Source organism: Heloderma suspectum, chromosome 2 (assembly GCF_057233095.1).
Source record: "Heloderma suspectum isolate Gila_16-S chromosome 2, 16-S_ref, whole genome shotgun sequence".
In the NCBI taxonomy this organism is placed as follows: Eukaryota; Metazoa; Chordata; class Lepidosauria; order Squamata; family Helodermatidae; genus Heloderma; species Heloderma suspectum.
In genome coordinates, this window is record NC_139459.1 from 78,260,488 (window position 1) to 78,548,845 (window position 288,358).

The 288,358-nt window shown below is 43.8% G+C and overlaps 1 protein-coding gene across 20 annotated transcripts; it reads left to right on the top strand.

The window, feature by feature from the left end:
* The first annotated feature begins 27,367 nt into the window (after positions 1–27,367).
* PRR16 (proline rich 16) lies at positions 27,368–224,838 on the top strand. 20 transcript variants are annotated; one of them, XR_014787706.1, is made up of 6 exons: positions 27,979–28,820; positions 165,972–166,866; positions 183,788–184,018; positions 185,598–185,708; positions 189,642–189,752; positions 220,735–224,838. XR_014787706.1 is itself a non-coding variant. In XM_084833941.1 (3 exons), exons 1-3 carry the CDS (start codon positions 28,629–28,631, stop codon positions 189,696–189,698), a joined length of 702 nt encoding a protein of 233 aa, XP_084690067.1. In that variant the 5' UTR covers positions 27,979–28,628; the 3' UTR covers positions 189,699–198,549. The 20 variants fall into 20 exon arrangements, 2 of the variants coding, with proteins under 2 accessions (XP_084690067.1, XP_084690066.1); XR_014787708.1 differs by lacking the exon at positions 185,598–185,708; XR_014787697.1 differs by lacking the exon at positions 220,735–224,838 and adding exons at positions 202,155–202,206; positions 204,805–210,041 and having other exon boundaries at positions 183,788–191,135.
* Positions 224,839–288,358: the final 63,520 nt, after the last annotated feature.

The window sequence follows — 288,358 nt, forward strand, 5'->3', positions numbered from 1 at the left end:
ACATGTAAAAGGACACATGCTTGATCTGGGCAGGAGGATGGTGATCTGAAAGTGGAGGAATTAACATCTGTCCCTTTGTCATGGTCAGATCACTTCCTGCTGAGGTTTAGACTCCTGGCAGCCTACCCTCTCTGCAAGGGTGGGGGACCTATTAAAATGGTCCACCCCCAGAGGCTAATGGATTCTGGTGGATTCCAGAGGGCTCTGGAGAATTTTCCTGCTGGTATGGCTGGTGCTCCTGTCGAAGCCCAGGTCACTCTGTGGAATGCAGAGATGAAATCGGGCGGTTGACATGATCGCGCCCAAGTGCCCTCTCCCTCTGAGCAGAGCCCAGCCAGCTCCTTGGTATACACCTGAGCTGAGGGCAATGAAGCAAGAGGGGAGACGGCTAGAACGCAGGTGGAGGGGAACTCGTGCTGAGTCTGACCGAACACAGGTAAGAGCCCACTATTGAGCCTACTCTGTGGCGGTGAGGGTGGCAAAGAGACAGTTCTTTTCCACCAGCATTGCATCTCCTCAGTGTCATCCAGCGGAGCTTTTCCGAGTGGTTCATGGCTTGTTACATTCTGGGCCAGGGAGAGAGACTGTAGAACCCTCAGTTGCATGGTGTGATGAGTTTGCGCGGCACTTTGAAGATAAAGTCGCTCAGATTCGCCATGAATTGGACACCACCATTAATGCAGTTCCATTGGTAGAGGCATTCAGAGCACCGTCTGGTCCAGTTTTATTGGATGAGTTTCAGTTACTGAGGCCTGAGGATGCAGACAAGGTGCTTGGCCAAGTCCGATCGATCACTTGTGTGCTTGACCCTTGCCCTTCATGGCTTATTAAATCAAACAAGGAGGGGATGTCTGGCTGGGTCCAGGAGGTTGTAAATTCCTCCTTAAGAGAGGGAGTGGTGCCTGCTGCTTTAAAAGAGGTGGTAATCAGACCACTTTTGAAAAAGCCTAACCTGGACCCAGATGATGTTAACAATTATAGGCCAGTGGCCAACATCCCCTTCTTGGACAAGGTGCTTGAATGGTTGGTTGCAGGACAGCTCCAGCCAGGAACTCTTGAATGAAACGGATTATCTAGATCCATTTCAATCAGGCTTCAGGCCTGGTTTTGGAACAGAAACTGCCTTGGTCGCCCTGTGGGATGACCTCTGTCGGGAGAAGGACAGGGGGAGTGTGACCCTGTTGATTCTCCTGGACCTTTCAGCAGCTTTCGATACATGGTATCGTTCTGGATAGGTTGTCTGGGTTGGGAGTAGGGATGTCAGAGAATTCTGCCATGGATTCTAGTGAGGCCGGATTCTTTAGAATCTGCCCCCCCCCGGGAATCCATGGTGGAATGGCCTCCTGCCCCCCGCCACCCCACGGAATCCCCCCCCAGGATGGAACTTACCTGGGGCAGATGCAGCGGTGGTGGCAGCTCTGGTGGCGGCTCTGGCAGCAGCTCTGGCTGGTCTCCTGGCCGGCCGCAGCCAGACTGCTGCAGCAGCTATTTGCATTCTTGCAGCCTGATAGGCTACGTAAATATTTACATAGCCTATCATGGCAAAGAGCAGGGACACAAATGGCGGCCGCTATGCCATTTGCGCCCCTGCTGTTTGCCGTGATAGGCTACATAAGTATTTACGTAGCCTATCACGGTAAAGGCAGCCACGCAAATGGCAGCCGCTATGCCATTTGCATGGCTGCCTTTACTGTGATAGGCTACATAAAAACTTATGTAGCCTATCACGGCAAAGAGCAGGGGCGCAAATGGCATAGTGGTCACCATTTGCATCCCTGCTCTTTGCCGTGATAGGCTACATAAATACTTACGTAGCCTATCACAGCTGCTTGCAAGGATGCAAATGGCGGCCGCTACGACAGCCGCCATTTGCGGCCGCAGCAGCCCAGCCACGGCCAGAACTCCGACTGCAGCCAGCCCCGGCCAGCAGCTCCATGGAGCCACTGCGGAGCAGAGCCAGCCAGGGAGGATTCCGGGGGGAGGGACGGAGCGCCTCCCCCTCACTGCGGATGCCCCAGCACGGAGCCAGGTAAGGGATTCATACATCCCTAGTTGGGAGTTTGAGGCACTGCACTGCAGTGGTTCCACTCCTACTTGGATGGCCAGCTCCAGAAGGTGGTGCTGGGGGATTATTGCTCTGTGCCATGGCAATTATGCCATGGGGTTCCACAGGACTCTTTTTTATGTGCTTGCCCAGACCTTAAGATCATCGTCAGCGGCCCTTCTCCGTGAGCCCCTGCCAAAGGAAGTGAGGCAGGTGGCTACTAGGATGAGGGCTTTTTACCCTGGCTCTGGAATGAGCTCCCTAGTGAGGTTCGCCTGGCACCTACATTGTATTCTTTCCAGTGCCAGGTGAAGACCTTTTTATTTTCCAGGCATTTTAGCTCTTTAGATGTTTAGCTTTGCTGTTTTAAATCTGTATTTTAAATCCCTGCACTGCTCTTAGGTTTTATTCTGGTTTTATTCTGGTTTTATTCTGGTTGTATTGTTTACTGTGGTTTTAGTGTTTTATATATTTTATATTGTTTTACTGTGTGCTTTTTGGTTTTAATTTTTGTAAACCGCCCAGAGAGCTTAGGCTATTGGGTGATATAGAAATGAAATAAATAAATACATATTTAAAAATATAAAATAGAAATTTAGGGTGCAATCCTATCCAGATAGGCAGCTGCCTCTGAACTTGGAGGCAGCTGCCTATCCAAAGCAAGGCAGGAGAAGCACGGAGGGAATCGTTCCCTCTGCGCTTCTCCTGCCCTGCATTTTCATCTAGACAGCTGATTGTGGCTGTTTAGCTGTGGAAGGGCTGAGTGGGGGAGGAGGCTGCTGTATGACACATTGGATGTGTCGTCCAGCATTTCTGCTCTCCCCACCCCAGAACGCCCCCAGCCATGCCCCTTTTCAGCTGCTCCACTCACCTCTTGTGAGCATGGAGGATGGGACTGTTCCGTGCTGCCTTGGAGGCAGTGCAGAAGTGGGGGGAAGTCGGTTCCCAGATAACTCAATATCCTATGGCCATCCAGCCGCTATCTAGTGGCCATAGGATTGCTCCCTTATTTAATTTATTTTGAATAGATACTCAATAGAGTATATAAACCCAAAGCTCAATTGGTTTTATTCATTATTCACAAAATGGTTTGGCTAGCAATTCTCTTAAAATGTGTTGTCAGCGATGTAGTAGATTCATAGTCAGCCCATTATTCTAAGTTTGCAACCCAAATTTATTATGTTAATATTGATACTTAATATCTCAATATTGAATAGAACTCAAAGCAACAGATGTGTACTCACACCCATGTTCACCAGTGGTGAGCTGTATGTTGGAGCAAGCTTTTGCACAAGGGTCAACTTTCTGTATCTGTGCTAGGGGCGGATGAATCTGTCATTTTTGAATTCTCTCAGTTTCTCATTTTTCAAATCTTAAATTTGGTTCATTTTGAACTTTGAGAATTTCACCAGTCTTAAGTTTGGTTCATCCTGAACTTTGAGCTTTTTTGGTTTTAGTTCACATGAAAATTCATAAGCATTTCTGTGCACATTTCTCTTAATATGTGCATTTTTTGCCCAGTGTACAAAGTTCTGCAAGCAATTTCTGTAATATAATGCATACATATTGTTTTCCCTAATAGACACATTCTTGCATGCATTTCTGATTGGAGAACTCCTTTGCAAAATTCAGAGAAGTGTGAATTTTTGAAAGATAACTGAGTTTCAGTTTGGATAGTGGCGTAAAACTGCAAATTTAGATAAGTTATGAGTTTGTTCCCCATCCCTAATCTGTGAACACAAAAAGATGTTGTATGGTAAGAAATAATATATAACTTGGGGAAAGTACAAATATTTATGTCTCCTGATTTTGGGACACTCCTGAGTGATGATATGAGAGAAATCTGATATCTCAAAGTGCAAAATAATAAAGCAAAAAAGACAGAACTTTTGCATCTGAGGGATTTTTCATATTATAAGAATGGGATCAATAGAGAGAAAATATTCTTGTATTTTATCTACCTTGATACTTGTTGATTAAAGGCAGTTGCTCAGAAGACACAAGCTGTACCAATTTCAGTAAATGAATTGAGCTTGCATAGATCATAGAATCATAGAATAGTATGGTTGGAAGGGGCCTACAAGGCCATCGAGTCCAACCCCCTGCTCACTGCTGGAATCCAAGTCAGAGCATCCCTGACAGATGGCTGTGTCCAGCCTTGTCTTGAATGCCTCCAGTGTGGGAGAGCCCACCACCTAATCACTTTTTAGTTCATATATAATTTTGTTTAGGTCTTCTCTGGGACTGGTGAGATTAGCTGGACAAACCCAAATGAACTTTAATCCAATTAAAGCACCACAGTTGCTTATGTGTTCCTTCTCTGTTGTTGTTGTTCAGTTGTGTCTGACTCTTCGTGACCCCATGGACCATAGCATGCCAGGCCTTCCTGTCCTCCATGCCAGGCCTTCCTGTCCTCCGCTCTCTCCCAGAGTGTGCTCAAGTTCATATTCATTGCATGTTCCTTCTCTAGTACAGGATAAATAGCAAGCACACCAAAAATCATGTTAAAAGATGTGGGAAATGATTTTCATAATTATGAGATAAACAGAACATAAATATTTAACTTCCAGCTAGCAGTACTGTAGTACAGGTGATATGCATGTGGGTTCGGATCCAGACATGCCCATCCACAAATGGAAGGGCTACCAATCCAATAGAGGGTTCTGCTTGAGGAAGGAGGGTGAGGGTATGGCCTTATAGCAGGCCATAAGGTCCTGCTAAGTGTCCAAAGGAGAACTTGCACTTGCACAAATTTCTCAGTGAGCTGGCTGTGAACCTGTCTTCAGCTGATCCTTTGCAAACTTCCAAATCCATACAACTTTCACCTGAAATAACTGGGAGTGATACATTTTGGCACCACCTGATGCTAAACCACTATACTGCTTCCAGCATATTGTCCTTGGCTACTTCTCTCCCAATAACTTTAGTGGCATTTAAGTAACTTATATGCATGACTGGAATCCTTAATTCTAACAAATAAAGAAGAAACCATGTTTCTCAGTCTTACAACAGGTACCCTGCTTTCCTGTTCTGCGATGACAGTTTTAATTGAAAGCTAGGAATAGGCATTACCTCAGGCACAGAACTAAAAAACAAAATATGCTCAAGTCCAAAAAGAATCTATGATTTGTAGAGCTATGTTGACATGTACCGCTTTATAGTGCATTAAATTCCATTAACTTTATGAGTTTCTGCTCCTATATTAAAGCCAATGAAACTACTATACATTCGTACCTGAAATGTGAGCACTCTTGGCTTTCCCCTTGCTCACCCTCCATTCATCTTATGTTGAGAAAAAAAGTAATCTTGCATTCCATTGCAAGAGACCTCATTAGGAGTGAGGATGGGCCACTGTATATGCTATCCAACTATTTCTGTCCAGGTAGGAAGAATTATTTGCTATCACAAAAATGCTCTCCAAAGCATTTTATATTGATTGAAAAGGGAAGTAAATAAATGAAAAACACTAACACAGCTGGATGGGGCATTCACTAAACCAGTTTTTAGCAACACCATCAATAATAAAAATAATATGGAACATCTATATAGCATATTTCAAGTGTCCAAAGTGCTTCTGATCTTTGTATATATAAGAGAGTATTTCCCTCTGGCAAGCATGAATGTTAGCATAGTAGAAGCATTAAGCCTTGGTAAATTCTGGGTTTAAAAGGTATATAAATGCAGACTTTAATTTATTTATTTTGGACCCAATCACAAATCATGGAGACATGATCCATTTATGTGTGGGGAGGGAGGGAAGTATGCAGCTGGACTGTGTCCATACGAAGGGCCAAGTTCTAGTTGCCCTGTAGTGGTACATCATAGAACCTCTAATCTCTAAGGGCCAGGCCCTACCACTAGAGAAAGTGAGTGGTTGTTTCAGGCAGTGGATGCTGGAGGACAGGAAGTGGTGGCAAGGTCTTAGGAGACAGAGCTGTGTGTGCCATGTGGCCTACCCTGTGCCTTCTAAGCTAGCCTACTGTACCTCCTAAGCTAGCCTACTGCCCTCAGGTGCAGAGTAGGATGTGGTCCCATCACCAGTGTTCAAGTAAGATTCAGCTACCAATCTGGACAGCTTTTGTAGATGGAATCAGGGGTGGGGGTGAGGCTTTCTTTTCCTTCACCAAGGGCAGCAAAATGTCTCGGGCCAGCCCTGTCTTTAATATTTAAATATCCATAAAATTCCATTGAATTATGTACCTCACATGGACTTCAGTGCTCTCTGTTGACATGTAAACTCAAGTGTTGCTGGTCTTATCAGCCTTGGTTCCCACTTCCAAAATGGAAATAGTGGTCTCTGTGAGTGGAATGAGACATGAACTGTGTACTACCACACATACTGTAACATGTGATCAGTGGTAATATATTCTGCACCTTTGAGAAAGGAATTTTCATTCATTATTAATCATTTACAGAAAGTTGCCCTTATGGGAATTTATGCTAATTGTTATGACATTCCTTAAAAATAATTTAGATTTTAGGAACAACCCACAGAAGGAAGAAGCTGGGTCTGTGTGAACAGAATCTGGGGTTTCTCATATTGTGGAAATGTTTAAATCTCTACTGCAAACTGTTCTACAGTGAATGATGCATAAGGAACTGAGTACAAGGAATTCCATGTATATTTATTGCAATTGTTTTTAAGGACAACACCCCGTTTATCCTTCCACTCCTAATAATGATTCAATGTTATACCTTTCGTTCCCACATCCCCTTCCTGTTTTTACCCATGCAGCTCCTTTTCTCGGCCTGCCCTGATTGTGCTGCTTTTGGAAAGAATCCAGGCAGTGTTTCTCTGCATAACTCCAGATGTTTGCAATAATGTATGACTGAAGTGCATGCCAGTGGTAAAAGGATACTTTTTCAGAGGAAATAGTTTACATCTGACACTAACCATTTCTTTTTGGGACCGGGAAAAACAACATTTGCTAGCTGTCACTTATTCAATAAACAAAAACAAAATAATAGCAAGACGTTTAGAAGTTCCCTTACCCCCAATTAATGTTATATTAATATTACCATGTGTACAGTCCACTGAGAAATTCTCCTACACATCTCCCATGGTAATAAATGGAAAACTTGCACAGATGTCACTTATTTTAATGGAGCTTGTGTAGAACCTCCCTATGCATCAAGTTCAGCATCCTCTTTCCCACAGTAGCTAACTAGATGCCTCCAGGAAGCCCACAAGCAGGAACATGAAGGCATTTGCCTTCTTTCAATTGCCCCCATCCCCAGCAACTGTTATTCAGTTGCTGGGGATTCAGAGGCTAAGTGCCTCTGAAGTGAACATCAATTTTACATTTAGCCATCTAGTTAACCCCTCCACACACACCCTAAGTTACATACATAATAGTCTATGTCTTATCTCCCCCCGCCCTGGTCATTCCTTTAAATCAGGGATGGGCAACTGTGGCCATCCAGATGTTTTGGCCTATAACTCTGATCATGGGTGTTATAGGCCAAAACATCTGGATGTCCACAAGTTGTCCAATCCTTGTTTTAAATCCTCTCATCCTTTTATTTATTTTTTTTAGCTGTGCTATCCTATACATGTCTACTCAAAAGTAACCCCCATTTGAAGTGGATATAGGTCTATACTCTAAAGATCTTTATTATTTTCCCATGTGATCAATTTATTCTCATTGATAGTAAAGTTAAAGAGTAATTGATCTGATATCAAGTACAAATTATGGGGTGAATGTTGCTGTGCAGAAAATAATGGGCAGAATCCAAAGGGGTGCTTATGCCCCCGCCAATCTTCTTGAGCCCCACAGATTCTGTTGCAGAAGCTGTGGGTCCCACCGATTCTGTTGCACAAACAGGACTCACTGCTTGCGCAACAGAGATTTAACACCTCCTCAAGGAAACCCTGAAATGTGTGGAAACCTTCATTTCTCAATTGGGACAGGTTGGAGGAGCTCTCTTATGGAGCTCCGCTGACCTGCCCTGTTCCAGAAACAAGCATTTTCACTTGTTTCCAGTTGTCCCCAGAAGTGCTAAATCTTTGTTCTGCAAGTTAATTTTTGTGAAACGCCCAGAGAGCTTCATGTCAGGATTGATTCTGAGTGCAGGGAGATAGTTAGCAGCTCAAGATTCAGAAGAGGAACAGCCAGAACCGGGGGAAGCATTTTCCCAAGCCAGTTCAGACTTGGGTAGGCATGCTTCTCAGGTTACTAACTACCAGATGGCTGGGCCTCAAGCCCCTCCCCTTGCCCCCCTCTGTGAGAAGCCAGGAGGAGGAGGAGGAGGGTGGGGGCTGTGACCTAAGAGATGCTAGACTGCAGTGCAGAGCTAAGAGGGAAACGTCAGGGGCGGAGCTCAGACGGTTGACCTGGTTAGCGATGCGTGAGAGGCAATGTAGGGAAGCATCACTGGAAGGGTGGGACATCCCTCCCTAAGTCAGTCTAGCCAGCAAGCCTCACTTCAAACTGCAGGCAAGGTTGGGTGTTCCTGTTTGAATCCCCTGGAGGCATTCCTTTGCAGCCTGGGAGCCTTTGAGGATTTGCATCTGTCATGAACCTGTTGATAATGAATTAAAGGCCTGAGACTGAAGGCTCTCTATTTGTGTGCGTGCGTGCGTGCATCAGGAAAGAGGGGGCCCAAGGGAAACATGACACTTCGGCTTTTGGGCGGTATAGGAATGAAATAAATAATAGAAATAAATAAATAAATAAATAAATAAATAAATAAAATAAGTGAGTGGTGGGCACCCCTTGCAGATGGGAATTGGTGGGGTGCAAGAGAATCAGCAGAGGTGTAAACACTCTGTCAGATTCTGCCCAGAATATCTATGGTGAACATTTTCATGACTTCATGTAATCCATGCTGCTCCAGCTTTGTTATTAGTAGAAGTACTAGTATTTGTAGTAGTGTTTTACTTTATGATAATTATCTTCTTTTGATGTGACACAGACCATCAGGTTGTGCAACCTTGAACACAATGCAAGGTTATTAGGTGGAATGAGAGGGCTGCCTTTGGCAGTGGATGCTGGGGGTGGGCAGCCATTCCTCCTGAGCCCTCAGGCTATTCCACTCTGCTGGAAGACAAAGTTATATCTGGCATGTGACCTGCCAATACCCCCTAAGCTAGCCTGCTGCCCTCAGACAGGGATGCTGGTGAAATCTGAGACAGACTAAAATGGGCGCAGGTTTCTAAGCATCCGACCTGCAGAATCCGCTACGGAGTGACCCGCTCAGGCCATATGGAGCCCGTAGACTTTTGGATGTTTTTTTAAAACTTTCCTGAAATTTACACATATTTATTCATAGGAAAATATGTGAGTTTCTGCTACTGAGGAAAAGTTGAATGGAATGGACAATATGCTATGTACTAAGGTAAATTATGTACATTGTTATGAAAACTCTTACACAATTATTTGTGTATTTTTCCACATGACGAAAAAAAATTGAGCAGACCATGGAACAAAAGGCACCTGACAATCCGTGAAACACAGATGGAGCAGATTTTACACATTCCGTACATCCCTACCCCCAGGTGAAGCATGGAACACTGTCCTGTCATCCGTATTGAATAAGAATCAACTGCCAGTTCGGTCAGCTGTACTGTATGTAAAATTGGGGGTGGGGGAGCCATCTTGCCTTTCACCTCAGGTAGCAAAGTGTTTTGGGTCAGAGCTGATCATGGGTGTTATTGAATGGATACTTATGAGAAGCTAGCCTGCTGCCCTCAGATGTAGTGGAGAATGCTGCATGACCTTGAAGAAAGATTCAACTGCCAGATTGTTCAGCTTCTGGGAGAGGAGAACCTTGTCTTTTGCTTCACCATCTCTGGCCATTTCTAGACATTTTTAGACATCATGCCTGCTGCTTCTTTCCTCAGTAGGCAGTGAGGGGAGGGAGTCCACACTTAAAGGAGGCCTGACGCAGCTGAAGGTTTGACTCATTTGATAAATTTGCTGGATTCTGCCCCCCTTCCTAAAACAGGAGATCATGTACATTCCAGCAACGGAAAGAAGCAGCACAGTAAATAACGTTAATTGTTTTTTAAAAATGAAAAAAGAACATTTGTAATGTGCAGCTAGAACTAGAAGGCAGTTCTGTAGTTTATCTGTAGTGATGTTGTGGGTACCAACCAAGAGAAACCTGTCCTGCAGGGACAATCCATACTACACTCACTACTGAAACAAAAGGTGGGGTAGAAAGAGTGCTTTCCTTAACAATTTCCTAGCAAAGAAATGCCATTTTTGTGTTGTTGCTTAAATTACCCTGAATCGTGCAAGAATTTGGCATCAACTTAATTCCAACTGTAAACATACATGTAGATTTCATGACTTCAACATTGTCAGTCTTCCCCCCGCCCTCTTATTCTCCCCCACCACCTGCTTTTTGTAACATCTTGCCTGATGAAGAGATCTGGAGATCTCAAAAGCTTGCACATTTTTGTGACCTTTCAGTTGGCATAATAAAAGTATTACCCTAATATGGATTTTGGCATTTTTCTTATGCCAGCACAGCTACAACTGCTTTTTGTGCAACTGGAAGTATACTGAATTTAGTCATTCAGTGGTGGAATCTTACACTGAAGGTATTTGATGCCACCTGAAGCTGGAGCTTTCATTACCTGAATATGGGTTTTGGAATGCTCTTGAAAAGCTTGAATTAGTAAATGGAAATGGAATTTGTGTTTAGATGCAGTTTGGGCAGGTTTGCATTCCCTAACAGCACATTCCTATGCAAACTTACCTGGAAGCCATGGGGTAGCTGAGCCAGGGCTTGCAGGATAGCACGAGCTGGATGCGCCCGATCTCGTCTGATCTCGGACGCTAAGCAGGGTCAGCCCTGGTTAGTACTTGGATGGGAGACTGCCTGGGAATCAGGCTTCCTGCACTGAGCAGGAGGTTGGACTTGATGGCCTTATAGGCCTCTTCCGATTCAATGGTTCTACTTTTTTATTAGCATGGACGGACGCTGACGTCATCTGCCAACCCCTCAGAATTCCCTGTTCCCTCTGTGCTTAGCTGCAATCCTCACAGTAGCTGGGGGGAAATGAATGTTCCAGCAACAATATATTGTTCCTTGCAATGTAAGGTATTCTGGGGTGACTTGGTCTTGAATGGGCAATTAAGACCATTAGCTTTTAGAAAGACCTGCTCCTATTTAGGAGTGGTTTGCTGATATGGATCAACACAGCTGCCTGCAATTTGGACTTTCCTTGGGACCTGGTTATGGGGACTGTCATGATAAGTGCATGCACTTGAAAATTACCACTACACTACTGTCTGGAAGTAAGCCCCCACTCAAAACAATGGGCCTTGCTTCTGAGTAAACATGCATAGGATGTCTTGCATGACTTCTAATCATGAACACATTACAGGGTTCCAGACAGAATCAGTTACCTAATCCACTTGTATATAAGGAGCTTATTTGTGAAAGCAATCATATAGACAAAAACAGTTGAACTATTAGGGCAGCTTTGTACATGTACACTGGATGTGGAAGCTGCTGTTTTTGATCTTCCCCACCACACAAAGAGGGTACATATTTGAAGTGGAATATCATACTTCTGCTGAGCACTGTCAGGGAGAGAGGGGGTGATGCTCCCCAGGAATTGTTATTTAGAAGTGTGATGGAGGAAGAAACACGTAGCATGCATATTGTGTGGGTGTGGAATGGACAAGGTTGAAGTAGCAGCTGGATGTCTGAAGTTACCTTAGCGGATGTAGATAACCACTGCAACCCTATGCATGTTTACATGGAGGTAAGTCCCACTATATTCAATGGAGCTTACTCCCAGGTAAGCATTTATAGGATGGCAGCATATCTATCTATCTATCTATCTATCTATCTATCTATCTATCTATCTATCTATCTATCTTTAAAATGTATATACAAATTGACTTTATTTTTCAACAATTAAAGTAACTTTGGGTGAGACATAATATCTCTTGGGCCAATACTCCCAGCAGCTGAGTGGGCAGGAAGCTTCAGTCTGTTTCCCGCCTCCCAGCTGAGCAGAGCAGAGCAGAGCAGAGCAGAGCAGAGCAGAGCAGAGCAGAGCAGAGGAAACTGCTCCAGCTGGTCTAGGGACTACAGAAGCAAGCAAGCTCCCAGAGAGCGAGCGATCAGAGTGAGTGAACAGGGGGAGCAAACAGGAGTTGGCCAGGGGAGTTCAGCAGGGGAGGTCAAGGGGGAGGCCCCTCATTTTTTTTTAATTATTTGTCTTGTTACACACACTTCCATACCAGTGCGACTCTGTTTTTAACCTGCAGTGAGTACAGGCACAGGCTACTCTAGAACAATCAGGAAGCTAGACACAGAAAGGGAAAAGACAAAAGAGACTATGGAAGGACAAGACTCTCCAGTGTTGGTGACCCGCAAGGTGTGTGCCATCTTTGTTTTCTTGCCTGAGAACAACATGGCCTACACCTGCAACAAGTGCAAGTTGATCACGCTGCTGGAAGAAAAAGTAAGAGGACTGGAGCGGTGAGTGTCAACCCTCCAGGGAATAAGAGAACATGAGGAGTTCTTGGACAGAATGGTGGAACTACAGCAGCAAAGCTAAGAACAGAAGCTAGAAGAGCAACAGCTAGCTGAGGCAGATAGGGGTGTACCGATCCCTCCCTCCCCCCGGAATCCTGCCCGGCCGGCTCCACTCCACAGCAAGTCTGTGGAGCCGCCGGCTGGGCCTGTCTGCAGCTGGACTTCCGTCCGCTGCTGGGCTGCGGCCGCAAATGGCATCTGGCATAGGGGACACCATTTGCGTCCCTGCTCTTTTCATGATAGAGCATATTTCAATATTTTCTTAAATATTTACGTAGCCTATCACCAAAAAGAGCTGGGATGCAAATGGCATCACCTACGCCGGACGCCATTTGCGGCTGCAGTCCGGGGCAGTGGACGGATGGACAGCAGCAGGTAGGGTCCATCGGGGAGGATTTTTTGGGGGGGAGTAGTCCATTCCACCATGGACTCTGGGGGGCAGGATTCTAAAGAATCTGGCCTCATTGGAGTCCATGGCGGATTTCTCCGCCATCCCTAGAGGCAGAAGTAGGGATGTACGAAAGTCACTTACCTTTTTGAAGGGTGACATTCGCGGTGAAGGGGAGGTGCTCTGTCCCTCCCCCTGAAATTCTCTCCGGCCGGCTCTGCTCCATGGAGATTCCACAGAGCCGCTGGCCAGGGCCACCCACAGCTGGACATCAGCCACTGGGCAGCCTGCACAGGGACGCAAATGGTGGCTGCCATAGCCACCGCCATTGCCTCCCTGTATTTTGCCATGACAGGCTACGTAAATATTTATTTATTGCCAAACAGAGGCAATAAAACCAAAGCCTACAGCTACAAGAAGAGAAGAGTAGTAGTAGTGGGTAGGGATATACGAAACACTTACCTTATTCCGTTCTGGGGCATCCGCAGTGGGGGGGGCGCTCCATCCCTCCCCATTTGCATGGCTACCTTTACTGTGATAGGCTACATAAATACTTACGTAGCCTATCACAGAATAAAGCAGGGGCACAAATGGCGTAGCGGCTCTTTGCCGTAACAGGCTATGTAAATGCTTACATAGCATAGCCTATCACGGCTGCCTGCAAGGATGCAAATGGCAGCCGCTATGATGGCAGCCATTTGTGGCCACAGCAGCCTGGCAACGGCTGGCCAGGAGACCAGCTGGAGCCACCGCTGCTGCCGCAACCACCGCCAGAGTTGCTGCTGCCACCACATCCGCCCCAGGTAAGCTCCATCCCAGGGGGATTCCACAGGGTGGCGGGGGGCGGGAGGCCATTCCGCCACGGATTCCAGGGGGCTGGATTCTTTAGAATTCAGAATTCAGACCAGAGAATTTCGCCATGGACTCCAGTGAGGCTGGATTGTTTAGAATCCGGCCTCACTGGAGTCCATGGCAGAATTCTCTGACATCCCTAGTAGTGGGAGACTCCTTGCTGCATGGGATCGAAACCCAAGTATGTCATGAAGACCTGTGGACTCGCCAGGTATGCTGTCTCCCGGGAGGACAGATTAGAGATGTGACTGAAGGGTTGCCTGCACTCATAAAGCCCACTGACAGGTATCCCTTTCTTCTCATCCATGTGGGAACAAATGATACTGCCAAGTGGAGCAACAAAGAAATCATGTCAGACTTTGAAGCTTTGGGAAGGAAACTTAAGAACTTTGGGCCCCAGATCATTTTCCCATCCATCCTTCCAGTAGTTAGAAGAGGGATAGAAAGGGAACGAAAAATATTCTGGGTGAATGACTGAATACGAAGGTGGTGCCAATGAGAGAGATTTGGATTCTGGGACCATGGGCTATACTTCCTGGAAGATGGACTGTTGGCAAGGGATGGGTTGCACCTCACAAAGGCTGGGAAGAATGTGTTTGGCCACAGCATGAAGAACTTTATCAGGAGGGCTTTAAACTGAATCCTACAGGAAAGGGAGATGTAAAGTTGGGGGTAACAATGGACGAAGGCTCATGCACTGCAACGGAGGGAACAGCTCTAATAGCACCCAATAATAGTCTTTCCAAACATGTAGGAAGAAAGCCAGAGCATGAAGCACATGGTCTTCAATGTCTATATACTATAGGGGTGTATGAAGCCCCACTTACCTGGCTCCGCCGGGTTCTGCAGGTGGGGGGAGGTGATCCGTTCCTCCTCCCAGAATCCTCGACGGGAGGGGAGGTGATCTGTTCCTCCCCCCCCCCGGAATCCTGCCCGGCCAGCTACGCTCCGCAGCCAGGCCGCAGAGCCGCCGGATGGGCCAACCTGCAGTGGGGCCTTCAGCCACTGCCAGGCTGCTGCGGAAGCAAATGGCGTCCTGCGTAGGGGACACCATTTGCGTCCCTACGCAAGCCCATGATAGGCTATGTATATATTTATGTAGCTTATCACGGCTAAATCAGGGACACAAATGACGTCCCCTACGCCATTTGTGTCCCTGCTTTAGCTGTGGTAGGCTACGTAAATATTTACATAGCCTATCATGGCTAAAGCGGGAACACAATAGAGATGACTTAGTGGGTAAAGTAGCAACTACAGGACCTGTGGGGGAAAGCGACCATGTTATAGGGATGTCAGAGAATTCTGTGACGGATCTCGGTGAGGCCGAATGCCAGTGCATTCAGCCCCCCGAAATCCATCATGGAACGAAGCCCACCCCACCAACCCATGAAAGGCACACGGGATGAAGTCCCCGCTGCCCCCAACCCACAAAAGTCATGCGAAACGGAGCACTTACCTGCGCCAGTCCATGCTGCTTTGCGAATGGCAGCCGTCCTGCGGCTGCCATTCGCTTCCTCCTCTTCATAGCCATGATAGGCAACATAAATACTTACGTGGCCTATCATGGCAGGGGGGGAAAAACCCAGTGTATGCAAATGGCAGCTACTGCCATTTGCGTATGCTGTTTCCCCCCCCCGCCGTGATAGGCTACGTAAATAGTTACGTAGCCTATCATAGCTAAATACAGGGATGCAAATAGCAGCAGCTATGCCAGCCGCCATTTGCATCCCTGCAGGGCTGCCCAGTGGCTGGATGTCCAGCTGCGGGCGGCTGTGCAAGATTCCGGGGGGGGAGGACCGGCTCGCCTTCCCCCCCGTCGAGGATTCCGGGGTAGGGATGGAGCGTCTCCCCACCCCAAGCGGAAACAGAACGGAACGGAAGGTAAGTGTTCCGTCCATCCCTACTAGGGATGGCGGAGAATTTCTCCCCGAAACTTCGGGGGGCCGAGCGCCAACATGTTCGGCCCCCCGAACAAGTTTCGGGGAGAAATCCTCCGAACCCCCTCCGCCCCCCGCACCCCCCCCGGGACGGGACTTACCTTCACCGCATGTCCCTCCCGGTGGCGGGTCTGACCGGCGGTTCGGCGGGTGTTCGAGTGGGGTGGGAGTGGCAGCCGGTCTTTCGACCGGCTGCCGCCGCCGCCATTGCAATCAAAGAAAAAAAAAAAACGCCCCCTGATAGGCTATGTGACGATTCACGTAGCCTATCATGGCTAGATTTGCAAAGTCAGCCATGATAGGCTACGTCAATCGTCACGTAGCCTATCACGGGTGACTTTAAAAAAAAAAGCGCGTACGGATAATGGCTATTTGCGTTGCCCTTATTTTCGCAGTAGTCTACATAAACATTTACGTAGACTATAGCGACCAAATAAGGAACGGGAATGGCGGCTCCCTATGGGGGCCGCCATTATCCGTACGCGCTTTTTTTTTTTAAAGTCACCCGTGATAGGCTACGTGACGATTGACGTAGCCTATCACGGCTGACTTTGCAGATCTAGCCGTGATAGGCTACGTGAATCGTCACGTAGCCTATCAGGGGGCGTTTTTTTTTTAAAAAAAAACTTTCGCGTTCGTGGCCGGGCGAGGCGGGAAGCCTCCTCCCCGGCCTGAATTTCGGCCGGGGCGAGGCGGGAAGCCTCCCCCCCGGCCTGAATTTCGGCCGGGGCGAGGCGAGAAGCCTCCCCCCCCGGCCTGAACTTCGCGGGGGGAGCAGCGAAGCGCCTCCCCCCCACCGCGAACGTCCTTCGATGACAGGTAAGGGACTTTCGTCCACCCCTAAGCCAAACCCATACCCTGGATTTTAGAAAAGCTGATTTTAATAATCTCAGAACAATGATCAGTAAGTTCCCATGGCTAGCGGCTCTATGAGAAAAGGAGTCCATGATGGGTGGGAGTTTTTAAAAAAGGAAATTCTCAAGGCACAATCACAAACAATTCCAACAAGAAGAAAAGGTGGAAGACAACAGAAGAAGCCAATGTGGCTTCTCGACAAGCTAAGAGATGACCTGAAAACAAAAAAGCACAGATACAGGAAGTGGAAGGAAGGACAAGCAACAAAGGAAGAGTACAGGCAGGTAGCACAGAATTGCAGGGATGGCGTCAGGAAGGCTAAAGCTGAGAATGAGCTGAGGTTAGCGAGGGATGCTAAAAGCAACAAAAAGGCTTTCTTCAGCTACGTGCATAGTAAAAGACAGAGGAAAGAAATGGTGGTTCAGCTATTAAAAAAGGATGGCAAAATGATAACAGATGACAAAGAAAAGGTTGAAGTGCTCCATTCCTACTTTGACTCAGTCTTCTCCCAAAAGAGGGTCTATGACCCCCCTGGCAAAGGCAAGGTACAGGCTGAAGGGGCAGGATTGCAGCTTGAGATCAATAGGCATATGGTCAAGGAACACCTAATGACTTTGACTGAGTTCAAATCTCCAGGACCAGATGAACTGCACCCTAGAGTAATAAAGGAACTGGCAGATGAGGTGTCAGAACCACTGTCTATTATCTTTGAGCAATCATGGAGGAGGGGTAAAGTGCCAGATGACTGGAAGAGGGCTAATGTTGTTCCTATCTTCAAAAAGGGGAAACAGGAGGAACCTGGGAACTACAGACCAGTCAGTCTGACATCAATCCCTGGAAAAATTCTGGAGCAGATTCTGGAGCAAATTCTGGAGCAGAACAAATCCTGCTAGACTAGTCTGATCTCATTTTTTGATCAGGTAACCTCCCTTGTGGACTGTGGGAATACTGTGGACATAATATACCTCGACTTCAGCAAAGCTTTCGACAAATGCCCATGATATCCTGATGAGCAAATTAGCTCAAGGTGGGCTAGATGAAACAACAATCAGGTGGATCCACCGTTGGCTACAGAATTGGACTCAAAGAGTGCTTATCAATGGGACCTTCCCAAACTGGGGAGAGGTAATGAGCAGAGTACCGCAGTGCTCAGTCCTGGGCCCAGTGCTCTTCAACATTTTTATTAATGACTTGCAGGAGGAGGTGCAGGGAATGCTGATCAGATTTGCATATGACACAAAATTGGGTGGGATAGCTAATACCTTGGAAGACAGAAACAAAATTCAAAGTGATATTGATAGACTGGAGCACTGGGCAGAAAACAACAGAATGAAACTTAATAGGGATAAATGCCAAGTTCTGCACCTAGGACAAAGAAACCAAATGCACAGTTACAAGATGGGGGATACTTGAGTCAACAACACTACAAGTGAAAAGGATCTTGGAATTGTTGTAGATCACAAGCTGAATATGAGCCAACAATGTGATGTGGCTGCAAAAAAGGCAAATGCTATTTTGGGCTACATTAATAGGAGCATAGCTTCCAAATCCCAGGAAGTACTAGTTCCCCTCTACTCAGCACTGGTTAGGCCTTATCTAGAGTACTGTGTCCAGTTTTGGGCACCACACTTTAAGGAGGATGCAGACAAGCTGGAGAGGGTTCAGAGGAGGGCAACAAAGATGATCAGGGGACTGGAAACAAAGCCCTATAAAGAGAGACTGAAAGAACTGGGCATGTTTAGCCTTGAGAAGAGAAGACTGAGGGGAGATATGATAGTGCTCTTCAAGTACTTGAAAGGTTGTCACAGTGAGGAAGGCCAGGATCTCTTCTTGATCATCCCAGAGTGCAGGACACGGAATAATGGGCTCAAGTTACAGGAAGCCAATGGAACCAATTACCTCAGGAGGTGGTGGGCTCTCCCACACTGGAGGCATTCAAGATGAGTCTGGACAGCCATCTGTTGGGGATGCTCTTGCATTGAGCAAGGGGTAGGACTCGATGGTCTGGTAGGCCCCTTCCGACCCTACTATTCTATGATTCTATGATTCTATGGATATAAAACAACATCATGTTATGCCAACAGTGTAGGCAGATGTTCCACTTTATATTTTATGATAGCATATTAAGGTTTTAAAAGCTGAGAAATCACAAAATTAAACTAGCCCTACATTTCCAAGCTCTAACATATTTAAAAGTTGACACCTCTAGAAAGCCAGGAATATTTATTTTTTACTATTATGTTAGGCTGGTGCTCTGTGTAATGTTGTCAAGGGCTTCATGAAAGAAGAGTGAGAAGGCATTCTTCTGGCCTTGTCAAGCTATTGTTCTTCAAGGGTAGATTCCCAGGACTAAACATTTATTTTTTTTATAACTTGTGGGCTCTTATGAGAATTCATTAGGGATGCCAGAGAATTTTGCCACGAATCTTGGGGAGGCTGAATGCTAGTGCATTCGGCCCCCCGAAATCGGTGGTGAAACGGTCTGCCACCCCCCCCCGCCAACCCCTGGGACGGGACTTACCTTGGGCGAATCTCCCTGGCGGCGGCAGCGGTTCGGCGGCAGCGGCTGCGGCAGCCGGTCTTCTGACCGGCTGCCGCCGCCATTTCCAGTAAAAAAACAAAAACAAAAAAAGTGATAGGCTACGTAAAGATTTACATGGCTAGATTTTTTAAAAAATACCGTGATAGGCTACTTAAATGTTTTTTTACTCGGCCGTGATAGGCTACGTAAACATTTACGTAGCCTATCACGGCTGACTGCAGGGACGCAAATGGCAGTGGCTATGGCCGCCACCATTTGCAGACTAGGGATGGGGGAGAATTTCTCCCCGAAACTTCAGGGGGCCGAGTGCCAACGCATTCGGCCCCCCAAAATTGGCGGTGAAATTCTCCGCCACCCCCCTGCCACCCCCCCCTGGGATGGGACTTACCTTTCACGAATGTCCCTCCCGGTGGCGGATCCCGGCAGTGGTTCGTCGGGTCTTCGTCAGGGGCGGGGGTGCCAGCCGCCATTACAAGGAAAGTTAAAAAAAACAAACCACCCCGTGATAGGTTACGTATCGATTAATGTGGCCTATCACGGCTAGATTTGCAAAGTCAGCCATGATAGGCTACGTTAATCGTCACATAGCCTATCACGGGTGACTTTGAAAAAAAAAAAAAAGATCATACACAAATGGCGGCCCCCATGGGGAGCCACCATTTGCGTTCCTTATTTGGTCCCTGTAGTCTACGTAAAGATTTACATAGACTACGGCGAAAATAAGGGCAACGCTATTTGGGCAACGCATGAACTTCGGGGGGAGAAGCGAAGCGCCTCCCCCCCACCGCGAAAAAAGCTGCGGGACAAGGTAAATCCCTTTCGTACATCCCTATTGCAGACCTGGCCAGCCAGGATTCGCGGCGGGAGGGACTGGGCGCCTCCCGCTCGGGCAGAATTTCGGGGGGAGGGACAGAGCGCTTCCCTCACACCACGAATCAATTTTGTCATAAGTTAAGTGACTTTCGTACATCCCTAGAATTCATCTATGCTACTAAGAGACAAATAGAGTTGACAAGAAGTGCTGGGTACTTTACATAGACTTCCCAGGTGACCAGGAAAAGTTGGCACTTGGCTTTTCACAGCTTTCTGATGTGCAAAAATTAACAGGTAAAAGTTAGGAGACAAACATTTACCTTTTAAAATCTTGTTACCTGCTAAGGTCTGCTGCACATCAGACTGCTATTAAAGGCACAGCTGCAGAGGATAATTGAAAAGTTGGCAAACCTACCCTCTCACAAGCATGGTGTCAGAATACTTGCAGGTAGCATAGTTAAAAAAGGAGTGAAGGGAAATGAATTGTTCTTCATTGTAGAAAATAACTATCATAGGTCTGAAATACATCAGAGAAAGTATTGCCAGCTGTGAACAAGCCTTAATGATGATCTCACAATTGCCTTTTCATATAAGACATTGCCACCTTTGACAATGTAATTATACATGTATCTGGGAAACACGTACGGTTTAGCTGAGGAAAGAGATCAGAATATGGTTTGAATCTAATCTAATCTAACTCATGCAACAAGACTTCTGCTCATGCAATGTGACTTTCTCATCCTCCCCACTCCTCTGCAACACCCTCCATGCTCCAAATCTGCTCTGCCCCAACCCTCTGGAGCAGATCTGGGGGGCATGTGGGGGAATGGGGGGGAAGGGCAAATCCATTCCATCAGCGGTTCAGTTTTGATGATGGAACGACACCTTTGGATACAACCGTATCTTTCCTCCATGAAAATGGGAATATGATGACTGCAAATGGAAATGAAGAAAATGGAAAAGAGGTTGAAGATCTATAAATGTGAAGCAAGCTCCATGAGTTTTATCATTGGGTGGTATTAGGGATGTACGAAAGTCACTTACCTTTCCGTGGATTATGTTGATGGTGTACGCCATTTGCGTACACGCGTTGTTGTTTTTTTAAGTCAGACGTGATAGGCTATGTAAACATTTACGTAGCCTATCACTTTTTTTTTTTTTAAACCTAGCCGTGATAGGCTACGTAAATCTTTATGTAGCCTATCATGTCTTTTTTTTTTTAACTGGAAATGGCGGTGGCAGCAGCTGGTCAGAAGACCAGCTGCCGCAGCCGCCGCCGCCAAACTGCCGATGGAGCCACCGCCGCCCGGAAGATCCGCCCCAGGTAAGTCTTGTCCGGGGGGGGGGCAGGGGGGCAGACTGTTTTGCCACTGATTTCGGGGGGCCGAATGCACTGGCATTCGGCCTCCCCGAGATCCGTGGCGGAATTCTCTGACATCCCTAGGTGGTATCCAATGTTAGTCTAGCTTAAGATCCATTCATTCCAATGGGGGTAGTCTAAGTATGACTAACGTTTGATACAACCCCGTTGGAGGAAAGAGGATAAAACCAGAATGGAAGGACTGACTAATATTTTGAGAATATTATTTAATGTTGATGCTGCTTTTAAAGATTGTAAAAACTATGTTGTTATGTACACCAACACACCACTCAAAGAGGCAATACAAAGATTTTTATTATGGAATTAGAAAGTGACATCAATAGGTTTTTAAAATTAAAAATTAATGTTTACATCCTTTAACATTACTAAATGTTCTGTAGTACAATCCTATGCACATTTACTTGTAAGTAAATCACACTGTGTTCAGTGGAGCTCAGCCCTAGATAAGAGCACAGATCCGGTTTCATGAGAGTAAGCTCTATTGAACTCAATTTGATTTCCTTCCAGTGCACATAATATCCTATAGAGGTACCACCTGAATAATCAGCAAGAGACTAACACTGTGCCTGTTAGAAATAATGTCTTATCAAAATAAAGAAATGGAAACATTAATCAGGAAAAAATAGAAGCATTCTAAAAAGTTATGAGCTTGATGCTTTTGAGAAATGAAGTTTAGAAGAGAGTCTAAAATAATTGATTATGCAAGGTAGACCTTTTTACATTTCACATTTCACCTTCTACATAAATATGGCAGAACTGTTTACAACAAAAAGTGCCTGTCCCTTATTTTTAACAACACCAATATTGGTTTTCATTGAATATACTTATCTACTTGTGTCAAGCAGCTCAGTATTCCAAGAACCATCCAACAAACAGATAAAAAGATGTAGTAAAATAAGTAAACCCACAATTCTAAACCCACATACCTGGAAGTAAATCTCATTGAACTCAATGGGACTAACGTCTGTACAAGACTGCACTGTAAATAACTCATTCCAGGTTTTATATGAACTGTTATGTAATCAGTTGTGAAGCCTTGCACACTGCTCCCACTTTTAAAAGTAGGGATGGCGAAGAATTTCTCCACAAATCTCCGGGAGGCCGAATGCCAATGCATTTGGCCCCCCGAAATTGGTGGTGAAATTCTCTGCCGGCCCCCCGCCCCGGGATGGGACTTACCTCGTGCGAATGTCCCTCTCGGCGGCGGGTCCTGGCGGCGGTTCGGCGGGGGCGGGGGCGGCGGCCAGTCTTCTGACCGGCCGCCGCCGCCATTGCAAAATAAAAAAGTAAAGTAAAAAAAAAAACCACCCGTGATAGCCTACGTAACGATTTACATAGCCTATCATGGCCAGATTTCCAAAGTCAGCTGTGATAGGCTATATAAATCATCATATAGCCTATCACAAGTGACTTTGAAAAAAAGGTGCCTCCCCCCCCTCGCCTGAACTTCAGGGGGAGAACCGAAGCGCCTCCCCCCCACCGCGAAGCAAGCTGCGGGACAAGGTAAGTCCCTTTCATCCATCCCTATTCAAAAGAGTTTTCTTTTAAACAACAACAACAACAACAGCCCTATAGAAAACTGACTTTTCATTGTTTAAACTCATGTTGATTAAAAAAAAATGTTTCTGGAAGTTACACGATTCATTAGCATTGCTGTGAGATGCAGTATTGATTCTTCCTTTGTAAAAGTCACAGCTATGAAGCCTCTGAAATGAACGCTTCATCAGCTTGGTTCTATGCTAGTGTCTCAATCACCCAGTTACTGATCACCACCAACTTTGCTCAGCTCAGCTCATGAGAGTTAATGAGAAAACAGCTATTAATGCCTGGTATGTTGTATGCAATATATATTTAATGAGTATTCATTAAACATGATTATTTGTATTCATTAAACAGCATTGTATTCATCAACAGCCTTCCCTAATACAGACCTCTGTGTTCATTAACGTAATCGGATGAGGCCTTGTTAGCTAGCTGTACCACCACCTCCAGTTTGCCATTTTGCAGTAACCTGGAAGTGGACCTTCTCTGTGGTGGCAAGGGATGTCGGAGAATTTCTCCACGAATCTCCGGGAGGCTGAATGCCAATGCATTCGGCCCCCCGAAATTGGTGGGAAAATTCTCCGACACCCCTACCCCCCCCCGGGATGGGACTTACCTCGTGTGAATGTCCCTCGTGGCGGCGGGTCCCGGTGGCGGTTCGGTGGCGGTTCGGCGGCGGCTCGGCAGCGGTTCGGCAGCGGTTTGGCAGTGGCGGCAGGTCTTCCGACCAGCCGCCGCCATTACAAACTAAAAAAAAAAAAGTGATAGGCTACATAAAGATTTACGTAGCCTATCACGGCAGACTGAAAATCTAGCCGTGATAGGCTACGTAAATCTTTACGTAGCCTATCACTTTTTTTGTTTGTTTACTTTACTTTTTTCTTTCGTGGCCGGAGAGGAGGGGCGCTCCCCCCCGGCCAGAATTTTAGCGGGGAGGGATGGGGCGACTCCCCACCCACCAAGGATTTCGGGGGGAGAAATGAATGCCTCCCCCCCCCCAAAGCTGCGGGACCAGGTAAGGGACTTTCGTCCATCCCTAGGTGGCATCCACCTCATGGAATGACCTCCCCTTGGTATTCATGAGGCGCCAACTGTAGCATGCATATGGTGCCAATGAAAGGCCCGTCTCTGTACCTGGAGTGAGTGTGCTGCCCAGTTTGTTAAATATTGTGTATGTGTTCTTGTTAATTGTGGTGTTGCATTGGTTTTAATGTTTTTGTTGATGTTGTATAAATATAGTTTTAGTAATTATGTATGTTAATGTACATCACAATGTATTTTATTTTTTTGAATTTTTTAATTTATTTTGTCTTTATAAATGAAATAAACAATACCAACAACCTGATCAATAACTACAATTTCCCAACAATGCAATATTCTTAGGAGGACACAACAATAATGAAAAGAAAAAGAAAGGAAAAGAAAAGAAAAAAAAGAAAAGAATTTTTTTTCCTTCTCCCTCTCCCTCTTTTTTAAAGAATTAAATTTAAACTCCAATACCCACAGGCTTCAGATCCCATTCTATTTTAAAAATTATACCTATAACATTAAGAATATTACAGTTTAATAATCAACCTTACATTTCAATATCATATCATCAATCTTATAACAAGGATCATCACAATGTATTTTAAACTATTTTAACCCTCAAGTAAGCCACTATTTTTAAATATGGTAAGTGGTATATAAATCTATGGGCCGCGGTGGCTTAGTGGTTAAGACGCTGAACTGCAGACCGGAAGGTCGGCAGGACAGCAGTTCGAGACCCGAGCGCTGCGTGACGGAGTGAGCTCCCGTCTTCAGTCCCAGCTTCTGCCAACCTAGCAGTTCGAAAGCAAGAAATTGCAAGTAGATAAATAGGCACCACCTCGGCAGGAAAGGTAACAGCATTCCGTGCACCTCGGTGTTCAGTCATGCCGGCCACATGACCATGGAAGCGTCTTCGGACAGCGCTGGCTCTTCAGCTTAGAAACGGGGATGAGCACCGCACCCTAGAGTCGGACACGACTGGTTGGGGACACCTTTACCTTTTTATATAAATCTATTAAATGATAATAATTAATTACAACAACAATTTTTCAAGAACTGCTCTCTGTTCAAATTGGTACTTAAATATGAACATGAAATTACATATATAATTTGCTACACTAGTATATGTATATATACAGCTTATCAATGACTGAGAGTCTTCATGGCGAAAATCAATAGTTGGATCATACATATTTATTCAGAAATAAGGCCCACCAATTTTAACAGGGTTTCTTTCCATGTAAATATGCTCATGATTGTACCATCACATTTCAGCCCTATGCACAAGCCTTATTGTAGGTGTTGCACAATCCCAGTAAGTGCCACTGAGTTTAGTGACACTTACTACCTGGCAAGTGTATATAAGATTGTATTCTTAGTGGGATTTACTTATATAATGATAAAGCTACTACATTTCCATACATCCTTCTTCTGAGCTCATATGAGGATACCCATTGGGTTTCTGTGACTTTAAAAATAAACACATAGGTTAACTGTGCCCTTGCCAAATGAGGCAGGTGGGTGCCCACAAGAGAGAGGCCCTTTTCAGTGGTGGCATCCAGTTTGTGTAATGCTGTCCCCAGAGACACTCACATGGTGTCTACATTATGATCTTTCTAAAGAACTTCTTCTTACAGAAATTTTAAGAACTGCTTTTAGTGCTCTTAAAATTATTCTGCTGCTGGTTTTATCTTTTTTTTATTCTGTACTGGGTTTTTTTTATATTTGTATCATATGTTTTTAATGTATTGTACACCACCCAGAGAACTTTCGTTACTGGGCAGTTTAAAAGTACAGTAAATTAATACGTAAGAAATTTTGGAAAGGGGATGCTAGCAAAATGATTACAAACTTATTTAAAGATAACAGTGATTACCATGTTGGGAGAAGTAGCTTTCACATAGCAAATTTACTAACTCTAGAACCATTCAGAACCAAATTTTACATTTTTTTTTTTAACCTTTCTACAATCCCGAGTAAAATTGTGGAATAGAAGAGTGCTTTACTGTTAACTTTACTACTGATCAGTAAAAACCCCTGTCTCCACAATACCTCTGGGGATTGCACAAGATGAGAATTTGGCTCTAAATGTTTAATGTTTATCATTCCTCGGAAATCAAAGTGTATATTTTAGAAGTTTGCTCTTTGTATCAGGTCAGGTGCAGGTTGTTGGGTTACTTTATCCAAGCAAAGCTGTTTGATAGAAATTTGAAGATAGTACTTATAATGTAATTCTTGGCACAACCTGTTATGGAATGTAAGGAAGAAAGAAGACAGGGTTGAATCCTCACAAATGAATCTACCTGAGATTTGGGGCAACTCCCCTTCCTTGCTAATTTCCTTGAAATTCTTCAGAGCTGATATTCAAAGATAGGAATGCACTTCCCCATTATATTTGTTATTTGTCTATTGTTGTGCTAACTGCACTCTTGTTATTGTTTTCCTAGTTCCTAAGAAATGCCCTAATTTTTATTGGTATTAATCCAGTTTCCCAGAAGTTGCCAGCATGTTGTCCATTTGTACCCCTCTGAGGGAGAGGCCATGAGCACAAGCATTACATGCATCACAAACCCCAATATCGCCAGGTAGGGATAGAAAAATTCCTGCCTGAAACCCTGGACAGTCACTGCCGCATGATGGCCTAGTTCGCATCTAACGCAAAGCCACCGTGAGTGAATTTCCCTGAGGAGCTTCTCATCGCAGAGACCATTTTGAATATTCAAGGTGTGGCAGGGCCACGCTGTAGCTTATGTGTGAGCCTGGTGAGGGTGGGTTGCTGGGGTGGCTTACAAGCCACTGGCAATCGTCATACAGCCCATGGGTTCTCTGGGTGGCTTGTCAGCCCCCCCAACAACATACCCTCACTGGTTTTCCATGTAATGAGAAGCCATGGGGCACCCCCACTGCACCCTGTATTATCAAAATGGCATCCACCACCTCAAGGAGAAGCCCCACAGGGAAATTCACCCGTGGTGGCTTCACGTTACATGTGAACCAGGTCAGTGTTTCCCTCCTGTCACTCTCAGTGAGCATTTCAGATGCTCCTCACAGTCACTGACATCCTGTTCACTACGCCTTTGTTATACAACACGTAAAACAACTGGAAATCAGTATTTGTTCCATTCCTATTAACTGCTTATTAGCATTATTTTAACTTTACTTCCCAACTGACCTACTGTGGTTTCCTATTAACACTCCCGTTGGCTTCCACTGGGGCTGTCATTCCTTTGTTTTCTGCAACCGCCTGAAATAGCCTCACAAGTTCCATCTAAAGTGCTTTTTATAGGAATCCTTTCTGTAATAGCCTACTGAAAGCTACCGGCCCGCCTCAAGATAGTCTCTTTCTCCTTTACTTTGTTCCGTCCCTTAATTTCATTTTAAATTATGTTCTAATTCTCACCCCAATCGCGCGCGCGCGCGCGCTCTCGCTCTTCCTTGCAGGCTTTATTTTCTAAGCGCTAATAACAACCACTTGATGGCCGCGTAGGAGCTCTTGTGTCATATTTTGGCATCGTCTCTTTCACTCTCTCCTCTTTTGGCTAGAGCTCAAGCGCCGTAAGGGCGTCATTCCAGAAGTATTTTCCCTGTCCATTTTTTTTTTTTTAAGTTAAAGCGATCTGGCTACCTGTATCGAGAGAGACAGAGAGAGAGAGGGAGAGAGAGAGAGAATGTCGTCCACGAGAACTACAGCGCCAAATTTGGGTGAGCGAAGCCCCAGTTCTCCGGGACCAATCCCAGCTGCCACTCTCGTCGTCTCGCTCTCTGACCCCGAAACAACTGGAGGAAGCGCCCGATCTGTTCCGTGCGAGGGGTGCGCCGAACCATAGCTGATCTCCTGCGATCAGCACCCGATGGCGCATTCTCATCCAAGCGCGGACGGCGTGCTGCAAGCAAGCCAGGAGCCAAGGAGGGCGGAAAGCGAGCCTTGCTGGGGAGGAATGATCGCCGTCGACTTCCCGCGCCTCCCCGGGCACTGCCGCGCTCACCCCTCTTTCCCGTCGCAGGCAGCCACCAGGGAAGAGGAGCCCTTCTCCCGCGGGCGGCCTTGCCGCTCTCTGGGCAAAACCATCCCGCCCTGAGGAGGGGGAGTTCTAGGGAGGCGAACAGTTCTCCTTGGTCTCCCCAGGGCGGCGGCGGCGGCGCGAGGGGGAGTTCACAGGGGCGCTCCTCTCCCTCCTCGCCCCCTCCACCCGCCCCCGTCCCCCGCCCCGCAAGCGCCGCTCCGCCGTCCCGAGGCTCGGTGCGGACTGCGGGCTCGCAGCGACCCGCGCGGCGAGGGCTTCGAGGCGAGCGCGGCCCGCGTGCCGCCCGCCGCGCGCGCGCGCTCGCCCGCCCGCTCCGCGCCGGGGCGGGGGGCGCCCGCCTCCTCGGCGAGCCTCGGAGCGAGCGGAGCGGAGCGCCCTGCATGTCTGTGTCTGCGTGCGGCGGCGAGGGAGGGAAGGCAGCCAGGCGCAGGCGCAGGCGCAGCGCCCGCCCGTCTGCTCGCCTGCCCGCCGCAGCCCGGGCTTCCCCGCTCAGCGCAGTTGCCGGGGAGCGGATGGCAGCGCCAGAGCGCGCCGGCAGCAGCGCGCCGCGGGGGCCCGAGCCCAAGATGTGCAGCCGGGACGGAGGCAGCGGCCGCAGCAGCTCCGGGGGCCCGAAGAGGGACGGGCACGGGCGTCGCCGCCGCCCCTCGCCGGCCACTCAGCTCTCTTGACCTGCCTGCTGCCGTCCGCCCCCCCCCACCGGCGCTCCCCCAAAGAATGTCCGCCAAGTCCAAGGGGACCACCTCCTCCTCCGCCACCTCCTCGTCCGCGTCCTCTCCAGCCGAAGGGGCGCCGGCCGCGGCAGCAGGAGCCTCCAAAGCCAAGGTGAAGGAGCAGATCAAGATCCTCGTGGACGACTTGGAATTAGTCCTGGGGGACCTGAAGGACGTGGCCAAGGAACTGAAGGAGGTGAGAGAAGGGGGGAAGGGGGACCCCCTGGCGCCCCCCGGTAACCTGGGGCGGGGCGTGCGTCTGCGGGCGGGGAGGCAGAGAGCGGCGCAGGGGTTGGGGGGAGCCCTCTGCCGCCTGCGCCGCTTCCCCTGGGCAGGACCGGCTCAACTCTTGGGGAACTGTAGAGAAGCGGCGGCGGCGGCGGCGGCGGCACTGAGAGCCAGAGTGGACCGGACTGCGCCAGACTTGTTACACTTTCGAGTCTTGCCCGGGCGCGAGAAATCAACTAGTGTCCCCTCCCCTCCCCTCCCCTCCCCTCCCTCTTCGGGAGCCGGGCTGGAAAAGCCCGGGCAGCCGCTGCCTTTGAGCGGGTGGCCGGCCGGCCTCGCTCGCTCGCTCGCTTTCCAAATGCCTCTGGGTTCCAACCCTCCGGGGAGGATGTGAATGAGACGCGGCGGCGGCGGCGCAGTCTTTGGTTTGTTTTGGAATGACTAAGAGGCGAGAGGACTCCCGCCCCCCGCCCCGCACCGCCGAGCTCGCTGAGGGGTGGCTTGAGACCGGAGACGGGCAGGGTGGGGTGGGGATGGTGGGTGATGATGGCTTGCGTGCTTTGCCCGGCGCGCCCCTTTCCACCCCCTCCTGAGTTTGGTTTGTAAGGTTGAGGGGCGGAGGGGGGGGAGAAAGAAGGGGCCGTGAGTCTCCATCTCTTCGTGCGAAGGGCTGTGTGGGCATTTCTCTCCCCTCCCCTCCCAGGATCTTGGGATCCAGATTTAGCGTTTAGTCATTGCATTCGCTAAGGAGACGCTCTCTTCTCTGACAGCAGCGACGTCTCTTAACGGCTTAGCCCCCCCCCTTTAAAAAAAAATAAAAATCTCAGGGTGGTTATTTCTGTTCTTTCGGCTGCGGATGTTATTTTTAGGAGGTTGGGGGGAGGTCGCAGCTTTGAGCCTGTCAAACTCATTAAAGTTCCTGTGCTGAGCAAAAGGGGATCTGCCTTGCAGAGAGGGACGGGCGGGACAAGGCAGGCAGCCTAGATCTTCTAGGGGGGTTCGGCTTTCCTGGGGGGGGGGCTGCTTTCTTCTCAAATCCGGCTATCTGAAACACAGACAGTGTCTTCTCTGCAGAAGGCGGCTGCCATGATCCTGAGCCCTTTAAAGCCGACCAAATAAATATGCATGCAAGGATCTAGGCACAAGCCCTAGTTTCCCCCTAACCTCAGGACGTCATCAGCACCACAATCCTAATAAATGGATACCTACTGTGAGTGCCTAAATAGTGTCATTTCCCCAAACTTCATTATATAGAATGGTTGTGTGTGATCTTGATAGAGTTTGAGGGTGGGTGGGTGGAGTGTCCCCTTTTAAAATGGGCTTTTACTAGACTTGGACCTGTTATTTTGCTGTGATGGTTACAGACTGTGACAGATTATGGAATGTTTTAGTGCAATGGAAGCAGAAGAAATCTCTGCTAATATAGTTACGTTTTGTATAGACTGCTGTCAAGATTCAGCAGGGTGTTTTTTTCTTCTTCACACCGCTTTGTACATGCAGAACTGGGTATCTGGGGACTCCATGAGAAACAGTGTAGCGAGCAATGAGCCATTAGCTCCCTCCCACTCATAGTGTTTGACATAACTTTAATGCAAAAAAGCAAAGATAGTTATGATGGCCATAAAAAAAATAAAAATCCAAAATCCATATTAGGGCAATATCTTTAGTAGGCCAAAGGTATTACTCTAATAAGGATTTTATAACTTTAATGTTTAACATCCTGGAGTTGGTATCTGAATTGAATAGGCCTGAATGACAAGAACAAATTCATATATTAATCAATTGTTGATACAACTTATTATGAAGTAAGGCCCATTCAGCTCACAGTGCAATCCTATGCATGTCCATTCAGAAATAAGTCCAGTTGAGTTCAATAAGACTTACTTGTAAGTAAGAGAGTATAGGATTGTAGCCTTAGTGGGACTTCCTACCTAGTAAAGGAGCTGGGATTGGGGAATGGAACAGCTGCTGTTTTAGAAATATAATTACTGGAAGCCACCTGAATTTTCCTTTTCAGGCTCGAATCACAGAATAGATATTATATATAATATCTATTTGTCCCATCTATCTTAGAAACCAATATAATGTATCCTTAGCCAGTGGCAAGTGTCAACTCTAATAGCTTAATTTGCCGGCTGAATGCAATTACTGTGATGTTCTGAAATAGCAAAACATTGCAATTCAAATAATGCAACTTGTATGCCCTTTTCAGAGCTTCCTCGGATCTTTATTAGTGTGTGTGTGTGTGTGTGTGTGTGTGGCACAACTGCTGGACAGATGGTTGGATTATGCATTGAAATTCAAGTGCATAGCACATGTACTGTGCATTCTTTGTAATCCTTGACATTACATTATACAGTTCCCCTCCCCGATTTCCTAATGTCATAGAGGTTTAACAAAGGTTCCCCCCCCCCCTAAGAAGAGGCTTTAGAAACAATTTTTAATTTCTTGGAGAAAGTTCTATAAAAGGTTCAGAAATAACTATCTTATATCTCAACCCTTCTTTCACCAATACACTTTACTACTTTTTTCTCTTGCAAATATGACAGTAGCTGGTTTGTTATATTAAACACATATTCTTTTGTCTTGGATAAGTGTTTGTGGGTATTTAATATTTTCGTGTAAACACTTAGAGTAACAACATTCTTTCCTTTAAAATTTCAAATTGGCTACCACCTCTCCAGTGCTGTATATACTGTTTAGTGTCCCGGGGGAAAAAAAAAATGTTTTCCATCCCATGAATGTGATTCATGCTGCATATAGTTTCTGATGGGTTCCCTCTAGAAACCAAGCAGGATTTCTATAAGTAGAAGTCATGTGTTTGTCACTTACCGTGACTTGGTTTTAGGTAAGTAGACTTGCTTACTGTCATTGGCTGCATGGCTGAGGAAAGAACAGTAACAACAAATATGGTCTTTGCTGCTTGCTTCCAGGAGTAACTTGCCTGTAGCTCTGAGGTTTTTCATGGAAGGAGTGAAGCTATAGTGTAAAAACCTGTCAGGAAAAGCAACAGCTTGTAATTACAACTTTATGCACCTAAAATAGCCAGTTTTAAAGTACTGGTTACAGTGAGAAGATTCAAGGCACTGTTCATTAGTGCACAGCTCATGTCTTGTTCTCAGATTGATGAATAAGTTTCACTGAAATCTTGAATGGCCTGGCTATTAAATGATCTCTTCTACACATGCTTGTTCACTGCCTTGTTAGGCAAGACAGTGATACATTTGTGGATTTATCTACCAGATTCTGTATTTATATGTTATGTTTCATTTATATTCCACTTTTTCTCAATGGAGTGCAGGTGGTGCACATAGGATGCCGAGATGGTCTCCCATCCAGGCACCAGACCCAGATTGCTTAGCTTTAATAAGCATGCTGTATAATGTGCCTTCAGACCATGCCCCATACTTGACTCTGGAAGTAAAGTAAAGTAAGGAAACACTGCTTGCAATATTTATGGAAATGTTTTGTTCCTGTGTTGATTTGTGTGTGTGTGTGTGTGTGTGTTTAAAACAGATTATGTGTGAAGGCATTGGGTTGCTCTCTCAAACTGAAAAAGTACCTCCTTCTGGTGGAGAAAGCACATCTAGATCTACCCACTGAAAACTTAAGAATCTATGTATCTTCTCTGTATAAATACTAGTAATGTGAAGGCCCAGAAAAACCAAAAAAGTTTGGAAAAAACCACATTCAACCCCCACCACCCAGACCCTTTCTGCCCCCCCCATGGAAATACTGGACAATTTTAGATTATGAAATATTTTCTTTTAGAATTATGAATAGAATGTTTAAGAAAAGGTGTTTATATATTGTTACTCGGCCTTTACTCTCACAAACTGATTTCTATATAAGCCTAGAGAAATAAATATTTTGGAAATGTTAAAGCTATGGGGATTTTTTTTAAATCCTCTCTATAAGATTTCAAGCATAGTTATTTCTTCAATTCCTTATTAAAATTATTGATCTAATGTATCTTTGATAGACATTTAGGAAAGCTTTAAGTCATGCTCAATTTTCCAACATGTGACTAGAGTCACCATATCATAATGTGTGAAGAAATGTGCATTCTTGACCAGCGATGTTAATTTCTGGAAAATTTCCCAGTGCTTTATTTTCCCACATAAATTTTTCTTCCTGCCCCTGTGCCCCTGCAATCGAATGCGGAGGTTTGGGGATCCACCTGAGCAGAACTGGTGTGTATGCATGCACGTGTGTGTACAGGGGAAGGAGAGCAAGGGGAAGTCCCATTGTGTGAGTAGAAGACAGCTTGAATATTTTATGGATCTATATGTTTCAATGGGTATATACTTCAATGGGTTTAATCTAAGTAGGATTAAGTCTGGATCCAACCCCCCAGGTCTATGCTGAGGCCTGGTACTATCCATTGCAGCCTCAGATATATGCCTTTCATTGCCTTCTCCTCTCATGATGAGAATCTTGATATATGGATGTTTCATATCAACTGTAAGCTTTTAAAGCAGCAGCTGTGACACTTCTATGTTTTGTGCATTACCCAGCATGCAGTTGATGCTAAATAAATGTGCAGTAGCAATGTGAGAGGAGCATGATTTATTTCAGTGAAATCTGGGCATACAGGTCTTGCTTAGATTAACATTTCTTTCCTTGTTTTAAAAGATGGACAGCATGCGGCAGCTATATTTTAATGTGCCAAGGGTAATACCAAAGCTTCTGTTAACTATGGGATGATCTTCTTTGATGTCAAATGTTCTATCTTCTGAGAGGAAAAAGCTGTTAGGAATAGAATGTTCACAACAGTCCATCTTCAATGCGGGAGTAAATGGTCACTTTGTGGCAACATCCCTCCTGCAGCCCCTAGGGACAGAAGGAACCATGTGGAAAAATTAGGGATATGTGGAACTGGAAGCTGAACATGAATAGTTCCAGGAAATAGAGAAGCTATAAGGACAGGAAGCCCAGGGGCTGGGTGGCTGAAGGAAGGGCTGGAAGATCTTGAAAAAGGTAGGAAGCAGGGATGTGGTGGTGGGGGGTCTCACAGGGATGAAGACCCAGGACTTTTTAAAGAGCCAGGTGTCAGCCAGGTTGCTCCCACTCCCAGCCTACAGCAGTGGGCCAGGCTCTTCCAGCCTTCTCCTCCCCTTCCCTGCTGCTGAGTGAAGGTGAAACTTCCATAGAGTATCCTGTTTTGAAAACCTAAAATGTTTGTGTTTGAGTGAGTGAGTGAAAAAGATTCTAACACCCCTGCATTTTTTCTCAGACATCCAATTGAAATATCCCTGCCTTACTCTCAGCTGCACTGTTTTTGGAACCCAATTGAAGGCTGCATATCTTACAAGGCTGTGTAATCTTAGAAGGGGGCGTGGCTGTGAGGGGGCGTGGCTGTGACTGTCACGAAGGGGCCCTGCACTTCTGAATTTGTCACTACACTACTGGTAGGAAGTGAAGACTTGAGGAAAGGAGAAGCCAATACGATGGAGGCACAACCTGGAGATCCAAGGGTCAGTGAGATTCCAAAGATGATTTGGGCTGCTGTGTTCACAAATTGATTTGAAATCAGTAGCCAAGTCTAATGTGGAGGGAACTGAGGCTGGGTTGCTGTGGGCAGACATCATCTGTTGGGCATGAGATACCGGTGTTGTGAGCATTGGCAGCAGGCTTAATTTTGCTCCTCTCTGCACTGTTAGCTGCTCTGCCTTTTAACAGGAAGAACAAATCTGCCATGACAGGAATCAGAAGCAGGCCAAGCCTTCCTTGCTTTCCCTCTCTCCTTCCCTCAGAGCGATAGCTTCTACATGGGGCAGAATGATGGCATCAAGCTTTGATTATTTAAACATTGATATATGTTAAGAATATAACATTTTTGATTTGTAAATTTTATGGAAGCCTAACCCATGTTTACTGCAGAGTATGTCCATTTAATCTTTTTAAATGGACTTGGTTTCAGGTCTTTCAGATTCTAGCCTAATGGGATTTAGCTTAAAGGTGAAAGTGAATTGTAAAACAAAACCTAAATCAACAGGATAATGTTTAGCTCCTCCCTCCACTTTTTTTTTTTTTTACAGATTAGGTCATGATAATAACTCAGACATGTACCTCCTTTTTTGGGTTGAGGTACATTACAACTGTACATATGTTCATACTTCCCTTCAAAATCAGTTATTTTCCTACAGTTTTCATACTAAGGAATGCATTAGTTATCCTTATAAAGTAGAAACATATGTATAGCTCCACTGAACAATTCTGAAAATAATGAAATGGTACCTACCCATGAATATGCACAGGAAGCCTGGTTTCCTTGCTGGGATTCTCAAGTTGCTTTGTCACATGGCAGAGAAGTAGTCGGACACCTTTAAATCTGGTAATTTTATTATGATGGTAATTTTCATGGCAAAGGATTGGGAAAGATTTGTGCAAAATCATGGTCAGCACAAAATAATCAAACATGATTTGTGAAGCTTTCAGAACTATTATTGGCATATGAATTTAATGATTTAAGTATGATGTGAGTCTAGTTCTAACTTGTGTCTCGACTATCTCTTTAGACTGAAAGTGGGGGCTTACATTGTTGAATATCCCCTGCAAATAATAATAAAGTAAAACACCTGCACATAGAAAATTAAAAGCTAGGGAAATGGTTCTGTACACCTTCGAACCCAGCTACCACACAGGTAGTTTCAGGAAGCATTTCATAAGAACAAGAAAGGGATTAACTGGGAATCAGGACCCAAGCAGATAATTAGGGAGCCACACCATGATTTTAGCTTGGGATCATTGGTCTAGGCTGGTCTCTTGGTCAGGGGAACAGCAGATTATTCAGCTCTTGTGGTACAGAAAGAAGCTCAAAATTTCAAGGAGTTAATGTATAACTTAAATAACTTAAAAACATTTGTGCACAAAGGCATCAAGGAATCTTGATGAAGTAACTTAAAACTGCATATAAGAAGAAGGTGTTGCTGACTGCAGTTAGGGTTGCAATACTATACCCACTTATCTAGGAGGAAGTTCAGTTGAACTCAATGGGACTTACATTCTAAGTAGGCTCATATAAGGCGGCACTGTAAATGAACAGGATAATCTGAGTCTGGATATGGTGTAGCAATTTAAGAAAGTTTACATCTCAAAGAGGTAGACGACTGTAGTTAGGGAGGTAGATACTTGGTGTATTTTTGCCAGGAGGATCATGTGGAAGAGCCCAGATGCAAAAGACAGGCCTCCTGCACCTTTAACATTTGTGTAGAAAAGGGAATTTCAGCAGGAGTAGCTGTTAGAGGTGCAGGACCCCTTCCCTCTTTTACATCTGGCCACCCAGTCATGTATCATGTTCAGGCCAGAGGCTGCTTATGGGAATAGAGGTCAATTGAGGAGGTTGAGTCATAGCTGCAGTGTCTAGGAATCAGCTGCTTATACATTCCACAATAGAGTTTGAGGATAAAAAATTGCACCTGAAAGACTTGAATCAATGGGTCTAATAAATCAGAGACCATCATGTCCCACACATAGGCCAACAGCCTCTAGCCTAGCCTTTTCCCAAATAACTTGCCTTTGAACATGAGGGCACATTTTGTTATGTGAGCTTGCCACCTATAAATTGTAGTTTTACAACTGAGACGCAGGCTTACCACCTTAGTTCCACATGAAACCAGATGCAAAAAGTGGTGGATCTACTCCAAGGGAATAGGAAAGAATCTTAGGATCTTAACCCCTTAGTCCTCATTACAGTTTTAATGTAATGAGGTACAGACCTGTATTTTGCTGTTCTGTAAATGCCATGCACGTTGATGGTGCTAAGTACATAACAATATTATGTAATCTACCACTTTTACATCCCAGGCTGTGGAACTCTTCAACCAGTGTCTGGAGGCTGTTTTGGTTTGGGATGGAGAGGGGTGAACAAGCTGAAACTTAATCCAGACAAGACAGAGGTACTGTGGGTTGGGAAACCAACTACTTTGGTTGGAGGTTTACAACTGGTCTTAGATGGGGTTGCAGTCCCCCTGAAAGACCAAGTGTGCAGCCTGGGAGTCCTCCTGGACTCTAAGCTAACTGGGGAAGCCAGGTGGCTACGATGTCCAGGAGTGCTTTTTACCAGCTTAGGCTGGTACACCTGTCTGGAAAATATGGACCTTGCCTCAGTTATCCACGCACTAGTTACGTCCAGGCTGGACTGCTGTAATGTGCTGTACATGGGGCTGCCTTTGAAGATGGTTCAGAAACTCCAGCTCATGCAGAATGTGGCCACCCAAGTACTGGGATGGTGCCTATACTGCGCCAGCTGTACTAGTTACCAGTGTGTTTCTGAGCCCAATTCAAAGTGCTGGTTTTGACCCTTAAAGCCTTAAATGGGTTGGGACCAAGTTACTTGAAGGACTGCCTTCACCCATATCAGCCTGCCTGCACTTTAAGATCAGAAAAAGAGGCCCTTCTCATTTGCTCACCTGTAAGGGCAGTCAGATGGGTAATTGCATGTGAGAGGGCCTTCTCTGCAGTGGCCCCACACCTTTGGAACAAGTTGCCAGCAGAGGTCCACCACGCTTCATCATTGCAGGCTTCTAAGAAGGCCTATGGAAACATATAACTTTACTGTAGCCTTCTCTTGATATGACTGCCATTGTTGCTGCTGCTGCTGCTGCTGCTGTTGCTGGTTTTATTGTTGGCTTTTATTGTTTTTATGTTTGTATGGCTTTTAATATTGTCAGTGTTTTTATGTATTTTATTCCTGTAAGTTGCCTTGGGAGGGCTTCTGCCCTGAAAGGTGGCCAAGAAATGTTTTAAATAAAATATTAAATTTAATATATGTATGTCTTCAAGAATGACCTAAAAGGGGTGGCAAAAGTAAAACAATATTACATAAAGAGAAGCTCAAATTATTCTTGGGATCATACAGTTATCGCTGTAGGTTGTTTTTTTTCCATGATTTCTTGTTGCTTGATTGACCTATAAACTACTCACTTTTAGATATAATTCAGGCTGTCACTTTTCAACCACCAATCCACTTAAAAAAATATCTTGATGACCAAAACTAGTTTTTCCACATGTTGGGGTACATGGACAAGTATTGGACTCATGGACTCTCCTCTCTCATGTATAATAATCTGTAATAAGATCTAGGGTTTATGTGTGCCTAGTCTGCAAGAAATCTAGATGCTCTGTCAGAGGAATTAGACATGAGAAGTTGTATAAGTTTAGTTCAAAGGATTGCTAACTCTAAAAGCTCAGCCATCAAAGTGTTGTGCTGGCTGAGTTTCCAGTGATGTCAGTGTTTTGTTCCATTGGACTGTCTGAACTCTGTTGCATACTGTTTGAATTGTTGAGAGCAGTGGTTTTCAAATGTTACCACAATAGATCCTTCTCAAGTCAATACTTACAAGTGGAAGTTCAAGAGTTCTCTAAACCTGAGGTATAGAGCAGCAGCCCCACATAGTTACGTCCAGGACAATGTAGAGTGGTCCTGGCCTTAGTGGTGAAAGAGAATTTTGTTTCAGTTTGTTAAAACATCAGAATTTGCCTTATTTGCATCCCTGAATGAGAACACGTTGTTTTGGCAAAGCTTGTATATTCTGAAATTTGCTCTTGTGTTGGCAAAATGCATTTATTAGAAAAATGCAAACTTTAAAAATATGCATTTTGAAAACAACAACGCATTTTCATACTTTAGTCAATAGAGGAAGTGTGCATTTGAATGCGCACTTTTTAAAAATGTGCACTATTCCTGTTTGAACAACAGCAATAAAAGCTTGCATTTGGGAATGGGAACAAGGCAGAGTGAGCTTTGAGGTGGAACTTGGAGAACCTTGATTAGTTCTAGCCTCATTGATTCTCCCATCCTTAGCTGGCCTCTCTTGGAAGTACCCCTGGTGTCTGTGTCTCTGTGTGACATATCTATGGCCATATCAGGTCCTTTGATATTGGTAGCAGACACAAATGAGGTATTGGTGTGCCCCTAGGCACTTTATCCTCATGGAGCTCAACCAAGTCTCAACTCCAGCAATGGCTCTGTGTGCTCTTAGAAAGCGATTGCATATAGGCTATTACGCTCCCAAGACTGTGTTCATACAAAATTAAATGCCTGACTTCATAGCGATTCACGTTACCTCAGTTCTGGCATTAGGAAGATTACCAGAAAAGACAGTGGGCAAAGCCCCATCGGGCTATTTCTGTATACTTTGAGGTCCCTGAAGGCAAAACAGCAACTGTTTTGTGAAAAGTGTGATTGTCACTGTCAGGATTGCTTCTTTTACTTCCCTTCCGACTTCATTGTTTGCTATTTTCTCTTCCCACCATGTACTCTGTGTGTGTGTGTGTGTGTGTGTGTGTGTATATATATATATATATGTATATACCTGAAACTCTGGATGACATTTCATGCATGTGATTAAGTGGGCTATAGTCCATGAAAGTTTACACCAGAATAAATCTGTTTGGGTAAAATCCAACCTAAGTCCTACTTGGAGTAGACCCATTGAAATGAATGGGATGTAAGTTAGTCATGACTAAAGTATTATTGATTTCAATAGGTTTACTCTAAGTATGTCTTAAGTTAGATTTTATCCTTAGTATTTAAGATGCCACAAGGCTCTATTGTTTTTGCTACATGGCTGTCCCTCAGGAAATTATTTGTGCTCTTTGTTATGTATACACAAGGTGTATGTGGGAACTTTGAGGTTGGGCTCATCTTTAACTTGTCAGAAGTAGGCTGATAATTTGGCACTCTTCTCGCCCAACTGAAAGGGCGATCCCATCCATGTTTACTCAGATATGTCCCATTAAGTTCAATGGAGCTTACTTACAGGTAATAATATAGAGGATTACAGCCTAAAATGCATTCTCAGCTTACCTCCATGTTTCTTGGGTTATGGTGGTTGTGGTGCTTGACAAAATGCACAGTTTCTCCATGTACATTTTGTTGCTTGTGCAAACGGAATTTAGATTATGTTTCAAATACTTAAGAAATGTAAGCTTGTGGTCAGTAGAGAATGAATCAATAAATGAACAAAGTAAACAAAATAAATTGAGAAGTAATATCATAGTTCAGACACATCTAGTTTTTCTGACATTGTCATTTTTCAAGGCTTTCTTCCATCCAGAATTTGTTGATAATGTAATGTGTATTTTAGTTCTTTAGTTGATTGCACTAGAGAATTTTCTTGAATCACATCACATGGTAAATACTTTTGTGGATATATAACTTCATCAGCCAGAACAAATTCTTGAAAGTTATTTGTGAAACGTTTGCATAACTCTTAGTAAGCAAATGAATATGCTTGAGCTTTTTATCAAAAGGGAGCAGACATAGTAGCTGTTGCCAATAATCTGCAGAAACCCCAGAAATCAATCCAAAATGGAGAATATCTATATTGTATGGTATGCAAGGAAAATAATGGGTAGTGTGCATAATTATTTTGGCTTCATGTAAGTGTTGCCCACACTAGCAATTTGTTCACTTGACTGCCTGCCATAAAATTTGTGGTTTCTGTGCATCAATGAATTTTCCATTTCTGCCTCCAACTTGCTATGTTTTGATTGATTTAGTGAATAATTTTGTATGTCTTACACTATTGACTTTTCCACTTCAGTAAAGATTTAAGCAGAAATGCAGGTATCAGATGATGTCTAGAAACAAAATAACCTCAACCTCATATGGCACATAAGCACAGGACATGTTGTTCAGGTGTGGGATCCTCTGTCGTTACATACTGTATATATATATAGGGACTAAATATAGGAGGTTTATGTAGGCCATAATGTTGGGCCTAAATAAATCCTAAATAAATAAAAAAACTATTGGTGGGAGACAGCAAAATAGGTTGTCAGGGTGCAATATTTCTCTGGCATGTGAGAACAATTAGGGAAAATTGAGTTTATCCTTTCTCAGCAGCTGCAAACCCACCAGTGGCCACCAGTTGTAAGGTGGTGCTCTTATGGGGGCTGTGAGCATGGAGAAAAGGGAGCTAATGATGCTTTTAGATGGTAAGTGCTCACACTGGCACCCAGTAGTGACACTGATGGGGCTGAAATCACTATTACTAGCATTGAGTAAGGAATAGATGGCCGAGTCCTTAGGATAGGATAATAGGAACAGTGATGTTACTGAGACTTGTAGTTCCTGGTTCAAAAACAGGCATCTTAGAAGTGGGAAGTATTACAGCCTCTAAATTCTTTAGATTTAAATCCAAGCTGCAGAAGAATTCTACTCCTTCCCCAAACCCCATTCCTTCCTTCCTTCCTTCCTTCCTTCCTTCCTCCCTTCCCTCCCTCCCTCCCTCCCTCCCTCCCACCCACCTACCACTTTGCTGGCTACCATCATTTCCTCAGCAGCAAGCAGGAAGACAGAAGAGAGATCTCTTCCCCCTTCTCTTGATTCCGGCGTGTGTTATGCTGCTACACAGTGCACCAGGCAAAAGTATCCCTGGGAAATGTTTTCTTAAGGACTACTAACATCCGCAATAGCTATATGGAAAAGTACATGTCCCAGGTCTACTTTTATCTGATGCACCATGTGCCAGGAGGTGAGAACAGGGGTGGGACATGCAGCCACCAACACTAGAGCCAGCAACCACATAGGCAGATGGGAGAGGAGCTTGGAATTAAAGGCAGGGAAGGGAGTAGGAAGTTTATGGTTGTGGATAGGGTTTAGACCTTGGGGGCATGGCAGAGTCTAAATTGATTCATGAGATGGCAAGATTGAACATCGACATCTTGGGAATCAGCAAACTAAAATGGACAAGCATGGGCGAATTCAATTCAGGTGAACATCATATCTACTACTGTGGGCAAGAATCCCTTAGAAGAAATGGAGTAGCACTCATAGTCAACAAAAGAGTGGGAAAAGCAGTACTGGGGTACAATCTCAAAAATGATAGAATGATCTCAGTACGAATCCAAGGCAAACCGTTCAACATCACAGTAATTCAAGTCTATGCCCCAACCACTGATGCCGAAGAAGCTGAGGTTGATCGGTTCTATGAAGACCTTCAACACCTTCAGAACTAACACCAAAAAAAGATGTCCTCTTCATCATAGGGGATTGGAATGCTAAAGTAGGAAGTCAAGAAATCACCGGGATAACAGGCAAGCATGGCCTTGGTGTACAAAATGAAGCAGGGCAAAGGCTAATAGAGTTTTGCCAAGAGAACACGCTGATCATAGCAAACACTCCTTTCCAACAGCACAAGAGACGACTCTACACATGGACATCACCAGATAGTCAATATCGAAACCAGATTGATTATGTCCTTTGCAGCCAAAGATGGAGAAGGTCTATACAGTCAGTAAAAACAAGATCTGGAGCTGACTGTGGCTCAGATCATGAGCTACTTATTGCAAAATTTCAGCTTAAATTGAAGAACACAGGGAAAACCACTAAACCATTCAGGTATGACCTCAATCATATCCCTTATGAATATACAGTGGAGGTGAGGAATAGATTTCAGGGATTAGACCTGATAGACAGGGTGCCTGAGGAACTATGGACGGAAGTCTGTAACATTGTTCAGGAGGCAGCAACTCAATCCATCCCAAAGAAAAAGAAGTGCAAGAAAGCAAAGTGGCTATCTGATGAGGCTTTACATGTAGCTGAGGAAAGAAGGGAAGCGTAAAGCAAGGGAGAAAGGGGAAGATATATCCAACTGAATGCAGAGTTCCAGAGAATAGCAAGGAGAGACAAGAAGGCCTTCTTAAATGAACCATGCAAAGAAATCGAAGAAAACAATAGAATGGGAAAGACTAGAGATCTCTTCAAGAAAATCGGAGATCTCAAGGGAATGTTTTGTGCAAAGACGGGCATGATAAAGGACAAAGAAGGCAGGGACCTAACAGAAGCAGATGAGATTAAGAAGAGGTGGAAAGAATACACAGAAGAACTATACAGGAAAGATCTTAATGTCCGTGATAGCCATGATAGTGCGGTCACTGAACTTGAGCCGGACATCCTCAAGAGTGAAGTCAAGTGGGCCTTAGGAAGCATTACTAACAACAAAGCTAGCGGAGATGGCAGTATTCCAGCTGAGCTATTTAAGATCCTAAAAGATGATGCTATTAAAGTGCTGCACTCAATATACCAACAAATTTGGAACACTCAGCAATGGCCACAAGACTGGAAAAGGTCAGTTTGCATTCCAATTCCAAAGGAGGGCAATGCCAAAGAGTGTTCAAACTACCGTACAATTGCGTTCATTTCACATGCCAGCAAGGTGATGCTCAAAATCCTACAAGCTAGGCTTCAGCATTATGCGAACTGAGAACTACCGGAAGTACAAGCTGGGTTTCGAAGAGGCAGAGGAACTAGAGATCAAATCGCCAACATTCGCTGGTTCATGGAGAAAGCAAGAGAATTCCAGAAAAATGTCTATTTCTGCTTCATTGATTACGCTAAAGCCTTTGATTGTGTGGATCACAACAAACTGTGGCAAATTCTTAAAGAGATGGGAGTACCAGACCACTATACCTGTCTCCTGAGAAACCTGTACGGGGGTCAAGAAGCAACAGTAAGAACCAGACATGGAACAACGGATTGGTTCAAAATTGGGAAAGGAGTACGACAAGGCTGCATATTGTCGTCCTGCTTATTTAACTTATATGCAGAGTACATCATGAGAAATGCTGGGTTGGATGAATCACAGGTTGGAATTAAGATTGCCAGGAGAATTATCAACAACCTCAGATACACAGCCGATACCACCCTAATGGCAGAAAGCGAAGAGGATCTTGTTGAGGGTGAAAGTGGAGAGTGCAAAAGCTGGTTTGAAACTCAACATTAAAAAAACTAAGATCAAGGCATCTGGCCCCATCACTTCCTGGCATATGGAAGGGGAAGAACTGGAAGCAGTGACAGACTTTATTTTCTTGGGCTCCAAGATCACCGCAGACGGTGAGTGTAGCCATGAAATTAAAAGATGCTTGCTCCTTGGGAGGAAAGCTATGGCAAACTTAGACAGCATAGTAAGAAGTAGAGACATCACCTTGCCGACAAAGGTTCGTATAATCAAAGCTATGGTTTTTCCAGTAGCAATGTATGGCTGTGAGAGCTGGACTATAAGGAAGGCTGAGCGCCGAAGAATTGATGCTTTCGAACTGTGGTACTGGAGAAGACTCTTATGAGTCCCCTGGACTGCAAGGAGGTCAAATCAGTCCATCCTAAAGGAAATCAACCCTGAGTGCTCATTGGAAGGACAGCTACTGAAGCTGAAGCTCAAATATTTTGGCCCCCTAATGTGAAGAGAAAACTCCCTGGAAAAGACCCTGATGCTGGGAAAGATTGAAGGCAAAAGGAGAAGGAGACGGCAGAGGATGAGATGGCTAGATAGTATCACCGATGCATAGGAATGCACGAAAGCCACTTACCTGGTCTCGCAGCTTTTCGCGGTGGGGGGGAGGCGCTTCGCTGCTCTCCCCGTGAAGTTCAGGCCGGGGGGGGAGGCTTCCCGCCTCGCCCGGCTGAAATTCAGGCTGGGGGGGATGCTTCCCGCTGCGCCCGGCCGAAATTCAGGCCGGTGAGGAGGTGCCTCGCATCGCCCGGCCGCGAAATAAAAAGTTAAAAAACAAAACAAAAAACGCCCCCGTGATAGGCTACGTGACGATTAACATAGCCTATCACGGCTAGATCTGCAAAGTCAGCCGTGATAGGCTACGTCAATCGTCACGTAGCCTATCACGGGTGACTTAAAAAAAAAAAAAAAGCGCGTACGCAAATGGCGGCCCCCATAGGGAGCCGCCATTTGCGTTCCTTATTTGGTCGCTGTAGTCTACGTAAATCTTTACGTAGACTACAGCGACCAAATAAGGAACGTGAATGGCGGCTCCCTATGGGGGCTGCCATTAGCCGTATGCGCTTTTTTTTTTTTTAAAGTCACCTGTGATAGGCTACGTGACGATTTACGTAGCCTATCATGGCTGACTTTGCAAATCTAGCCGTGATATGCTACGTTAATCGTCACGTAGCCTATCACAGGGGCATTTTTTTTTTTTTTACGTTTATTGGAATGGCTGCGGCGTCAGCCGGTCAAAGCCGCTCCTGCCCCTGACGAAGACCCGATGAACCGCTGCCGGGACCCGCCGCCGGGAGGGACATTCGGGAAAGGTAAGTCCCGTCCCGGGGGGGGTGCGGGGGGCGGGGTGTGTGTGGAGAATTTCTCCCCGAAACTTCTTCGGGGGGCCGAACACGTTGGCGCTCGGCCCCCCGAAATTTCGGGGAGAAATTCTCCGCCATCCCTACCGATGCAATGAATATGAACTTGAGCACACTCCAGGAGAGAGCGGAGGACAGGAAGGCCTGGCGTGCTATGGTCCATGGAGTCATGAAGAGTCGGACATGACTGAACGGCTGAACAACAACAACATGTTGAGCTATTTCTGGATTTTTTGGGGAAAATAACTCAACATGTTTTGAACCAATCTGATTTGAGTCTGGGACAGGCGGGAGTGATCGTGCATCATGAATTAGGAAAAACAAGCTGAGTTCATTTTTTTTAAGTTTCTCATTTACTTACAGATGTGATTGACTAGAAATTATCTGTGTATGTTGCAACATAGATACTGCTTCACACTAGAAGAAGATGTTGTTTTAAAACTTGCTTTGATGTATTCCAGCTTTGGGCCCAGCATTTATGGTTTACTTTTTCAGTTGTGCATTTGCTTATAGAGATGATATTCCACGTGAAGGAGTTGTTTACTGTGGGAGGAAGGAAGAATCAGAAATATGAAACCCACTTTTATATGGCCATTGCTGTTATTTCTGTAGCATATTCAGTGTTCTTTTAATGTTCACTTTCTCTTAGTGTACCATGTACAACAACCTTGAGTAACAGATTATAAGTCCATGCTATGTTTTACTTTCAGTTATTTTTGTGGGAATTTTTTTGTGGAACAAAGAACTTGGAAACAAGTTGCAAAACGTATGTACCTCTAAAGTACAAAAGGCAATTTCAGTAATCCTTGAAGTAGTGGTTACTGATCTTGCAGCAGGTATTCTAAACCAGAGTAGGAACTGGATATTATTACACTAAGTTCACACTTAATCCAGACAAGATGGATGTACTATTGGCTGGAGGTTTGATGGTCCTGTTTGGATATCAGCCTTTTCTGGATGGGATTGTACTTTCCCATAAGCAACAGGACCGCAGTTTGGAAGTATTCATGGACCCAGAGCAGGTGAGATGGTGGACAGAATGTTTTTTGCCAATTCCACATTGTCAGCCAACGGTAGCCTTTCCTGGAGAATTCATATTTCGACTTGACCATTCATGGTCTTGTCACCTCCTGATTAGATTATTGTAATATATGCTTTATGGTGTTGTCCTGAAACACCGATTGAAAGCATAATTTGGTTAGAAAGGGGCTGTGCAGGCTGTGAAGGAAACTGTTCATTCAAATGGGATAACAGATCAGCTTCATTGGCTACCAGTTCTGGACCCAACTTTAACCTCTAAAGCCCTAATTGGCCTGGGACCAGAACACCACAGGAACTACATCCCTGCAACCTCTGTTCCACTTCAGAAGCCTTTGTTTGGATCCTGCTACTGTTCAGGCAGGGTGCATACCTGGGGAGTGGGTTGGTACCCAGGAGAGGGCCTATTCAGTTGTGGTGCCTAGTATTTGGAATGGCCTCATTAGAGAGATATGGCTGGCTAATCACTGCCTGCTTTTAGGTTTATTTTATTTAGACAGGCTTTTCCAGAAGATTGGTTTTATTGTGAACTTTACTGCTGTTTTTAAAATTGCTGCTTTAACATATTGTTTTAGTTCTGGTTTTAGTGATAGGCTACACTTTATATTTTTAGTATCATTGTTAGCCACCTTGAAGTCTTAGGTATAAAGATGTTATAGAAATTAATAAATAATACATTTGGAAAGTGTGTGGTCCCACAACGTCCACCTTGAAGACTTACTTGATTTATACAAGTGCTTTATGCTATTAAGATCTAACTCTGGATCACTGTATTCTTTGCATCCATTCAACTATGCTGAATTTGCGAGATGCACAAATGCAGAATATATTTGGCATGGTTTATTGTGTTTTTCAAGTGGATCCAGTGATGATTTGATGATTTAATTTTATGAGGAGTATGTTTGCCATTAGCCTAGCTGTTTGAAACCCAGTAAATTTTGTATGTTTGTAAGAATCTTGCAAATGACTGTTTGTGCATAGTCCAAGCAAGCTCACTTTTTATGCTCTTAAATGACCAGTTACATGCAGAGTTTAATGTTGGTTCTGAATCTTCATGACCTTAGTCACATCTATGTGTTCCCTGAAGCACCTCTCATTCTTAAGATTGGCAGTATTAAAATTACCCATCTGCTCTGCATGCTTATTCAGTCTCTTCCTCTTCTTCTGCTAAGAAGAGTTTTGACAGATACCCTTGTGTTTTGGCACCTGAGAAGCGAATACTTACTGGGTTTTGCTGAAATTCACCCACCGTGACGTCTGTTATGGCCTCTCCTTGACTTCTAGGTCCAGTTTCATTATATGTAGAAGCATGTTAAAAGTGAAATAATATCGATTTTTTTCTGATGTGCAACAATATTAACACAGAACAAAGATCATGAACAGTCTCTGACCTTTTCATGCATATTTTTTGATGATCGCGAACACATTTGTTGCTAAAGTGAAACTGAGTGAAATAATTTTGCCTATACTGTGTACCAGTCTCCAAGGGCTTTTAATTCTAGCCTAATGCTCTGTGGAAAGGAAGGACCAGCATATATGTTTTGTGCAGTTCATGAGCATCATGTAACCTGACAGAATGGTGCATGCTGTCACGTTTGTGTTAGCTGTTTTGTTTTCTAAACATTTGTGTCAGCTGCAGTCAAGCCCTTTCTGCAACTCTAGAGCACCTCAAAGTGTAGTATAATGCACAACTGTGGGCTAATTAGACCATATATAACTTTTGATTTTCAAACAAAGTAATTCTGCTGTTGCAAAACATCCTTCTGAGCTGAAATGTGCTGTGTTCATGCAGTCTGGCAGCTGCCAGCCATGAAACACCACAAACAGTAGCAAAGCATAGGTATGATTGTATCCATCCCTTGGAGTTTATGGGAGTTCTGCTTAAGTGATAAACCTTGCAGGTGAATCATGTGCACGTGTACTTGCCAGGGAATCTGACCGAAATCAGTAGACATTGAGTTGCACAAATATTGCTTAGGATCATATGATGGATGATAGTGTTTAAGTATGCAGCAGAGAAAGCTGTGGTTTAATGTTTTACATGCACAGGCATGGACAGTGAATTGTTTGGGCTTTTGCTGCTGCTACTTGCATGCTCCAGACAAGGAAGGGAGAGGAGTGTTCTTTTTCCATGTCTACACAAAACTCTGCAAATATTAATAATTAAGGCCTAAACTGTATGTATTAATAGTGTGTATTTCTATTTAGAATTCAAAGAAAGTGGAGAGGTACTGAACGCAGGAATAAGGAGGGGAGAACTGGTCTCAAAGTGCTTAAGTGATTTATTTATGCCCAACGCATTTCAGAACAAAGCTACTTCAGGGGCAATTCTTCTCATCAGCAAAGGAGAAAACCATAAGCATTCACCTTTGCAGGTTGCTTATGTGCAGAATTGCCTCTCAAGAAGGAATTTTGTTCCAAAACACAGTGGGCATTAAAAAAAAAAAAAAAGTCACGATGGCACTTTGAGAACATTTATCTTGCTTTAATCCTGTATTTCTATTTAGTTACATTTCAATTTTGACTCTTGCACATTTGAAATATATAGCTTTTTTAAAACACACACACACACAAAGAAATAGAATCATAGAGTTGTAAGGGACTTTGGAGAACATCTAGTCCAACCCCCTAGTCAGTGCACACTTTTCACTGCAGAGTGCAGGTACAGCATGGCTGACAGATAGGCATCCAGCTTCTGCTTAAATACCTCCAGCAAAGGAGAACCCACCATGTTCTGGGGCAATCTGTTCCATTGCTGAACAGCTCTTATTGTTAGGAAGTTTCTCCTAATGTTGAGCCTAAATCTCCTTCCTTGCAATTTCCATCCATTGGTCTTAGTTCTGCCCTCTGGAGCTACAGAGAACAGGTCTGCTCCATCTTCTTCAAGGCAGTCTTTCAGATAGATCTCTTTCAATCTACAGTACTAAAGAAGCCTCTTTGGTAGAGATGGCTATACTATCCTATGTAGATCTTGGTGAAAACTGTTACCTGGATGCAGTTTTCACTATTGCAGTGCTGAATTGTCTTCCATATTTTTTCAACCATTCTTATTCAATTTGATGGAAAAGAAATACATTTCTTTTGGAAAAAGATTCAAAGGAGAAAGAAAATTTCAGAGAAATTTTTGTGGGTGAGGTGTCTTAATCTTAGTTAAGAGGTGACGTGTGTGTGTGTGTGTGTGAGTGTCCTGTCTTTCATCGTACAATCATCTCTTGAATGATCTATGGCTTTCTTGGGTGCCTGGACCTCAGTTAAAGTCCAGAGAAGATGTAATGATGTAACCTCTCTCATGGAGAAGTTACTTTCTTTTTCAAAAAAGGAAGAGTGGGCAGCTAGGGAGGCTGGAGAGATGGAGAGATGTGTAATAGAAAGGAAAAATACACACAGAACCCTTTGCCACCTTGTAACGATAAATTAGCTCAAAAATACAACCAAAAGAAATTTAAAATGCGCTGAGAATGAAGTAGGGGTGTATGAAACTCAACTTACCTGGCTCCACTGGGGTCCGCAGGTGGGGGGAGGTGATCCATTCCCCCCCCCGGAATCCTCGATGGGGGGGAGGTGATCCGTTCCTCCCCCCAGAATCCTGCCCGGCCAGCTCCGCTCTGCGGCCAGTCCGCTGAGCTGCTGGCCGGGACAACCTGCAGCGGGACCTCCAGCCGCTGCTGGGCTGCTGCGGACACAAATGGCGTCCTGCGTAGGGGATGCCATTTGCGTCCCTATGCTAGCCCGTGATAGGCTACGTAAATATATACGTAGCCTATCAAAGGCTAGTGTAGGGATGCAAATGGCGGCTGCTACGACGGCCACCATTTGTGGCCGCAGCAGCCCGGCAGTGGCTGGAGCTGCTGCTGCTGCTTCATCTGCCACCGGAGCCGCCACCGGAGCCGCTGCCGCCGCATCCGCCACCAGGTAGGTTTGTCCTGGGGGGATTCTGCAGGGTGGCGGGGGGGAGGAGGCTGTTCTGCCATGGACTCACTGGAGTCCATGGCGGAATTCTCTGCTATCCCTAGAATGAAGTAGAGAAACAGAAGCCTTTTTCATGGGGGAAGAAAATTTGCAGGAAATTGAAGGACTGATTATAGCACAACACAAGTTTTCACTGTTTGTCCTGCCATTTATGTGCTGATTGGCATCAGTTCCATGAGAAGTAACAGGGCCAGACCTACCATTAGGAAGAGTGAGGCAGTTGCCTCAGGTGGAAGATACTGAGAGGTGGCAGCAAGGTGCTGGAGGGCAGAGCTGTGTGCCACACAGCCTGCCCTGCGTCTCCTAAGATAATCTGCTGCCTTCAGATGTGGCACTTGCTGTCCCATCGCAAGTGTTGAAGAAAGCTTTAATTGTCAGTCTAGTCAGGTTTTGTACATGGAATGGGAGGGGGCGTGATCTTGTTCTTCACCTCAGGCAGCAAAATATCTTGGGCTGGCCTTGAGAAGTAGATCTGGGAGGTGTGAAAGTCTCTCTCTCTCTCTCTCTCTCTCTCTCTCTCCACCCCCACCTGGATAAGAAGAGAGATGCATCTTGATGTAGTTTGGCTGAGCTGGCAGCAAAACAGCCTCTTGGAGCCCAGGCCTGTGTAGTACAGTGGTGACTGCTCATCATTTTGTTAGGACTGATCCCCCACTTTTGATTGGCACTTCAGTAAGGATCCAGCTATAGCTTTGCCTTGTCTGGCAGCTATTCCCCAAATCTGACACAAAATAATAACAGTTACCTCAATGAATGGTGAGGTAGACAAGTTCCAGTTTAATGGGTTTTACTGTAAGAGCACTATGTTTTTAGGCACCTATCCAGCTACAATATTACAACCATAAAATAATTCCACAGCAGTAATGTCAGTCAAAACTTCAGGAGCAATGGGTAAATAGAAGCATGCATTTGCTTTAAACATACACCATTCTGTTTAACTTTGTTTTATGCTTCAGTTTTTAATTGATAAACATGATTTGTTCTACACATTTATGAAAATGAATTGCTATCATCCCAGGTATGTTGTCTTTAGGAGATGATACACTAGGGATGACGGTTACATAAATGCTAATTTTCTAATATTAAATCATAATCAACTGATATTAAATTTTGGGTTGGATCCAGACTAAATTAGTTGCACTTAGCTCCCATTGAAATCAGTGGTACTTAAGTCATTAGCAACTTATCCCATTGATTCATTAACACCTAAGTCTGGATCCAATTCATTATGTTTGAGTTGGATTATGATGGTTAAATTACCTGATGGGAGGTGTTTTTGTATGCATTTTCTAGAGCGAGGCACATTTAAAGAGCATTCTCCTAGATGAAACATTGCAGGTCTCCACTTGACAGGGTACAATCTAGCACAGAGTTATGTATTTTTAAGTCCATTGATTTCTATAGGCTTAAGCTTACTTGTCTTGGGTCATGACCACAGTCTCTTTCCTTCTTTTCCAGCTCAGCTTTCAAATGGTGCTTCTTGTTATCCATTCTTGCCAGTTTAAGAGAAGAAGGCAGGTACAGGTAGACACAAACTTGGAGGCATGTGGAGCGGTAACACAGGAGATGAGTAGCAGTCCTGAAATAATAACATCTTCCAATACAATTGGTTAACTTGGCTTGGTGGCATGATTTGAGGATTTCACATGATCTTACATCATACGATATTTTGGAAATGATGCACGACATGATCTTTTAATCCAAGCTCTAAACTCTCAACATTTAACTGGATACCTTGGGTCTGCTAATGAGATAAAATGTCAGTGTGCCTGCATGCAGGAGAGTAATTGCCAACTTCTGACAGTTGCACAGCTGCTAATTATTTTTAATAGAGAAGAAGCTTTTCTAGTCATCATTTATGAGTAATTGTCGCAAATTTCTCTGGAAAGGTAAATATTGCTGCTCAACTGTCAGTAAAATCTCTGGACATTAGAAGGGAATTTTTTAACAGAAATATAAACAATTTGTAAGAAATTAAGAAATAAGATGGCTGTTATTGCCTCAGGTCAATTCAAACTATGTGTATAATGAAGATTTAGTTCTATGGTTTGAATAATTGCTGATTATGGAAGTATTCTCTTCTAGTGCATTCTGTTGGGGGAAAAAAGGTCTACAAATTATTACATTAATGATATTTCCATGGGGACTGCTGTTTCAAACATTATTTCAACATGACCTTGTTAATATGAATGAAGTGCTGCCAAAGGTGACATTTTTGTTTCCATGTTTTTCTTCATATAAATAATTTATATTATTTTTGGAGAAAATAGAGATTTGAATATGTAATAGAATCACAAAGATAACACAACAATTTGCTGCTTTGAGGCATTAGTAATTTATGGGTTGTAGAGATACTGGCTGTATTTATCCTTCTTAGGGTAAAGGCAACATTACCTGGGAGTAAGACCCACTGAACTCTGTAGGACCTGTGTATTAGTAAACATACATTGCACTTTTAGTCATTGATCAATCAAGTAGCATTGCACTTTTAGTCATTCATCAATTATAGACTATCCAAACATTTAACAGCTAAACCTTTGTAATAGCAGGGAGTTCTGGTTAAATACTGTCATAAGGCTGAAGGGCACAAATTCTAAGCAATGGACCAACTAGGAAAGAATAATGAGTTTGACAGTTGCTTTTCAGTAATATGAGGCTTTAGGAATCTAGTATGTGGCATTTCCAGGAGTTTTCTGTGACGTAGTATTTTTAAACATGACATTTTGTAATATATGTACTTGAGTCCACATGATTTCACATTTAGTATTAAACCATTATAATGTAATTTGAGTGCTTGGAATAGCTAAATTATTTTTAAGTCTAAATCCATGCCAGTTAGGTCATTCATTGTTTAATAAAACTGATAATTTCCAAATAGGAGATAATAATCAACTATGTGTAAACTGTCCAAAGATATCTTTCATTATTTGTGTGATTGACCAACTATATCTCTGTGGCTTCATTTTTTAACTGAAAGAAAATAGTGCTAGATTTAATTTCAATGGGAAATGAGATCATTTTCTAGAGTATTGTGCTTTTCTGTTAGATATGTTTTGCTAACCTCCTTTGAAAGACTATTTTCTATAGTTTTTTCACCTCTCTTGAAACAAGGAACTTTCTATAGAATGCTACAGTGATTCTAACTGGAAGGATTAGATCAGGTGAAGGCAACCTAGTTCCCCCCATATGTTTTGAGCTATAGCTCTCATAATCTCCAACTATTGGCCTTGCTGGTTGGAGTTGATGGGAGTTGTAGTCCAAAACATCTGGAAGACACCAAGTTGCCTACCTCTGGACTAGATTATGAAGAGGTATTGTTTGTGACTTGAGTGACAAGAAGGAGGTCAAACCTATTCTGCAGTGATGAAGAGGCTAGGTGAAGTCAGTGGTGGAAGTCAGGAAATATAAAACTACTATCTTGTAAGATTTAATAATCTGTTAATTCCTGAATAATGAGCAAAACAAAAATGTAATGTGAAAATACTCATCACAATATAGGAAAGAACAAGAAACTTCAAGTCAGTCACATTCATTTCCAAGAATTTTTTTCCCTTTTGTTGACCCAGTTTGAAGATAATGATCTGTTTTGAAAGACTCTTAGCAGCTGAAGACTGAGAAGCATCTGGAGGGGAAGAAGGGGAAAAAAAACCCCTACAGCTAAAGCAAAATCTCCTAAAAGCTCAATTCATAGATTTTAGAAATATATAAGAAATGACAGTTATGAACACTTACATAATTTTTTAGACACGGAGGGAGCAATCCTATGGCCACTAGACAGGGGCTAGATGGCCATAGGATATTGTGTTATCTGGGAACCAACCTCAGAGCCTGTTCTCCGAGGTCAGTTCCCGGAGAGCTGACCTCCCCCCACTTTCATGCTGCCTTGGAGGCAGTGCAGAACAGCCCCGTCCCCCGCACTCGCAAGAGGAGCGCGGAGCAGCTGAAAAGGGGTGTGGCTGGGGTGTTCTGGAGCTAGACAGCTGCAATTGGCTGACTAGCCAAAAATGCAAGGCAGGAGAAGCACGAAGGGAACGATCCCCTCTGTGCTTCTCCTGCCCTGCTTTGGATAGGCGATCACTTCCGAGTTTGGAGGCGGCCGCCTATCTAAATAGGATTGCGCCCTTAATCTGTAAAATGTGCAGCATATACTTTATTTTGGGACACATATGCTTTTCTGCTATTCATTAAGCTTTTGTATCTTTGAAAAGGTGGCTATTACCTTGCTGGATCCTTGGAAAACATACAATTCTAATTTAGCTTGGAGAAGGGGGATAAAGTGTCCTCAGGAGGCATGGTATAGATCAACACACTAAATAGCAGAACTTAGGGAAGGGAGAATGAGCAAAAACAAAAAAGTGGCTTACTCCCAGTTAAGTGTGTATCGGATTGCAGCCCAAGTCTGTTTTAAAGTCTATGATTTTCCCCCTGAAATCTCAAGCTATGTTTTATTAGTTTTTATAAGTTAAATAGAGTTGGACACAGTCAACAGTAAAATGGAAGACAGGTGGTAAAGCTACACAAAGTGCTGCTGGTAATTAATTGGCTCCTACAGCTATTGGCAAATTAGGCAAATTAGTTCAGTCTTCACTTGCACGATGGAGCTGGGTGGAGTGCTCTGATCAGCTTGGATGAAAAAGGCAGGCGCTGTAGTGATACAGATAAAATTCCATTCTTGCTGTGTCAGAGCTTCAGGTGAACTTTCCTACCCCTTATGTAATCATCTGTTCTGCGTAGCCTAGATGCAGTTTGTAAGATGAGTTGGATCCCAGTGGTTTTAACTTCTGTGGCTTCTAACTTTTTGTGCAATGCATTTTATTGAATACATGTATTTAACTATGTTCAGAAGATTAATGCCACTTGGTTTTTTTTTTTTAATTAGGGCGTTGGGTGTTGTATGTAAGTATAGGTTATTCTAGGGCAGTGCACTTCTTTATGCTACACTCTGCTGTCCTTATAAATTCCTCTCTTGTACTCTGAGTTCATACTTTCTGCAGGTTAATGAATAGTTTTAGGGTGTAAGAAGTTCTGAACCTGAGCCCGGTTGGCATCAGGGTTGCTTTGAAAGTTTACGGACTTGCATAGTAAAATCTGCTAGCCAAGAGCCACAAAACTATCTTTAACTCCCATTCCAACCCCTTCTGCCACCATTGTTTTCGTCTCCCACTAGTTCAGGGTTTACTGAGCTCACATTTTCTGGACCTAACATGGACTCAGATGCAATCTGTGGTCGAATGCCTTACATTTCCGAGTTTGCAGTGTGATTTGCAGACCAAAAAATTGTGTTCAAGAGCATGTGTACATTTGAAAAATGCGCATGAAGAAATGTATACTTTTGAAAAATGCACAGAAATACACTTAAATCGAAGGGAGAAGAATGTATACATTTGAAAGATATACACAATTGATGCCTACATTTGGAAAAATATGCATGAAAATATGCACAGATTTTCATGCTAAAAGAAAAAACAAAGCTCACAGTGTGATACACACTCAAGTCAGAAAGAGATTCAAGATGAAATTCTAAGAACTTCAGTGAGCTCCAGTTTTGCTGATTTGCATATCCCTACCCCAGACATCCTATTTCAGTACTCCATAGTTTTGCGATTACTACCACTGTGTCTACCACAACCGGTCCTGGGGATTTATCACATTTGTAGTTGGAGATAAATGTTCAGAATAAAGCAACAATTTTTGGAGCAGTTCTGAAGGTAAAAAGAAAAGGCTCATGCAAAATGTTTCACATCAACACTATTGTGCAGAACAGAGATAGTCTGAACATCCAAATGCACATCCAATGGGTGACACCCATGCAAAGTTAATAGAGCAGTTGCCTGATTAAAGAAATCATGGTCAATTAATTGTACAAGTGTTGATTGATTAAATCTGCATAAGAATAAAATAGCTGTGAAGGAAAAAAAAATATTTCCCCCTGTTTTTAGATGATGCATGTGTTGTATCAGGCATCGTCTTAGAAGAGGCATCTAAAATAGTGCCTCCCACCCATGGTTTTGGAACGGCTTGTATTTAATATATATTAAGTTAACAGTGTGGTGCCTGATGTAGATTCTGTTGATTTTTTACAAAGGAATTTGGAGCACTTAACTTTTGTTGTATTGTGGAGAAAGAGTCTGAATATAAGAATGCTGACCAGTGTGGCTTGCATTTCTGTAATTAAATATCTCAGCTTAGCTGACAGAAAGCTTGTATGTCATACTGACCTTGTACAGATGCCCCAGGCTGGGCTGGGAGGAGTTACTAGAGCATAGAATTATTGTAAAGAAGTGAAGCTTTTTACTCTAGTTCTTTGCCTTTCCAGAGATGTAAAATATTGTGCTCATTACGGTTTCCTGGCCTCTTTTTTTTGCTGCTTTCCTCTCCTTACTTCTAGACCCTGTTTGGACATAATGGTGGTGTTCGGCAGCAATTTGTGGGTTAATTAAATGGTGGTGAGCCTCGTGTGGCGCAGAGTGGTAGGCAGCAGTATTGCAACCAAAACTCTCCCCATGACCTGAGTTCGATTCCAGCAGAAGCTGGGTCTCGGGTAGCTGGCTGTGGTCAACTCAGCCCTCCATCTTTCCAAGGTCGGTAAAATGAGTACCCAGCTTGCTGGGGGAAAGGTAGTCACAACACTCACAACTGGGGAAAGCAATGGCAAACCACCCTGCTATAGTCTGCCATGAAAACACCAGCACAAGTGGCGTCCCTCTAAGGATCAGTAATGACCCGGTGCTTGCACAGGAGGAACCTTTCTTTTTTTCCTAAATGGTGGTATTAATTAAATGGTAGTGTTTGGCAGCAGTTTGTGGAATGCGTGCTGAAAGCAAGCCGTTTCTGGATTCCAGCAACAACCTTTGAATGTGGCATTCATAGGTTGTTTCCGTGACGTCTGAACCTTGGCACTGGGGGTTGTTCATGAGTGAAATAGCTCCAGGTTAACCCAAGAACAAACCATGGGTAAACTTTGAGAAATCCAATTGCCTGGGTTCAGACATCATGGAAACAACCTATGAATGCCGCATTCGTAGGTTGTTGCTGGAAACTGGAAGTGTCTCACATGCAATTCATCCCTGCAATTTGTAGGTTAATTTATTAATTTAACCCATGAATTGTCACTGAACACAGCTGTTACTTCTGAACAGGGCGGTATCAAAACTTCCTATAAATCCATATCCTTTAAGATCAGACTTATAAGTTTCTACTTGGAAAGTTTGTGAAATCCTAGTGGATTCTCTGTAGAAAAATACTATAGGTACTATGTTCAAGAAACCTATATTTTATTCAATAGACCACAGATGCAGATGAAACGACCTAGTTTTATGGGTTGAATCCCTTAAAGCAACATTTAGAAGGTGTCTTGCGCTCATGAAAAGACTGTTCTACACCTCACACAAAGGCTGCCTTCCCCAACTTGGTGCCCTCCAGATGTGTGAGATAACACCTTCCATCATCCTTAGCCACCATGACCAACTGAATAGAAGGAGCTGAAAGTGGTATGCATCACCCTGAGGGGTACGTTACTCTGACAGATGGTTATTTGAACAACTAATTCCATATGACCCTTCCCATGCCTTGGGATTGGCATTGAAGGCCTGGCTCATTGGCCTTTAAGATTAGTTAAACTGGTGGGCCCTAGCCACAGAGCCTTTTCAGTAGTGGCTCCTACTCTGTAAGTTTGGCTCCCTCAGTCTTGGTATTCTGAAATGCTGTAAAATTATTATTGTTATCATTAAATTATCATTACATTTATTAATCGCCCATCTGGCTGGTCACCCAGCCACTCTGGGCGATGTACAGCATACAATAAAACAATTTAAAACAATAAAAGTCTACAATAAAAACATTTTCTAAAATACCCTAACCCACCCCAAATGCCTGCCTGAACAACCACGTTTTTAATGCACGACGGAAGCTCATTAAAGAGGGGGCATGACGGAGTTCCCTAGGGAGGGAGTTCCACAGAGTGGGGGCCACCACAGAGAAGGCCCTCTCCCTTGTTCCCACCAGTCTAGCTGTCCTGGCTGATGGGACAGACAGAAGGCCATCCAAGGCTGATCTTGTTAAGCGGCCTATCTGGTGCTGCTGGAGGCGCTCCTTAAGATAGGCTGGGCCGGAACCATGTAGGGTTTTAAAGGTCAAAACCAACACCTTGAATTTGGCCCGGAAAACAACTGGTAACCAGTGCAACTCCTTCAGCACTGGAGTGATGTGATCTCACCGGCGGCTGCCTTTAATCAGGCGAGCTGCCGCGTTCTGTACCAGCTGCAGTTTCCAAACCGTCTTCAAGGGTAACCCCATGTAGAGCGAATTACAGTAGTCTAAACGAGAGGAGACCAGGGCATGTACTACGGATGGGAGCAGATGGTCGGGAAGGTAGGGGTGCAGCCGCCGTATCAGATGGAGTTGAAATCCATTTGAACTTTAGTTCGAGTCCTACATCCCCTCCATAGTGATTTTTGTTATGCTTACACAGCTTAGTTATGTACCTTCCATTCCCTTTTGCAGGTCTGTTTTAAAATAAGACAGGTTTTGTCTTTAATAGTTGCTATTAAGAAAACAATTGTTTTATGCATATATCCAATCTAGCTTCTCTTCTTTGAACAAAGGGAAATTGGATCAATCCCACCCATTGATACTTCAAACAGTAGGTTTTTCTTTTTCTTTTGCAGGCATAGAATGATTAGGATCAAGTTATTAAGTTTAAAAAGTTTTCTACACTATGTGTGTAGATTAACAGTGTGACTGACACAACCTGATGTGACTTATCACAGCATGATTTTTCATGTCAAAAAGGCTCAGAGAACAAAAGCAGAGCCCTGGAAGGTAAATCCTGAGGAAACCACTGTTAAATGCAGACCAAAGAGAAAAACAAACATGCATTTCTTTAATATAAATGTCTTTTTTCTACCTATATTTATGCCCTAAGCAGAAAAAGGCTAGATACTAAAAGCTTGGCAGGTAATAAACATTTTTCCATAGATTTTTCCACTACCCACAGAAGATAGAAAATCAGAGATAGAAAGTACAGAGTTTGTGTCTCAGGATTTGAGATATATTAGAGATATCTTGTCTTTATCTGAAGCAGCGTTATGAGGAAAACTGAGAGAATGATGCTGATGTAGTAGAGCCTGGTAGCTCAGAGGCTTGATCTAATGCCCAGGGGTTTCTTGCCTCCACATAGTGTTTGATCTCAAGGATGTTTATTAAGCTCATCCACTATATTCTGGGGACCTAACTACATGTTAGAAACCTATGTAAACCTCATAAACACAAATATGGAACCCTGGATTGTAGCCTTTATGGCATGGTAAAGGGTTTGTGTGAAATGCCTCAAGCTGTGTGAAATGTCTCTGACAGAATTTCTCAACTGGAGGCCTTCACGTGAAAATCCAATGTACGTATTACTGGGATTAAAAATCTGTCTAATGATGTAAAATTGCCTATATTTGTGGATAAACTTTTGCATAGAGATACTCCCTATCCCATCTGATTATTGTCAGGAGTGCCCTAGCTGCCTCTTGCAGTCCATTCCAGTAGCCATCTCAGGACACAGATGACAAGGATTCTTTCCAAGGCTTTATTCCTTTATGACTCTTTCAGATACTAATCACCAGTGACTAAGCAAGGAACAGCACTGGGGAAAGATAGCAGAGTAGCCTAAGCTCCAGGTAAGGCAGTTGGTCCCCGTTTAAAGGGGAACCACGGGAAGACCCTGAACTTATGGGCTATGGAGAGATCCTCCCTCTTTCCCTTGGGTCCTCAGGATGCGACCGTTGTTTGAGTGCCAAACAAGCGGAGCGCCTCCTTTCGGCACCCTCCATCTGTCGTCGCTCCCTGCGTCTGTGCTGAGCGTTCAGCAAACCCCCCTCCAGTGCTCTCTCACTGCCAGGGTCACTATCTATCCCAGGAATGCTGGCAGGAGGAATCTCTGCCAGCTGCTGTGCTTGTGAGAGATGAGCGAGCTCCTCTCCCATGGATTGCTGTTTCTCCTCAGAATCAGAACTGCTCTGGGGCTCTGTGGGCTCAGTTTCCACCCTGACAATTATTTACTTGATATCGAGCAGGCATTTTGTGTGCCAAATGCTAAAGGGACTGACTATACTGACTATACAATCATAGTCCAATTTGCAAAAGTCTCCACAAAGAATTATATCCAGCGTCTGGCAAGATAGGCTGGAAGCCTTTCCTGGAAACAAGATAGAGTTATGTTATTTTCAGACTACATCAAAGAGGTGGCAAGTAAAAGAAGGCAATTTACCAAAGCGAAAAATATGGCAGAACAAATAAACTTACAATATTACTTAAAATATCCTGCTACACTGTGTATTGTGTCTGAAGGTCAGATGAAGAAGTTTCTAAATGGCAGAGGCATGGCTGAACGTAAAAATGCGTGAGATTTCTGTTACAACCCCACGAACTGGAATCTTTAAACAAGCTTTGTTAACTATTTGTGTTTAGTCTACATGATCCAGGTTAGGTCAGAAGATAAATGATTACACATATATTCATTTATTCTCTTTCATCTTTCTTCTTTTTTTGCTTTTATTTTTGTTCTTGCTTTTCTTTTTCTTTTTATTTCAAATAGATATGATATGCTGTATTTAAATTTATTGCTTGAAGGTGTATTGTGCATATGTACTTATATATCCAGTATAAAATATAGTACTGATTGTTGAAGGTTTATTTTAATTTTTATTATATTTATATTTATTATATAACACTATATTTCTATTGTTGTTGTTGTTGTTGTTGTTGTTATTATTATTATTAAAGTAGGAACTGGGGAGAATGAAGGATGAGTTTATTTTGCTTTTTAGCGATGCTTTTTTTTTTTTACCTTGTGTCATTGGACAAAAACTTAATACGTATAGTATGCAAATAAATAGAAAGTTTCAGGACATCCTTGGAAACACCCGAAATCTGGACACATCTTTTGTGGCAGAAATTTACAGATTGTTACCGAGACGTAACATCACATAGTGAAGAGTACTTTTAATGAGAAATCACTTTATAGGAGCTTGGCCCTTCCACTACAGATGGCTTTGCTGAAAGACCAGCCACTGTCCCCTTCTCTTCCATTCTTCGTTACCTTACCTGAGGGAAGGAATTATATAGATAGAGAGACCAGAACTCATTGGGGAGAGGAGGAACCTTCCATCTCACCTAGAGTGGCCATGTGTCCTGCTTTATAGAAAAAAATTGTCTATTTTACAGGTTGGCAGAGGTGTCCTCATTCCCACTCTGGTGCAATGTATTGGATTTCTATTTAAATTCTAGTCATTATGTCTAAATATGCATCTATGCATATTCATTAGCATATGCAAATCTTATGCAGATCTGTTGTCCTCCTTTTTTTGATAACGCCTTTCCTCTTTTTGGCTATGCATAACTGGCCACTCTACTCTCATCACCATATTCCCTCTTCTTCATCTCCCTTCCAGTTCTGCTTCCCCAGAGGAAACACTTTTGGCAGGAGGAGAATTTTTTCTTCCCTTGCACACCAATATTTATTTATTTATTTATTTGATTTATACCCTACCTTTATTAATATCCTGAGTTCCCAGGATCTGTTGATGCAGGCTTCTTACAGTATGCCAGTTTCTAATGGTCATGTCCTGCCTCAGGTTCCCCCTCTCCTCCACCGTGATGATGAAATGCAATGCAGCCATACTGCATCCTGGTTTAGTTGGAACAATTAGCACAATTTGGTGCAGCCATGGCTATTACAAGAAATGTATTCATTATTTATTTATTATAAATAATAAATACATTCACATCCTCTTGCAAAAAACCCAAGGGTGGGTTACACAGTCTACCTCCTCTCTGTTTTATCCTCACAACAACCCTGTGGGGTGGGTTAGGCTGACAATCAGTGACTAGCCCAAAGTCACCCAGTAAGCTTCATAGCTGAGTGGGGACTAGAATCCAGATCTCCCGAGTCCCAGTCCAACACTCTAACTCCTCCTTTACACTGGCTCTCGATGAGTGCTCACTTTGGTTTAGCTGGAAGAAGAAAAATGTATCAAGCAATGCTGAGATTCCTTTATGAGCATCCTTCAATATGTTAGGAAGCATCTCTGTCAACTTTACTCATGATTTGATGGTTCCATGTGAAGGAATCTGGAATGTTACAAATGATATATACTGGTCAGATCATTTATGGTAGGGGTGTCAAACCTCTTTCAGCCCAGGGCCTAATTCAATTTCAGAGGAGCTCTCGGGAGCCGTATTCTAGTAGTGGATGGGGCCAAAGGCAAAAAGGGAAGGTCCAAAATACCAGCATCTTTTAGCTTAAAGCTCTTACTGTCAGTAAATATGCCTTAGGAGAGGCATTTCAACTTTTTAGAATGGGAGAAAATAAACAAAATTGGAACAACTACATAATAAATAGTTGGGGAAAAGGGGATGGAGCTGTTTGGGGAACCCCAGAGGGCCAGACTGAGACCTCAGGTGGGCCAGCAATGACCTGCAGGTCTGAGATTCAACACCCTTGATTTATACCATTGCAACTTGTGCCAGAATAATAACTAACAAAAGTCATGTTTAAGTTAGGGCTAAGCCAAATCTTCCCCTCTGTTGGATGAACTTGGACGAATAAACAGCCAGACTGATAATGGGGACCAGACAGTCCAAACATATAAGACCAATTCTGGCCCGCTTGCACTGGCTGCCTATATGCTTCTCAGCCCAATTCAGAGTGCTGGTTTTGACCTATAAAGCCTTACACAGCTCGGGACCACAGTTGCTAACAGACCGCCTCTCCTGTACACTATGCGCTGTATCTAAGGCCCTTCCCCAGGAACCTCCTCAGAGGGAGGCTTGGAGGGTGGCAACAAGGGTAGTGGCCCCCATTTATGGAATAATCTCCCTGATGAGGTCTGCCTTGCACCAACATTGTCATATTTTTGGCATCATGCCCTCTTCTCTCAGGCATTTGGCAGCATATAAGAAAGCTCTTTGATTGTCTCTGGCTGATTGTTTTAAATTGTTTCAGATTGTTTTAGATATATGTTGTTGTGTGTTATTTGTTCTATGTTATTATGTGAATGGTTTTATAGTTTATATAATGTATTTTAATGTTTTTTAAATTGTTGTGAACTGCCCAGAGAGCTTCAGCTATGGGGTGGTAGAGAAATATAATGAATGAATGATATGAACTCTGTAGGATTTTTAGGGGAGCCCCACAAATAGAGGAGAAGTGATTCTCCATTATAACAATGGCAATTGTCATGGAGGAGTTCCTGATGGTGGCTAGGGATGTACAAAAGTCACTTACCTTTTCGAAGGGTGACATTTGCGGTGGGAGGGAGGCGCTCTGTCCCTCCCCCCGAAATTCTCTCTGGCCAGCTCCGCTCCGCAGAGATTCCGCGGAGCCGCTGGCCGGGGCTGCACGCAGCTGGACATCCAGCTGCTGGGCAGCCTGCACAGGGACACAAATGGCAGCGGCCGTAGCCGCCGCCATTTGCATCCCTGTATATTGCCATGATAGGTTATGTAAATAGTTACGTAGCCTTATCACATTAAAAAAAAAAAGGCGAACGCAAATGGTGGCGGCTACGGTGGCCGCCATTTGTGTTCCCTTTTTTTTTGACGTGATAGGCTACATAAATATTTACATAGCCTATTAAGGCAAAAAAAAAAAATGGAATGCAAATGGCAGCCACTACGCCATTTGCACCCCTCTCTTTTGTCATAATAGGCTACGTAAATATTTACGTAGCCTATCACACGGCAAAAAAAAGAGAACGCAAATGGCGGCTGCCATAGCTGCCGCCATTTGCGTTCCCTTAGTTTTGCCGTGATAGGCTACGTAAATATTTACATAGCCTATCACGGCTTCCGCATGGACGCAAATGGCGTCCCTGTGTTAGCCGTGATAGGCTACGTATTTACATAGCCTATCATGGCTATATGGAAGAAGCAGACGCGGCCGCCATTCGCAATGCAGCATGGATGGCAGCAGGTAGGTGCTCTGTTCCAGGCCCATTTTGCAGGGCGGGGGGGTGGGGGGCTTCGTTCTGCCACGGATTTCGGGGAGCCGAATGCACTGGCATTCGGCCTCACCGAGATCCGTGGCAGAATTCTTTGACATCCCTAATGGTGGCATCTGCAGCGCCCAATACTGTTTGGTGCCATTTTTGTCCTTCAGCTGCATAACATCAGAATGAGGTCAAAAAGAGCTGGCCTCACTCTGGTTTAGCTGGAATGTTTCAAGCAGTGGTAGAGAGATGGCGTTGCCACTGCCAGGACCTCAAAGTGGAGGTGATGAAAGGCTGTAAGGTGAGCATGGAAGGAGAGGTCATCCTGCAAAATGTGTTCACTATCCAACCCCATTTTTGCCAAAGGCTGGGTTAAAAATGTTTGGTTTACAATATTCAGCTCAGCCTTACTCATAGTATTAATGATTTGTGCCTATTGACTTGAGCAAATATGTTGGAATGTTTTCACTTAGATGTCAACTGTTTACATGCCTTCTTTGGCAGAGCTCTGAAGGTCTAATATCAAGTTGGCTGTTAGAACAGTATGATTAAGCATTAAGTCTCACAGCAAGAGTCAATAGGGAGTATGTATATCTGAATTCTGGGCACTGAATTAATGAATCTAGTTCCAGCAATCCAGACAATAAAATTCTGAAAGCACACTTTGGTATACTGTTTCCAGCTAAACAGCTGGGTTTGAAGACATGGGTTAATTAATTAAAAAAAAAATAGAGGTACTCATTTATCTTGACACAGAGAAGTACTAGCATTGGAAAATCTGACAGCAGTAAGGTTTATTTTATGGGTATGTGCAAAAATGTGTTTACAGTTATCAGTAAGAAATTATGGTAGATTGTATGAATCATACACAACATTACAGTCTCTTTGGAGTGAAGTGTTGACAGAGGATGTAACTTTCACAAAGTAAAGCCCATGTAACTTGAAAAATCACTGAAGAACCAAAATCCATTTTCATTTAAATTTCATAGTTGATTAATTTGTTGAGGTTTCCACTGTGCTGGACAAATTATTTGCTTGCAGTATAGGGATCGCCTTTGAAGCTGAATGTATTCCTGATGTACATAATTGTACATTTGTACAATAACAATTGTACATAAGAATTTGGGGAGGAAAAAGGTTTGCTAGGCAACCCCTCCGCCAAAAAACCCCCAAAAACAAAACTGGATGTGGCCTATCTGCAACTCCACAATCTAGCCATTGTTTGAGCTGCTGTGATTTCAGGGGCTATTTCAACTGCTCAGGAGAAGAGTGATAGAATGTGGGCAAACAACGGAGATTCTATGTGGGAAGTGGGGTTGGCTTGGCTAGGAAAAACCTTACAGCGCTACAGATCGGAAGGGAGGTGTGCTGCTGGCAGGGGGAGGGAGTGGCCAAGCTTCACTGATTAGTTAAGTTGAACAAGACACCAGAGGTATGGGGTAGAGAGGGGAGATCAGGGGAGTGGGTGGGCGGGCTTGCAGAGAAAAGGCAGTGGCAGGCAGCTTGTTCAGAACTTTGCTGGAGAGCTGCCAACATCTGCTATTGATCACCACGGCAATCAGTAGCTGCATGCCTCCATATTGGGTAGGTAGAAAACCCTTCTGCCTTGCAGCCTTGTGTCTTTTGGTAAGGCACAGGTAGGGTGACTGATCAAAAGAGGATATACTAGATGATAAGTAAGTAGAGGAACAAAAAAGATAGATGGAGGAAGAAGTGGGCTGAACTGAAGGAAGGATCAATGAGAAAGGGCGTGAGAAGAAACCTAACACAGGGACTGGGAGGCTATAAGCTGTTGATGGGAAAGAGACAGTGGCTTGGCAAGACATAAGTGACAATAGGCCAGAAAAGAGAATTTTGATAGGCTTAATGCAATTGTCCAGTTATGAATAGTTTGGTGTCAGCCAGATTACTCTTAATAACAGATATCTTAGTGTTTGTTCTATTTGCTAACTTTCTTATGTAAAAACAGTTGTTTTTCTTCTATTCATGTGTCTTTAGGAGTCAGCTCATTTAAAGTTTATATTGGAATTCCTCAGTGTCTCCCTACCTCATTGTGGTTACTCCGTTTTGGATATGAATTTGAGAGAGCATGGATTAGTATGCTCCGGTTCTAAAAGCCTTTTAGCCATACAAGTCCCATTGTTGAGTGGCTTTGATGATCTTAGGCTTGGTATATAAACCACTTCTTATTTGTGTTTAGCATTTGTATGTTGAGTTTTTAGAAGGGAAGCTGAAGCAAATCAAATTTAAGTACTTTTTCAGTACTTTTTCAAGATTTGCAAACAAACATGGTTTAATATGTCACTCTAAATCTGAATACTTGTTGAAATATGTAGGCATGATAGACTGCTGAAATCTTAAAATAACAATAAAATGCATTTATTATGTTGTATAACAAATCTTCAGCATGATATTTTTAAAAATACTGATGCTAATTTGCTTGTACCAACCTTCTGGATGCCATGTGTTCAATTTGACTTCAAGATTCTGCCTAACATATAGTTGTAACATATTATGACTAGGGTGATATGCCCTGGGCCAAACCTTTACTACCTTCCCACAGTGTCATGTTGTGGGCACAGTGGATTTCCCTCCAGTATACCAATTTGTCCAAATTCAGTTGGCAGGGGTGTTGTTAGAAGAAGGCCTACCTGGACATGGGCCCTGGATCTTTTTTGAGCTGTGCTCTTTTTGAGGTGTCCTAATTGCCTTTTTTTTTTTTTTTACATTTTCCCATTGACTTGCATTGGAAAACAAAAACTGCCATAACTTTTTTTAGTTAGTATGATAAATACATTGAATTTGGAGGCTTGGTAGCCCCCATGGAGCTGATTAAAAATACCAAATTTCAGGCAGTTAGGTGTGGTGGCTTTTGTGCTAGTCACAGATAAAATTTGCTATTTTCAAGAAAATCTGTCAAAGCAAAGAGCTATAATTCTTTCATGCTTCCACATACATGCATGGAAGTTGTGAACCTGGCAGCCCCCATTGAGATGACTGATCCTGCCAAATTTCAGACAGTTAGGCCAAGTGACTTTTGTGCTAGCCCAGGTAAAATTTGCTTTTTTCAAGAAAATGTGTCAAAGCAAAGAGCTATAATTTCTTTATTCTTCCACATAAGTGTATGGAATTTGGAAACCTGGCAGCACCCATGGAGCTGATGGAACCTGCAAAATTTCAGGCAACTAGGTCCAGTGATTCTTATGCTAGTCAGAGGTAAATTTTGCTATTTTCAAGAAAATATGTCAAAGCAGAAAATTATATTTTTTTGTGCTTCCACAGACGTGCATGGATTTTGGGGACCTGGCAGCCCCTATGGAGCTGACTGAACCTGCCAAAGTTCAGACAGTTAGGCTTAGTGGCTTTTGTGCTAGCCACAGGTAAAATTTGCTTTTTCCAAGAAAATCTGTAAAAGTAAAGAGCTATAATTTTTTTGTGCTTCCACATAAACTCATGGAATTTGGCAACCTAGCAGGCCCTATGGAGCTGACTAGACCTACCAAATTTCAGACAGTTAGATCTAGTGGCTTTTGCGCTAGCCATGCGTAAAGTTTCCTTTTCTCAAAGTCTAAAAAGTAAAAACTGTCAAATCACCCAGGGGATTAGAGATCCTAATCAGAAGGTGTTTAAGGTGACCATTAGGAGGTCACTATCCCTAATCTCTGGTGAAGGTTTTTTTTGAGGTGCAAAAAACCTCCCTCCCCCTACTTTTCTTTTCTGCTCTTACATGCCCACTGTTGGGAGCTTGCTCCATGTGAAATACTGGTATTTCACATCACATCTGATTTTACTGTCCCAAACTGGAACCTTTGGATCCTGCAGCGGTTTGGTACCTTCAGTACAGCAAAGGATCCAGTCAGCTTCCACAAACGTCTTTCTCCCCCTCCACTTTAATTTCTCCTAAATAGCTGTAGGACTCAAATAATCCCAAAGGGAGAGTTAGGACTATGTGGCATCATGATCGAGAAACTGCTGGGGCTTTTAAATAGGTTCTACAGTTTTAAAACTAGAAAAAGCCCTCAGCCACCTCACCTCATAAAGTTTATTTAAGTACATGCAATCCTTGCAAACCCTGCACAGCCTCCTAAATTCCTCTGAAGTACTACCTCTCTGAAAGGAGCCACTTAGGGAATTCTCTCTACCCCCCACTCCCGCGCACATTTCCAATCATCATTCTTCTTCTCCCCTCCCCTCCCCTCCCCTCCCCTCCCCTCCCCTGATCTGTCTGTCTGTCTGTCTGTCTTTCATTCTTTCTCTCTCTCTCTCTCTCCCCCCCAGAGCATATCTTGGGGAATTCTTAAAGAGAATTCTCTTCGGAGGGCAAGAGAAGTTCTGAACTGTGTTTGACTTTATTAGGGTTGGCGGAGAATTTCTCCAGGAATCTTCAGGAGGCCGAGTGCCGACGCATTCGGTCCCCCGAAAGTGTTGGGGAAATTCTCCGCTGGCCCCCCGCCCCCCCCGGGATGGGACTTACCTTCGGCGAATGACCCTCTCGGCGGCGGGTCCTGGCGGTGGTTCGGCAGCGTTTGGCAGGGGCGGCGTCCGGTCTCCCGACCGGCTGCCGCTGCCGCCATTGCAAAAAAAAAAAGTAAAGTAAAAAAACCCAAAAACACACCCGTGATAGGCTACGTAACGATTTACGTAGCCTATCACGGCTAGATTTCCAAAGTCAGCCGTGATAGGCTACGTAAATTGTCACGTAGCCTATCACGGGTGACTTTGGAAAAAAAAAAAAAGCACGTACGCAAATGGCGGTGCCCATGGGGCGCCGCCATTTGCGTTCCTTATTTTGGCATGTCTAGTCTACGTAAAGATTTACAAATACGCTATTTGCATTGCCCTTATTTTCACCGTAGTCTACGTAAATCTTTACGTAGACTAGACGTGCCAAGATAAGGAACGCAAATGGCGGTCCCCATGGGAGCCGCCATTTGTGTATGCGCTTTTTTTTTTTTCCAAAGTCACCCGTGATAGGCTACGTGACGATTTACATAGCCTATCATGGCTGACTTTGGAAATCTAGCTGTGATAGGCTACGTAAATCGTTACGTAGCCTATCACGTGTGTGTGTGTGTTTTACTTTTTTTTTCATGGCCGGGTAGACGGGGCGCTCCTACCCGGCCTGAATTTCGCCAGCGAGGGATGGGGCGCCTCCCCCCCGGCCTGAATTTTGTCCGGGCGAGGCTAGGGGTGGACGAAAGTCACTTACCTGTCCTCGAAGGACGTTCGCGGTGGGGGGGAGGCACTTCGCTGGTCCCCCCACGAAGTTCAGGCCGGGGGAGGAGGCTTCCTGCCTCGGCCCGGCCGAAATTCAGGCCGGGGAGGAGGCTTCCCGCCTCACCTGGCCGAGAACGCGAAAGTTTAAAAAAAAAAAAAAAACGCCCCCTGATAGGCTACGTGACGATTCACATAGCCTATCACGGTTAGATCTGCAAAGTCAGCCGTGATAGGCTACATCAATCGTCACGTAGCCTATCACGGGTGACTTAAAAAAAAAAAAAAAGCACGTACGCTAATGGCGGCCCCCATAGGGAGCCGCCATTCGCGTTCCTTATTTAGTCGCTGTAGTCTACGTAAATGTTTATGTAGACTACGGCGAAAATAAGGGCAACGCAAATAGCGTTGCCCTTATTTTCGCCGTACTCTACGTAAATCTTTACGTAGACTACAGCGACCAAATAAGGAACGTGAATGGCGGCTCCCTATGGGGGCCGCCATTATCCGTACACACTTTTTTTTTTTTTTTTAAGTCACCCGTAATAGGCTACGTGACGATTTACGTAGCCTATCACGGCTGACTTTGCAAATCTAGCCGTGATAGGCTACGTGAATCGTCACGTAGCCTATCAGGGGGCGTTTTTTCTTTCTTTCATTGCAATGGCGGTGGCGGCAGCCGGTCAAAAGACCGGCTGCCGCTCCCGCCCCACTCGAACACCCGCCGAACCGCTGGCCGGACCCACCGCCGGGAGGGACATTCGGCGAAGGTGCATGTTTTTTTTCTTTTAAATCAGCCGTGATAGGCTACGTAAATATTTACGTAGCCTATCACAGTGTTTTTTAAAAATCTAGCCGTGATAGGCTACGTAAATCTTTATGTAGCCTATCACGTTTGTTTGTTTGTTTGTTTTACTGGAAATGGTGGCGGCAGCATCCGGTTGGAAGACTGGCTGCCACAGCTGCCGCTGCCGAACCGCCGCTGAACCGCCGCTGGAGCCGCTGCCGCCAGGAAGATTCGCCCAAGGTAAGTCCCATCCCGGGGGGGGTGGCGGGGGGTGGCAGACCGTTCCCCACCGATTTTGGGGGGCCGAATGCTCTGGCATTCGGCCTCCCTGAGATTCGTGGTGAAATTCTCTGACATCCTTATTAGCTTATCACGGTAAAGAGCAGGGACACAAATGGCATCCGCTACACCATTTGCGCCCCTGCTCTTTGCCATGATATGCTATGTAAGTATTTGCGTGGCTGCCTTTTAAATACTTACGTAGCCTATCACAGCAAAGCACAGGGGCACAAATGGCATAGCGGATGCCATTTACATCCGTGCTCTTTGCCGTGATAGGCTATGTAAATACTTATGTAGCCTATCACGGATGCCTGCAAGGACGCAAAAGGTGGCTGCGGCCGGAACTCTGGCTGTGGCCGGCCCTGGCTGGTGGCTCCATGGAGCTGGCCGGGGAGGATTTTGTGGGGAGGGACAGAGCGCCTCCCCCCCACCGTGGATGCCCTGGCGCGGAATAAGGTAAGTGTTTCATACATCCCTAGTGAAATGTAAATAAATTCTAGCAATTCTAAATTTTCATGCATGTATATCCATCAGAAACTTTGCAGGTTTTTTGCCTGGGGGACATCTCTAATGACCTGTGCATTTTCATACAAATTTACCCAAAAACTATTGGGGAAGGGGTGAAGGGAAGGGAAAACAAATCACTCCCTCCCTCAAATTGGAGAACTCCCCTTCCACATGAACTGCTGCACCTGTCCTTCTGAAACTTTGCTGGTTTCTTACATTGGGACAACTGTAGGCTGTCTGTAATTTTCAGAATAATGGTCCACAAGGAACATAGGGAGATAAGTGTGTCCTCTTTTGGAAACCTCAAAATGTCAAGGCCACCCTTGCACAAAAATGTTTGCGGCTATCATTCTGAAACTTGACAGACATGATCTCCTCTGATGGAGCAATGAATCCTAATTTTTTTATCCAATTCTTCCAAGGAATTAAAATGTTATTGGTAGTTCCCTTTAAAAGAAAATCAAAATATAAACCCTGCACCTATTTTTCTGACATTGGACAGGTGTAATCCCCTTCTAGGGGGCTACTATGCCTGAAATAATCATACAGTTCTGACCAAGGGGAAAAAGTTAACAGTTTTTTTTTTTCTAATTTCCCATGGTAGTCAAGAGGAAACATGAAGACTTATTTTTTCAGACATTGACTCTTGTTTGGTGCTGAGCTGAATTGGTCCGACTACAAATCGGCCAGAGCAGAAGCGGGACGTTTTCCAAAATGCTAAATCGGGGTCTGAGTTGAAGTGGATTGGGGGGTCAGGGTACACTTCTTATGTATGTATGTATGTATGTATGTATGTATGTAGTATATAAACACACACAAGCACACTGCATGCGCGCACGCGTGCACACACACATATATGCAAATTTGTGTTTTGTGCCTGTGCTTCAGATCTTTTAAGAACCTAGCAATGACCTTGACAGTTGGCCTATCCATCATTCTCTTCCAGGTTAGATAGGGTGGAGCTAGCTATGGAGGCCCAAGAAGGTAACAGGTCTTCAAGGAAGGAGGGATTGAGGATAGGCCCTTTAATAACCAACCCACACCTTCACTTTCCCCCAATCATTGTCTTCAGAAACATGTAGGAAGAAAGCCAGACTATAAAGCACATGGTCTTTGATGTCTATACACTAATGCCCAGGGTATGGGAAACAAATAGAACGAACTATTTGACCTCTTAATACAGGAGGGAAAGTATGACTTGATAGTGTAACTGAAACTTGGTGGGATGACTCCCGTGGCTGGAATACAGCAATTGGAGGATATAACTTGTTCAGAAAGAACAGGAGGAACAGAAAGGGAGGTGAAGTTGCACTATCTATTAAAAATACATTTATCTGCACAGATATACAGGAGGATGAGCTTGGTAGCTCCATCAAGAGCATCTGGGTTAAAATAAATGGACAAAGAATAAAAAGAACATGGTGGTCGGAGTCTACTACTGGCCACCCAGTCAAAGAGAAGACAAGGATGAAACTTTTGAAAAGCAAATTGCCAGTGTTTCAAGGAAGCATGATGTAGTAGTAATGGGGGACTTCAATTTCCATGATATTTGTTGGGAGACAAATTCTGCAAAACATTTTTTTTTAATTTATTTCATTTCTATACCACCCAATAGCCAAAGCTCTCTGGGTGGTTCACAAAAATTAAAACCAAACAGCACACAATAAAACAATATAAAATATGTAGAACATTAAAACCACAATATAACAATACAACATGGCCTCTCCAAGAGATTCCTTACTTGTGTTGCTGATAACTTCCTCCTACAGAAAGTAGAGGAAGGAACTAGAGGATTGGCTATCTTTGACTTGATCCTAACCAACACAGATGACTTAGTGGGTAAAGTAGCAGTTACAGGGACTCTGGGGGAAAGTGACCATGTTATACTTGAGTTCTTGGTTCTAAAGGACGCAAAAGCAAAGTGTAGCCAAATGCATACCCTGGATTTCAGGAAAGCCAATTTTAATAAACTCAGAATAATGATAAGTAAGGTTCCATGGCAAGCAACTCTAATGAGAAAAGGAGTCCAAGATGGGTGGGAGTTTATAAAAAGGAAATTCTAAAAGCACAATTACAAACAATTCCAACAAGAAAAAGGGAGGAAGACAACAGAAGAAGCCAATGTGGCTTCCCAACAAGCTTAGAGATGACCTGAAAACAACAAAGGACACATACAGGAAGTGGAAGGAAGGTCAAGCTACAAAGGAAGAGTACAGGCATGTAGCACAGAATTGCAGGGATGGCGTCAGGAAGGCTAAAGCTGAGAATGAGCTGAGGTAGGGATGGCGGAGAAATCTGCCACAGACTCCAGTGAGTCTGGATTCTTTTTAGACTCCCCCCGGAGTCCGTGGCAGAACAGACTGTCCCCCTGCCACCCAACCAAGTCCAGAAGGGATGGACCCTACCTGGCACCAGCCAGTCCGGGTCCGTTGTCTTCAGTCTGCAGCCATCCGCTGCCGGGCTGCGGACGCGAATGGCATCTGGCATAGCGGACGCCATTTGCATCCCTGCCCTTGGCCATGATAGGCTATGTAAATATTTACGTAGCCAATCATGGCCAAGGGCAGGGACGCAAATGGCGTCCACTATGCCAGATGCCATTTGCGTGGCAGCAGACAGAAGTCCAGCTGCGGTTGGGCCCGGCCAGCGGCTCTGTGGACTCGCCGTGGAGCGGAGCCGGCCAGGGAGGATTCCAGGGGGAGGGATGGATCGCCTCCCCCCCGACAGACCCCTTCAGCAGACTAGTAAGTGGGTTTCATACACCCCTAGCTGAGGTTAGTGAGGGATGCTAAAAGCAACAAAAAGCTTTCTTCACCTACATGCATAGTAAAAGACAGAGGAAAGAAACAGTGGTTCAGCTATTAAATAAGGATGGCAAAATGATAACAGATGACAAGGAAAAGGCGGAAGTGCTCAATTCCTACTTTGGCTCAGTCTTCTCCCGAAAGAGGGTCTATGACCCCCCCTCCCCAGCAAAGGCGAGGTACAGGCTGAAGGGGCAGGATTACAGCTTGAGATCGATAGGCATATGGCCAAGGAACACCTAATTACTTTGACTGAGTTCAGATCTCCAGGGCCAGATGAACTGCATCCTAGAGTAATAAAAGAACTGGCAGAAGAACTCTCAGAACCACTATCTATTATCTTTGAGAAATCATGGAGGATGGGTGAAGTGACAGATGACTGGAGGAGGGCTAATGTTGTCCCTATCTTCAAAAAGGGCAAAAAGGATGAACCTGGGAACTACAGACCAGTCAGTCTGACATCAATCCCTGGGAAAATTCTGGAGCAGATGATAAAGAAATCCATCTGTAAGCACCTTGACAACAATGCAGTGATTACTCATAGCAAACATGGATTTGTCAAAAACAAATCCTGCCAGATGAACCTGATCTCATTTTTTGATCAAGTAACCTCCCTTGTGGACTGTGGGAATATCCTGATGAGCAAACTATCTCACAGTGGGCTAGAGCAGCGGTCCCCAACCTTTTTGGCACCAGGGACCAGTTTCGTGGTCTAGCCCCCCCGCCACCCCCCAAAATCCCCCCGGGACGGAACCTACCTGGCGGCGGCTGGTCTGGGTCCATCCCGGGGGGATTTCGGGGGGTGGCGGGGGGGTAGCTGCGCCTGGACTATGGATGCTGTGCCTGGACTGCTGACGCAAATGGCGTCTGCTGAGCCTGGACTAGGGATGTACGAAAGTTCCGCCACGGATCTCGGGGAGGCCGAATGCCAGCGCATTCGGCCCCCCTAAATCGGTGGCGGAATGCCCCGCCGCCCCCCTGGGACGGGACTTACCTGGGGTGGATCTTCCTGGTGGTGGCGGATCTGGCGGCGGCTCCGGTGGCGGTTCGGCGGCGGTTCGGCAGCGGTTTGGCAGCGGCGGCTGCAGCGGCTGGTCTTCTGAACAGCTGCCGCCGCCGCCATTTCCAAGTTTAAAAAAAAAATAAAAAAAAAAAATGATAGGCTACGTAAAGATTTACATAGCCTATCACGGCTAGATTTTAAAAAAACACTGTGATAGGCTACGTCAATCTTTACGTAGCCTATCACGGCTGACTTAAAAAAAACCAAAAACGTGCATACGCAAATGGTGGCGCCCATGGCCGCCGCCATTTGCGTTCCTTATTTTGGCACGTCTTAGTCTGCGTAAACATTTATGTAGGCTAAGACGGCGAAAATAAGGGGAACGCAGATAGCGTAGACTAAGTTTTTTTTTTAAATCAGCCGTGATAGGCTACGTAAAGATTTACGTAGCCTATCACGGCCGACTGCAGGGACGCAAACGGCGGTGGCTACAGCCGCCGCCATTTGCATCCCTGCTAGCCAGCGGCCGGATGTCTGGCTGCTGGCGGAGCCGGCCGGTGGCTCCGCAGAATTGCGAGGATTCCGGGGGGAGGGATGCCTCCCCCCGCACCATCAGCATAATCCCCGAAAGGTAAGTACCTTTTGTACATCCCTAGCCTGGACTGTGGACACAAATGGCGTCCGGCATAGCTGACGCCATTTGCGGCCCTGTTCTTCAAGTAATAGGCTACGTAAATCTTTATGTAGTCTATTACTGCAAAGAACACGGACGCAAATGGCGCACGCTACATGATTTGCATCCCTGTTCTTTGCAGTAATAGGCTACGTAAAGCTTTATGTAGCCTATTACTTGAAGAACAGGGACTCAAATGGCATCTCAGTGGCCGGAAGTCCGCCAGTGGCCGGAGCTGGCCAGCAGCTCTGCAGATTCGCCGCGGCGCAGAGCTGGCCAGGGCTGGCGAGGATTCCGGGCGGGAGGGACGGATCGCCCCCCAGCAGACCCCCACGGACTTGTTCCTAACAGGCCACGGAACAGTACTGGTCCGCGGTCCCGGGGTTGGGGACCCCTGGGCTAGAAGAAACAACATTCAGGTGGATCCACAGTTAGCTACAGAATCAGACTCAAAGATTGCTTATCAATGGGACCTTCTCACTGGGGAGAGGTAATGAGCAGGGTTCCACAGGGCTTAGTCCTGGGCCCAGTGCTCTTCAACATTTTTATTAAGGATTTGGAAGAGGAAGTGAGGTAATGCTGATCAAATTTGCAGATGACACAAAACACAAAATTGGGCGGGATAGATAATAACTTGGAAGACAAAGAAAATTCAAAGAGATCTTGATAGGCTAGAGTGCTGGGCAGAAAACAACAGAATGACATTTAACAGGGATAAATGCCAAGTTCTGAACCTCAAAAAAAGAAACCAAATTCACAGTTACAAGATGGGGGATACTTGGTTCAACAATACTACAAGTGAGAAAGATCTTGGAATTGTTATAGATCACGAGCTGAATATGAGCCAACTAGGGATGGTGGAGAATTCCGTCATGGACTCCCTGGAGTCCGTGGCGGAATGGCCTACCTCCCCTTGCCACCCTGCAGGTTAATTAAATGGCAGTGTTTTTTTAAAATATATTTTTATTTATTTTATCTTTATAAACACTACCAAAATTACCAAGAACCTACTCAGTACTTCAATTCTCATCCATACAATATTTTAGTTAGGACACCATAATAACAGAAAGAGAAGAAAGAAAGGAAAAAACAAAAATAAACTCCAACATCTCCCAATCTCCAATGGTATTCTGTTGTAAAAAACTATATCTATTCTACAATCTTACAATTCAGTAAAACAATCTTTTATATCAACACAACAGTTCTACACTTCATTCCCAAAGCCTGAATACTAGTAATAATAATAATAATAGTAATCAAAAAGAGAGAATATAGTATTGTATAATAATAAAACTTAAGATAAATCTTCAACAGTAAATAATATTTTTAATACTAGATATTTTGTCTATTTTAAAATATAAAATAGAAGAACATACATAAAGAGAGAGGAAAAAAATAAAGAAGAATACATAAAGGTAAACAAATATATATAAAGTCATTTCTTCTGAGTTAGCATAGGTCATGAAAACTACACACAAGCAGTTAACAGTACTTGTTTAAAAATTCAATTTCATGGAATTGTGACAGAGTTCTCATGCATTTTAACATTCAACCAGGCCTCTGCCATTTCATGATTTGTAAACTTCTTCATCTGGTCTTCAGTCACAATACAAAGTGTAGCAGGATATCCTAAGTAATACTGTAAGTTCATTTGTTTTGTCAGATTCTTTGCTTTGATAAATTGCCTTTTTTTATTTGCCACTTCTTTGATGTAATCTGGGAACAGCATAATTTTATCCTGTTTCCAGGAAAGGCTTCCAGCTTGTTTTGCCAGATTCAGGATATAACACTTTATGGAGACTTTTGCAAATTGAACTACAATTGTATAATCATTCCCTTTAGGATTTGGCACACTAAATGCCTGCTCAGTATCAAGAGAATAATCAGAGGATATAAAAAATATCTCATGCAAAAGTTTATCCACAAAAGTAGACAATTTCACATCATTAGACAAGCTTTTAATCCCCACTATACTTACACTGGCTCTCTTCATATAGGCCTCCAATTGAGAGATTCTGTCAGATATATTTTTACAAATAACTTGTGTCATAGTTTCATTTCTTGCCACTCAGTCTTCAAGCTCATTAATTTTGGACTCCATTTTTTTCTGTGATGCATTAATTAAATCCACGGCTCTCTGCATATCAGTGATGGAATTTTGAATTAAGTCCAGCCTTTGAACTAGTCCCCAAAATTGCGAAGATAGGGTTTTCATCATCGTAAATAATTCTGCTAAACCTTCTGTTTTCGGCACCTTTGACACAGGAGTTGTGGGAGGTGTTAAAGCAAGCCCTTTTCGCCTCCTTGGTTCAGCCATAGTTTTCTCCAATAAATCTTACAGGTCCTCAGATGATCTCAAATATTGTTCAAAGTTTTTAAATCGTCTCTCATAGGTTGCTGATTTTTCTTGCAGGATATATTGTTATAGAACATGCCAGCCCTGTTTTCTCCTATAAAAGAGGAGTGTCATTACACCTTTTCGCATTGGTACAGCCCTGGGGGAAACCCTGGCATCCAGCTCCTCCACTATCATGTGGGGGTTACCTTACTCCAGGCAAAAATCCAGAGCTATTTGCCTTGCCCCCCCCCAATTAAATGGCAGTGTTAATTAAATGGTAGTGTTTGGCAGCAATTTGTGGAATTTGTGCTGCATGCGAGCCGTTTCTGGATTCCAGTTGTTTCCATGATGTCCGAACCTGGGCACTGGGGGTTGTTCATGAGTGAAACAGCTCCAGGTTAACCCAAGAACAAACCATGGGTAAACTTTGACAAACCCAAGTACCTGGGTTCGGACATCATGGAAACAACCTATGAATGCTGCATTTGTAGGTTGTTGCTGGAAACTGGAAGTGTCTCACATGCAATTCATCCTTCAATTTGTAGGTTAATTTATTAATTTAACCCATCAATTGTTTACCTGAGGAAGCATCTCCTCCCATATTTATCTACCTTGACCTGAAGGTCATCATCTGAGGCCCTTCTTCAAGTGCCCTTGCCAAATGAGGCAAAGCATGTGGCACCCAAATCTATTTCCCCTTATCATCTTTATCTAAGGAAGGTATGACTCTTCTGAATGACTGCCTGAAGTTGGTAATGGGCTGGATGAGGAAGAACAAGCTGAAGTTGAATCCAGGCAAGATAGAGGTGCTCATCATGAAGGGTCCTAATTCAGGTATTGAGGTATGTCAGCCAGTTCTGGGTGGGGTTGCACTCCCCCTGAAGAAGCAAGTTTGTAGCTTGCGGGTGCTTCTTGACCCAACTCTGTTTTTGGCATCCCAGGTGGAGGCAACGGTGAGATGTGCCTGTTATCAACTTTGGTTGATACTCCAGCTATGCCCATTCATGGAACATGTGGAACTGTCAATGGTGGTGTATGTGCTGGTAACCTCTAGGCTTGATTTCTGCAATGTGCTGGACTTGGGGCTGCCTTTATATTTAGTTTGGAAACATCAACTGATAGAAAATATGGTGGCCAGGTTGGTCTCAGAGACATCCCATAGAGACCATATTACACCGGTTTTAAAATCTTTACACTGACTGCCAATTGGTTTCCAAGCAAAATATAAAGTCTGGTTCTTACCTTTAAAGACCTTACATGGTCTAGGTCCAAGGTACCTTAGGGAGCGCCTTCTCCCCTATGACCCAGTCCGCCACCTAAGGTCCTCTGAGGGCTATGTGCCATGGCTGCCTTATGTGAGACTGGCAGCCACATGCAACAGGACCTTTTCCTTTGCCACCCCTCAGTTGTGGAATGACCTGCCAGTTGAAATGCGCCTCATTGAAGTTTTTTAAGCAGGCATTAAAGACTCTATTATTCCAGCAGGCCTTCCCTTTTTAGAACTCTTGTTCCTTTTGCTGACTTTACTATTTTTAAGCAGTGTTGTTTTAAGCTGTGTTTTATTGTTGGATTTTTTTAAAAAATGTTTTTAGTTCAAAGTTGATTTTAGCTATATGTTCTTTGTATATTTTGTCCATATGTTTTTCTGTAATTGGTTTTTAAACTTTGTATATTGTATTTTAATGTTTTAAGTTTTATAAACTGCCCAGAGAGCTTCGGCTATGGGATGGTATAGAAATGTAATCAATCAATAAAAATAAAATGTGTCTACAAGAGAGAGGGCCTTTTCAGTGGTGGTCCCCATCTGTGGAATGCCCTTCCTAGAGAGGCTCGCCTGGCACCTGGATTATATCCATTTTGATGCCAGATGAAGACCTTTTTATTTTCCCCAGCATTTTAGGAACTGTTTTTACTGCTTTTAGATCTTCACACTGTTTTATCCCTGCTGCTGGTTATACCAAATTTATTATGTGCTGCTTCTCTGTGAGGAATTAGGGATGTACGAAAGTCACTTACCTTTTCGCAGGGGTGCTTCGCGGTGGGGGGGAGGCGCTTCACTTCTCCCCCCGAAGTTCAGGCGAGGGGGGGGAGCCGTCCCGCCTCGCCCGGCTGAAATTCAGGCCGGGGGGGAGGCTTCCCGCCTCCCCGGCCATGAAAGTGTAAAAAACCCCCCACAAACCCCCGTGATAGGCTACGTAACGATTAACGTAGCCTATCACGGCTAGATTTCCAAAGTCAGCCGTGATAGGCTACGTAAATCGTTACATAGCCTATCACGGGTGACTTTGGGGAAAAAAAAAAGCGCGTACGCAAATGGTGGCTGCCTATGGGCGCCGCCATTTGCGTTCCTTTTTTGGTCCCGGTAGTCTACGTAAAGATTTACGTAGACTACTGGGACCAAATAAGGAACGCAAATGGCGGCGCCTCATGGGGGCCACCATTTGCGTACGCGCTTTTTTTTTTCCCAAAGTCACCCGTGATAGGCTACATAACGATTAATGTAGCCTATCACGGTTGACTTTGGAGATCTAGCCATGATAGGCTACGTTAATCGTTACGTAGCCTATCACGGTTTTTTTTTTTTTTTACTTCAGATGTAACTGCGGCGGCGGCAGCTGGTCTAAAGACCGGCTGCTGCCCCCGCCCGCGCCGAAAGCCCTCCGAACCGCCACCGGGAACCGCCGGCGGGAGGGACATTCGGCTACGGTAAGTCCCATCCTGGGGGGGTGGCGGGGTGGCGGGCGGGTGGCGGAGAATTTCACCGCCGATTTCGGGGGGCCAAATGCGTTGGTGCTCGGCCCCCCGAAGATTCGGGGAGAAATTCTCCGCCATCCCTATGAGGAATCCTGGAGTAAGATCAGGCTGTTCTTAGTATGAGATGAGTTGCAGGATGACCTTTTTTTTAAGAGATTGCCCAGCCACAATGCTGGAAGCATGGTAATGATAATTAACTTAGAGTCTCATTGCTTTCCTCATGTGCAAGATATAGGAGTGTGTTCTAAAGCTGCAATACTGTGCATATTTAGTTGAAAGTATTCAGTTATTTATTTATTTATATATTAAAACATTTCTATCCCGCCCTATATCATTAAGATTTCAGGGCGGTGTACTGATAAAATCAATTTAAACAGTATAAAACAATACGTAATTTAAACACCTAAAAACATATTAAACTATTAAACAAGCTAATACCAGTTAAAATCGAAAACAATAAAACAGTTAAAACAATGTGCTAGGGAATGCATTTAGCCCTCAAAGGCTTTGGTAAAAAGCCATGTTTTTACTTGGTGCCGAAACAAGACCAATGTCTGCACCAATCGGGCCTCCATGGGGAGAGCATTCCACAACTGGGGTGCAACAGCAGAGAAGACCCTCTTCCACGTCCCACCATAGTGTATGTCTCGTACTGGTGGGACAAAGAGGAGGGCCCCTCCAACAGATCTCAGTTCTCAGGCAGGCATATATGGGGAGAAGTGCTTCCTCAAATATCAAGGCCCCAAGCCTCTTAGGGCTTTAAATGTCATCACCAAAATCTTGAATTCCAACCAGAAGTGTATTGGCAGCCAGTGCAATTCCTTTAAAATTGGTGTTATACAGTTTTTGTGAGGTGTCCCAGTCAGCAGTCTAGCTGCTGCATTTTGCACTAGCTGCAACTTCCGAGTCATCTTCAAGGGTAGCCCCACGTAAATTGCATTGCGGTAGTCTAATCGGGAAGTTGCCAGCGCGTGTACTACTGTGGCTAGGTTAACCCTGTCCAGGAAGGCCATAGCTGGAGGAACAGCCAAAGCTGGCCCCAAGTACTTGTTACATTTATATCCTACCTTTTCCTCCAAAGAACCAGAGGTGGCGTCCATGATCCTTATCCTCTTCATTTTAAACTCACAGTAATCCTGTGAGAGTTGACGACTGGCCCAAAGTCACCCACTGAGCTTCATGGCTGAGTGGGGACTTGAACCAGTTCTCCCCAGTCCCAGTCCCAGTCCAACAGTCTAACCAGTACACCACGCTGGCTGTCCTGTGGAGTAAGGCCAACTCCACAGGACTGCGCTCTTACATAGTTCTGTGCTCGGTTGGTATAGATGGTTGCTTCTGTCTGGTCTATGCTGAAAAGTTCTATGTACCTCTTAGTTTGCCATATCACTTTACCAACAGTATGTGGTGCAATAGGATTCTCATTTCTTTGGCGTGTACTCTGTTCATAGACCAGAAAAGCCAAGAGTTCCCCTAATTAATCATTTGGTTTTTAACAGAACTAGGAATCTCCTGATACAAATTGTAAATTACGTTGTGAAATTATAAAACTTTCACATACTGTTTGAGACACATATGCTAAAGTCATTGAATGTTTATTCAATCATGTTTCATAATTAATAGGAGTGTAATATGCATGTTCTTGTTAGTAGTTTATCAAAGTATTATTGTTAAAACTTTAATTTCTTTATCTTGCACCTGCCAGGATATTTCTGATGCATTCAGCTTAATCATGGCATCTCAGTACTCAAATAATAATTAAGAGCTGTTCTTCCTTAAACTTGCCTTGCTTGTCTTCAGAAATCAGTGAACTATTTTTAAATATTATTTTCAATGACTGTCACCTGTATAAAGCTGACAGCGATGTAAAAGGAATGAAAGTATTTGTAAATGAATTCCTTTGTGTTGCAGCGATTTGCCAGGTGAGAGAGAAGTATCAAGCAGACTTTATCCCTAAAGTGGCAGAGCTTGGAACTTGTTTGAAAGGTCTAGAACTTTAAAAATCAGACACAATTGATGGTGCAGACAGACAGACAGTCAGTCTTAAGACTGCAATCCTTTTTGTGTAATGGCATGCATATATATATATATATATATATATATATACACACACGGTGAAAGGTGGACTGATATTCTGAAGTGTGGTGAAGATGGTATGAATACACATTTTCTGAACACAAGTATGTCATAATGCAGCAACTATGTGTTCAAATCTCTCCACCATACTTACAGTGCAATCCTATGGCTGTCAACATACCTTGTAACTGAAGTTCCATTGAGTTCAATGGAACTTACTCCCAGATAAGTGGGTATAGCAGGGGTGGGCAACTTTCAAGGGTCTGGGGGCCAATTTCTACCCCCCAGGCCATGCCACCTCCCCAGCTGCCAACATTTCTGTGCTGCTAAATTGCTGCTGAATTTCAGCTGTGCAGTAGCAAAAAAACTGCATTTTCCCTTTACAACAGGGCATGTAGGGGGTGTAGTTCTTACTTTAATGCAAAACTGCTCCCAGTCCCAGGAGACCTGTGTATGTCTGTGATTTTTCATTAAAATAAGGCATGTGCTCCCTGTGTACCTTGTTTTAAAGGGAAATGCCACTCTTTTATCAATGCCACCCTGCCAGATCTTGGTGGTGTGGTGCAGCAGCCATTTGGAGGGGGGGGGTAGTGGGGGCTGCAAAATAGGCTGCGGGGTTACATGCAGTCTGGAGGCCATGTGTTGCCCACTCCTTTACTAGAGTACAAAAGATCAAAGACGTCACTTGCTGCTTGCTGCTTGTGCTTGTTTAACATAATATTTACTGTTACTCACGGACTGTGGCTTGGATCCACAGACTTTGTGGCTTCAGCATTGAGCCAGCTTTCTCTCTCTGACCCCCTTTCAACTGTGCATTTTTTCTTAACATCCAGCCAGATGCAGAGTTCTGCAGAACTCAAAGACACACTCGCTATTTTGTAACACCTTGGTTGCTTCTAATAATGGTATTGCCTTACTGTGGATTTCGAAGCTCAGTGATGACTCTTTCATGACTTCTTAAAGATATGGATTCCCTTTTGTTAGATGCACTGTGCTGCAGTTATTCATATTGTGAAATCAGATAGGTGTGTCAATACTCGTAATGCTTTTTTGTGCCATCACGTGAGAGGCATCCTTTAATCTCAAACTGAAGGCACTGGAGCTTGAACAGAGTGCAGAATACAAGGTGACCAATGTAGAAAGGGCTTCCTTCTGCAGTCTAAATGCATCCTTAGTATTGAGCTACCCCACATCTTACAGCATGTTAGTATGTTTTGTGCCTTTCACAAAATAATGCCTAACTGTAACTTATGGTTTGCCTTTTCCTTTGAAAGGAATTATTTTTCTTGAATTTTTGGGTAGCTTTTTCCTGACTTTTTCCTGACTCATACAGTTGTGTTTACTTCCAGATGGACAGGTTCTAGTGCTACCAGTCAACAAGCTTTGGGCAGCTATTCTGTCTTTCCCACTTTAATGGATTTTTGGTGGTAAGAAAAAGACAGAAGGAGCAATAGAAAACATGGATGGTTACAAGCGGAAGATGATATAATCTGAATCCCACCCCTAAAATTACTTATTTGACCCAGGATGATTGCACAATAAAAACCTTGTCTGGAGGCACCCTAAGTATCCAAAAAGCCAGTAGACCAAAACCTGTTAAATGGTTTGGGGGCATGATTTAGTTGTTATCAGAAAAGCTAAGGAATGTAAGCATTCCATAATATTGTGTTGCGGCCTGTGTGCTAAGATTAATTGTAGTGGAGATAAGGAAACAAGTTGCAGTCCCCTATGTTTTTCTGCTACTTCAAGTGCATGTGCATTTTAGTCTCTGTTACTCTCAAAGCAGAAATCATGGCCCATTTCATACCGGTACTGTCAGGCAGCACCTCAGTAGTATTGAGGGGTTGTCAAATCCTTCCCTGCACCACGAAATGTCACTTCAATGTGAGTTGTGCCTTTTGCATGAGTGCCTGATTGCAGGGGAGCTGCTTTTGTGGGGGGGACTGTCGTATCGACTATGAGCTCACTCAGAGCCCCCACGTTGAACAGTGCCCTCTTTGTGGAGGAGTTCGCAACTCTCCTCTTCCTGCTCCTTCTCCACAGTATTCCAGCACCACCACCCTGCGATGGATGGATGTACTGAGAGCTGCCTCTGCATGCGTTAACTTCACAGACTTTTAGCCAGCAAGTTGTGGTGCTAGTTACACAGTAGACAAAAGAAATTGCAGACAATTATGAGAAGGGATAACTGAGAAGGTGAAAGGAGCAGGGGAAGTAGGTAGCCAAAGTGGTGCAGTGGTTAGAGCAATTTCCCCCAACTTAGTGCTCTCCAGATGTTTTAGACTTCAACTCCCAGCAGCTCCAGCCAGCATGGCCAGTGGTCAGGAATGAAGGATGTTGAACTTGTAGTCCAACACCAGGTTGGGGATTGCTGGTTTAGAGTGTCCCACTAAGGACTGGGAAGACCTAGGTTGAAATCCCCATCCAGCCATGACTGACGGTGAGCCAGTCATTGCTCTCTTAGTCTAACCTACCTCACAGAGTTGTTGTGAGGATAAAAAGGAGTGGGGAGGAACCATGTACACTGCCTAGAACTCCTTGAAGGAAAGGTGGGATATAAACGTAACCAATAACTCTTTCCTATGTAGGACATTTGATTACTAAGGCATATCTTGTGCCAAGTTAAAGCTTACAGCTTTCATGCTTGAACGATTAGCAACCATGGTGCGTCTGTAATCTTGATAAGTAATTTGCATACATAAGGCATCTTGTTTTTTGAAGAGTTTCATCTGAGATAAAGTTTAAAACACTTGGGAAGATGTTCATGGGAAGTTCAACAGCGTTTCTTAATTTTTTTAAAAAAAGAAGACAAATATGACTTTTGATGAATTTTAATATTCAAAGCAATGCAGAAATGTTAACCTGGTAAAACAACTTTTGATTAACTTATAAATTCAAAGGACCTGAACACAGTAATTAGAAACAGCATTTTAATATAGCTGTCAGTAATAACTTTGGAGTCACCAGCAGGATATTCTGTGGTCAATTTTGATAGATTTATTAGCTGAAATTTAGGCCTGATTCTCATTGAGATCATAAACCTGTGCAAAGTTGTGGAAACCATAGTTTGGCCAAAACAGAACTGGGAACTATTGAAAATCATCTGAAATTGGGGTGTGCATGTGAGCCAGAGAGGTTTCAGTATGAATGGCTCAACAGTGGTTTCCCATTATGTGTGAACTGAGTCATTATTGTAAACCACCCAGAGAGCTTCAGCTATTCGGCAGTATAGAAATGAAAATAATAACAGTAACAATAACAATAACAATAACATGGTGCCTTTTTGCCTAGATAGAATTTATGAAGTGCAAAGTTATATTTACTTATATTTCTCATCTGCCTTATTTCCTTTGGTTTGACAATAACATTTTAATAATGTAACCATATGAAATATACCATTAAGGCTTTAATGGAAATTAAAATACCTGTACATGTATTATAACAAATGATAATTCATGTGTTCCTTCTCAAAGGGGAAGTCTTCTAAACTTCTCAGTAGACTATACTAGGTTTCAATGACCACTTGTCACAGCATATTTTTTTTAAGCATTGTTTCATATTACTCTTGAAATAAAAGTAACTGGGGGAGGTCTAGTTGTTGTTTGGTTTAATTGGAGGGTTCAGTGAAGGCAACTATGCCTGAGAGACTGGATGTTTGTCAGGCAGGAGAATGTGAACACATAGTACTGGGAGGTTTTGAGTAAATTTTTGAGATATAAGTAGGGATGTCAGAGAATTCTGCCACGGATCTCGGTGAGGCCGAATGCCAGTGCATTTGGCCCACCGAACTCTGTGGCAGAACGGCCTGCCTTCCCCCCCCCCGCGGATCCCCCCCCAGGATGAGACTTACCTGGGGCGGATCTTCTGGGCGGCGGCAGCTCTGGTGGCAGCTTTGGCGCGGTGGCTGTGGCAGCTGGTCTTCTGACCGGCTGCGCCACTGCCATTTCCAGGCTTGTAAAAAAAAAAAAAAAGACGTGATAGGCTATGTAAAGATTTACGTAGCCTATCATGGCTAGGTTTAAAAAAAAAAAACACACGACGTGATAGTCTACGTAAATCTTTACGTAGCCTATCATGGTTGGGTGGCTTTAAAAATAAAATAAAACTGCGTATGCAAATGGCGGCGGCTATGGCCATCGCCATTTGCGTTCCTTACTTTTGCCGTCTTAATCTACGCAAATATTTACGTAGACTATGACGGCAAAAATAAAGGGGAACGCAAATAGCGTAGCGGGCGCTATTTGCGTCCCTTTTTGATTTGATGTTTTAGCCTACGTAAAAATTTACGTAGGCTAAAACGGTGAATCAAAAAGGGACGCAAATAGCACCCGCTACGCTATTTGCGTTCCCCTTTATTTTCGCCGTCATAGTCTACGTAAATATTTACGTAGATTAAGACGGCAAAAATAAGGAACGCAAATGGCAACGGCCGTAGCCGCTGCCATTTGCGTACACTTTTTTTTTTTTTTTTTACCCAGAGCCCTCCACGGCTGGAAATCCAGCTGCGGACAGCTCTGGCCTGGCTGGGCCTGGCTAGCTGCTCCACGGAGCTGCTGCAGAGGACAGCCAGCCGTGGAGGATTCCGGGGGGGAGGAACGGGGCGCCTCCCCCCGGCAAGGATTCCAGGGGGAGGGACGGAACGCCTCCCCCCCACCATCAACATAATCCGCGAAAGGTAGGTGACTTTCATACATCCCTAGATATAAGAGACTATGTAGGATATTTTTTAACAAATCATCTAAAACAATTTACATGTCATTGCTGACTGTGTGAGTATTAACTGAAATGCCCAGGAAAAAAAGAGAAAAAATGAAGGCTTAATAGGATCCCTTGGCTAATCAAATATATCTGTTGTCCTTTATGCCCAGGAAAAAAAACGGTGGCTATCCGATAATTTCTTCTGATGCTTTTTTCCTGGATGTATACTTCCTGTCCTTTCACTTAAACATTGTAATAGACCCACTACAAATCAAGAAAGAAAACATATGTAACATGATTTCCTTGGGTAGATATCAAACATGGACTTCCCCCCTCCCCAACACACAGCCTTTAAGTAGAAAATTTGCAAAAGCATCCTCTTTAATTTTGGTGACCCAGGGCTCTATCACACAGGTGGAGAATTCTACATCAATGCCAGTTCTTTCCCCATCCAGTATCATTGCAGGACTGGGTTGTTCTCTTTAGATGGCTGTCCCCATCACATTATTTTTCATTTCTTTACTTTTCATGAGAGTGGTGATGCCACGCAGAGGCATCACCACTTTTCCGCAAAGAAGCATTACACACGCTCAGGGTATAGCGATAATTCCTCCCTGGTTCCTGATAGGGATGTTAGAGAATTCCACCACGGACTCCAATGAGGCCGGATTCTAAAGAATCCAGCCCCTTGGAGTCTGTGGTGGAATGGACCACCCACCTCCACCACCCCATGAACTTGCCCCGGAATGGATCCTAGCTGCCACCGGCTGGGTCTGGTCCGTCTGCTGCAGCCCTGCAGAAGAAAATGGCGTCCAGCATAGCGGACGCCATTTCCGTCCCTTCCCTTTGCCGTCATAGGCTACATAAAGATTTACGTAGCCTATCACGGCAAAAAGCAGGGATGCAAATGGTGTCTGCTACGTAAATCTTTACGGGAAGTCCGCCAGCGGCTGGAGTCGGCTAGCACACAGAGTCGGCTAGCACACAGACTCGCCACAGAGCGGAGCCAGCCAGCGAGGTTTCTGGGGAGGAGGGATGGATCGCCTCTCCCTGCAGACCCCTGGCAGATTCAAGGTAAGGCTGTTTCATACATCCCTAGTTCCTGACCCTTTCCCTCTCCTTGCATGTTACTGGTGGATGGGGACTGGCACACAGACAGCAAGCGCCCCCCAATCTCCCTGCCCCCCCACTTCCCTATTCAGTGTTTTTGACAATCTCTGCCATTTACTCAGCCATTTACTTGCTGGGAATGCAGAGCAGGGAGGCATCCCAGCAAGTCGGAAGGCTGGCATGCCATTCTGCCACTCTGCCGCCTTGTTCAGAATGCTGGAGGCTGAAATGGCGAGGACCCCAAATGGCACAGGTGCGGGAAGGGGACACAACCCACAGCCCATCATCATAACCATCCTCATGACCACACCCCAAACAACCCCCAACAACCGTCCACAGCCGCCAACACACAGCAGGACAAATACATGGGGAGAGCATAGTGCTCCATTTGCACGTATTTGGAAAAATACCACATTTTTTCCATTTGAGGAAAACATGGGATAGGTGGGTGGAAATGGTGGGATAATGACTGGACGATGTCATGTAATGGACCTGCAGAATTCAGTGAGTGGCCAGTCATCAATGTGCAATAAACTGGAGGTGTAGTGATACCCACAGTCAGCTGCCCTCTTTATCAAACTGTCTCTTCTCAGAAGTGGAATCTAAGGAGAGCTTCAGGTCACTGTGATAACACATAGGGTTGGATCCAGATTTAGACATGTGCAATGGAGCTTACAGAGGTGGATTTCTCTAACTTTCCCAAAATGCTACATAGAAAGTCAGAGAACCCTGCTAAATGTGGCAGTCAGGAAAGGTGACTTTGCCCAATTTTGGAGATCCCCCATTTCTCCTCAGACCTCTGTATCAAAGCCTATTCCATTCAGCAGGGCCCCCAATACCCTGCATACCATTTTGTGGGGGCTGGAGGTGCTATTGTGGGGAACAGGAGAGGGAAATTCTGAACCCCATTGTTCACACAGTGACCCAACCCACTGTTTTCTTGAGAGAGACATGCTATGCATGTGGACCTGTGCCCTTAGAGGGACAGAGAAAGATCTAGGGAACACAGAATAGGAAATGGTTATTCAGGTCAGATCCTGCTCAGTTTTACTGGCCAGAAAATGATCGAGTGCAATGATAGCACTGTTCTTGACTGAAGGACAACACTACTTTTCTGCTGGCATGGTGAAAAGGGAAACCTCGGCTGTCCAGTAGTGCCCTCTCCTACTGCTGACAGTTAATTAGTAATGTAATAAGAACCTCTGTTGGATGCCGAGGAAAAGATGCTTACATTCCATTCAGGTTTTCACCCTCATTGCCCACACAAAGAATTTCTGCTGCGATAATACTTCCCCATCACAACGTAACTCCATCAAGAGCAGACATGTTATTTGTTCCAGAGTAGATCAGAGTTTTCATCATCAATATCTTGATATTATCTGTGTTCAGCTTCAGTTTGTTGACACTCCCCCCTCCCATCCACGTAATGGGACACCACTTTTTCAGAAATGGACTAATTTAAGATGCTTAATGAAAAAGCCTTCAAAAGATATGGTAGTCTTAAAAAGAAAACATAAGACTCTAATGTAGGCAGATCAAACTGAATTCCAATAGCTTGTCATTCCTATAAGGAGTCCATTGGTCAAAAGCATTTGCCATGCTGAGATGGAATACAGTTCTTTCTTTGCCATTGTTCTGAAGACTACTATGCTTTTCAATGATAACATATGCAAACCTGGTCCATGCTGCTTTTCCAAAAGATTCAGTCTAAAATTTTTATTAGGCCAATAGTTTTGGCTAATAATACCAAGGTCACAAAAAATGTGCAAGCTTTATTTCCATATCTCTTCATCAACATAGATGTTTCAAAAAGCAAGGGGTGGGGGTAGGGATGGACGAAAGTCCCTTACCTGATCCCGACGCTTGCTTCACGGTGGGGGGGAGGCACTCCATCCCTCCCCCCGAAATTCTGGCCGGGGGGGGAGGTGTCCGTCCCTCCCCGCCGAAATTCTGGCCTGGGGGGAGGCGCCCCATCCCTCCAGCCACGAAACCTCGTCTCCTGCCGGGACACAAATGGCGGCGGCTGTAGCCGCCGCCGTTTGCGTCCCTGCAGTCAGCCGTGATAGGCTACGTAAATGTTTACGTAGCCTATCACGGCTGACTTAAAAAAAAAAAAGTGTGTACGCAAATGGCAGCTATTTGCGTTCCCCTTATTTCCGCCGTAGTCTACGTAAATGTTTACGTAGACTACACGTGCCAAAATAAGGAATGCAAATGGCAGCGCCTATGGGCGCTGCCATTTGCGTATGCGCTTTTTTTTTTTTCAAAGTCAGCTGTGATAGGCTACGTAAACATTTTTAAAATCTAGCCGTGATAGGCTACGTAAATCTTTGCGTAGCCTATGACGTTTGTTTCTTTTTTTTTACTTGGAAATGGCGGCGGCGGCAGCCGGTCGGAAAACCGGCCGCTGCCGCCAAACCGTCGCCAGAGCCGCTGCCACCAGGGACATTCGAGCAAGGTAAGTCCCGTCCTGGGGGGGGGGACCGGGGGGTGGCAGACCGTTTCTCCTCCAATTTCGTGGAGAAATTCTCTGACATCCCTAGGTGGGGGAGAAAAAAAGGTTGACTCGATGCTGAAGTTATTGATTGATTGATGTTCAACTCTGCATGGTCAGAGTCTTAAAACATCAAGTCAGCATTCACTGCCCCCACCCCCACCCCACTTGTGCGGGGTTTTGGTCGCATCTTGCCTAATAAAGAGATCTGGATATCTCAAAAGCTTACACATTTTTTGTGAACTTTGAGTTGGCCTAATAAAGGTATTGCTCTAATCTGGATTTTGGACTTTTTATTATGGCCAACATGCTACCTTTGCTTTTTCTGTTAGTTTGGATAATGTGGAAAACGAACACAGACAATAAATCATAGTCATTTTACACAAAGCTAATTTCGCCTTTTAAAAAACAATACAATAATAAATTATACATATAATACATTATAGATGTACAGTTGGCTAAATGGACTTGGAGTTGTTTGGGCAATTCTTAGAGTCGTTAGCATACTTTTAACATTGCATATAACTATTAGCACTTACTAATATTTCTACAGCATTTCACTGTGTGAATATTTTCACTTAACTGCAGTGTGTTAAATCAATATCAAGTTACATTTCTGCCATAGGATCAATTATTGGATATATAATATATATTTAAAGCAAAACCTCTCAGCTCTGCACCTTCTGTGGGTGGAACATTTCTGTCAATACAACACAGATCCTATATTTTCATTTTGAATAATGTTAAACAATCCATACTGGTGTGTTAGTTGTGATGTCATGCATGTTTTAAACATTAAGTGGTGGGTGTGGGGTTGGGGCAGTCTCAAACAGAGGAGGAAAAAAAACTTTGTTTCAGCACATCATGTATACATCGGTGGAGTTCTAAGTTTGTTTTTTCATTTAAATTACAGGTGACCTTAAAATTATGTGTTGAGTTTCAATTTCAGCCATGCTAATGGAAATGTGATTTAAAGCAACTCTTCTGACTGTGACTTACTGCAGTCTCCCTAGATGGCGGAGATGTCTTGGAGTGGCTTTGTGATCTTATAGTCTGCAGTGCTTCAGAACAATGTAGGGGTTTCATTTGCAACAGCTCCAGGAAGTCAATGCACTTTACATACTTGTAATGCCTCTATTAACCAAAAAATAAAAAAAATCCTCCTCGCTCCCCATGCTGCTTTTAGACTGGATAAGAAAGCAACATGACCATTTTCACTTCTGAATTATAATAGGCATTGGTCTAGCATTTGGACAGAGGGTATGAAAGGGTCACCTGTTCCACTAATATGATTTTAACTTCAAGTTGTCATGGTAAAGAGAAATTGTACTCGGTGAGGAATGGGTAGTTTTGCATGCAAATAGGGACACTATCATATTAAGAAAAGTCAGCACCTTCCAAGACCTGTCTATGAAGGTACCATTAGCAGTTTTCTGGTCTGTTTGAGGACACTGCCCTTTTGACGTGGCAAGAACTGAAATAATTTGTGAGTTTGAAGAAACATCTGTGACACACCAAGGCAACTTAACTGTCAGATGTAGAGTGGCTGGGTCTTCCTGTTATTATCCTAGTGCAAGCCAGGCTAGCCAGCTATTCCCCTTGACTGCCATACTGCTTTTTGCATGGCAGCTGCTAACAGATATCAGAAATAAGCACCAAGATTCCTGTGTTTGAACGATACAGGCTAGTATTGGACAGTGAGAAGTAGCATCTGGAATTACTTTCTCAGGGCCAGATATTTTAAATTTGGAAGTTATTTTATCAGAGAGCATTGTTAGCTCCTACTATAAGTTGAGAATGGCAGGAAATAATAAAGTAACTGGAGCATTGTGAGCATAAACTTGATAACAATAGGCTATGAGAGTCAGTAGGCCATTGTTGGTTTATCTGCTCTATGGATCATACAGCTTAAACCTAAAGGTTGTTGAAATGAGTCAGTTACTTCTATTTGCTAAATGAATTATTTTTCTTGTACGCCGTCAGGGACCACAAATCTTGCCTTGCCTTGCCTTAGAAGCTAGCCATTATTTGTCATCTTCCCCAGTCCCTGCCCCCCCCCCAATTCTTCTGCACATGTCAGGTATATGGAAGGTGATTTGGATCTTGTTACACAGAAGTGGAAGCAGTGTGACACACAGAAGACAAGTGCTAAAATCTTATTTCACATGCACGCACGTACTCAGAGAGGTGGGATTTATCTCTTGTATGTACACATTTATGTTCATAGAAGCCTTGATCATTCAGGCTCTCTGTACCATTTCAGACTTATTCACTTAAGCTGCTGCACTCCTACCACTGTGGACACTGGCACAATCTCCAGCTGGGCTCCATGACCACCACAACAGCTGGGCATGGGACTAGGCCAGCAGACAGGGCTTGATATTTCTTTTTAAAGATTGGTGATAGAAATGTTCTTTAACACCCTGGCTCCAAATTTTTATCATAAGGCAAAGTTTGGCATTGGATTGCCCAGTATTCATGCATGCAGTTTGTACATATATTTAAGGAAGAAGAATTACGATGTCCAGACCATGTTTTTCCTGCATTTTCCCATGTAGTTTGCTTGCCATTGGCTAACTGGAAAAGGGATTTGTAGACATCTGTACATGATTATCATCCTGGGGCCATTCAGAATGAGCCCTGAGGAGCTTCAGGCTTGTACAAACCCTCCTTTCCATCTTCTCAGATGTTGTGATTAGTAACTTGTGATCCAGGTTTAGTGGCAAATGATAGTTTGGATGCTTACATGATGTTATGCGCTTGCCTGCAAACCAGGAACACAAAGCAGGATCAACCCTGGTTTATGCTCCTGGTTTGCAGACTTGCACAAACCATAGTTTGGACAGTTGAAGGAGCTGGCAATGTTTGTGTTGCTGCTAAACCTGTTTCAAAAGTTTACTAAGGGTACAATCTTATGCACGTTTAGACAGAGAAAAAGTATCACAACTACCAGCATGTCCCAGCCAGCCATGCTGGGAGTTGTAGGACTTTTTTCTGTCTAAACATGCATAGGATTGCACCCTAAATGTGGCATGTGGTGGGCGGGGGGGGGTGGGAAGTAAGAGGGAGGGGGAAGTGCCTGCGTTTGAGGCATGCTTTTGTAAAGGCATGTATCTGTATCTGTTCAGATTTTAGATTTAGATTGGATCATCCTTTTAAAATTTATTGTAAACTTGTTGTTAATCTGCTCTAGGGATGACTCTTACTAAAGGCTATATCAGTGTTGAAGGTGAACTTGACAGTACAACTGAAAGAATCTCACATACTACATTAGAGAAATCATAGAAGCTAAGTTGTAATAGTTACACAATATATTAAGGGTGCCAAATTACAAGAAACAATGTATTTAGTTTGATGCATGACTTGTTAATGCTTCTTCCTTATACATGAAGCATGATAGATCACTCATATTAGGCTGTAGCCTGAATCCTGATGCTCAGAGAGGAAGATATACTGGGGAAAACGATTTGTTGCAAGATTGAGTACAGCAGGGAAAGCACCCTATACGGTAGGGAGTAATCCTTGAAAGTATGATGGTTCCAGTAGATTTCAACCTCTGGTTTCCAAACAGGGACTAAATGACGTAATTGTTCCATAGTAGGAACTTGCTTTACTATAAGGATATGGGGGAAGCCTATTTGTCTTCCACAAACACATTGTTCTCTTCTGTTTGGAAACATGCATGCACCAGAATAGGTCACTTTACAATATTACATCTATGCCTCACACTTAACTTAATTGGCTTACCTTATTCTACCAAACCAGATAAAATTTTAAGTGTTAATTGATTCATTTGTTTACTCGCTTGTTGAATAGGGTTTTCTCCCCCCTAATGCCTCTTATTTTGAAATTTTATTGTATATTTATTATATGATAGTTGTCCTACTATAATGTTATGTACATCACCTTTGGAATCCCCTGTGGATGACAGGTAGTTTATAGATTTAAAAAACAACATAAAATGTGCAGATTTTGTGATGCAAATGGGAAAATGAAACTCAGACCTAGCACACACAATATGGTTACTTTTAATTTTATCAGAATTATTGTACAGCATTTCAGTATTTTCCTATCTTTTTATTATAAATCCATACTAATATAGATTAAGGCCTGGAGTGCTATGGTCCATGGGGTCACGAAGAGTCGGACACGACTTAACGACTGAACAACAACAACAACAATAAAACCTTGCTTCTAATAAATTAATTATTGGCCTATATGAGCCCATTTTTAAACAAATATTATTGCTAAGCTAGATATTGTATATTTATAATAATGGAACACAAGATATACTTCAGAGATTAGCATCAAGGGCTCCTTCCGGTTCTGTTTTAATATTAGAGGCAGAAATCTCCTGCATACCATTTCCATTTCCAAAAATGTCAGTTTGGATCAGAAGGTAAATTAACTTAAAGAAGTTAATCTCTACTGGATTTTGAGAGATTGTCTGCTCCTGCAGCACCCCCTCCCCCAACATGCCCCATCCTATATTGTCCAGGAAGACCTCCTGATCTTCTGGAGAAGGTCTTCAGGGAGTGCAGATGGCTGTGGAGTAGGGGAGGCAATGGAAAACTTTCCTTCTATGAACTTTCTTAAATCAATTTGGAACCAAGGTATTATGTATCTCTGTGTGTGAGGCAGCGGCTATATGCTTGACTACCTGAAAACAATGCCTGCATCTGTTGGGAAGTGATCTGGCAATTCATCAGTCTTGTTTTGGAGATGGTAACTTCAAAAATAGCTTCTCTAAATTGTTACATTGCAGCTGTTGCCTCTGGGCTTGGAGTAACTGATACATTCTTAGGCCCTAAAAAAGTAACATGGAAAGGGGTTACTTCCCACTATGTTGGATTTCCCACTATGTTGAAACAGATGGCCTAAAGAAGGAACATCATTTGAATATTTTACAGGTCAGCCCTATAAATCCTGGATGTTCAATTGATCTGATCAGCATCTTTGCGCTGTAGAAGCCCTGCAGGTGCATGCCATCTTGTGTATAGGACAGTGGAATGGATGGGGTAGACACTGAAGATGGAAAAATGACAAAGACATTGTGGAAATAGTGACAGGAGCCGTGGCCACCTTCCTTTCACTATGTAGCACAGGGATGGGGAAGGTGTGGCTCCCCTGATATTGTTGAACTGCAATTCCCATCATCCCTTGCCATTGCTATGCTAGCTAGGGCTGATGGGAGTTGAGTCCAACAACATCTCAGGGCATTCCCCACCCCTGCATTAGAAGACACATCCCATTTGGGCTCTCATGAAGCAGTTATCACTATGTTAGGTTCATTATTTAAAATTTAAACAATGGATATGTATTACTATTGGCAATGAATGGCTAAAAGAGCTATTTAAGACACCAGTTTGATGCACACTTATATGGGAATATTGAAATAAGAGGGACTTCCACTCAAGGAAACATGCAGAGGATTGGCTTAAAGAAGGCCAAATGTTTGTTGGCAGGTGTGCATTTTACATTTGCTCTATAGTGTTTGGAAAAGACCCAACTGCTGGATTTGTTGTCCTGATGCAGCTGTTAAAACTTTGAAATTACCATTGAGCCAAGAGTGGGTCTCAGTCATACCATTCAAGTCCAGGCTATAATTCAAAATGGCGTGTGCATATGCTTGTTTGTTTATGTATGTATTATTTATATTTGTTAGATAAAATCTCAAAATCCAACCCAGCATAGAAAGCCAAATACACAAATTCCAACACAGTAAAATACAAAATAAGTTGTAAACGCTAAAAACAACTAGCCACTTCAGGAGCCAAATTCAGTGCCATGGGGACTAAAACAGTAAGACCTGGGAGGACAGAAAGGTCTTAGCCTGGCGTGGAAAGGAGAACAATGTGGGTGTCAGGTGACCTTCCCTAGGAAGAGCATTCTAGCTGGGGGGGGGGGTGGCTCTGAAAAGGCCCTCTCTCTTATGGCCACCCTCTGAAATCCATACTGAAAGGTTTCTTGGAAGAGGCATGTCAGTGGCTTTCCAGGCATGCTCATACCACCAATCATTCAGTGGCCTGAAGATCTTACTGCTCTCCCGACATTTGAACATATATCCTGCAGTCATCAGTTCCATCTGGATGCTTATTTCGATATATGTACTGCTGCTATTAAAGTATATATTTGAAGTAGAAGTATTGAAATTTTTCTTCTGTTTGCTTAAAGGTATTGTGAACAGTTACCGTTAATGGATTTTTTAATGCTTTGTGGTTTGTTGTTGTTTCCCTCCCTCTCCCCTTGCCCTCCTGTTATATTTACATTTTTTAAAAAATGTCAGTTTCACAGTTGTTTTTTGCAGTCTTTGCATGGGAATTGTAGTATGATCGGTAACCAGACATTTTGTATATGTAAAATGCCTCTAGGCGTGTTCAAGCCTTGGGCTACAATGTGCAGCTGTTCTTTTGCAAAACAAATTTCAAAAAATTACATGCACAGAAGTTGCTTGGAAAGCAAGGATATCTGAGATGCTGCATGAGATTTCCATGGTTATCCAAGAATATAGGGCAGAAATGCGGGGAAATTCTATCAAAATAAAGAGACTGGTTTTCATGTTCCTAATGATAGATGTATAGGCAGCAGATAAAAGGAAATCAAGAGCTTAATTGTGATAGTTATTGAAACGTATGTTGCTATAGTGTAGTGAATTTGCCTCAAAGGGGACTGCTGCAGGTGAAAAAAACCTTTTGGCTGGAATCCTCCTCCTCACAAGTTCTGTGTTGATGTGCAGAACATGCTCCTCAGCAAGGATGTGGAGAATTGCAATGATTATTCTCCACCCTCCACCCACAGTTTCTGGCATTAAACTTCAATATGTAGATATATTGTTACATTTTCTTCAAACTTAAGTTACTATGCAATCTATAAATATGGCAGCTGGGCTCGGGAGAATGAATAGAAAAGGAAAGGATCCTCCTGTGCGAGCACCGAGTCATTGCTGACTCCTAGAGGGATGCCGCTTTCGCTGGCGTTTTCATGGCAGACTATAGCGGGGTGGTTTGCCATTGCCTTATCCAGATGTAAAACTCCTTTTTATTATTTCAAAAGAAAAATCACTAGTATTAAAACCAATGCTATGCAGCATAAAATTTTCCAGTACTTTATTTTTCCATGGAAAATTTGCCATTTCATAAGTTCATTAGTAAAAATGAATATATGCCAATTGGAAATACATGATTAAACAAGTTTAGCAGTTTCCAAGTTGTAATTAATGTTTTTCAGGAGCTTATCCCTCATATATATATGGTATTGAAATACATCTGTGTCTCAGAGTGAAATGGAACTAATAGTGATAGCAAAACTGAAAGTGTCCCCACAACATTAGTGGAAGAGAGCTGAACTCTGTTGAAATAGATGTGGTTTTCAGGATATCATGCACATTTCTTTGGGTTGCTAAAATTAGTGTGTCAACCGTTTTCATTACCTTTGTTATTTTTATTAAATTTAAGCAATGTAAGGGAAGTACAAGTATTCCAGTACAAATAAATTACATGGAGGCAGCTGTCCTATGTCCCCCAGACAGTGTCTTGGGCGGCATAGGATAGTTTGGTTTCCTGGCTCCAAGATCCGGGAAGATGGGGAGCTTGGATAAAGGGAAAAGGAGGTGTTCCTGGGGCAGGGAGGGGAGGAGGCTGGGAAAGCTGTGATACAATGTTTCCTGTGGCTGCTGTAGCCTCCTTCTCTCCTCCTCCAAGGTGTTGCCGCTAGAATGGCAAAATCATCCTTCCGCCCTGCCGTGTTTCCTTGGCTGCTCAGCACTCCAGCAGTGATACTTCAACCTGGATGACCCTTCTGCAAACCCCACCCCACCTCTGTCAGGTTCTCACAGACAGCTTCCAGCCTCCCTGCCTGCCAAGGCCAGACCAGCAGGCGGACAGGGAGTTGGGAGACTCTCCCTGGCTCTGCTCTGAGAACACTGACAGAGATAAGCTCACACAGACTCTGACATTCCAGAAACTGAATAGGCCCAAGCCCTTCCAGACTACTTCTTATCAAATCCTGGCTATAACCTACAAGGCCCTGACACCTCCCTCCTTCCCACATTACCTGTGTTTATTTAAATATGAGTTCTTAATGACCCCACATAATAGAAACTGCTAGAAAGTGGCTTCTGCATTAGAAGGTCAGTGAACTGTGATAAATAAATGTGGCATCTCATGCTTTGCACATTATGCTTTATATATGTTGGTAGCATGGGGGAAGGGACAGGAAGGAGTAGGGAAGAAGGCTGCAAGTCTGAGATTAATTGTATGCCAAAGACATCTGAATTGTCTGGTAATATTTTGGTTACAGGTAGAAGCTATAACAACCTTTAAGGGGACTTCAGGAAAATATTTCACAGGATTAATTAGAAAATGGTATACTGTCAGGAGCGCCCTTGCTGCCTTCTGAAATCCTCAAGTAGCCAGAATTAACATGCAGACGATAGGGCTTTTTTCCAAGGCTTTATTTCCATTCAACCTAATGACACTTACAGATGCTAACTGCATGAGCCTAACGAGGGAAACTTAAGAGAGAGCTGCCTATCTGGGATTTCTAGCCTTAGGGAATCAGTTGATCTTCATTTGGAGGGTAAAGGCGGGAAGCCTCTGAACTTAAGGGCTAGGAGGTGAAAGTCCACCCCTTTCCCATGGGGCATTGGAGTGCAGCTGTTGACGTTGCGCAAGCGGGCTGAGCACCTCCTCTCGGCGCCCTCCATTTTCCGCTTGTCCTGTGCCGGCGCCTCGCATCCTGAAGCTCCAGTTGTCCCTCCCCCTGCCTGCCAGGGTCGCTACCACTCTCAGGAATGTGAGCAGGGAGGGGCTGTCCCTCTGGCAGTGCCTCTGAACAGCGTGCGGGTTCCTCTCCCATGGTTTCTATCTCTTCCTCAAAATCAGAACTGCTTTGGGGCTCTATGGGCTCCGATCCAACCCTGACATATACATGTCTTAAAGAACTCTTAGCTTCTGCTGCTACAAACTAATCAAACTAGACTTTTCAAGTGGTATTAATTTTCTTATATTCCAGGTATTATTATTCAGCATTAGTAACATCTGTTCAAAAACTTTGAGAAAGAGAATAATGTGCTTTTTTCTTTTTGATACAGAGAATTTTTTAGCTAAAAGACTACTTGTTTGCAACTGTTTTAAAGATGGACTAGTTTGTCACTGAAAATTGCATATAGTGGTTAGATTATTTTTTTTAAAGGAAACCCTGTAGATCTACAGCAACATTTGTAGTAAACATGCCATACAAACAGTATGTGTAATTCTGTACCTTACTGTGCAAGCAGAAATGTAAAAAATCCCCAACGCTTCCCATCTCCTTGCCAGAAATCCTCAGTGTATTTTTTATAGGAAAATGGTTCACCGGTTTTCCAGTATGCAAAGTCTAATGTCTCAAGAACTAATAGCAAGTTCAGTTTGGTCTCAAGGACATTTCCCATCAAATTTATAAAATCAATTTACCGTTTTTGCTGCATGTTCTATCCATTTGAATATATAATAATTGCTGAAGGCTCATTTCTGGAAAGATCTATTAGGCTTTCATCACTGCATGAGCTAAGGAGTTGCTAGTTTCTCAGGGAAGCTGATGTCTTTCTTGTATAACCTAAAAAGAAATGGAAACTTTTGAAATGATGTATCATATTTTGGTACAGTATTTTTTTTTAGCAAATATATTTACTCTATTTTGTCTCTAAAGTCTTAAAACATTTCAGTGTAGAAACAGTAGCAAATTGTGTAAAAGCTAACAAAGATCAATTTCATTGCTACTGTATAAGCACACATTTAGCTTTTTGCCATGCAAAGAAAACTCCAAAGACAATGTGCTCATAAGGGAAGACGTATGTTATGTAACTTCCAGTCAAGAGACAGTAGGCATAATATAACTCAGTAGAAGCAGAAAACATAGACCAGTGTTTTTGTAAAGATACGGACTGTACTTTATGCTAATGTCCACCATTATGGACTTCTATGTATTGCTTAGTAAGGCAGCTGCTATGCTTCTCATTATCACATTTCAGTGCCTCCAGAGTGTTATTTGAATGCACATTTAGCTATTATGATTCAGTTTCCTTTATATGAATGGCCTGGACTCTGTTCAGAACCTTTCAATTAATGTGACTTTTGCTTAGTGCAAGACCCTGCCTCTAAACATTCAGAATTTAGGAAATGAACCTCCCACACTATGGAGTTTGGACCCTGATTTTGAGCAATGGAAACAAACCAGGATCATAAAAGAGAAGATTCATGTGCAGGAGATAACCATGTGTGCAGCTGGGATTATTATTGCTGTGTTTCATACAAACATTCACTACCAAACTGTTCAGTTTTTAAAAGTGGCTTGTCTTTTCAACAGTACAAACATTTGCAATGAATAGTTGAAGCAAAACTGCAGCTGCACACACAGATTTTGTATTCACATTGTTGTGGAACTAATTCTGAAAAAGTAGGTATGTTCATAGAATAGTATAGAATCATAGAATAGTACAGTTGGAAGGGGCCTACAAGACCACTGAGTCCAGCCCCCAGAGTCCAACAGATGTTAAATCTGTTACACTGAAAAACATATTGTCCTATGGCAATTTAGGCTGCAATCCTATGAATACTTAGGTCTGGGTAGACACGCACAGGATTGCACTGTCAGATGATTAATTTGTCTTATGAACATCCATAAGCAAGAGCTTACTTTATCAGATACATACAATCAATATAGAAGGTGATAGGTCTACAGTACACACACCCTGTGATAGCAGGAATATAAACAAGACCAGTTTTTGAGAATACAAGTGGTTAATGGCAAGGTGCTACATATCTTATTGCTTCTATAGGCTACTCTTGTGGAAAGAAGATAGCAGCTTAGTAAACTAGAGAATGGCACAAGCAAAATGCTTCTTTTAGTACGGTATCTGGTGATGTGTCCAGTGCATCATTTGGTTCAGTTGTACTGGATCAGTTTCAGTTTTTGAGGTCTGAGGATGTAGACAAGGCACTTATAGCTGTTTGGCCTGTGGCCTTCTCTCTCAAGCCTTGCCCATTGTGGCTTATTTGAGCTAGTCTGGAGGGGTTGGCTGGATGGATCCAGGGAGTGGTGAATGCATTTTTGCATGATGGACTGGTGCCTTGAAGGAGGCGGTGGTGCATCCACTCTTGAAAAAGCTCTCCCTTGATCTGGAGATTTATACCAACCACCGCCCAGTCACTAATGCCCCTTTTTGAGGTGCTTGAGAATGTTGTGGCTGGGCAGCTGGGCAGATGTTCTTGGAGGATACTGATTATCTCGACCCATTTCAGTCTGAGTTCAGGCTTGGGTCGCCCTGATGGATGACCTCCTGTAGGAGAGAGACTGAAACAGTGTGACTCTGTCGATCCTGCTTGATCTCTCAGCGGCTTTTGATACTGTTGACCATGGTAGTCTTTTGGATCATTTCTGTGAGTTGGGAATTGGAGGCACTGTTCTGCTCCTGCTTGCAGGGACAGATCCAGAAAGAAGTACTGAGGGACTGTGCCTCAGCTCCCTGGAATTATGCTGTAGGGTGCCACAGTGTACCAGCTTGTCCCCCATGCTGTTTTACATGTATATGAAGCCACTGGGGTTGGGTCATTAGGAGCTTGGGGACAAGATGACATCAGTATGCTGATGACACCCAGCTCTATTTCTCTGTTACATCTGAATCAGGAGAGTCCATGCATGTTCTGAACCTGTGCCTCAATACAGTGATGGGTTGGATGAGGGCCAAGATGGAGACTCTTCAGCTGGGTGGTTTCCAGTTATGGGAATTGGGGAGTTTGCCTGCTCTAGATTGGGTGGTACTCTCTCACTAAGAAGAGGGATGTAGTTTGGGGGACTCCTGGATTCATCATTGTCATTAGAAGCCCAAGAGGCTTCTGTGGCGAGCAGTGCCTGTTACCAGCTCTGGTTGGTATGTCAGCTATGCCCTTTCCTGGACAGGGAATGCATCCACTGTAGTCCATGCATCGGTAACCTCACACTGTAATGCACTTTATGTGGGGCTGCCCTTGTCCCTGGTCCAGAAGCTGCAGCTAGTGCAGAATGTGGCAGCTAGAATGCTGAGTGGAGTGCCTGGACATGCACATACTACAGTGGTGTTGAAGCAACTGCTCTGGCTACCTATTAGCAACTGAGCCAAGTACAAGGTCTTGCCGCTGGAATATAAATCCCTGAACAGCTTGGGTTCAGGCTACCTGGCAAATTGCCTTCCCCAAGTCGGACCTGTTCTATCATTAAGATCATCGGAGGAGGCCTTGCTGGTTGTACCACAACCTGCAGATTGCCATCTCACAGCAACCAGGAAGTGGGCCTTCTCCATGATGGTGCCCACCTTATGGAATTATCTCTTCCCTGGTATTTGGGAGGTGCCAAATGTAGCATGTTTTTGGCACCAGTGAAAGACCCATTTGTTTACCCAGGCCTTCCCTGAGTGAGTGTGCTGCCCAGTTTGGTTGTTTGTAATTATGGTATTGTATTGCCGCGGTGGCTTAGTGGTTAAGACGCTGAACTGCAGACCGGAAGGTCGGCAGGACAGCAGTTCAAGACCCGAGTGCCGCGTGACCGAGTGAGCTCCCGTCTTCAGTCCCAGCTCCTGCCAACCTAGCAGTTCAAAAGCAAGAAATTGCAAGTAGATAAATAGGTACCGCTTCGGCGGGAAAGGTAACAGCGTTCTGTGCACCTGGGTGTTCAGTCATGCTGGCCACATGACCACGGAAGTGTCTTCGGACCGCGCTGGCTCTTCGGCTTAGAAATGGGGATGAGCACCGCACCCTAGAGTCGGACACGACTGGTTGGGGACACCTTTACCTTTACCTTTTTTTATTGGTTTTAATGGTTTTTTTTTTGGAAAAAATAATGTTGTATATAAATGTTTTAACAATTATTATGTATTTTAATGTATACAATAATATATTTTAATTTATTAATTATCTTGTGAACCACTTGGAGATATTTTTCAATATGATCAGCAGTATATAAATCTATTAAATAAATAAATCACTGTCAGAAACAAGGGTGTATATATATTGCTGACAAAAACAAGGGTGTATGTGTGTTGTGCTCAAGTGTGTGCATGTGCGTGTGTGTGTTATATTTGTGCCATCTTAGTTTTTATGATACACCTCAGTGACTTTGGGATGAGGTGGCATGGGTTGTAACTCTGGTGAGATGGAAGGAGAACCAAGTAGGTCAGTGAGGGTTCTAGGCTAGTCTGACATGCAATATCATCATCTTCTGATTAGATACATTCAGGGCCGGCCCTACCATTAGGCAGAGTGAGTCAGTTGCCTGAGGCAATAGATGCAGCAAGGTGCTGGAGGAGAGAGCTGTGTGCCATGTGGCCTGTCCTGCACCCCTAAGCTAGCCTTCTGCCTTCAGGTATGGTGGAGGATACTGCCCCATTGCCAGTGCTGAAGAAAGATTAAACTCCCAAGCCTTTTGTATGTAGAATCAGGGGGGACACCATTTTGTCCTCCACCTCAGGAATGGGAAAATGCCTTGAGTTGGCCCTGGATACATTGATTAGTTTCTTTTGTTAACTCTTATGTACTGTTTCCCTTTGCTACTGTAGCTTATAACCATTTATATCTACATCTGTCATTACTATTGGTCTCTGCCTGTCAGTGGTAGCTCATATTTTACCATCAAATATCAGTGGCCTGCTCATGTACAGAGTGTAACAGAGATGGATTGCTTGATGTTTGGATGACAAATTGTGAGTATTGTACAACCAGAAAGCGATAATAGTGGGGTCACAATAAGTGAGGACTGCTGGTAATGGAACTGTGGTTCTCAGCCTGCAAATACATTAAGCGTGGTCTTAAAGCTAATGCAGACTATAAATGAGGGTGTAATAAGACTTCTTAAATATTTAAGTACAAACATTATTGTTTTTGCAATCAGTGACTTATTTCAAAAGTTTGTGCACTGTTTTCTTGCCTCGTTTTAAAACTAGGATATTCTTACATTGTCTATTGTTAAGTATAAAAGTGCTGTATCAACACAAGGCCCATTCACTCATTATTTTTATCAGAATTCTATTGTGGGAATTCAGCTATACGATTTCCTGCTGCTGTTGGCACTAAAGAAGTAGATGGAAGACCTTTTTTTTGGGTTTCCTGCACAATTACATGGGAGTAAAAATAATAATAAGGTAAACAATTTTGCCAAAGGGAAGTTAACTCTGTTTAACATTCCCTACGCTGACTATTGATGATTATTCTCTGAAAGTGCCTTACTAGCTTTCTCTTTGCAGGTCAAAATATATACTTCTCTAATTTCACCTTCATGAGGCCCTTTGGCAATAGATTAAGGGTGCAATCCTATGCATGTTTAGACAGAAAAAAGTCCTACAATTCCTAGCATTCCCCAGCCAGTATGGCTGGCTGGGGAATCCCGGGAATTGTAGGACTTTCTTCTTTCTAAACATGCATAGGATTGTGCCCTAAGGTGTTTCCAAACATCAGTCAGTTGTTGTGTCCAGCCTGCATCAAGTTTTGTAGATTGGATAGTACCATTGCTGTTTTGGAGCAATGATAACTCAGCCTTCTGTGGCCATTTTGCTAGCATGGCTAGACTAGCAGTGACTGGAACACTGACCCCCCCCCCCCACACACACACACTTTGCAGTTGACTGAAGGATTCAGCAGCATATAAGTAGTGACTTGCTTAGGGCCATCTGGCCATATTCATATCAATAAACAAAAAACCTACTTAAAAAAACAAGTCAAGGCTATACAGTTTTCAATCAAGCACCATAACGGAGGGAAATTGTGAGCTATGGGTTTTAAGGTTACAAGCCTTAATGCCACATCATCCCTAAGGAGTCAGCAAGTGCAAGTGAAATTCTTATTTTCCCAAAGCAGATAAACCATATAGAGAATATGATATGCAGGGTTGACTGTGGGGTCATGGAAAACTGATAATGAACAACTTAGGACTACCTCATCTCTCTCTTCTCCAACCTGGTACCCTCCAGATGTGCTGAACTACAATCATTGCCCATCATTGCCAGGCAGCATGGCTATTGGCATCCTCTTTTCCAAAGTTAGGGTAGAGTCATCTAAGTACCTATCAGGGCAGACAGAAGTTCACCTGGCTCACCCCAAACATATTTTACAAAGATAGGACTATCATCTAAAAAGAAAAAGAAAAAAGCAGTAACAATTAATTAACCGAGTAGATGAGTACCAATAAATAGATATATCTCTGTTTGGACAGAAAGGCTTCCTTCTGAGTAAGCCTGCACAGGATTCCAACATTCCCTTTCCCTGCCTATCCCCTCTTCATCAGTGATCTATCGATCAGTGAGAGTGATTCCCCCAGCCTTCAAAATTACCTCACTCTTATCTAGGGATGGCATGGATGCCCGACTGAGCCTGTGATTCCATTGGGCTCCCCACCACCACCTGCACTCCTGGGACTGCACCTACCAAGCCCCCGGCCTTGCTCGCCCCCACTCGCGCCCTCCTGGATGCTTCCCACACTCACCTGGACCCATCCACAAGCGCATAATACCTCTAATATTGCTCAGATCAAGCTTTCACAGCCAAAATATGTGCATATTTAAATATGCACATTTTTAATTAGCTCTCTTTCCATAAAATTTTTTTTTGGCAAAATGGTGGGTTCTTGTGGGACCCAGGGTGAGTGGGGTTGGCTCATCAAGCTCATGGGGGCTCCAGGGGGGCTCGAGTGGGGGCCGTAATTCAGTGGGTGCCTGCCGATACTGGGCAGGGGTGGGTTTGCTTATCCCTACTCTTATCTCAGTTGACAGCTTCCTGCAACCCTTCTTTCATTGTTAGATTGCTGACAGGAATGTTGGAATTCATCTCAAAAGACTGGAGTTTTGGCAACATTCTAGCTTCGGAGAGAAACTGAGCATGCTTGACATAACTTTGCCAGCAGTTGTTGCCATAGGTTTTCATAGGGCAAAAAAAGCTTAATAACGTTTGAACTGCTGCTCAGAACTTCACCAAGCCAATGAAAGGCACATCTCCTCAACATACTTGAATAAAGTACATCAGCAGTTTTCGCCAAAATATGAAAATAATGTACGATATGTAGGGATGTGCGAACCCACCCCCACCTGGTGCCTGCTGAAGTGCTGCCCCCGCTGGCCTCCCCGAACCTGCACTCGAGGCCCCAGGAACTTGGCGAGTTGCCTGCACTCACCCCAGGCCCATCTGGCGAGCGCCTACCATTTGCCACTTTTTTTTTTTTAAGGACAAAAGGGAGCTTAAAAATGTGCACATTTAAATATGTGCAGTTTCTTTTAGCTCCCTTTTTTCAGAAAAAAAAACACGTCAGCAAAATGGCTGGTGCTCACTGGATGGGGCCTGGGTGAGTGTGGAGAGCATCTGGGGGAGTGCCTGCAACAGGGTGCTTCCTCCTCTTCCTCCTGCCTGGTCGGCTCTCAAGGACAGCTGACCAGGCAGCAGCAGGAGGAGGCGTGGGGCACACCCCAGCACACCCCGGCCTCTAGCCCTCTCTTGCTTGTGAGCAGGAGGCGGCTAGTGGATGGGGTGCTGTATCCTCTTCTTCCTGCCTGGTCGGCTGTCAAGGACTGTCAGGATTGATTCTGAGCGCAGGGAGATAGTTAGCAGCTCAGATTCAGAAGAGGAGCAGCCAGAACTGGGGGAGATTTTTTCACAGGCCAGTTCAGATATGGGTAGGTGTGCTTCTCAGATTACCAGCTTCCAGATGGCTGGGCATGAAGCTTCCTCCTTGCCCCCCTCTGGGGGAAACAGCGAGGAGGAGGAGGAGGGGCTTGAGGTCTGTGATCTAAGGGACGCCAGGCGGAGACGCAGAGCTAAGAGGGAAGTGTCAGCTTAGACATTTGAACCAGTTAGCGATGTGTGAGAGGGTACGCAGGGGAGCAGCAGGCAAAGGGCGCAACCTCCCTCTCTGAGTTAGACTAGTCAGACAGCAGCCGTTTTCAAACTGCAGGCAACTATCGTTTATTCCTGTTTGAATCCCCTGGAGGCATTCCTTTGTAGCCAGAGAGTCTTCGAGGATTTCAATCTGTAATGAACCTGAGAACAATGAATTAAAGGTGTGAGACTGAAGCCTCTCTTTTTGTGTGTTGCGAGTGCTGGAGGAAAGTGGGGGGCAAGGGAACCCTGACAAGGACAGCTGACCAGGCAGCCAAGTCTGAGCTGTTCCCTGGAATTCAGTGAGCTGGGGGTGAGGGGCTGGGCATGAGGGATTTTGCTGGCCTTCTGGACTACGTTGGGTGCTCGTGACATCCCTAACGATATGCCAAGCCGCAGCTTGGAGTAAAAAGTACAGATGTGTCCATTTTCAGCACATTTTAACTTGCTGTACCTGTGATAGTTCTTATTGGATTACTTAGACATTTTGAACAACTGTATAACTCATTGTGTAGGTCATGGGTGCCAAATTTCACATTATTAGGTAAACAGGTTTCATTTTAATGAGCACTAGAAGTTTAAAGCATATAATGGCATAACCCTTTTTCTTTTGTGACTCACCTTAACTAAAGGGGTACTCCCGTGCCCCTTTATTGAGGTAAATGGCAGGTTCCCCTTCCTCACTCAATAAATAAGCTGTGATTGGAGAGGGAGGGAGGGAGGGAGAGAGATACTAAACATTCCTGGGTATATCATTAGTCCCACAATCATTAAATGTAAAGAAGGTTATTTTAAAGACTAAATGAAATGGAAGTTCAAAGAAAAAAAAAGTTTTCCACCTACTCCAATATAAGAAGAATAGAAAGTCATCACTATTTTAGGTGACAACATTTTGGTCCTTCAGGAAATGTGAGTGTAAAAAGGTCACCAACATTTTTTCAAAGGCACTTTTGAAGAGGGTCTTTTTGTTTTTGTTTTTGTACTTAAACTGCTCTTTCTCCCTAAAATATCACCAGTCTTCCTGAAATTGTCCAGGAATTTCTTAGGGATGGCAGAGAATTCCGCACCGGATCTCAGTGAGGCCGAATGCCAGTGCATTCGGCCCCCCGAACGCCGTGTCGGAACGGCCTGCCCCCCCGCCCCCCCGCAGATGCGCCCCGGGACGAGACTTACCTGGGGCAGATCTTCCGGGCGGCGGTGGCTCCGGTGGCGGCTCTGGCGGTGGCGGTGGCTGCGGTGGCCGGTCTTCCGACCAGCTGCCGCCGCCGCCATTTCCAGTGTTAAAAAAAAAAAAAAGACGTGATAGGCTATGTAAAGATTTATGTAGCCTATCATGGCTAGGTTAAAAACAACAACAACAACAACAACGTGATAGGCTATGTAAATCTTTACGTAGCCTATCACGTCTGACTTTAAAAAAACAACAATGTGCGTACAGAAATGGGGGCGGCTAAGGCCGCCGCCATTTGCGTTCCTTATTTTGACCCGTCTTAGTCTACGTAAATATTTACGTAGAGTAAGACGGCCAAAATAAGGAACGCAAATGGCGGCAGCCGTAGCCGCTGCCATTTGCGTATGCGCGTTTTGTTTTTTAAAGTCAGACGTGATAGGCTACGTAAAGATTTACGTAGCCTATCTCAGCTGACTACAGGGACGCAAACAGCGGTGGCTACAGCCGTTGCCATTTGCATCCCTGCTAGCCAGCGGCCGGATGTCTGGCTGCTGGAGGAGCCGTCTGGCGGCTCCGTGGGATCCCCACGGAGCGGAGCCGTCCGGCCAGGATTCCGGGGGGGAGGCGCTCCGTGCCTCCCCCCCCAACGAGTTTTCCGGGGGGAGGGACGGAGCACCTCCCACCCCCCAGTGGAACCCGGCGGAGACAGGTAAGGGCAATTTCGTACATCCCTAGAATTTCTTTCTGACAGCTGAAAATATCAGAATGATTGGTCAAACCATTTCAATTTTATAAAGGTCAGAACAACACACCCACCCTGATCACCCCTTAACATGATATGATATTCAGTTTATAGATGGTCCTTAACATAGCCATCACTTCTGTGACAGCCATAATCCAGAGCCGGTCCTGACACACAGCAAGGTGAAGTGATGTGCCATAGGTAGCACCATTAGTGGAGATAAACAAAGACATGAATTGGTGTCTGAATGGTGCAGAAAGACTTTTTAAAGTGTTGGCCATTGCAGGGGTTGGGTGACACCATTTGGACTTCACTTCATGCAGGAAAATGTCTTGGGCCAGCATTGTTCATATCACAGAATCATAGAATAGTAGGGTTGGAAGGGGCCCACAAGGCCATTGAGTCCAACCCCCTGCTCAATGCAGGAATCCAAGTCAGAGCATCCCCAACAGATGGCTGTCCAGACTCATCTTGAATGCCTCCAGTGTGGGAGAGCCCACCACCTCCCTAGGTAACTGGTTCCATTGTCGTATTGCTCTAACCGTCAGGAAGTTTTTCCTGATGTTCAGCTGGAAACTGGCTTCCTGTAACTTGAGCCCATTATTCCGTGTCCTGCATTATGGGATGATCGAGAAGAGATTCTGGCCTTCGTCTCTGTGACAACCGTTCAAGTACTTGAGAAGCATGATCATATCTCCCTTCAGTCTTCTCTTCTCAAGGCTTAACATGCCCAGTTCTTTCAGTCTCTTCTCATAGGGCTTTGTTTCCAGTCCCCTGATCATCTTCGTTGCCCTCCTCTGAACCCTCTCCAGTTTGTCTGCATCCTTCTTAAAAGTGCGGTACCCAGAATTGGACACAGTACTCCAGATGAGGCCCAAACAGTGCTGAGTAGAGGGAAACTAGTACTTCCCAGGATTTTGAAGCTATGCTTCTATTAATGCAGCCCAAAGTAGCATTTGCCTTTTTTGCAGCCATATCACATTGTTGGCTCATATTTAGCTCGTGATCTACAACAATTCCAAGATCCTTCTTGCTTGTAGTGTTGTTGAGCCATGTATCCCCCATCTTGTAAGTGTGCATTTGGTTTCTTTTTCATAGGTGCAGAACTTGGCATTTATCCCTATTAAATTTCATTCTGTTGTTTTCTGCCCAGCGCTCTAGTCTATCAAGATCACTTTGAATTTTGTTTCTGTCTTCCAAGTTATTATCTATCCTGCCCAATTTTGTGTCATCTGCAAATGTGATCGGCGTTCCCTGCACCTCCTCCTCTAAGTCATTAATACAAATGTTGAAGAGCACTGGGCCCAGGACTGAGCCCTGCGGTACCCCGCTCGTTACCTCTGCCCAGTTTGAGAAGATCCCACTGATAAGCACTCTTTGAGTCCAGTTCTGTAGCCAACTGTGGAAAGCTTTGCTGAATTGGAGGTATTATGTCCACAGCATTCCAACAGTCCACAAAGGAGGTTACCTGATCAAAAAATGAGATCAGATTAGTCTGGCAGGATTTGTTCTTGACAAATCCATGTTGGCTTTGAGTAATCACTGCATTGTTCTCAAGGTGCTTACAGATGGATTGCATTTCCCCATTTTCCTCTGACATTTCCCCCCGTGGTGAGTTTGTAAAATCCTGTGTGTATATTAGGGATGTACAAAATGACTTACCTGTTTCGTTTTGTACATCCACGGTGGGGGGAGAGGCGCTCTGTCCCTCCCCCCAAAATCCTTGACAGCCGGCTCCGCTCCGCAGCGACTCCATGGAGCTGCCGGCCAGGGCACCTCGCAGCGACATCCGGCCACTGCTGGGCTGGGCGGGGATGCAAATGGTGGCCACCATAGCCGCTGCCATTTGCGTTCCCTGTTTTTTTTTTTTTTTTGCCATGATAGGCTACGTGAATGCGAATGGCGGCCACAGACGCTGACGCCATTCGCAGAGCAGCGCGAATGGCAGCAGGTGAGTGCTCTGTTTTGTGTGCCTTTTGCAGGGTGGGGGCGTGGGGGGCTTCGTTCTGCCATGGTTTTCGGGGGGCCGAATGCACTGGCATTCGGCCTCACCGAGATCCGTGGCGGAATATATATGTGTGTGTGTGTGGGGGGTGGCTTGGGAAAAATGGTGGGGGGAATGTTTAATATCCCCTTCCTAGTGCACAGTGGTCCTGATCTGAATTGGGGCTGCATGCACTTACACCAGTGCAAATTAAAAGTTAACCTTGAGCTATACACTACACAAAAAACATAATTTGTAGTTTGGATCTAATCTATTCCATCTGCTGGCATTTCCTTTTTATACAGCCCTTTGAAATAAAATTTTGTAGCTGTGTTTGCTGCTTTTGTCCCAGAGCTCAGCAAGGATTTGAGTTTCAAGTTATTGCTGTATTCAGGGATTACAGTTCAGCAGAAGAGAGCGGGGTCATTTGTGAAAACCTCTGGCTCAGAGGTGCAGATTGAACCTCTTTCAGCCTAAGGGCCAAATTCAATTTAGGAGAAACATTCCACAGAAGATGGGGCTGAGGATAAATGGGGTAGGCTGAAGGCAAGAGGATTGGAGACAAAATACTAGCATGTTGTAGGTTAAAGCTCATACTGCCAGTAATAAGGTTTAGGAGAGGTACTTTAACTAGTTGTGTGCCAAAATTTTCTCCCACATTTTTTTCAACCATTCTCATTCAATTTTATAGAAGAGAAATTGCTTTTGAAAAGGAATTCAAAGGAGGAGCATCCTGAGCAGCCTGTAGCTTCCTCAGCTTCCCACACTTCAGTTAAAGCCATCATGAGGAAGACGTTGTGAGGCAATTCCTCCCATGGGGCTTTTTTCAATTCAGGAAGTGCAGGTGGCCTGGGAGTCTGCATAGCAATGAAAAAGATGTGTAATTGAGAGAGAATACACACACAGCATGCTCGGCCACCTCGCAGTGATTAGGTAAGATCAAAAATGCCACCAAAAGAAATTCAAAATTCTGCCTTAGAAAAGTAGAAGCCTCAACATAGGTGAAGCTGTTGCCCCTTGCACTAGCAGTGCAATAAACCAAAAGCCCTGAGGAAAAAAGAAAGAAGCTGTGCTACAACCCCTGCCAATAGTGAGCCCTACCTGTGAGAAAGGGGCAATCTACATTACAACTTTAAACTGGTTTCAAGCCTGTTTTTAGTGATTACAGCTACCAAATACAGGAATTCTGGAAAATGTAGCTCTAGGAAGAAGGGCCGCTTGGGCAGGGGACAGGGATCTCTAGCAAAGAATTCTCAGTACCCTCATGAAACTTCAGGATCCCTTTAGATAAACCAGTTTGAAACCAGTTTAAAGTTGTAATGTAGATTGGCTCAAAAACTGTTAGAGAATTCCCCCCCCCCCCCGCCTAGGAGAAATTTGGTGAAATTGTCCCCCCATTTCCTCTGCCCACAAATAGGATGGAGAATTTTGAGAAGCCATTTGTGCACAACTCTAATTTTAACCTTCTAGAATGGGGGAAAACTGAACAAAAGATTTGAACTCCAGGCCTGAGGTTCTACACCCCTGTTTTAATGAGAGAAGTGTTGGCATTCTGTTGAAATTTACAAAGGAAGGCAACTTGTTACACAGATGTTATTATTTTCCTGCTCTGAAGAGTTTGGTGTATCTGTGTGTGTGTGCGTGTGTGCATGCGTGTGTGCATGCACATGCACCGTCTCCATGATATCCCCAAGTAACTCTTTCTGAGAAATACATAATATTGCTGTCTGTATCAGAAGTTCCCCATAGCTACATATTGTCTCTCAAACAAATACTGTTGCAGAGAGAATGTACACAAATCTGTTTCTAAGTACTCAATGCTGTGTACAGACAGTGCAGCAAAAGTGGCCTTTTATATACTGGTAAAAGCAAGGCTACCCCGGAAACTAGACACGATGTCTGAGATCAGCTGTTTTTGAGAAAATGAATGATCAAGGATGGCATAGCCATAAAAAATGTGTCTGGAGAAAAAGATGTTGAATAATTCACAGAGGTCTCAGAATTGTTGTGGGACCTTACTGATAATTATTCAGTAACTTTCTGCCCCTATGTAAACAAAAGTACATTAAGCTGGCACTGTGAAATATTTTGTTAATTATTTCACAAGAAATGTAAAAGCCCTGAGGACTCCTTGTTGATTTCAAATGAGAGTTCTTCTCCCCCCACCCCCCAGTGGCATGACTACTCCTCTTCCCAGAATCACATTACAATCACCATATAGTGATCACAATAAGATTTTGTTTTCAAGAAGAATATTTTTAAAAATGGAAAAGGCTGCTAGAGATTAATGAAAGCCAAAGGCTAGTATAAGAAAGAACTATGTTTTATTATGACATTCAAAACAGTGGTGTGAAAGATATAGTATATTCAAAATGAGACCCTCAGAGGGTGGCCACTGATCAGTCTCTTAAGGGTTCAAGCCTCATAAAAGATGCACAGTCCAGCACATCTTGCATTGCAAAACAAGGCTTATTTGGTCACCATAACCTCAGAGAAGAAGGTTAGAGTAGCAAGGGCATGAATTAAACCTTCTTTTGTATTTGAAAAAACTGCAAAATATTTGCTGTGGTAGCAATTACACATTGGGGATGCTTATAGAATTCTCCCCATTGCAATGTATCCCTGGATTACTTGGTTTACTTTTTAGAGAGGCACCAACTAGTTTGCTATCTGCTGTTCTTCCTTTTTTTCTTTCTTTCTGGATTTTGTTCAGACTGCTGCTCATGTAGTTTGTGTAACAGTTTTAAATGTGTATCTTATTTTTCTTACAGGTTATCAATGTACACCAGCACAAATGTGTGTAGATTAAATCAAAACACAAAGAAGTATTGTGGTGTGATTGCATCCTTTTTGCACTTTAATTTGTAAACTGCATGTGCTCTAATTCGAGAATCAATTTTAGAAATTCTCCAAGCTAAATTGGAAAATAGGTGGAGCAGAATGCGGAATAGACCAAAACCACAACATACTAACAACAGAATGGGGAAATCCACTCATCCCTAAAATCTATGCATGTTTCACATTTCTTCAGCACTACTAGAAACCACTTCAGCAAAGGAGATCGTTACCTTGTCGTGGTGCTGGAGCTTGAGCACCTCAATGATGTCATGAGCTAAACCGTGAAGGGACACCCAAGACGGGAAGGTCATGGCAGAGAGGTCAGACTAAATACGATCCCTGGGGAAGGAAACGGCAACCCACCCCAGTATTCTTGCCATGAAAACTAAATGGATCAGTACAACCAGAGATATGTCGATATACCATCGGAAGATGGGATTCCCAGGTCGGAAGATGGTCAAAATGCTACTGGGCAGGAACAGAGGATAAGTTCAACTAGCCCCAGATGTGATGACACAGCTAGGTCAAAGCTGAAAGGACGGCTAGCAGCCGACGGTGCTGGTGGTGAACGACGAATCCGATGTTCTAAAGATCAACGCACCATAGGAACCTGGAATGTAAGATCTATGAGCCAGGGCAAATTGGATGTGGTTACTGGGGAGATGTCAAGATTAAATATAGACATTTTGGGTGTCAGTGAACTGAAATGGACTGGAATGGGCCACTTCACATCAAATGACCACCAGATCTACTACTGTGGACAAGAGGACCACAGAAGAAATGGAGTAGCCTTCATAATTAATAATAAAGTGGCTAAAGCAGTGCTTGGATACAACCCAAAAAATGACAGAATTATCTCAATTCAAATTCAGGGTAAGCCATTTAACATCACAGTGATCCAAATACACGCCTCAACCACAGATGCTGAAGAAGCAGAAGTAGATCAGTTCTATGAGGATCTGCAGCACCTACTGGATAGTATGCCAAAAAAAGATGTTATTTTCATTATAGGAGACTGGAATGCTAAGGTGGGTAGTCAAACGACACCTGGAATTACAGGCAAGCATGGTCTAGGAGAACAGAATGAAGCAGGACATAAACTGATAGAATTTTGCCAAGACAACTCACTGTGCATAACAAACACTCTCTTCCAACAACCTAAGAGACGACCTTATACATGGACTTCACCAGACAGTCGACACTGAAATCAGATTGACTACATCCATTGTAGCCAAAGGTGGTGGACATCTATGCAGTTGGTAAAAACAAGACCTGGAGCTGATTGTAGTTCAGATCACGAACTTCTTACTGCACAATTTAGAATCAGACTAAAGAGAATAGGGAAGACTCACAAATCAGTTAGATATGAGCTCACTAATATTCCTCATGAATATGCAGTGGAGGTGAAGAATAGATTGAAGGGACTAGATTTAGTAGATAGGGTCCCGGAAGAACTATGGACAGAAGTTCGCAACATTGTTCAGGAGGCGGCAACAAAAAATGTCCCAAAGAAAAAGAAAACCAAGAAGGCAAGATGGCTGACTGCTGAGACACTGGAAGTAGCCCAAGAAAGAAGGAAAGCAAAAGGCAACAGTGAAAGGGGGAGATATGCCCAATTAAATGCAAAATTCCAGAGGTTAGCCCAAAGAGATAAGGAATTATTTTTAAACAAGCAATGCACGGAAGCGGAAGAAGATACTAGAATAGGAAGGACAAGAGACCTCTTCCAGAAAATTAGGAACATCGGAGGTAAATTTCAGGCAAAAATGGGTGTGATCAAAAACAAAGATGGAAGGACCTAACAGAAGCAGAAGAGATCAAGAAAAGGTGGCAAGAATATACGGAAGATCTGTATAGGAAGGATAATAATATCGGGGATAGATTTGATGGTGTGGTCAGTGAGCTAGAGCCAGACATCCTGAAGAGTGAGGTTGAATGGGCCTTAAGAAGCATTGCTAATAAGGCAGCAGGAGATGATGGTATCCCAGCTGAACTGTTTAAAATCTTGCAAGATGATGCTGTCAAGGTGATGCATACCATATGCCAGCAAATTTGGAAAACGCAAGAATGGCCAACAGATTGGAAAAAAATCAACTTATATCCCCATACCAAAAAAGGGAAGCACCAAAGAATGTTCAAACTATCGAACAGTGGCACTTATTTCACATGCCAGTAAGGTAATGCTCAAGATCTTGCAAGGTAGACTCCAGCAATTCATGGAACAAGAATTGCCAGAAGTACATGCTGGGTTTAGAAAAGGCAGAGGAACTAGAGACCAAATTGCCAATATCTGCTGGATAATGGAGAAAGCCAGGGAGTTTCAGAAAAACATCTATTTCTGTTTTATTGACTATTCTAAAGCCTTTGACTGTGTGGATCATCACAAACTGTGGCAAGTTCTTGGTGGTATGGGGATACCAGGTCATCTTGTCTGCCTCCTGAGGAATCTGTATAATGACCAAGTAGCAATGGTAAGAACAGATCATGGAACAACGGACTGGTTTAAGACTGGGAAAGGAGTATGGTGTCAGGGTGGACACTGAGCCCATAGAATCCCAGAGTAGTTCTGATTCGGAGGAAGAGCAGTCGCTCCTGGGAGAGGAGTGCGCCCCTTTTTCCCAGGGCCCGCAGCTGACAGAGATTCCTCCCACCAACATTCCTAGATTAGAAAGCAGTCCAGAGAGTGACCCAGCACCGATAGCAGACTGGTTGGATGCGCGGCACAGACGCAGAGAGTGGTGCCAAATGGAGAGCGCGGAAAGGAGGCGTAGCGCCCGGTTGGCGCTCAAAGAACAGTTGCGCCCAGAGGATTCAAGGGAAAAGGGGAGGGATTCTCCCTAGTCCTTATATTCAGGGGTCTGCCAGTAATTGCCTTTCAAACGGGGACCAGCTGTTCCAACTTAGGGCATAGGGATGCTGCTGCTCAGATCTAGTTGCTACCTGTAGAGTTATTAAGTTGTAAAAGAAGAATAAAGCTTTGAAAAGAATCCCTTTGTCTGTGTCGGGACTTGGCTACTGGATTAGACTGAGAGAGCCCTCCAAGAAGCCCTTGACATACGTCAGGGTTGTATACTTTCACCCTACCTATTCAACCTGTACGCAGAACACATCATGTGACGTGCTGGGCTTGATGAAGCCAAGGCTGGAGTTAAAATCACTGGAAGAAACAATAACAATCTCTGATATGAAGATGATACTACTTTGATGGCTGAAAGCGAGGAGGAGCTGAGGAACCTCATGACGAAGGTGAAAGAAGAAAGTGCAAAAGCTGGGTTGCAGTTAAACCTCAAAAAAACCCAAGATTATGGCAAGCAGCTAGGGGTGCACAAAAGTCACTTACCTGGTCTCGCAGCTTGCTTCGCAGTGGGGGGGAGGCGCTTCGCTGCTCTCCCTGAAGTTCAGGCCAGGGGGGGAGGCTTCCCTCCTCGCCCAGCCGAAATTCAGGCCGGGGGGGAGGCTTCCCGCCTCGCCCGGCTGAAATTCAGGCCGGGGAGAAGCGCCCCGTCTCCCAGGCCGCGAACTTCAAAAGAAAAACAAACAAACAAAAAAACGCCCCTGTGATAGGCTATGTAACGATTAACGTAGCCTATCACGGCTAGATCTGCAAAGTCAGCCGTGATAGGCTACGTTAATCATCACATAGCCTATCACGGGTGACTTTGAAAAAAAAAAAGCGCGTACGCAAATGGCGGCCCCCATAGGGAGCCGCCATTCGCATTCCTTATTTGGTCCCTGTAGTCTATGTAAAGATTTACGTAGACTACGTCGAAAATAAGGGCAACGCTATTTGTGTTGTCCTTATTTTCACCGTAGTCTATGTAAATCTTTATGTAGACTACAGGGATCAAATAAGGAACGCGAATGGCGGCTCCCTATGGGGGCCGCCATTAGCCGTACATGCTTTTTTTTTTTTAAAGTCACCCGTGATAGGCTACGTGATGATTAACGTAGCCTATCACGGCTGACTTTGCAAATCTAGCCATGATAGGCTACGTTAATCGTTACGTAGCCTATCACAGGGGCGTTTTTTTTTTTTTACTTTGCTTGTAATGGCGGCGACGGCAGCCGGTTGAAAGACCAGCTGCTGCCCCCGCCCCTGACGAAGACCTGCCGAACCGCCGCCGGGACCCGCCGCCGGGAGGGACGTTCGTGAAAGGTAAGTCCCATCCTGGGGGGGGCGGGGGGCAGAGAAGTTCTCCCTGAACAACCTTCGGAGGACCGAATGCGTTGGCGCTCGGCCCCCTGAAGTTTCAGGGATAAATTCTCCCCCTTCCCTACAAGCAGCTTGATTGATAACTGGCAAATAGAGGGAGAAAATGTGGAGGCAGTGACAGACTTTGTCTTTCTAAGCGCAAAGATTACTGCAGATGCTGACTGCAGCCAGAAAATCAGAAGACGTTTACTTCTTGGGAGGACAGCAATGACAAATCTTGATAAAATAGTGAAGAGCAGAGACATCACACTGACAACAAAGATCCACATAGTTAAAGCAATGGTATTCCCCATAGTAACCTATGGCTGCAAGAGCTGGACCATAAGGAAGGCTGAGCGAAGGAAGATAGATGCTTTTGAACTGTGGTGCTGGAGGAAAATGCTGAGAGTGCCTTGGACTGCAAGAAGATCAAACCAGTCCATACTCCAGGAAATGAAGCCAGACTGCTCACTTGAGGGAATGATATGAAAGGCAAAACTGAAGTACTTTGGCCACATCATGAGAAGACAGAATACCCTGGAGAAGATGCTGATGCTAGGGAAAGTGGAAGGCAAAAGGAAGAGGGCCCGACCAAGGGCAAGATGGATGGATGATATTCTAGAGGTGACGGACTCGACCTTGGGGGAGCTGGGGGTAGTGACGGCTGACAGGAAGCTCTGGCGTCGGCTGAAGAGTCTCCGTGAAGTCACCAAGAGTCAGAAGTGACTGAACAAATAAACAACAACAAGTAGAAACCAAGTTCCAATCCAGGTTCAGTCTGGCTTAAAGTAATACAGTAAACACTAGGGATGGCGGAGAATTTCTCCACGAATCTTCGGGAGGCCGAGCGCCAAGGCATTCGGCCCCCCGAAAGTGTTGGGGAAATTCTCCGCCAGCCCCCCGCCCCCCCCCCAGGATGGGACTTACCTTCAGCGAATGTCCCTCTCGGCGGCGGGTCCTGGCGGCGTTTCGGCGGGGGCGGGGGCGGCCGCCAGTCTCCCGACCAGCTGCCGCCGCCGCCATTACAAAATAAAAAAGTAAAAAAAACCACACACACACACACACCTGTGATAGGCTACATGACGATTTACGTAGCCTATCACAGCTAGATTTCCAAAGTCAGCCGTGATAGGCTACGTAAATTGTCACGTCGCCTATCACGGGTGAGTTTGGTAATCTAGCCGTGATAGGCTATGTTAATCGTTACGGAGCCTATCACGGGTTTGTTTTTTTACTTTTTCTTTTGCAGCCGGGGAGACGGGGCGATTCTCCCCGGCCTGAATTCAGGCCGGGCGAGGCAGGACGCCTCCCCCCCCCTCACCTGAACTTCGGGGGGAGAAGCGAAGCGCCTCCCCTCCACCGCAAAAAAAGCTGCGGGACAAGGTAAGTCCCTTTCGTACATCCCTAGTAAACACCAAATGTCTTAGATGACCCACATCCATCTGGTATACAGAGAGCAAGCTCTGTAAGTATTCCTGAATGCTCCATGCATCCATCTATGGTACAGAATAGCCTTCCTCAAGCTGGTGTCTCCAGATGTCTTGGACTACACTTTATATCCCATCCAGAATGGTGGCCATATTGGGAAAGATGGGAGTTGTAGTTCAGTATTTCTGAAGGCACCATGCCAGGGAAGGTGGCTGTAGAGCATGGTCTTAAGTATTTCTGAATGTTCTGGAAGTTATCAGCCTTAGGGTGCAATCCTATATAGATAGGTGGCTGCCTCTGAAGTCGGAAGTGTCCGCCTATCCAAAGCAAGGCAGGAGAAACATGGGGGGGGGATAATTCCCTCCGCACCTCTCCTGCCTTGCTTTTTCTGCTAGACATCCGTTTTCGGGCTCCAAGGTCGGTTTCCAGAAAACAGTATATCCTATGGCTGTCTAGCCGCTGTCTAGTGGCCATAGGATTGCTCCCTTAATAATTCAAACATTCTTTTAGCTTTCCTGCATCTGTGCATAATTCAAAAGATAGTCAAATAATAATTCTTTTCTCTAGAGCTCCCAAACATCTCAATTTCTCAATGGCTGATGTAACTCTTCTAGAGATTAATCTCCTACAAACACTATTTTATTTGTCTTCAAACAGGTTCAGCTATGTTTACCAAATAATGCTTTGTAGTTTCAAATCAGACACCAGAATTTGGGCTTTTATATAAGTGATACAGATAAGGAACAGTGTTATTAGTCTAGACATCACATGCTTCAGAGTACAAGATCTATATAGTATATGAGATACGAGACTGGGAAGGTAACAACAATGTCAACATATAATATGAACAGCCCTTTTGTTTTTCCAATTTCTTGCTTCCTTTTTTCCCACCTCATCCTGAACGTTTGTGGTAGGTGATCATGGGGCCTGTCTGTCTGTCTGTCTGTCTCTCTCTCTCCTGTGTATCATATTCTCTCCTCTCCATGCTCAGATTTGCTGCAATGTGTACACAGAGCTCCTGTGTAAATGGGTTCTCCAGTAAATTTAGAGTGCAATCCTATGCATGTTTAGACAGAGAAAAGGCCTCCAACTCCCACCATTCCCAGCCAGCTTGGGGGCCTTTTCTCTGTCTAAACATGCATAGGATTGCACTCTAAGAGCCAGCATGGTGTAGTGGCTAGAGTGCTGGACTGGGAGCTGGGAGATCCGGGTTCTAGTCCCCACTCGGCCATGGAAGCTCACTGGGTGACTTTGGGCCAGTCACATACTCTCAGCCCAGCCTACCTCACAGAGTTGTTGTTGTGAGGATAAAATGGAGGAGGAGGAGGATTATGTACGCCACCTTGAGTTCCTTGGAGGAAAAAAGGTGGGATATAAATGTAATAAATAAATAAATAAACATGCATAGGGTTGTGCTCTTAGTGTGTATTTCTTTTGGACTGAATTTTGGATGTCGGTGTTAGCTGGAGTCCTGGGTTCATATTCAAAACTGACTGCTGGATTGGGATGATATTACAGCAAAACACTCTCTCATTTTTTAGCCTGGCAACAAAAAGCCATCCTCAATAAAGTGTGTGTGTGTTTGTTTGTTTTACACTCTGGTTTTTGGGTTGTTGTTTTTTTTACACTTTTTTACTCTTCAGAGAAGAGAATTACAAAACTATAGATCAGGTGGGAGATCTGAATCTACTTGGTAGATCTCTGGGCAAATTGCAGTAGAACAGCCAGGGTTTGTGACTTCCAACTGTTTAACAATAGCAATAACAAAATGACTCCCACCCCCCTAGTACATTGCTGAAATGAAGAAAGTTTGGGTTAAGTATGGGTACTTTTTTGTGTGGAAGGACTGTGAGCTCTGTTCTTTTCTGGTATCCAGAACAAATTCCTGGGAATACATTTTCAATGTATGTATTTTGGACCAGGCTCTGGTTGATGGATCATAGGATTCTAGTAAGTAGATTTCACAAACCTAAGGTCTGCCCAGCCTGGCTATAGATGCCAAGGAAACGTCTTGTTCTCTGGTGTTATCAAGAGGGTGTTCCTGGTTGAGCTGAGAGCTTGTGATGGCACACAATCTAGAGGTCATAAACAAGACCTGCTAAAGATAATTATTTCAGCCTTGGAATCATAGAATCACAGGGTTGGAAGGGACCTACAAGACCGTCGAATCCAACCCCCTGCTCAATGTAGGAAGCCTAATTCCCAGGCGGTCTCCCATCCAAGTAGCAACCAGGGCTGACCCTGCTTAACTTCCGAGATCAGATGAGATCGGGTGCATCCAGCCTTTTGCTCGATTCAGCTTCAGGCAGTTAGCGTGTATCCAGCCTCTGTTCATAGCTAGTAATTCAGTTAAAGGCAGTGGAATTATAGTGAGACTAAAATACGAAATTAAAATGATCAAATGACTGACATTGTTTCAGTACTCAGAATAAGTGGCTTGAGGATTTTGTACTTGGTTTATGACAAGTGTCCTGGTATTCAGAAACACAGATGGTCATGGACTATTTATTATAGAACATTTTAAGTAGGCACATTTCACTTATTGTGAGGAATTTCTCTTTCACAATCATGTGAATTCCTCTTAGGGTAGGATCAACATTAGAGTCCCTTTTATGTGTGAAGCACCATGGCACCAATATTTTTTCAAAATTCAATCATTGCTCTGGGGGTACACACTAACACATACAGCACAGCGTCCACTGTGTTTATAATGCAATTGAGTGCCATGCAGAGATGCATAGTGTGGTAATTCCAGGAGGAGTAGGAGAAGTTTGAACAGTCATGTCTGCTTTATCATTTTTATTTTTAGTGTATGTACATGCCAGAACCCTCAGTATAGTGTTGCAAATGTGAGTGAAATGGAAGAGCATGTTGCCATTTGAGTTTGCTTTTCTTTCTTTCTTTCTTTCTTTCTTTCTTTCTTTCTTTCTTTCTTTCTTTTTCTTTCTTTTTTGAATCCACTAACTGCATGTGCACCTTTGCTACTCTGCAGGAATGAATGTTTAAAAATAAAGTGTGGCTATACGCTGCTGTGCAGCTGTGTAGGCACACAGTGAGAAATAGCCAGCTAAAAAGTCAAAGAGGAGGAGGAAAAGACAGGGTGGCGGGAGGCCATGGTGCCATTTCCCCCCCTGCCTGTTAATCCTATGAAAAATTGAAAATCAATGTGAAGAAAGAGCAGGGAATGAAAAGAGCGGTGGGGGGGGGAGAGGAGGTGGAAGACATGGGTGTAGGGAAGAAGATGTGGGGAAACGTTGCAAAACAAATTCTATAGCTTTAAAGCTACTCATACAGGTAAGTTATAATCCCGTTAAAATGGCACACACATATCTTTGTAGCACGTGGAAACTAGAAGGACTGGAAATGTTGTCATTGTAGTTTGGGAAGGAATTGAATATTGAAGGATAAATAGCATCAGCACAACAGGTTGGGTTGTGCATCTTGTGTCTTCTGCACAAGCCAGACATTAGAATAGCAGGATAAAACACTTGTGTAATTGGCCTAGCTGAGATTGCAGGATTGGGACTTCTACACATGTTTGAATTTTAGTTGTTAAATATGCTACTAACAGGAGTGGGGCATGAATTAACCCAGAGCCTTTTGGTTTTGTGAAATAGAAGCAAATGGTTAGGTTTTTAAATTATTAATTATTACTGTACTTTACTGTCAGAGAGGGCTTTTTGTGGTCAAGCTCATTCCATCCTGTTTGCGCATGAGCTTGCGAGAATCCAAACATAAATGTGTACTTTTTTGCACTCATTTTTCCTAGTGTAGGCATCCACACATGCATTTTTTGTGCACATTTTTAAATGTACACATTTTCCCCAAGTACTTTATATTGCCGAAAGTGCAGTTTTGAGTGCACTTTCTCCTAATATTATTTCCCATATTTAATATTCCCACCTTTTTGTTCCTTATTAGCTATTTTGTGATGGTGTTGTTTGCTTCTGTTAAACAAATGCTAAATATACATTTTTTAAAGTTAAAACACCATTCTCAATAGAATGAAAGCTCTATCTATAGTCTGTATTTTGATTCAGTCAATATTTGTCCAACTCAACCAATATTTGGTTTCCTTGAATAGCAAACTGACAGAGAAGTGTAGACTTCTTGTATATAGGAACAACTTCATTTTTCTTTTAAAAAATGCCAGTTTGATCAGTTAGATAGATTTCAGCCTTTAAATTTGGGGTGTTATATGCCAAATCCAGTTTCTGTCACTGAGATGAGAGAAAAGGCCTGATTCAGCTGTTATAGCAGCAACAGTGGCTACTGGAAATACTGTACACAGCCACTGTAACATGCAAAAGCTGTTTACCAGTCTCATTGCATGGAGATTCTTCATGTCAGCCATCTTAACAAATGTGGAAACACTCCACTTGATCTCTATGTGATGTTACTCTTCCATGCTGCAGCAACTCTATGGAAGCATTTCCAGAGGAGGCTTCCATATAACTGCTATAACATTTAAGGGCACAATCCTATTCAGATAGGCGGCTGCCTCCGAACTCGGAGGTGACCGCCTATACAAAGCACAACAGGAGAAGCACGGAGGGGATCGTTCCATCCACACTTCTCCTGCCTTGCATTTTCAGCTAGACAGCCGATTGTGGCTGTCTAGCTGTGGGAGGGCTGAGTGTGGGAGGAGACATTGGATGTGTACGACATCCAATGTATGACACATTGGATGTATTGTACAAGCATTTCCGCCCTCCCCTCCTTGGAACACCCCCCAGAACACCCCTTTTTGGCTGTTCCATGCTCCTCTTGTGAGCACGTAGGATGGGACAGTTCTGTGCTGCCTTGGAGGCAGCGCGGAAGTGGGGTGAGGTGGTTCCCAGAAAACCAAATATCCTATGGCCATCTAGCCGCTGTCTAGCAGCCATAGGATTGCTCCCTAAAACAATCTAAAGAGCGACTTGAGAATGGATGGCAGAACATTTCCAACAACAAAGCTGTGAAAGGGTTTTTCTTCTTCATTAGAGCTTACTGATGTCCTAACAATCAGAATTTAGATGTTTGGCCAATATTTGGTCACGTATTGAAGGTCTACATCCTGTCATGGGTGATCTTGTTGGCCTGGTAATAAAGGTTAACCAGATAGCTAAATTATGGGTTTAGAAAAGTAACTTGTTTTTAGGGTTCATGACATTAGCTTCCCTGGGAAAACTGTGTGTCCAAGAGCTCCTGCTTCCAACATGCTGTAGAAGCATTACAGGTGCTGATAAAGGAGAAGGAAAGCCCCTCCCTCACCAGCACAGCATGGCCTTCATCTAAGAGGAGGGCAGAAGACAGCCTCAGAGGAGAGGGTGGACAGAGAGAAGAAGGGTGAGAGCTACCAAAGAGCTCTCAGGGGAGGGGAGGGTGGAAGATTCCCACCTAGAGAAGTATCAGTCATCCCCAGGAAAGATGTTTATGGCAATTACAAATCAATATAGAACTCTCTGGATAGGTGTTGGGAGACTCCAAGAATTCTCTAAACATTTTAAGAGAACAGAAGCATGAACAAGTTGCTGGAGAGGGAGAAGGCAGAAGGTAATGGAGGGAATGGCAGTGGGGAGAGACAATAGAGGGGAAGTAGAAATGGAGAAGGACAGCTGGGGAACCAAGGAGGCTTCCTTTGCACAGTCCTCCTCCTCCAAACATGACACTTTATTGATTTTAACTTTGATTAGTCTAATGGTAATTATGTTCAGTGTTACTGTTACAGTAATATGTGATGCAGCATGCTGCATAGTGTAATGAAATGTGTTCATTAAGGAGGTCTGACGGTGGAGTTTGCAGGAAGACAGTCGTAGCTCTAGGGACATGTTCTTAACAGCAGTCCCTGCTTACTCGACTTCACAAGTCTGAAAATTATATCTGTGTCATGAAAACTGTGATCTTTCTGATGTAAGAGCAAAATGAATTCATGGCCAAATAAATTAGTTACAAAATGTGCACTCTAATCATGTCTCAAGGCTGTCTGCATGCTTGTGTCTGTACAGGACAGTGATATAAATTAAGCACTGATCAGTAAACAATCAGTTATCCTTTATTTTGTGTTTAAAACTCAGCATTCAAATGAAGAACAATAAGATTAACATTCTGAGCACCCCATAGTCACTGCTGTTTTGCACTGCTAGTGATGGGGAAAGTTGTAGATCAGGGATGGAAAAAAACAGGCACTAAATAAACTGCACTCTGCAGAATGCACCCAGTTGTATTGTATGCACATCTCCCAATTGTATATAATTGGTTGAATAACCAAGACTGTAGTCCTAAACACATTTACTAGAGACTAAGTCCCTTTGAACGTTACAGAATTTACTTCTGAGTAAACATCCATCGACTCACAATCTAAATGTTTTATTATTCAGTCATGTTATACACATTTACAGACTACCAAGATATAAAAAGCAAGGTATTAAATTGTGTGTTTCATACATCTTGTTAATCGTCAAGTTCAGTCTTATTTATCTCTTGTTAAAAAGATGTTTTTACGTTCTAAACAGTAAGTATTTTAAAGAAACCCATGAAAATAAGAAAAAGCAAATTTACTGTCTGGTTTTCATAAATTAAGCTTCAGAATATATTGCTGACCCATTCACACTAAGGGCACACTAAGCCAGGGAATACTGGGAGTTGTAGGACTTTTTGCTGTCTAAACATGCATAGGATTGAACCCTGTGTCAATCAACAAACTATGTAGGGGAGACTTTTTTTTTCCAAATGCAAACTAATCTTGTAAATAGGTTGAGCATTTTTAGTAAACTATTTAAAACTGATTGCACTTCTCAATAAATGCTCATTCATCAAAGACTGAAACAGGAAAAGCAAAGTCAAAATCAAATAGCGTGAAAAAAACACAAGGTCATCATCCAGGTTCAGGATGACTTCAGTACAGTTGTCCAGCTACAAAGTTACTGGTTCCTTGCTTCAGTGAGTATATTATTAGGCACAGCTAGTATGACAGAGTAGGAGTGTTGGATTTGGAAATGGAAATGGGAGTTACAGATTACTTAATATCCCAGCTCAGCCATAAAGTTTCTTGGGTGGTTGCTTTAGTCAGGTCATATTCCCTTTGCTTATCTTACCTCACAGGGTTGTTGTTTGAGTACTTGGGCAGTGTACAAGTTTGTTTGTTTGTTTACATTTCTATACTACCAAACAGCCAAGCTCTCTGGGCAGTTCAGAAAACTGCCCAGTTGAATTACACTAGTAAATTAACAACAGTAATGTAGATCATGTTATAAACTACAATACAAGCTGATGAAATATCTCTCATAAATCTCCATTATCATGCTACTGATGGAAAACAATGATTGCATACAAATGGGGGAAGGAAAGTCAGTGGTACTCTGCATTGTAATATTTCCAAGTCAAGGGAAAGGTCTGTGGTGGAGAGCCCTGCAAATAAACATTTAATTCTATTAATTTTTTAAAGGTTGATAACAAGTTTTCCCTAACGATTCACCATGTGGCTGATTTAGTATACATCAGGGTCAGAATAATCCATTCTTCTTAAAAAGCCATGTGAAAGTTAACATCTAACACTCAGAAGATCTTTCAAAGGTTGATTTACAGAGCAGACTGAATGTTATACACATTCTGCTGAATGTGGATTGTGTAAGACTAATAAATGCTAATTTCAGAAGGATCATTGCTTTCAGCAGATATGAATACTAAGTAAGGATAATGCAATAAGTGGTCAAGGTCACTAACAGCTTTTGTTATCTTAATTTTGTCTTCCCTTTATAGAAAGCTTCAGGTTAGGTTTTGTGAGCCTCCCCTTCCCTCATGGGTAAGTTCAATAATCGTATAGGAGTGAGGCTCACGGTGCTGATGTCCAAAAGGAATTTCACTGCAATCTACAAGGGGTTCCTGGCCATTAGTCTCTATCTTAAGCATTGCACAAGGCAGTAATAAGAGTTAATTTTTTAGGCTTAAACCCACTCTCCCCTTACAACTTATACTAAACTAAAATGTACAAAGCAACATCTTCGTGTTGTGAGTTTCCCTGCTCCTCCTCACAAAAAGTAGTCAGTGAAGTAGAAATTTGCAGCACAATGACATGTTACACTTAAATACATACATACATACATATATATATATTTACAAGATCTTATGAGGAAAGGAGAGGAGACATGGGGCTGATACTTTTAGGTGGAGTCATATAATTTCCTTAACAACTATTTAGGATTGTGGAATTCTGAAATATAACTTCGAGGCATGAAATGACATCATTAATAACATGTAACTGAACTTCCACAGAAAACCATGAATTGATAGGGTTCCAAAATAGCAATGTGAGTTACAGGGACTTTCAGGCAAGGTTTTTATTGTGCAGTTTCCCTGCCTCATTAATGGAGTTTTATGGAGGATCCAGATGACATTATGATCCATTTGTAGTTAGACCGTGTTTCCCTACCATGGCATCCTTTTTTACTTTTCTTTTTTTGAACTGAAAATAATTCAAAGCATTGGGAGAAGGTGTGTGTGATTACCATGGTTGTTGTTGTTCAGTCGTTAAGTCATGTCCGACTCTTCGTGACCCCATGGACCATAGCACGCCAGGTCTTCCTGTCCTCCGCTCTCTCCAAAAATGTGCTCAAGTTCATATTCATTGCATCGGTGATGCTATCTAGCCATCTCATCCTCTGCCGTCCCCTTCTCCTTCTGCCTTCAGTCTTTCCCAGCATCAGGGTCTTTTCCAGGGAGTTTTCTCTTTGCATTAGGTGGCCAAAATATTTGAGCTTCAGCTTCAGTATCTGTCCTTCCAATGAGCACTCAGGGTTCATTTCCTTTAGGATGGACTGATTTAATCTCCTTGCAGTCCAGGGGACTTGTAAGCGTCTTCTCCAGCACCACAGTTGGAAGGCATCAATTCTTCGGCGCTCAGCCTTCCTTATAGTCCAGCTCTCACAGCCATACGTTACTACTGGGAAAACCATAGCTTTGATTATACGAATCTTTGTCGGCAAGGTGATATCTCTACTTCTTACTATGCTGTCTAGGTTTGCCATAGCTTTCCTCCCAAGGAGCAAGCGTCTTTTACTTTCATGGCTACAGTCACCGTCTGCGGTGATCTTGGAGCCCAAGAAAATACAATCTGTCACTTCTTCCATTTCTTCCCCTTCTACATGCCAGGTAGTGATGGGGCCAGATGCCATGATCTTAGTTTTTTTAATGTTGAGTTTCAAACCAGCTTTTGCACCCTCCACTTTCAGAGGCTCTTTAGATCCTCTTCGCTTTCTGCCATTAGGGTGGTATCGTCTGCATATCTGAGGTTGTTGATAATTCTCCCAGCAATCTTAATTCCGACCTGTGATTCATCCAAACTGGCGTTTCTCATGATGTACTCTGCATATAAATTAAATAAGCAGGGCGACAATATACAGCCTTGTCATACTCCTTTCCCAATTTTCAACCAATCGGTTGTTCCATGTCCGGTTCTTACTGTTGCTTTTTGACCCACTTACAGGTTTCTCAGGAGACAGGTAAGGTGGTCTGGTACTCCCATCTCTTTGAGAATTTGCCACAGTTTGTTGTGATCCACACAATCAAAGGCTTTAGCGTAGTCAATGAAGCAGAAATAGATGTTTTTCTGGAATTCTCTTGCTTTCTCCATGATGCAGAGAATGTTGGCGATTTGTTCTCTAGTTCCTCTGCCTCTTCGAAGCCCAGCTTGTATTTCCGGTAGTTCTCGGTTCACATACCGCTGAAGCCTAGCTTGTAGGATTTTGAGCATCACCTTGCTGGCTTGCGAAATGAGCACAATTGTATGGTAGTCTGAACACTCTTTGGCATTGCCCTTCTTTGGAATTGGAATGTAAACTGACCTTTTCCAGTCTTGCGGCCACTGTTGAGTGTTCCAAATTTGTTGGCATATTGAGTGCAGCACTTTAACAGCATCATCTTTTAGGATCTTAAATAGCTCAGCTGGAATACTGTAATCTCTACTAGCTTTGTTGTTAGTAATGCTTCCTAAGGCCCACTTGACTTCACTCTCGAGGATGTCCGGCTCAAGTTCAGTGACCGCACTATCATGGCTATCAGGGACATTCAGATCTTTCCTGCATAGTTCTTCTGTGTATTCTTTCCACCTCTTCTTAATCTCATCTGCATCTGTTAGGTCCCTGCCTTCTTTGTCCTTTATCATGCCCATCTTTGCACAAAATGTTCCCTTGAGATCTCTGGTTTTCTTGAAGAGATCTCTAGTCTTTCCCATTCTGTTGTTTTCCTCGATTTCTTTGCATTGTTCATTTAAGAAGGCCTTCTTGTCTCTCCTTGCGATTCTCTGGAACTCTGCATTCAGTTGGGTATACCTTCCCCTTTCTCCCTTGCTTTTCGCTTCCCTTCTTTCCTCAGCTACTTGTAAAGCTTCATCAGACAGCCACTTGGCTTTCTTGCATTTCTTTTTCTTTGGGATGGATTGAGTTGCTGCCTCCTGAACAATGTTACGGACCTCTGTCCATAGTTCCTCAGGCACTCGGTCTATCAGGTCTAATCCCTGAAATCTATTCCTCAGCTCCACTGTATATTCATGAGGGATATGATTTAGGTCATACCTGAATGGTTTAGTGGCTTTCCCTACGTTCTTCAATTTAAGCCGAAATTTTGCAACAGGAAGCTCATGATCTGAGCCACAGTCAGCTCCAGGTCGTGTTTTTACTGACTGTATGGAGCTTCTCCATCTTTGGCTGCAAAGGACATAATCAATCTGATTTCGATATTGACCATCTGGTGATGTCCATGTGTAGAGTCACCTCTTGTACTGTTGGAAAAGAGTGTTTGCTATGATCAGTGTGTTCTCTTGGCAAAAGTCTGTTAGCCTTTGTCCTGCTTCATTTTGTACACCAAGGCCATGCTTGCCTGTTATCCTGGTGATTTCTTGACTTCCTTCTTTAGCATTCCAGTCCCCTATGATGAAAAGGACATCTTTTTTTGGTGTTAGTTCTAGAAGGTATTGTTGGTCTTCATAGAACCGATCAGCCTCAGCTTCTTTGGCCTCAGTGGTTGGGGCACAGACTTGAATTACTGTGATGTTGAATGGTTTGCCTTGGATTCGTACTGAGATCATTCCACCATTTTTGAGACTGTAACCCAGTACTGCTTTTCCCACCCTTTTGTTGACTATGAGTGCTACTCCATTTCTTCTAAGGGATTCTTGCCCACAGTATGATGGTCACCTGAATTAAATTTGCCCATGCCTGTCCATTTTAGTTCGCTGATTCCCAAGATGTTGATGTTCAATCTTGCCATCTCATGTTTGACCACCTCCAGCTTACCTTGTTTCATTGATCTTACATTCCAGGTTCCTGGAATATTGTTCTTTACAGCATTGGCCTTTCTTTTCACCACCAGACACATCCACAGCCTTTCAGCTTTGGCCCAGCCGCTTCACTCTTTCTGGCGCTACCTGGAAATTCCCTCTGCTCTTCCCCAGTAGTATATTGGACACCTTCCGACCTGAGGGGCTCATCTTCCGGCATCGTATCTTTTACCTTGTGATAAGTTCCATGGGGTTTTCTTGGCAAGAATACTGGAGTGGGTTGCCATTTCCTTCTCCAGTGGACCACATTTTGTCAGAACTCTCCGCCATGACCTGTCCATCTTGGGTGGCCCTGGACGGCACAGTTTATGGCTTCACTGAGTTACTCAAGCCCCTTCACCACAACAAGGCAGTGATCCATGAAGGGTTACCGTGATTACCATGGTGGGGTTGGGTTATGTTGCATCCGCTATGTGGATGGAACATAGTGGGATGCAAACAAGTTTAAAAAGGGGCTAAACAAGTGTAGACAGTAAGTGGGAATTCCACTTTTAGCTTACAGCAGAAGAGCAATGATTGGCAGCATTTGGAGCCCTCCATCATGAAGCATTCATAGTAACCTCTGCAATAATAGTGAATAGATGCATAGAAAACAAGATGTAGCAGAGGCTATGTTATAAGGAATTTTCACCCTTAAACAGAAGTATTTCACCTGACAATCTACAGAATAACACAAGCTGGCACTTTTTAGATCCAGGGAGAGATTTAAGTGTATGCTTAAATTTCCCATTGAAATGAATGAGTCTGACAGGCGCTTAAGTTTGCCTGGACTATATACTAAATTACTAATGACTTCTTTTGGTTTAGTTGTGGAAGCCTTATATATAAGTGAGCACTGTTAAGGGTTTTCTCCTTTAAAACTTCTGAGCTCAGAAGATGGCAGTTTCACTGTTCTTTTTGTCATTAATATGACTTTCCACCATTTGTTATAGCTTGTAGCATTATTGAATTTCATTCTTCATGAATATTTCTGTCAAGTACCAATTGAATTTTGTCATCTTATCTTTTGTAATTAATTGCCTTGGCTGCTGTTATGGATTCTTTGCTCTTATCCATTTCAAAGCTAATAGTTCTCTTCAAGTTTGACCTGCAAATGTGAGCACTCATTTTGTTTTAATCTTGCCTTTTCCCTTTGCTCTGATAGCTTTCTTGACATTCAGGAATGTATGGAGTGGCAGCATGAGAACTAGGCCCCCAGAGAGATGGGGCAGAATATGATTAACTTTACATTTTGTTCTTATGATATTAATTCATGCTTCTCAGGTAGAACATTTTATGTTAAAGTCATTTGCCTATGAGGTTTGCTAGAAGTTTTCCAGCAAGAAGGAGCACAGCTGCTTTTAGGTATGTGTGAGCTGCCCTTGTATATTTTCAAAGCACTGCTGCAAACTTCAGTGGAAGTGCAACTTAAAAGCTTGGGCTTCTTTTTGTGAGCTACAGCTACATTTATGTTTGCAATTGTCAGAATGTAACTTCTTCCTGTTATTCTCTTGTTTCCAGCCTGACTTTGTGCAACTGGTAGCTGCAGCTTTCTTAAAGGAACACGATTGTGATATTTTCTAAGAATCTGCTTGGTTCCTGTTGGCATTTTAAAAATAACTTCAGCTCCTATTCCTTTTACTGTCTCCCCCCTTCCCATTCCCATTCTTGGATTTGGAAGTTCTAAATATCAGGTTTCTCTGAGCAGGCTGCCTCAGGAGAGGGTAGCTGAGTTCCACTGTGAAGTATAGCCCAGAACTCAAGTAGTTGCTCATGTGTGGACAGAAGATATAAACAGAAAAATGCAGGGGCAGGAGGAAAGTATAAAAATATGTGATATGTCATAGGTGTTATTATGTATGATACGATTTACACTGTGGGCTCAGCAACTACAAATATTTATGTGCATTGGAAAAACATTTCACAGTTATCATTTCCTCAAGCTAATTAGTGTTTCCTCAAGCTTCATGGACCACTTAAATGCTTGGAAGTAGCCATTCAGGATTTGTGGAGGGTATTGTGACCGCATAAGCTTTGACAATGTGAATGTTCCCGTGCTGAATAACACCAGGGATATTTTTATTTTTTTTGCTTGACTTATTAGCCACCCATTAATTGGTCACTGCCAAGCCAAACCTTCCTTCTCCTGCCTTGGATGCTGGGACATGTGCAGAGAACTTAGGGTCAGGAGGAGTGTTTTCTTTGACTTTGCTCTAGGCTTTGAAGTTAGGCAGTGAAGTGCTGCTTATGCCATTACAACATCCCAACATAGGAAAAGATAAATGACCCTTTCTCTTCCTTGAGTTTTTGCTGAACTACAAAGAATTCTGATGAAATGAGTTCCTTCTAGCAGTCTGGGATTACTGAGCTTCTTAAAAACAAATTACTTGAGAAAAAACAAAAGAATATATCTGGCATTTTACTTATTATCCTCCCATGTCCGGAAAAAGAAGGAAAAGGACATCCACAAAAACAGCCACTCTTGCACAGGAGCCTTGCATTGCTGGCATATCTCCATGATTTCTAATTCCCCAATAAAGACCTCAATAGAACCTATATTTACTGCCAAGGCTCAGCCTAAGAACATCAAGTAATAGAGGGCACCTGGGCATGTGCAAAGAGCTTTCCCTATTCACCGATAATCAAAACCAATTTGCAATAAAAAGTTGAGCAGTAAACTGGGCATAAAAACTATTCCAGGCAGCTGACTCCCCCCATCCCCCATGTAATTTATCATCAACTGAATATAATCACATGCAGTTTGGCAGACCTCATACACAGAAAGAAGTGCTGAGCTAACTGAGTCACTGCCAGTTGCCTGGTCTATCTTAGGTGTGAAAAGAACAACATTGTTTGCAATACCAAGAAAGAGACTTCTGGCATGGTTCTTCTGAGGCATTTATGCTGAAAGTATCTCAGCTTTGTACAATGGGTACAGAGGAGAGAGCTTCTCACCAGAAAGGCGAGTGGACTTGTGCAAGCAACCTTGAATACCACCACTAATAATATGTATTTATTAATTTACTAGACTTGTATCCTACCTTTTAGTCTCCGAAGTGGCTCACAATATCCATAAAATGACAGCTCTGTTCAAACCTTACAATGTCAAAATTAAAACCGTAAAAAACCATGATGAGACATTGGACGAGAGAAGAGGGAAAACAGGTTGGACAGCAGAAGTTTTAAATACTGAACTATTTTTTGTTTTAAAAAACCATAGAAACCACAGACCACTCACAAATAAAGCCTTCTACATGCAGAAAATGTTTAGTTCATCTGAGCATGAGGAAGGAGAGCTGCGGGAGGGAGAAATCTGAGCTGAAGCAGGGGTGGGTGGATGATGGTGTCTGTCTTACAGGGCAGCTGATCTTAGATGGTGTAGGGGGAAGGGACAGAATCAGATCAGCTGTTCCAGAGGCATGCATGGTGTTTCTACCTCCTGTCCTTTCCTGATGGTCTTTCATGGCCACTGCAATAGGTGAGGCATGAGGGGTCTACTATTACTTAACACATAAATAGTGTTTTAGAATGCTCAGAGCACTTTGCTTTCATTACCTAAACCAGCCTTCTCCAACCCGGTTTCCTCCAGATAGACTCTCATCATCCCTGACCATTGGTCATGGTGGCTAAGGCTAATGGGAGTTGTAGTTCAAAACATCTGGAGGTCACCAGGTTGGGGAAGGCTGTGAGTAGTATTGCAATATCTGCAATCCCTGTATTGCAGATATTGGGGAAAAGAGGAGCATGGCTGGCTGGGGAATGCTGCGACTTATAGGACTTTTTTCTCCCTAAACATGCATAGTATTGTGCCCTTAGTCAGTCTGCGGTGAGGGTGACATTTGAACCAGAGACTTTTGGGGCATTGCACAGTCACTTAGCCTATATTAAAAGGAATGGATGATTGCTAGAGGGTTATTCCTGAGCTAGTGTCTGCCAGTCTGATGAAACTTGATGGTGAGCCTGTGAGCAGACACTAGGGCCTCAGATATTGATCTTAAGGCCTGGGCAGGCTTGGATGACTGCAGGTGGTCCTTCAGATAACCTGGTCCCCAGCTGTTTAGAGCTTTAAAGGTTCTCATCAGCACTTTAAACTGACCCCAGAAATGAATAGCAGCCAAAGCAACTGGTACAGTATTGGTCTTGTATGTTCTGAATGCCTTGTCCCCACAAGCATCTTAGTGGCTGTATTCTGAACTAGTTGAAGTTTCCAAACCATCTTTAAAGGCAGTCCCATGTAGAGCAAATAACAGTAGTCTAGGCTGGATGTAACCAGCTGGAGATCGTGGTGATGTTCATTTGTGAGGTACATATTTTGTGTTATTCATTCACTCACTCACTCACTCACTCCTCCAGTTTTCTGTCAAATGAGTTAGACATTTAGTTGGCACTTTGTTCTTACCAACAGAAAGCGTAAAAAATAAAATATAAATGCCATTAGGTAAAGTCCCACAGTGTCTGCCTTCCAATGGAATGGACCCAAATGGCAGAACAGATTCTCCCTTCATCCTGCAGCCACTGCCCCCCATCTGTTCCAGAGGGTTGGGGAGCCCTCTGGGGCAGATTTGGAAGAGCATGGAGAGTACAGGGGGGAGGAGAATAAAGGGAATTCCAGTTGTGTGAGCAGATGTTTGGCACTGGATGGAATTCCACTTATGTTAGCAGCACTATGTGTAAATATATATATATATCTGTATCTGTATCTGTATATGTATATGTATATGAATATGTATACGTATACGTATACATATACATATACATATACGTATATGTATACATCTATCTATCTATCTATCTATCTATCTATCTATCTATCTGAAATGCACTAGAACTGATCTGATGCAAGCTGAACTGAAATTATATATGTGGAGGTTTAGAATCATATTTATTCAGACTGATCCATTATTTCTTCCTCTATTTAACAACTGCAATCTCTTTGAGGTTGGATTAAAGTATACCTAAACAATGGATCAGCAATACAAATAATCCATAGCTTTATGGCAGCTTTCCTTGTAATATCATTTTGCTTAGTCAGTAAAATATGCCTGCTCTTCTGAAATTGGCTTTACTGAACTAAACTTACAAAGGTACATAGAAATCTCATTACTAACATGCCTTTGTGAATGATAAATATTTCTCAGGCATAGTTAGAATGTGAGTTTTCTGTTGAATGCATATCACCAAGTTAATGAGAACATGGATTTTTACTCCAGATTCCAGATTAACTCTGAGATCAATCGGGAATACATATTTAGGACTGCGGTTTAGCTATGTAGGCTTCCATTAAGGATTTACTTATTTGGACTCCACCAATTGCAAAGAAGCAAGCAAAACTAAGATGTCATTTACATACTATATACTTACACATCAGTTTAACACTAAATTGTTCTCAGATATCTTTGAGTGCCTTGGATAATTTTAACCATTTATTCCATTGTTATGATCACACCTATGATCCTAGTTTCCTGACACTTTGAATTTCAGCTCTCTGGGCCAGAACAGACATTATTTTAAATGTGGGTCTAGCAGTTATGTCTTCTTTTCATTTTTACTTTAGAATAGGCCAGGGGCCCCAATCTGGATCTTAAAATCCCTCCTACCTCCCAATGCTTTTCGGGGCCCTGCAACTACTCTAGAGTAAAAATGGAAAAAGATGTCCTGTTAGTCACACATTTAAAGTAATGTCTGTTTTAGCCCTAAGTATCTTATGTTTGAAGACTACCATACCCTTTCCACCAATTACCCTTTATTATAGATGGGTAGATTTCAAATGAAATTCAGTACCCGGGGTCAAATCCAGACTTGGTCATTAAGCTGTCTGGGTGATCTTAGACCAGTCACTGTCTCTCAACCTAACTTACCTCACAGAGTTGTGGTGAAGATAAAAAGTGAGGAGAACATATACAGTCAAGAGCTCCTTGAAAGTCCTTTACAAGGCCCTGTCCCCTAGAGTTCATCGGGTAAGTAACTTAGGTGGTCTGTGATGTTGAAAGATCCCCTAATACTCCCCAATACCTGCTGCCACTACCTACTGAAGTGCAGAGAGCAGTAAGACTCTCTTCTATATGTACTTGACTGTATATATCAGGACCAGATCACAGGTAATTAAACAGTAAATATTCATTCATTCATTCATGGAATGTAACATCCTGATCAAATAGTCATATGATGAGTATTGGTTCTAATAACCTAACTTAGGGTGAAATCCTATGCATGTTTAGACTGAAAAGAATCTTACAACTCCTAGCATGGCCTATCCATCGATGCACCCTTAACATCTCTGACTTCACTAACTCCTCTCTCTATCTTCTCACCCATTTCCTCTCCCTGATCCTAATATGTAAATGATATTCCAAATTGACACTAACTCCCCCCGTCATTCCATTCTGACTGCCAGTCATGCCTCCACTTGTTTTTCTGTTAGAGGTGAGATATAAATGTAATAAATATTTGCTAAATAAATAGTAATTTGCTGACAAATGATACCACACTGAAATAAAAAAAAGTAAGTTACCCCCTTCACAGTGGCATTCTTGGCTGCATGGACTATTTGACAACATTTGACCACTGTAAAATATTAGGGCTATGCACTGCCTCGTTACAAAGCCCAAATAACAAGGCAAAGCGGGCTGATTCAGAGGACCCTCCTCATGCTACAAAGTGGATCAGAGCAGAACCGAGGCTCCACAAGGCGAGATGCCTCCCCCACGAAGCACCTCCTCTGCCTCATATATTTGGAGCTCTTCTGAATGCCTGAGCAGTCCAGACAGGCTATCTCCAAAATGTTTCAACTTCAGAATGCTCTTACAGGGGGGTAAGAGGAGGAGGAGGGAGAGGGAGAGGGAAGGCAAGCAGATGCGAGAGGTGGGGGAGGCGGGGGAGGTGGAAGGGAAGGCTAATGGAGGAGGAGAAAGGCGTGTGCTTTGGTGAATTGGAATTCTCGGGTGGAACCTACACCAGCAGTCTCCAATCAGAAAGTTCCAATATATAAAGTTCGCGGAATGGCTGTGTTTGTTGAGCAAGCTGTGTCTTTGGGAGGAGGCTGGCGTATGGTTAGCTGATCTAGTGTGTGTGCGTGTGTGCAGTCCTTGTAGTTCCCCCTCCTATTCTTTCATTCTCAATTGCTATCAGCGAGGCTTTCCTAGATTTCTAGAAGCAAAACAGCTATGTTTCTCCTGGGATCAGTCCTTTACTCTGTGCACAAGCTTCCCCTATGGGAGTGTTTCCTTTATGCCCGGGCACCCGTTGAAGCTAGGGATCTACGAAAGTCCCCTTACCTGGCTCCGCTGGGTTCCGCTGGGGGGGGGAGGCACTCCGTCCCTCCCCCCGGAATCCTCGGGGGGGAGGCGCGGGATTCCACGGAGCCACCAGCCAGCTCCGCCAGCAGCCGGACATCTGGCCGCTGGCTAGCAGGGATGCAAATGGCGGCGGCTGTAGCCGCTGCCATTTGCGTCCCTGTAGTCAGCCCTGATAGGCTACGTAAAGACTTACGTAGCCTATCACGTCTGGCTTAAAAAATAAAAACGCGGGTACGCAAATGGCGGTGGCTACGGCTGCCGCCATTTGCGTTCCTTATTTTTGGCCGTCTTAGTCTACGTAAATATTTACATAGACTAAGATGACAAAAATAGGGGGGAATGCAAATAGAAACACTTGCTGGCATGTAGGAGCAGTAGAACCACCACAGGTTCTGACTGGCAGAATTGCTGTGTCTTCCTGCCTCTGTTAGAAGACCACTGGGAGCCTGAGGTCAGCAGAGATAAACTGGGTAATTCATATGCACTTGCAGCACTCTCTTCCTTCAGGTCCGTAGAATCAGGTTTTACATTAAAATCTGTTTGAGTTTGGGCAGAAGTGGTCTGGCCAAGAAAACCCCAAACATTGAAATACCATAAATACTCATTTTGCGTGTGCTAGAAATAAACAACAGCAGATAGAAGAAGAAAGCTCTTCCAGCCTGCCTGCCAGGAAAAGTGTATATGCAGCTAGCCATAGAGAGGCTAAGCTGGTGATTCTTCAGAATAAACTTGTTTTGTACTTCAGAGAAACCTACAGCAGAGATTAGGCATAGTCAGCTCCGCTTCAACACACTATCCCTTCTGATTTTGCTTTGACTTTCAGGTAGAACTCAAATTTCACCTGTGCCTAGCACACAAGCTAGTGGGCCAAACTGCCCAGGCTTTGGGAAGTGCAATGCCCTCAGGGGGGGCTGGAAGGGGCCAAGGTGTCACGTGCATGTGTAGAAACAGAGAAGTTACAGGTCTCTGCTTTGGGAGTTTTCCTGGAAAACCTCAAATTTCACCTGTGGCTAGCACACCAGCCAGTGGGCCAAACTGCCTGGGCTTTGGGGAGTGCAATGCCCTCGATGGGGGCTGAGAGAGGCCAAGGTGTCACATGCTTGTCTGGAAACAGGGAGAAGTTACAGCTCTTTGCTTTGAGAGTTTCTGTGGAAAACATCAGATTTTAACCCCACCTAGCACAAAAACCACTGGGCAACACTGTCTGAAATTTTGCAGGTGGCCTCATCTCCTGGGGAGTGGAGAGGTTTCCAAAGTTCATGTCTGTATCATATAAACTAAAAAAGTTATGACCATTTGTATTCTCCCATGCAGGTCAATGGGAAAACACCAAAAACAGGTAATCCAGATATCCAAATTTCACTTTGGATCCGGGTCGAAGTGGAGGGGTTCCAAATCAGTCCGAGGCAGATAGGGGTCACTTTGGAGGATCTGAAGTGGCATCCAAAGCAGATCCGAGGGGGGGGGGTGTCTGTGCACAGCCCTATAAAATACTAGACAACATTTGACTAGGCAGTTGACTGGTTTTCCAACCCTGCTTATTGGAGATATACAAACTTACTCATTTTCTGCAGGCCTATGGATTCCTCCACTTCCAAAGTAATAAGACAACAAGAAACTATTATTTAGTTATTGTACTAATTGATGGATGAACAATTTGTACTGAAACTTCCAAGAAGGAAATGAAAACATTAATGTCATTGAGCTTCCCACTTTGACTTTTGATCTATTTTTTTTTAACAATTGAGATTACCTATTTGGTGTTTCTGGGATGTCTGAAATATTATGACTAGTGATGCTTGCAGGGTATATCACTTTTTGCATGGTGCTCTTGGTTTAATTAGCCATCTTTTTCACTTTGTCAGCAGTCTTTCTCTCTCATGCTCACATGATCAGTATTTCTAGTCACTCATTTGTCATTTTTAGATTTAAACCGACCAATCCTATGGCTCTCTAGCCACTGTCTAGTGGCCATAAGATTGCACCCTAACGGGATTAATGAAGTAAGAAAACTGTTATATGTCTCTAGGCCAGATGAAACTTTGTTTCCCTCTTTTATTAAATTAATCAGTTTTCAATAGGAATGATATCTATTTTATTATTTTTATTTTATTTATTTAATTTATTAATCGCCCATCTGGCTGGTCACCCAGCCACTCTGGGCGATGTACAACAACAAAACGGTTTAAAGAATAAGATCCTACATTAAAAACATCATAAAAAATACCCTAACCTACCCCAAATGCCTGCCTGAACAACCACATTTTTAATGCGCGGCAGAAACTCATTAAAGAGGGGGCATGGCGGAGTTCCCTAGGGAGGGAGTTCCACAGAGTGGGGGCCACCACAGAAAAGGCCCTCTCCCTCATCCCCACCAGCCTAGCTGTCCTGGCTGATGGGACAGAGAGACGGCCATCCAAGGCTGATCTTGACTGTCTTGTTAAGCGGCCTGTCTGGTGTTGCTGGAGGCGCTCCTTAAGATAGGCTGGGCCGGAACCATATAGGGTTTTAAAGGTCAAAACCAACACCTTGAATTTGGCTTGGAAAACAACTGGTAACCAGTGCAACTCCTTCAGCACTGGAGTGATGTGATCTCGCCGGCAGCTGCCTGTAATCAGGCGAGCTGCCGCAATCTGTACCAGCCGCAGCTTCCGAACTGTCTTCAAGGGTAACCCCACGTAGAGTGCATTACAGTAGTCTAAACAAGAGGAGACCAGGGCATGTACTACGGATGGGAGCAGATGGTCGGGAAGGTAGGGGTGCAGCCGCTGTATCAGATGGAGTTGGTACAGTGCTGTCTGGCTCACAGCTGATACCTGAGCCTCCATGGACAGCTGGGAGTCTAAAATTTTCCCCAGGCTGCAGACCTGGTCTTTCAAGGGTAGCCGTACGCCATTCAACACCAAGTCAACATCCCCCAACCTCCTCTTGTCTCCCACCAAAAGTACCTTGGTCTTGTCAGGGTTCAGCTTCAGCTTATTCCTCCCCATCCAGCCACTCACTGTCTCCAGACATTTAGACAGGGATTCTACGGCCAACCTTGGTGAAGATTTGAACAAGAAGTAGAGCTGCGTGTCATGTGTATATTGATGACACCACACCCCAAAGCTCCTGATGATAGCCCCCAGCGGCTTCACATAGATGTTAAATAGCATCGGGGAGAGGCTGGAACCCTGTGGCATCCCACAAGTGAGTGGCCACAGGTCCGAAACCTCCTCTCCCAGTGCTACCCTCTGGTACCTGTTGGAGAGGAAGGACCAGAACCACTGCAATACGGTGTCTCCAATGCCCAACCCGTCCAGGTGGTCCAGGAGGACACCATGGTCAATGGTATCAAAAGCCACTGAGAGGTTGAGGAGAACAAGGAAGCAGCATTCGCCCCTATCCAGAGCCCTCCTCATATCATCCACCAAGGCAACCAAGGCCGTTTCTGTCCCATGCCTGAAGCCCAACTGAAATGGATCTAGATAATCCAAAACGTATCTATAGGTTTTGCTTGTATATTTCAGGCACTAATTCAACTAAGTTCGATATAATTGCCTGTGCTGTCTGTAGTGCATTAGGTAGCAAGAAAATTATCTGTAATCACTCTGTTCTTTGAAGAACAGAATTGCATAGCTTTGAAGCTTTGCAAAAAAAAAAAAGCAAATAATGCAGCATGCCCACTTCTGGAGAATGGTAATGTAAATAATTTTGAAGCTCTCAGAAGTCTGGATTGCCATCATCCTTCTACTTACCTACATGAATGTCAATTATGTGTTGTTGTACTGTCCAACATGAAAAGTTGTAATGCCCTTTTAGTATTACCAGCATACTTATTTTGGTCCATCAGAGTGATGGACTGAAGAAACTGTAACTGCTAATGTCTTAGATATTAGAGTTAATAGAAAATAGGCATGCTTAGATTTTTATGAATGTAACTAGTTCTAGGCAGCAGAGGAGACGCTCCTGGGAAAGAACATTAATTTCCCTCTGTTAATGCATGCTTAGGAAATAATTCTTATTGTTGCTGCTCTGAAACTCACCTGGTTGCAAATGCCATAGAAAAATGGAAGTAACATGCTTTTACAGCTTTTAAAGGCATAGGCAGTATTTTAAAATATGTGCTGCTGGGCTTTGACTGCCACAATGTTGGGCAAATAGTAATATCCAAAATTATAAAGAGAAAAGGTGGAGGACAATCATATACAAGTTTAATTAAGCAAGGGGATGGCGTTTGTTTTATTGGTAGGTTTAATTAAATCTTAGCTGCAGTTAAGGCAGAGCAGCACAGATGGAACCTAGGTTACTTGAAAAGCTAACCTTTTTATCTTTCTGTTGAGTCAATGTGTGTGTGTTTTATTGTGTGTTTTGTTGTTGTGCGCTGCCTTGGGAGGGCTCCTGCCCTTAAAGACAGCCAAGAAATATTATAAATAAATAAAGGTATGTCACTTAGAATGTCATTAAATACAGCTTGTAAGGTGCCTTTTAAATAAACTTTGGACTCATCCCTGGTACTATATTAAACATTTTTTGAGGTGGTGCATTGACCTTGAAATGAACAATGTCACCCCTTTGTAGTTGTCTTCATCTTCTTTCCCTCTTTTGTGAGTGTCTCAAATATAAAAGGAGAAATTAATGGATTGAAACACCATAACTGACTTGGAAGAAGGGTGTTGAATAAACAGCTGATCTTCTGTTTTCGTCTGAGAAATGCATCATAAATGAGCTCGAATGTTAGCTAGGAGAGAAGTTTCTTGAATTGTTTGCTAGGAGAACTGGTGGAAGTATATTACACAACTGAACAGCACAGACAGACTGTATCTGTAGATTAATAGTTAAGTCTTCCTCATGTTGGTATTCTAGAACTCTTCTTAAGCTGGTACAATCAGTACACCCACATTCTTTTTGTTGATGCTACTCTGGTGTTATCCCCAAAGATTATGCCAGGCATTTAATTAAGAAGTGATTTCTAGAAGTTCAGTTCTCTTTACAAATGAAATTATAGGGTCTGTGAAAGCAGGGAGAAGAAGACTGTATTTTCCATCCCTTGTCACAGCAGGATGATTGCTCTAGCGTAAAGGTCAGGAAAATCTTCAGGATTTACCATAGAACCAGTAGTTCTATTCATTGCTCTCATTTGCTTTCATGCTCAGAACTATATCATTGCTTCTATTCCTTGGGAAGAGAAAGCTTTTGGTAATCACAGATAATCCAAAACTCACAATAAATTATCAAAGATAAGTGTGTACACAGCAAAACTTTTGATAGGTAGAACAGTGATAAAGCAATGTTCTGTGTGTCCTGTGCTTCTATATTAGCATGGACAAAGAACAGAATGTGAGTTTGGCAGATTCCTTTCCCAGCTGCCTGAGAATTATAGTTTTCTTTTAAAAGGGGAGGTGGGAACAAGGGTGGTATCCAGTAAGTTCACTCCATGAATGGAAGGAACTTCTATTTAGGAAGGAGAATTATATTCCTGGAAGGGATCCTCATGTTGGAGCAACAACATTAGATACCACTCCAGATGTCTGTCCTTTATGGTTGAAAATATATGATTGGAAATGTCAGGGAAATGCCCAGTGAAATCTCAGGAGCCAGAGGGGAGAACCGTATGAGCTTTCAAGTTGTTGCCTGGGGCACGACTTCAGTGCCCACATAGCTCCTTGTTTCTAGCTATGACTAGCAGATGTAGAATGAACAATGCAAAATAAAACTTCATCAGTTTGCACAGTTCAATACAGGTTGCAAAATTCAGCTTTTCTTTGCACAGAATTGAATTTTATTAATTTTATTTAATTCGTTTTGTCTGCATCACTCTCAACTCTGATTAAAAGCTACTGTGGTATATGGGCCGCTGTGAGGACATTGATCTCTCTGTGTGAGTGTGTTACATGATACATGCAAATATGTATGATAAAACCCCTATGGGCATTACCATTGATGGGTTCCAATAGAGTCCCCCCCTCCCCCGTGGTGATGGTGGAATTTTGGTCCAAAAATGGGATGGGGTGAAGCTTATGTCTTCTGTCCTGAATTGCTATGGTACCAATCCAAACTGGGCCTGTGTGTGCTTATACTAAAGTATAAGCATTTGGGGTGGGTTAGGGTATTTTAGAAAATGTTTTTATTGTAGAATTTTATTGTTTTAAACTGTTTTATTGTATGTTGTACATCACCCAGAGTGGCTGGGTGACCAGCCAGATGGGCGATTAATAAATTTAATAATAAAATAAATAAAATAAAGTAAGCCAACCACGCATGGCTCTGCTATGCATGATTAGCAGAACATTTAGTTTGCTAATCGGACAAATTAGACAAAGCACCTTTGGAACTCTGTGCTTAACCCTTTGCAGATGGAAGGAACCCTTTTGTCCATGGAAGGCAGTGTCTGGATCCAAGCCAATAACTATTTCTCATCAAGTTAATAAATAGTAATGGAAGCCTCATAAAAAGTTCCTACTTGTTTCCTTCCTTCTCTAGGCTGAATATATTCAATTATCTTTTGCCATCTCTGCTATATGCATCCAGAGCAGATTGGGGCAGGGGGTACAGAGGACTGCAGGGAGGAGGGTGAATTGCCAAAAATCACCTCCCTCTCCATTCTGCAGGTAAATGCCTTTCGTTTGTGGAGTGAACACAATTGGATACAACTGTATTTTATATTTTTTGATTTAATCCTACTGGGGTTAAATACCAATAGTACATTATTTTAATAGTGATTTCCTTTTATGTTAAAACATGGAGCTAAACACAGACCTGTCCTAAATATAAAGTTCCAGGTTTGTTGTGAAACTGTGAATATTCCAAACATGTTCTCACCTTTAGTTTTGTTAGGTTTGTGAATATTTTACAAAATGTCATATATTTTAGGTAATAATCCTTTCCTAGTTGAAGATTTACAAAGTTAACTCTAACATTTTGATAAATTCATACTTAGTTTACCAATGAGTCTGTTTCTTATGGCATGTTGTTGTTGTTCAGTCGTTCAGTCGTGTCCGACTCTTCGTGACCCCATGGACCATAGCACGCCAGGCCTTCCTGTCCTGTGCTCTCTCCCGGAGCGTGCTCAAGTTCATATTCATTGCATCCGTGATGCTATCTAGCCATCTCATCCTCTGCCGTCCCCTTCTCCTTTTGCCTTCAGTCTTTCCCAGCATCAGGGTCTTTTCCAGGGAGTTTTCTCTTCGCATTAGGTGGCCAAAATATTGGAGCTTCAGCTTCAGTATCTGTCCTTCCAATGAGCAGTCAGGGTTGATTTCCTTTAGGATGGACTGATTTGACCTCCTTGCAGTCCAGGGGACTCGTAAGAGTCTTCTCCAGCACCACAGTTCGAAAGCATCAATTCTTCGGCGCTCAGCCTTCCTTATAGTCCAGCTCTCACAGCCATACATTACTACTGGGAAAACCATAGCTTTGATTAGACGGACCTTTGTCGGCAAGGTGATGCCTCTGCTTCTTACTATGCTGTCTAGGTTTGCCATAGCTTTCCTCCCAAGGAGCAAGCGTCTTTTAATTTCATGGCTACAGTCACCATCTGCGGTGATCTTGGAGCCCAAGAAAGTAAAATCTGTCACTGCTTCCATTTCTTCCCCTTCTATATGCCAGGAAGTGATAGGGCCAGATGACATGATCTTAGTTTTTTTAATGTTGAGTTTCAAACCAGCTTTTGCACTCTCCTCTTTCACCCTCAACAAGAGGCTCTTGAGATCCTCCTCGCTTTCTGCCATTAGGGTGGTATCGTCTGCATATCGGAGGTTGTTGATAATTCTCCCGGCAATCTTAATTCCGACCTCTGATTCATCCAACCCGGCATTTCTCATGATGTACTCTGCATATAAGTTAAATAAGCAGGGTGACAATATGCAGCCTTGTCGTACTCCTTTCCCAATTTTGAACCACTCGGTTGTTCCGTGTCTGGTTCTTACTGTTGCTTCTTGACCCTCGTACAGGTTTCTCAGGAGACAGGTAAGGTGGTCTGGTACTCCCATCACTTTAAGAATTTGCCACAGTTTGTTGTGATCCACACAATCAAAGGCTTTAGCATAGTCAATGAAGCAGAAATAGACGTTTTTCTGGAATTCTCTTGCTTTCTCCAGGATCCAGCGAATGTTGGCGATTTGATCTCTAGTTCCTCTGCCTCTTCGAAACCCCGCTTGTACTTCCGGTAGTTCTCGGTTCACATACTGCTGAAGCCTAGCTTGTAGGATTTTGAGCATTACCTTGCTGGCATGTGAAATGAGCGCAATTGTGCGGTAGTTTGAACACTCTTTGGCGTTGCCCTTCTTTGGAATTGGAATGTAAACTGACCTTTTCCAGTCTTGTGGCCACTGTTGAGTGTTCCAGATTTGTTGGCATATTGAATGCAGCACTTTAACAACATCATCTTTTAGGATTTTAAATAGCTCGGCTGGAATACTGTCATCTCCGCTAGCTTTGTTGTTAGTAATGCTTCCTAAGGCCCACTTGACTTCACTCTCTAGGATGTCCGGCTCAAGTTCAGTGACCACACTATCATGGCTATCAAGGACATTAAGATCTTTCCTGTATAGTTCTTCTGTGTATTCTTTCCACCTCTTCTTAATCTCATCTGCTTCTGTTAGGTCCCTGCCTTCTTTGTCCTTTATCATGCTCGTCTTTGCACAAAACGTTCCCTTGAGATCTCCGATTTTCTTGAAGAGATCTCTAGTCTTTCCCATTCTGTTGTTTTCCTCGATTTCTTTGCATTGTTCATTTAAGAAGGCCTTCTTGTCTCTCCTTGCTATTCTCTGGAACTCTGCATTCAGTTGGATATATCTTCCCCTTTCTCCCTTGCTTTTCGCTTCCCTTCTTTCCTCAGCTACTTGTAAAGCCTCATCAGACAGCCACTTGGCTTTCTTGCATTTCTTTTTCTTTGGGATGGATTTCGTTGCTGCCTCCTGAACAATGTTACGGACCTCCGTCCATAGTTCCTCAGGCACTCTGTCTATCAGGTCTAATCCCTGAAATCTATTCCTCACCTCCACTGCATATTCATAAGGGATATGATTGAGGTCATACCTGAATGGTTTAGTGGTTTTCCCAACGTTCTTCAATTTAAGCCGAAATTTTGCAAGAAGCATCTCATGATCTGAGCCACAGTCAGCTCCAGGTCTTGTTTTTACTGACTGTATGGAGCTTCTCCATCTTTGGCTGCAAAGGACATAATCAATCTGATTTCGATATTGACCATCTGGTGACGTCCATGTGTAGAGTCGCCTCTTGTTATAATTTTAAATATTGAAACTACTGTAGCATATTCTCTAATTTTAACCCAATATCCATCTTAAACATGTTTCTTCATGTACGATACCTTTCTGTCTTAAAACATTACAGTGAATTGGATTCAGACAGTAAGTGTATGAAGGCGCTTGCCTGCAATATGAGGCCTAAAGTGGGAACAGGATATTGACACACATGCAAGTACCACCCCCAACATGTCCATACCCCAGCTGCCTTACAAAGCTTTGTGTGTTTAGCACAAAGCTCTGAAAAGGGCTTGTAAATGTGTCCAGCTGAATGGGCTTACAATGCAGGTAGTGTTGTAAGTGTGTCAAGTCAAAATACTTATAAGTCCTTTTCAGATATTCGCACTAAAGATCTTTAAGACAGCTGGGGGCATGGAGATGTTGGGGGTGGGGTTTGCATGTGCGCCCATGTCCATCCCCACTTTAAGTGACCTCATGTTGTTAGTCACACTTTAGTCGCATTGAAATCAATGGGACAAATTACTAATTACTAATTAATAAGTCCAAATGATTTTAATGGGACTAGAACATGACGAACTTAGTCTGGATCCAATACTATTTTTTCAATTAGTAATATTATCACTCAGTCTAAAGTCATTGTTAAACATAACAGAGGATAATAATGAGATGCATACACTACTGTACTTCTTAAATTTTTCTGATTCTTCTAGTAGTGAGGTTACACAATAATTATTTCTCCTTAATAATAAAGTTTGAGTGATTTTGTTTGTTTAAAAATAGACGTTGCAAAGTTTAAGGGCAGCAATACAACTTGGTTTGATAATTTGTTACTGGAGGCAGTTCATATTATTAATTTACATTTATTTATTATTAACATTTATTCACAACCTTATTTGCTAACATGCCTTCAAGGAATAATTTCAGTTGTGCCAGTTTTTGTTGTTGTTATTGTTGTTGTTGTTATATTTGGAACTCTCAATACCTGATAAAATCTTTGTAATTTGGACATAGCAACCCTTGTTTTATTTAATATGCCCATAGAGAATTCATAATTAGTTCCTAGCATTTTCTAAGTATCTTGATTTGGAATAGAAATCACAGCATTATCAATTGCATACAGCAACTTGGGAAATATATTCATTTCTGAAATTGAAATTCTTCCAATCCAAAGATACAGATAATGATACATCTTTTCAAATCTCTGTTAATCCTATCACTCAAAGGATAAAAAGATACATCTTTTTATCCTTTTTATCTGTATATTCATTATACAGATAATGATACATCTTTTCAAATCTCTGTTAATCCTATCACTCAAAGGTGAAAATGTAATGTCAAATAATTCAGCAATCTGAATTATTATATCCTCAAATATAAGATATGTTTCCAAATATTTAATTGGTTTAATTGACCAGTTAATGTAATACTTTTTTGTAGTTGAGAGTGACAATTGAAATGTTTACTTGTTTTAGCTATCTGAATACATCTATCTCTAGTGAGCATATGTGGTCATAAAGGTAGTGCACTGTAGATATGAAGAGATATTTTAAAGTGTGTTCTGAAGTTCTTTGATGTTACGTAAGTGTGTGTCTTTTATTTCATACTGGCCTGTTCATTATTCACATATTAAATATTTGATTTTTCCCTAGCTGGTCTTTCTCATCTGTACATATCAGGAATCTTTCCAGGCTTGTTCTTTTTACTCTCTACGTGAACTAACCTTTCCATAGAAGGTGGAAAGCTCAGCCTTTTCAGTGTCTAGGGAGAAACAAGTCTACTGAATGTTAGAAAGAAACCCAGCAGCCCTTCCCTTCTGACTTTGGCTGATTTGGGAGCCAGATAAACTTGAATCATTTTCTTCTACTTCTGGAATTTTAATTATGATATCAAGGGTTTTGTAAGCTTCAAGAAAGCTATAATCCAATTGTTAGTTTACGTTATGCAGCCTCATACAGTTAATGGCAAGCATTTTGGCAACTGGATGACAAGCTAAACTTCACTTATTTGCCTAAAGAAATGGATTTTGAAAGTATGAGTTAATAGATGTATTTGTGTATGTTGCATGCCATATCATGTTTGTTTCAGAACTTTATAAGTATTGCTTAGATATAGACTTGGTTATGCTTTGAGTAGACTTATTGAAATCAGTGGGACTTAAGTCCTTTTGACTAACTTAAATCCCATTGGTTTCAATGGGTCTACTCTAAGCATGTCTAAATTTGGATCCAACCCATAGATTTTTTCACACTGAAGTCAGTTTTGAAAACATACCCCTTACAAGTTTGCTTTTGTCACTTCAGTGCTATAGGAAACAGTTAACCCTTTGCCCAATCTAAGGGAATGCTCACCGTCTAACTAAAATCATTCCCAAGCATACGGAAACTGATAAAACATAACCTGTCAACCACCAATAGGATGGCTTTTATTTCCTTAATTCCTCTCAGATTATAGTGAATAAATCATATTGTATTGTTTTTGTTAGAGATGGGCATAGTCTGTTTACAGTCTGCATCTGTTTTGCATGTGTTCATTCATAGAATCATAGAATAGTAGGGTTGGAAGGGGTCTATAAGACCACTGAGTCCAACCCCCTGCTCAATGCAGAAATCCAAGTCAGAGCATCCCTGACAGATGGCTGGCTGTCCAGCCTCATCTTGAATGCCTCCACTGTGGGAGAGCCCACCACCTCCCTAGGGAATTGGTTCCATTGTTGTATTGCTCTAACAGTCAAGAGGTTTTTCCTGATGTTCAGCCAGAATCTGGCTTCCTGCAACTTGAGCCCATTATTCCATGTCCTGCACTGTGAGATGATCGAGAAGAGACCCTGTGACAGCCTTTCAAGTACTTGAAGAGTGCTATCATATCTCCCCTCAGTCTTCTCTTCTCAAGGCTAAACATGCCCAGTTCTTTGAGTCTCTCTTCATAGGGCTTTGTTTCCAGTCCCCTGATCATCTTTGTTGTTCTCCTCTGAACCCTCTCCAGCTTGTCTGCATCCTTCTTAAAGTGCGGTGCCCAGAACTGGACACAGTACTCTAGATGAGGCCTAACCAGTGCTGCGTAGAGGGGAACCAGTACTTCTTGGGATTTTGAAGCTATGCTTCTATTAATGCAGTTCAAAATAGCATTTGCCCTTTTTGCAGCCATATCACATTGTTGGCTCATATTCAGCTTGTGATCTACAACAGTTCCAAGATCCTTCTTGCTTGTAGTGTTGTTGAGCCAAGTATCCCCCATCTTGTAACTGTGCATTTGGTTTCTTTTTCCTAGGTGCAGAATGTGGCATTTATCCCTATTAAATTTCATTCAGTTTTCAGCCCAGTGCTCCAGTCTATCCAGATCACTTTGAATTCTGTTTCTGTCTTCCAAGGTGTTAGCTATCCCGCCCCATTTTGTGTCATCTGCAAATCTGATCATCATTCCCTGCACCTCCTCCTCCAAGTCATTAATACAAATGTTGAAGAGCACTGGGCCCAGGACTGAGCCCTGCGGTACCCCGCTCGTTACCTCTCCCCAGTTTGAGAAGATCCCATTGATAAGCACTCCTTGAGTCCGATTCTGTAGCCAACTGTGGATCCACCGGATCGTTGTTTCATCTAGCCCACTTTGAGCTAGTTGCTCATCAGGAGATCATGGGGCACTTTGTCGAAAGCTTTGCTGAAGTTGAGGTATATTATGTTCACAACATTCCCACAGTCCACAAGGGAGGTTACCTGATCAAAAAATGAGATCAGATTAGTCTGGCAGGATTTGTTCTTGACAAATCCATGTTAGCTTCGAGTAATCACTGCATTGTTTTCAAGGCGCTTACAGATTGATTGCTTTTTAAAAAATTAATCTTTTATTGTGAATTTTTAGCAAAACAAACTGGAAAACATTACAAAACCTAAAAAGAAAAAAAGTGAAATAAAAATACGAACAACATATTCAAAATCATCAGTTTCTAACATTACAGTATTCGGGGGCAGGGGGAAGGGAAGAGAAAAAAAAGATTAAAGATTAACTTCGATAAAAGCAGACCAAATATCCGCATATAAGTCCATTTGCAAGTTACACCAATATACCACTCTTTCCAATGTTGCTAGTGTTGCTAACTCTTCAGTCCACTGCATTATAGGTGGTGAGCTTTCATCTTTCCAATATCATAGTATCTGTCTTTTAGCAACCAAAAGGGCGTGAAAAATCCATTTATGCTGACCATGTGTTATGTTCTAAGAAGCAGGTAAGTAATTTAAGAGAACATTTACATCAGTAAATATTAAAGAGTTTTCCAATATGAAATTTATCCATACAATGTCTTCCTCCCAAAAGGAAGTGGCCATTGGGCATTTCCAAAACATGAATAAAAGAAGCATTGGCTGCATTACACCTCCAACAATTAGCCGAATTGGACAAGCCTTTACTAAAAAGACGTTGTGGTGTCCAATAGACCCAAAACAAAAGCTTTTGCTGAATAAGGTGCAACCGAAGATCCATTCAAATGTCCAACACAGGCCCCAAAACGGCAGTCCATTGGTTAAGCGAAATAGGACGTTCCAATTCCCTGTTCCATTCCTGCTGTAAACCACTTGTGTCATATTTATTCAATGATAATAAATGTTTATAAACATGAATTGTAGGTCAATACATCTGATCCGCTTCAATAAGTATTTCCAGTAGTGAAGGAGACTCCAAGGCAGTAAAGCAGCAGGACCAAATCTAGATAAGTAAAGATCACCTTGTCTGTCCTTATCTGGATTTCCCATATAAGGATCATCCTTATCTGGATTTCCCCATAAAGTCAATTTGGCATGGGAAAATGGATCAAACTGTAATTGATGTGACATTATATGCCAGACTTTCTTAACTGCCAAAATTGTGGGAAGAGCTCTGTCTGCCTTAATGTGCCGAGAACCTAATGCCATCCATTTAAAGAGAGGCTCCAGACTAGTAGATTCCAGTACTGACCAGGGAGGAAAATCTGAGTGGGAAAGACCAACATTTAGTAGAGGTCAGCAAATAGGCCTGATGGTAGATAGCTAGATCTGGAAAACCGAACCCACCTTCTTTAATTGGAAGTTGCATCCTTTTTAAAGATATTCTTGGTGGAGAGGAACCCCAAAAGAATTTACGAAACAAAGCTTTGAATTTTTGGAAATATTTGCCAGGTATAAGTATGGGGATCCCTCATATAACGTAAATAATTCGAGGTATGGTATTCATCTTAAGTGTATTCACCTTACCCCATAAACTCAACTTTAAAGATGCCCATCTATCTATATCTCGTGAAATATCATTAATCAACCTGTTTAAATTTAAACTAATCATTTGAGATATATCTCTAGGAACAATTATTCCCAAATAAGTAATAAACTCTGGGCACCTTTGAAATTGCCAATTGGCTAATACACTAGAGTATATCCTATGTCCAATCGGCATTATTTCCGAATTTGACCAATTAATTGGATTCATCAAAAGTATTAATCAATTTCATCAAAGCTGAAACCAATGACTGGAATCTTGAGATAAACAACAAAAGATCATCAGCATAAAGACTAATTTTAAATTCTAATCCAAAATGGATGAATCTGTGAATACTATTATTTTATCTAATAGCACATGCCAGGAGTTCCAAACATAAATTAAATATCAATGGGGAAAGTGGGTAACCTTATCTAGTGCCCTGCCCCAGTAGAAAAAAAGCTGAAAATAAACCGTTGATCAATACTCTCACTCTAGGAGCTGCGTATAAAATTTAACCCATTTCAGAAATTCTATAGGAAAACCAAAATTAGTCAATGTAGTAAAAATAAATTTCCAATGAATTTTGTCAAAGGCCTTTTCTGCATCCAAGGAAATGATGGCTGCCTGATCAGTTCTTTCAGAGTTTAAAGCAACCAGATCAACAACTAATCTAAGATTATCAGCCCCCTGTCTATTTTTAATAAATCCCACCTGGTCTGGTCTAAACAATACCTGCCATGACCTGTTGTAATCTATTGGCCAAGATTGCTGTTAATAATTTGATATCTACATTAATTAATGATATAGATCAATAGTTTGCACAATAGGTATGGTCTTTGCCTGGCTTAAGAATCACAATAATATAAGCATCATTTAACGATGAAGAAAGGGAGCCTACTTCAAAAATATGGTTATAGAGGTGATACAACTTTGGGGCTAAAAAGCTAAGAAATGTTTTATACCATTCGATTGGGAATCCATCCGATCCGAGTGATTTCCCAGTATTCATTTTCATTATTGCATTCATGATTTCCTCTAAACACAGAGGAGCTAAAAGGAGCTGTTGGTGTGAAGAATCTAAATGTGGAAGATGAATCTGAGGGAAAAAAAGCATCCATATCTTGCACTGATATCTTATTATCGGTACTATACAGATCAACATAAAACTTTAAAAATTATGAGTCTGTAGAAGTATATACTTTAACCACTCTCATCTTGAATAGTTGAAATAACATTTTGATGTTGGTGCTGTTTAAAATGATGTGCAAGGATCTTACTAGAACATTCGCCATTTTCCCAATATTTCTGTCATAGACATGTCAGAGCAAATACCACCTGTTGTGAGAGGATATTATTCAACTCACACTTAGTATTCTGTAGCTCTTGATAAAGTTGTGATGTAGGGGAAATTGCAAACTGAGTTATGAGAAATTTCAGTTTCTTATTTAAATGTGTCTGTTGAGTTTAAGCTTTTTTTTATAAGAAGCATAAGAGATAATTTGGCCCCTTATAAAAGCTTTACTAGCCTCCCATTCAATGGCTCACAAACCTGCTGTGCCCTCATTAGTATTGAAATACTCTGTTAGTTCAGCTAACATCAGGGTATTAAACTTCTCATCATTAAGAAGTGAAACATTAAAATGCCAAAGAGCAGGGGCCCTAGGAGTATCAGAAAATTGCAGTTCCAAACATACTGGGGTATGATCTGCCACTACCAATGTATCAATCTTGCAGTCTTTGATTTGACCTACAAAAGTTGTAGAAATCAAAAAATAGTCTAATCGAAAGCAATTATGGTGAACTGGTGAAATAAAAGTATACCCTCTGTCAGCAGGATGTAAAATTCTCCAAGCATCAATTAAACCATTTTCCATCATATAAGCCTGAAGTGCCAGTCTCACCGCAGGTTGAGTCTTGGGAGAAGGTGTACCCCTATCTAACAAAGGATCTAAGACCTTGTTAAAGTCCCTACCCACAATCAAATAATCATAGGTAATATCAACCAAAACAATCATGAAACGTAGCCAGAGAATCAATATTTGGCCCATATACTTTGATCATAACAATGAATTTGCCCATATACCTTCCTACCAAGATAAAAAAACGCCACTCAATATAAAAAAATCACCTGTTGAACTGAGATGGAAAGTAGCTTATGAAATAGAATTGCAACCCCTCTACACCGTGTTGAAGTGTCTGTGACATAGGCCAACCCAATCCTTTTGCAACCTCTGCTGATCTGCAACCATCAAATGAGTTTCTTGTAAGAAGGCCATGACAACATTAAGCTCTTTTAACTTGGTAAGAACTCTTTTCTCTTTTTTTATATTTCGCAGACCCTTGACATTCCATGAAGTCATGTTAAACATTGAAAAAACAAAAGCAAATTGTTTGCCCCTCCACCCAAACACATCCTTCTAGATTTACAAACAACTAAATTTATATAACATAATTGGTTTAACAAATACATCCTTAATTTACATTTAGGACTAACCATTTCAGACTTCATCAAAATAATTCTTGTTATGTCAAAACTGAGAAAAAATTAAAATTATTCCAAAATATGAACAAACATTGAAAACAACCCCCCCCCCCAGAAAAAAATAAAACTCAAAGATTGATTACTTTATAATCTGCTCCAGAATTTTCCCAGGGATTGATGTCAGACTGACTGGTCTGTAGTTTCCAGGCTCCCCCTTTTTACCCGTTTTGAAGATAGGGACAACATTAGCCCTCCTCTAATCATCTGGCACCTCACCCATCCTCCATGATTTCTCAAAGACAATAGACAGTGGTTCTGAGAGCTTTCTGCCAGTTCCTTTATTATTCTAGGATGCAGTCAGTTCATCTGGCCCTGGAGATTTGAACTCATTCAAAGTCATTAGGTGTTCCTTGACCAAATGCCTATCAATTTCAAGCTGCAATCCTGCCCCTTCAGCCTGTACCTCGCCTTTGCCAGGGGGGTCATAGACCCTCTTTTGGGAGAAGACTGAGCCAAAGCAGGAATTGAGCACTTCTGCCTTTTCTTTGTCATCTGTTATCATTTTGCCATCCTTATTTAATAGCTGAACAACCATTTTTTTCCTCTGTCTTTTACTATGCATTTATCTGAAGAAAGCCTTTTTGTTGCTTTTAGCATCCCTCAGCTCATTCTCAGCTGTGGCCTTCCTGACGCCATCCCTGCAATTCTGTGCTACCAGTATGTACTCTTCCTTTGTTGCTTGTCCTTCCTTCCACTTCCTATATGTGTGCTTTTTTGTTTTCATGTCATCTCTAAGCTTTTTGTGAAGCCACATTGGCTTCTTCTGTTGTCTTCCACCTTTTTTTCTTGTTGAAATAAATTGTTTGTAATTGTGCCTTGAGAATTTCCATTTTTTTAAACTCCCACCCATCTTGCACTCCTTTTCTTGTTAGAGTCGCTTGCCATGGGACCTTACTTCTCATTGTTCTGAGTTTATTAAAATCGGCTTTCCTAAAATTCAGGGTACGTGTTTGGCTACACTCAGCTTTTGCTTCCTTTAGTACCAAGAACTCAAGTATAACATGGTCGCTTTCCCCCAGAGTTCCTGTAACTGCTACTTTATCCACTAAGTCATCTCTGTTGGTTAGGATCAAGTCAAGGATAGCCAATTCTTTAGTTCCTTCCTCTATTTTTAGGAGGAAATTATCCGTAACACAAGTCAGGAATTTCCTGGAGGGGCCATGTTTTGCAGAATTTGTCTCCCAACAAATATTGGGGAAATTGAAGTCCCCCATTACTACTACATCATGGTTCCTTGAAACATTGGCAATTTGCTTTTCAAAAGTTTTATCCCCGTCTTCTCCTTGATTGGGTGCCGGTAGTAGACTCTGACCACCATGTTCCTTTTATTCTTTGCTCCATTTATTTTAACCCAGATGTTCTTGATGGGGCTAGCAAGCTCACCCTCCTGTATTTCTGTGCTGAGATTAGGGATGTTAGAAAATTCCGCCACAGATCCGGGGGGGGTGAATTCCAGGGAATTCGGCCCCCCGGAATCTGTGGCGGAATGGAGCCCCCGCCCCACCACCCTGAGAAAGCCCTGCAAAACAAAGCCTACCTGGCTGCAGCTCTGGTGGCGGCAGCAGCAGCGGCTCTGGCCACTGCCGGGCTGCTGCGGCCACAAATAGCAGCCATCATAGCGGCCACCATTTGCGTCCCTATGCCAGCCCATGATAGGCTATATATATATTTACGTAGCCTATCACGGCTAAAGCAGGGATGCAGATGGCATCCCTTATGCCATTTGTGTTCCCGCTTTAGCCATGATAGGCTACGTTTAGCCGTGATAGGCTACGCCATATGCATCCCTGCTTTAGCCGTGATAGGTTACGTAAATATTTATGTAGCCTATCATGGGCCGGCATAGGGATGCAAATGGCATCCCCTACACAGGATGCCATTTGTGTCTGCAGCAGCCCGGCAGCGGCTGGAGGCCCCGCTGTGGGTTGACCTGGCCGGCAGCTCCGCAGCCTGGCTGTGGAGCAGAGTCGGCCAGGCAGGATTCCGGGGGGAGGAACGGATTGCCTCCCTCCACCTGTGGAACTTGGCAGAGCCATGTAAGCGGGGTTTCGTACACTCCTAGCTGAGATATGTATTTTTCACATATAGTGCAACCCCACCTCCCTTTCTGTTCCTCCTGTTCTTTCTGAACAAGTTATATCCTTCAATTGCTGTATTCCAGTCATGAGAGTCATCCCACCAAGTCTCAGTTACACCTATCAAGTCAAAATTTCCCTTCTGTATTAAGAATTCAAGATCGTTCTGTTTGTTTTCTATACTCTGGGTATTAGTATATAGACATCGAAGACCATGTGCTTCATAGTCTGGCTTTCTTCCTACATGTTTGTGAAGATTATTATTGGGCACTATTAGAGCTGTTCTCTAAAGGCAGTGCATGAGCCTTCATCCATTGTTACCCTCAACTTTACAACTCCCTACCCTGTAGGATTCAGTTTAAAGCCTTCCTGATAAGGTTCTCCATGCTGTTGTCAAACACATTCTTCCCAGCCTTTGTGAGGTACAACCCATCCCTTGCCAGCAGTCCATCTTCCAGGAAGTATAGCCCGTGGTCCCAGAATCCAAATCTCTCTCGTTGGCACCACCTTCATAGCCAGTCATACACCCGGAGTATTTTTCTTTCCTTTTCTATCCCTCTTCTAACTACTGGAAGGATGGATGAGAAAGCTGTCTGGGCCCCAAAGTTCTTAAGTTTCCTTCTCAAAGCTTCAAAGTCTGCCATGATTTCTTTGTAGCTCTGCTTGGCAGTATCATTTGTTCCCACATGGATGAGAAGAAAGGGATACCTGTCAGTGGGCTTTATGAGTGCAGGCAACCCTTCAGTCATGTCTCTACTGTGTCATCCCAGGAGACATAAGTGTATTCCATCCCATTTCTGCGATTAAAAACAACAAAGCATGAAAGTTCACATTTTTTGGTATTTTTTACAAAACAAAATATGCATTTTTGTGTGCATTTTGACTTAGCATATACCCTTTTATATGTATTTTGGTATGCTTTTGAGATGAGAACTGTATTGCAACATTCAGAAAAGTGTCTTCTGATCTATACAATTGTCCATGAAGTGCAAATCAGGTCAATTCACTTAAAACCGCAGATCCAAAGAAATCCTTAAGCATTGCTAGTTTTTCCTTAGATATCTGGATTTTTCATTTATTCTGGTTAGTTTGAAGAGACCAAATTAAAAGAGAGTTAGCTGCCTCCACCTTGTGGAAATGGCAGCAATAACTAGGGATGTCAGAGATTTCCCCCCGGAATCCGTGGCGGACTGGCCTCTCGCCTCCCCTCTATGGAATTCCCCCAGGACGGAACTTACCTGGGGCAGATGCGGTGGTGGTGGCTCCGGCGGCAGTGGCAGCAGCTCCGGCTGATCTACCGGCCGGCCACGGCCAGGCTGTTGCGGCCGCCATTTGCGTTCTTGCAGCCGTGATAGACTACGTAAGTATTTACGTAGCCTATCACGGCAAAGAGCAGGGGTGCAAATGATGTAGCGGCCTCCATTTCTGTCCCTGCTCTTTGCCGTGTTAGGCTGCATAAATACTTACGTAGCCTATCACGGCTGTTTACAAGAACGCAAATGGCAGCTGCTATGACAGCCGCCATTTGCAGCCGCAGCAGCCTGGCCGCAACCGGAACTCTGGCTGCGGCCGGCCCCAGCTGGCAGCTCCGCGGAGCTGCTGCGGAGCGGACACAGCCGGGGAGGATTCCAGGGGGAGGGACGGAGCGCCTCCCCACCACCACAGATGCTCTGACACAGAGCCAGGTAAGGGATTCATACATCCCTAGCAATAACAGGGCACAGAAGGGCTAACTTGAGTGCAGAGAATTAATTTAGGCATGAAGAGTGTTACAGTAAGTATGTCATAGAATTACAGCTCTGGAAGAATGCCCCCACTCTTTGAACAGTTTGAAAAAAAACAAATTGTTTTAGTGCTGTGGCACGCAATAAATATTATCTTTCCAAGGTAGTTGCTGTCAGGGATTTGAATGATGTGGATGCTCCTCCGAAGCTGTGTATGAAGCACCATCTGCATGGCAAAGGCTGATTTTAACCCTTCAAAAATGGTCCTGGTGTGCTTAATATTGACCCAAAGCTTATGATGGTGTTTCATTACAGAGTAACTGATTGAGGAGTGGTTCCCACAGACTGAATTCCAAGCACTACACTGCCAAGTTAATATTGCTGGTTTACGAGCTAGTTAGGTTGGAGCTTTAGAAGTATGGCCACTGCTGCAATTACTCTCCTTTATGGTTTCCTTCACAGATGCACAAAACATGCCTCACAAATAAGTTTTCTTTAAAAGCTCTTGGCCTACACAGTCTTTTCCAGCCCACCTGCCATCATTATCACATGTTTGTTTTAGTCATTTATGGCCCATCTGCAACCTCTTCTAGTTTACAAAAATGTTTCTGCCTCGTTGCCTGGAACTGATTTTGACCTGCTTGAGGCTATCAGGTGAGTGCCTATTCAGTCTAGGGATGTACGAATTCTTTACCTCCGGGTCTGGCGGGGGGGTCCGCAGGGGGGAGGCAATCCGTCCCTCCCCCCGGAATCTGTCCGGGCTGGCTCCACTTTGCAGCAATTCTGCGGAGCTGGCCGCTGGCTCCGCTTCACTGGCGATACTGCTGGCCATCATTGCCGTGCTGTATCGCTGGGGTAGGGTAGAGACTCACTACCCTACCCCAGCAATATGGCATGGCAATGGTGGCCGGCTGTATCGCCAGCGAAGCTGAGCCAGTGGCAGCTCCGCAGGATCAACACTACGAGGGAGCCAACCCGCACGGATTCTGGGGGGAGACAGAGGTGAGTGCTCCGTTCCGCCACGGGCCCCAGTGGGGCCGGATTCTTGGAATCCGGCCTCATTGGGGTCTGTGGCGGAATTCTCCCCCATTCCTACTATTCACAAGCCTGCTCTTGGTAGGCAACTATGCGTGTGCTTTATCCATGCCTATTCTGAGAGGTGAAGACTAGCAGGGGGAAGCAGCCCTTTGCAGACAGGGCAGGGCACCAAATTATTTTCAATAATCCAGGGCCATCATTTGATACATCTTTCCTGTCCCTGGATTTGTCTGATCTGGTTACATCTCTTTCTGCTGTAGAAACTGCCAGTGTCTAGCTAGATGCTGTTGTCTATGAAAGAGTTCCTAGCCCAAATGTTCTCTTAGCATCCACATTGCAAGCCATGAGCCAGATGTTTATGCTTCTATGCTGTTACTACAGGATTGTATTCCTTACTCCATAGTGTAGATATCAATTTGAACAATAAACAGCAATTTATAGTGAGTTTTGCAATTAATTATAGAAACTGTCTAAGCTAAATTGGAAGGCAGAGTTGAAATATGGCAGATACGACTCAAGCAACAATAATTTAAAAAACCCAGAATGCAGGACTTTCCCATGATTCTCACTAGTTAAATAATGTTTAAATGCTTGAATATGTGCTTATACAGGGAAAACACTGAAGATAAAGTCTGTTTTAGAAAAAGTATTTATAGAAAATATGTACTGCCATGTTTTTTCTACAGTTGCAGTGAGTCTAAGAGCTTGCAATTTAATCCTTTTTCTATGCTTCAAGAGAATATGAAAGAGCTGAGAAATGAGTAAAAACTTTAAAGATTCCTGTTTCTTTGTACTCAAACAACTGTAAACTAATGCTTAATCTTCCTTTTTTAATTTCTCTATTTCTCTCTTTTTAAAATGCCACAGTTAACATTATCTACAGAGATGGGAAGCAGCAAAAGAATCATTACTTGAAATTATTTGAACATTTTGACTTCGTCAGGTTTACTTGGAGCTTTCTGTTCTCCCCACCCCCTGTCTCAGTTAGCTTAGCAAAAGGGTTTAACCACAGTCTTCTGGGATACTTAGGGAGCAATCCTATGGCCGCTAGACAGCAGCTAGATGGCCATAGGATATCTGGTTTTCCAGGAACCTTCCCCCCACTTCCGCGCTGCCTTGGAGGCAGCGCAGAACATCCCCATCCTCCATGCTTACAAGAGGAGTGCAGAGCAGCTGAAAAGGGGTGTCCCAGGGGGCATTCCAGGGCAGGGAGGGCAGAAATGCCTGTATGACACATCCAGTGTGTCATACAGCAGCCTCCCCGCTCCCTCAGCGCTCCTGTGGCTAGACAGAAATGCAGTGTCGAGCTGAAAATGCAAGGCAGGAGAAGTGCAGAGGGAACGATCCCCTCCGTGCTTCTCCTGCCCTGCTTTGGATAGGCAGTCGCCTCTGAGTTCGGAGGCGGCCACCTATCTGGATAGGATTGTGTCCTTAAAGTACTGAAATGCTTGGTGGAATGGGTGGGAACAGTGCTAGAGCAAGAGTACATGCTTTGTTTGCAGAATGCCCCAGGTTCAGTCCCTGGCATCTGCAATTAAGAGTTTTGAGGTATCAGGTTCTATGCAGGGGCTCTGTCTGGTACCTTGGGGAGCTCCTGCCCTTCAGAATAAACAATACTGGACCAAATGAACCAATGTTCTTACTTCATATATGGAAGGTTACCCCCAAAGAGGCAAAATCTCAAAATGATGGTTGGAATGGAGAAAAGTATTAGGGCTGCAATTCTGTGCCCACTTTCCTGGGCATAATCCCAGTTGAACTCAGTGGGACATATTTAGGAGAAGACAGTATAGGATTGCACTGAAGAAGATACAAGGGGTAGTATCCATTAGGGCCCATGGGCATGTGGCCAGCCCTGGTTTGCATGCGGCCACTACCACATGCGGCTGTGATATTGTGCTTTGGGGGAAGCCCCAATACTTGCAAAAACATGTGTGCCCGGAAGGGGCACAACCAGCCCCTTCCAGTCCGTTTTCACGTATCTCAGGGCTTGTCCCCGGAAGAGCAATATCATGGTCATGTGTGGACCTGGGCTGGCAGGGCTGTGTGTGTGTGGACCGGGGCCCAGCAGGGCTGGCCATGTGTGCATGGACCCTATTGGATATGGCCTATAATGCCTAGTATGTTTTGGTGGCACACAAGCATACATAAAAAAATGTAAATATTAGGTCAAATGGCAATATAATGGAAAAAGTATCTTCTGTGACAATTCTATTTGACCCTACTGTTTAACATTTCTGTCTCTATACCCTTTTTAAAGGTAATGACTTGAATCCAATGTTAGTCCTACTTAGAGTATATCCATTGAAATGAATGGGATTTAAGTTAGTCATTTCAATGGGTCGACTCTAAGTAGAACTAACATTGGATTCAACTCATAGTGTTACTAGCCCCCCCCCCCACCAGCAGCAGCTGTTCTGTGGGGATTTGATCATAAGAATAAAGAACAGAAAGGAACTGCCAATATGCTACCAAGGATGCTTTCTACGTTGATTACTACCATGCTTTAGGAGAGAGAAATGTGAATATTGCTTGCCAGCTGATATAAGTAGGTAACTGTAAGTAGATTAATATTGACTCAGATGGGAAAACTGTGGGGTTCATCACATGGAGCTTTTATCCTGCTATTGAGATGGCTGTCTCTCGGAAGTTTGAGGGCTCTTTAGAAGACGCCATTACCCTCCAGGGTGTCTCCTGCCATTTCCTCCAGCCTATCTCATGTTTTCACCAAACGCAAAAAAAGAATTGGTTTTCCAGCCCACAGAACAGGAGAACTATGACCTCCCTGTGAAATTTGCCAATAGCGGAAGAAACTGCTGTGTCTACCTGCTGTGGGTGTTTGTTTTCAGTTGTTGGGGGCGACCAGGATAAGACTTGACAGGAGCGAGGGCAAGAATTGCTTGTTGATTGTGTCTCCTACCTCTGCATTTCTCAACTGGAGGGAGAAGAGGGTAAAATGCCTCCCTGCAATGAAGGGAGACATATCTGATCCCCCACCCCACCAAGCTCAGAAGCAACATCCTCTGTTGTTTCAGAGCACCCTATTAAGTTCAGTGGGGCTTACTCCCAAGTAAGTGTGCTGAGGGTTGCAGACTTACAGGGCAACCTTATGTCTACTCAGAAGTAAGTCCCACTGAGTTCAATGTGGCTTACTCCCACATAAGTGTGCCAAGAGTTGCAGACTTACAGAACAATCTTACATTTTATGTCTACTCAGACATAAGTCAGAGGCTTCCTGGGGGCTGCGAGAAAACAGTACAGCAGAAGTTGAGCTATGAAAACAAGACTCCCCCCACTACTTTGCACACATGCCAGGGAGGGAGGAAGGCACTCCCTCAGTTCAAACCACATGTCTGCCCTGTAAAAAAACCCTTCCTAATCTCGAAAAGAAACTGAAAGCTGGAAGCTCTGGAAAGGATGTGGGTTTTTATGGGGGGTTTGCTTAATGTAGAAACACACTAAGACTTGTGCTTCATTCTGTAGTTCAAAAGAATATATTTATCCCTCATTCATTTGAAAATTTTGGTAAGTTTCTAAAAAAATTAACAGAATTTGGTATGTAGCCAAATTCAATAGGTATAGCTGTTTCAGAATGGAAAGGACCATGTTGTGCCTGCCATGTAGCTGTTAAAGAGCCTGTCAGAAAAAAAGAGGTGGCAACCCTAATTCAGCACCATAAAGACGGTTGAATACACAGGGATTCAAACCCAGACTTTTAAGAACTAAGCACTCAAAGCTCTCTGGGTGAATGAATGAATGAATTTATTTATTTATTTATTAAATTTATTACTCGCCCATCTGGCTGGTCACCCAGCCACTCTGGGCGATGTACAGAATATATAATAAAACAGTTTAAAACAATAAAATTCCATAGTAAAACATCGTATTTCTAAAAATACCCTAACCCACCCCAAATGCCTGCCTGAACAACCACATATTTAATGTGCGATGGAAGCTCATTAAAGAGGAGGCATGGTGGGGTTCCCTAGGGAGGGAGTTCCACAGAGTGGGGGCCACCACAGAGAAGGCCCTCTCCCTCATCCCCACCAGTCTAGCTGTCCTGGCTGATGGGATGGAGAGAAGGCCATCCAAGGCTGATCTTGTTAAGTGGCCTGTCTGGTGTTGCTGGAGGTTCTCCTTAAGATAGGCTGGGCTGGAACCATATAGGGTTTTAAAGGTCAAAACCAACACCTTGAATTTGGCTCAGAAAACAACTGGTAACCAGTGCAACTCCTTCAGCACTGGAGTGATATGATCTCACCGACAGCTGCCTTTAATCAGGTGAGCCACCGCATTCTGTACCAGCTGCAGCTTCCAAACGTCTTCAAGGGTAACGCCACGTAGAGCACATTACAGTAGTCTAAACGAGAGGAGACCAGGGCATGTACTACCGATGGGAGCAGATGGTCGGGAAGGTAGGGGTGCAGCCGCCATATCAGATGGAGTTGGTACAGTGCTGTCTGGCTCACAGCTGACACCTGAGCCTCCATGGACAGCTGGGAGTCCAAAAATGACCCCCAGGTCATGGACCTGGCCTTTCAAGGGTAGCCGTACCCCATTCAACACCAGGTCAATATCCTCCAACCTGTTCTTGTCTCCCACCAAAAGTACGTCGGTCTTGTCAGGGTTCAGTTTCAGCTTATTCCTCCCCATCCAGCCACTCACTGTCTCCAGACATTTGGACAGGAATTCTATGGCCAACCTTGGTGAAGATTTGAACGGGAGGTAGAGCTGCGTGTCATCTGCATATTCATGACACTACACCCCAAACCTCCTGATGATAGCCCCCAGCAGCTTCACATAGATGTTAAATAGCATCAGGGAGAGGCTGGAACCCTGTGGCACCACACAAGTGAGTGGCCACGGGTCTGAAACGTCCTCTCCCAGTGCTACCCTCTGGTAACTGCCAGAGAGGAAGGACCAGAACCACCGCAATATGGTGTTTCCAATGCCCAACCCCTCCAGGTGGTCCAGGAGGATACTGTGGTCAATGGTATCAAAAGCCACTGAGAGGTTGAGGAGAATAAGGAAGGAGCATTCACCCCTATCCAGAGCCCTCCTCATATCATCCACCAAAGCGACCAACGCCGTTTCTGTACCATGCCTAGGCCTGAAGCCCGGCTGAAATGGATCTAGATAATCGGCTTCTTCCAAGTGTGCTGAAAATCTTTTCAGTTTTGCTTTCTCCCATACTCAATATCTAAAAAACTTGAGTTCTTTCCATCCCATTTATGAAGAAATTATGAATTTTGGTAAGTTCCTAACAAAAAAAGTCAACCAAATGAAATTCTGACCAATTCTTACTTAAAATGTCTTTTATGGTAGACCTACTTTCAAAATCATTCCATCCAAGCTAGGGATCAATAATTTAACCGTCCCTTGTACAGTGAACATAAAGGAAACTGGTAGGTGTGCCCAGGCAAATAGATTCAGAATTTCATTACTGTCAAAGTCTAAAATGCTATTTCTTTGGAATTTTAGATGACTAAAGCACACATAATATTGTTTTTAGATTAAATTGGATTTAGGGAATAAAAAGAAAAATATGCTTTGCAGAACTGCATATTAAATAGAAAGAACTTACACCTATTAACATAGGCAGGGAAGATTGTGAACTTACTTCCCTTCTCCCTTTCATTATCATCAATCTTAATTACAATTTGCATTTGGTTTTCATGCAGGTGGTTGATCAGATTGATACACTGACGTCTGACCTGCAGCTGGAGGATGAGATGACTGACAGTTCAAAAACAGACACATTGAACAGCAGCTCTAGTAGCACAACAGCATCAAGTTTGGAAAAAATCAAGGTGCGAGCCAATGCACCACTCATCAAGCCTCCAGCCCATCCATCTGCCATTCTTACAGTACTAAGGAAACCCAATCCACCACCACCACCTCCACGGTTGACTCCTGTGAAGTGTGAAGACTCTCATCGGACAGTTACCCCTGCCAACCCTGTAAAGACTAATGGGACTCTACTACGAAATGGAAGTTTACCGGGAGGACCCACTAAAATTCCAAATGGAGATATATGTTGTATAACTAATAGTAACTTGGACAAAGTTCTGATGCAACCTCTGATGCACAGATCTGAGAAAGACAGGTGTCCTCAGCCTGGAACAAGAGAACGGGTACGATTTAATGAAAAGGTGCAGTACCATGGCTATTGTGCTGATTGTGATGTTCGGTATAATATTAAAAATAGAGAGGTTCACTTGCACAGTGAACCTGCCCACATGCCAGGAAAGCTCCCTCACCAGTGTCCTCCCTTACCACCACCACCTCCTCCTCTTCCACCTTTTCCATTAGAGAATGGAGGGGTGGGAATAAGCCCGAGCAGTAGCTTTCCTCCTCTCAGACCTGCAACTGTGCCTCCACAAACTGCACCAAAACCCCAGAAGACAATTTTGAGGAAATCGACCACTACCACAGTGTGATATATCCCACTTGCAAAACTGTTTGTTTTTTCTTATGTATAAACATAAAAAAGGTAACGAGCACTTTCTACTCGAGCAATAAAAAGTCCAAATATATTACACCCTTTCTTCTATGAAGTGGCATAAAAATAATGTGGTAAGTACAGAGAAAATCACTGAATGATATTTGATTCATAAATCCAATAATTTCATTGTTGGAAGCAGAACACCCTTATCTATAGCCTAAACAATTGACAATTTACCGGGGGAACCATAGACATGCTGTAGCAATTAATGGTGAAGTAAAATCCTCTATAGAAAATACAATAATTTGTTCTGCAATGTATGTTTTAAACCAGGGATGCAGAATGTGTGTCCCTCCAGGTGTTTGACTGCAACTCTCATTATAACTTACCAGTCGTTTGTTGACTAGGGTAGATGTGAATTGCAGTCCAACAACATATGGAGGACCACACATTCCTCATCCCTGTTTTATAGTATGTCATACTTGCAAAATACATTTTCTAGGAATGTCATATATGATTACAGATTCTGGCTGAACATCAGGAAAAACTTCCTGACTGTTAGAGCAATACGACAATGGAACCAAATTACCTAGGGAGGTGGTGGGCTCTCCCACACTGGAGGCATTCAAGATGAAGCTGGACAGCCACTTGTCAGGGATGCTCTGACTTGGATTCCTGCATTGAGCAGGGGGTTGGACTCGATGGTCTTATAGGCCCCTTCCAACCCTACTCTTCTATGATTCTGTGATTCTACACGGAATGATCTGAAACTGCAGAGATCATGGATTAAAAGGGAATTTGCAACAGAAGCAAAAAAAAGTCTTAGAATATTATAGTGCAAATCCTTTTCTTCTCAAGAAAATATGAGCTGTTGTTTGACAGCCCAAATGTTCATCATCACTTTAAAATGTTCCAGAAGAGCAACTGGAGGATAACGATATTTCCATCAAGAGACATGATAGGATGTCAGCTTTCACTGACTGCTGTGAAAAATGGAACAAATGTTGTTTACTTGTTAATGATAGGTCATATGTTAAGTCTTCGGTTTCTTGCTTATATTCTCTTTCAGTAATAATAATAATAATAACCATCATCATCCTGTTAACAGCAGTAGAAAATTTGCCATAGGTTATAGGCTTAGGAGCTTAAACAGTTGAAACAGACTTAGAAGACAGAAAGCACTGCCCAGAAACAAAATATTAGTATTCAAAATATATTTTTCCCTCTCCCCTTCCCGCCCCTCTTTGTACTTGGCTGACTGTTGACATGATGGGGAAGAATACTCTCTGATGTGTAAAAATGGTTGCAGAGTCAAGTTAAAGTATGCAGATTATACACTTGAACTATGGCACTTTGAGTAAAATCCAATATAAATCCTACTTAGAGTAGATCCATTGAAATAAATGGGACATAAGTTAGTCTCATTCATTTCAATGGATCTACTCTAAGTAGCACTTATGTTGGATTTTACTCTTTATATCCAAGCCATTATAACTGCAACCTTTAATAAAATTAAATTAAAATGAGATTTTGGTAGCTCCACCCTTTAGTTCTCATACTTTATCTGTTCATATATTTGTAGCCTTGGTTCAGCAATGAAACAAAACAATGATAAAATGATAATTAATGGCATAGTCTGGCCAAAGTAAAGCACTTTAAAGTCCCGTTGATTGTAAAGGGAAGAAGATGAGCGCTTGCTTAACTTTAGTGTGCATATTTCGTATACAAGCCACATTTCTGGTCAAAATTGTTAGTGAAAAGTTTGATTTTATGCAGATATGCTTTGAGGTGAAACATTTCACATCAGCATTGTACTCATTATTGCATCCTGAGTTTTGTTTTAAGTATTAGCACAGGGATAGACAACGTGGTTGCCCTCCAGATGTTTTGAACTACAACTCTCAAGCCTCAGCCAGCATGACCAATGGTCAGAGATTAGTGGAATTGCTTACCCATTTGGGTTTAGCACGAATCATACATCCTTTCATAAGGGGTCCAAATTGTTCAGCTGTTACCCACATTAAAAACCCACTCAGTCAGGATGCAAACTTGTAGATATGTAGCTTGGAGTAAGTAGACACATACCTGGGAGTAAGTAGACATTGATTGTAGGGAAATATGCATTCTTATATGGGATTTGAATGCAATCGGGAATGTTGTAATATTGTTAGGAATGAAGAATGTATGTATGTATGTATGTATGTATAGTGTTAGGAGCAAAGAGCCAGTTCTGGTCACATCTTCTCTGTGGTGCATGAGGAATACTCAACAACTCTGCAGATACCTATGTAACAGAGGTTTATAGGATAATGGAGATGTATAAGTCTTCAGTAGCATCAAAAGTGAAAATTAAAGTGTAAGACTGCAATCCTGTACATAGTCTCACACACACACACACACAATTGAAATTGATGAAGGTTCTCAAGTGGCTGTTCCAGATTGCAGCTTTGACACATTTATAGCAAAATAAGTTAAAATGATGTTTTATACCTTAAGTTTGCTGACTGTTCTGTTCTGCTTCTCAGTCTGGTTTGATGCTTCATTTTTTTTTCTTTTTCAAATAAGTGAGATATGTGTGTGTGTGTGTGTGTGTGTGTGTTCTAATTCCACTGCCATGCTGGTTTTTAAAAATTTGACATTGCTTGATTTGGTTGTTTTTTTCTGTCTGATTTATTTCTTCTTAATATTTGATTCAGTTATGATATATGTTTGTGTCTACTCTTAACATTCTTGATCTCATAGCCCCATCCATGATAGTTTAAATCTATCATAACATACTTTTTTGGGAATGGTTATGATTATGACTTTCCTATGATAGAATATATAGGACTGGGTGAATACTTTGGGGATAGTCTCTGATGATCATATGAAAAGCAATTGAGATTCTTGAGGAAATGGGGCATTCATTGCAAGGCATGAACTGACAGTTATGTTATAACAGAAATAACTTATTTACAGTGCAATCTTAAACATATATACTCTGAGGTAAGTCCCATTTGTTTCAATGAGGTTTACTCCCAGTAAGTGGGTATAGGATTACAGACATATTTTGTATTCCTCGCTATTAAGGGAAATAAGCCAAATATTCATAATTCTGAACATCTGATATAGTTTCAAATTCCTAGGATACTTTACAAGCAGAATATAAAACTAACATCAAACTTAAACACTTTTGAGCACATTGAGAAAACAATGCACATTGTTTTCTCAATGTGCACATGTGCACATTGCACATTTCTCAATGTGCACATCAAGCACATTGAGAAAACAACAGAATGACATTTAATAGGGACAGATGCCAAGTTCTGCACCTAGGAAAAAGAAACCAAATGCACAGTTACAAGATGGGGGATACGTGGCTCAACCACACTACAAGCGAGAAGGATCTTGATCACAAGCTGAATATGAGCCAACAATGTGATGTGGCTGCAAAAAAGGCAAATGCTATTTTGGGCTGCATTCATAGAAGCATCGCTTCCCAATCCCGGGAAGTACTAATTCCCCTCTCCTCAGCACTGGTTAGGCCTCATCTGGAGTACTGTGTCCAGTTCTGGGCACCACACTTTAAGAAGGATGCAGACAAACTGGAGAGGGTTCAGAGGAGGGCAACGAAGATGATCAGGGGACTGGAAACAAAGCCCTATGAAGAGAGACTGAAAGAACTGGGCATGTTTAGCCTTGAGAAGAGAAGACTGAGGGGAGATATGATAGCACTCTTCAAGTACTTGAAAGGTTATCACAGAGAAGAAGGCCAGGATCTCTTCTTGATCATCCCAGAGTGCAGGACACGGAATAATGGGCTCAAGTTACAGGAAGCCAGATTCCGGCTGAACATCAGGAAAAACTTCCTGACTGTAAGAGCAATACGACAATGGAACCAATTACCTGGGGAGGTGGTGGGCTCTCCCACACTGGAGGCCTTCAAGATGAGGCTGGACAGCCATTTGTCAGGGATGCTCTGACTTGGATTCCTGCATTGAGCAGGGGGTTGGACTCGATGGCCTTGTAGGCCCCTTCCAACCCTACTATTCTATGATTCTACATGCTTATCTCTTCCATTGGAGTCAAGGAGACTTAAATCTGGGAAGAATTGCGATTCTGTGTATGGAGCCATGTATAGATTATAACCCACACCCATTATATATTGGAATTTTCCATTTTCAGAACCAATTATAATATAATTTTCAGTTGCATAATTTAATATAAGGGCCACATTGTCAGAGTGATGTAAGTTCACAATGGTGTGTAGCTCATAAAAATTGCATTAACATTTCATCATAGTTCTGTATCAAAAAGTGATAGGCGAACTGTCTTGGCTTGATTTACAGTTGGCACAGTATTTACAAAGTTTGTCAGCAGGCCTTCAGAAAAAGCTCATCCATTTTCAAAGTGCTTTCTCCCAAGTCATAAGGCTACCACAAACATGCTCATTACTGCATTCTTCTGGGAAATGTAGTTTGGTTGTTGTAAACATACAACACGCGTATACCATGTACAATTTAAATTGTGGCAAAAGGTGATGCTGCAATGCCACGGCTCAGACATTCTTGTGGTTTATTCTTTCATGCAGTACTATATTGCTTAGCAAATTTAACGGAAAGCTGGGAAATGAACTCTGAATTTGTGGGAGCATCTCTGTTCATGTACTAAATGAATTTGCTCTACTTGTGCCATAAAAACATTTATTAGCTTCTAGACCCAGAAGCTGGGGAAAGAGTGCATTGATGATAGGAGTAATGAACTACAGGGCATACCACAATGTATGTAAGAGTTTTTTGTGAAAGAAGAAAATATGGCAGCAGAATTGTAGTACTCAAATAGGCTTGGGACACAGTAGAGCGGTCACTTGGCTGTGTTAAGTGGGTTTGAATAAATTTGCGATTAAGCAGGGATAGCAGGAAAACATCTCTAATTCTTAATCTGTTAAATACTCCACCCATTTTCATAGGTGTAACCATTTATAATTAACTGATGACTAATACCAGGTGCAGCCACTATTTCAACAGAGGTTTGCATAGGGATGTCAGAGAATTCTGCCACGGACTGAAATGGGATCGAATTCCCTTCAGTCGGTGCCACGGAATCCTCTGCGAACGGCACCATGAGGTCCTGCGGAGCCAGCAGTCATGCGGCTTTTCTATTGTCGTTCACAAGGAGTCACGGAATTTTCATAAATAAAAAATATAGTTAGCAGTATAGTAATAGTATGATAATAAATACGTAAGGTTTTTTAAAAAATGAATTGTGCTTACCACGTTGTTTGTGGGTGTCCTTTTTAAATTGAAATCCTCCTTCTCCGTTGGGGAGTTTACTTTCAGCCAAAACACTTTCTCTTCCTTGGAGCTTCCCAAAAGAAGGCTGTCTTAGGTGTGCCTGATAGATAAACTATTTGTTTAAAGCAACACTGTTTTAAAGAAAGAAAAAGGTCCTGGAGCCCTGCACAATGTATTATTCTCCCTGCTAAGCTCCAGGACCGGCGTGGTCATTTTAAATGGTTTTGTCTTTCTTTAAAACAGCGTTGCTTTAAACAAATAGTTTATCTCTCAGGCAAACCTAAGACAGCCTTCTTTTGGGAAGCCCCTACAAGGATGAGGAGGTGTTTTAGCTGAAAGTAATTATTGCACGTCGGGGCAGGGGAAAAAATACGTAAATATTTACGAAAAATAGCGATTCTTACGGAAGTATGCAGACTCACAGAGACGGCTGGGCACAGGAATTACATTTGTCAGTACGGATTTATCTACGTAATTTTCAGAGTGGAAAAAAAAGAGGAGAATTCCGGGGCCTGTGAACAGCCGAACGGAGCACTAGACGCAAACTGCGGAAGTCAAGCGGCACGGAAGGTACACAATTCGTACATCCCTAGGTTTGCATTTCCTATTACTGGCCTATCAAATTGACAGTTATATTGCTTTCTTTCTTGCTCCCCCCCTCAACATTCTCACTCACATTGGTGGGGGGGTCATGTCCCACAACCATTGAAAGAACATGTGAGGGGGGCACATGGACTGCCCTTCACATATTCGGAGCACATCAAAAGCAGTTCATGTGTGCATAGAGAACTTTATGACTTTCTCTGAATGCATGAATGGCAAGTGTGTGTGTCAGGGTGGAAACTGAGCCCATAGAGCCCCAGAGCAGTTCTGATTCTGAGGAGGAACAGCAATCCGTGGGAGAGGAGCTCGTTCATCTCTCACAAGCACAGCAACTGGCAGAGATTCCTCCTGCCAGCATTCCTGGGATAGATAGTGACCCTGGCAGTGAGAGAGCGCTGGAGGGGGGCTTGCTGGATGCTTGGCGCAGACGCAGGGAGCGACAACAGATGGAGGGCGCAGAAAGGAGGCGTAGCGCTCGTTTGGCACGCAAACAACGGTCGTGTCCCGAGGACCCAAGGGAAAGAGGGAGGATCTTTCCCTAGCCCATAAGTTCAGGGTCTTCCTGTGATTCTCCTTCAAATGGGGACGAACTGCCTTACCTGGAGCTTAGGCTACTCTGCTATCTTTCCCCAGTGCTGTTCCTTGCTTTGGCGTTAGCGACTAGTATTCTGAAAGAGTCATAAAGTAATAAAGGAATAAAGTGTCGGAAAGAATTCCTCATCATCTGTGTTCTGAGTTGGCTATTGGTGGGGACTGCAAGAGGCAGCTAGGGCGCTCCTGACAGTGTGACTGCTGGGTGTGGTGACAGAGGGTGGGGCTGGCCAGAATGCCCCCCCCCTGAACTTCATGCATTCTTTCAACGTGTACAGCAAGGGTGTTGAACTTCTTTCAAGAGCAGGGGAGACTGGCTGTTGTTGCCAGACAGACTTCAGCAGCAGGGCTAATTCAGGAAAGGGCAAGTGAAACCAAAGCGGGGCGGGGGGGAAGCGTCTCAGTCTTAAAACCACTCCTAAGAACTGTCTCAGTTCCATGTGGATGAAGTGGAGACAAACCAGAGACAACCCATGGTTCTGGGTTTGGATGTAAAGACAACCCATGGTTTCGTCAACTCTGTGACACAGTTTGTACGTAACAGCAATTCCTGGTTTATTTAACCCAGGAATTGCCAACATCTAATAGGTTTGTGTGGGAGACAGACCACTCACACCACTTCCACTTTCAGTTAACAACCATTCTTGGGTTGTTATCATGATGTCTGAATCAGGAAACTGATTCAGCCCTGCCCTCTGCCACCACACCCAGCAGTCACACCCTTGCCATTCTATGCTCACATGTAAACCTCTTTTGATGTGCTCTGAATATGTGGAGAGTTAGCCCAACAAACCATAGCCATGATAACCATGGGGTTCCACAGGGCTTGGTTTTGTCTCCCATGCTATATAACTTCTGCATGGAACCATTGAGTGCGGTCATCTGGAGTGCTGAAGTGCATTGTCATCAGTATGCTGATTACACGCAGCTTCTATTTCTCCTTTTCATCTTCTTCAGGAGAGGCTATGGAAGTGCTAAACTGGTGCTTGGCTGTGACAATGGACTGGATGAGGCGTAATAAACTGAAACTCAATCCAGACAAGACTGAGATGCTGTTGGTGGGTGGTTCTCCTGACCGGGTGGAGGGTGCTCAACCTATTCTGGATGGGGTTGCACTCCCTCTGAAGGAGCAGGATCGTAGCTTGGGGTCCTCTTGGAGCCATCTTTGTCACTTGAGGCTCAAGTAACCTCAGTGGCATGGGGTGCCTTCTATCAACTTCGGTTGGTGGCCCAGCAATGCCCTATCTGGACAGGGATAACCTGGCTTCAGTTGTCTGTGTTCTCGTAATGTCCAGATTAGATTACTACAATGCGCTGTACATGGGGCTGCCTTTGAAGATGGTTCAGAAGCTGCAGCTTGTGCAAAATGCAGCAGCCAGACTGATAATGGAGACCAGAAGGTCCAAACATATAAGACCAATTCTGGCCCACTAGCACTGGCTGCCTATATTTTTCCAAGCTCAGTTCAAAGTGCTAGGTTTTTTTACCTATAAAGCTTTACATGGCTCGGGACCACAGTACCTGATGGAACACCTCTCCCGGCATGAACTGACCCATACACTAGGCTCTGCATCTAAGGCCCTCCTCTGAGAGTCTCCTCTGAGAGAGGCTCGGAGGGAAGCAACAAGGGAGAGGGTCTTCTTGATGGTGGCCCCCCATTTATGGAATAATCCCCGATGAGGCCCACCTGGCAACATTGTCATCTTTTCGGTGCCAGGTTAAAACTGCCCTCATCTCTCAGGCATTTGGCAGCATATAAGGAGTCTCTTTGATTGTCTCTTGCTGATTGTTTTGAATTGTTTAGATATACGTTGTTGCTGTGTGTGTTTTGTTCTGTCTCATTATGTGAATGGTTTTATACTTTATATAATGTAGGGATGGCGCGAGCATCTGGTTGGGGCTCAAAGCCCTGCAAGAAGTTGCCAGTTTGGCCCCTTGGACACCAGCTCATGGACCTGAGCTCTTGCCCAACTTGTGACATGCTGAGTCGGGCAAGAGCTCAGGCGCCCGCTTCCTCAGCAAGGAGAGGGGAAGAAGGCAGTGCCTCTCCTCTTTTCCCCTTCCTTTCAACAGCGGCAGTGGCATGGGAGAGGCTGGTCATTTTCCATAAGTTTTCCTGGCCTAATGGAAAACGACCAGCTTGTCCCTTGCTGCCGCCTCTATAACAGGTGGGGACAGAGGGAAGAAAGAGGCACCTATCCTCTTCTCCCCCCCCTAACTGCTGGAGCCAGGGGGGGGCTGCCCATCCCTACCCCCAAACTTGTGCTTCATCAATTCTTCCACCTCTTTCAGTAGCATCAAGCTATGATTCTTGCATTGCCCCTTATTCAGACCCATTTTTGTCCTGGATGTGGGACAGAGGTTACCTGCTCCAGAACCAGGAGCAAGGCTTGGATAAGTGATACCTGGAGAGAAGAACATATGCAACATTAGAGTAGGTCCTGGGACCTCTTTTGGTGAGTGCGGGCATGTGTTGAAGATTAGGAATAAGGGTTAGATTCTTTGGGTATGGGGAGCATGTGGAACTGAAACAAGTGCATGTTTGCTTCCTTGTTTACCCCTGCCTCCACTTCCCTTCTTGTGTCAAATTTTAGATTGTAAGTTCCTTGGGGCAGGGACTTTCTACTCCATAAAGTGCCATGCACACTGAAGAAGCTATATAAATAATGCATAATAATAACAACAATATGGATCCCAGTAGTGTCACAGTACTTAGGACAAAAATTGGGAGAAATACTTCAGGTCTGCCAGCTACATCTGGATCCTGTGGGTGATCTAAATCCAGTGCTGCTACTGGTTTTGCAAGATATAATTAGTACATCACATATGGTCAGTCAGCTCTACAGTCCACCACACAAAAGAAGTAAAGGCACAGCACCTGCTCTTTCCTTAGCATGAATGCTGATGCTGTCTAGCATCTCCATTTGGAAAGTGCCTAACACAGCTTGCATTTTTTGAATACTGAAGCTCCATCAGACGCATGCAAGTAATTTTCACATCACTGCCAGGGATGCTGAACTTGTGCCAAATTGTCAGGGACAGAATCTGCTTGGTTGGTTCTAGGAAATGATATGGTTGGCAAACTCTACAGAATATTCCCCACAACACATTCTGTATTGCAGAAAAGGTAGAACAGATTCTTAAAATGTAAAGGTTATTCGTCGGGTGCTTTTTTTGACCCTGAGGCTGCTTGGGAACCAGCCATACGTTTCCAGTGTTTGCTTGGGTTTTTTGCTTTGTAACTACTGTAGACAATTCATACTGGAATTCCTTGCTGAATCTGAAGTTAAACATACCAAGAGTTCACAAATGAATAAAACTTTCACAATCACAGAACATGCCTCTACAATTTAATAACCAATTTGTCTTATACCCAGCATGCTGAAACACTGGAAAGCTGCTATTTACCTCTCAAGCAGCAGTAAAGGAGGGTGAGGGGTGATCTCGTAGCTGTTTACTTTTTTTGTGTCACATAACCACTAGATACACGCTACATTTTCATTACTGGAAATGTCTGGAGGCAGCATACATTGTTGAGAACAAATTTTTAGCAAGCTGCACTGCTGTGGATACAAAAGCTGCCATGTGTGCTTATTTATTAGAGCATAGGATTGCTTGCTGTGTTCATATACTTCTTATTTCCCTAGAGAATGGAAACAGGTTGTTGCATTAATAAAAGGTATAATTATATAGTAGGAGAACAGAAGGTATAGTTGAACCTAGGAATGTCACTGACATTTTAGACCTGCCATTTGTAGTTGACAACAAGATGAAGGGACTGAATGGCTGTTAGCTTTGTGGAAGTAAACATTAAGGTAATTGGTTTAACCTTATGAAAGCACAGGAAATATTTTATTTGAAGAGAAATGCCAGTGAAAGCTGCAATTCAAAATATACCTCCAGCATAATGCAAACCTCATCACTAGACTTGCCCTGCCTGTATGAGATGAAGTTGCATCACTGAATGATGTTTCATAACATATTGTGTTAATGGACACAAAAGCCATTTGGCCAGAGCCAGCAGCAAGAAAGCCACAATAATAAATAGTGTAGTGTTTTGTCAGGGGAAAACCAAAATGTGGAAGGCATAGACTTGAGGCATGATTGGAACTGCATTCTATTCTATTCTATTCTATTCTATTCTATTCTATTCTATTCTATTCTATTCTATTGCAAGCACAGAAATGCAGAAGTGAGGAAGTCTGTGCCAAATTGTTATTTTTAAATATGCTGACATTTTGAAAGGAATATTAAGTCAAGTTTCTTCTCTGAAAACCAACATTTCATTCCTAATTTCAATCCAGTGTTTGAAAGTGTACAAAAGAGTTAATTTCAGTATGAGAAAGACCGTTAAGCATCCACAGATAATCTCACATATTCCTGTCACATACATTATAGTAACTGAATTTTAGTTGCTGCCTCAACTTTTCAGTAATCTTCTTCTGATTATTATCATAACCAACACGTAGCTAACAGAAGAAACAAAATGACCAATAGAGGAGCACAGGTCTAATTCTATCTGAATATAATAAATATCTAACTTGGTAAACATTTGCAAAGCTTTTGAAAATGTGAACTCATTTTATATTATAAATAACAAGTGGGACCTTCAATAAAATGCTGTAGTGTGGAGTGCTTCTATTTAGGAGTCCACTCAGCCAGCTACTCTATTCCAATTCTCCCGCATCAAGCAGCATTCTGTGCTCACTGAGCATGCTCAGTCTAGGAGATCAGGTTGTTGTTGTTGTTGTTGTTGTTTTACTAAATGAAGATGGGTTTACAACTCCAAATGCAAAATAATGGTCATTGTGTCTGTTATTCTCTCCTGAGATGTTTTAAAGAAGGCCTACTACACCCCCTCTCACAAGTTTCCTTTCCCCTTCCTCCTCCCTGTTTACATAGCTGCTGCAACATCTTTCTGTCTTATCGGTGAAAACCCAAGCAAACTGTGAAAAGCTCCAAAATGATCACTCTAAGCCTGGTGAATAGCAACAAAATGGCAATGAGATTCATTGTAAATAGTTATAAAGTAAAGCTGTGCCAAATACTGGCATTGTTCTTGTAGGCCCTTCTGTTGAGGTGGTTAGAACATCACCTATTGCTCGAAGTGGCAGAAAGCCTGTTTCCCCCTCTCCCCATAAATAAAGAAAAGTTAGGAACTCCGTCCCTTCGGCAACTTGTATTGAAAGGGTAAGACAACCCCTGTGAGAGGCCTTTGAACTCCCCCGCCCCCGCGATCAAATCAAATTGGGAGGGGCATTTTCAGTTCATCTCCACAAATGTCAAAAACTTTGGGCCAAACACTTCAATTCAACTTTGGTATAAACTGATGCATACTGGGCAAAAGAATGCCGCTTCATACATACATTGACATACACATACGTCTTCTAGCACTCAATTATTTACATATAACTTTAGCACTTCATCACAGTTCACCCAACTCTTGGATGTTCTTGCATTGCCAAAATGTGCAAAGATTGACTTCATGCAGTTCAAGACCATATAATCCTGGCACTTGTTACTTGAACCTGTGATACTGCTACTATAACTTCCTTGGGTTGTAAGCATCCCATCACTTGAGAATATGGCTTCAGTTGTGGTTTGTTGCACTGGGGTCTTTGTTTTCTTAAACCACTTTTTGTTTGACAATTTGAAAGATTTATTCTATGATGGAACATGGTGAAAGGGAAAACTTGTATTAAAATGGTATCTTGGAACGCTAGTAGAAACATACACTCAATTAATGTTCAGCTTACTATTTGTGTGGGGCCGCAGTGGCTTAGTGGTTAAGACGCTGAACTGCAGACTGGAAGGTCGGCAGGTCAGCAGTTCGAGACCCGAGTGCTGCATGACAGAGTGAGCTCCGGTCTTCAGTCCCATCTTCTGCCAACCTAGCAGTTCGAAAGCAAGAAATTGCAAGTAGATGAATAGGTACCGCCTCGGCGGGAAAGGTAACAGCTTTCCGTGCACTTCGGTATTCAGTCATGCCGGCCACATGACCCCGGAAGCGTCTTCGGACAGCGCTGGCTCTTCGGCTTAGAAACAGGGATGAGCACCGCACCCTAGAGTTGGACACGACTGGTTGGGGACACCTTTACCTACTATTTGTAGGGGTGGACGAAAGTCACTTACCTGTCCTCGAAGCTTGTGCGCGGTGGGGGGGAGGCGCTTCGCTGCTCCCCCCGCAAAGTTCAGGCCAGGGGGGGAGGCTTCCCACCTCGCCTGGCTGAAATTCAGGCCGGGGAGGAGGCACCTCGCCTCGCCCGGCCGCGAACTCAGAAGGTTTTTTTTAAAAAAACAACACGCCCCCGTGATAGGCTACGTGACGATTAACGTAGCCTATCACGGCTAGATCTGCAAAGTCAGCCGTGATAGGCTACGTAAATCGTCACGTAGCCTATCACGGGTGACTTTGGGGAAAAAAAAACACGTACGCAAATGGCGGCACCCATGGGGCGCCGCCATTTGCGTTCCTTAGTTTGGCACGTCTAGTCTATGTAAAGATTTACGTAGACTACGGCGAAAATAAGGGCAACACAAATAGCGTTCCCTTATTTTCGCCGTAGTCTACGTAAGTCTTTACGTAGACTAGACATGCCAAACTAAGGAATGCAAATGGCGGTGCCCCATGGGTGCCGCCATTTGCATACTCACTTTTTTTTTTCCACAGTCACCCGTGATAGGCTACATGACAATTTACGTAGCCTATCACGGCTGACTTTGGAAATCTAGCTGTGATAGGCTACGTAAATCGTTACGTAGCCTATCACAGGTGTGTTTGGGTTTTTTTACCTTTTTTTTCGCGGCCGGGTAGACGGGGCGCTCCTCCCCGGCCTGAATTTCGGCCGGGCGAGGCGGGGCGCCTCCCCCCCTCGCCTGAACTTTGGGGGGAGAACCAAAGCGCCTCCCCCCCACCGTGAAGCAAGCTGCAGGACAAGTTAAGTCCCTTTCGTCCATCCCTAGTGTGAACCAGGGCATTGTGTGTATTGCTAACTTGACTGGGAACTGAAGTGAAGGAAAAATCTTTTACATCAAACACTTTCCTCTTAATCTTCTAGGCCTCAGTTTAACTACTTTTTGATTTTACCTTTTATTGTCCTTGTGTTCATGGCAACAAAAAATTACTTGACAGTTCTGTATTCCTTATTTGGTCGCTTTAGTCTACGTAAATCTTTACGTAGACTACGGCGAAAATAAGGGCAATGCAAATAGATGCAAATCTAGCCGTGATACGCTACGTTAATCGTCACGTAGCCTATCACAGGGGCGTGTTTTTTTTCTTTGATTGGAATGGCGGCGGCGGCAGCCCCGGATGAACACCCACCAAACCGCCAGCCGGACCCGCCTCCGGGAGGGCCATTCGGCAAAGGTAAGTCCCGTCCCGGGGGGGGGGGGTGCGGGGTGCGGGGGGGTGCGGAGAATTTCTCCCCGAAATTTGTTCGGGGGGCCGAACATGTTGGTGCTCGGCCCCCCCGAAGTTTCGGGGAGAAATTCTCCACCATCCCTAACTATTTGTGTACATTTAATGAAACAAAGATATCACCACTTGCTGCTCTAGCTTCAGGCAATAGAAGTTCTTTATTTCTAGTGAAAAATAGAAAATAAAAGCCAGCTTCTATTTTTAGCTTATTTTGGATAATGAAAAAAGCATGTGGTATTTCTGCTATTTCACTTATATTGATGCTATAGTGTTTTTGTATAGTATCTTTTAAGTACATGTTCTAAGCAAGATTGCATTTGTCAGATTTGTTTTAACTTCTTTTTGATTCACTTAATGTATGGTTGATCCACTTAGGGCGCAATCGTATCAAGATAGGCGGCCACCTCTGAACTCAGAGTCAACCACCTATCCTAAGCAGGGCAGGAGAAGCACGGAGGGGATCGTTCCCTCTGCGCTTCTCCTGCCCTGCGCTTTTGGCTAGACAGCCAATTGTGGCTGTCTAGCCGCAGGAGCACAGAGCAGGGAAGGAGGCTGCAGTACGACACGTTGGATGTTTCGTACATGCAGCTACACCGTCCCCACCCTAGAATGACCCCCAGCCATGCCCCTTTTTGGCTGCTCTGCACTTGTCTTGCAAGCACGGCAGATGGGGCTGTTGTGTGCTGCCTTGGAGGCAGCGTGGAAGTTGGGGGAGGTTGGTTTTTCAGGAACTGACCTCGGAGCACAGGATCCAAGGTTGGTTCCTGAAAAACAAGATATCCTATGGCCGTCTAGCCACTGTCTAGTGGCCATAGGATTGCTGTCTTAATGGTTGACTAGTATGCTTGCCTTCTGATGAGTCATGATCAAGTGGAAATTGAACTAGTCAAATAAGTCAGTGTGGGTAATAGATGAAATATGCTATATCACCAAATTAGATAATCGATCATGTTAGAACAGATATGTCAATTGTTAATTTATGGTGTAGAATGATCTTTGTTTAAGAAATAGCATTCCTAAATCTTTCTTCAAAAAAAGAAATTTAACCTTTGAATAATTTGACCTCTTTTTCTCTTTTGATTTGCTTATTTTTGTTATTTCTACTACCTGGCTCCAGTGCTCTGGCCACATTTTTTTCCTTTAATATTACTGGCTCCCATAAACGTCTGCATTTACCATACACTCTTTGTCAGTGGTAGTTGAGAAAAATCCATTTCTCAGTTATGAAGGTATATTTAAACGTTAAGGCATATACAGGGTGTTTCAAAAAGATGGACCCGATTTGAAATCGCTATATCTCTGCAACCATGAACCGCCCATGAATGAAACTCTTACCACTTGAAAGGGTGGGGCATAGAGTTTCAAATGATTACTGCTATATGCCTCTCCCAGCACACACACAGCAGCACCACATTGGCACCTGCAGGTTCGACGTTTTCTAAATGACACACTACCTCAGCGTTGGATAGGCCGCACGGGACCCCAAGACTTGGCGCTACACTCTTGGCCCCCAAGATCTCCAGACATTACACCCTGTGACTTTTTCTTGTGGGAATACGTCAAAGAACCTGTTTTTGTGCCACCATTAGCATCTAATCTGGATGACCTCAAAAACAGAATCATGGCAGCGGTGACTTCAGTGGAAGAAGACACTTTGAGAGGCGTTTGGGGTGAATTCAACTATCATCTCGATATTGTCCGTACAGCAGGTGGAGGGCACATAGAGCATTTATAAAATGGTTAGTAAACCTTGATAACTCATTAAACCATTTGTAACTTTTGGTGTAATTGTAGCATGTTGCCATCGTGAAATATACTGCTTTGAAATTGAGTCCATCATTTTGAAACACCCTGTATTATACAATAAATACTGTGATATGTTCATGGTGTTTCCATATGGTCAGTAAATAGCAAGGCATGTTCTGTCCATAGATAATGACTACATGGTTACAACTCAGAAATCATTTAAAAATGTAAATAGCTTTATATATGATGCTTGTTCATCCTTTAACATTATTTCTAGGTTTGGTAAAGCCATATGCAGGATAGTGTTGCAGCTGGGTTTTTTTTGCTGTAAATAAGTCATTGGGCATATTACAATGTAAATTGGAAGAGGCTCATGAATGATAGTTTGGTCAAAATCGTATTAAAAACTGGTATCCTGTTGAGATATAAAGAGGACTTAAGAAGTTGGATATTATATCTGACAGCAGCCAAAGTGGTCGAGTATTTCATTAGATCATTTGTCACTGACAAGATCTGAACAAGATCTAATGGAGTAAAACAGGCAATATATGTGATATATATGTGCATTTGGGCTTTGATTCTTATTAAAATGCATTCAGTTTAATAGGATTTGGACAAAATTAATCATGCTGTATTGATTTTCTCATTTCTCAGAGGTTGCTAGTTTCTTTTTATTCCTTTTATTGCAGTGTATATTTCCTTTGTAAGGGGCTCTAGGTGGTCAATCAGAAGTGCAAGATGTTAATAATGATATTTGTGGACAGCCTTTTCTGTGGATATTCTGAACTCCATGCACTTAAAGATCATCCCTTGCATTGTGATTTTTGTTTTATGGGTATTAATTTGCATCCTGCCTTAGTTTTTATGATTTAGAGAAAGACATGTAAAAAATCTAAATAATAATTAGTATGATCAACAGAGAGTATTGTGGGACTTAATGACTAACACATTTACTATGGCTTCAGAGTCCACTTTATCAGATACATGTGTGTTATCACAAGTTGGCAGGTACATATAGACATGGTCGGGGGTGGGTGGACTTGTGAATGGTGAGGTGAGAGGGAAATGATATGCACAATGTACAGACTGTGACAATTATGTTATTGTATGTAATGTATGTAAAATCATTAGAGTAACCATTCACAAAACACTGTTAATGACAACAGAAGAATCATTTTATTGGTAAGCTAATTAACACCGCTAGTGGGATAAAAACATGTTATCTCAATCTGGGTTTCAGGTGATATAACTGAACCTCTTGATAAGTTGTAATTCAGTGGTTTCATGTTGGAGTTTCCCTTTGCAGTTCCTTTGTTCATGGCCAGTTTAAGGTTATTAACAGAATGTCCTGGTAGATCAAAATGTTCTCCCATTCGTTTCTGCCTTTTCTGATGTATGTCCATTTATTCATTTACATAGACCAGCAGTAGACAACCTTTTTGGGCCATGGACACATTTTGCAATTTGAGAAACTGTCCTGGGCACCTCACAAAATAGCTACTATGGGACCATGGCAAAGGACAACCAACCAGCCCAAAAGACTGAGTACAAGGCGGAGATAGGATCTGAGCCCCCAACACTCTAAAGAACTGCTTTGAACCCAATTTTCAGCATCAAGAGAAACCTATTCCACAGCAATCCCAGCTGCCAGTAAGAAAATTTGTTGTTGTTGTTTTAATGTGGGGAGGGAGAGGCACCTTGATGGGCACCAAGAAATTGTCGGGGGGCACATTGGTGCCTGTGGGGACCATGTTGCCTGTCCCTAGACTAGACATAAACTAAAGACTGACCTATATAGACTGACCTATATAGAATGCACTACAATTAAATGGTAATTATACTATAGCAGCTGACTGCAAGCTGCATTAAGCATCCTTATATGTAGGTGCAGTGGCATTAACCCACACAACAGACCTGTAAAAATGCAGTCCCTATACTTCTAGCCATTGAACACAGTAAGGTTGGTCCAGAAATCAGTTTTTAGCATGATATTCAAAGGACAGGACAGATTTTCTTAGTATTGACATTCAATATAAGAGTTCTTAAGAACATAAGAAAAGCCATTCTGGATTAGAGCAAAGGCCTATCTAGTTCAGCATTCTGTTCCCACAATGGAGAACAGTCTCCAATAGAGACTTCCTTGTTCTTCTTTTTTAACACCCACCCCCCACTGGTTATTTTGGGGAGGGAACAGGTGGGTGGAAAGGTTTTTTCCCCTCCAGAACACTCTTGCCCTGATCCAAATTGGGGCGGTGCACAGTTACACTAGAATAAATGAAACTATCAGAGTCAGCTCCATGCTATGTGATTATCGTAACAGGTAGTTTGGCCCTTACTTGTGTGTGTGCGCGTGTAAATGTGAGGGGTAGGCAGAAAAGTACCAGGGGAAGCAAGCTGGGTTGGACTCATGGAGCAAGGCTGAGTGAGGGAGCCCAGGGAAGCAAGTAGGGGAGGGGATAACCCCTACATGAACGTTTATTTATAAGGCTGCTAGAGGAGTCCCACTCCTTATTGACTATGAAAACCAAATATTTATTAAGGTATGTTGATTCCTCCAGTGTATTTTATGGGTGCTCTCATTAGCCAGTTTCTTTACAGAAAAGTGTCCCAGTTGTGGCTCACTGGATGCATTTGTCTACCTGCACAATTAAAAGGCAATATGAAGCTTCCTTTTTCTGTTGTGATGATGGTGTTTAATTGGCTTGTAACTCGGAAGCATACCTGTTACATCTGTGGATTTTAAACGTTTGTTTATAATGAAATTGTCATTTCTTTCCCTCTAACACACTGAACATTGATGTTTGTTTATTTGTTTATAGCAATTAAATTACCTCTCTGCTCAAAGATACCTGATGCAACATTTAAAGCTTTTAAAACCAATAATATAATTCAGTAGTCCTCTAAATTCCAATAAAATGTAACTTTATCATATTTAACATGATGTGAATTATAGCTTCTTCTTTTTACAAAGGTAGTATCAAATTCTCTGGATTATTGATTTCTGCAGGCAATCTATTATTAACTTGTTTGGGGTGGGGAAAAAGAAAGTGATAATAGAATATTCTTCCTAAATGATGTATTCCTCAAGAACTTTTAAGCAGGATGAAATACTGTGTTGCTATTTTTATTTGGCTTTTTTCATTTGAAAAAAATCATAATAATCTTGGGAATAATTACAATTACAATTTGTGATAATATTGTAAGGTAAACCACTATTTTCATTTTACAGATAAGGAAATCATTATGAGAGAAAGTGCTCATGCTTTTCCCTGGGCTCCCTAATAAACCCATGCTAGATGTGGAGCTTGAATCTGCGTTTCTGCAGTTCTAGAACTGCCAGGTTAGTCACAGTTAGGTCACTTCGTCTCATAACGCTCATTGGGGTGGTTGATTTTTTAAACACTTCCTCCAACTCATGGTAACATGTGCATCCCTACAGTGGGTGGGAATCTAACGGAACAGGATTCCTTGAAAAGGTCAACTACAAATAGATTCTTCCAAGTCCTTTCAGCAAGCGAGTGACTGTGGAGCCCACCCCACAGTTTTTTCATTCAACCCAGTTCTGCCTGGTTTGCATCCATTTAGTGACTGTAAGAGTCACTGTTTGCTGCGGTAAACCTTGTTTTTCTGAATTCATGTAGAAAGGTATTCAGGGAAGCAAATTCTAACTCAGTCACTTATGCCTGCCAGCTTCTGCTGTTTCATGCTAGTGTTCCGTGCATCTGACCTTTCACTGGAGTACAAAAGAGGAAGGGATGGTTTGGGGAAGGGAGAGAATGAAAAGCTCATATAAACACTGAGATTCCTGAGGAAAAGGAAAATATATAATTTGTACAATACTTTAGCAGCTGGTTGAAAGCTACTTAACTGTAAACAGGTTTGCTGTTGGTTTACTATAGGACATGGGAAATTCCCTCCCCACTCCATTTCTAAGAGCTTTTCCACAGATCACGTCTTTGGTTTGCGCACTGAGAGACAATGTTCGCTATAAATGTAGATCCATCTAGAGGAATCCAATAGCCTATCAGGGGCTAATTCAACATGTATCTAACTTATGAGGAAGAATCTTGCATAATGTGGTGGCAGATGGTGCCTACCCTGAAGTACTGGTTTTGCAAGCCCTAAATGGTTGTTTAGGTATTTCCAAAAAGAATTCCCATTATAAAGGGACATTGAAAACTCCAGTGTAGTTCCCTAAAGAAAATACGATGTGTTTTTCTGGGGGTGGGAGTGAAGATCTTGGAAAACAGTGAAGATAACTGCTGTAAGCTTCTGCTAATCTGGAAACAAGATACCGGCTGCTAGAAAGATGCAATGGTTTTAGAACTTGATTTCATACTGTTTTCGCTGACCTTGCCTGACAAGACCAAATTACAGACTGTGTTGATAGAATGGAGATGGACAAGTTCTGGAACATTAAATAAGGTAGACGAGTGAAAACATAATGCTAAAGTAATAAAACCTTCAAGAGATACTTTTTTAATCAGGAAAACAGAACATACTATTACAAAATGGTAGACTAAACTGAATACTGGGAAATTGCACTCACAAGAAACACAGTAATTTCAATACATCTAGTGTACAATCCTATATATGTTTAGATAAAAAAATTAATGCTGGTGGTTGTAATACTTTTTTCTGTCCAAACATGCATAGGTTTGTGCTCTTAATTAAAGCAAGAAGGAGGGGCAGTACATAATGGTGGTACATTGGCCTAGAGAATGTTACAACTAAAAGGAAATGGCTAAGCATATTATAAATGGAATATGTTTACCAGCAAGCTAGAACAGATTAGCATCAGAAGTTTTATAAAATAAATACTTTCTGAAACACTGAAGTATAAGACTTGGGTTGTTCACTTCTGATATTTACTTATAGTCTCAAAATAATGCTAATTGGTGGGTAATATCATTTATAGAATTTACTTTGCAAAGATAGTGAGAGGTTTTGTGAAAGAGATTGCAACAACACAAAAATACATACCCACGAAGTCTGGAGCAGCAAATATGGTATTTATTTAAGGATTTATAACTGACCTTTCAGAACATATTGCCCTTACAACATGGTTTACAGAAAGTTTCAGACACATGAAAGCATCATTAAAATAACCAATATATAATAACCAACACATTTCGGCATTGCATTAAAACCAGCAATAGCCAAAAACACATACATACACACATCCCAAGCACAACATATCATCCAAACTCAGAGCAGAATAAAAACATCTTCAAAGTTCTCTTAAAAACCAGCAATGACAATACCATATATGTGTTTCCCTGTGGAGGAAATCCCAGAGGCCCTATCCCCTGCTGTAATATGATCTGAACACCTAGCTCCCACAAGCAATGCATTTCATTGGCAGGGGCAGGGCCAGCATCAAGGGTGGGCAAGGTCAGGCACCTGCCAAGGGCCCACACCCCATCAGGGGCCTACTGACAAGATCCTCCCTATGAGGAAAGGTTACAACCTCCGGGATTGTTTAGCTTAGAAAAAAGGTGAGTAAGGTGACATAATTGAGGTGTACAAAATTATGCATAGTGTGGAGAATGTGGATAGAGACATTTTTCTCCCTCTCTCATAATACTAGGACCCGGGGTCATCCCATGAAGCTGATTGGGGGTAGATTCAGGACTGATAAAAAGAAGTACCTCTTCATACAGTGCATATTAAAATAATGGAATTTACCTCCACAAGATGTAGTAATGGCCACCAATTTGGATGGCTTTAAAAGGGGATTGGACAACGTCATGGAGGATAAGGCTATCAATAGCTACTAGTCCTGATGGCTATATGCTACCTCTAGTATCAGAGGCAGTATGCCTATGTGCACCAGTTGCTGGGGAACATGGGTGGGAAGGTGCTATTGCACTCATGTCCTGTTTGTGGGTTTCCCATGGGCAGCTGGTTGGCCACTGTGTGAACAGAATGCTGGACTAGATGGACCCTTGGTCTGATCCATCATGACTCTTCTTATGTTCTTATTCCCCTGGACTTGCTTTTCACCACTGCAACCTGCTTGTTCACCTACCTCTCGCTCTGGCCGAGAAAATAGCGGTGGTGAAAATATTCCTGCCGGCTTGCTCACTGGCTCTTTGCCCATCAAACAAGCAAGTGGTAGCAGTGATGAAAAAAATGAGAAGCAATAGCAGCTAGTGACAATGGCAACAAGAGAGTAGGCTTACTGAGGGATCGGGGCTGTTGAGGTGCCTTGCCACAGGCCCATCAAAAACCTGGAGCTGGCACTGTTCACTGGTAATAGCAGTCAGATACTCGAGGTTCTCTCTCTTCAAGCACCCATGAAATAGGTCAACTGGGCAATTTGAACTTTATGGCTTAGAACAGTAGCAAACAATGTATCGAGTGGAAGCTGTAAGTTTAAGTTGCTGAAGGCAGTTCTTCTTTTTAACCAGCCTTGCATTATTTGTTAAATGGTCTTAAACGATTGGTAGAACTTACTATTTTGTATATGATTTCTGAATATCTGGGGATAGTTTGATAATAATTTGATACTGATTTCTATGCTGGGTAGAGTAAGATATTGGTTTGGATCTAGACTTAGCCATGCTTAGAGTAACCCATTAAAATCAGTGGGACTTAATTTAGTCATGACTAACTTAAGTCTTATTGATTTCAGTGGGTCTACTCTAAGCATGACTATGTGTGGATCAACACAATATTAGTTACTTATATAGAAAGTAAAGTGAGTCAGATAAAGATCTCTCTGTATCTTACTGTGTAATCCTATACAGACCTTCTCAGAAGTAAGCCCAATTCAGTTCAATTGAACTTACTCCTAGGTAAGTATTATGAGAACACATCCTTAATGAACCATCTATAACCCTCTTTCTGCTTGGTGTGTGTGCAACATGTGCTTGAACTGAAAAATGTCTCAATTAAGTGACGAACAAACAGGCATAACACAAACTTTGGTCTCCGTGTAGGTGAAAAACTGCTATCTTTCCAGTCTCCTTCATGAAAAATCCTTTGTCACTCAAAAGCGTGTATACATTCTACCAGCAGGGTATGAATGAACTTGATTCATCCACTGTTCCTTCCTCCAGGACAGCAAAGACTTCAGTAAATTATACTGAAAACTAGCGAATAATCTTCAGTGAGTGATTCAAAGGCAGAAGTAGGATAAGAAGCTAAAGAACAGGGTGATGAAGGGCAGCTTTGCAATAAGAAACATCAAACCATACTGAGCAAAGCAGTTCAATAATGGCTGCTGAATAGCATCAAATTTTTTCAGCTGTTTCTCTTTTTACATTAGGTTCTTGCATTTGCTAATAAAAGCTACGAGCATTCATTCCGAAGCTTCATGGGCTGACTGAATTTTGGTCACCAAGCCTGCAAGATACAGGGGAAACTTACAAGGACACAGGTGATCAGAATATATAACTTAATGTGATTTCATGTATTAAACCAAAAAGAGCTTGTTGTTGGGTTGTTGTTCTTGTTATTTTATTTATTTATTTAACACATTTATACCCCACTCTTCAGTCAGCAAGGCTCCCAGAGTGGCTTACAGATCAGTAAAAACAAGGCAGTCCCTGCTCTCAGGATTACAATCTAAAAAGACACAACACAAATGGGAAAAGGCATTGGGAGGAAAAAGGAAAACAAGAAAGCTCAGGCACCCATTCAGGAAAATGAATTCTTAAAGTTATAAGGGTTGTATAATGATCAGCTGTAATGCAGCCATACATTGTTGGTCTTATTATCATGACTCTCTGGAATGGTAACACTTCAAAGAGAGGAAGAGCCAAAAATGGCTGGTCTCCCAATGAAGTGGCCCAGCTTCCTGTCTTTCTCTCTTGTTCACCCTGATGGGTTAGCTGCTGGATGCCTGATAAAGCTGACTGACAGTGGCCATCCTGTCCTTATTTAGCGTTCCTTTTTCAAACATTTTCCAGAACTTTAGTACAGACTTGTATCTAAATATTCACCTGCTCACCAATGGTACTTGGAATTCCACACAGGTGTGTACATGGAGTTCTGTGCCATTTAACCAAGTGAGCAGGCTGGTGAAGAAGGAGCAGGTTGCCGGGTCCCTTCTTCACTATTCTGCTGTGTTTCCATGCTGGCCATGGAAGAAGAAGCTTCATGTCCTCCCAGCCTGTACAGAAGCTGAGAGGGCTGGTAAAGGAGGGACAGAGCATTCTAGAAGAAACTAGCATGTTCACTTGCATGGGTGGGGGCTGCCATGTTTGTGTGAGTGCTCGCATCTGCACCCAAAATCAGGTTGTGTTTAAATGTGTGTATGAGAGAGGGGAGACCCTGCCGAGGAAGAAGATACTGATGAGGGGCTTTTAGTGCTGGGTCATGTTTGTACTGGAGGTTGTTAAGTATGAAGGAGGATGCCAAATGGTGCCACAATCATGCATGGTTTGCCATGTTTATCAGTTTCTGCCATGGCTGCTCCTCTTTCACACCAGTGCCACCACCATCAGCAAGAGCAGCAGCTCCAGCTGCCTACTGAGCAGGTTTCCTGGGGCACCCAGAAATGGTGGCAGAAGAGGCTGGCTGCATGTGCATGTTGTACAGATATACCTGCTGGGTAGGAGAGGTGCCTCTTTAGCCTAGCTGAGCCCTTGCTGGGTCCAACAGCAACCCATCATAAAGTATCCTTTAATTTAAAACAATATTTTGGCAGGAAATAGTCTGGAGACAGGTGGTAAACGCAAGGGCCAGGAAGAATCCTGCCTGGGTCAGACTGCCTGTACTGTAAGCTCTGGCTCAAGAGATTTTTATGAGTATAATGCAGGTAAGTAAAAAATGTTGTGAGCTGCTGACTTTGGGGGGCTTAATACTAAGACTTCATTACTACACATGTTCAGCTGATCACATTGAAACACATCTTGTGGGTGGGTGGGTGGGCAGATTGTAAGAATATAAATTGTTGTAAATTCATTCCTAACGCAATATTTTGTAGTACATCCATAATCACAGCATACATTTTATATACAAACCCAGTTCCCCTTGGAGAAACTGAAATGCATATATATGATTAGGTAGTCCAAGTAATAGCACATAAAATGTTGAGACTAGATGAGAGCATGCAGATTTTAATACTGGATGAGCTAGAAGAGATAGATCAGGTGCTTTAGGCAAGTAGCAATGCAAATAGCTTAAAATTACATAAGGGCTCCAGTCTGATTGCTTCCTAAGTTAAAACCCTTCTTGTAGTAATTTAAAGTTATGTGCAATTTGGTTTTCATTACGTCCCAAGGTCAAGTCATCTTGCACGAATGGAGGAGGCTTTTAGCAGCTGGTCTAAACATCATTTTACATACATTCTCAGATGACCAATACTTCCTATTCGTTTTATTCCCCCCCCCCCCCGACATTAGTTGCTTCTGGTGAAAATACATGATATTGGCACATGGAATCCTAGAGGTTAGTGGCAGCACATTTGCCACTAACACAGGCATAATATCACAGTTCATGTTTCACAGGCACAACAACCCATATCTTTCGTTCTCAGCACTTGTGTGCAGCAAGTCTTGTAACACAAAAGCTTCATAATAATGGTTTTTGCAAACCAACTATATCAGGTCTACATGATTTATATTCTGTCATATTGGCTAGATCCCTTTTTTGTTAATATAGCCAGACAGGTTGACATGCATGTTTTTGTTTGTTTGTTTCACCTCTCAGTGGAAAAGCACATCTATTGCATGCAGAAGGTCCAAGTTTCGCTTCCTGGCATCTCCAGGTAGGGCTAGGAAAGAATCCTGCCTGAAACCTTGGAGCGCCGTTGCCAGTCAGTGTTGACAATACTGGGCTAGATGTACCAATGCTCTGGCTCATTATAAAGCAGCTTCCTATGTCCCTATCCAGTGAAAATGGAGCACTACGTATTTCTGCATTTGGAAATAACTACTTTTTGTATGAGCGTTTCTGTTTAAAATCCATACTATCCTCTTGATTCATGGAAGTATTCACTATGTCTGAGTACATACGTAGTACCTGGTGATTATTACAGTACATTTCCTTATTGTCATCTTTGCTTCCTCCCAGTGTAACAATTTATTAACTTTTCGACAACCATCAGAATTTAATTTAGAATAACAGATGATGCAGGAAGAAAGATCAAATCTAGCTTCCAAAAAAGCTTTTCCATTCAGGTTGGCAAGTCTAATGGGAGTGTGTGTGTGTGTGTGTGTATACACACACACACACAGTACTGTGCAAAAGTCTTAGGCCACCGTTAGATTTGTTGTTTTAGCAATGGTATAATGACCATATATAATTATTTCTCAGTCTGTTCATTAGAATACAACCAGAAAATACAGGAAATTTGTATGCAGTACTGTGCAAAAGTCTTAGGCCACCATTAGATTTGTTGTTTTAGCAATGGTATAATGACCATATATAATTATTTCTCAGTCTCTTCATTAGAATACAACCAGAAAATACAGGAAATTTGTATGCAGTATTCAACATTAGAAAAAAACAGAAAAAACAGCTTCCACAGGCTAAAGTGGCAAGTATTTAGTGTGACCTCCCCTTACACTAGAGTAACAGCAGGCGCCTGGCCAGGAATGGTCTTCATGGAAGGGTAGCAGCCAAGAAACCACTTTTGCAGAAGGGGAACAGGGTGAAAAGGCTAAGATATGTTAAAGCTCACAAAGATTGGAATGAAGATCAGTGGAAAAGAGTATTATGGAGTGATGAATCCAAGTTTGAAATTTTGGGGTCCAATCATCAACAATATGTGAGAAGAAGAGTTGGAGAGAGATGGACGAATGAGTGCTTGCAGCCTTCAGTGAAACATGGTGGAGGATCTGCCCTGGTTTGGGGCTGCATTTCTTCCAGTAGTGTTGGTGATCTTGTCTGTATTGATGGGATCATGAATGCTGAAAAGTACAGACAGGTTTTAATTCATCATGCCATTCCTTCTGGAAAGCGCCAGATTGGGAATGGTTTCATTTTTCAGCATGATAATAATCCCAAGCACACTGCTAATGCAGTGAAATCATATTTAGTTAGGAAAACAGCTGATAAAACACTGACAGTCATGGACTGGCCTCCACAGAGTCCAGACTTGAATATTATAGAGGCAGTATGGGATCACCTGGACAGAGAAAGAAATAAAAGGCAACCTACATCTAAAGAAGAACTCTGGGAAGTGCTGAAAGATGCCTAGTATAATATACCAGATTACTTCAGAAAACTTCAGGATAGTCTCCCCAAAAGAGTTCAAGATGTGCTTAGAGCCAAGGGAGGTCACACTAAATACTGACTTTTGCCTGTACATATTTCCTGTATTTTCTGTTTGTATCTTAATACGGAGACCGAAAAATAATTATAGATGGTCATTAAAACTTTGCTAAAACAACAAAGTTGGTGGTGGCCTAAGACTTTTGCACAGTGTTCTCTCTCTCTCTCTCTCTCTTTCTTTCATATATATATATATATATATATATATATATAGTGTGTGTGTGTGTGTGTATTGGAGAAACTGAGAGAATGGATTAACTTCACAGGATTCTTGTGAATATAAATTGGGATGACTTGATTGGGATATATAGTCTAGTCTTGTTACACACTCCACATGTCCATTCCAGTATTTAGATTAGCCAAGTGAAACTTATGCTCTAAACCAGCCTCCTCAGCCTGGTACCCCCCAGATGTTTTGACTACAACTCTCACGATTTCAATGCCAGCACCAGTGGTAAGCACCAGGATTGTTCCTCATATTTTTTTCAAGGGCAGCAAGACTGTACTGTACATGTCACGGTATGCATGGGATATGTGGCTAATGCAAATGTGCCTGCCTGCCTTGCCTCAAAGGGACAATAGTCTCTTATAGGTTATACATCAGTGCTGAATATTTGGTATGTTAGAAGGATTTAATGCATGCTTTCAGAGAGAGAGAGAGCGAGTGAGAGAGAGAGAGAGAGAGAGAGAGAGAGAGAGAGAATTACATGTTATCTTTTTCTTTTTTGTAGCTTGCCGTCTTTCACTCTGGCAGGCCTAGACTATTCCCTGTTGCTGGCAGTAATTTAAGGAACTTGCTTTTAGTTGATTCTTTAGAAAAAACATAATTGAAATGGATCCTGAGGAAAACATTTCTAGCAACAATAAAAACATTTTTTATAAAAACTTCAGATGGAATCTGATTTCACAATCTGATGCAACTGATTTTATACAGGAAGTTATTACATCATATTTGTGTTTGTGCATATAATATTTCAATGCCCGTCTGTATAATTTCCTAGCATCTCAATCCAATGCATGTTTATTCAACAGTAAGTTCCATTGTGTTCAGTGAGGTTTACTCCCATGTAGGTGTGTATAGGATTGCAGCCTAAATCATTAAACCCTTTGACAAAAGGTGGAATTTGTGAAATATTTTGGACATTACACTGTTCCTTTGTTATAAGAACTGGTTGTTGATGATGGTAACTGATGACACGTTGCATTCATCTTGAATATAGGTCAGTTAAAAGTATTTTATACCAGCATGAAAGAATCAGCTCTTGTGGTTGCCAAGAGATACATGGGCCCAGAATTGTTTTCTATAAAGGAACTTTAAACATGTTTGTTATCAGGAATATCATTTCTTTATTAATATATCATGTTAATACTACCACCCACAGCTATCTTCCAGTTGCCTTAGCAGCATACATCATTATATTTCACAGTGAACATACAAAAATGTGCATGTTCCTCCAAGTCTTGGAGGAAGTATAGAGACATTGCTGTCTCTGTTCAAAATGGGCACTGATGTTTTGCTAGAATGCAGGGAGAGCATCCATTTGCTGTACCACAGCCATCCACACATATCAGTGCATGGTATGATAACCATGGTTCCCTGCATTTGACATTCGGGACTATAGTAGTAGTAGTAAAAATGTTTATATACCACCTCTCAAAGGTTCTCAAGATGGTTCTAGGATCAGTATTGGGAAAAAAGGCGGGATATAAATAAATATAATAATAATAATAGGATCATAGGAAGCTGCCCTATACTGAGTCAGACCTTGGTCCATCTGGCCCAGTATTGTTGACATTGACTGGCAGCGGTTCTCCAGGGTTTCAGGCAGGAATTTTCCCAACTCTTCTTGAAGATGCTGTGGATCAAACCTGGGACCTTCTGCATGCAAAGCAGATACTCTGCCACTGAGCCACAGTCCCTCCGACATGTATTCTCATATAGAAACAATAACATACAAAATCCATCATAAAATGTAAAAGAAATAAAACAAATTGCTGCTCAGTTCTTTTCAGCTCAAAGCACCATTAAAAGCCAGTGTGTTGGATCCGAAGTTGTCCCACAATGAATGGAAGTGCCCCTTATTTATCGTTTTATTTATTGTAGTTTTAGTCAGCCCAAACACAAAAGTTGTCTTGGTGGATTATGTGATAAAAGTTGTTGGCAGTGGAACTAGAATCCTGTAGAGGCTCCCTGCTGGAAGAAGGGGGTGGGGTGGTTATCTTTGTCAATTGCTCCCCCCCCCCACAGCCTACAGTGTCACATCCCTCAATATTCTGGAGTGTCCCCCAGCCACCAAGACCAGATTGGGGGGGGGGAGGGATCAGTTAAAATCTATCACCCCTTATGTCCATTAGGATCATCCAGTTCATGGAATTCTGCTGTGCATAACTCTGGATCTAACCCAGTGTAAATAAAGATGGCCTTATCTGACACCTTAAAAACAAACAGAGACCTTGGTGAGTGAATAACACACAGGAATTTCAGAGACAAGGTGCCACAGTTGAAAAGATGGGGGCACTCTGGGCAGGGACTCTGAAGAAGATCCTTATATTGTGATGATCACACTGAACATTTTAAAAAAATAAATGAAGTTTAAAAGATGTTGGGGACAGTGATACAAATTTGTAATATATTGTGTGAAAAGAAAATACATACATGAAAATGGATGGTTATGTTTAAATGAGTGGTTAATTAAATGTTAGTAAATGTAAGGCCCTTATATAACTGAAAAATCTTCAAATAAAGTAGTTTTCTGTTTTTAAAAAGAATAACTTAATAATCATATGGAAACAGATACATATGGGAGCTGGCAGTCCATCACATCCCGCAGACACTTCTCCTCTAGATCTTTGTAGGTAAAAACTAGCACTTCAAATCTTTCCAGGAAACAAATTGGTAGCCAGCAAAATAACTTATGAACTATTGAGTTGTGTTACCTAGTACCAGGATGGGTCAGCAGCCTTGCTGCTATATATTAAACCAATTGGAATTTCTGGACAGTCCCAGGTAGAGTGCATTGCAGTAATCTAGATTTTAATCAAAGCATGTAAGCCTGTGACCTGGTCTTGTTTTTTTTCAAGAATGACCATCTTTAGTGGGCCAGCCTAAGTTGATAAAAAATGGTATAAGCCATAGAAGTTACCTGAGCAGTAATCCATAAAGCAGTGTCCAAACTGCTCAACCAGTCCTTTAGAGGAGTATGTAGCCTCATCAAGAATAGGCTGAATCCCTACTCCTTAGCCAACTGTATTCCCCCACCAACAGTACCTCTGTCTTATGTGGATTGAGTTTCAGTTTATTGCCCCAAATTTAGCCCATTACCAGTTGCAGACATCTGTTCAGGTCATCTACAGCCACACCTGGAGAGGATGAAAACAAGAGAGAGAACAGAGTGCCCCAGATCTTCAGACAACATCAGTAGTTTCATGGAGCATGGCAGACAAGAAAGAAGCCTGTGGAACTCCATATCACAAATACATGGGTCAGATAGTAGTTCCCCAGTCTCACCTTCTGAAATCACTTAAGCAAATAGAAATAGAACCACCAAAGCACTGTTCACGTATCTTTCAGAAAGATACTGTGGTTGATGCTATCAAAATCTGCTGAGAGGTCCAGAAAAATCAACTCCCCCTTTGCTCTCCCGTTGATGGTCATCCATCCAAATTTGGAACCTGCAGTATCTACAGTCTGTGGCTTACTCGCACAACAGTAGGGACAGCAAATTATCCAGCTGTTGCAGTGTTGGGAGAAAGGGGGTTTGTATTTGCTGTTCAACCTGAACTTTTGGTCAACTATTTGAGTACACATTGCTGTCTCAATACAGCAAAGTTGAAATTGAGTAGGAGTAATTAAAGATAGGGAAATGCATCTACTTTTGTTCCCACTTAAACTATCTCTTCTCTTGGCTTCAGTGGTATCTTGAGTTCACTGTCTCTCCCAGCTTTCATTGAATTGGAGCAATGAATAATATAAACTCATAAGTATTACATTAGAAAGATACATTAGAAATGTATGTTCAACAAAGGACTTGTTATTTTAATCTTTGATATACTGGCTCTGATGTATAATCATTAAACACAAAAAAATGGCACTTAAACCAGAATAGCTTTTAATGAAGCAGAGACAATCTGTAACTGGTTAAAGCTAACCAATTACAGCAATAAGAAAAATGTTTCTAAAAATGATAATGAATGCATAATTAACCAGTTCTTGCTCTTTTAATAATCTTGAGAGAAATTAACTATCTCAGCAACTTGATTATATAAATTATAGTCAAAGAAATATATTGCATGGGATAAAGTGTGACTAGTCATCTCCAGTAGTGCCCTATCACACCCAATTTTCTCTAATTTCATTGCTGCCTTTCTATGCTTTATTATTCCATAGCATCACTTTTAGCCATGGTAACAGTATAAAACAATGACACCTTTAAAACTAGAATCAGTTCTCTGGTAACTCTAGAGGAGATAATTCTTCAAAAATCCTGGTCCCTAACCATTTGGCAAGAACCAGCACCTTGAATTCAGCCCCAAAACAAACTGGGAGCCAGTGTAACTGTTCTAAATTGGTGCAGTGCAAAGAACCAGGCTCCTGTCAGATGTCAAAGTGCTGAATTTTGTTTGATTTTTTAACAATTGCCATTTCTGTACACTTTTCTAGGGCAGCTCCATCCATGTAGAGCATGTTAAAGTCATTAGGGATGTTGCTGGAGTCCGAAAATGGGGAGGAGTCCAACAGACTCCCCCCTACTTGGCCTTCTGGACCCCATTTGCTGAGCCACCGCCACTTACCAGAACCGCTCACCGAGTGCCTGCGTGGTCTGCGAGTGCCTGGTGGCCACATGTCCCCTTAGCAAGCTGCTATTTTGCATAAAAAATGGTGGTTCAACATTTTCTGGATATGTAATGTTACATAAATGGTAGCCATAAAGGGGCCATTTATGCAACATTACAGGTGTTAATGGTCCATTTACACCCGTAACGTTGTGTAAATGGCCCCTTTACAGCTGCCATTTATGTAATATTACATATCGGAAAAACCCTGAGCCACCATTTTTACACAAAATGGCGGCTCACTAAGAGGACAGTCAGCCCATTGGGCACTCCAGTAACTTGCACAGTGAGCAGGGGCAGGCGGTGGCAGTGCCTCAGCGAGCACCCAGTGAAACCAGACAGAGGTGAGTCTGTCCATCCCTGAAAGGCATTTAAGCTGGAAGTAACCAGAGCATGTGTAACTGTGGCAAGAGCAACCTTCTTCAGGAAAGGCCATAGCAAGTGCACTTTTTAAAGCTGAGCAAAAGGCATCTAGGCAAAGCCTCCTGCTTACCCAGTAGCAAACCTGCATCCAGGAACACTTCCACACTACATACCTACTTCTTTAGAGGCTGCACAACCACATCAAGAGCAGGCTGTGCTCCTACTCTAAAATCAGTAATCCTTCCTACTAACATGGCTTTTTGTTTGGATTAAGCTCCAGTTTATTAGTCTACATTCAGTCCTTCTTTGATCTCAGACATTGATTCAGGAGTACCACAGCTTCTCTGGAATAAAATGGAAAGGAGAAAAAGAGCTGGATGTTGTCAGCATACTGATAACAACTGTCCTAAAACCAAATTACAGCTACTCAATTGCTTTTTGTTGTTGGTTGATTGTTCACATTGTCAATGCACACTGCTGTATTTGTGAAAGGCTGCTGTTTTCATTACAACAGCAGGATAATACCAAAGAGTCTGTCATTATATTATCACAATGGTCACTGAGCCCTATCCTGCTCACTTACTTGTAGATGGAAACACCCACATAATCATGTTCTTTAAGATGCATATTTGAAGAACAATCATTACATATTAAGTGCTGTAGAAATAAGAAGCCCTCCTTTTCCAAGCCAAAATTTCCATCCTGTTGGAGTTTCCCTACAATTTATTTCTATTGTAAATTACAATTTGTAATGCGATATCCTCATATCTCATCGAAATTAATAGACTCCAAGCTATTGATGACAGCTGTCTTTGATTGTACCAATGTAGATTTGGCAATGAAGTCATTTTGGGAAAAATCTACCTGTTAAAAATACATTTCTACCCTTCTGAGTGAGATTTGAATGGAAATGTACTGTGGATGAAGTATCCACTTTTTAAATACACGAATGCCATAAGACAAGATTTGCAGAAGGGGCAGGGGGGAGGGAGGTACCTCAGTGGAAGATGTTCAGAATTCATTCCATTTAAGTTGTTCCAAGCTTTTGAGACTTAACTTTCCTGCATGGCTTCTCTTATTGAGCAAGTGACTATACAAACCAGAAATTGTTTGCTTAGCATTTTATTGAAATCCAAGATCCTGGTAGGGATGTCAGAGAATTTCTCCACGAATGTCCGGGAGGCCGAATGCCAACGCATTCGCCCCCCCGAAATTGGTGGAGAAACGATCCGCCCCCCCACCCCAGGATGGGACTTACCCCGTGCGAATGTCCCTCGGGGCGGCGGCTCCCGGCGGCAGTTCGGCGGCAGTGGTGGCGGCGGCCGGTCTTCCGACCAGCTGCCGCCGCCGCCATTTCCAAGTGAAAAAAAAACAACAACAAACGTGATAGGCTACGTAAAGATTTATGTAACCTATCACGGCTAGATTTTCAAAAAACACCGTGATAGGCTACGTAAAAGTTTACGTAGCCTATCACGGCTGACTTTGAAAAAAAAAAAAAGCGCATACACAAATGGTGGTGCCCATGGGTGCCGCCATTTGCATTCCTTATTTTGGCACGGGTAGCCTACGTAAATATTTACGTAGACTATGGCGAAAATAAGGGAAACGCTATGCCCATGGGCGCCGCCATTTGTGTACGCGCTTCCCCCCCCCAAAGTCAGCCGTGATAGGCTATGTAAACATTTATGTAGCCTATCATGGCTGGCTGTAGGCCAGGGACGCAAACGGCGGCGGCTACGGCCGCCGCCATTTGCGTCCCGGCAGAAGAACCTTCGCGGCCGGAGAGGCGGGGCACTCCCCCCGGCCAGAATTTCGGCGGGGAGGGATGGGGCACCTCCCCCCCAGCCTGAATTTTGGTGGGGAGGGACGGGGCGCCTCCCCCCCTGCCCAGAATTTCGGAGGGAGGGACGGAGCGCCTCCCCCCCACTGCGAAGCAAGCTTCGGGATCAGGTAAGTGACTTTTGTCCATCCCTAGATCCTGGCCTGTTGCCCTTGAACAAACCAGGATTCATAAGCTAAGAACAAACCCTGAGTTGTGGTCTTGGCATGTAAAGTGGACAACAATCCAGGATCCTGGGTTCAGATGGCATATTAAGCAAGCCATTTCTGGTTAATTTAATTGCTTGGAATAGAGGGAGGAACCAAGCAGGCGTGAACCAACTAAGTGTGTACACCAACGCACTGCTTGTTCATGGTAAACCAGGATCCTCATGAATCCTGATTTACTGTTCAGTGTGATAGTGGCCATTCACTTTCATTCCTACTTATCTACATCTGCATACTTGTGCACAAATGCACATTATCACAAACCAAGTAGCAAGAAGGTGGGCACCTGCCTCCCTTGTTGCCACTGTGTATCCTACTTCTCTTAAAAGCATCACCCACGTGCATAAATCTGAGGTTACCCCTGTTGTGTATTGGAAGAACTCTACCTATACACAAGATAAGTTGAAACATAACTTTCTCATTTATAATCCAGAAGGAAGTGGGAGCTCTATTAGCTGCTTCAGGAATTAGAGCTTTCCTTCCCAGATGTGGGAGATCATTGGATCCCCTGCAAAAAGACTGACATCAGTTAATAATGAGAAAAGACTGAAGGGTAAAATTATAGCCAATTATTTAAGGATGTTCATACCAAGGAGTTATTTTTCCATGAAGTGTAACTGCAATGATGTAACAAAACATAATTAGGTAAATCTCTAAGCTAATGAATTTTTTTTTAGGAATGATTGACAGGTAAAGAAACGTACTAGCAGTGTCAGGATGTAGCTAGTAATTTGAGTCTCAGACACCATACCTGTAAGCAATCACATTTTGTGCTCTTGTGATCAAGCAAGCTTCCTTATGTCCTAAGTGCTCATTATTCCCTTGGCTCAGGTAGCCAAAGTGCAACAGCTTCCATGTCCATATTTCCTCTCTTCTGGTAATAAACTAGTCAACACTTGGGGCACAGCACTGCTTGCCTTTCTCCTGGAAACAGAATCCTGTAACTATATCCTTGACACGGTCGAACAACATCAGATCCAGATTGTTACTCCTGCTCCCACAGAAGGGAAGGGAGTCTTTAGAAAAAACAGGTAATCCTTAATCAGTAACTCAGGAAGATTTGGATGGTGCACACCCAGAGAGGTCAATTCAGACATTACTTTTGGCCATTTTCTTCACCTATACTGGTCTGGTCTGATCACATGGGAAATCAACCAGGAGCATATTGTTTTTAATTGTGGCAACTGCTGCAACAACTGATATCTATGAGCTTCTGGTTGACATGTTATGCTGACCGCTCCTATAAGTGAAGAAAATGACTGAGGCCAATTTTAGATTATGATTATTTCTTTTGTTTTTGCATTTCGAATTCTAGTGATTAAGGTGTGACAACGAGGGAAAAACTCACCCACTTCTGTGATAATCAGGTATCAGATTCCTCTGCATGTCTTTAATACTGCATTAGAGCAGGAGAACATAAGAAAAGTCATACTGGATCAGACCACTGGTCCATCCAGTCCAGCATTCCGTTCGCACAGTGGCCAACCAGTTGTCCATGGAAACCTACAAGCAGGACATAAATGCAACAGCACCGTCCTGCCCATGTTCCCCAGCAACTGGTGTACATAGGCATTCTGCCTCTGATACTGGAGGTAGCATAAAGCCAGCAGGACTAATAGCCATTGATAGCCTTATCCTCCATGATGTTGTCCAGTCTAAGGATGGACGAAAGTCCCTTACCTGGTCCCGCAGCTGTTTTTGGTGGGGGGGGAGGCGCTTAGGTTCTCCCCCCAAAATTATTGCCGGGGGGGAGGCGCCCCTCCCGGCCGAAATTCAGGCCGGGGGGGAGGCGCCCCATCCCTCGCCGCCGAAATTCTGGCCGGGGGGGAGCGCCCCGTCTCCCCGGCCGCGAAATAAAAAAGTTATGGGGAAAAAAAACACGCGATAGGCTACGTAACGATTTAAGTAGCCTATCACGGCTAACTTTGAAAATCTAGCCGTGATAGGCTACGCAAATCGTTACGTAGCCTATCACGTGCTTGTTTGTTTTTTTAAACTTTACTGGGAAATGGCGGCGGCGGCAGCTGGTCGGAAGATCGGCCGTTGCCCCCGCCGAAACGCCCCCGGGACCCGCCACCAAGAGGGACATTCGACAGAGGTAAGTCCCATCCTGGGGGGGGGGGGTGGAGAATTTCTCCACCAATTTCGGGGGGCCGAATGCGTTGGCATTTGGCCTCCCGTAGATTCATGGAGAAATTCTCCGCCATCCCTAGTCCAATCCCCTTTTAAAGCCATCCAAATTGGTGGCCATTACTACATCTTGTGGAAGTGAATTTAATTTTTACTATGCGCTGTATGAAGAAGTACTTTTTATCTGTCATGGGATGAGCCTGGGTTCTAGTATTATGAGAGAGGGAGAAAAACGTCTCCCTAATCTATATATCTTATTGAAACAGTTTTTTCTCAGTGGGGAATATTTTTGTACACTTCACAAAATAATTGTGCCTGTGAATGCCGTGTCTGGATATAAATTAACTGCACTTTGTAAAAGTAATCTGAAAATACTTTGAATACTATTTTTGTGTGTTAAGGAAAAGGAATATAACCTTTAATTTTCAGTGTGCCCGCCTGAGAAACTTTCACACTACCTTCTCAAGTGGGGCAGTGTTCTATGAACAATGCACTGCTTATAATTATGGAGAAATAGATTGTTGCTCTTTAATCATGTAAATGCTACTAATACTCTTGTTTTGATTAGGACAAATTATGTGAAGTTAATGCAGAAAGTCTGTGTAATTTCAAATAATTCATCCTCCTAATATAACATTAATTTATGGGGGCTATTTCAAGTGTAGCCAAATAAAGACATTTAATCAATAGCATTGTTTGCATCCAGTGAACTTGGTGACACCATCTTACCCAATGGGGCATGGGAACAACCTCTGTTTTGAAAGCAAAGAAATTACGTGTTTTTCATTAAGCCATTGACATCAGTGGATCGTGAAGAAACTAAGACACCTGTGATAAAATCACTGAACATTTTAGGGTTCTTTACAGTAAAAATTATAAAGCAATTATTAAACTAACAGGAAGGAACTTGTGTCTGAATTAAAACCCTTCCCAGTAAATGAAATATTTCAACTGCTGCTAATGCTGCCTTTTTGGTAATTACTAGAGTTGTAATTACCTTATATATCTTGAAGTAAGTGACTTTTCCATTGGAGTAAGGATGAATAGTCAGTAGCCCTTTCCATGCCTTATTTCCATGTGTATATTGAAAGTGGAGAAGGGGAATGTGATCATCTTTCTAGCCTCTGACCACAGTACATTGAGCAGAAGGTACAGAGGGGATTTCTATGTGAATCTCTTTCATAGCCTCCACTGAACTCATGAAGTTTAGGGGATAAGGGCAATAGATATAATCTGCTCCTGTCCCCCTCTTCACATTCAGTATATGGCTATGCATGAAGGGATGATAACTCACCCACCTGGTGAAATGATCTCCTCTCTGAAGTACATCAGGTTTCAACAGTAGCATGTTTGGGGCATTTATTGAAAAAATATTTGTTTACTTTGGCTTTCCCCCAGCCATGCAGCCATGAGCTATCTATGTCCCAGCCCCATTATATTAGTGTATGTGTGTGTGTGTGTGTATGTGTGTGTGTGTGTGTGATTTTTGTTTGTTTGCTTTGATTCTTTTTTAAACTGCTTTGGGATTTGTTTCAAATGAGAAGCGGTATATAAATATTGCTATTAATATATTGATGTAGGTATGTATGTCACATCTCCAACTGATGACGCTGAAAATAGGAGGCTGAAGCAGTCATCCTTTCTCATTGGCTGAAAATACATAAGAGCAGCCAGTCTCTGTCAGGCAAGGAATGTCACATCTGCAGTTAAAAACTGAGAGGTTAGATGACTCGTAGCCACCAGTCTCCTGTAATCGCAGCATTTCCTTTCAAACTCACTATCTGAGCAACTCATCTCTGGTAAAATCTGATTCTCCTTTCCTTTTGTTCTTTCAGATTTTCTTGCTCCTTGGGTTGATGCTCTGACCAGGCATACTCCCTATTCATGGATTAAGTTCCACACTGTGGGAGCAAACCAACTGACTTTTGGTTCTCACACTGGATTATGAACCTCAGCCATAAGTTTATGTCTTTATTTTTGTTTTGGCTGCTGTTCCTCCTCTTCTGTTCTTGCCACATTCTGCATCTGAGTCTGCAAGTCTTATGGCAGGCTTGATTCTCCAATATTCTGCTGGGTGTCTGTTTTTATGCTAAAACCCATGTAATTTTAGGGCACAATCCTATAGCTGCTAGACAGCATCTAGACAGCCATAGGGTTTTTCAGTTTCTAGGAACTGAGCTCGGTTCCCAGAAATCTGACTCCCTGTCCCCTCCCTTGCCGCCTTGTAGGAGGCACAGTTCATCCCTGGCTCCGTGCTTGTAAGAGCAGCATGGAGTGGCCAAAAAGGGTGCATTCCTGGGGGCGGGGCAGGGAGGGGACCATTGAAGCTCTGGTATGACACTTCCTATGCCCTGTCTGGCCTCCCCCTCCCTGCTCCAAGGTGCCCTGGTTAGACAGTCGAAATTGGCTGTCTAGCCACAAATGCAGGGTGTCTGGAGCACAGAGGAAAGGATCCCCTCTGTACTCCACCTGACCTGCATTGGATAGTCGGCCACCTCCAAGTTCAGAAGCAGCCAACTATCCCCATAGGATTGCGCCCTTAAACATTTTTTGATTGATGTAAATTTCTATACATCTTTTACTAAACTCAAAGCAGTTTACATTAAAACTGCTTTGAGCTTAGTAAAAGATGTTTACAAATGCCTTAAATAGCATGCTTGTTAGAGGCCGTAGCAACACTTTTCCCTCCACATGTGAGTGATTTCAAATTTCCATTGATTTCAAAGGATGCAGTCAGATGCTGCACATGTATCCACAGTTGCGTACAGGCAAATCCCATTGAAATAACAAATCAACAAAACTGGACAACACTGTTAAGGAGCAGAGTTTAGAAATCCCAGACTATCTGCATCCAAAACCTTTAACCTTATAGATGTTCTAAGCTTTAGCTTTTATTCCTTGCTAAGCTATCCATTGTTTCCAATTATTCTTAGCAGATATATGGAGAGAAAAAAACTATTCCTGGATGCACAGACATGTAACAAAATGCATTGTTATCGATATGTATCATTGGTTCAATGTAGCCACTTCATCCTTACTGCTGCATTGATTTTTGCCATCTAACCTTCTTTGTTAATCAAATCCTCTGCCGGAATCTCTGATGGACTCGGCAATCTGTCTCATGCAGAGAATAAAATGCTTCACGAGGACTTTGAAGCAGCAAGAGCACCATCTGTAGCTTGGCTTAAAGGGCTTAAATATATTTGTGGCAAACTCTCACTTGTATTGAAGCGTTGAAAAGAGTCTCATTCCTGACAGTATGCAAACAGGTGTAGGTTTAATGTTTCTCCTCTAAATATGCAATATAAAGAGATACTACTGATTTGGATCAGGCCATCATTAAAATGCCAGTTATCAGAACACCAAGTAAGGGCGTTCCTCACTAGCTGTGGTGAGCTGCTACAATCCTAGGTGGGTGTTGATAAAGCTGTCCATCCACAGGCAGAACAGATCCCCCCTCTGCCATGCCTCCTCACATCTGCCCTGGCTTGGGGGATCCTCCAGAGCAGATATGGGAGGTGTGGGGAGAGAACAAGACAGGAAGTTCCATTCATGTAACACTGGATGTAGCCGAATGAATGGAATACAGGTGATATCCTCAGAACCAACATAACTTCGGTAATCCAGTTGCTATGGCCTTGGATCTGAGAATTGTTAGCATCAGAAATATATGAGCTGAATAAAACCATTTTTGAAGAGTTCCTTAAATAAATAGCTTCTTTCAGATTTTCCTCATTCCCATAAAGCATCCCAGCCCTACTACAGTCACAGTACCTAAATATTATTTTTCAGGATCACTTGATCACGAACATGGTAGCAATCTTGAAAAAAAATCCACCTCAGATCAGGGGGAACCTGGTTGGGCAAAACTGCGTAGGAAAGTTAGCTGGAGTTTGGAGCGCTGCTATTTCAGGGAGCATCAACCACCACTATTTTGTTTTTTAAAACAAACAAACCTATTCCAAAGGAAGCAGCCATTCTTTAAATCAGGTGGGCAAGACATTGCCACAGGGGTATGGCCCCCCATTACCATTTTTGTATTCCCGCTGTGTTCCCCTGCCATTGCCACCCAGTTTGACACCACAATGATAGCAACTTAAATCACAGCAATTCTGCAGGGAAACAAGGGGCAAGGGGAGGACAAACCTTGTTTTTGAGCAGAGTTGTGGTCCCAGAAGCCTCATGGAAGTGTGATTCTGTTTGACAATAAGGTTTGTGCTTCCAACAGGCCTTTTTTTCCCTGCAAAATTGCTACAATTTTTGTCATCACAGTGGCAAATTCAGTGGCCACAGCAACTTGGGCAGTGGTGGAGGTGGGGTGCAGGTCCTGGTGGGTTCCAAGTAGGAAAGGTGCAGGCACCCGATTCTGTCCAGGAACCTGGTGGAACCACCCCTGCCCACCACCCCGAGCCCTGCTCGCTGAGCTCCTGCCCCCACTCACCCCCGTCTGTTCTTGCTGAGCAGCCCGCACTCAGCCCGGTGTCCTCGTCAAGCTCCGCGATTGCCATTTTTTAAAAAATAAAATGGCGATCACAAAATGGGCATATTTGCATATGCATGGACATGCACATTTCGCAAAAGCTCATATTTGCGTGTGCGTGAAAATGCACATTTTGCAGTAATGCGCATTTAAGGAATACGCAGATATGTACATGCGCAAAATGTGCATTTTGCGCACGTGCAAATATGCACATTTTTGCAATCGCCATTTTATTTTTTAAACATGGCGGTTGAGGAGCTTGAAGAGGGCACCGGGGTGAGTGCAGGCTACTCACCGAGCGCAGGAGGGCATCAAGTGCATTCTGGGGACTGGCAAGTGGGAGCAGGGGCTGGGCGGGCATTTGGAGAACCCGGATGGGTGTGGGTTTGCACATCCCTAGTTCCAAGAGGGGGGCAATGCAGCCCCTCCACCCCCAGAAGTGGCCCACCCCTACTTTAAATGAAAACTGCCATCTCACAAATCTAAAAGGCTGGGGGGGGGGGTTGGAGGAAATCTGTGGAGATGCATCCACTGGCCCCAACCTGATACTGAGGGCATGACTCTTACTTCTTGCTTGACTTGTGTGTGGCTTCTGCCAAAGTGAAAAAAGGCTATTATTCAATCAACCATTTGCAGGTACAAAGGCTTATATAGATGCATGGATGGGTTTTTCATGTCAGTTTCCAGCAGAAGCATCAGCACTTGTGCACAATATTTTATTTCAAGACTGCATATTCCTTGTGCTAGTGGCCTGCTATGATTTAAATAAAGAAGGTAACTTAATATATGTTGGAAACGTTAACTCCTTGGACAGATTTCCTTTTTAAAATCACGAGTCTTTGCTTTAAGCCATCACACACTGAAATACTAAACCAGTTTGTCCTGGCAGCCAAGACTTCAGATAATATCGGTGTTGAGGGGATGGGATAGGAATTTGGGTCAGTCTGAAATTTGCATGCATTTGTCGAATTAAACAACAAATTTATGGTTTTGAAACAGGCCTATATAATGATAAGGATGACTGATACAGTGTTTCGATGGAGGCTGTCATCGCTGGCTTTTTAACAGCAATTCCTATCAGCAGTTTTACCAAAATAATTGATTGGTAAATTCCACCACCCCCTTCATGGATCACTGACTTGTTGTGGCGAAGGGGCTTGCATCACTCAGTGAAGCCATAAGCTATGCTGTGCAGGGCCACCCAAGACGGACAGGTTATGGCAGAGAGTTCTGACAAAATATGGTCCACTGGAGAAGGAAATGGCAACCCACTCCAGTATTCTTGGCCAAGAAAACCCCATGGAACATATCACAAGGCTAAAAGAGATGACGCCGGAAGATGAGCCCCTCAGGTCGGACGGTGTCCAATATACTACTGGGGAAGAGCAGAGGGAATTTCCAAGTAGTGCCAGAAAGAGTGAAGCGGCTGGGCCAAAGCCGAAAGGACACTCAGCTGTGGATGTGTCTGGTGGTGAAAAGAAAATCTGATGCTGTAAAGAACAATATTGTTTAGGAACTTGGAATGTAAGATCAATGAATCAAGGTAAGCTGGAGGTGGCCAAACATGAGATGGCAAGATTGAACATCGACATCTTGGGAATCAGCGAACTAAAATGGACAGGCATGGGCGAATTTAATTCAGGTGACCATCATATCTACTACTGTGGCAAGAATCCCTCAGAAGAAATGGAGTAGCACTCATAGTCAACAAAAGGGTGGGAAAAGCATTACTGGGGTACAATCTTAAAAATGATAGAATGATCTCAGTACGAATCCAAGGCAAACTGTTCAACATCACAGTAATTCAAGTCTATGCCCCAACCACTGATGCCGAAGAAGCTGAGGTTGATCAGTTCTATGAAGACCTACAACACCTTCTAGAACTAACACCAAAAAAAGATGTCCTCTTCATCATAGGGGATTGGAATGCTAAAGTAGGAAGTCAAGAAATCACTGGGATAACAGGCAGGCATGGCCTTGGTGTACAAAATGAAGCAGGACAAAAGCTAATAGAGTTTTGCCAAGAGAACACGCTGATCATAGCAAACACTCTTTTCCAACAGCACAAGAGACGACTCTACACATGGACATCACCAGATGGTCAATATCGAAATCAGATTGATTATGTCCTTTGCAGCCAAAGATGGAGAAGCTCTATACAGTCAGTCAAAACAAGACCTGGAGCTGACTGTGGCTCAGATCATGAGCTTCTTGTTGCAACATTTCGGCTTAAATTGAAGAACGTAGGGAAAACCACTAAACCATTCAGGTATGACCTAAAGCATATCCCTGATGAATATACAGTGGAGGTGAGGAATAGATTTCAGGGATTAGACCTGATAGACAGAGTGCCTGAGGAACTATGGACGGAGGTCCGTAACATTGTTCAGGAGGCAGCAGCGAAATCCATCCCAAAGAAAAAGAAGTGCAAGAAAGCCAAGTGGCTGTCTGATGAGGCTTTAGAAGTAGCTGAGGAAAGAAGGGAAGCGAAAAGCAAGGGAGAAAGGGGAAGATATATCCAACTGAATGCAGAGTTCCAGAGAATAGCAAGGAGAGACAAGAAGGCCTTCTTAAATGAACAATGCAAAGAAATCGAGGAAAACAACAGAATGGGAAAGACTAGAGATCTCTTCAAGAAAATTGGAGATCTCAAGGGAACGTTTTGTGCAAAGACGGGCATGATAAAGGACAATGAAGACAGGGACCTAACAGAAGCAGATGAGATTAAGACGAGGAGGCAAGAATACACAGAAGAACTATACAGGAAAGATCTGAATGTCCCTGATAGCCATGATAGTGCGGTCACTGAACTTGAGCCGGACATCCTCGAGAGTGAAGTCAAGTGGGCCTTAGGAAGCATTAGTAACAACAAAGCTAGCGGAGATGACAGTATTCCAGCTGAGCTATTTAAAATCCTAAAAGATGATGTTGTTAAAGTGCTGCATTCAATATGCCAACAAATCTGGAACACTCAACAGTGGCCGCAAGACTGGAAAAGGTCAGTTTACATTCCAATTCCAAAGAAGGGCAACGCCAAAGAGTGTTCAAACTACTGCACAATTGCGCTCATTTCACATGCCAGCAAGATGATGCTCAAAATCCTACAAGCTAGGCTTCAGCAGTATGCGAACCAAGAACTACCGGAAGTACAAGCTGGGTTTCGAAGAGGCAGAGGAACTGGAGATCAAATCGCCAACGTTCGCTGGATCATGGAGAAAGCAAGAGAATTCCAGAAAAACATCTATTTCTGCTTCATTGACTATGCTAAAGCCTTTGATTGTGTGGATCACAACAAACTGTGGCAAATTCTTAAAGTGATGGGAGTACCAGACCACCTTACCTGTCTCCTGAGAAACCTGTACGAGGGACAAGAAGCAACAGTAAGAACCAGACATGGAACAACCGAGTGGTTCAAAACTGGGAAAGGAGTATGACAAGGCTGCATATTGTCACCCTGCTTATTTAACTTATATGCAGAGGATATCATGAGAAACGCGAGGTTGGATGAATCACAGGTCAGAATTAAGATTGCCGGGAGAATTATCAACAACCTCCGATATGCAGATGATACCACCGTAATGGCAGAAAGCGAAGGGGATCTAAAGAGCCTCTTGTTGAGGGTGAAAGAGGAAAGTGAAAAAGCTGGTTTGAAACTCAACATTAAAAAAACTAAGATCATGGCATCTGGCCCCATCACTTCCTGGCATATAGAAGGGGAAGAAATGGAAGCAGTGACAGATTTTACTTTCTTGGGCTCCAAGATCACCGCAGATGGTGATTGTAGCCATGAAATTAAAAGACGCTTGCTGCTTGGGAGGAAAGCTATGGCAAACCTAGGCAGCATAGTAAGAAGCAGAGACATCACCTTGCCAACAAAGGTCCATCTAATCAAAGCTATGGTTTTCCCAGTAGTAACGTATGGCTGTGAGAGCTGGACTATAAGGAAGGCTGAGCGCCAAAGAATTGATGCTTTCGAACTGTGGTGCTGGAGAAGACTCTTACGAGTCCCCTGGACTGCCAGGAGGTCAAATCAGTCCATCCTAAAGGAAATCAACCCTGAGTGCTCATTGGAAGGACAGATACTGAAGCTGAAGCTCAAATATTTTGGCCACCTAATGCGACGAGAAAACTCTCTGGAAAAGACCCTGATGCTGGGAAAGACTGAAGGCAAAAGGAGAAGGGGATGACAGAGGATGAGATGGCTAGATAGCATCACTGATGCAATGAATATGAACTTGAGCACACTCCGGGAGAGAATGCAGGACAGGAAGGCCTGGCGTGCTATGGTCCATGGGGTCGCGAAGAGTCAGACACGACTGAACGACTGAACAACAACAACAACAAAATTCCACCACATCCTGTGGTGCTGCTTTTGTTTTTCTCCTTCAAAGCATTTGTTCCCAAAGGTTTAGTGGATTAGTGACTTTTTCATCAGCAAAACAGAGGGGATGGGAAAGGAACAGGGAAAATTTAAGCAGCTTTCCAAAAAAACTTAAGTGAAGAAAATAAGATGGTTAGAGATGGCCCTGCTTGATTGATTAGGGTTCCTGTGAAGAGAGCTCTATGGGTACACATTTTTTAAAGTGTGCATCCAAAAGTGCACTCCCAACCCATGACTAAAACAGGTCTTGTGGCCTTCCAGATGTTTGGCCTACAACTCCTCTGAGCCCTAGCCAGCATAGCCAATGCTGAGGGCTAATGGGAATTGTAGGCCAAAACATCTGGAGGGCCACAAGCTGCCCGCTCCTGGACTAAAATGTGACAATGCGCATTTTTCAAAAATCCACATTTTTATACAGTACACATTTTTTGAACCAGCATCCTAAGTTAGGGAAGGAGAAGCTTTGCTTGCAAAATTCGCTCACGTTCATGTTCGGAAAGTTTTGGTCACCAGCGACCCATAACAAAATTCTTGTACATCGCTGCCATTTGATGCCCTGTTGAAATGATGTCAATCAAGTGACAGTGTCCAGTGGGGAGGGCTAGCCCACTGCTTCATGAGATGCTCGTCATGTGTTTGGACCAAATGCCTGAAGAGGTCTTAGGGGGAACAAAGAACAGGTTTCACCTCAACAGCTGTAAGAAAAACTCCAACGAGAAGGATTCAAAACAGCCTGGGTAACTTTATAACAAGATTTAAAAATCTTAAATCTTTTTAAATTTAAAAAGAAAGCATTAACAGCACAGCTTTTGTTGAAGACCAAAAGTTGTTGTAAGGAATGCCCCCCCCCTTATACAGCTGTATATTTGTGAAGGAGGCTCCATTTTGCTTCATGCTCAAATGCTGTGTATGAAGAAAAGAAAAGAAAGTGTTGACACAAATCAGGGCCGAAGAGATAAATGTCATGCTCTGAGGTAAACAGCATTTATGGGCTTCTACCTACTATTTGTCTTTACTGGCAGATTGCCCTGAGTAGATGAATAGAGAAGGGGAGAAATGCAAAATATATTTCTCTGTTTTCTTTTCAGCTAGAGTTTAAAGCACTTGGCTTAGGATTTGAATAATGTGGAATGTTGCTTCAAATGTACCCATAGCAGGAGTTTGTAGATTCAGTGACAAAATAAGAGACTTGATGGGAGCGAATGGCTAATATTGGGCTTGGATAGGAAAAACTCAAGTTTAAATCCCCACACATCTTTGAACTTTGAAGCTTACTTAAGCCATAGTCCAGTATCCTCTTACCTAGGCGTAAGTCCCACTGAACTCAGTGGGTAGATAAGTATAGGCTTGCCCTGTTAAAGGACCTTGGCAGATCATTATCTTTCAGCCTAATTGATCAAAAACGGCTATCGTGGGATTATAAAACCTGAGTTCCTTTGAAGCAAGCTACAATAAATCAGTACAAATTCCCATTTTATTATAGTGAGATCTTTTAGGCCACATAAATATTGTACACCTAGTCTGTACAATATTGTTGCAAGCATGTTCTTGGAATATACAAAATGGCCTTCTCTCAAGGTTTTTGTGTAGCTTCTACACAACTGGGGCAGGGGACCACAGCAAAGGGAGCAGTAACCACATGCCATCATCTCCACCCCAGCTTGTGTGGCAGGAGCCTTGGGCCCACCATGGTGTGGACTGATAGTTTAGGCCCTTCCTGCAACCTGGATGTGTTGCAGACATGGCAGCCTCCAAGCTGGGTTGGTGCTTTGAAGCACCATCCCAATATCTCTTAGGGGGATCCCCCTTTTAGAACATGGGGTGCCACCACCTCTGCTTATCCCTGAAATGGATCCAGCCCAATGCCTCCAGTGCCTGCAATGAAAGGAGGTTGTGACAAAGGTAACATGTATGCCACCGCTATGAACGACACTGCTGTTAAGAGAAAGGCAAAAACTCCATTGTGCATGGCTCCATCACACAGGAGAGTAAAATTCCTTCCCAGCCTATTAATTAGACGCTATCTTCTGTCCATGCCAAAACATGGGAGGGCTGACTGGGGAAGTCAGCAATGACCGCAGCTATGTGTGGGGCACTTCTTTATGCCCCAGAAGCAAACCAGAGAGGGAAATCTCTCTCCAAAGTTTTCTCTGCTGTTTCCGTTCCTGTGAATCAACCAGCAATGCTGATTGGCCCCTGAATTCCCCTCATTGGGCCTTATTGCTATAAGTTGCCTTGGGAGGGCTTCTGCCCTGAAAAGCGGCCGAGTAATATTTTACATAACTAAATAAGTCATTCCTGGCTTGTTGTGCAGCCATGTGGACCCTAGGCCACCTGCCCTGCCACAGTGAAGGCAAACGCACCACCCCCTCTCCCTGTGTGGTGGTGCAAACTGTCAGCTTGATGTGAGAGTAAGGAAGACAATCTGTTCTTGTGAGTTCCCCTTCCAATTCATTCCCTACTAGTCAGTGAAGGCTGGTGCGTTCGGTGTGAATCCATTCTGGGTTTCAATCAGAACCAGCCAGAACTCTAAATGAGCTATCCAAGGTGCTTAAACCTATCCCCCAAATAGGTTCAGCACCTTGGATAGCTCCCTTATGCTTCTGTCTGGTTCTGACTGAATCCAGGAGTGGATTTACAGCCCCACCAAATTGGAGCCACTAGCCTCCACTGCTTCTAGCAACTGGGATAGGGATGTTAGAGAAATCCTCTGCGGATTCAAATCTGTGGCTGATCAGCACCACTTACCTCCGCTCCAGGAGGATTGGAGGCAGAACGGCACTCGGATGCTTCTTCCACCAGAGCCATTCGCCTCTTCCGGGCCAATCGCCATTTCTTTTCTTTTTTTAAATGGTGATCGGCAGGATGTGCCCATAGACTTACATGCAAAATAGAGCCGTAAATCTTGCGTATAAGCCTATGGACACATAGACTTATATGCATGATTCACGGTTCTATTTGCGTATAAGTCTATGGGCACATCCTGCCGATGGCCTTTTCTTTCTTTTTTTAAAGAAATGGCGATTGGCCCAGAAGAGGTGAATGGCTCTGGCCAGCAAGGTAAGCGGCCCTATAGCCGGTGCGACTCCACGCAGTCCTTGCAGAGCGGAGCCGCTCCAGAGGATTCGGGGGGGGGGAGGAATGGATCACCCCCCCATGGATTCCCCACCAGAATGGACAGTGGGGAATCTGTACACCCCTACTCTGGGACTGTGAAAAAGGAGCAGCATAAGGCAAAATTGGTGCATTTAGAAAATAGCTGACAGCTATTAAGAAGGAAATGGGATTTTCTATAAATGGAGCAAATATTTGTATCATTAAGCAAGTGTGAATAAATAAGTTATAAGAATGTAATGCACTTGAATCTGAGAAACTTCAAATAACATTTCTTTATATCTAATGAACAAGACTCGGGAATGATACATACTTGTTTATTTTAATATTAATATTCTTTAAATATCATAAATAGAAAACATAAATAAATTAATCCTCATGTTTAACTTTAAAATCCATGTTCAAATAACATTATAAGTCAAGATATATTGAGATGGTGAGTGTACGGATTATGTGCTTGAATCACTGTGAAAAAGCTTTTCTATAGTACAGTGATTAAGGGTATGGTTCAAAGCAACCCTATGATGTTCTGATGGATGTTTTTTGAGAGATTTGGAGAAGTTGAATTGTGTGCATTAGTAGAAGGGAAATGATTCCTGTGAAAGTAAGTCATATACTTAAAGATTGTGGGAACTTTAGAAATCTATTACTATGGACTGGACATAGGTATAACAAATGGATGTGAGTTCCATATCCTTTTCTCCTGCAGAGTAAGTAGTCTGGTTCATCCAACACAGGATGATGCATGGTGAAAGGGCTTTCTGTGGTTTTCCATATCTGCATATGGTTTTCTGCTGTCTTGGGCTCCTAGCAGTGGGTTGCCAACCTAAGCACACATATGACCCAATGCTGTTTAGAGTTAGGTACTGCTATGCTTATTGAAATCATTGAGTTTAAGCATGTCTAACATGACATATGATTTACATTTATTTAAATGTGTGAGATACAATTTCAAATATATTTTTAGGTCCATAGCTCTGCTAGACCTCATGTGCATAATCATCCATTTACTTTTCCATAAAAAGGGTTTCAGTGTTCACTTTTACATATCTTCACTGAATATTGCACCATTGTGGCCCCAATTCTATTATGTCATTTCATTGTGTTGATCTGTGATATTCAAATTTTCCCTGTCCATATGGGTGTCCCTTTCCCATTTGCAGAATCTAAAATGAAAAGATAGCTTGCATGAAAAAAGCAGAAATTGTTACTGGTTTTTTCCATTGTGGAAGGAAAATTATGAGAAATGAACCCAATATCTAAGCATCATGGGATGTTAGTGTTTTTATGTATATAATTTTTATTTGATTAATTAGTGTAACAGACAAAAAAGCAGAAATTGTGTTCCCTGGGGCTAGATCTATCAGAGTTTTGAAATGTATGTTCAGCAGACTACATACAAATGAACACAAGTGTAGTGTCATATTGAATTTATTAAAATCCTTTTAGTATAATCAAAACTACATCCACTTGCCCAATGATTGTGTAATAACTAATGTTTTCATTTATTCCGATTACGTAAATTTAACAACTAGCTTGTAAAAATAAAGGTCACCAATTAATTTGTGTATCATTCTGAAAATCTGTGTTGCACCCAGAATCCTAGTCTCTGCTTTACTGAAGAAAACAGTTGCTACCTAACACCCCTGGTAGAGAGAAAGAACCAAAATAGCTGCAGGGAAGTGCTGTGGATTCTCTCTTGGCTCCCTCCATCAACAGAATTTCTAACTAAGATCCAATTACAGAATATTCATTATTGATGATAATAAGTGAGCTGTAAAGAACACACATTTACTTTCTGATCCCAGGCAGCTGAAAGTTTCAGCAACCTTTTAAAACATGTAAACTCAGCACCTTTCAAATAAGCCTAGAATGCACCCAGGTTTCCAGGTTGTCTTCAAGACAGCCGAAGTATCAGAGCTGTGACATGTGTTTGTTTCATTTTATCCCATCCATCCAAGGAGCTCAGAACAGCATACATGGATCAGTGGAAGAGAAATGCTTTGCATGCACAAGATTCCAGGCTCAGTGCCTGGCATGTCCAGTTAACACATCTCAGGTTGCAAAGCTGGGAAATAGCTCTACCTAATTCCCATGAGACCTGCTCCCAGTCCAAGTAGACAGCATCAAGCTAGATAGATCAGTGATTTATGGTAGCTTCATATATTCTGTCAGTTAGGTTGAGAGATAGCTAGGGATGGACAAAAGTCCCTTACCTGTTCTCGAAGCTTGCTTCGCGGTGGGGGGGAGGTGCTTCGGTTCTCCCCCTGAAGTTCAGGCGAGGGGGGGGAGGCACCCCGCCTCGCCCGGCCAAAATTCAGGCTGGGGGGGGAGGCGCCCCATCCCTCACCGGCGAAATTCAGGCCGGGTAAAAGCGCCCCGTCTACCCAACCGCGAAAAAAAAGTAAAACACACACACACACACCTGTGATAGGCTACGTAACGATTTACGTAGCCTATCACGGCTAGATTTCCAAAGTCAGCCGTGATAGGCTACGTAAATCGTTACGTAGCCTATCACGGGGGTGGTTTTTTTTTTTTTACTTTACTTTTTTCTTTTGCAATGGCGATGGCGGCAGCCGGTCAGGAGACCGGCTGCCGCCCCCGCCCCTGACGAAACGCCGCTGAAACGCCGCCAGGACCCACCGCCGAGAGGGACATTCGGCCACGGTAAGTCCCATCCCGGGGTGGGCGGGGGGCCAGCGGAGAATTTCCCCACCAATTTTGGGGGGCTGAATGCGTTGGCACTCGGACCCCTGAAGTTTTGGGGAGAAATTCTCGGCCATCCCTAGAGATAGCAACATAGTTAAAGTCTGGAACTTGCTATCGCAAGATGTTGTGATGGCCGCTAAATTGGATGGTTTTAAAAGGGGATTACACAAATTCTTGGAGGATAAAGTTTAAAATGGATACTAATCATGATGGAGAAATATATAAAACATCCAGTACTGGAGGCAGTATGCCTCTGTATACCACTTGCTGGAGACCACGAGTAGGAGGGTGCTATTCTACTACAGGCATCTGATTGGCACTGTGGGAACAGAATTCTGGACTAGATAGACCTTTGGTCTGATTCAACATGGCTCTTACATTCTTATGACTGACTAGCATGGATATTAAATGAGCTTCTTGGTTGCCCAAGTCCAGCAGTCTAGACACATCACACAAGCTCTAGAAGGCAGAATAAGAAAGAAAGAAAAAAATCAAAGGGAAATATGCTATGGCAAGTGTGTGGACAGAACAAATAGAATTTTCAGCTTATCATTATGATTTTGGGAGTTAGTCATTTTCTGCACCCAAGTTCAGCAGGCACCCTTGGGTCAGAAAATGTTAACTTCTTGGTCCTCCCTCCCTGCCCCCGCCCCCATCCAGGAAGTTGTGTACCTACATTGTTTTCAATGGTATGGGCCAGCTGTGTGTGCCTTTTCCCCCTGGTTAGGACCAGTTGCACTTGGTCCTGAATGGTGCTTCTATGCAGGGTACACCTAAACCCTGAAACACATGAATTAATGATCATGTGTCTCTGAGCTCATCTGCATTGCTGTTGTTGCTCAGTAATTACAGCCTGAATACTTCCATCTAGGAGAGGCTTACACAACTTGTGACCCACTAAGCTAAATGCAACCTAGATGCCTTGTCTTATGTGTTGCCAGGGTATGTGACAACCCTTCTGTTTTTGCAATCCTAGATAGGCAACTAAACTAGGACTTAGGTAGTGGCCATATACTGAATCAGAGCATTGATCCATCTAGGCCAGTATTGTCAGCACTGACTGACAGCAGCTCTCCCGGGTTTCAGGCAGGATTCCTTCCTAGCCCTACTTGAAGATGCCGGGGATCGAACCTGGGACCTTCTGCATGCCAAGCATGTGCTCCGCCACTGAGGTATGGTCCCTCCCATACACATGGGCTGCCACATAATGCTGTTGGGCGGTGTGTGTCTTGGGGGATTTTATGTTTTGCTGGCCTGCCTAAACTAGGATTAGGGGAAGAGATGAAAGAGCCCTGGCACCTCTTGTTTTGGAAATAAACCACCATTGTTTAGATCTTTAATATTATTCACATGATAAAAGCATGAATAAAACCTGTATGCTAAACTTAAGAACACAAGAAGAGCCTGTTGGATCAGACCAAGGTCTATCTCTAGTCCTTCATTCTGTTTCCCTTTCCCACAACTACCTATGGGAAGGCCAAAAGGAGAATATGAGGGCAACTGCCCTCGCTCAATGTACACACTGTAAATCCCTTTGGAATTGATCTTAGCAGTCTCAGTTATGATGACCAGGGTTTGGAAGAGCCTGCAAAGTAATCACTTCAACTTTCCATTGCTTTGGATTGCAAAATAGTGGCCCTCCATTTCGTGACTTGTGGTCACGGGGTTTCTGAAGACTCCAGTGTAAATGCAGACTGTACTGCCTCAGCAAATCTTGGTCTTGTGACATGTGCAGCAGAACATTATCATAGGGATAGGCTGAGGGAAAGAGAGAACTGCTGGACTGAACTGCTGAGAACCATGATGGATTATTTAATAGAAGGAATTGTTGAAATGTTTATATTTTAACCATCTACCAAGGCTTCTGCCTGAGATAGGGGATGGACTTCTTTTTCAATGGGGCTTCACTTCCAAATGCTCTCTGCAGTACTGAATTCAGTCTTCTTCCTTACAATGACCTCAGGGTTCATTTAAATGTGAGGATTATTTCAGTGCCTGGAGATGGTACTGATGCAGTCATGGTGCATTTAAATGAGATTTGGTTTGAACCATGGGGTAGTCCATGGGACAGGAAGCAGGCATTTCCTGAAAAAGCCGCTTCTGTCTGCATGATAAGTGTGTGATAAGTCTTCATTCAGAAGTTATTAGTCATTAAGCTCTTGGTAGGAAACTGGATTTGAGATGGCATTTTCAATTATCCCAAGTGTCAGGGGAAAGTCATTAGAACTACCTTGTAAAAGCAGAAACATGTACCGGTCTTGACTAAGACACAGTGGGACTTGCTTTTGAGTAGACAGGATTGCACTGTGAGTATGTAGAATAATCCTTGGATTGTTGCCTACAATAGACTGATGTGAGTATATTGATTTCTCTGAAACTATTATTTACTGATAAAGCCGCAATTCTGAACTAGCATAAAACATCCGAGTCTAGGGTGGGCAACTTGTGTCCCTTCAGATGTTTTGGCCTACAGTTCCCAAAATCCCTCATCACTGGCTGTGTTGGCTAGAGTTGATGGGAGTTGTAGGCCAAAACATCTGGAGGGACACAAGTTGCTCACCTTTGTCCTAATCCCACTGAAATTAAGTTTTCCATTTTACTCTTCACATAGTTATGAATAACAGCCATTCACCTTACATCAGAAAAGGTAAATGCATGCATTCGGGGACACCCTTGGGGTAGAAGCTAAGCCTGCCCCTTGATCTGGAATGAGAAGCATTCCAGATTTTATCTCAGTTCAGCTGTATCCAAGATGTCAGCCCATTTACTTTGGTTTATAAAACTCAGCAGGAGACACTGCAAACTAAGCTACCACCTTCAGTTTGGCAGAACACAACTCGGGGAGCTGGTTGGCCACTGTGCGAACAGAATGCTGTGCTAGATCAACCCTTGGTCCGATCCAGGATGGCTGTTCTTTTGTTCTGAAATGGTAGGTAGATTGTTGGATCAATGGAATCAGAGCAGTTTGAGCATTCTGAGCTACATGCACACCATTTTTCTAAAGAAATGGGATTTTAATTGAGTATATACATATGTGAGTGTTGTAACTTGCCCCTCTTTTTCTTTTCTCTCTTGCAGCTCCTTCGGGCTAGAAGGGATGTCAGCATTTGGAAGCATGTTAACCAATTTCTCCCATGACAGTTCGACAGTGCAACTTCTTTCAGGCCATGTTTGATTCTAACAACAGGGCCCTCCTTAGAGCATGGAAACCCTTGAGCTGGAGCACAACTGGTAAATGGTGTAATCTGCATTAAACCACCAGCCTCATATCCAAAGCTATGAGCTGAGCCCTGAGAAAAGCCACAGCCTTAAGTACCATTCGGTCTGACAGAGGAAGAAAGAGGAGTTACTTTCTTGCCCCATCACAGAAACAGCCATCTCCAAGGTCTGCTGTTGAAGGAGTTCAATGCTAAGAAATCAAGGACACTCAACAGTAATCATATGGGTCCAGCCAGTGTCCCAAAATGTGTTTAAATATATGTAGCTAAATGAAATTTTAAGCACTTAAATTACTCCAGAGAAATCAGTGCATATATTCCCAAGAAAAGATGATCACCTTGGGTGGAAAGATAAGATCACTGTTGTCCCTTGTGCAAATTCAAAGCCATAGAAGAAGAGAGGACCAATTATCCTAAAATGTTTGGAAATAAATTGTTTCCTGTCCTCTGCTGAAATATTCAGCTGTTACAGATTGCATCTCAATGCACTTCGAATATTTGCACTGTCACGTCCATTCAGGGGAATGATGTAGGCCATCATTTGCACAGATGGCCACATGAAATTTTAGCCCACATGAAGATATACCTTGAGGGGTTCTAGAGGAAATGAAATAAAATCCATCTACAAAAATGAAAAAAAATTAAATGCCCTTCTGTCCTTTCACAGAGTTCTTTCTCACAAGACAAATTGTTGCTCCTTAAGACTGAGATGATAAAAAAAGCATCAACAGGCAAACATGGATTTTAGAACGGATCTAGTTTTTAATACATTTTTGTATCATTGTAACGAATGGACCTATACAACTCACATGTTCCTATTGAACATTAACTGTATCCTCCCAGTTAATACAAGGAAGAGAAAGAAAGAAAAAACATTTTTATAGCCAATTATCTGTCCTTCATGGAAAATGTACCAGCTAAACAGGCATTCTCAGTTTATTTTTCTAAATAAATGTGGTGTTTGTATCATTTGCAATCACTTACTTTTGCGGATTTTCGTTATTTACCTATGTTCTGCCCTGTTCAGCCTCCTTCACCAAAAAAATGGGAGATTTAAAGACAAGAACCAAAACACTTGTTTTGCCATGTTAAATCATAATGATTTGCAGACTGAAAGCTTTAATATAAAATGTTGTTTGTAGAATTATAAAGTATATTTCTACTGGAAAATATGTATGGAAACTCAGAGAAAGGTTGTATTTTAATCTTTAATTTCAATATATAGGTTATTTTTTAATATTCCCAAGGAAATATTTAGTTAATGTAGTTTGTTTGAAAGTTTGTTTGGAACCAGAATATTTTGATTCAGAAGTGGATAGAGTCTTCAGCAAAGCCACATAAAAATGTATGAGCCTGCATGTGCATAACACAGGACATGCATGTTCAAAAGGACTCTGGGGGTCAGTACATAATGCAGTTGGCACTGATATCTGGCCCGTAGCCCCGAAGAGCAGGACAGGGATGTGGTGCTCCGGCTCCCTGTGTGTGCTAGATAGTACCGTAACAGCATAGCATTGTGCTGCAGTGGGAGACGCTTCTCCAGTGCATTCCAACAGGGCATCTAGGCGTTTGGGCCAGCTTTTGTGAGCAAAGCAATAATGTTTGTACCACATTGTGGCAGTGAGGATGGAGTTGGAATGGGATGGGTAGATCAGCTGTGAAGTAGCCTACTGGGTCCTGTATGCTGCCTGGTTGCTTGATCCAAATTGCCATTGTTCACTGGACTGCTCCACTCTGTCCCACTTCCCAGAATGCTGTTGGAGCAATTCAGACCTCCTAGAAAGAGCTGCAGCACAGATTTACAACAGTCTACTTTTTCTCTTTGATCCAAAGCTGTGATTGGATGCAGTTGTACACTTGCCGTTCCCGTCACTGATACAGAAAAGCTGAATCAGGCCTGTGATTTGCATATCATTTTCATAACTAAAATTAGTGCCAATCCATACTTAGTGGCCATGTTGCACTGATTTTACTTATTTTAGAATGGTTGCAAAAAGCATAATTCAAATCTTCTGAAGAGTCCTATGGGCTTCAGGCACTTTCACAAGATACGCTCTTTCTTCTCTTATGTGTCACTTCTAAATGTGGCCAGTGCATTTTAGAAAGTGGGAGAGAGCCATTTTAAAATCAATTTATTAAGTTCAAATACCAGTTCCAGAGTCAAAATTATTTAGAATGTAATTTGGATACAAAGATTTGCCATTCTTTCTATGTGTATTTTGTTCCTTCAAATGCATGTATTTTAAGTATTTTAATATTTATTTCCATCAAAGTCTTCTCTTCATAACAATGAGGGCTAGAAGCTTACTTTTTTACATGAAATCTGGGAATTTCAGGATTCTAACAAACAGTCGCAAAATCATAATGAGAGGCTCTCTGCAGCTATATGTTGCTCATCCCTGCTTTAGATCTCAGAAACTAAAATAACTTTCAATGTGGTCCGATTCCTAAATTACATATGATATCGTGATTCTTGCATAGCAGGGATTTATTTACAACTGTAACATATGGTACTGTTAAAGATGCCACTGTTAGGATCTGATACAATTTGGGAAATCAAAAAATGAGAAATTGTTGGATAAACCTCATCCATAATCTGCAAAAAGGAAGAGTCACTGTATCCATCCAATGCAGTATTTTGTTATTATCAGCTCATAGATTCCTTTGATGCTAGAGTTGTTTTGAATAAAAATCTATATTTTCCTTTTTCCAGAGTTCTCTATTCTGTGTATAATTTTGCACACATACACAGAGAGAAAAAGCGGTGCTGCGAGTGCCTTTTGATACCAAGCCCTCTTAAATCACCAGTTGCATGTAGCCAGGCAAGGATATTGTCCAATCGAAGAGTACAAAATAGCATGTAATGCAGCCCTTCTTGGACTGCACATATCTGAATGCTTCCCTTTGTGTTGTAAAAAATAAAAAATAGTGACACATGGAAAGTTTGCAGAACAGAATGCTGACTAGACTAAAACCTGTGTCACTGACATGTTCACTTTCTGTGTGCAGGAAGGCATTTTTGTTTTCTTTTTGTTTTTAATGTGAAGCAGCATTCACGTAATCTCTGATCTGTAGACTAGGGGTGTAGAAACTCTTTCCAAGAGTTTAATTCCATTTCAGAGACACTCTTGGGGTGAGAGGGTATTCCAGTGGTGGGTGGGATCAAAGGCAAAAGGGGCAGGGACCAAAATCCCCCCAATACCAGCCTATTGTAGCTTAAAGTTCTTACTGCCAGTAACTAAGCCTTAGGAGAGGCATCTCAACCTTCTAGAATGGGGAAGAATGCACTAAAGCCAGGAAAGCACAAAATGATTGGTGCTCAGGAAAAGGATGAAGCCAGGGGAAGGGAGTGTGGCCACCTAGGAACTCCAGAGGGCTGACTTGGGACCCCAGGAGGGCTAGATTTGGCCCAAGGCCTGAGGTTCTACATCCCTTCTACAGACTGAAGTGGTGGAGTTTGGGACAGGCTATGGCACGTGCCACTTCTCCATGATTATGGAACATAAACAGCTTTTCAGCATTTGTTGTTAACCCCATCCAAAACAGGAGAACCACCAACTCCTAAATCAGACTGTCCATCACTAATATCTACATCACAGTGCATCTTTAGGTAACCACGTAAAACATCTTGAAACTATATCTAAACAAAGGCAAAGTGTAAAATGACACTGTGACAAACAGGAGTATGTTCCTCCAACCCTGTGAGGTGGGATTGGCTACAAGATGCTTTGGGGGTTACTTCTCTAGGGTAGCTGCAACCACAGTAATAAACATTAGCCTAAAAATGTAGAGAATTCAGGCCTACAGTTTAAACCAGCATTCCCCAATCCGGTGTCCTCCAGTTGCTTTGGACTTGCACCAGCCCCAGCCAGCATTGCCAATGGTCAGGAATCATGTCAGTTATAGTCCAAAACATCTGGAGGGCACTAGGTGTTTTGAATTAGTTAACTAAAGCGTACTTATCAGGAACCACCATGGAAAGGCTGGCTCACACATATGGAAAAGGTGAGGTCCCTTTTACAGAGCTTCCTTCAATCCCCATGGAAACCATAGTAGAATGTACCAAGTGGTCTGAGTGCACAGGTAAAGCCAATCCAGGTTATGCAAAAGAACTGAATTCAGTTTCCAGTTGAGTACAGTTATCTAAGAACCAGGCAGACAGAGTTCAAAAAGTGATCAATTGCTTTTAAAAATAAAATGTAATATATAATTGGTTAACTTAAGCTTTCCTGTCAGGAACTGAAATCCTAAGAATAACTCACCAAAGCAGCTTGTGAGGTGAGGAGATACCTGGGTTCCAGGAGGTGGAGGTGACAAACCATGAATATGGGACTTCCAGAAACTTGTTTGAAATTCAAACTGACCAACCAATAGCTTGAAATGACCTGGGGGGGGGGGCGGCGATGTCTCCACTAGCAACTTACTGTAAGCTAGCTGCATTTGGGCATCGTTAGGCATACATGACATCATGGCCATTTCACAACCACTCTGGAGTTTTGCGCTGAAAAACCAGTTCTTCTGAGACTACTTTTAGTCTGATTGTTTTCCTTAATTCGGCTTGTCTGCGCTTCTGTTGTGGTGTGCACCACCCTCCACATTTACTCCAGCACGGTAGCCCTGCCCAGGGGTGTGTCTTTCACCTCACTGACCCCACTCAAGGGGTGTTTCCCCAATGTTGTCCCCACCTGTGTTTCCCTGATGTTTCCGCCATTTACATGGCTTGCTGTCAGAGTTCTCCACTACCTCATGGCTTTTACTTCACCTTGTCTACCACTAAACTCTGGTGGCCATCCCTGCAAAGTATAGGTGTGCTCTGGGAAGCCTTTAACTTCTTTAAAAAAATTAAAATGTTAAACTGAAATAGTGCTTTTCTTAGCAGTACCTACAGCTCCCCCCATCTCGCTATCTCAATATGTCACTATCTTGCATTTGTCCAGCAATACCTATATCCCCTATCTCATTACCTCACTATGCCACTATTCAGGGGCATAGCTATTGCTGGACAAATGCATGATAGTGACCTAGTGACATTGAAAACCCCTTTGTAGGTGTGATTTTTTAAAACTTCTTTTCTGGATGGGTGATTTCTTTCATGTCTCTATGCCTCTATCACGCAAGTGCTGTATCGCTGTATCGCGCAATTGTGCTATCACAATTTTTGTGTTAAAAAATTCACACCTACAAAGGGGTTTTTAATGTCACTAGGTCACTATCACACATTTGTCTAGCAACAGCTGTGCCCCCTATCTCTCACAATGTCACTATTGTGCATTAGCCCTATCGCGTGATAGTGACACAGTGACATAGTGGTTATAGAAGGGGGAGAAATAAAAAAAAAATTGGTGGACTCGGGCATAGCTTGGGGAAGGGGTCTCCTCAGAAGTAACTCCCATCATGGTCAATGAGGCTAAGCTTCCATCCATCGCTTTACGGAAGTATCAGGGGAAGGTAAAAGGAGAGCCTGGATGGGGGAGGGGGAGCCTTTCTTATTGTTTGACCAGCCCCTGCCAGTCTGATGATGTTTACTCCAATTCCCTCACCCCACCCGGAAGTACGTTCTGTGAAGTGACTTATACTGGAGCAGTGCGCTCGCTCGTGCAGCCCTGCATGAACCAAAGCACACCAAAGCCGATGCCTTGAAAAAATCCGGGTAAGCCTCCCTTCGCTTGTCCTTTTGTTTATTTTATTTTATTTTATTATTTATTTTATTTATTTATTTCATTTCTGAAGCTCTCTGGGTGGTTCACAAAAATTAAAACCAAAGAGCACACAATATAACAATACAAAATATAAAAAAAATTAAAACCACAGTAAACAATACAACCAGAATAAAACCTAGCAGCAGTGCAAGGATTTAAAATACAGACTTAAAACAGCAAAGCTAAAAGTCTAAAGAACTAAAATGCTAAAATGCCTGGGAAAATAAAAAGGTCTTCACCTGGTGCCGGAAAGAATACAGTGTAGGTGCCAGGTGAACATCACTAGGGAGCTCATTCCACAGCCAGGGTGCCACAGCAAAAAAAAGCCCTCCTCTTAGGGATGTACGAAAGTGACTTACCTTTCGAAGATTATGTTGATGGTGGGGGGGGAGACGTTCCGTCCCTCCCCCCAGAATCCTGGCCGGAGGGGGAGGCGCTCCGTTCCTCCCCCCGGAATCCTCAAACGGCCAGCTGTGCTCCACGGCAGCTCCACGGAGCAGCCGGCCAGGCCAGAGCCGTCCGCAGCCGGATTTACAGCCACGGAGGGCTCTGGATAAAAACAACAACAACAACAAACAACCGCATAAGCAAATGGCAGCGGCTACGGCCGCCGCCATTTGCATTCCTTCTTTCTGGCGTCTTAATCTACGTAAATATTTACATAGACTATGACGGTGAAAATAAAGGGGAATGCAAATAGCGTAGCGGGCGCTATTTGCGTCCCTTTTTCATTCACCGTTTTAGCCTACGTAAATTTTTACGTAGGCTAAAATGGTGAATCAAAAGGGGACGCAAATAGCGCCCACTACGCTATTTGCGTTCCCCTTTATTTTCGCCGTCATAGTCTACGTAAATATTCACGTAGAGTAAGATGGTAAAAAGAAGGAACGCAAATGGCGGCGGCCGTAGCCGCCGCCATTTGCATACGCGGTATTTTTTTTTTTTTTACCCACCCAGCCGTGATAGGCTACGTAAAGATTTACATAGCCTATCATGTCTTTTTTTTTTTTAAACCTAGCCATGATAGGCTATGTAAATCTTTACGTAGCCTATCACACCTTTTTTTTTTTACACAAGGCAAGCCTGGAAATGGCGGCAGCGGCAGCCGGTCGGAGCCGCTGCCGGAGCCACCGCCGCCCAGAACATCTGCCCCAGGTGAGTCTCGTCCCGGGGGGGATCCGGGTTGGGGCGGGGGGGGGGTGGCAGACTGTTCCACCACGGAGTTCAGGTGGCCGAATGCACTGGCATTTGGCCTCAGCAAGTTCCGTGGCAGAATTCTCTGACATCCCTACTCCTTCTAGCAGCCACCCACCTCACTCATGGAGAAGGGCTGCTGAGGATGATCTTAAAGTAAGGGCAGGCACATATGGGAGGAGGAGATCCTTCACATAACCTGGCCGCAAGCTGTTAAGGGCTTTGAATGGTAATACCTGCACTTTGAATCGGGCCCGGAAATTGACTGGCAGCCAGTGCAGCTGGAAAAGTACTGGCATAATATGAGCTCATTGGCCAGTCCCTGTTAACAGTCTTGCTTAGGGGTGCACGAAAGTCACTTACCTGGTCTCGCAGCTTGCTTCACGGTGGGGGGGAGGCGCTTCTCTGCTTCCCCCGAAGTTCAGGCCGGGGGGGGAGGCTTCCCTCCTCGCCCGGCCGAAATTCAGGCCAGGGGGAGGCTTCCCGCCTCGCCCAGCCGAAATTCAGGCTGGGGGGGAAGCGCCTTGTCTCCCCGGCCGCGACCTTCAAAAGAAACAAACAAACAAACATGCCCCTGTGATAGGCTACGTAATGATTAATGTAGCCTATCACGGCTAGATCTGCAAAGTCAGCCATGATAGGCTACATTAATCGTCACGTAGCCTATCACGGGTGACTTTGAAAAAAAAAAAAAAGCGCTTACGCATACTCCCTATGGGGGCCGCCATTAGCATATGTGCTTTTTTTTTTTTTTAAGTCACCCGTGATAGGCTACGTGACAATTAACGTAGCCTATCATGGCTGACGTTGCAAATCTAGCCGTGATAGGCTACGTTAATCGTTACGTAGCCTATCACAGGGGTGTTTTTGTTTTTTTTACTTTACTTGTAATGGCGGCGGCAGCAGCCGGTCAAAAGACCGGCTGCCGCCCCTGCCCCTGACGAAGACCTGCCGAACCGCTGCCGGGACCCGCCACCAGGAGGGACATACGTGAAAAGTAAGTCCCATCCGGGGGGGGCGGGGGGCAGGGGGGGCGGAGAAGTTCTCCCCGAACAATCTTCGGAGGACCGAAAGCATTGGCGCTCGGTCCCCCGAAGTTTCAGGGAGAAATTCTCCCCCATCCCTAGTCTTGCTGCCCTATTTTGGACCAGCTGAAGTTTCCGGACCATTTTCAAAGGCAGCCCCACATATAACGCATTGCAGTAATCCAGACAAGAAGTTATCAGAGCATGGATAACTGTAGCAAGGCTATCTCTGTCCAGATAAGGGCGTAGTTGGTATACCAGCCGAAGCTGATAAAAAGTGCTCCGTGCCACCGAGTTCACCTGTGCCTCAAGTGACAGTTCTGGATCCAAGAGCACCCCCAAACTATGAATGTGATCCTTTAGGGGGAGTGCAACCCCCTCCAGAACAGGCTGAATATCGCCTAGCCTGGCAGACGAACCACCCACTAACAGCACCTCCGTCTTGCCTGGATTGAGTTTCAGTTTATTGGCCCTCATCCAGTCCATTACCATGCCCAGGCACTGATTCAGAGCAGCCACTTCTTCACCTGGGTTTGATGAGAAAGAGGTAGAGCTGGGTGTCATCTGCATGTTGATGGCACCTCAGCTAGGGATGTACGAAAGTCACTTACTTGGTCTCGCAGCTTGCTTCACGGTGGGGGGGAAGGCGCTTTGCTTCTCCCCCCGAAGTTCAGGCCAGGGGGGGAGGCTTCCCGCCTCGCCCCACCGAAATTCAGGCCGGGGAGAAGCGCCCCGTCTCCCCGGCCGCAAACTTCAACAGAAAAGTAAAAAAAAAACACAACGCCCCGTGATAGGCTACGTGACGATTTACGTAGCCTATCACAGCTAGATCTGCAAAGTCAGCCGTGATAGGCTATGTTAATCATCACGTAGCCTATCACGGGTGACTTTGAAAAAAAAAAAAAAAGCGCTTACGCATACTCCCTATGGGGGCCGCCATTAGCATATGTGCTTTTTTTTTTTTTTAAGTCACCCGTGATAGGCTATGTGACAATTAACGTAGCCTATCATGGCTGACGTTGCAAATCTAGCCGTGATAGGCTACGTTAATCGTTACGTAGCCTATCACAGGGGTGTTTTTGTTTTTTTTACTTTACTTGTAATGGCGGCGGCAGCAGCCGGTCGAAAGACCGGCTGCCGCCCCTGCCCCTGACGAAGACCTGCCGAACCGCTGCCGGGACCCGCCACCAGGAGGGACATACGTGAAAAGTAAGTCCCATCCGGGGGGGGCGGGGGGCAGGGGGGGTGGAGAAGTTCTCCCCGAACAATCTTCGGAGGACCGAAAGCATTGGCGCTCGGTCCCCCGAAGTTTCAGGGAGAAATTCTCCCCCATCCCTAGTCTTGCTGCCCTATTTTGGACCAGCTGAAGTTTCCGGACCATTTTCAAAGGCAGCCCCACATATAACGCATTGCAGTAATCCAGACAAGAAGTTATCAGAGCATGGATAACTGTAGCAAGGCTATCTCTGTCCAGATAAGGGCGTAGTTGGTATACCAGCCGAAGCTGATAAAAAGTGCTCCGTGCCACTGAGTTCACCTGTGCCTCAAGTGACAGTTCTGGATCCAAGAGCACCCCCAAACTATGAATGTGATCCTTTAGGGGGAGTGCAACCCCCTCCAGAACAGACTGAATATCGCCTAGCCTGGCAGACGAACCACCCACTAACAGCACCTCCGTCTTGCCTGGATTGAGTTTCAGTTTATTGGCCCTCATCCAGTCCATTACCATGCCCAGGCACTGATTCAGAGCAGCCACTTCTTCACCTGGGTTTGATGAGAAAGAGGTAGAGCTGGGTGTCATCTGCATGTTGATGGCACCTCAGCTAGGGATGTACGAAAGTCACTTACTTGGTCTCGCAGCTTGCTTCACGGTGGGGGGGGAGGCGCTTTGCTTCTCCCCCCGAAGTTCAGGCCAGGGGGGGAGGCTTCCCGCCTCGCCCCGCCGAAATTCAGGCCGGGGAGAAGCGCCCCGTCTCCCCGGCCGCAAACTTCAACAGAAAAGTAAAAAAAAAACACAACGCCCCGTGATAGGCTACGTGACGATTTACGTAGCCTATCACAGCTAGATCTGCAAAGTCAGCCGTGATAGGCTATGTTAATCATCACGTAGCCTATCACGGGTGACTTAAAAAAAAAAAGCGCATACGCAAATGGCGGCCCCCATAGGGAGCCGCCATTCGCATTCCTTATTTGGTCGGTGTAGTCTACGTAAAGATTTACGTAGACTACGGCAACCAAATAAGGAACGCGAATGGCGGCTCCCTGTGGGGGCCGCCATTAGCCGTACGTGCTTTTTTTTTTTTTTAAGTCACCCGTGATAGGCTATGTGACGATTTACGTAGCCTATCATGGCTGACTTTGCAAATCTAGCCGTGATAGGCTACGTTAATCGTCACGTAGCCTATCACAGGGGCGTTTTTTTTTTTTTACTTTTCTTGGAATGGCGGCGGCGGCAGCCGGTCAAAAGACCGGCTGCCGCCCCTGCCCCTGTCGAAGCCCTGCCGAACTGCCGCTGCGACCCGCCACCAGGAGCGACATTCGGGAAAGGTAAGTCCCATCCGGGGGGGGGTGCGGGGGGTGGGGGGGTGCGGAGAATTTCTCCCTGAAACTACTTCGGGGGCCGAATATGTTGGCACTCGGCCCCCCGAAGTTTCGGTGAGAAATTCTCTGACACCCCTAACCTCAGCCCACACCTCCGGTAACCTCCCCCAGTGGTTTCATGTAGATGTTAAACAGCATGGGGAATAAAATAGAGCCCTGTGGAACCCCATGGCACAATTGCCATGGCACAGAGCGATAATCCCCTAGCACCACCTTCTGGAATCGGCCATCCAAGTAGGAGCGGAACCACTGTAGTGCAGTGCCTCCAACTCCCAACCCAGACAACCTATCCAGAAGGATACTATGGTCGATGGTATCGAAAGCTGCTGAGAGGTCCAGGAGAATCAACAGGGTCGCACTCCCCCTGTCCCTCTCCCAGCAGAGGTCATCCCACAGGGCAACCAAGGCATTTCCATTCCAAAACCAGGCCTGAAGCCCGATTGAAATGGCTCTAGATAATCCATTTCATTCAAGAGTGCCTGGAGCTGTCCTGCAACCACCCGTTCAAGCACCTTGCCCAAGAAGGGGATGTTGGCCACTGGCCTATAATTGTTAACATTCTCCAAGTCCCGGTTAGGCTTTTGCAGGAGTGGTCTGATTACCACCTCTTTTAAAGAGGCCAGCACCACTCCCTCTCTCAAGGAGTAATTTACAACCTCCTGGACCCAGCTGAACATCCCCTCCTTATTTGATTTAATAAGCCATGAAGGGCAAAGGTCAAGCACACAAACAGTCAATTGGACTTGGCCATGCACCTTGTCTGCGTCCTCAGGCCTCAGTAACTGAAACTCATCCAATAAAACTGGACCAGACGATGCTCTGAACGCTTCTACCAATGGAACTGCATTAATGGTGGTGTCCAATTCATGGCGAATCTGAGCGACTTTATTTTCAAAGTGCCGCGCAACCTCGTCACAGCGTGCAACCAAGGGTTCTACAGTCTCTCTCCCTGGCCCAGAATGTAACAAGCCATGAACCACTCGGAAAAGCTCCACTGGATGGCACTGAGAAGATGCAATGCTGGTAGAAAAGAACTGTCTCTTTTCCACCCTCACTGCCACAGAGTAGGCTCGATAGTGAGCTCTTACCTGTGTTCGGTCAGACTTGTCACAAATTTTCCTCCACCTGCGTTCTAGCTGTCTCCCCTCTTGCTTCATTGTCCTCAGCTCAGGTGTATACCAAGGAGCTGGCTGGGCTCTGCTCAGAGGGAGAGGGCACTTAGGCGTGATCATGTCAACCTCCCGAGTCATCTCTGCATTCCACAGAGCGACCTGTGCTTCAACAGGAGCACCAGCCATACCAGCAGGAAAATCCCCAGAGCCCTCTGGAATCCATCGGAATCCTTTAGCTTCTGGGGGCGGACCATTTTAATAGGTCCCCCACCCTTGCAGAGGGGGAAGGCTGCCCAGAGTCTAAACCTCAACAGGAAGTGATCTTTTGTTGTCATGGAGACAGGGCCCTGATCATGCACCATCCAGGTGACTCTTATATGCACTTTGCAAAAAGATGGCTCTTGGGAGAGGGTGAGGAAAAGAGTCAAATCTCAGAGCTGTAATAATATTTTTGATATCTGTGGATGCTTGCCCATGTCTGAGCATGATGTTTGGTCTGGGATATGATTTAGGAGGGCTGGGGAAGGCTGGATTTGTCACAGGTAAATTTGATTATCTGTTCATTGAGATTTCTAATTTTGGCTGGATTGAGACCTTAATTAGGTAGGCTTCATGTCTGAAGCCTGGAGAAACCTGTACTCCAGCTTGTCCTGCTTTATGCCACATATTCTGACAAGCCAAAAAACAAAGATAAATTTGAATGGAAATGGCACACATCATAGAGGTGTCCCCAGGCAAAAAATCTGCAAAGTTTCAGAAGAATAGGTGCAGGGGCTGGGACTTATGATAATGGAAAACCAGCTTAAGACTTTTTTCAGAGTGAAGCCTGGTGGTGTTGGAAGAATGACCATCTCACAGTCCCAGCCTTGTCCTCCACCAAAGCACAGTGATTGGAACCCTTGGTAAAACATGCCCTAGGATTAGAATGGGGTCCAGAGGACCTGATTCTGCTTAGACTTCACCCAAATCTGATGCACATTCCTACTGTGTTGAGATAACAAACACTTCCTAATTATTTCACCAAAATGACAACTGAAGCAAAATCCACATAATGCTAATTACTATTGATAGTGCTAAACATGTAATTAGTTTGATTAGCTTTAACAAGAAAGGACTCTAATACAGAACAGTTTTATGTTCTGTTAGATGGTCATAAAGTTCAGTTACAGCTCATACATATCGTTCCATCACAACAATAAAGGTCATAAGTACAGAGATACCTGAAATGAGAAATTTCAGCTTTTTAAAAGAACATAAACATAACATAATTTAGTGAAAAATGATCACCATGTATTTTTGAAGGGGATGGATTTCTGAAGAAAGGTAGTGAAAACAGGGTCAACTACAGTTATTCCTGTAAAGATTTTGAGGAGTAAAATAAAGTAGTATTTCAATCTGTGTCAGACTGGGCAAACTAACCTAGGATTAAGGCTGAGGGAAAATGTGTGTATGTATGAGCTAAAACCATTTCATTCAGGATCAGATTAATATTAGTAAAATCCTTCTGACAGTATTTTGAAAGGATGTGCAGCTATTGTTACCAATAATGGCTTTTAAGGCTTTAAATCAAAAGAACCTGCATAACTGTTAATCTTATTCATGTGTAGTATTTTAAGCAATATGTACACTAATGCCATGCTGAATCCAGAAAAATAATGAAAAAAAGTAGGGAAGGAGCACACTAACAGAAATAACCTGTCCACAATTCCTTTTAGCAAGGCATAAAAATGTTCTGGGAGTTTGAAACATAAATTTATTCTTGTGGTTATGGAAAGTATGCTTTACAAAGAGCAGCATAATAACTCAAATAACAAGACTCCATTCATAGTAGCAAGTACAAAAGTTTGCAGGTATATATCTGCCACACTGAAGGTCAATATTACTTTCAAGAGATTTCTGTGTGCCAGTCACAACAGGAGGACAGCACAAAACTTAACAAGAAATGCTTTGCTGATTTAGATCCTTAAATGCCATTATTTGTAGCAACCACTTAAATCCTTTCAAGAGCCTATGGCAGCCCTACATCAGGTTCCTTGGTGTGAGAACCTGGAGTCAATCCTCTTTCTTTGCCGTGCATTTTAAGGTTTCCCACTTAAAATTCAAAATCCAACACAGTACCACAAAAATGGTAGTTTTGGGCTGCTACCTGCCCCATTTCTTTCACCTGCAAGATATTGGGAGATGCTCATTTCTCATATTCTCATAAAATATCTGTGTATAAGTAAAAAGTTAAAAACTTGACAGGGAAATGCTGTGAGAAAGTTAGTGCACTTTTAATAACAACCCTAGCATTCTGGACAAGGTTAATGAAAAGGACTTAGGGGAAGGAGATAGAGCTGCCCCCTGGCCAGGGCTGATTGCAAGTTTGAGGGGGCCCTGGAAAAAATGCACTCTGGTGGCCCTCTCTTCTGTTGATGGAGCCAGGCGAGGTTGCCTGGTAGCCAGCAGCAGCAGCACTGTGTGGCTCAGCTCAGGTCCATCCACCATTTTAATTTCTGACCAGTAGCGCTACATGACAGACACCGGGGGAAATTAAAATAGCAGCTAGATTCCAGCACTTACTGGTATGGGGGGATATGAAAGGGGAGTCAAGGGCAAGCATCAGTAGTGCGTCCTGCCTGGGAAGGGCCTGGGCAGGTGCCCAAGGATGCCAGATAGTGACGCTAGCTCTGCCCCTGGCAATTTCTTTTTGAAAGACTTGGTGGATGAGTTTTACTCAGGCTCAGAACCTGGCTGACTGCTTGCCAGATTGGTAGTCTGGAAGGAGTTTTACCACCAGGACAAACTGGCTGGAGAGACACCTAGTAAGGAAGGTGCGGGGAGGGTGACTGTTTAGTATAGTGTTCCCAAACTAGGTCCCTGCAGGTGTGTTGGAGGACACCTATAATCAGCATCCTACCTGGGGATTATGAATGGTGTAGTCCCACACAATTGAAGGACACAAGGTTGGGGAAGGCTACTTTAGTGTGTCCATGCCTGATCTTAGTGGACTTCTGCTGCTGAAAGTGTTCTGAGGACTCCATCTTAATGAACCACACAAGACAGCATTGAACAAGAGGCAGTGGTGGCGACGGCAGTTGTTTTTAAAGGCAATTTACAAAAGACTTTTTTCCATTCAGGTAGCCATAGAAGTCGCTACCTGAAGTATCTGTCTAGGTTTCATATGCATTTTACACAGTGCTTTCAAGGAGTTAAAACATGTTTGTGTAAGAAGGCTGACTCCATCATTACTAGGACTAAAATTATTTCCTTAATAACTACACAGGCACTTCCTCAGCTTTACTTGACTCAACTGGGATGTTAGCAGCAATTAATACTTAATGATTATTAATATGGCTGCATAATCATACCTTCCCTGGAGAAAAAATATGCCTTGCCATTGCCAACTTAACAGCAATTGGCGAGAAAGTCACAGTAAAACCTTCTTATCAAGGACTGCAGCAGCTGTGTATGCCTCGTGAAAAACAAATGTCTTCATATGTTATAGTATAAGCATCAGAGAGTTGGAAATTTTTATAATGAGGTTCTCCAAATAAAAAAATGCATACAAAATGCATATATTAGGTGACAGGTACACACAAAAATGCATACTTTAGTGAAAATAACTTTCAAAAATGCATTATATTAGGAAAATTGCTTGCAAAAATGTGTACATTAGGCAAAATTGCATGTATTAGAAGAAATGTGCACAAAAATGTGTACAAATCTTCATGCTACCTTTGAAAAGATATACTTTAAGTTCAAAACAGAGAGTAGTATCCAATATTAGTCCCACCTCCACGTAGCTTGGACCCATTGAAATGAATGGGGCTTAGGTTAGTAATTTCAATGGGTCTGTTCTGTGTAGGACTAACATTGCATACTCCCCAAAAGGAATCTAAGAGTGTGTGGGGGGAAATCTCAGCATTTAGGATGGACTGAACATAAGACTGGAAAAATGAGAAGCTGAGAGAAACTGAAATTGACAGGTTCATCCATCCCTAATGAAAAGCTGCTGAGTGCTGACAGAGCTGTGAGTAGGGATGTACGAAAGTCACTTACCTTTCCGCGGATTATGTTTATGGTGTGGGGGGAGGCGTTCCGTCCCTCCCCCCGGAATCCTCGATGGGGGGGAGGCGCTCCGTTCCTCCTCCCTGGAATCCTCAACCGGCCGGCTGTGCTCCATGGCGGCTCCGCAGAGCAGCTGGCCAGGCCCAGGCCAGAGCCGTCCGCAGCCGGATTTCTGGCCACGGAGGGCTCTGGGTAAAAAACAAAAAACCGCATACGCAAATGGTGGCGGCTACGGCCGCCGCCATTTGCATTCCTTATTTTTGGCCATCTTAGTCTATGTAAATATTTACGTAGACTATAACGGTGAAAATAAAGGGGAACGCAAATAGCGCCCGCTACGCTATTTGCGTTCCCCTTTATTTTCACCATAATAGTCTACGTAAATATTTATGTAGACTAAGACAGCCAAAAATAAGGACGCAAATGGTGGCGGCTGTAGCCGCCGCCATTTGCGTATGCGTTGTTGTTGGTTTTTTAGCCTGCATGATAGACTACGTAAATACTTCCGTAGCCTATCACGGCCTCTGCAGGGACGCAAAAGGCATCCCTGCATTAGCTGTGATAGGCTACGTATGTATTTACGTAGCCTATCACGGCATGAAAGAAGAAGCGAATGACGGCCGCAGGGCGGCCGCCATTCTCAAGTCAGTGCTGACGGGAGCAGGTAAGTGCTCTGTTTTACACAATTTTCGTGGGGTGGGGCGGGGGCTTCATCCTGCCTGACATTCGTGAGTTGGGGGAGGCAGGGGCTTCGTTCCACGATGGATTTCAGGGGACTGAATGCACTTGCATTCGGCCTCACCGAGATCTGTCGTGGAATTCTCTGACATCCCTCGCTGTGAGAAAACAAATAGCCAAGAATCAGGCTGTGGGAAACATAAACAGAGGGTAAGGGCATGTAAGGGAATGCAGCCAACTTTGATGGCTGAAAGGATGGCAGAGAATTCTGCCACGGATCTCGGTGAGGCTGATGCCAGTGCATTCAGCCCCCCTGAAATCTGTGGCAGAACGGTCTGCCCCCCCCACGGATCCCCCTGGGACGAGACTTACCTGGGGTGGATCTTCTGGGCGGTGGCGGCTCTGGCGGCTCTGGTAGGGATGGGGGAGAATTTCTCCCCGAAACTTCGAAGTCACGAAGAGTCGGAAGTGACTGACCGAATAAACAACATTACAACAACAAGGAAATGTAGAAGAGAAAACACTAAGGAAAGAGGGAGAAGGAAAAGCATGGGCTGGGTACAAAGTTTCTCAAAACTTGCTCAACTGTAGCCTAGGGATGGGGGAGAATTTCTCCCCGAAACTTTGGGGGGCCGAGTGCCAACGCATTTGGCCCCCCGAAATCGGTGGTGAAATTCTCTGCCCCCCCACCCCCCCGGGATGGGACTTACCTTTGACGAATGTCCCTCCCGGCGGCGGGTCCCGGCGACGGTTCGGCGGGTCTTCGTCAGGGGCAGGGGCGGCAGCTGGTCTTTTGACCAGCTGCCGCCGCCGCCATTACAAGAAAAGTAAAAAAAAAAAAAAAATCCGTGATAGGCTACGTAATGATTAACGTAGCCTATCACGGCTAGATCTACAAAGTCAGCCGTGATAGGCTACGTTAATCGTTACATAGCCTATCACGGGTGACTTTGAAAAAAAAAAAAAGCACGTACGCAAATGGCGGCCCCCATAGGGCGCCGCCATTTGTGTTCCTTATTTGGTCCCTGTAGTCTACGTAAAGATTTACGTAGACTATGGCGAAAATAAGGGCAACGCTGCGTACGCGTTTTTTTTTTTTCAAAGTCACCCGCGATAGGCTACGTGACGATTTACATAGCCTATCACGGCTGACTTTGGAAATCTAGCCTTGATAGGCTACGTAAATCATTATGTAGCCTATCACGGGGGCATGGTTGTGTTTTTTTAAACTTTTTTTCATGGCCGGGTAGACGGGGCGCTTCTACCCGGCCTGAATTTCACCGGCAAGGGATAGGGCGCCTCCTCCCCGGCCTGAATTTCGGCCGGGCGAGGCGGGGTGCCTCCCCCCCCTTGCCTGAACTTTGGGGGGAGAACCAAAGCGCCTCCCCCCCACCGCGAAGCAAGCTTCGAGAACAGGTAAGGGAATTTCGTCCATCCCTACTGTAGCCCAAGCCAGATGTACAGCAAAAAGATGCCCAGGGTCCTGTGAATGCGCTTTCAACTTTCAGTTGAATGTACACATCCGGAACATATCAGCAAATAAAACACTTCTACATGTTATAGCCACTGGTCTGGCTGGCCTTTCCATAGCTGCCACCACCTCTTCTTCCCCCTCCTCCGGTTGAAGCACCAAACAGCCACTTGCCTGAGACAGGAGGAGACCGTGGCCCACCAGGACTCAGCTGCAGGAAGTTTCTTTCTCAGCACAAGGAGGAGGAGGAGAAGTCTGTGGCAATGGTAGAGGTGAAGAGAAGGCAGGTAAGTGAACAGGGCCAGACAACACTTGGTCACCAGGCACCACTTCCCCCTCCTTCTCTTGCTGCTGCTGATACAGAAATGAGCACCAGGTGGGGTAACTCCTTCTTTTGCAAGGTTGGGCAAGGAAGCGGGTTTTAAATGCATGTTCCATCTCATAGAAAACCAAACCTGTGAAGTTGACCATGATCATACCAGCAGGTGTCTTGACTTGTTCCAAAAACGTCTGGTTGCAATAATGGGGACTGAGACCGGGGGGGGGGGGGGGTGTCTCCATGAGTGATTTCCTGTGGGTTGGCTGCTTTTGGAGATCATTCAGGGCACATGATGTTGCAGACATCCCGCAGCCATCCCAGAGATTTTTTCAGAAAAACCAGTTTTTCCCAGACTACTTTAAGTCCTGCTGTTTTCCTTAAGTCAATTCTCTGTGCTTTTGTTGTTGTGTGCCCCAACCCTCCACTTTTACTTTGGGTATGCTAGCCCTTCCCAGGGGTGTATCTTTCACCATGACCCCAGTCACTCTTCCTGTGTTTCCCAGCACAAACCTATGTGTGTCTACTTAAATTTCTTGATGCCCTAAATGATTGTGCCCTAGAACAATTGGACATGGGACCAACCAGAGGGGATGCGACCTTGGATTTAATCCTAAATGGTGTCACCCAGGACCTAGTACAAGATGTAAATGTTGTTGAACCAATTGGAAACAGTGACCACAGTGCTAAGACGTTTAATATATATTTAAGTGGAAAATTGCCCGGAAAGTCCAACACACTCACATTTTACTTCAAAGGAGGAAACTTCTCTAAAATGAGGGAACTGGTGAAAAAGAAGTTAAAAGCGGGAGTCAAGAGGACGGAATCCCTTCAAAATGCTGGGAGATTACACAAAACCACAATAATAGAAGCCCAGCTTAGATGTACACCACAGCTTAGGAAAGTAGGGATGGCGGAGAATTCCACCACAGACTCCAGGGGAATCCGGCCTCCCCAGAGTCCGTGGTGGCACGGACCACCCCACCCCACCACCCTGCAAAGTCCAACCCGTCCGGCTCCTACCTGGCACCGCCAGGTCCAGGTCCATCCGGGTCCATCCGCGGCCGGTCTTCAGACGCGAATGGCATCCTGCCTAGTGGATGCCATTTGCGTCCCTTCCCCTTACCATGATAGGCTATATAAATCTTTATGTAGCCTATCACGGTAAGGGGAAGGGAAGCAAATGGTGTCCGCTAGGCTGGATGCCATTTGCGTCTGAAGACCAGCCGTGGCCGGAAGTCCGGCTGCAGCTGGCCCCAGCCAGTGGCTCTTGCCACGGAGCGGAGCTGGCCGGGGAGGATTCCGGGGGGGAGGACTGGATCACCTCTCCCCCACAGACCCCCCAGCAGACTCCAGGTAAGGGGTTTCGTACAGTCAGGACCAGAAGTATTGGAATAAGGATAACTGCTTTGGCAGTTGGCATCTGTACACCACCACATTGAAGTTGAAAGGAAACACACCCAGATGGGAGCAAAGTCAGGACTTTCAGCTGGACTTCAAAGGGTGTGACAAAAGTGTGGCACTAACCATTCAGGAAGTACAGCCAGTGGCATACACACACACCCATCATTGGTGGCTCATAAGTAATCGAACGAATGGCTGACAAGCAAGCTGCATGGCCAGGTGTGGCCTGTTTCCTGGGTACTCCATGACCAATCAAGCAGATGAAAGGCCTGGAGGTGGTTCTTTAATAGCGTTGCCCTTATTTTCGCCGTAGTCTACGTAAAGATTTACGTAGACTACAGCGACCAAATAAGGAACGCGAACGGCGGCTCCCTATGGGGGCCGCCATTTGAGTACGCGCTTTTTTTTTTTTTTTAAAGTCACCCGTGATAGGCTATGTGACGATTTACGTAGCCTAGCACGGCTGACTTTGCAGATCTAGCCATGATAGGCTACGTTAATCGTCACGTAGCCTATCACGGGGGCGTTTTTTTTTTTAACTTTTTAGTTCGCGGCCGGGCGAGGCGAGGCACCTCCTCCCTGGCCTGAATTTCAGCTGGGCGAGACAGGAAGCCTCCCACCCGGCCTGAATTTCGGCCAGGCGAGGAGGGAAGCCTCCCCCCCAGGCCTGAACTTCACGGGAGGAGCAGCGAAGCGCCTCCCCCCCACTGCGAAAAGCTTCGAGGACAGGTAAGGGACTTTCGTGCACCCCTAGCCAGGTCAAGAACACTCTTGAGGAGGTGGGCATGTCATTGTCAACATCTACAGACAAGAAACTGCTTTATGAATGTAAATACAGAGGCTTCACAACAAGGTGCAAACCACTGGTAACGCTCAAGAACAGACAGGCCAGATTAGCCTTTGCCAGCAAACACCTAAAAAAGCCTGCCCAGTTCTGGAATAAGATTATCTGGACTGATGAGACCAAGATTAACTTGTACCAGAATGATGGGAAGAGAAAAGTATGGAGAAGGAAAGGAACAGCTCATGATCCAAAGCATACCACATCATCTGTCAAATATGGTGGAGGCAGTGTTATGGCATGGGCATGTATGGCTGCCAATGGAACTGGGTCACTGCTGTTTATTGATGACCTGGCTGCTGATAAAAGCAGCAGGATGAATTCTGAAGTGTATAGGGCTGTACTTTCTGCTCAGATTCAGCCGAATGCTGCCAAACTGATAGGACGCCGCTTCATATTGCAGATGGATAATGACCCAAAACATACAGCAAAAGCTAGCCAAGCAGTTCTCCAGGCAAAGAAGTGGGATGTTCTTCAATGGCCAAGTCAATCACCTGATCTCAACCCAATAGAGCATGCTTTTCCCATCTTGAAGTCAAGACTGAAGGCAGAATGACCCATGAACAAGAAGCATCTGAAGGCAGCTGCAGTTAAGCCTGGCAAAGCATCTCGAGGGAGGAAACTCAGTGTTGGGTCATGTCCATGGGTTCCAGACTTCAGGCAGTCATTGACTGCAAAGGATTTTCATCCAGATATTAAAGGCGATCCTTACGTTTGAAATGATGTTGGTTTGTTCCATTACTTATGAGCCACCAACAATGGGTGTGTGTGCATGCCACTGGCTGTCCTTCCTGAATGGCTAGTGCCCCACTTTTGTTGAACCCCTTGAATTACAGCTGAAAGTCCTGACTTCACTCCCATCTGGGTGTGTTTCCTTTCAACTTCAATGTGGTGGTGTACAGAGGCCAACTGCCAAATCGGTTATCCTTGTTCTGATACTTCTGGCCCTGACTGTACAGCCCTATATGAAAGGTAGTACCAAGTCCAAGAGGTTGCTGGCATAGTTAATGAGCAGCATCAAGGAAGCTATTAGAGAAAAGATAGCTTTCTTCAGAAAATGGAACTCTTGCCCAAGTGAGGAAAACAAAAAGCAGCACAAACTTGCACAAAGGCAATGCAAGCAGACAATAAGAGATGCAAAAAAGCATTTTGAAGAGCATATTGCTAACAACATCAAGGCCAACAGTAAATAATTACTTAACTATATCAGAAGCAGAAAACCAGCTAGGGAGGCTGTTGGGCCACTGTATAGTAGTGAAGGAGGACAAGGAGATTGCAGAGAAGCTGAATGAATTCTTTTCATCCATCTTCACTGCAGAAGATAGGACAGATACCTGATTTTTTTCAGGAGGGGAGTCTGAGGAACTGAGGCAAATAGTGGTGACAGAAGATGAAGTTCTCAGTCTTATCGATAAATTGAAAGCAAATAAATCTTCTTATGTTCTTATGTTCTCACTCAAAAGTGAGTCCCATTGTGGTCAATGAGGCTTATTCCCTAAATGTGCATTCCCGCAGTCATATGGGATTCCCATCAATCAAAATAGCACATTTAGGAGGCCTAAAGCACTAACTACAGCCACAGTAAATCAAGCATTTAAAGGGTGGCTGGAGTAACTTCCCAAAAGGCTGTCTCACTTTTCAGTGAAGCGCTATGTCAATGCTGCATTTCTTTAACATTTTGTTTATTCTTATCAGGAAGTTCTCAAGCTTCGCTCCTTCACAGCTTTGCTCCTTCACAGCCTCACAACACAGGAGTTTTACGGTAGGGATGTATGAAAGTCACTTACCTTTTCGACGAGGCGATTCGCGGTGGGGGGGAGGCGCTCTGCACCTCCCCCCGAAATCCTTCTCCAGCTGGCTCCACTCCATGGAGATTCTGTGGAGCCGCTGGACAGGGCCGCCCGCAGCTGGAAATCTGGCCACTGGGCAACTTCCTTCCGGAAGAAAAAAAAACAGCATACGCAAATGGCGGCGGCCACAATGGCCGCCATTTGCGTTCCCTAGTTTTCGCCGTTCTATCTTATGTAAATATTTATGTAAGATAAAATGGCGAAAAAAAAGGAACGCAAATAGCGTAGTGGGCGCTATTTGCATTCCTTTTTTCCCCGCCGTTTTATCCTACGTAAATATTTACGTAGGCTTTTACAGCAAAAAAAAAAAAAGAGAAATGCAAATGGCACCCACTACGCTATTTGAGGTTCCCTTTTTTTCGCTGTAAATGCCTACGTAAATATTTACGTAGGATAAAATGGCGAAAAATAGGGAACGCAAATGGCGGCCATCATAGCCACCGCCATTTGTGTACGTTGTTTTTTTTTCCTTTTTTTTGCTTGGCTTGCCATGATAGGCTACATAAATACTTACGTAGCCTATCACGGCAAAGACCCAGATGAAAATGGCGGCCATGGCAGCCGGTTGAAAGACCAGCCGCCGCCGGACCCGCTGCCGCTGCCGCCGTCCAGAACATCCATCCCAGGTAAGCCTCATCCCAGGGGGAATCCGTGGGGGGGGCAGGCCGTTCCACCACGGATTTCGGGGGACCGAATGCCAGTGCATTTGGCCTCACTGAAATCCGTGGCGGAATTCTCCGCCATCCCTATTTCACGGGGAAGAAGAAAGGAGGGTAGAAATGGCTGGCTGGAAGCCACAGTAAATCAAGTATTTAAAAGGTTAAAGGCTGGCTGGAGTAACTCCCCTAAAGGCTGTCCCACTTCTCAGGGAAGTGCTATGTTGATACTGCATTTCTTTGATGTTTTGTTTATTGTTATTAGGAAGTTGTTAAAATGCACTTTCACAGCTTCACAACACTGGAGCTTCACGGGGAAGGAGAAAAGGAGGTAGAAAGGACTGTTTGGAAGCAATAATGTACAAGTAGCAGAGGGGAGCCCAGAGGGGGGAGGAGGAAGCCTCTCCCATTGGTTGAACAGCCCCTGCCAGTCTGATGATGTTCAGTTCCACTACCCCCACCCCATCCAGGACGATGTTCCTGTCAAGTGGATTATAAAGGTATGGTGTCCTCGTTTGTGGGTCCCTGCCAGATCAAAGCTGATTCTGTAAAAAATCCAGGTAATCTTCCATTCGCTTCTCCTTCCATTGTTGTGGAGATTTCCCCCCACCCTCCGGGGAGAGGGAAATATTTTGTATTGGTCTGTAAAAGTAAAGTTATATGAGAACTTGTTAATATATTTCTTTAAAATATAGAACCATAGAGTTGGAGGAGAGCTTGTGGATCCTCTCGTCCAGGGGTAGGCAGTGTAGTGACCTCCAGATATTTTGGACTGCATCTCCCAGAATCCCTTACCACTGTCCAGACTTGTAGGGGTGGGTGGGAGTTGTAGTCTGAAACACCTGGAGGACACCAGGTTGCCTACCCCTATTCTAGTCCAACCTCCTGTTTTGATGCAGGAAATCCAAAGCTGGAGTATCCCCAACAGATGGTTGCCCTGTCCAGCCTCTGCTTGAGGACCTCCAGTGAGAGAGAAACAGCTGTTCTCATAGTTCAGTGCTCAACAGAATTTCCAGAAGTCATGAAACGTTATCTTACCACTCTCTATGAAACATCACAGCATTCCTATGAAGAAATTGCCATATCAAAACGTTACTTGGCATGGGAGCTTCAGCTCTTTGCTGACCACCAGTTCATCTGCATCCCACTGACTTTATTTCTTCCTGAAAAGGTGTCAGTATTTTTTCTTTATTACATTTATATCCCACCTTTCATCCATCATGGAACTCAAGGGGGCTACATGAGGTTCCCAGGTGGCTGCCCCCGCAACCACCGACCCGACCCAGACTGCTTAGTTTCAGCAAAGTGGCTGCCTCATGTGCCTTCAGACCAAGCAGTGTTAGCTCTGCTGTGTGAGCCAACAGTGCTGTATTTCTGAGCATGCACTATAGCTCTGCTAATGTACGTGGGGCGTGGGCAAGAAACATGATGTTTGAAATTAAGGACCCTGTATTTTTCTGCATGTGCTTGGCAGTCCAGAGAGCACAGGGTTCAGGTGAGATTCCTTCATTTAACACTTGATTAATTTAATCCAAGCAAGTTTCATTTTTTTTTATTTTCCAAAAGGGCACATAACAGCAAGCCATGACAGCTTATGTAATCCTAACCATCTGCTAAGATGCTAAAAACACCACTAGATTAAAAAGAAACTGCTATTGAATTCAACAAAGTAATATGTTCATTTAAATAGATCTACTTCTGATTTCCTTTCAATAACTTCTTTTAAAAAACACTTTCAATTTCAACTGCTGTTTATAGTTATCATGTAACGAGTGAATTTTCAAGTTATATTGTGAATTAATTGTTACAGTATTTCCTCAGCACCCTCCACCATGTACTTCTTTGAGGCATTTCCCACTTTGTTGGATATATTAACATAATCGTACCCAGCTGGTGCATACCACAAATGAGCAAGCTGCTTTCCAGTCTCATGGTATCTATTCTATACTGACATTAAAAAAATCCATCTTCACAGTTCAATTACTATTTTTATTCTGGTAAATATTACCCAATCTTTTATCAAGATGCTGAGCTGCTGTGGTTTGAAAAATAATTACTAAATAGGAATTGATCTTGGAGTACAGTATTTACACATGTTTAATGTTTTTCCCCCAGCGCAAAGAACCTGAATAATTAATTAATAATTAATAAGCTGAAGCTGCTGAACCCTGACAAGACCGAGGTACTTTTGGTGGGAGACCAGAGGAGGATGTTGGGGGATGTTGACCTGGTGTTGAATGTGGTACGGCTATCCTTGAAAGACCAAGTCCACACACATCCTGGGGGTCATTTTAGACTCCCAGCTGTCCAAGGAGGCTCAGGTGTCAGCTGTGAGCCAGACAGCGCTGTACCAACTCCATCTGATACAGCGGCTGCACCCCTACCTTCCCGATCATTTGTTCCCATCGGTACATGCCTTGGTCTCCTCTCATCTAGACTACTGTAATGCGCTCTAAGTGGGGTTACCCTTGAAGATGGTTCGGAAGCTGCAGCTGGTACAGACCGCGGCAGCTCGCCTGATTAAAGGCAGCCACCGGCATGATCACATCACTTCGGTGCTGAAGGAGTTGCACTGGTTACCAGTTGTTTTCTGGGCCAAATTCAAGGTGTTGGTTTTCACTTTTAAAACCCTATATGGTTCTGGCCCAGCCTATCTTAAGGAGCACCTCCAGCAACACTGGACAGGCCACTTAACAAGATCAGCCTTGGATGGCCTTCTGTCTGTCCCATCAGCCAGGACAGCTAGGCTGGTGAGGGAGAGGGAGAGAGCCTTCTCTGTGGTGGCCCCCACTCTGTGGAACTCCCTCCCTAGAGAACTCTGCCATGCCCCCTCTTTAATGAGCTTCTGCCACGCATTAAAAACATGGCTGTTCAGGCAGACATTTGGGGTGGGTTAGGGTATTTTTAGAAATATTATATTTTATAGTAGAATTTTATTGTTTTAAAATTGTATTGCTGTGTATCGCCCAGAGTGGCCGGGTGACCAGCCAGATGGGCGATTAAGAAATTCAACAAATAATAATAATAATAATAATAATAATAATAATAATTCCATCACTGCAAGGAATTAAAAGTGCTGAAGCTTTGTGCGTATGAGTGCATGCGCTTGTGTGTGCACGCACATGCGCTTCTTTTTTGATAAATGTCGATGTCACTGCACCATGAGAGGAAAGGGAGATAAGCAAAGCAACTAACTTAGTTCCTAATTTGCCATTCTCCTTCTGTGGTCCTCACTGTGGGCCACCAAGTGACCAGCTCACAGGCCTCCACAGCCCTTTATCCTTTGTAACATTGGTGTCTCCTGTAGATGCCCTTGCTGACCCAGCCAACTCACTGTACTGGGTAGAGTGGGAAGCCAGTTAGGCATAGTGAAATGAGAATCAGACTATGGTTAAACCAACTTTTCATATGCAGGACTTTACACTTTGACTTATGCTTTGGGTTGGCATATGCAAGCCACTGGTTATGAGACAGAAGGAGATCATTTGCTCCCATCGGTACATGCCTACCTTGTCTTCCTGTTGTATCCAGTGACCAACCAAAGTAGACAAAACAGACAAGCTACAGAAGAGAGATTTTCTGGTCTGATTTTGAAAATTAACTGAACAAAACTGAGTCTTTGGGGTTGATAGTTATGGTAACTTTTTTTATCCCACTGATGAAGACCCTTGGGGTTGAAACGCCTCTGGGACAGGTTGATGTGCATCTGTATAACCCGCTATATGATTATTTAAAATCAGGAATATTAAATATGCTTTTGGACTGTTGAATTTTTGTTTTGGTACAATTTTATATGATCTGTTATATAATTAAATTCTTATAACTACTTTTTAAACTTCGTATTATGTATTTGTTGTTTTATTGAATTTTATTGAAATTATTTAATGGTAGCTCCATCCTAATCTTGCACTTTATAAGTTCTCTTAAACCAACAAAAAAATTAGTTTTTACTAAAGGTTTTGAAAAGCAGCTAATGAACAGTTATTTTATTTATTTATTTATTTACTATATTTCTATACCACCCATTAGCCAAAGCTCTCTGTAAATAGTATTTGTAATATTGTAATAATATTTCTAGGAAAACACATACTTTAAAAACAGTTTTAGCAGTTGACCATAACAGCAATTAGAACATGAAAATAACATGTGTGTGTGTGTAGGGGGGGGCAGGGGACACAGCCACTAAACCTTGTCTATACTGTTCCCCTCCTTACACCAAGCCCTAATAAAGCAATGCCTTTCGGCTTATCCTAGTCCTTTGGCAATACAGCTTCCATCTTTGTTGCTTTCAGCTCAGCTTCTTTTGTCCCTAGAATCTAGGTCCTCAGCAATTAGGGGTGAACGAAAGTCACTTACCTTTTCTCGCAGCTTTTTCGCGGTGGGGGGGAGCACTTCGCTGCTCCCCCCGCAAAGTTCAGGCAGGGGGGGGGAGGCTTCCCGCCTCGCCCGGCCGAAATTCAGGCCGGGGGGGGAGGCTTCCTGCCTCGCCCGGCCGAAATTCAGGCTGGGGAGGAGGCTTCCCGCCTCGCCCGGCCGCGAACACGAAAGTAAAAAAAAAAAAAAAAAGTCCCCTGATAGGCTACGTGACGATTCACGTAGCCTATCACGGCTGACTTTGCAAATCTTGCCGTGATAGGCTACGTGAATCGTCACGTAGCCTATCAGGGGACTTTTTTTTTTCTTTCTTTCATTGCAATGGCGGGGGCGGCAGCCGGTCGAAAGACCGGCTGCCGCTCCCGCCCCGCTCGAACACCGGACGAACCGCCAGCCGGACCCGCCGCCGGGAGGGACATTCAGGGAAGGTAAGTCCCGTCCCGGGGGGGGGCGGGGGGCGGGGGGGCAGAGGATTTCTCCCCGAAACTTGTTCGGGGGGCCGAACACGTTGGCGCTCGGCCCCCCGAAGTTTCGGGGAGAAATTCTCCGCCATCCCTATCAGCAATACTGTCCATTTTTCTTCTGATTTCTAGCTCTTCAGCTGACCTGACTGGCTGATTGCCTGCTTCACTTACACTGTTCCAACTCTGTCTCCAAACTTCTTAGCCAGGGATAGGCAACCCAGTGCCCTCCAGATGTTTTAGACTATAACTCCCATAATCCCCGACCATTGGTGGCTGGAGCTGATGGGAGTTGTAGTGCAAAACATCTGGAGGGCATCAGGTTCTCGACCTCTGTGTTAAGGCTTTCAGAAAGACAGTAGAGTTTTGCTAAGTTTTTGGTTCCCATAATAACTAGGTTTCTTTTTCCTTGCTAGGTTTCTGTTTCCTGGAATGGCCCGTTGTACCATCTATGAGCTTTTGAACCTTCCCCGCCAGTGGGAGAAACCTCTAAATTCCAAATAACCCAATGTCTAATGGGAAGCAACAATTTTATAACTAAGAAGAAAGAGAAAATGACTGAACGTTTTGACACTCATATATTTTTAAGTTTTCAAGAATTTTTTTTAAAAAACAACAACTGTAGTCTTATTGGCTTACAACATTGTAAGGCAACTATAAGTAGGCAATCAATTGTTCTCTTAAGTAGGTTTATAAAACACTGAAGTCCTTCTAAATACATGCTAGAATGCCCAAACATGAAGGTGGATATGACTTCTGTATTGTTAATAGTTGTGTTGCAATGGAATTTCAGCAGGTGCAAATTTTTGGCTCCTGCACAATAAAATTCAATCTTGTACTTCACTATTAAAGGAACCTGAACCCATACTCCTTTGCATCTTGTTATCAGACTTAAGAAATAATTTTCTGAAGAACTTATTATTTATCTTTTGTTGCATCACCTTGACAGGTATGTGCCTTTCAGCAAAATTATCTCAGCATTAATGAGAAGTATGAGAAAGGAATAATAGTGACAGAAGATACAAATTGCAAAATCAGCAATAGGTTGGACTACGTTATGTTTGAGGTCCCCTCTAACTCATGATTCTATGGAAATGAGGGTTACCTGGTTTGTTTGCAGTAATTATCACTCAACGACTTGGTTCACACATAATGACAATTCCTGGGTTGTTTAACCCAGGTAATGGAATTGTCAAGGTTGAGCAGCAGCAACTCATGGCTTCCGCTTTCAGGAATGAGGCATTCCTGGGTTGTTATTGTGATGTCCAAACCCAGAACTCTGGATTGTTTAATTAGGTGTTGAACAATGCAGAGTTTGCCCAACAATCACCCATGATTTATTGTTGGGTTAACGCTGGGTTGTTTAACCCCTAAACAACCCAGAATTGCAGCTTCAGATGTCACAATAACAACCCAGGAATGAGGTGTACCTGGGTTGCTGACTGAAAGCAGAAATGATGAGCACACAGGAGGCAGTATGCTCACTAGGGGTGAGCAGATCACTTACTTGGTTCCGGTCCAGGGCATCTGCTGGGGGGGAGGCGATCCATCCCTGCCCCCTGAAATCCTCCCTGGCTGGCTCCGCTCCATGGCAAAGCCGCAGCGCCGCCAGCTGGGGCTAGCCGCAGCCAGACGTCCAGCCGCTGCTGCCACAATGCGGACGCAAATGACGGCCACTACACCAGCCGCCATTTGCGTCTGTGCCTTAGGCTGTGATAGGCTGTGTAAGTATTTACTATCACGGCAAAGAGCAGGGGCACAAATGGTGCCCATTACACCATTTACATAGGCCATTTGCAGCTGCAGGAGCCCGGCAGCGGCTGGAAGATGACCTGGAGTTGCTGCCACTGCATGCGCCACTGCATCTGCCGCCACCGCCGCCGCTAGGTAGGTCCATTCTGGGGGGGATTTTGGGGAGTGGTGTGGTGAGTAGTCTGTTCGGCCACGGACTCTGGGGGATTCTTTAGAATCCGGCCTCACTGGAGTCTGTGGCAGAATTCTCCAACATCCCTAATGCTTGCCCACTACCACATAGCCACAAATAATTATGGGTTAAACAACCTATAGTTCACTATTATGTGCAAAGCATGCCTATGTGTTAATCTCAAATTGGTTTTCATGAGTAGTCTGCTACTGGAAGAACCTGGGCCAAATATCTAGTTATACGTTCACACAAGTATATCTGAAATTAAATTTATCATCCATCACATAATATGCAGTATTGGCCACAAGGGAGCTATGTCTAACCAACAGGAAAGTAATCCACATTCAGTTTGTACAAGGGTTATTTGCTCTTTTGAAAAAAAAAATGACTGGGTTGTGCTGATCTTGATTTCCATGACTTTAAAAATGAGATCACATGTTTGTTTTTAAATCTAATGACTTTTTTTAAAAGGCCAGAAAAAATAAGAATTACAAAACAAACAAAGCTAAACCTGGTGCTGTTGAGTACACAGATATTTGAATTGAAGCCAATATTATTTTCTATCTTCATTAATGCAGTTCAAGAAGGAATAAACAGGATTTCAATGAAACTTTGGAGACTTGTGAGTTGGAGACATTTTGCAAACTCTGATTAAGACAGAGGTGTAATAAATGGGATTGAATATGATTAGCTACATAGGAGGAATACTAAAAAGCAAAGCTCAGTTCGACAATGTACATCAGGCACAGATGTACCTGTTCTGTATTACAGCTTCAATAGAAATTGCATACACAGCTGCAGGGGCAGTACTGGATTGTAGGGGATGGAATGTATAATATTCATGGATGGAGCTAACAGAATTCATTACGGAAAAGGAGGAATGGCACATAAATGACACCTTTGGCAGCAGCAGCTACTTATATATCTTCCAAATACAGAGACATGAAGGCTGGCTAATGGGGTCACACAGATGTATAATGCTGCCTGGCAAAACAATAAAGAATTCCATGGAAAATGTTTGGATGGATGTGTGAAAGACTGTAGCAGGCAGGCCTCAAAATGATTGTGTGCCAGAAAAGAAAACTGACAGAGGATGGTTCTGTTGTTGTTTTTCCCTCCCCACAAATGTCTGTGAGAGCAGAGCCCAGTCTTGGGGTAGGGGGAAAGATGTGGGTGAGTCTATAAATATTCCTAGCCTCTCTAATCAGGGCTGCACCAAAACGTTTTGTTTCCTGAGCCTCAGGTAGCCAGTTGTGAATGACCAAAAAAGAGGAAATGTATCAACAAAACAAGGAGAAAATAGGACAGCAATTTGCATAAAAATTACATGTGCTAATTTATATGTGTGTATGCACATTTAAAAATAATTATAGTTGAAATAAGAATACATTTCAATAGCAATACATTCTAACAGGAAGACATAAATACAAGTACCTGTCACCATAATGTGGAAGACTGTGTCCAGGTGACCTGTGTTTCTCCCTATTCAGTCTGCTGTCTATATGTTGTTGATGAGCAACTGCAAGTCCCAGGTCTTCCTTCTGATGGTTCTTTATCTTTATGCTGGGCTTGGATTGGACAGTCCTTTAAACAGAGGATGCCTTCAAAATAGAGGGCAGTCCTCTGGCAGCCCTTCAAATAGAGGAGTGTCCCTTCATATATTATGCTTGTCTCTAGCTTACATGTTCTATTTAGGGATGGACAGACCTCTCCCCATCTGGTTTCGGTGGGCACCTTCTGAAGCACTGCCCCTGCACGAGTCCAACCAGACCCGCATTTGAGCTCCCCGAACCATCTGCACTCACCCTGGATGCCATCCACAAGTGCCACCCATTTTCCTGAGCTTCTTTTTTTTTTTTTAATGAAAAAGCAGGTCTTTAAAAATGCGCATATTTAAATATGCGCACCTTTGGCCTGGGAAAGGTTGATATACGCAATATTAGAGGTGTAAATGGATAAGCCTTTCCCAGCCTGACTTTGCACAAATGTAAATATGCACATTTTTAAAGACCTTTTTTTCTTAAGAACAAGCTCGGGGAAAATGGCGGGTGCACGCGGATGAGTGCAGGGAACGTCCTGGAGGGCGTGAGTGGGGGCGAGTGAGGCCAGAGGCTTGGCAGGTGCAGTCCAGGTGCACGAGCTGGGGAGAACCCAACGAACTCCTGGACCCAGGTGGGCGCCTGCACCATCCCTAGTCTTTCAAATAATTTGTACCATTTTAGGTACATGATATGAAAGGTGGTGCCAGCCGAGTCGATCCCTATTGTCATCTTCTTTCAGTTAAAGGGGTTCACATTTCTGAAATAAGTAGTAGTTGAAACTGTCTAAAACACAGATAGTTTCTCAAGTGAGGAGAAAATAAATGATTTTGTACTGAGGGTCAATTCAAAGTCATAAGAGAAAAATCCAGGATTTTTAATCCTGTTACTGAGAATTAACTCTGCCTAATAAAAGGAACAAGAGAGGGGCTTTAAATAAATATAATTAATGCACAGAGGACCCTCGTTTAATCTCCTGAAATCAGGTCCAGCATTTCTGTAACATCCATCTTTCTGACAGGGACACAAGCTGTTCTTGGTGGCTGTTAACAGAGAGATGAAAATCCCTCTTGCTACTCCACAGCATGTGAAACATGCTGCAAAAAAGAAGAAAAAAAAAAGTGAGGTTGTGAACTGATCAGCTTCACAGTATATTATGTAACTGACAACTCAGAGAAGCATTAACACAGTGGTCTCAACCCACCAAGCGCTACTGCTGTGCATATTCTATTCATCCCAATGGGGCTTGTGTGGAGCCGTGATTTGTACGTTGCTCCCATAGTTAACATTTGCACCAAGAAATTGTCAAAACATGCTAAACTGATAGGCTAACTTGCTGAGTAGGAGTTTCAGCAGCTAGGATCTAGGGATGAAACCATTTCCCCTATTCCATTCCATTATTCTTCCCTCTGGTTTGTTTTGCTTTGCTTTTCATTGCACTCTTCCTGAATTCCAGCTAAAGTAGAAGACAGTGAATGACCAGGTGAATGGGAAGGGAGAGAATGTGCAATGGGTAAATGTTTTCTAGATGCTTAATTCCCTGATATTGTTATCTTTATTTGTTATTTTAACCTGCTGCTAGACTGAGATTTTCAAGCAGCTTACAGAAACATAAATAAAAGCAATAATAAAAGCTAAAACATACACATAACACACAGAGAGCCAATCAGCTGTTTTGTATTAATTTTAAGTTGTCACACTGGCATGGCTCATTTCCTTGAGTAATCTGTTTTTTGTATGGGTGTTGAGCTCTCTGCCATGAATTCACTGGTTGTTCTTCAAACCAGAGAATCTCCGTATCAGCATTTCCCATCTGTAAAATGGGTGAAGATTTTCTAGACTGTCTTCGAAATGTTTAAATATTTAATAACATGCTACATGGAGATGTCATACTTGTGACTTGGCATGTAGACTGTGACCAGGCTCAGCAGCTTGAGTTCTGCAGTTTAGGTTCTTGCTTTGTTCTAGTTAGGGATGTACGAAAATTTTGTTTCTGTTCACAAATCATGTGAACATTGCAATCCTGAATGTGAGCAGGAGTACTTTCGGGGACGGAAATGTTGCAAATTCCTGAATTTGTGAAAATGTTTGAAAAATGTTTGTTTTTAAATGCGCACTTTGAGATGTGCATTTTTTAAAAAAAATATACACATTTTAATGTTTTAGTTAATGGGGGAAAGTGCACACTTTTGAAAAATACACATAGAAATGTGCACTTTTCTTGTTCAAAAAATGCACTCTTCCCATGTAAACAAACAAAACAATAGGTTGAATACAAAAATGGGAACAAGCCAAAAGGAGCTTCAAAGTGATTTTCAGAGAATTTAGGCAAACTTAAAAATGGCTGGTTCTCCCATCCCTAGACTGCTAGTAATAAGCTGGAGAACTGATTGTGTTTATGGTGTTTTGCAGTATTTGAGATTATTTCTAAATATGTAAGTTGAGCAAAGGTGTGGAGGCATGCAATTGAACACTGCAACAGAGAGCCATGATCCACTGTCCCATACTGGATTACCAGAGAGAGGCAGCCTCCCAAAAGCCACTTTCCAGAACTCCTCTCTCTCTCTCTCTCTCTCTCTCTCTCTCCATCCCTCCCCCTCTCAAAAGCTGCAGTCCCTCTTGTCACTTTTCAGAGACTCAGACAGAGACCTAGATCACATCTTCCTTAGCTATGAGAGGGAAAGGGAAAGGCACAGTGCTTCTGAAGACCATCCAAGTATTTCCTAGCCATAGCAAATGCATGTACTGGCCATTTAGCCCAAATTTTTTCCTAAAAAAGGAAAGTACCGACAGATCTGGCCAGCAGGTTTGATCAACTTTAAGCAGAACCTCTGGCTGTATTAATGCTCTCCTGTCCAAACCCCTCTCCCCAATATCACACACAATTAAGTTCTAGACAATTTTAAAAGATGCATTATTCCCAGTTTTCTAATGCAACATGACAGTGAAGTCACCACATGTTCTGTTCTCACAACCTGTAAGACTATAGTGTGATTGATATTCGATAACTTCCTATTGTTTACACAGCTATGAAAGGGCTTCATAAAGGAAGTCGGCACTACGTAGAAGCTTTAAAATCTGAGAACATCCAGCTAAGTTGTGTAAAAGTGCGGTCATCCCCATGCAATCCAACTAGGGATGTACAAAAGTTCCGCCACGGATCTCGGGGAGGCCGAATGCCAGCGCATTCAGCCCCCCGAAATCGGTGGCGGAGCAGCCCGCCACCCCCCCGGGATGGGACTTAACTTGGGCGGATCTTCCTGGCAGCGGTGGTGGCAGTTTGGCTGCAGCAGCGGCTGCAGCGGCCGGTCTTCCAACTGGCTGCCGCTGCTGCTGCCATTTCCAGGTTAAAAAAAAACAAAAAACAAAAAAACATGATAGGCTTAGGGATGCACGAAAGTCACTTACCTGGTCTCGCAGCTTGCTTCGCGGTGGGGGGGAGGTGCTCCGCTGCTCCCCCCAAAGTTCAGGCTGGGGGGGGAGGCTTCCCTCCTCGCCCGGCCGAAATTCAGGCCGGGGGGGGAGGCTTCCCGCCTTGCCCCGGCCGAAATTCAGGCCGGGGAGAAGCGCCCCGTCTCCCCGGCCACGAACTTCAAAAGAAAAAAAAAACGCCCCTGTGATAGGCTACGTAACGATTAACATAGCCTATCATGGCTAGACCTGCAAAGTCAGCCATGATAGGCTACGTTAATCGTCACATAGCCTATCATGGGTGACTTTGAAAAAAAAAAAAAAAGCGCGTATGCAAATGGTGGCCTCCATAGGGAGCCGCCATTCGCGTTCCTTATTTGGGCCCTGTAGTCTACGTAAAGATTTATGTAGACTACGGCGAAAATAAGGGCAACGCTATTTGCCCTTATTTGCTACTTACGTTGCCCTTATTTTTGCCGTAGTCTACGTAAATCTTTACGTAGACTACAGGGACCAAATAAGGAACGCGAATGGCAGCTCCCTATGGGGGCCGCCATTTGTGTACGCGTTTTTTTTTTTTTTAAGTCACCCGTGATAGGCTACGTGACGATTAACATAGCCTATCACGGCTGACTTTGCAGATCTAGCCATGATAGGCTACGTTAATCGTTACGTAGCCTATAACAGGGGTGTTTTGTTTTTTTTTTACTTTTCTTGTAATGGCGGCGGTGGCAGCCGGTTGAAAGACCGGCTGCCGCCCCTGCCCCTGACGAAGACCTGCCGAACCACCGCCGGGATCCGCCGCCATGAGGTACATTCGTGAAAGGTAAGTCCCATCCCGGAGCGGGGGGGCGGAGAATTTCTCCCTGAACAACCTTTGGAGGACCGAATGCGTTGGCACTCGGCCCCCCAAAGTTTCGGGGAGAAATTCTCCCCCATCCCTAGATAGGCTATGTAAAGACTTAAGTAGCCTATCACGGCTAGATTTAAAAAAAACACCGTGATAGGCTACGTAAATGTTTACGTAGCCTATCATGGCTGAGTTAAAAAAACAAACAAACGCACGTACGCAAATGGCGGCGGCCATGGCCGCCGCCATTTGCATTCTTTATTTTGGCATGTCTTAGTCTACATAAACATTTACGTAGACTACGACGGCGAAAATAAGGGGAACACAAATAACGTAGATGCTACACTATTTGCGTTCTCCTTATTTTCGCCGTCTTAGTCTACGTAAATGTTTACGTAGACTAAGATGTGCCAAAATAGGGAACGCAAATGGCGGCGGCCATGGCCGCCGCCATTTGCGTATGTGCGTTTTTGTTTTTGTTTTTAAATCAGCCGTGATAGGCTACGTAAACATTTATGTAGCCTATCACGGCTGACTGCAGGGATGCAAATGGTGGTGGCTATGGCCGCCGCCATTTGCGTCCCTGTTAGCCAGCGGCCGGATGTCCAGCTGCTGGCGGAGCCGGCCGGCGGCTCCACAGAATCGCTGCCGAGCACAGCCGGCCAGCCAGGATTCCGGGGGGGGGGGAGGAATGGAGTGCCTCCCCCCCTGGAGAGGATTCTGGGGGGATGGATGGAACGCCTCCCCCCCCATCAGCATAATCCCCGAAAGGTAAGTGATTTTCATACATCCCTAAATCTGACATGTCTGGTCTCCTTTCATTAACCAAAACATCTTTGCAAATAAGAAGGTGGAAGCAAAACTATATCATGACAAATGTGGAACTGGCTGATTGAAACAACAATAGTGTAATTGGCTCAGGACAAAACATGCAGAGGAAAAAACAACACTGACAGATTCAGATAAGGTGTCAAAATCCACATTGCAAACAAAACACATTTCTTTCAACATGGTTCATCCAAAGCAACAGGGTCAATACTCACTACCTGTTAGATTTGATTTCAGCATCACTGTTTGGAAGCATCCGATTGTGTGCGGAGATGGGTAATGAAGAGACGGACAACAAAGCTTGGGTTGAAATTGGGCCACATCTATTGAATTATCTGCAAAGGGGAAACCCTAGGATGGGTCCTGACAATACCAGTGGCTAGCTGGCACCTTTGTGGGCAAAAACATACCCAGCCTGAGGGGTGGCATGTCAGTATCACCACCACCCCAGACTGCCCCTTATGGGGGAGGTAGACCTTCCTGTGTCACCCCCTCCCGGGGCCACATAGCTCCTGGGTGAGTGAGGTGATTCGGTCTCCCAGGCAACCCGTATCCCCCTGCCGAGCTGCAAAACCCATTCAGGAGGCCTCAGGCATCACCTGTCACCATTAAGTGCCTCTGAATGCTCACCATCCCTCAGCTCATTCTCCTTTGCCTGTCCTAGCCACCACTGGGAGTGATAAGCCTATTGCTTGTCAAACTCCCCCCACCTGTGCAGAAGAACTTCCCGCAGGCCCTTGTGCAGATCTGATAGAAAGATGTCGTTTCCTGCATCAGACAGGTGAACATCGTCCTGTCTGTAGAGCTCCCTCCTTGTCCATTTGATTTCCTGATGAGTGATGATCCCATCACCATGTTCATATAGCCCCAAAGCTATCTCTCTGTTGACTTCCCTTCGAGCCTTCTCAATATCTCCCATATTCTGTGCATTCCACTTAGTCCTTTGAAGCAAGCAAGACTATAGAATGATTACCCTTGGCCACCTGTGCTGGGTCTCCAGGAAATTGGCCAAGGCCTGTTCAATCAGGTCCTTGCCTTTAACACAGCCCCAAATCATTCCCCCCTAGATGCAGCACCAGAACCTGCAGGGGAAGATCAACCCAACCTTGATGGAATAGCATGGGAAGGAGGCACTCCCTCCACATGCCACATCTACCAACCCATTGCACATTGGCACACTGGGACATTCTGAGCTGGGATCCGCAGCCCGATGTGGAAGCCCTCTGAGCAACCCCAAACACCATGCTGTGCCCACATATGAGCACCCGCACTGGCGCGCCTCCATTCCAATGATCTAAGGGAAATAAGAACAGTAACCACAGGAAACCAGGCATCATATCAGGTAGTCAAACCCCATGTCCGGAAGGCCCCGGAACGCCATGTGCCTATTGTCTTCACCTGATCTTGCGAGAAACCCAATGAAGCAGCTCTGGAAGCTGCTCCAATCCAGAAAGAATGTGTCCTGAATTGGAAATCTCCCAGGCCAAGGGCACCCAGTGCTGATTTGGTGACAGTCCAGAATTGGCATTTCATCAATGGGGAGCCACCAGAATGACAAAATAATGGGCTGTCCGCTGACCCACATAGTCCCATAAATCCACTAAAGCCCTAACCGGACATAACTCCTCCACTTGAGCTGGACAGAGGGATACTGTCACGCCATTGCCCCTCTGGTCCGTCTTGGATCTATGAATGCAAAGATGAACAATATCTGGACAGGCCAGGATGTCTGAATATCTCAGGGCCCTTCCTGATGTGTCACTTTTGGATGCCCAGACTAATTTGGAAATCCTGAGGGCTTCGAAGAAAGCCGTTAAGGCCGCTGCATGTAACAATGCAGCCTCATAGTGTGAGGCACAAATGGATGGCCACAGTCTACGAAGACCCAAAAGGGTATCCAGAGAAAGGGGGTGCCTAGAGTCCACCGGTGCAGGTGACATCCTAGCCCAGCCCTGGACGGTGCATTGCACCCTAAAATCGGCCATGGAATCGCTTACACCCTTAACTTTAGACCAGAAGGCCAACGTGGCCAGCTTTCTGCTTATGGTCCTGGCTGATAGCCCCTTGTTCCTAGAATACATGCAAAATTGCAGAAGGTGATCCACTGGGATGGGCCATGAGTGATGCGAATGCAGTTCACTCCGGAAGGCCTGGAACTCCCAGCTGCTTTGTTGTAGGTGACCCTAGTGCTGGGAGCTACGGAGTTCATCATGGCGTGCTCAGCTTTAGTCCACCAATCTCCCAAAGGGCAGTGGGCATGGAGTCTGGCAGTGGATGAGCCCACGGTGCTAACTCTTGGAACCTGTCGATCTGGTTACGTGACAAAGCATTGTCAATTAAATTGTCCAGACCAAGCACGTGTTGGGCACAGAACAAAATATTATGTCACAGGCAATGAAGTGTAAATGCTCTTACCAATGACATAACCATGTGGTTTCCGGAGGTCAGAGTATTAATGATGTGAACTGTGGCTAGGTTATCGCACCAGAGGAGAACCATGGAGTTGGCCAATTGGTCAGCCCAGAGGTGCACTGCCACATAAATGGGGGGAAACTCCAGAAATGTAAGGTCCTTGCAGATTCTGGCTGCCAATCTCAGGCCACTGCCCAAAGCACCAATGGTCTAGCCATATGACGCCAAAGCCCAGCACCCCCGTGGCATCAGAGTGAATCTGAAGGTCAGCTTTGAGGAGCAACTCATGCCTCCAAAATGAGTTGCCATTAAATTCCTGTAAAAATTGAAGCCAGACCCCCATATCCAAATGCATAGCAGCAGTGACCCTAGTTTGGTGATGGGGATCCCACAATCCTTGCATTGCCCAGCATAGCCTAACCACGAAGGCCTAGCCAGGAGCAACTACTTTATAAGAAAAATTTAGATGCCCTATTACATCTTGCAATGCCCACAAGGAGACTTTACGTGAATGCATGATTGCCAGGAGCTTCGCACACAGGACCGTAAGTTTGTCTTTTGGAAGCTGGCAACATTGATTAAGGGTATCCAACTCAATCCCTAAGAATGTTAAGACTGCAGATGGACTCTCTGTTTTTTCATGTGCCAATGGTACACCGAGCTCATCTGCCAGAGCATTGAAGGCCTGCATCAAGTTGGTGCATTGAATGGAATCCTTGGGCCTGGCAAACAAGAAGTCATCCAGATAATGGACCACACTCTGTATGCCTGACCTGTCTTTCACAGCCCATTCCAAAAAGGTGCTGAACCTCTCAGGCATGGCACAAGATATAGCACACCCCATGGGGAAGGCCCTGTCCAGGTACAACCAATCTTGGAAACAGAACCCCAAAAGGTCAAAATCCAGGGTTGACGGGAAAAATCCGAAAGGCAGACTTTATATCACATTTCCCCATCAGTGCCCATGACCGAAAGCCCAGACCATGGAAACAGCCATGTTGAAGGAAGTATAGCACACTGAGCAAAGATGATCAGGGATTTCGTCATTAACCAACCCACTTTTGGGGAAGCAGAGGTTATGAATTAACCTGAACTCCCCAGAGGATTTCTTCAGTATGATACCCAGGGGGGAAACCTGCAAGTTGGGTATTGTAGGGGAAGAAAATGGGCTGATAACCTGGCCAGTGATCACTTCTTTGTCAGTCTTGTCCTGTACCAACCACTGCATGGCCAGGATGGATTTCTGGTTTCTAGCAAATTGCGCCCTTTGTTGACCCTGGAAAGGATTCTTAAAACTGTGCCTGAAATCCTGCTTGAGATAGATGGCCTCCTCCTTGCTCAGGTAGTGCCCTAACAGTTGAAGAATAGGCCCGATCTTAACTGGGCTGGGCCCCTTTCGGAGGGGGCTGTTGCCTGCCTCCGGCTTTCCTGCCACCTTGTCCATCCCGAATAGGTCCCCGCTAGCCCCTGGCTTGGGGGCAAGTGGTGCAGAGTGCTGTCCGCCACAGACAGAATATTCGTGGCAAAACCTATATGGGTTCCAAGTAGGGATGTCAGAGAATTCCATGATGGATCTCAGTGAGGTCGAATGCCAGTGCATTTGGCCCCCCGAAATCCATCGCAGAATGGCCTGCCCCCTCCCGCGGATCCCCCCCGGGATGAGACTTACCTGGGGCGGATGTTCCGGATGGCGGCTCCAGCAGTGGCTTCAGCAGTGGCGGCGGCAGTGGCTGGTCTTCTGACCGGCTGCTGCCACCGCCATTTGCAGTCTGTGTTTTTTTTCCCCCCCATAGACATGATAGGCTACATAAAGACATACGTAGCCTATCATGTCTGGGTAAAAACAAAAACAAAAAAATGCATACGCAAATGGCGGCAGCTACGGCCACCGCCATTTGTGTTCCTTATTTTTCGCCGTCTTAGTCTACGTCAATATTTACGTAGACTAAGATGAAGAAAAGAAGGGGGAATGCAAATAGCACCCACTAGGCTATTTGCGTTCCCCTTTCTTTTCTTCGTCTTAGTCTATGTAAATATTGACATAGATTAAGATGAAGAAAAATAAGGAACACAAATGGCAGTGGCCATAGCCGCCGCCATTTGCATATGCGTTTTTTTTTTTTTTTACCCAGAGCCCTCCACAGCCGGAAATCCGGCTGCGGACGGCCCTGGCCTGGGCCTGGCCGGCTGCTCCGCGGAGCTGCCACGGAGCACAGCCGGCCATTGAGGATTCCGGGGGGGAGGACCGGATTGCCTCCCCCCCGTCGAGGATTCTGGGGGGAGGGACGGAATGCCTCCCCGCCCCATGAACAGAATCTGCAGAAAGGTAAGTGACTTTCGTACATCCCTAGTTCCGAGAGCAGGAGCCCTTGGAACTTTATTCTCAGCATAGCCCGCAGTGCTGAACCCCCTTCCTTGCAAGCGGCTGGGAGGCCGATGCAGGTGTTTGTTTGGCCAAGATGAGACCACTGGCCGATCTATCACCAAAACCAGATCTAGATGGCACCAAGGCCCTAGAGGCCCCCAGCCTGGCCTGGTGGGCTGAGGTGCAGCATTTTCCTCACCTGCATCCAGGGCAGCAAAATCTGGGTTCCCAGATGCACGAGTGGTTGATGTTTCCCCCGCTGCCTCTGCCTGTGCTGTAGCCAGAGTTCGCACTTCCTTAGGCCATTGGGTCAGACCGGGACAAGCTAAAGCAGGTCTGGAAGATGCCTCTATGGTGTCTAAACGCACTGCAATAGAATGTAAGAGTGAGTGCTGTGTCTGCAGCCTTGTTCATTTAGGCTGTATGGCACTGTTCTCACTTGGCCCTGTGGGGGCAGGAGGAAAAATCCCATTGCCCTTCTCTATGGCCGCCAGGTGTGTCAGGATCACCGCCAAATCCAGGCCCACCTCATCCTCAGAGGAAGAATCAAGCCTGCCCCGAGTCCTCTTTGCAGGGGGCCTTGGGACCCTATCCTTTCTTCTCTTTCAGCCCTGCCCTTTTTTAGGAGGCATAGTGCCAATGAATAAAGGAAGCCAAAGGAGGAAGGGGGGGTCAAGGGGCCAGCTGGCCTTGCCTGAACAAATTAGTGTACGCACACAGTGCAATAGCCAGCCAGACTTGGCCCTGGTTAGCTTCACTAAGGCAGCTGCATGAGTCGGAAGTGTTGGGCCTAGATGTCCTCAGTGGGGAAGAAATGGTGTGGAAAACCCCCAGTCAGACAGTGCAGCCTGCCCTCGCCGTGGGGTACTGGGCCCGGGGACCAAATGCCCACTAAGAACCCACCACTCAGAGTTGCCCCCTCACTTTCCCCGGCAGCCTGGCTACCCGAACCTGGGCCTATGGACCAGGCGCCCTTTGTCTGTGTGGGCTGCATCCTAGGGAGAACACCTGGGAGTGATTAGGGGCACGGGTCAATGCATGGTAGGCCCCCACCCTTGACCGATGGACACTGGGGCCAAGGGACCAGAAACCCGAGAAGAAGCCGCTGCCCGTATCTGCCCCTCCCTTTCCCCCCGGGGCCTGGCCACCAAACCTTGGGCCTAAAGGCCCTGGAGTATGTGGTCCGCTGATCACCATCAATGGGCAGCCTCAGAGGCCCAATGGGAAGGCCCAATCATGTCCCTGCTGGCGGCTGCTGCGTGCACTGTGGACAGAGCGGGTGGCCTAGCCGCATCCCAGCAGGCCAGCCACTGCCTCCTCCTCTGCTCCTCCCCACGACAGCCAAGGTCAGAGGGAGAAGAAAGGTGCCAGTAATGCCACCACTGCCACGGGAATCCCTTCCTCAAGGGCCGCGTGCTGCTGGACAACATGGGCGGCCATCGCCGCATCCTCCGCTTCTCCCTAGCGAAGGCAGAGGGCTGGGGGAGAAGGAATGCGCTGTTTGCACCAGTGCCTCTGGCACCAATCTTGCCATCAATCTCGCCGCTGCCGCCGCTGCCGCCGCCGCCGCCACCACCACCACCACTAATGTTTGAGCAGCCACTCTGAGTTGCCGAAAGGGAGCCGTGCCAGTGAGGAACTGCCTGGGAGGGGCCCGGATTGAGGACAAAACCCCTCCAGCCCCTCCCCTTCTCGAGTGGCGTGAAGGAATGCCCCAATGGCAGCCCGCATCATCTTTTCCCCCGCCCGCCTGCAACACCCCCCTCCCATGGCCAGGCAAGCCAGACGTGGGGGTAGGGCATTTAGAGCTTGGAAAAAGCATATACACACACCAGCTTTGCTACATTATATTATCAGGGCATTGAAATGGATGTTTTCTAAAATCTATTTCATTTAGAAAATATATTCCATTTGCAATGTTTATAAGAAGATAGATTTCATCAGCCATTTTCCATCAGACACAGATGTACTTTCTGGACAGCTTTCTATATGCTGGAAATAGAGTAATAAAACATCTCATTCTCTGTATTGTCACAGCAGTTTGCAGTTCATGATGGCTGACACTGTCAGCAAATGGAACTGAAAAAGCTGATAGTATCCAGAAGCTGAAGTTGAAGAGCAACCACCCATTCAGCTACCTGAAAGGGCTGGAAATGTTGCTGTAAGTGGTGCTTGGGAATGAATTTCAAGATTTCTTTTCTGGCAGGGCATAAAATTAACAACTTAGGGTTTCAATCCTAAACACACTTACCTGGGAGTAAATAGCTATCAAAGCTATAATGGGATTTACTTCTGCGTAGACATGTCTAGGTTGATGCTGTTAGGATTTAAGCCATTTGGCATCCTATCAGCTGTGAGGTATTGATGACTGCACCAGTCACAGGACCCAGATATTTCTGTTGGTTTCATCCTTCTTCAGTATTAATATGTGTCTAACTCATAAATGATAATCTGTGTTCTCAAGGACCTTTTCATAGGTGATCAGTATCAAATAAAATTAGCTCACACATAAATTCAGCCAGCACAACTCTGTGCATTTTTATTCAGAAGTAAGGCCCTACAGTGTTAAATGAGTCTTACTTCCCAGTAAGTGTGTCTAGAATGACACTCTCAGTCACTCATACTTCAGTTTCTAATTCTGTAGCCAAAATAGCAGCCTTAATATGAAACAGAGTATCCATCCATCCATCCATCCATCTATCTAATTTATACCCAGGCTTTCCACACTAGGCACTCAAAGCACCAAGCACAATAACATCTCAATATAATCTAAAACAATTGTCAAAACCCAGTAAAAACACAATGGGCTTTCCGTGGATCCCCGTGCTTGCTTGATTCAATGTGCGCCAAGTTGGGCAAGCCTGCTCCCTTGCTGACCATTTACACCTGTAATGTTGTGTAAATGGCCCCTTTACAGCTGCCATTTGTGTAAATGGTTATTTAGAAAACAGGCCAAGCCACCATTTTTACGCAAAATGGTGGCTCAGCAAGGGAATGGTGGCCACACATCTGGTGGCCTCAGACTGCCCAGTGGCTCACCATGTGCAGTGAACAGGGTTGTGCAGCCAGCAGGGGTCCAGCATATGGCACATGGTACATGGCACCGGATGGGGTGAGTTTGCCCATCCCTACCACCAAACTTTGGGGGATCCCCATTCCCCTCCCCCACACACACCACAGTTCACCCCATTCCACAGGGTATCCTCCTGACTCTCTGCGTAGCATTTTCATGGGCTGCTGCAGGAAGGAAGAGGCAGGTGAGTACACTTCCAACAGCAGTGTTGATCCAGCGTAGATCTGGAGCCAACCCTACATCTCTCACCTTAAGACTCTTTGTTCTGCTAATACTGATTTGATAAGTACTGGCCTATATCAAGTGCTTTCTCCTGGATTCACTCTTTCTTCAATCTTGCTGCTCTTTATCCATCCAATTCTCTTCCAGTTAATATTTATTTAGTTATTTCACTTTCATACTTGGAGCAGCTCTCAAGAAGTTTCTCCCTTTAGCCCCACTACCCTGCTTGCTTTTTATCTTACTTTCTCTTGGTTTCTTTCCTCCTCACCTGACCAGAGACTGCCAATTTTTTCTTCCTTCTCTGTTATTTTTTACTGCCTTCCTTAGATTACATATCCACAGTCATGGTTTATCTCTGTAGAGTACCTAGAAGATTTTAGGTGCTTGTCAATCAGGAAAGCTTCACTGGGCACTATTTTTCAGTTGCACAGACTTCAAAACAGAGAGAGACTTCTCTCATCACTTAATGGCATTGTGCCTGCAATAGCCCTTGTAACTTACAGTCCCACCATAACATCGGGTTTGTATGATGGTGTTGGAACAGCAATTGGCAGGCCCTACCTAAAGCAGTGAGTATGCCACATCCAAAGGAGCTGACTTGTGTATGTATGTTGGGGTAATTGTCTTCAGTTCTTCAGGCATTAGCTGTCAAGCAGGAAACAGACAGTTTATAAGTTGCTCTTTAATAATAGAGAATAAAAGTAGAACCTTGTGTGGCGCAGTATTGTGTGGCGCAGTGGTAGGCGGCAGTACTGCAACCGAAACTCTCCCCACGACCTGAGTTCGATCCCAGCGGAAGCTGGGTCCCAGGTAACTGGCTCAGGTCGACTCAGCCTTCCATCCTTCCAAGGTTGGTAAAATGAGTACCCAGCTTGCTGGGGGAAAGGTAGTCACGACTGGGGAAGGCAATGGCAAACCACCCCGCTACAGTCTGCAATGAAAACGCCAGCTCAAGCGGCGTCCCTCTAGGAGTCAGCAGTGACTCGGTGCTTGCACAGGATGAACCTTTCCTTCAATAATACGAATAGCCAAGTTCCTAATCATAAGTGCTGTCAGCCAAAATTTTCCATAGGACTTCTTCCTGGCTGTTTCCCCAATCTAAGAGCAGCCCTGGAACAAAACACTGTTTACCACTGTTATTTCTCAATCCCTGCCAGATTTCTACTCATTCTTTTTATGGCAAAACTTTCCATGGTGGTCTTGATTCAACTAGTAACCTTATAGAAAGCAGCTGAATTTATGGCATGCTCAGAGTCATTTGAGCAGTTTTATCAACAACACAGTATCTCTCATCATGCAAATAAGATGCGTTGTCCAAATGATGTAATCAGATAAGCTTTCCAGCAGAACAGATTGTTTTATTTCAAAGAACTCTTAAATATTGCATTTAAACTGAGTATGGAAGTCCTTATCTTTTTTAATGCTCTGGCTAAGGTCTCCTGAGCCCTTTTAGGTGCATGCAAGAGCTGAAGGTTTTCTTGGATGCCACATTTGAGGCTAGCCTGACTTTCTGGGTTGTTTGCCATTACAATGGGCTCCTTATTGTAAGGAGGAGCTTCAAAGCTCCCACTAGTATTTACACAGAAGTGTGTATGGCCTGCACATACTGAAGAGGTCCCAGTCAGAAGCTACACTTGGACAATGTGTGTGTATGTGTGTGGGGAGGAAGGGGTTTCAAATGAACTCTTCATGTTTTCAAAGCCTGCATGAGGGAGCTGTGTGGGTGACACCCCCACCCGGCCAATGCACCTCCCCCCCCAATGTACCTGCTGTACATGCACGCACGAGAAAGGGCCCTACGTGTGTGAAGTTCTTTTCAAGGGGAGATCTTGAGCCAATCAATGCCCAATGGCCAGTTGTTACGCACATTAGCCATTCAACTCACATTACACCTGAAAGTTATACTTGGACACAGTCAACAGAAAGGTCACAAAGAAGAGAGCAGAGAGATCAATGACATTGACAGATTGCAAAGCTGTATTTGTTTAATTTAAACAATAGTTTTGACAGATTGGAAAGCTTAGTTTAAATAGTAGATAATCCGTGTCTGTGTGCATTTTTAATTGCCACTAAAATGGAAGATCTGTTGTCCAATCTGTCTGAAATTTGGCATTTCTAATGCCCCAGAGAAAGAAGTAGTGGAAGGCCTGAGCATTTTTGTGTCAATATGTGGTAAAATATTGGAGATACAAGCAGAAGAGCAGCTGGGTCTCTTATTGAGTGTGATGGGAAGCTTATTGCGCACCTTTTTAACTGCCTCTAAATTCTAAAATGGAACCCTTTGTCCAAACTGTCTAATATTTGGTGTGTGTGTGTGTGTGTGTGTGTGTGTGAGAGAGAGAGAGAGAGAGGGAGGGAGGGAGAGAGAGAGAGAGAGGGAGAGAGAGAGAGTAGAGGAGCAATCCTATGGCCACTCGACACATCCAGTGTGTCATACAGCAGCCTCCTCTCCCGGTCAGCCCCCCACAGCTAGACAGCCAAAGATGGCTGTCTAGCAGAAAAATAGCAGGGCAGGAGAGGCGCAGAGGGAACGTTCTTCCCACCACCCCCATTCCTCTCCTGCCTTGCTTTGGATAGGCAGTCACCTTGGAGTTCTAAGGTGGCCACCTATCTTGATAGGATTGTGCCCTAAGAGTGGTAGGAGCAATAATACTATGCCTGCAAGTTTCATGCCAACTGAATGGACCCCCCCCCCCCAAGTTACTGGCAGCAGAAGACTGGCTGAATCTGCACTGAAGATGGATAAAACAAAACAAATGAAACTTTAAAAATGTAAAAAAAATTCAGATTTAAAATACAGATTTAAAATAGCAAACCTAAAAGTCTAGGAAGCTAAAGTGCTAAAATGCCTGGGGTCTTCACCTGGCGCCGGGAGGTCTTCACCTGGCGCCGGAAGGAATACAATGTAGGTGCCAGGCAAACCTCACTAGGGAGCTCATTCCACAGCTGGGGTGCCACAGCAGAAAAGGCCTTCCTCCTAGTAGACATCCACCTCACTTCCTTTGGCAGGGGCTCATGGAGAAGGGCCGCTGAGGATGATCTTAAGGTAAGGGCAGGCACATATGGAAGGAGGCAATCCTTCAGATAACCTGGTCTCAATCCATTAAGAGCTTTGAATGTTAATACCTGCACTTTGAATCGGGCCCAGAAATGGACTGGCAGCCAGTGCAGCTGGAAAAGTACTGGCGTAATATGAGCTCATTGGCCAGTCCCTGTTAACAATCTTGCTGCCCTACTTTGGACCAGCTGACGTTTCCAGATCATTTTCAAAGGCAGCCCCACATATAACACATTGCAGTAATCCAGACAAGAGGTTATCAGAGCATGGATAACTGTAGCTAGGCTATCTCTGTCCAGATAAGGGCATAGTTGGTATACCAGCCTAAGCTGATAAAAAGTGCTCCGTGCCACTGAGTTCACCTGTGCCTCAAGTGACAGTTCTGGATCCAAGAGCACCCCCAAACTATGAATGTGATCCTTTAGGGGGAGTGCAACCCCCTCCAGAATAGGCTGAATATCGCCTAGCCTGGCAGACGAACCACCCAGTAGCAGTACCTCTGTCTTGTCTGGATTGAGTGTCAGTTTCTTGGCCCTCATCCAGTCCATTACCGTGCCCAGGCACTGATTCAGAACAGCCACTGCCTCACCTGGGTTTGATGAGAAAGAGGTAGAGCTTGGTGTTGTCCACATATTGATGGCACGTCAGCCCACACCTCCGGATAACCTCCCCCAGCGGTTTCATGTAGATGTTAAACAGCATGGGGGATAAAATAGAGCCCTGTGGAACCCCATGGCACAATTGCCATGGCACAGAGCGATAATCCCCCAGCACCACCTTCTGGAATTGGCCATCCAAGTAGGAGCGGAACCACTGCAGTGCAGTGCCTCCAACTCCCAACCCAGACAACCTATCCAGAAGGATACCATGGTCAATGGTATCGAAAGCCGCTGAGAGGTCCAGGAGAATCAACAGGATCACAGTCCCCTTGTCCCTCTCCCAGCAGAGGTCATTCCACAGGGCGACCAAGGCAATTTCCAAACAGGCCTGAAGCCTGATTGAAATGGCTCTAGATAATCCATTTCATTCAAGAGTGCCTGGAGCTGTCCTGACACCACCCACTCAAGCACCTTGCCCAGGAAGGGGCTGTTGGCCACTGGCCTATAATTATTACTGTCCTCGGGGTCCAGGTTAACAACAACAACAACGATGATGATGATAGTGATAATAAATCCCTGCAGTAGGGATGTACAAATCCCTTACCTGGCTCCGCTCAGGGGCATCCGTGGTGGGGTTGAGGCACTCTGTCGATCCCCCTGGAATCCTCAACGGGGCGGGGAGGCACTCCGTCCCTCCTCCTGGAATCCTGCCCAGCCGGCTCCGCTCTGCGGCCAAGCCACAGAGCCGCCGGCTGGCTCCGGCCGCCCGCAGACGGACATCCGGCCACTGGGCAGCCCTGCAGGGACGCAAATGGCGGCTGTTGTAACCGCTGCCATTTGCATCCCTGTATTGAGCCGTGATAGGCTACATAAATATTTACGTAGCCTATCACGGCAGGGGGGAAAACCCCAGCATTAAGGATGGACGTAAGTCCCTTACCCTGTCCTGCAGCTGTTTTCGGTGGGCGGGGAGGCTGTCCGGTTCTCCCCCCAAAATTCTTGGTGGGTGGGAGGCGCCCCACCCCTTCCCGCTGAAATTCTGGCTGGGGGGGAGTGCCCCGTCTCCCTGGCCGCGAAATAAAAATGTAAATTGTAAAAAAAAAATAATCGTGATAGGCTACGTAACGATTTACGTAGCCTATCACGGCTAGATTTTCAAAGTCAGCCATGATAGGCTACATAAATCTTTATGTAGCCTATCACAGCTGACTTTGGGGGGGGGAAAAAGCACGTACGCAAATGGCGGCGCCCATGGGCGCCGCCATTTGCATTCCTTATTTGGGCACAGGCAGTCTACGTAAAGATTTACATAGACTACGGCGAAAATAAGGGCAACGCAAATAGCGTAAGCCATTTGCATATGCACTTTTTTTTTTCTTTCAAAGTCAGCCGTGATAGGCTACATAAAGATTTACGTAGCCTATCACGGCTGACTTTGAAAATCTAGCCGTGATAGGCTACATAAATCGTTACGTAGCCTATCATGTGTGTTTTTTTTTTTACTTTACTGGGAAATGGCGGCAGCGACAGCCAGTCGGAAGACCGGCCACCGCCCTCGCCGCCACTGCAATGCCGCCGCAATGCTGCCGCAAAGCTCCGCAATGCCACTGGGACCCGCGCCGAGAGGGACATTCACACGAGGTAAGTCCCATCCTGGGGGGGGTGGTGGGGGGGGTGGCGGAGAATTTCCCCACCAATTTCGGGGGCCCGAATGCGTTGACATTCGGCCTCCCGGAGATTCGTGGAGAAATTCTCTGCCATCCCTACCCAGCATACACAAATGGCAGTAGCTGCCGCCATTTGCGTACGCTGGGTTTTTTTCCCCCCTGCCATGATAGGCTACATAAATATTTACATAGCCTATCACGGCAGGGGGAAAAAAAACCCAGCGTACGCAAATGGTGGTAGCCGCTGCCATTTGCGTACGCTGGGGTTTCCCCCCCCTCTGCCATGATAGGCTACGTAAATACTTACGTAGCCTATCACGGCCTCCGCAGGGACGCAAATGGCATCCCTGCGTTAGCCGTGATAGGCTACGTGAGTATTTATGTAGCCTATCACGGCTATTGAGAGGAGGAAGCGAATGGCGGCTGCAGGACGGCCACCATTCGCAAAGCAGCGCGGACAGGAGCAGGTAAATGCTCCGTTTTGCGCGCCTTTCATGGGGTGGGGGGCCGGGAGCTTTGTTCTGCGACGGATTTCAGGGGGAAATCTGATCACCGCGATCTGTCACGGAATTCTCTGACATCCCTATGCAGACAGAAAAACAGTATATTATAAAGAACTCTAACATGTTATACAGAACCCTTCTTTCTAAGGGATGTGGTGCTTGAGTGTTTAGGTGGAGAAATATTCATATATGCAACCACCTTGGTATAATATTTAATAATATTGACTAGTTGTAAAGTCTAAATGTGCAACACATGAAAACAGAAGCTCTGTCTAACAGGCCTGCAACATGCAGTCCAAGATAACCTTTGCCATTTGACTCTGCTGATTGTATAAAGTGGTTCTGACAGTGTAGAGTGCTATGGTTAAAATCTGCTCCAAGAATCTGGATAACGTCAGCCCAGGTTTTACTACTTCCTTAGCTTCAATCCACAGCTAGAAAGCAATGAGATTCTGGTAGGCTTCACATTTCCATTTTATGCTGTTTCTTTCTCTTTGAATTGACTGTCCTGGATCTTCTTGGGTTCATAAGGTATAATATGGATTGGTGAGAGCTTTGTTTCAGTTCCATTTTTGATCAGAATTTATCACAAATTTCTTCACATTCAGGATAAAAGATCTTGAGATTTTTTTTAATTGAATGTGACAGAAACTGAAACAGACAGATTCATCCATCTGGGCTCTGAGTTCTTAGCTGTTAAAGTCTGGGTTTGAAACTTTGTGTATTCAACCATGTTAGTGCTGACTTAGGGTTGCCTGTTGCCACCTCTTTTCTGACAGGCTCCTCATCATTAACAGGTACATCACAGGCAGTACAACATGGTCCTTTCCATGCTAGGAATGGCTGTAGCTATTGAATGTGGACAGTGCAGATGAGTGAGAATTTAGCAACATTTGCAAATATCTTCATATTTGGGATGGAACTCTCACAGAAAACCTACCAAGAAGAGTTATGGGTCCCAAAGAAAATATGAGAGTGCCCAGTTCTGAAACTAACCAGCATGATTCTTGGTGACTGATTCCCAGCTCTGCCGTATTCTCTGCTGCTTGGGTACCTATCTTGGCCTTCTCAGTTCAGGGCTCTCAACAACTGCAATCCACCCACAACTACTAGTATTCTTATTTTAAGTTCACTCTCCAGTAAGTGGTATGAAGTGAAATAAGTCCCTAAGTAACTGATAATATTGCTTATAATAATATTGCAAGGTGCAACAAAAACAACTGATAATACTGATTTTGCTTTTCAGTGGCATTTCTTTCTTTGTGGTGTTTCTGATAAATTCAGCAAGTAACCTAATTTCACTGGCATAAAACAAAGATAGAGAAAAAATGGTTTCTAATCTGTATTTATGAATTCTAATTTCAGATGCGCTAGAAAGAGGCTTGTGTCTTACACAGTCTCCTGCAGAAGTCTTTAATTTTTATTTTAATAGCTCTTTGAATCAGTGATATAAGAACTCATTAGTGTACAACGCATACTTCAGTCTTAATTATTGCAGTTCTTTAAGTGTTTTTCATTAGCGGCTGCTTACATATAAGCATGGTTACAGAGGTTTAAATGCATAAAAGGTCTGTGGATACAGAACGATTAACTGAAAGAAGAGCTCCCATGGGAGCAGTATAATCTTTGGATTAACTCAGAGCTGCCTTTTCATGTGTGTTCTCAGAGGCTAAGATTAATGCCATTTGTGGATCTCTAGCCCATTATCACAAAACATCTCACCAAAATCTTAATTGTTGTTTGATGATCTTAAATATCATTTGGTATAATTTTGGGGCTCCTTTCATCTCTAAATAGCCCTCCCTTCTTTCACATAATATGATTAACAAATATTGAGAAGCTCATATCATTAATTCTACTCAATTATATAAACATAGCAGAAGAATCATAACAGACTACTTGACTGGAGAGCTGCAGTAGATTGAAATCCAACTACGTTGCCCTGATTATATTATTATATTAGGCTACTGACATTCATCCTATCACCATGTTCTTCTTTCGTTCCATCCATGTACTGTCTATCCCAAGTTTTGTTTTGTTTTTCAAACAATGGGCAAAATCAAACATTGTGCAATTGGAAGTCCTTTCAGGCAACAGGACTTTCTCCTGCCCACAGACCCTCCATGCCCCCCTGCTCTAGAGGGTCCCCCAATCTCTTGAAGCAACTTTTTAGGGTTCACATGGAGCTGTGAGGAGGTATAATCTTTCCCCCATTTCCATTCCACGAATGGAAGCACTTCCCTCAACAGAAGGATTTGATTGGATTCCACTGTATATATATGCAGGCAGTAGATTATGCATCTTGCTACTTGGCAAGAGAACTGACAGCTGTGTGGGCACTTATCACTTGTAAGACATTAGTGTCTATATATCTACCCGTTAGCTTCTCAGATTTCCCCCCATCTTTTCTCTAAGGACCACAGGGTGATGTACATGCCCCCCACCACACACACACACATTCTCATGATGACCCTTAGGTTAGGCTGAGATACACTGACTAGCTCAAGGTCACATGCAGTGTTTTGTGGCTGAGTGGAGATTTAAACCAGGTTTGTATCTGGAACTGTATCCACTACACCACAATGCCCCTTAACATGACCTTCTGCTTTACATAGCCTATCACGGTGAAAAAGGGAACGCAAATGGCAGCCGCCGTAGCCGCCGCCATTTGCGTTCCCTTTTTTTTTGCTGTGATAGGCTACATAAATATTTACGTAGCCTATCACAGCCTCCGCAGGGACGCAAATGGTGTAAGTATTTACATAAGTATTTACGTAGCCTATCACAGCCATTCGAAAGACGTGAATGGCAGCTGCAGATGCGGCCGCCATTCGAGGAGCACCAGAATGGCCGACAAAGGTAGGCTCTGTTCCAGGCCCTTTTCATGGGGGGGGGGCTTCGTTACGCCACGGATTTCAGGGGGCTGAATGCGCTGGCATTCGGCCTCACCGAGATCCGTGGTGGAATTCTCCGCCATGCCTACCAGCTAGCTACGCAATTAGTGTGACATGCAGTGTGGCTCTGCCTTGCTGCAATGGCTTTGGTAAATGCACACAAGAAGCCCTGGTGCATAGGTGGAAGCTTGGCCCTTAGCTCTTTGGATACTGACCATAATTTTTAAATGCCCTGGGGTCGGGGTCTGAAGTGGGAGGAGTTGAAACCAAAAGTGAATGCCAAAGCTGGTTATAGGCCACTCATTTTCTTTTTAGCACCCCTCATTTCGGCCACTACCCCTCCACCGTTTGGTAATTTGGCTTAGAAGAAAGGTCTCATTGATATGAATTGGACTGGGGGCTGGGAGGGAAGGGCAGATCCCAAGGCTCTGGAGTCTGCATCAGGCCCATGGGGGGCAGTTCCCCAGCCCGGACTGAAACAGAAAATTTTCAGAGAGCAATCAAGGAGAGATAATGCGGAATTAGATAAAACTAACAAGCTGGTATTTCTCTAGGTATAAAGAATCACTTTAAAAAGCAATCATTTCATATTTATACATTGTATAAAGAGAATAGAGGAACCAGCATGCTATAAACGATGTAGGGTATTAAACTTGGACCAAAGAGATTAGGATTCGAATCCCCACTCAACCAGGAAGCTCAGTGAGAGACCTTGGGCCAATCCCTATTATTCAAGCCTATTTCCATCAGCCCCAATGGCATCTTGCCTCCCAGGATGAGTAGTAACCATAGGGCCCTGAATGTGGATTGGGACCACAAAGGAAGAAAAGGGTTAAAGCCCTCTCCCTGCAGTCCAGATTGGGCGGCCCAATAAACTATTAAACAAAGAAATAAATATACAAAGGCCTGATGATGCAGTTAACACCACACCTACTTTGTCCCTGAGATACTGCTTTTTGAGAGTTCGAAGTGCATTATATATTTGTACTAGGGCCAGACTAAACGTTCTCTCTACCATGCATTGTGGAACTATACATGCTAAATCTCTTTACTTCCATGTAAGCATGCACAGCCCCAATTCATCTCAGGACCATGGCACTTCATGAGTGGGGGGTTAAACACATTTGCCTGGGTATACATACCCAGGTAACTTTTAAGATCAGCAGAGGAGGCCTTGCTGGCTATTCCAAAATGAACGGAATGTCGCCATGAAGTACCCAGATGAGGGGCCTTCTCTGTAGTGGCACCCACCTTCTGGAAAGCCTTCCCTCGTGTAGTGCGGGAGGCAGAAAAAGTGGGATCTTTTAAATGCCTCCCCAAAACACACTTGTTCACCCAGGCTTTCCCTGGGTTGTGAATTAATTATGCCACTCTATTTTACTGTTCCTTGATTTTTTTTACTGTAGTTGGTAGTGTTTTTAAAGCTATGTTTTAGTGTTGTGTTTTTAAGATTGCATTTTAATATTGTGAACCGCTGAGAGATTGTATTGTATTCAGTGATATATAAATACCACAAATAAATACAATATAAATACAATAAATCTTTCTACTCCACCCATTTATTTTTGTGAAATTCCACTCCACCTTGAGGCTCAAAAAAGAAAAAGAAAAAAAAGTGCTCCTTTGGCGGAGTGAGGAGGTGACTTGCTTAAGGCTACCAAGTAAATTCATGACTTTAGTGAGGAATGAACCACAGACTTTTCAACTCATGCTCTTAGCTACCATATATGTCACTAACTCAAAGGAGAATGTATGGTAAAGAAGCTATTGCAATGAGAGTGCTCTTTTACTGCAGTATTATTAAACAAATAGACAGACATCACTGAGTGATCAAAGGAGAACATTGTGAAGTATTTATAATGTTTTCTTTACGCCTGTCTGGAATGTGTGTGTAAATATTCATATGATCAAAAGAATTTCAAGGCTGTCAGACATCCATTTCTCCTGATCCTAATACAGAAATTCGAACAAGCATTTTATTATTTAAATTATAGTCATTGAAGTCACACAGAAGTAGCTGGCAGGTGGAGAAAGAATGGAAACCTAACCTGACTCATACAACCTTTAAGGATTAGAGCCACTAAGAGGCTAACAAGATTTTCAAAAGAAATCTTTCATTATCTTGCGGCAATTCAATCCTGACCCAGATACTGGCTCCACTCTAGAGGGAAAGAGGCTGACTCATTGCCACTTAAGGTGAATCACCTCTCAGCAGACACTGAAAAAGATCGATATTCACTTTAGCACTGTTCTGAAATGCAGCATTGTGCACACAGAAAATACCCACGTAGTGAAATAATGTCACATACAAACCTAAGAAGTTTCATCATGTCATTGCATTGCACTTTACTTCCCCAAATAATATGTTGGCCCTATTCAGGTGTTCTCTTACCCGGTAGATCAAACATGTGAGGAGGGAGCATGCTCCAGACCCACCCCTCTCCCTTGTTGCAGCTGTCACCCTCTACTTGTGGAGGGCGAAGGTCTGAAGAGGAGAGCCTCCTGTATCTGTGGAGGCCCTCCACATGAGCGAGAACCCTGGAAGATCCACCTCCCGGCTCCTGTGGAGAGCTGCCACCGGTGCAGGAGGCGCTCCTCTTCATGGTGTTGCCCTCCATGAGTAGAGGGTGATGGATGCAATGAGGGACAGAGGTGGTGCTGGAGCACTCTTCCTCCTCACATATTTGATCCATCCAGTAAGTGAACACCTGAATAGGGCTAGCGTCTTATTTGGGGAAGTAAACTGTAATGTAATGACATTGTCAGGGTGGACACTGAGCCCATAGAATCCCAGAGTAGTTCTGATTCTGAGGAAGAGCAGTCACTCCTGGGAGAGGAGCGCGCTCCTCTTTCCCAGGACCAACAGCTGACAGAGATTCCTCCCACCAGCATTCCTAGCTTAGGTAGCAGTCCAAGGAGTGACAGAGCGTGGATAGCAGACTTGGTGGATGCGTGACGCCGACACAGAGAGTGGCGCCAAATGGAGGGCGCAGAAAGGAGGCGTAGTGCCCAGTTGGCGTGCAAACAACGGCTGCGCCCAGAGGATCCAAGGGAAAAGGGGAGGGACTCTCCCTAGTCCTTAAGTTCAGGGGTCTGCCAGTAATTCCCTTTCAAATGGGGACCAACTGTTCCAACTTAGGGCATAGGTACTGTGCTGCTCAGATCTAGTTGCAAACAGTAGAGTTGTTAAGTTGGAAAATAAAGCTTTGAAAGGAATCCCTTTGTCTGTGTCTGGACTTAGCTACTGGATTAGACTGAAAGAGGCCTCCAAGGAGCCCTTGACAGACATGATGAAACTTCTTAGGCTGAATAGGGCTTGTGTGTGTGTGTGTGCGTGGATGCATATGTGAGCCAATGTGGTGTAGCAGTTAGAGTGTTGGGTAAGTAGTATACATTATAATACATTAAGTTAATTACAGTTAATTTAAAACATATCAGAGTTTAAATATGTGCACTCACAAAGACACACCAGTAGGTTAGTTAACAATATCCAACACCCATAATAACATATACTCACATTAAAAATTCACTAAACATTTTATGTTGAGGGACTTAACAAGAAGATATTTCATCCAAATTAAACTCGCAATGAAAGGAAAGGAAAGAGAAGAGAAAAGACTACAAGGCACGTCAGACAGCCCAGCCCCAAGCAACAGAAAGAGATCCTCCTCTCACCAGGATCCCATATATCCTAAGCAAAGAAAGGTCACCCTTGTCCCCATAGCATCTCCCCTCCTGGCTATCTCTCGGCAGCAGATCCCCAAGAGAGGCAAGGTGGAAGCAGCCTCTCCCTTGGCAGATGGCTCCAACCTGTTCTGGAGACAGCAAAAATACCCACACCTACACACGGACAGACACAGGCACACACCCAATGTAGTAGTAAGTCCCTAATGAAGGCTGTTAGGGCTAGGTGTAAGAAACCTGCAAGGCAGGTAGAAACAGTCAAGCCCTGATGGCAAACACAGAGGGCCAAACTAAATATATATGCAACCACGGATAGTACAGCTATGTGTGATAAATTTAACTTTGTGTCAGCATGCACAGCCCCAGTTTGGATCAGGGCCATAATGCTCCCAGAAAGGAGGGGGTAAGCCTTCCTCTTCCATCCATTTTTGTGCCAAAATCCCAACATCATCACACCGGGGGTGCGGGGAGGTGATAAAAGAAAAAGGTCTCCATTATTAGAGCCAATGGTTCCCCCCTTTTTTTAATCCCCTCCTCACTGGGGATGTGTGTGGAATTTTGGAACAAAAATGGGTGGGGGATGATGTTTAATCCCCACCTCCTAGAATGCTATAGTCCTGATTCAAATAGGCGCTGTGTGTGCTTACACAGCAGTAAATTAAACTATTACGCATACACGCAGTGGTGTAGCAGAGTCAGGGCTCTCAGGGATGCAGCCCTGGCACCTTTTCATTAGCAGGGACTCTGATGTCATCTGCCACCCCCCTCACAACTCCCTTTTCCCTCTGAGCTTAGCTGCGACTCTCAATGTGGCTGTGGGGGGAATGAATTTTCTAAGCAACAATATATTGTTCCATGCTGGAATGCAAAGTATTTGGGATGACTTGGTCTGGAATGGGCAATTAAGACCTATTCGCTTTACCAAAGATGTGCTCCTGGTGGAGACGAAAACTCCTAGAACTAGTTTGTTGATATGGATCGACACAGCTGCCTGAAATTTTTGGACTGCCCTTGGAGACTGTCACAATGAGCTCCTACATTCCCAAATTAACCAACTCACCACTGTGTGTGTGTGTGTGTGTGTGTGTAGTTCAATCCAGCTGGGTGTGTGGACATTTCTGTTGGAGGAGGAGGGGGGTGATATAATGAAGGCACTTAGGGAAGGCTAATGGGTAATGTTGGGGCGCTAGGGGAGTGTGCACGGGCGGGGGCTGTTTAAATGAGAAGAGATCTGTCCATGAGGCCTGAGTTGAGAGGGTGAAGCTTTCATAGAGTATCCTGTTTTGAAAACCTAAAATGTTTGTGTTTGAGTGAGTGAGTGAGTGAGTGAAAAAGATTTTAACACCCCTGCATTTTCTCTCAGACGTCCAGTTGAAATACCCCTTCCTTACTCTCAGCTGCACTGTTTTTGGATCCCAGTGGAAGGCTGCATATCTTACAAGGCTGTGCAATCTTAGAAGGGGGCGCGGCTGTGAGGGGGCATGGCTGTGACTGTCACGAAGGGGCCCTGCACTTCTGAATTTGCCACTACACTACTGAATATGCCACTTTGTGTGGTTATACAAATGTTTAGTTTGGTCCAGAGTTTCACCTCCTTTTCACAGTATTTTATTTATTTATTTATTTATTGGTTTTATATTGTATTTGTTTTGCATAGTTTTGTGTAGTTTTTTTTATCTTGTATGCCACCTTGAGATTACGCACAATCCTATCAAAGTTAAATGCTCTTAAGATATTCATGCCAATGTCAGTGATAGTGTTAGTTCAACATGTGACCCTGCAGTATTTATAATGCAAAATGTGGTACCCCATAACTGATGCTAACTGATGCTGATAACAAAACTGATTTCATTTTTCTGAAAGCAGTTTGCAATGAAAGTTATTGCTTACATGGAGTTTGTGTGTGTTGTGTGTTGTGTGTGTAAGTTTCTAAAATGTGTATATTTCTACAAGGTATGCATTTCTTTCATCTTTTGCTGTTTTCCCTTGTTTTAATCTCTCTGCACTTTCCAGTAATGGATTACATACTTTTGATCTGAAATAAAAGCATGTCTCCAATGTTCTCAGTTTCATTAGTACTGGAAGAAAATAAGAGAAGACACAAATTTGTATTTCTACCTCTGGATTTGTTGTACTCTGGCTGCATGCACTATGAAAATAAGATCAGACTGTAAACTTACGATATATCAATCCCTTCAAGGTTTGTCTCTAGGAGACTTTATATGAGAAGATCAAGCCTTCCTCATCTGCCTAATTATAAGCAAAGATGTTGTGAATCAGAAAACAGAAAAAATAATGGAAGTTTTAATGCGAGCCAAGGCTATTATGTAGCTTCCACCAGAGCATTCAGTTGTCAGATGCAATTACCAAGAGGAGACACTAGAGATTATAAATTGAACTGCAATATAAATACAGTTCAGTATTGGGAGACATTTGGCAGCGTCCCATTCAGAAAAGAAATGTAACATAGGCTAATAGCCTGATCATTTTCATGTATGCTTGCACAAGACATTGGGCTGCTTCACACATCATGAAAAGTCACCCTGGGAACAAGCATCCATGGGCTGGTTATTTGATCACTAACCTATGATGGTGCGGACAGATGATCAGCCTCTCTGAGGCTTGCCATAGCTTGTTTCCGACTTACTCCTCCCGCTCGCTCCCTGCATGTATCTCAGGGACCTTTGCAGCACAACTCCTCTATAATCCTGCTGTGATGAGATTCTCTCCTCCAGCACACACCTTTGTCATGGTGGGTTGTCATGTTGTGTGAACCAGGTCATTGTGTTGAATAGAGCTTGTTTCCAGGTAAATGGACACAGGATTGCAGATTAAATTATATAGAACTACACCGCAATTCTGTCTATAGCTGTAAAATCAGAACTGTTCTATTCCTATAGAAATGAAGAAATAAATATTCATGGAGGACAACTAATACTTATATGGTATTGTTTTTGGTTTACATTTTTCTACTTCCGTTCTTCTTTTGGAATCAAGTTGGGTTAGCCATACTCATGGATATCTGTATCCCAAACTACACACGGAATGTGTCATCAGTCAACACTGTCAGTAGTATAGACAATATTCATGACTTCTTTATGAAAATTTGGCTATTTAACTTTTCTGATCTCTTAGTGCTCACTGCTGTTTTGCCATCAGCTCTTTCTCTTTTGGCTCAGAAATCCTTGGTTTCCAAGCATGAGCTATCAAGAATTTATCATCCAAAGTACATCAGTTGATAGAACTGTGCTATACAGTTCGAGGCACAAAGAGGTACACTCAAGAAACCAAGCCCAGTCCAAGAACCATTATTTTGGTTCTGCCCCACTTTTATTTATTTAATTTTATTTAAAATGGTTTGAAATTATTTAAGGCCACTAAATACAATATAAAAACAATACATAAATATTCAGTAAAATACTGTAAAAACAGATAACACTAATAACACATGCAGCCCACAGATTAGGAAAAGGCCAGCAAAAACAAGGGAGCCTTCAGTGCCTTCCTGAAGGTCTCTAAAGAAAGGACCTGACAAACCCCTGGTGGAAGCCAATTCTGAAAAAGCTTTCCCCTTGCCCTCATCAGCCTAAAGGAGTAAAGGCCCATGGTGGCAGGCAGGTGAGAAGAGTCTCTACTGATGACCTCAGAGCAGACCTCAGCACTTGAAAGGTTTGGATCCTGCTTCAACAATGGCAGGCCAAGCCATGATTTGTGCCAATGTAGCTAATGTTGATGGGCTGTTCGATGTGGGAAAAGCTACTGCCATTTAGCTCTTTAAAAAAAATGACTTGGTACAACAATATTGCAGTTTCATACCTTTTGTAGACCCATGAGACCTATCCAAACTTCTTTGCTTTCAGAATTAATGAGCAAAAGTCAGAGACCAGATTGTGTTACATTTTTGCCATCATGCAGTAATTATTTGATGGAAGTTCACCATTCATAAGAAAGAATTCAGTGCCTACATATTTGCATAACTACTGATTGGGAAAACACAATTATGGGAAATGAAATAAAATCTAAACAGATGGAAGCATCTGCAAGTTATCTAAGCTTGAGATGAAGGAAAACATGAACATCATGCTAAAATATTTTTTTCTAAGTTCCCTATTGCCATTAACAGTTCTTGGTCAAGTATTCCAAACACAGATGAAAAATAACATTGATAGAAATTACTATTTCTTATAGTTTTAAGGCACAATCCAAAGCATGTTCAGACAGGAAAAATTCCTATATCCTACATTCCCCAGCCAGCATGCTGGGAGTTGTAGGGCTTTTCTCTGTCTAAACATACATAGGATTGCTTCCTTAATCTCTTTTTGGCCTGACCATATTTCTTCAGTCGTCAAGAGGAAGTGAATCATTGCAAACATTTGGTGCATCATACAAATGCAATGCTGATACTCCATTTATTTCATTTACTGCAACAATCCACAAAACCTACCAAAAATTATCAGACCTATGTGTTGCTGTAACAACAATTACAAAGAGTTATTGATGTTTTTTTTCCTAATGGGTTCCATCTCTATAGCTTATATAGCCTAGTTTTCACATTTGAAAGAAAAAACTTCATTTTTTTACAGCAATTACTTCTTAGTTACAAAGTCAATGTTTTAATATAATTTGGTACCCACTGGATTTACGCTGCCTTCAAACAATCCTGCACAACCACCTGTGGATGGCAGCACAGCCTGGATTATTATCCTATTTTTGCTGCCATGTGGTAGTAGTGGGGTGATCAAGCACCTGTGGCAAGGAATAATATATGGCTGGAAATTTCCATTCTATCTGTGGATCTTAAATCCTTTGGGGTTGCAAACATGATTTGAGTAATTAGCCATATGTGGATATCATAGTATCTGCAGTAGTTACACTCAGTTTTGAAACAAATTCAACTTATAGAGAGGGGGAGGGGGATATGTACATTCCCAAAGGCCTGCTGTTGGAGATTATGCATAATGACTGGAGAATGTGCACAATTCGCTCTTCATGAACAGATTATATGCATATTCTCCATGGGTTGTGGTGAATGTGCACAGTGGGTAGTTGTTGTGCACATTAGCTGTTCAACTCACCTTAATGCGCAACATATGTATCCAACCCATCCAATGTAAAACAGTACCTTCAATGCAAAACAACTGAAAAGGAATGAAAACAAATGAAAAAACAAAACAAATGGGATTCTTTGGTTTTGTTTTCCCCATTCATTATTTCTCCTGTTTTTAATCCATTTTTAAATGAATGCACACGCCCTATCAGGCAAATATCACACATTTTTCACCATTAGGGATAGCAAAACATCTTCTTGAGTATGGCCCGAGTAGTACAGAACATTATATACGTAGGCCCAATGAGCCTAAGGCTACAGGGAGTAATATGAATGTAAGGGCACAATCCTAATGAGATAGACGGTCACCTCTGTCTTCCTCTGAAGTTGGAGGCGACCGCCTATCCAACACAGAGTGGCTGAAGCATGGAGGGGAGTATTCCTTCTATGCTCTGCCTGAGCTGCAGTTTGCCTTAGATGCCGATTTTCAGGCATCTAAGCACGGCTTCGGGAAGGGGGTGGGAATGGGGCCGGGGACTGCATAGGAAGCTGTCTAAAACAGCTTCCGCAGTCTCCTCCCTCCCCGCCTCTGGGAACATCCCCTTTTTGCCCTGTTCATGTTCCATGTTACAAGCATGGACAGGGATGGAGGGACAGCTGCCGTGAGTCTGTCTGCCCCGGCTATGGGGCAGAGAGGTGGGGAGTATGGTTTCCTAGCTCTGAGCTCATAGCACTATCTACAAGCACAGAGCTGGGAAACCAAAAAATCCTATCTCCCTCAGACACTGTCTAGGGGACATAGGCTTGCTCTCTCCAATGTTTTTATTCAATAATTTTTTCAAGAATTTTTATGACTTTGTTATGGTATTTAGTGAGTCCTATTATCCTGGTTTCTAGCACTTTTTAATGGTAATTTGCTCTTTATTAGGTATTTAACTTGTATTTTATGTTTGTTTGCAGCATTTTGAACTAGAATATGATTGTAAATGGTTCTGACCATTTAATTTATTAGGTGGATAGAAACTAAATACTCCAAATTAAACTTAAACATTATTTAGCTTTTGAAGGACCATATTAGATATGCATGTATATTAATTAATTAATAAAGCTAACAGATGGGCCTTTTCCTGTCTTTTTCACAAAAGTTATTCAAGCACTATTTGCCTTTTGTCTTATCTGGACCTTGAGGAATGGCATTTTACTGGGTACTTGTTTTTACTTAATTTGATTACCCAAATGTGTTTGATCATTATACTTTAAAATGTTCTCTCTTTTTGAAATTAAAGTAATTTCATTAGCATTACAATAGCCTTGGGACCTATAACTTATTTGAAACTGAGTTTAGTTTATACAATCCTTTAGGGCAGGAGAAATTTCCTCATAGTCTGACCTTTCTTTCTTTTTCTTCAGTGGCAAAGCTTTCTTGTGAATGCACTCTCACATGTCCCTATTTATATTCCCAAATAATGATGAAATATTATTTTTCAATTTATTTAGAAATGTATGAGTCACCTTTCAGCCCAAACAGGGCCCCCCAAGTAACTTTCACTTTATTTATTCGCTACATTTCTATAAGGTTCACAAAAAGTTAAAACCCCAAAACATAACATGATAAACAACTCTTTTTTTTAAAGTAGAAACTTTAAAAGGAAAAACAATTTAAAAACTTGAAAAATAATTTTAGAACAATTTCAAAACTTTAAAACGTTACCCACAGCAGAATTAAGAGGAAGAGATAAACTTAAAAACAGAGTGTGGAGTGAATACATGTGAACACCAAAAAGGCATGTGGAACAAAAATGTTTTAACAGCTCACCTAAAATTGAACAAAGTAGGAGCTAGTCTAACCTCCCTTTGTAGACAGTTCACTGTAACACATGAAAACTAAACTGGAGAAGGGATGTGGGTGTACCTGGAAGTGCCGCATCAGTGTCCCTCCACACATGGCTGACTCTGAAAGGGGTTTGCAAGCACATTCAACTGAATGCACTTACAAATGTCCACATGATTTGGGAACCATGATGAGGCAGGGACCCTGCATGTGGGCAGCTTTGTAAGCTTGTTAACCAGACATGCTTACAAACCCCTTCCAGATCTTCATGCTAAATGCGACGAGAAGGTATAGAACAGCAGCTGGGGATACTGGGGGCTTATGTGAATGCCCATGTCCCCTCCACAAATTAGTCCCCATATGTGTTTGTTTGTTTGTTTATTTATTTGATTTGTATCCTTCCTTTCTACCAAAAAAAATGGCACTCAAGGTAGCTTCCAAAATCAATTAAAATAGATTAAAACAATAAAACAATATACTGAAATACAATAAAAGCATAACTCTAGGAAGATAGAGGCTTTACCCCACTTTTTTCTAGAATGCTCCTTGTACTCAGTTTTAAGAACTCAGTATCTTGACCCACGTATTGATGATATTAGAGATGACACTCCTTTAAAAAAAATTGTATTTTTATTAGCAGGAACAGATTACTATGTATCATACTATGTTTCGTACCGAACAGCTAAGTATGCCAAGCTGGCTTTGGCAAAGGGAGAAGTTTTTAATCTGTCTGGTGTTAGTATATGCCCTTAGAGTTATTTTAATTAACAATTATCAGTTTTATAGCACATTTGTATGTTGATATTATTGATCTATTTCACTTTATTTTAATCATGTGTTTGTTTTATCATGTGTTTGGCTTGTTTCTCATGGCTGTGTTCTAAAGCCTGATTGGCTAGCATGTAATAAATGTGATACTTTGAATAAAAGTATAACAATTACAGGGGAAAAAAATTACTAAAGACAGCACTCAACCCACCAGTCTCACCTACAGGTTAAAGTCCTTATTAAATAAAGTGGTGTTTGCCTGCCAGTGAAAGGACAGCAGAGAGAGAGCAAACCTTGCCTCCTTTGGGCAGGGAGTTCCACACCCTGGGAACAAATGTTGCAGGCAAATGCCTATGTATGGCTTATGCTTCTTCACTCTGTATTAGACCACACATGGCAATACATTCACTGGAAAGCTTCACCAAAGAAGATGATGGTAGTAATCATCTTTTCATATCACAACTGAATTATCTTAGAAACTTACCCTTAGGAAAGTCAGAAGTAAGGGAGGTCCAAATATACAAGGGAAAAATGTTTGAGATATACACTAGGATAAAAAGATGTGTACTTAGCCCTATTCAAGCATACTGTACCTGAATAAGGTAAACATGTGATGAGAGAGCACACTATCTGTGCCCCTCTTCTTCACTGCATCTGTCCCCCTTAACTCATGGAAGGCAACTTTCTGAAGAGGAGAGCCTCCTCTATCAGTGGAGGCTCTCCACACAAGCCAGAACTTGGATTTTCCAGTGTTCTGGCTTGCATGGAGAGCATCCATTGATACAGGAGGTTCTCCTCTTCAGACAGTCACCCTCTATGAATAGGGGGTGATGGATGCAGCAAAGGAGGGGAACAGAGCTGGAGTGATCTCTTTTCTTGTGTGTTTGCTGTACCTGGTAAGAGAACTTTTGAATAGGGTCTTTTGTTGTTGTCACTTGTTGTTAGCAGCCCAACCCCCATTAACAGGGATCCCAGAAGACTATATAGCATTCCTGGTTCTTGCAATAGAAAATCAACATCTATATACACCAGCCATCATAATGATGAGCTTTTTGTTAATTTTAAAATTTGTTTCAGGCAGACCTGAGTTAATATTTGAACAATGGCCACCCATGTACAAGGAAAAGAATGAATGGAAGTCTTAGGGACTGTAAGTCTCATTAAAAAGCCTCTGGCAGGCGTATCATTCTCCCTGCATTTGCAGAGATGCAATAATTCACTCCTCTTACATGGACCGTAACTCACCACCAAAATTACAGCAGGCTGATTCAATATGACCTTACAATCTATTGTCTCAGAGGCCAATATATTTTCTGGAGAGGAGATTGGATTGAGGTAGCCATAATTAATAGCTTTTAAAATGATGGCCCTTGCCAGTGGGCATAGGTGGCAAGTGTACTTTGTATTTGTTTTAAAAAATGTGGTATGCCTCTTGTGTTAGAAACAATGCAGTACAAAGAGTGAAAACTAGAACATCAGGCAGGGAGGACGTATAGATTGGGTTTAGCCAGGGATGGGCAACTCACCATTGGGTATGCTGGCCAGAGATGATGGAATTGTAGGCAAAAACATTTGGAGGGCCACAAGTTGCCTATCCACTCTTTAATTGCAGGGGTAAACAGCAAATTATGCCATGGAAGATAAAGGCGGATCTAATGCCTGGCAAGCAGAGCAGGCCAGTTGGACTTGTATGTTTTAGGGAACTTCCTACCTTTAAGGTTCCTCCCACCTTGCTGTTGCTAGTGAAGAGTTGTGCTGGCCTTTATGCCATGTTAAAGATGCCACATAGGGGAGGGGGCAGAGAAGATTACACCCCCATTCTTACATAACTCTGCTTGCACAGAAGAGCTGTGGGGCAACAAGGAGAAGGAACTGGCACAGCCACCCCACTGATGGTGTTGGGCCACACAGCACTGTTGCTGGGCTGTCGGAGTTGTGGCTTCAGATCACCTCATATGATTAGATCACAGGCCTGCTTACTAATAGGCATCTGCAAAGAAGATGGCAATAAAGAAAGGAGTCCAGTCTCTCTTCTTCATATGAAAATGTGAAAGCAGGGGTAAATGAAAATGTAAATTACAAAACTGTAGAAGCCCAGTAGTACCAAAGTTTTGATTTAGGACACTATTCACTACTGCTTCTGAGCCTCTGCTCTTTCACTTGTGCCCACAGACAGGACCCACCGCTAGCACAAGAGGGAACTAGTACTCCTAAAATAACTTAGAAACAAGCCAAAATGCTAGTTTCCTGAACAGGACAGGTCAGCAGAGCTCCCTTCTGTGAGTGCCATTGATCTCTCTCATCCTGAAAACATGTTGTGGCTCATTTCCAATTGTTTTCAGGATAGGTAGCTTCCCATTACTCTAGCAGTGAGTCCCACTAGTTCAGGGGCAGTGCTGAGTCCTGCCCATAAATGATAGGTTTGTGGTGTCAGTTCAATGAGGCATCCATTTTATTTGTTTGTTTATTTTATATAGCACCCAACAAACAAATGTCCTCGGGGTGGTTTACAATCATAAAAATGCAAAGACAACCATAAGATAACAATGACAAAAATCAATACAATAATGAAAATATCCATGTAATACAATATGGCAACAGCAAAGACATTATGGCGCAATCCTATGGGGATAGGGGCAGCCACCTCTGAACTCGGAGGCGACCACCTATCCAATGCAGGGCAGGAGCAGAGCAGAGGGGATCTTCCCCTCTGCACTTCAGCCACCCTGCATTAGAGGCCAGACAGCTGATTTCAGCTGTTTAGCTGCGGGAAGTGGCAGGGGGGCAGATGCCGGATGATGCATAGGAAGTGTCGGAATGGCACGTCCACCCTCCCTGCCCTGGCCTGCCCCCAGGAATGCCCTGTTTTCACCGCTCCATACTCCTCTTACAAGTGCGGAGCATGGGGCCGATCCATGCTGCCTACAAGGCAGCGTGGGAAAGGGTGGGGGTCAGTTCCCGGGGAACCAACCTATCCTATGGCTGTCTAGCCGCTGACTAGCAGCCATGGGATTGCGCCCTAAAAATACTAAAACATTTAAAGAGCTAGCCATAAAGTAAAGTTAATAACACTAAGTA

Excerpts from the sequence above, each read along its gene's own strand:
- PRR16 (XM_084833940.1), top strand. The coding sequence starts at position 28,629 with ATGTCCGCCAAGTCCAAGGGGACCACCTCCTCCTCCGCCACCTCCTCG. Across the intron at positions 28,821-165,971 it reads TGGCCAAGGAACTGAAGGAG|GTGGTTGATCAGATTGATAC; the intron begins GTGAGAGAAGGG and ends GTTTTCATGCAG.